At 32.1% G+C, this 278,551-nt stretch overlaps 12 protein-coding genes, 1 long non-coding RNA gene and 2 pseudogenes across 35 annotated transcripts; 7 read left to right on the top strand and 8 right to left on the bottom strand.

Annotated features, from left to right (window-relative positions):
• Nucleotides 1-9,939: 9,939 nt before the first annotated feature.
• On the bottom strand, nucleotides 9,940-38,584 carry LOC148622023 (uncharacterized). Of its 4 annotated transcripts, none has more exons than XM_088571505.1 (19): nucleotides 38,506-38,584; nucleotides 38,188-38,282; nucleotides 34,968-35,069; nucleotides 29,549-29,651; nucleotides 27,448-27,500; nucleotides 25,370-25,894; nucleotides 24,318-24,422; nucleotides 23,719-23,994; nucleotides 22,471-22,569; nucleotides 21,564-21,613; nucleotides 20,859-20,874; nucleotides 19,037-20,378; nucleotides 18,630-18,709; nucleotides 16,808-16,898; nucleotides 15,593-15,709; nucleotides 15,141-15,204; nucleotides 14,137-14,468; nucleotides 13,749-13,788; nucleotides 9,940-12,014 (listed from the first exon to the last, which is right to left on the bottom strand). In XM_088571505.1, the coding sequence occupies exons 3-19, from the start codon at nucleotides 35,067-35,069 to the stop codon at nucleotides 11,663-11,665; spliced, it is 3,747 nt and encodes a 1,248-aa protein (XP_088427631.1). In that variant the 5' UTR covers nucleotides 38,188-38,282; nucleotides 38,506-38,584; the 3' UTR covers nucleotides 9,940-11,662. The 4 variants fall into 4 exon arrangements, with proteins under 4 accessions (XP_088427631.1, XP_088427630.1, XP_088427628.1 ...); XM_088571504.1 differs by having other exon boundaries at nucleotides 38,498-38,523; XM_088571502.1 differs by lacking the exon at nucleotides 38,506-38,584 and having other exon boundaries at nucleotides 38,188-38,345.
• LOC148622024 (zinc finger protein 862-like) lies at nucleotides 29,683-33,792 on the bottom strand (annotated as a pseudogene). Its single transcript, XR_015920533.1, has 2 exons — nucleotides 31,930-33,792; nucleotides 29,683-31,515 (listed from the first exon to the last, which is right to left on the bottom strand). The product of XR_015920533.1 is annotated as a zinc finger protein 862-like (transcript).
• A 7,271-nt stretch (nucleotides 38,585-45,855) lies between the features above and the next one.
• On the bottom strand, nucleotides 45,856-83,290 carry LOC148622022 (DNA polymerase subunit gamma-1-like). Of its 2 annotated transcripts, none has more exons than XM_088571501.1 (22): nucleotides 83,202-83,290; nucleotides 78,657-79,300; nucleotides 76,168-76,363; nucleotides 71,425-71,580; nucleotides 71,069-71,212; nucleotides 70,684-70,763; nucleotides 69,085-69,267; nucleotides 65,633-65,723; nucleotides 64,540-64,640; nucleotides 63,804-64,061; nucleotides 61,926-62,145; nucleotides 61,034-61,093; nucleotides 60,083-60,240; nucleotides 59,579-59,632; nucleotides 57,924-58,041; nucleotides 56,071-56,203; nucleotides 53,882-53,988; nucleotides 49,707-49,843; nucleotides 49,097-49,126; nucleotides 48,226-48,340; nucleotides 46,646-46,897; nucleotides 45,856-46,344 (listed from the first exon to the last, which is right to left on the bottom strand). In XM_088571501.1, exons 2-22 carry the CDS (start codon nucleotides 79,289-79,291, stop codon nucleotides 46,132-46,134), a joined length of 3,441 nt encoding a protein of 1,146 aa, XP_088427627.1. In that variant the 5' UTR covers nucleotides 79,292-79,300; nucleotides 83,202-83,290; the 3' UTR covers nucleotides 45,856-46,131. The 2 variants fall into 2 exon arrangements, with proteins under 2 accessions (XP_088427627.1, XP_088427626.1); XM_088571500.1 differs by lacking the exon at nucleotides 83,202-83,290 and adding an exon at nucleotides 81,104-81,183.
• Nucleotides 83,291-83,374: 84 nt separating this feature from the next.
• LOC148622021 (ubiquilin-1-like) lies at nucleotides 83,375-97,172 on the top strand. The gene is made up of 15 exons (XM_088571499.1): nucleotides 83,375-83,492; nucleotides 86,838-86,990; nucleotides 88,141-88,209; nucleotides 88,513-88,644; nucleotides 89,125-89,250; nucleotides 90,012-90,062; nucleotides 90,324-90,401; nucleotides 90,656-90,773; nucleotides 91,283-91,432; nucleotides 91,722-91,861; nucleotides 92,638-92,721; nucleotides 93,085-93,200; nucleotides 93,425-93,656; nucleotides 94,055-94,139; nucleotides 94,323-97,172. Exons 1-15 carry the CDS (start codon nucleotides 83,394-83,396, stop codon nucleotides 94,385-94,387), a joined length of 1,698 nt encoding a protein of 565 aa, XP_088427625.1. The 5' UTR covers nucleotides 83,375-83,393; the 3' UTR covers nucleotides 94,388-97,172.
• Nucleotides 97,173-100,127: 2,955 nt separating this feature from the next.
• Nucleotides 100,128-110,973, bottom strand: LOC148622020 (DDB1- and CUL4-associated factor 12-like). Its single transcript, XM_088571493.1, has 9 exons — nucleotides 110,808-110,973; nucleotides 109,999-110,261; nucleotides 108,784-108,990; nucleotides 107,833-107,893; nucleotides 107,215-107,393; nucleotides 105,873-105,935; nucleotides 104,942-105,101; nucleotides 104,400-104,545; nucleotides 100,128-102,100 (listed from the first exon to the last, which is right to left on the bottom strand). The coding sequence occupies exons 1-9, from the start codon at nucleotides 110,821-110,823 to the stop codon at nucleotides 101,945-101,947; spliced, it is 1,251 nt and encodes a 416-aa protein (XP_088427619.1). The 5' UTR covers nucleotides 110,824-110,973; the 3' UTR covers nucleotides 100,128-101,944.
• On the top strand, nucleotides 110,970-120,360 carry LOC148622019 (hydroxylysine kinase-like). Of its 2 annotated transcripts, XM_088571494.1 has the most exons (6): nucleotides 110,970-111,050; nucleotides 113,392-113,732; nucleotides 113,957-114,090; nucleotides 114,762-114,860; nucleotides 118,361-118,445; nucleotides 119,749-120,357. In XM_088571494.1, the coding sequence occupies exons 1-6, from the start codon at nucleotides 111,016-111,018 to the stop codon at nucleotides 120,216-120,218; spliced, it is 1,164 nt and encodes a 387-aa protein (XP_088427620.1). In that variant the 5' UTR covers nucleotides 110,970-111,015; the 3' UTR covers nucleotides 120,219-120,357. The 2 variants fall into 2 exon arrangements, with proteins under 2 accessions (XP_088427620.1, XP_088427621.1); XM_088571495.1 differs by lacking the exon at nucleotides 114,762-114,860 and having other exon boundaries at nucleotides 119,749-120,360.
• A 2,223-nt stretch (nucleotides 120,361-122,583) lies between these two features.
• Nucleotides 122,584-136,033, bottom strand: LOC148622018 (gamma-tubulin complex component 4-like). Of its 3 annotated transcripts, none has more exons than XM_088571489.1 (16): nucleotides 135,889-136,033; nucleotides 134,723-134,858; nucleotides 132,431-132,591; nucleotides 129,942-129,998; nucleotides 129,491-129,570; nucleotides 128,610-128,799; nucleotides 128,172-128,346; nucleotides 127,846-127,970; nucleotides 127,214-127,370; nucleotides 126,907-127,008; nucleotides 126,053-126,182; nucleotides 125,207-125,384; nucleotides 124,515-124,649; nucleotides 124,032-124,148; nucleotides 122,988-123,127; nucleotides 122,584-122,700 (listed from the first exon to the last, which is right to left on the bottom strand). In XM_088571489.1, the coding sequence occupies exons 1-16, from the start codon at nucleotides 135,961-135,963 to the stop codon at nucleotides 122,694-122,696; spliced, it is 1,965 nt and encodes a 654-aa protein (XP_088427615.1). In that variant the 5' UTR covers nucleotides 135,964-136,033; the 3' UTR covers nucleotides 122,584-122,693. The 3 variants fall into 3 exon arrangements, with proteins under 3 accessions (XP_088427615.1, XP_088427617.1, XP_088427618.1); XM_088571491.1 differs by having other exon boundaries at nucleotides 132,431-132,534; XM_088571492.1 differs by lacking the exon at nucleotides 135,889-136,033 and adding an exon at nucleotides 135,601-135,856.
• Nucleotides 136,034-136,125: 92 nt separating this feature from the next.
• Nucleotides 136,126-144,527, top strand: LOC148622017 (large ribosomal subunit protein uL4A-like). The gene is made up of 9 exons (XM_088571496.1): nucleotides 136,126-136,279; nucleotides 138,485-138,659; nucleotides 140,110-140,355; nucleotides 140,663-140,787; nucleotides 141,051-141,180; nucleotides 142,368-142,524; nucleotides 143,310-143,393; nucleotides 143,942-144,101; nucleotides 144,401-144,527. Exons 1-9 carry the CDS (start codon nucleotides 136,277-136,279, stop codon nucleotides 144,467-144,469), a joined length of 1,149 nt encoding a protein of 382 aa, XP_088427622.1. The 5' UTR covers nucleotides 136,126-136,276; the 3' UTR covers nucleotides 144,470-144,527.
• Nucleotides 144,528-147,797: 3,270 nt separating this feature from the next.
• On the bottom strand, nucleotides 147,798-155,375 carry LOC148622016 (membrane protein FAM174-like). 2 transcript variants are annotated; one of them, XM_088571497.1, is made up of 3 exons: nucleotides 154,992-155,375; nucleotides 151,679-151,845; nucleotides 147,798-151,197 (listed from the first exon to the last, which is right to left on the bottom strand). In XM_088571497.1, exons 1-2 carry the CDS (start codon nucleotides 155,282-155,284, stop codon nucleotides 151,704-151,706), a joined length of 435 nt encoding a protein of 144 aa, XP_088427623.1. In that variant the 5' UTR covers nucleotides 155,285-155,375; the 3' UTR covers nucleotides 147,798-151,197; nucleotides 151,679-151,703. The 2 variants fall into 2 exon arrangements, with proteins under 2 accessions (XP_088427623.1, XP_088427624.1); XM_088571498.1 differs by having other exon boundaries at nucleotides 151,683-151,845.
• A 202-nt stretch (nucleotides 155,376-155,577) lies between these two features.
• On the top strand, nucleotides 155,578-178,597 carry LOC148622015 (CST complex subunit CTC1-like). 5 transcript variants are annotated; one of them, XM_088571474.1, is made up of 20 exons: nucleotides 155,578-155,692; nucleotides 161,733-161,833; nucleotides 162,470-162,535; nucleotides 163,871-163,931; nucleotides 164,263-164,349; nucleotides 164,907-164,999; nucleotides 165,549-165,712; nucleotides 166,118-166,211; nucleotides 166,468-166,548; nucleotides 167,073-167,200; nucleotides 168,002-168,119; nucleotides 169,190-169,345; nucleotides 170,050-170,886; nucleotides 171,342-171,406; nucleotides 172,224-172,330; nucleotides 173,070-173,325; nucleotides 174,764-175,006; nucleotides 175,353-175,494; nucleotides 176,715-176,883; nucleotides 177,317-178,597. In XM_088571474.1, exons 2-20 carry the CDS (start codon nucleotides 161,763-161,765, stop codon nucleotides 177,451-177,453), a joined length of 3,075 nt encoding a protein of 1,024 aa, XP_088427600.1. In that variant the 5' UTR covers nucleotides 155,578-155,692; nucleotides 161,733-161,762; the 3' UTR covers nucleotides 177,454-178,597. The 5 variants fall into 5 exon arrangements, with proteins under 5 accessions (XP_088427600.1, XP_088427603.1, XP_088427605.1 ...); XM_088571475.1 differs by having other exon boundaries at nucleotides 155,582-155,632; XM_088571476.1 differs by lacking the exon at nucleotides 155,578-155,692 and adding an exon at nucleotides 160,105-160,859.
• Nucleotides 178,598-178,629: 32 nt separating this feature from the next.
• On the bottom strand, nucleotides 178,630-186,022 carry LOC148622014 (uncharacterized). Its single transcript, XR_015920532.1, has 7 exons — nucleotides 185,429-186,022; nucleotides 183,493-183,598; nucleotides 182,284-182,953; nucleotides 181,797-181,899; nucleotides 180,850-180,963; nucleotides 179,731-179,958; nucleotides 178,630-179,265 (listed from the first exon to the last, which is right to left on the bottom strand). It is a non-coding gene; the product is annotated as an uncharacterized LOC148622014 (long non-coding RNA).
• A 741-nt stretch (nucleotides 186,023-186,763) lies between these two features.
• Nucleotides 186,764-200,253, top strand: LOC148622013 (uncharacterized). 7 transcript variants are annotated; one of them, XM_088571486.1, is made up of 6 exons: nucleotides 186,764-186,813; nucleotides 190,105-190,199; nucleotides 192,012-192,183; nucleotides 192,896-192,966; nucleotides 193,923-194,047; nucleotides 196,956-197,885. In XM_088571486.1, exons 2-5 carry the CDS (start codon nucleotides 190,124-190,126, stop codon nucleotides 194,030-194,032), a joined length of 429 nt encoding a protein of 142 aa, XP_088427612.1. In that variant the 5' UTR covers nucleotides 186,764-186,813; nucleotides 190,105-190,123; the 3' UTR covers nucleotides 194,033-194,047; nucleotides 196,956-197,885. The 7 variants fall into 7 exon arrangements, with proteins under 7 accessions (XP_088427612.1, XP_088427611.1, XP_088427613.1 ...); XM_088571485.1 differs by lacking the exon at nucleotides 186,764-186,813 and adding an exon at nucleotides 187,200-187,218; XM_088571487.1 differs by lacking the exon at nucleotides 186,764-186,813 and adding an exon at nucleotides 187,254-187,332.
• Nucleotides 197,907-210,553, top strand: LOC148622012 (uncharacterized; annotated as a pseudogene). The gene is made up of 3 exons (XR_015920531.1): nucleotides 197,907-198,023; nucleotides 200,245-201,574; nucleotides 205,908-210,553. The product of XR_015920531.1 is annotated as an uncharacterized LOC148622012 (transcript).
• A 14,619-nt stretch (nucleotides 210,554-225,172) lies between these two features.
• LOC148622011 (uncharacterized) lies at nucleotides 225,173-231,093 on the top strand. Of its 2 annotated transcripts, XM_088571481.1 has the most exons (6): nucleotides 225,251-225,318; nucleotides 225,611-225,745; nucleotides 227,855-228,049; nucleotides 228,542-228,601; nucleotides 230,354-230,572; nucleotides 230,824-231,093. In XM_088571481.1, the coding sequence occupies exons 3-6, from the start codon at nucleotides 227,884-227,886 to the stop codon at nucleotides 231,003-231,005; spliced, it is 627 nt and encodes a 208-aa protein (XP_088427607.1). In that variant the 5' UTR covers nucleotides 225,251-225,318; nucleotides 225,611-225,745; nucleotides 227,855-227,883; the 3' UTR covers nucleotides 231,006-231,093. The 2 variants fall into 2 exon arrangements, with proteins under 2 accessions (XP_088427606.1, XP_088427607.1); XM_088571480.1 differs by lacking the exon at nucleotides 225,611-225,745 and having other exon boundaries at nucleotides 225,173-225,318.
• A 14,770-nt stretch (nucleotides 231,094-245,863) lies between these two features.
• Nucleotides 245,864-264,355, bottom strand: LOC148622010 (zwei Ig domain protein zig-8-like). Of its 2 annotated transcripts, none has more exons than XM_088571473.1 (8): nucleotides 263,943-264,355; nucleotides 255,824-256,066; nucleotides 251,258-251,385; nucleotides 250,496-250,724; nucleotides 250,310-250,333; nucleotides 249,295-249,606; nucleotides 248,790-248,813; nucleotides 245,864-246,984 (listed from the first exon to the last, which is right to left on the bottom strand). In XM_088571473.1, the coding sequence occupies exons 2-8, from the start codon at nucleotides 255,891-255,893 to the stop codon at nucleotides 246,854-246,856; spliced, it is 918 nt and encodes a 305-aa protein (XP_088427599.1). In that variant the 5' UTR covers nucleotides 255,894-256,066; nucleotides 263,943-264,355; the 3' UTR covers nucleotides 245,864-246,853. The 2 variants fall into 2 exon arrangements, with proteins under 2 accessions (XP_088427599.1, XP_088427598.1); XM_088571472.1 differs by having other exon boundaries at nucleotides 248,790-248,816; nucleotides 263,943-264,348.
• Between the last annotated feature and the right edge of the window lie 14,196 nt (nucleotides 264,356-278,551).

Here is a 278,551-nt window from a genome sequence, read left to right as displayed (position 1 = left end):
CCGTGAACCACGCTCCATAAATTGGAATTATAACTTTAAAGTTCTTATGGATGCCGTTGAGGACTATGCAAGAAAATGGATAATGGATAGCACAAGAAGACATTGATTCTCTGTCAGAGTGGTTAAAGGCCGTGAGGTCTTTAATTTTGAAACGAATGAAAATTTTTAAGTAGGTCAATGAGTGCCAAGGCTACATCAGTTTTTCAAAGACCCCGATGTAGCAAAAACATTGTCTACTATACATGACAAATATGTTGTCGTACCAGCAGACAAAGCCCAAAACAACATTGTTTTTGTCTGCAAAACGTTTTACATCCAATGTTTATTATCAGAGGTAGACGTAGAAAATAATAGCAGTGATAAGACCTATACTGCTACTACTCTCTCCAAAGAAGTGATTGTGGAAAACCATAAATATGTGCTATCCTCTTTTGGTCTCTCTACCAAGGACGATGATTGTGATTTACCGTCTTTGTACTGGATTCATGAACTTCACAAGAATCCATACAAACAACGTTTCATAGCTGGATCTGCAAAATGTATAACCAAACCTCTTTCAAAACTTTTAACTTCTATACTCACAACTGTCAAGAGGGTCTGCAGTCCTACCACAACACTTGTTACTCCCGTAGTGCTATTAATTCAATGTGGATCCTGAAAAATTCGAAAGATCTTTTGGAGACAATCAGTTCAAGACTATTATCTGAATATAATAGCATTAAAACCTATGATTTTTCAACACTATATACTTCTATTCCCCATACTCAGTTAAAATCCCGACTTAAAAACATTATACATCGTTGTTTTTCCAAAAAAGATGGTACATCTATATACAAATATATAGTTCTTGGTAGAGATTCTTCATACTTTGTAAGAAAAAATTCCAAATCATCTTCCAAATATACACAGGAAGATGTTTACAAAATGCTCGACAACATATTTGTCCAATGTGGTGGACGTGTTTTTCAACAAACGGTCGGCATTCCAATGGGAACAAATTGTGCGCCTTTACTTGCTGACCCATTTCTTCACTCTTGTGAGGCTGACTTTATAGCTGATTTGATCAGAAAGAAAGAATATCGTTTGGCTAGATCCTTCAATCTCAGCTTCCGCTATATAGATGACGTATTATCTTTAAACAATCCTAATTTCGGGGATTTGATATATCGCATCTACCCAAAAGAACTTGAGATAAAGGATACTACAGACACTGTGAAGTCAGCCTCATATCTTGACCTACACTTAGAAATCGATGGTAAAGGAAAACTATTGACCAAACTTTACGACAAACGTGATGACTTTTAATTCAGAATTGTCAACTTTCCTTTCATCAGTGGCAACATCCCTTCGGCTCCTGCGTATGGAGTGTTCATATCACAACTCATACGTTATGCCAGAGCTTGCCGAAACTACGCAGACTTTTTGTATCGCGCTAGAACTCTAACAAATAGGCTTCTGGAACAGGTTATGTTGCTACAAGATTGAAGTCATCACTACAGAGGTTTTATGGTCGTCATCATGAACTCGTGGATCGTTATGGTGTATTCATCAGCACCATGAAAACTGATTTATTCAACGGGTCATAGTTTTCCTTTCCTCGTTTGTCTACCCCGGACTTGACCTTTTATGAGCAACTCGGCGGGTGTTTCTAGAAAAGCAGAGGACGCTTACCCTACCGGTGCACCTGGTCCATACTCCCAGTTTTTAGTGGAGTCCGAGTTGCTCATTTACTTTTGTTACTTTGTATGTATGATTTTAGTTACTTTATGTTCTTTGTTGTGTATGTCTGTTTTCCATGTCTGGTCTTTGTCCCTGGATTACATTCTTTTGATTACCGCTATAACCTTGGTTTCCTTGATTACTCTTTCAATAAATCCCGTTGGTTAACAAATAGACAACTATATGATCAATTGAATTGGTACTCCATTCCTTGTCTTCTAGTATGCCAGTGGAGTTAAATAGTTCTTTTACATAGTTCAAGATTCACGAATCCCACATAACATTATTATGTTTAAAATGTGTATGTGTGAACGTCATTGCTTTTATCTTTGCATTTGCACGAAGTCCTTGTTTTGGTTAGACATTTTATGGTATATTTTCACCAAATCCTATTGGATCTGTTTTTATTGATGTTATTGTTTGTGTCAACAAGGTGTGCTTATCAGTTGCTTTTGGATTTTTAACAAGCTTACAGAAAAAGCGTGTACTCTTTCGAGGTAGAAACAGCATTTTGTCTTTTGTCCTATTTGTTAAAGTGTTGGTATTCTGTATCGATCTCAAGAGATCAATCCGAATTCAACAGATTTTTATAGTTCGTTCTTTTGTTGTATTTTCCCACCACCGTCCCAGGTTAGTGGGAGAGCGAGCGCCCACTACCATGTTTAACTCCACCAAATGCTTTATGTGCCTGTCCCGGGCCAAGAACCTGTAGTCCAGTGGTAGTTTTTGTTTTTATATTCATTGTTATTTACGTTTTTTTTCTATTGATTAGGTAGATTTTCGTCTTTCATGGATAGTTTCACCTTATTTATATTGGGGCCGTTCATGCCTTGCTTTATGTTATGGGTTTTGCTCATAATTGAAGACCGTGTGGTGACCTGTAGAAGTTAAATTGTTTGTTGCTTGGGTTTTGGTGAATGACTGTCTCATCGGCAATTATACCACCTCTCCTATTTTTCATATTTTGACTATAAATTTCATTTATTTCTATCATTAATCGTCCAGTAACTGTGCTTCTTTCCGTTTTTCCAATATTTTTTTTTTCAAGGGGGATTTTTGTATTCCTGCTGTCTTCTGAATCAGCTTGTAACTTGTACAAACAAACCTAAGACACACAAATCAGTAACACTTGCAAATTAAAAAAACCAGTAAACAAAACATAAACAAATATACTAAAAAATGAATGAATATACATTTTGAAAATGATCATTGTCGGTCAAGCGACAAAAATAAAATTCGAATATAATCACTTAACTTTTTACTAGTCTGGTCTTGCCCGGCCTTTACTTCTTTTCACGACACCCCATCCTTCAAATTCAATTTCATAAAAAAAATCTTAAGTGTATAATTAGTCGTAAGTTTGATGTCACAATACTTTGATAAATTATGATGTCATAACTTATGACTCATTTTAAGAATTTTTTTTGTGAAAAGAGCTGCTGGGGTTCAGGTCCGAATTTTATGATAGGGTTGCGTGAAAAAAAATAAAGGCCGAGAGAGGCCAGGCTAGGAAAAGATTTGGTGGTTTTGAGAAATATCAAGATTTCATGCAAAAATACGGGTGAGAAATACGCCTGGTACGCCTTTACTTGGATCCTAGTTCTATAACATAAAACCAATCAACTGTCCCAACTAATTATTGGTATCGATGTGGCATTTATAGTTGGCAGTGGTAGGAACTTTATTATTTGTTTATGGAAGGAAACGTGAACGCCCGACTTTCAAAGGATAACATACATGTTGAATGCCACTGCAGATTTTCACACATTTCCATATAAATCTATGTATCGGTTTTAATTTGGATTGAAGCTGGTCTCCAATAATAGTTTTTTGTGTCTTACTCGTGGCGTCTTCTGTGTACCGCATACGATTGGTGTCAAGTGTAAATACATGAAATATTCGTTGTGACTTGTTAATAGTATGCTATTTTCCTTTATACATATCATCGGTGATACTTAATTATCAATAACGACATAAATAGCCACCAAAAAGGGCTAAAAATATTCTTCTTATTGTTAGTGTAAACAAGTCATATTATTATTATCAGACGTATACAAAATAAAATGTTTGTATAATTGAATGACAAGTAGCCAACGAATGGGAATGTGCAAGTCACATTAAAAATATCTATATGAATAAAAATCGAATACGTACACGTACCATTAAAACCAGAAGTATTGATTCATAAGACGATGAGTCCCATAACAAAGTACAATAATTTTTATGGTGCACAAAGTCAATATTTCCAGTCTTAGATGAAGTAAGAGTTTTTCATTCAATGTGTTTGCTTTCGCTCTCTACAAGATGATTTATCTGGTTTCCTGACGTTGCATTGTCTTGACATCAACGTCTCTTTCTAAGACCAACATCTCAATATCATAGATGATGTTCAGTGAACTTTTTAAGTTCAGTGATAGATAACTCCAGTCGATGCTATGAATGTTCTACGGGAAGGAAAATACTTTTGTCTACCATTTTTGCCAAACAGTGTTGACAGGGAAACGCAAAAATATACACCCGTATTCGTAGCGGTCAAAAGAAAACGTCTTAGAAATGAGTTTAACACCAAAGAGGTAATCCTTTGCCAAGGTACCAAATAACATTTATCATACTTCAAATTCGATGTCATTTCATTTATCGGAATGAGTATCTAGATACAAAGCGACATCGCTCTCTGCGTTGGTTAAAACAAAGACTGATTTAGATAATGTAACTTTAAAAACGAAAACTGAAAAAGAGTCATATGAGTCACATTCTACACTTCACCTTCAATCTACACGGAGTACGCCAAGGTTGTCCATTATCGACTAGTCTTTACAAAAAAAAACTTTTAACATGGAAATACATAGAATTTTCTTTAAAGATGTCTTATTGATTTGAAATATATTTAAAACTAAAACGACTGGACTTGTATTTTTTTTAACAATGTGTTATATTATCCGAGCTACTCGATGATATTGATAAGTGATATCGAAGGAACAAAGTAGACACTTTGTTAAAATGTATACATGTACAATGTTAGTCAGACTAGAAATAGATGGGTAAAATAATTTGCATATAGAATATAATGCGGAAGCAAAACAATGTTTAACGAACACAAAAATATCAAGAAAACGATCTACTTCAAATATACGTTTTTATCATTAAAGTTATAGGTTATGGAAAGGGACCAATCACAAGGATAACAAGGAGGACATAAGATAATGGTCAACAATTTTGGTTGACATTTATCACTATTGTAATAATTAATTAACAATAACTCAATGATTCATCGAAGGACTGCCCACTACATGTAGGATTATATAAAGATCCAAACTATAAACACAAGACCATTTCACGTTTGGACAATACACAATTCGATGTAAGTTTTTTGGTTTTATTTCACTTTTTACTTTGAAATGAATACAAAAAAGTCAAGTTTATATAATCAATATGTCAACAACGTTCGTATGGATATAGGATTTTTATTTTTAATTAGATTGAGTTGATGAGTTAGATATAATTTTATGCTTATGCGTCTCACGGATGGTAAAAAAACAGACTACTAAATAAATAAGCAAAGTGGACCAGGGGCGGGTCCACAATTTTATGAAAGGGGAGGAGGTATAATTACAAGAAACAGATAATGAGATGTTTAATGAAATTGCCATATTCAATAAAATATTTAGCAGACTACGATAGTTTTTTTGTTACTGATTTTTTTTTCTTTGAAAAGGGGACGTACGTCCATTACGCCCTCACCTGGACCCGTCCCTGCGGACTGTACTATACAAGCTTGATCTGAAATATGCAGGCAGGGATTTTCATAGGGAATCAAATATGAAATTCAAAATCGGACCAAAAATAAAAATGTTGACTTTTTTTTATTTTTGGCTTGGCTCAATGGTGTACCGCTTTACATGTAACTCAAAAACGATTAAATATAAGCCTAGGCTTTTATTTATTTTTAAACAGAATTATCTCCAAAGGAGAAGACTGACATATCAATCACAAAAATCGGATCTACGAGAAACTTTTCTCATCGATTCTAATGATAACACCCATTTCCCTTTTTAGCTCCTTATTTCTTAAAGGAGTGAGGCACCCCCCCCCCAAAAAAAAATAATAATAATACAGGACCCCCCAATAAAACGGACGCCATCAACGACGACGACATGGTGATACCATTAAAAGACCGATTTTTTTGGCAGTCGTATTAAATACATGTTTTTGAATTCTGTCGCATGTATATCAAACGGCCGAGTTAGTCTGTGTGTGCTGAACAATGCTTTGCCTGAAAATTTACGATTTGTCTCATTTAAAAAAGAGAAGTAAGTATCAAAATGAAAACATGTATTTAAAACATATTTTTAAGTCAAGAATTATAAAAAAAAATATTTGAAGTTTTCACGCTGATGTTTGATAACGTAATAACCAAACTAGACATGTAAAATTAATTTACTTAGGGTACACCGCGAATACATATTAAGAAATATTTTAACATGTTCTCAAAACAATAAAAGACAAATCTTTGACTGCATGGGCCGAGGGGCACTTATATTTTCGGGAACGATGAAGTAACAGTTGGAAACTAACCAAATAAGTAAGGATAAAGTTTCCCGGTAAACTCGTCACTTAAACCATTCACTAATGCATAACGACATCTAGAAACTAGTCTTCTGTTTTTCTCCTCAATTCGATTCCCCTTTCTCGATTTATGCAAAATAAATAAGGATGCAGAACCAATTTCTATAATTGTAGATAACCATAGCAGAATGTTGAGGACTCTGTGTATCCTTGTACTGGCTGTCATCGTTTTTTTGTCGGTAACCGATGCCTTTGTGATCTACAGAACGTATGCCAGACCAATGTATTACAGGACGTACCGAGCTCCAATCTACTACCATGGAGACATGGATGATGTTGACAGATACTACATTGTTGGTCAGTACATGTATATCAATTAATATCTTATTACCAGGTATATCGGTTTCTCGTCTTTCACATCCGCCGGTCTATAATATTGTTTAATATAGGCACAAGGCTGTTACATGTTTAACGAGTCCCTAACTATAAACAAGTCAAGGAACCTTCAAGCAAACTCGTCAATTCATTTTTTTTTGTATTGCAGGTTGAGGAAAATGACTAAATTTGAGAAGTGTTTATTCTACATAAGCGAATTATTGAGAACCATTACATCATCCTCACCTGTGAATACCACATTGATTCATCTTACAAGTTGTTTAATGCAAATAGTAAACAAAAGGAATCTCACTATTTTATATATATATATATATATATATATATATATATTTGTAATAAATAAGTAAATGTCTTCTTTGCGTTCAAGCTTAAAAGGGTAAGAGGATTTAACTACGAATCTAAAAGCTAAGAAGGGCAACACAAGCATCGCATCACCTCACCATGTCAAACAATGAATTAGACATTTTAGATAAAACTGCCCTAAGGAGATTGAATATTATTACAATATCACGAACCACTTCATGCAATTGCATATGTTGAAAATATGGGCAAATCCCTTTATTTATATTGATTATATATTACATACTGCCGGTGGAACATAGGTCCCGAGAATATTCACAAGACCTATAGTCAGACCTGAACTATTTACCAAAAGTTTCAGTAGCACAAAATTCGAAACCTCCTAGAACACTGTGGCTTCTTTCCGTGTACTAAACATGGTAGAAGCTATGATGTAGCTCCTTTGGTAGAACTTTTATCAGTGCTGGGTTTAGCGGATTTCGATATTTCTGGTTTTTAGTACTTCGTGTATAAACTTTATTTTCGGATCTTGAACTTCCTTAAGACTTGATTAGAAAGCTACCGGTAAGAGGTTACTCCTATAAACATTTCTGCATACTCGAAGGGGTATTTCCGGCACTGTTATGGCTACACATACAACTAATGTCGTTGTCCATATGCTCCAATGTTAGTTTCGCCAAGTTTAATGTGCCATGGAGCTTCTACCGTAAGGAACCTAAATACTGCATGTTTACACTGACATCTTTGAAAATATCATGGAGTTTGCAGCCAGGCACTTAGAACATGTTTTCTTGAGAACCATTATTTCCGTCAGATTCGTAAATTTGATTAAAAATCGTATTTTTGTCAGTTTCCTAATCTATTAATTGAAAATATCACGAAGGAATGCGCAATACAACCATCTAATAAAATGCTTCGCATGGTGCTGTTTGATACGACTGCAGAGATCGAACACAGAACAGTTGGGAAAAGTATAGACATATCATTCAAATTTTAAATAGCTTTGAATTTTGATTTGGATTAGATTTTGACGCAGAAAAAGAATTTTACTAGAATCGAGGTGGTCACTTTTTGACCCCTTATTCCTAAATGGTTAAGTTGAAACCTCCAAAATCAGCCCCAACCTTCCTTTGTGGTACCATTTCAAAGTGATCCATTCCCTTTTACTGAAGTTATCATCCAGAAATCGGAAAAATGCTAGTTTCTTGCCCCTTACTTTTGTTTGGCTCAAGTCACAACCCCTAAATTAAATTCCAGTCTTCCTTTTGTGATATGTAACCTTGTAATACTATTTCAAAAATATCCATTCATTTTTACTAAGATATTGTCTGAACCAAGGAGTTAAATGTATTGAGCTCCTTGTCAGAACGTACGGAAAATGCTTGTTTCAGGCCCCTCATTCAAAAGGTACAAGTCTTAAACTCCAAAATCAACCCCAGCCTCACTTTAAGGTATGGCACATTATAATAATTAAGTTACCGTCTGGACATAAAGAAAATGCTTGGTTCTGGCCCTAATTTAAAAAATGTTCAAGTCTTAACCCCCAAAAGCAAAACCAGCCTGACGATCATGATACATAATATTGTGGAACAATATCATAGGCATTACTATGCTTTTACTGAAACTATATACATGAACAACTAGTTAAATTATATGAAATGCTCCTTTTTTGGCCCCTAATTATAAAACTGTTGAAGCCATAACCCAAAAAATCAATACCAACCTTCCTTTTGTGCTTTGGCACCTTATAAAGTTTTGTGAAGATGGACCATAAAATTTCCAAGTTACCACAAGAAAACCAAGTGTCTGAGGACAACAGCGGTATAACATTATATGACCGCAAAAAGAAACAATCAACTCCATGCAAAATGCCAATATCTAACTAGAGCTCCCAGGAGCCAAAGTCAATTATGGAACATTCCTATGCTTTCATATAGTTAAATTCTATGAAATGCTTTTCTCGTCCATTAATTCTATAACAGTTGGGGCTGTAACCCCCACTTTCAAAACAAAACTTCCTTACGTGGTTTGGAACCTTCTTTTTAAAATTTCATAAAAATCAATATCTTCAAATAACCGTCAAATATTCCAGATATCACATGAATAAACAGCTGTACCATGAATAAATGATACACCAGTTGTCTTGTGTAACTGTTTCTGAAATAACACAGGATTGTACAGGATGTCATGCTAAGTATATCCCGACACATTCCTTATTCCCAACAGATCTTTAGATTAATATGACTAATAAGTGTGTAAAATTTTAAGCAACAATCACAACTTGCTTTTGAGATATGGTATGATGTGAAAAAAAAAAAAAACAAACCCTATTTTAGTTACAAAGTCCCATAAGTCTACTAAATTTTAATCCAATTTTTACGAAAAATGACCATTAAAAGAACCATGGTAAGAGTTCAAAATTTTGGATAAGATGATCTCAAGTTAAGGTAGGTCATGTTTACCGCAGACAGATGGACACTTGTATATTGTGAAAATACTATTGTTAGTGTTGTACCAATTTTCGTTGATTTCATTGGTAAGGTAAACCACAAAATTCCCTTCCAAAGGAAAAAGGATTATTTACCTTAAATTGTATGACAGGATAATCAAAACCACTAATTCAAGAACCCATGAACTTATGCTTTTTGCCTAAACCACGAAAACTGATACCCATGAATATAAGTACTTTCACAGTGCCATAATGTGTCCTGTCAAAATCGATGGGTGTATAAAAATGTGTGCACAGCAACAACTAATAATTAAACAATCATAGGAAATGTTTACAGTTGCTGACAATGTGATAACATTATACAACACCCACATTTTGGCTGGTCACCTGAATAAAATGCCAGACAGATAATTACCGGTAAGCCTTAATCTATAGCCCTCCTTGGTTTCACCGGTTTGGGACTAAATCCTCTACACTGCAGAAATCCTACAAAATACCAGGACAACACAAGAAGTAACAAGAATTTATTCAACAGCATAACATATTAAAAAATGTGATATAATAATAGAGAAATATCCATACAGATATACATATTAAAGACTTCATCCAATTTTAGATTATTTGTTTAGCTATACTCCATTTCAACAGACACAAAAATCAAAGAAATTTTAGGACAAAAACATTCCTTAACCCATAAAACAATACTTCAGATTTAGCTTTTAAATTTCTACCCAACAAGTTTTCTCCACTCTGTAGCAATAAAACAGACAAATAACAGTTTATCAATGCATCTAAAATGTCAAATACAAAACTGTGCTACGTATGATAAATCAACCTGACATAGAAAACGTAACTATTGAAATGGTTGATCCAATGTATCCTAGTAACCTAACCGACAAAAAAAAACAAAACAAAAACAAAAAACAAACTAGATAAAGTGATGCCCCCGCATTTAACCTTCATACAGCTATATCATAACTCATAATTGTAAAAAGCACTTTGTCAGATGTGTTATTGTGTATGTGAGACACAAATGATGCCCCCGCATGTGGTTTTGAGTAAAACTCAGCATAGCTGAACAAAACTTAAACTCAATCTGTAACTAATCATGGCAGACTCACATACCAAAAACCAGTCAAATATCTTCAAGCATCTACAAAAATAAAATTGAAAAACTATTATTTCAATACAATGTCAAATACAAATTCAATACAAGTGCAGGGCCCATTATTTTGGTAAAACTCAGCGTAGAAGAATGAAACTTATACTCAATTTGTAACTAATCATGACAGACTCGCATACCAAAAAACAGTTCAATATCTTCAAGGATTTACAAAAAAAGTGCGGAAAACTGTTATTTCCATGAAATTTTTAAAGTCCAGGGCCCATATTTTTGGTAAAACTCAGCGTAGCGGAATGAAACTTTAACTCATTCTGTAACTAATCATGACAGACTTACATACAAAAAATCAGTTCAATATCTTCAAGGGTTTACCAAAAAAGTGCGGAAAACTGTTATTTCCATGGAATTTTTTAAGTCCAGGGCCCATATTTTTGGTAAAACTCAGCGTAGCGGAACAAAACTTTAACTTGATCTGAAACTAATCATGAAAGACTCATATACAAAAAATCATTTCAATATCTTCAAGGATTTTCAAAAAAAGTGCAGAAAACTTATGGGACAGACAGAATTACGGACGGCACTACACACGGGTGGACAGGGGTAAAACAATATGCCCCCTAACTTATCGTTGTGGGGGCATAAAAAACATGAGGATGTACATGTATATAAAGTTTTCATAAACTAATTTAACATCAATTAATTCATAGACATCTCCACATTTTATATTTCAAATTAAACTTCTATTTAAGAAATGGGTCAACAACTCCTAAAATTTTAAAATACCTGGTAGACTTTGTATATGCCATCCAAAAACCTAAAATGAAACCAAGAAATAAATGGGCAGATAAATGAACATGAGGATCCCTATAAAACCTAAACTCAGGAAAAATTAAATTTCAAAAGAATAAGCTAGCTGTGCAAAAAATAGTAATTCTGACACTGTTTTAAGCTAGAGAGGAGACTAAACAAATCAATTAATGTGGTTTTCAAGTCCATCCAACTGAGTTGATAGAAATAGTTAAAAACTGTAATTTTACATGTTACAATAGGTGACAAATAAAAAAAACTAAAACCACAGAAGAAACTCTCTTCCTCTATAGTTCCTGTTGTCAATCTATACATTTCTGCCTCTTTGCAGCAGACTGTCCTTTAGATTTTCTTTTCCTCTTCCATTTTTTTGTTTTCTTCTTCTTTTTACCATTCCCTCTTATTAATTTTCTTTGATATTTCTGTTTAGCTTTGTCAAACTGTTGTTTGAACCCCTCATTATCAGCTTGCTTCCATATGGGTACAAAAGACCTAACAGGTGAGTTCTGGAGTTCCTCTAAGGTCCATCCTCCTGGCAACTTATTCTCCTTATTGACTGGTTTATGATCAGGAGGAGTTTTAGAAGGGGACCAGTCATATTCATCACTGTATGAAGATTCCTCTGAACTACTGGATGAAATATTTGATTTACAACTGAAATACATGAATATATTTGATTCACTACAAGCAAGATCAAATGTCAAAAAGACTCTTAAAGGAGAAGACTATGTTATTGTGTAAGTTATAAATATCACAACTAATCTGTTAAATGTTAATGAACATCAAATTGAAACAAAATTATATTGTTTCCTTAACTAATTAATAGCAAATTGATAATTATGGATTTTGAATTTCCAGCGCCAATAGGTGCCACCATGATTCCTTGAGTTGTGATGTCACAAAGTTGGTTTGTAAAGTGAAAGTAAATAGGTCATTGATTACAATGTCTGAAGAAAGTGCAAATTTAAGATTTTTCCCTATAATTTCACCACAAATATACAGAAGAGATTGAGGTGCAATGTGTCGGCAAATGTCAGACAACATTGATGAATGACAGAGTTTGCAGCCAGAAGACTACAGAAAGTCTGAGCAAAATATAATGGCTACTTCCGAGAAATGTTGGTGTTGCCAGTCACAAAACCTTATGAATATTTGTGAATTTGTGCAATGGTAAGCTTGACAAGACAGCATGTTTTGGTGATTAGGTGAACAGGATCATAGAAATATTTACAGAATATTCTTTGTTTACATATTAAATGCAGTACTTGTACCAAACCGACTTATACTCGGCGTCACATAAATAAGATACTGTTAAAATTTGAATAAAAATATTTTCTACGACTTTATTGACACCAACCGTCGTTTAAATTGTCTTAAATGACTTGCTCATTCATTTAGCCAAACGGCTTCTCCCTAAAGATTGAATCGTTAAATTCCAGTCAGATTTTAATTCTCAGTGCCAATATTTACATAGTAAAAAGTCGGCCATGTTTACAGTGATCGGGTTGCTAGGAGATGTTGTTTACGTTTAAATGGTTTGTCCAAAAACCGAAGATCCCAGAATGCATTTCGGCTATCTTGATTTATTTTACGCGAACAACGTACAATACCGAGAAGTTGATCAAGCGGACAATTGTCACCGGAGTTCGATGGGAACTTACGAACTTCGTTTGTAAACAAATCGTCCCGTAGAAAACAACATGGCGGATATTAGTACGGGATTTTCCCGTAAGGATTTGTTACGCATGATTTAAGCTAATAAGCGACTCGTTGGTACTAACACGTCATGCATATATGCGAACTATCTTCATATTAAATAAAAGAGAGACAACTCTAGCGGTAAGTCCCAACAGTTTAAAAAGTAGAGCTTCAATTCGAAAATGTGTTGTATGTGACGTTAAGTATACTGACATCACTAGCTAATCGGAAGCTATCTGTTAAAAACAATGAAGTCTGCTGATGATCTTCCTTCAGAAAGGTGAGTTCTGCAAGATGGCCATCCACATATGTTTCAAAGATTTCAAATTTTGCATAGCCTTCAGCATTTTACAAAAGCGCATTTTGCATTAAAGGTTAGTTATTTTTACAACCGTTATGATTTTTCATAAGAGCCTAACTTCTTTCCCTTTAATGCATAGTCAGGCAGAACCAAATTTATTATTCTTAATTAAAGCCATGATGAATACAAAGCTTTATAACAATGAGTATTGTTTCTTTGCTATAAGAATGTTTAAGTATAAACCTTAAGGATAACAAAAATATTGAAAGCAAAGAAGCATATATTGTGATGTACATCTCATCATATCACAGTATAATTTCATAAATTTCTTATCGTAAAACTGTTGAATACGATTCTACTAATGAAATAATCATCATGAATGAACTTACTTTACAATGTCTCTTAATGTTATTCTTTCAGATTCACTGTCTGAAATTAGAAAATATTATATAAACATAACTTAATACACTTTGAAAATATTTAAACTGCAATAAAATTAGCAGGTCGAGACACACTGTACATATAAATAATGAAAAAAATTTGGTACATTGAAAACTGATGAGTGACCAAGATGAAATGCTAACGCACAGTAAAAGACTTGAAGATATTCGATACCAAATTATATAGGCTTTCAATATTTGATTAACTGGACATTAATGGTATACATGTTCAGACAATACTAAAACTTGCATGCTGAAAGCCTGAAGTCAGGGTTTAAAAATGTTCTTTTTTATAAGTATAAAAAAAACCCAAACAGAACAGAACAATAGATTGAACCTGAAGAGTACCCTTCAGCTGTGTTAATGGCCCTTGGATAACGTCCAGCACTACGGGATGTTGGTACTTCTCCTGGTTCCAAGATCAAGTCATCTTTATTAACATGCTGCTGCATAAACCTGACCTCATCATCATCTCCTGTCCTATTAGATCGAGTTTTACGTTTTGGTGCTGGAACATCCTCAGGTTCAGGTTCATACAGAGAGTCCATTCCTCCAACATCGACTTGTTCTTGGAACCGTCTAGCTTCCATCAGGCACTTTTCAACATGAAGATCATAAGACTGCTGGCTTCTAAATGGCTTATCACAAACATAACATGACATCGTTGATCTATAAACAAGTTAGGAATTATTAACACAGAGTGAAAATGGCATTTACAAAGACAACTGTGAAAGAGAATGAAGGTAAACTTACATCATTGCAATTGTGTTCTATCTAATGCTGTTAACAAGCACATCTTTCCAATTAATTATAAGGTTCAGACATGTAAAAGGAAGGCTTTGTGTGCTTTTTGTTACCTACAAAGAACTTTGAATAGATGGTGTCTATACCTTGCATACATGATAACCATAGTAAAATTAGTTTTTGAAAAATTACTGTTTTTTAAGATCTTCTAGTTGCACAAATCTCTAGTAGCAACAAATTTCTGATAACTAACAGATAACAGAATTAGATTTAAGCAAGGTATGTGCAACTGGGACTGGTAAAACCAAGGCAATTATATACAGCTAAAAAAAAACCAAAAAAAAACAGAGATTATAATACAAAAAAATTATAAAAGTGGTAGATTGAAGCTCGGATACTCACATATGAACCTACTTCATATAATTTTTTTTAATTCATTAATTACTGAAAGTCAGAAAAAAAACAACCCCAAATTACCATCAACCCCCAAAACCATATTTTTAAATCAACATTTCAATATGTATAGTATACTTTGAAATAAGTCCTGATATTTACCACAGATTATCTTTTCCTGCATTTAATGACATTACTACTCACTTTTGTGGAATTTCCTTTTCTTTTTCCATTTCATCATCATTCACTATAAAATCTGCAATGTCATCTATAAAAAAAACCCAGTAATTTCAAGTAATTTTTTCATTTATTATTTCAGAACTCTTCTTAGACTAGATAGTAAAAAATCTAAGTCGTGAGTTAATATCTCAAGGACACATATTCGGCTTAAGTATTTATTTAAGATAAAAATTTAGTATTCTTAGTGAAAATGTTGAAGTATACAGACATGGTTTTACAAGAGGCAACCAACAAAAGCAGAAATTGCCAAAAATCAGAAATAGAAGAACCATAACTGTAAATTCTGGATTTGAAACAAAGCCTGTAAACAAAAAAAAACCCCAAAAAACTCTTGATCAGAAAATTCATCGATGAAATTTGGTACCAGCAGCTACCCAAATCTGATCTAGAGTTCTATACCTTCAGTTAAGGAATACCTTGTTTCTGAGTCCTCCTTTTCCCCAGTCTTGGAGTACCAGAAGTAGATTGCCCTTGGTGATTTATTTCATGTTGTCTGTTTTCTTGTGAACCATTTGAATTTATATCAGTCTCATCTACAAACAAAGCAAAAGTAAAGCTGAAAATGTTCTTATTTCTCCAAAGGTTTGGCAAATTTTGACATAAATTTAACAAGTCATTGTAAATAAACTAAAGTTAATTGACACCAACAATGACAAAGACATGGTTATACCATTATACAACAGAAAAAACTTTTTGCATTTGTATAAAAACCTCTGGACTTCTTCACACTCCAGCTAAGTATATAAAGCAATGAAAAGACATTCTTTAACCAAGATTTTAAAAATATAACTTTGGTTTGTTTGACAAGTGTTATTTAAGGATTGTTTTAACCTTTAATCAAGTTGTATTAAGTGTAAACTGTCCCTAAGTTGGTTATGCTTATCATTAGTAAAAATAATCCTAATAATTTAATTTTTATAATCAATTCTGGTCAAAATCAATATTTGTCTCTGCATCAAAGCCTTGTTTAGTTTGAAATGCAGACCGATCAACATTAATGATGCCACAGTACCAAGTTAGGTTATGGAAAGAAAATAACCTATCTTGCTCAGAAGCAAAATGAACAATCAAAAGACATAGAATCAAGAATGCAAGGCAAGATCAGCTTTTTGTCAGCTTAAGACTATTATGCAGATCAAGAAAATTTTTCCTTATAACTAAGAACAGGATCTATAGTAGTAATGTCATATCCATATTACTCTATGGAGTAGAATGCTTGGAAACTGGTTAGGAGTGACCTAAAAAAGCTGTCATCCTTCCCGAACACCTGCCTTAGTAGAATCTGCAAAATCTATTGGCCAATAATGATCTCTGATCAAAATATCAAAAAGAGGAGCATTCAGTTAGAAATCAAATAGTGGATATGCAGGTATAACTGACACGCTACAAACACAGTATGCCCAGCTAATGTTACTTTCAGATGGACTCCTGAAGGGAAAAGACAGAGGGGATGACCTAAAGAAACCAGAAGAATAATGGTAGAAGGAGAGTTGAAAGAGATGGGAATAACATGGAAAGAAGCAGAAAAGAAGGCAAGGGATAGACAGATTTGGGGGGCAGCTGATCTCAGCTTTATCAAGTTATGTGCAAACATGCATGAAGAGAACTAATGTACGTAATACTAATCATACCATCAACCTGTCCATTACAGTCAGCAGCATGGTTCTCTATAAAATCCTGAGGGAAGTTTCTGCTACATAGAGGACATGGCACCATATTTATCTGCAATACACACATCAAAATAACTACAGTTGAACTTCACTTGCTCGAACTCAGATGGCTCGAACACCTGGGTTTCTCTAACACAATTCAAAGTACCAAAATTTTCTCCTATATAACCAATATAAATAACCATGGACTTCTCAAACTTCAATTTCTCGAACACTCGAACTGACTAGTCGGTCCATTCGATACTAAATCTTAGAGAATAACCATTACTAACTCGAACTCGTCAGCCATTTTGTCAGCTTGGATAATAAAAGGTGTGAAAAACTGAAACCCTATCATTAGTCTGTCATTTTAGTTAATTACAGGAAATACTTGAGTCATCACTAATTAGGTAGTTTTGATCTTAACACAGTACTGATTAAAGTTCTAGAATGTTCCGAAGTCGGTATGATGAAAGCATGAAAGAAAATCAGATAAAAACAAATTATTGACCAAAGAACTGGAACGTTTTTAAAAGTGATCACAGCATTTTTAATGTCCACAAATCAACATAATCTTCAGAAAACGAATGAAAAGGATCCATGAACTAACAAAACTTTGTAAGAAGTAAGCAATTTCTAATGATAAAGTCGAACTCAGACCGGCAACGAAAAAAAAAATCCGGAAATATTCAAACTTCAATTTCTCGAACTCCTGATAACTGAACACATTTCAATGGTCCCTTGGAGTTCGAGCTACCGAGGTTTGACTGTACCTGATATTGTTACAGCTAAGTGGAAATAGACCAGTTCCAATTTCAATACAAATTTAGGTATGCTAATAGCTCTCTAGGTAGAAATCTGTCCTACAGTATTTCAATATGCCCTATTTAACTTAAATTTATAAAGCTTCTATATAACATTAAATCTCTCTTCAAACAAAAGCTATGTGGTGTACATTAGCTATGAACTACCATTTTGTATTTTTGAGAATAGTTGTATGTTAAATAAAGAAATAAAGTTTTACTGCTATTTAACAGTTGTTTTATCCATCAATGATGTTTTCTTGCATTTCATAGTTTGTATGATAAAAACACGACTAGCTTCTTATTTTCCTCTCAACACACACCGTCCTAATTATAACTTCTTCACCATGTGTGTGGAGGAGCTTTAAATACACAATAACGGGAGTGCCAATCTGTCCTCAGGTCCACTGTCATTTAATTATCAAATGACAAAAGATCAATTTAAAAGGTGAAAATAATTGTCACTAATCCTTTAATCTGCTTGATGAACTGTTTCCAGATGTCAAATATCAATACACAAGCTTGGTAAATTTAAACATCTTTTCTATATACGGCTGGACATGAATGGATCCATTACATTGCTGTATTTTAATCAATGGCCTGCAAACGCAGTGAAACATAGAAAATACTTTTATTTAAAACATTAATGATGGAAAGATACACATTTCAGGGAATTTACCAGAATCCTTTCAACTCAATGTGGTCTTCTGCTGGTGATTTTTCCTCACTTCCTAGTGTGCATTTTACATGAAAACTAACTTTTTTTGTTGATCTCCCTTGCCAAGAAGTATACACAAATGTGCGTAATACAGGGAAAAATATGGTACTTTCCCTATATTATCCCACTTCGCAAAATGTTTTTCTATCTAGACAGTGCAGTTATACAACTTCCTATATCATAACTAAATGTAAAAAAAGCAGAATTATGTCTTTTTGACATTGTAATAAATATTCCCATAAAATTAGGGTGAATGTTAAATATACAAAGTACAAGGCATTACTTTTTGTATCTTGACTTGATCGTCTTCCTCAGTTGTTCTTGGTCTTTTTCTGTTTTTCTTTCTGCTGTAAGTTCTTGCACCTGAAGAGAAACAATAAAAATATGTAAATGACACATCCAATAGAATTGCAACCAGACAAACTGTGACCATTCCAGGAATTATGATCAAAATCCATGCACATTTTCTCTACCCAAAGTCAACATAAAACTTTAATCTCTCTGATATCAATAAAGTGGACGTTAAGTTAATGCTAAATAGTATGTGATGATTCACAGGGAAATTTTTATTTACATCCATGTTATGTAAATGTATAGATGTGTGCTTAGCCAATAAAATTCCTAAAATTTACTAGTACAGGGATCTCTGTAAAATAGATGTCAGAACCCTGTAGTTTTATATGTACTTACCATCTTTGTAAACAAAAATATTTTCAATATCATCCGCCATAATACCAGTACTATTGGGTTGAGCACCATTTAAACAGTCATCCCCTGTCTGAACCTTTATTAACTTTTCACTTCCTTTTTGCCCAAGCTTAAACAAATCTCCTATTGTTCCAAAAATCTTTGTCTTAATAGAAGATTTGTGTTCTGTTTCCTGATTCACATCATTCTGCATTGAAGTAACAGTGGCAGTTTGTTGGTCATCATCTATGCCCTGTTTTGGCAGTATAACCTTGAACAATGGTTTTACTTTCCATTGCTCAACTTTTGATTGAGACACTCCAGTTGTTGTATTAGGAACATCTTCATTAATGTGGTTATAAGAAGTAGACTGAACACTATCTTCTTCTGAGTTGAGATCAAAGCTAGCCTTTTGATTTTTAGGTGTTTTAGCCCTTTTCTCTTTCATAGCACACATCTGTGTAGAATATAAATGGCCCTGTGAATCAAGTAAAACATCCGAATTTTGACTTAAACCATCCAATGACCTTTCATTGGTTCTACTTGGAGGCCTAACTGGATTAAGCAGTATATCTATGTCTTCCGATTTCATACTATCAATACTCCCTGTGCTCAGATCACTAGCATGTCTCTGGAAAGATTTTCCTGCAGCTGGTTCCTTCATGTGTAAATTATCAGCCTGGTTACTACTACTATCTTGTTTAATTCTTACAGTCCGCCTCGGTCTCTGAACAGCCTTTGTAATGGACTCAAAGTCATCATCCTCATAAATAGGACCAAATTTGTTATCAGAATCATCATAAATCTTACGTTTACGGCCTGGAAGACCTTTTTGTTTTGTTGAGCTGCCATTTACAGGAATTAAAGATTCAAAATCTTCTGCCACTTCAGCAACGTTTTGTTGCATATCATTATTCTTTCTTGTACTTCTCAATAACCTCTGTGGTTTGTTTATAAATGTCTCTAAAATTGCATCAGTATCTTTTTGTGGGTCTTCTTTTCTTATATTATGATCTTTGTTAACCTTGAGTGTGAATAATTTTGCTTGAGATTTTTGGACCGTCTCTTTAATATCCTCACCACCACCAACAACAGAAGTTCCTGGCTGTGTGCTATCTCCATCATCAATTGGTTCATAGTTATGACCCCTTTGCCTGACGTCTAATGTGTGCTCCAGGTGATAACCTACTTTAACAGGTTCGGTTGACCATGGTATCATCTTTTTAGACAACCTCTGTATTTGCGACAATTTAAGGTGATAAAGGCTGAACAACTGGAAAACAGCTTTTGTATAGTCAGATGGAGAAGACTGAGCAGGGGCAAAAACAGATGATCCAAAATGTGACTGAAACAATGAGAAACATTCAAAATATTAGCTATATCAAATTATAAATATTTGAAAGTATTTCAAGTAATGATGCATAGTACTGCCTCATACACTAAATGAAGTACCAAAAATCCTTGTAGTGATAAATACATGAATTCAGTGGTCATTTTGCTCTGCTTGACCCAAGTATTATGACCTTTTGCCTTCAGAGAAACGATGTAATCTTACATTGTGACTTCATCAATCTTCCATAGAGATTACAGTATGAAGAAGACAAGAAAAAAGATATGATATTACACAATGGCAGCCATGAAACAACTTCTAAGTGCAATCTTTAAATATAAATCCATGACAAGATTATCTAATACATTTTAGAAAATATTTTCATGATAAGCACAAAATTATGTTAACTATTTTTAGAAATAAGTATAACAATTATAATAATACACATGTGATATTAAAAGAAACTGCATCATGCTCAAGTTTATATTTACTTACTTGTTTCTTTACATTTCTGTTTCCAGTGCAATGAAATAAATAAAATTTTTCTAATTAAAAATAAAAAATAAAATACTACCATGTCAATTTACATGAAATGCCTGTGTAAATGTTTGTAATGTTAAACAATTTTCCAGCACTAAGTATTTCTTTAATCCCATCAAGGAAACAAGAATATCCATGCATGTCAAATTGAATCATTGTTAGAAAAAAAAGTGTCATGTAATTTAAGATGAAAATAACCAACGGCTCCTTCAATTCTGTATGTCTTTGATAGGTCTTGATATTTCTTAAGTGTATTATTGACATCAGAAACTTATCAAATGGATTTAAATCATGGCTATCATTTTTCATGGCATGTGAAATTCTGTAATTGGATTTTAGCATTTATGTACAATCATTAACATATTCAACTGAAAATATTAACATCTAAAACCATGGTTTGGCTGATTTATAAACATATAACACAATATTATTTTTATAAAAACATGATGCTCCCTTCAGTTTCAAGAAGGCATGAGCACACTGCCCCTTTTACTAGGTCTTATATGGGCCCTGCCCCTTTTTGTTAACATTCCCTAAATCAATGCTTATGCTTGCATGTTGTGCCTTCAAATTTGCCTTTTTTATTACCTGGATTAGCCAGCAGGGAACACTACATAAAGTCACAGTAAGTTATTTAGCTAAATTAGAGAAACTCCATACCTATAATGTCTTTTGAGAGAAGGGAATTGGTAAAAATCTTTTGGTACTGTCTGTAAATAAATTATGCTACATTAATTAACACTATCAATGGATGATATATAAGCGAACAATAAAAATAATTCTGAAAAATATTTAAATTCTAAGAAAATGTAATTTGACAGTATGTTTGGCTTGGACCAAAAGTGCAGACTTGTCTACCGCTTTCTTATGAATATAGTAAGGTGTACCCACAAAAAAAATATGGTAATCTGAGATAAAAAAAACTCACAAGTTACATTTTTTGTTGAAAAAGCTGGATTTTATTGACAGAAACCACCAATATAATGGATGAATATCCATAAAATGTACATTTTATCATGTTGTTTTATGCTTTTTCTGTCAAGAGCATCATTATTTTCTTAACAACTATGTTTGGATATTGTTTTTGATGATATCTTCAAACCAGAAATGACTATTGGTACAATAGTTACATAAAAAAATCAAAAACGGAACCGAAAAAATCTGGAAAATGAAATTGCCAAACTGTAAGGAATTTGAAAATAATTGTAAGGGCACAAGATAGCCTCAAAAATAGTGATTCTTATGCCAATATTGTAAAGGTAAACAACTCTGTAAAGTGTATAATCTATAGGGTTAGGGTCAATGACCTGGATCTTACAAGTATCTAGACTGTATGCTTATATTTTGACAAAATCTGTTATTGAAATAGTGGTATAACTTCATAAGAATACATTAAACTATATTTGAAGGAATGTGTCAAGACGTTTCAGGAAAGATGTATCTACAAGATATTGGACAGAAAAATCTTGAAAAAAAAGTAACTCCCATATCTTCTATAAAATTAATCAAATTAATATGGCAGTAAAGAACGACCATTTTCTCTTCACAAAAATCAATCTACACAAACCTCTGATTCAATGACAGGGTCAGATATATTACTCTGGAAATTCATGTGATGTTTACTGTTGTAAGGGCTTTTGCTTTTGTCACTGTGTGCATCATGCTCCTGAAAAAATAATAAACAGTAGAAAAAGTTGGGTCTTTAGATTAGGATTTCCTTGATTGATGATTTTATATAACACTTATTCACTCATCAATTGACAGTGGCCAAGATCAATTATCTTTCAACCCCGATTTAATTGACAGCTTTCTTTTACCAAAGACAAGTGATTGCAGTTTACCCCAAATTACGATTTAATTGAATATCAATCATTTGACAGCACAAGGGCCAAAACAATGGAGTTGAAAGTTTAAAGGTCTCAAAAACTAATGGCGGAAAGTAAATAATTAAATTGATTGAAAAAGATCTTTATTAAATTAACAATTCTGCGCACCTGTAAAATCTAAGGAACACACTTCATTCTTATGAAATGCATTTTAGATTAATATTTAAAAACAATCCTTACATAAGTCGAGGCTGACAAATTGCTGAAAAAATATATTGACTTACCGTATTTTGGTGTGCATATATGTATTTTGCACAGTTCAATTTTGAAGGTCAAAATGTGTGAAAAAAAGTTTTTTTAGACATAAATTGCAGGTGAATTTTGTAAGATAAAAGATCAATATTTTGCACTTGATCAGTCAATTAATTTACCTTGATCAAGTATTTCCAACATAAATATGTAGGAAAGAAACTTAAATATCATGTAAAGATCGGTAGTTACATAAATTGGATAACTTTAATTTCAAAGCATGATAAAACTGACACAGAGTGTATGAAATGGCTTATAAAACAAAATTAAAAGTCGGGAAAATTGGATATTTCCAGTTTTGGTTGTTACTCAAATTTTGCAATTTTTCATTTCAAAACATACTGTAAAGAAAGAAAATTGTTAGAAACGATCAATATAAGTAAAAAGAAATCATTTTCAGTTGCAAAAGCATGCAATATGGAGGGTTTGACAAAAAAGGACTTTGTTACTTTTTGGTTTTCAGTTGTTTCATTTAAATCTCTAACCGTGTTTTAAAATATAGAAATATTGTACGACCAATGTCTGAAACATGTTATTTACACATTTAAACTTGATTAGAAGACGATACCATTTAAAATTCAGTTCTTAAAAGTGTATTTGATGATTGAAGGTAAAAAAAGTCTTGGATTAACAAAATGTCTGTATTTGTAGGTAGTCTTCAAGTAAGGAAAGCATTATACCTGCTGGACCTTCTCTTCAGTAAAATAGTCTTGGGTTTCCTCATCTGAACTGTCCAAGTAATCAAAAGCCTTTTTGGTCTTTTTCTTAGCACTTTTGATGGGTGAACCATCTTCCTCACTCATTAGGTCTTCTAACTGTTCCTGAGAAAATTCTTTCCTAGCATCCTGTCTCTCAGTGGCTGAACCTACCAATGTGTCAGATTCTCTTGGTTTTGCTGTTAACCACTGATCTGTTGGATTTCTGACAATGATGTCATTGGTTTCAACATCTTTTTTCTTAAAAAAAAAACACACAAAAAAAAAAAACAAAACAAACCAACAAACAAACAAAAAACACACATCAAACAAACTAATTAGCTACCTCTAGTATTAATTTACCCTGTTGATCCTTAGATCATTCTTTATTATTAAACAAGTAAAAAAAATGGTCAGATTAAGCCAAATTCTGAAGCTGTCACTAAATTAAGAATGCCATGTTTATGTTACAAATTCTTTTATAGTGAAATTAAACAATGTCATGGCGACATAACTATACAAGACCTATGTTTATCAGATTGCTTGTAGTGAGGGCTGTAGAAGAGTATTAATCTGCATCATACCTGGTGATCACCCTTATCTTCATCATCATTTATAATAACACTAGAAAACTGATCCATCGTTGGTTGTTTCTTGTCAACACTCTTTTGATAAATCTTCCTCATTCTCTAAAAAATAAGTGCTATGATAAAAATACATCTAAGATGTAACAGAAAATCAAAATAGTTGTGACTTGTGTATTAGCTGTTGCCTATGTTCTACAATTACTTCTTCGTAATGTATTTCATTGTCTATTTTGTTATTGTGTATTTTGATGCTACTCTACTTCTTACAAGCTTGCCAAATAAAAACATTTCTTTCTTTTTTTTTATATATAAAATATTTCCATTGTTTTAGTGAAACCCCTGATCTTTCATATTGGACACAATTTTTTTGGTGAACAGATTTAGCCCTTTTGACACACAATTTGCTGCCATTTCTAAAACATCTAACTCCAAACAGCAATCAGTATTTCTTTTTACACAATAACAAATATGACTATAAATTCCTGACAATATGCTCATCTTCATATGGTAATCTAACACTCCATCGAGTCCCTGAGAAGGAATTGATGACATCGCATGAGACCAAGTTTTGCCGAACATGCTAAAGTCCAACAGCTGTCATTTCTATAATTTTTGTCCAAACATAAATTCCTGACAAAATGCAAATGTGGTTACATTAGATCCCACAAAGTTTTATAACTATACTGCAAGCTACTTAAAAAAACAGTTATGACAGACAGACAGGGTGAAACCTTTATACCCCCAAACTTTCGTTGTGAGGGAATAATAATTCCAAACTAAATAAGGCTATGAAGTAGGGACAAATCTGAATTCTGACTTAAGATAATCAGAAATTAAATTATAACGATTGTTTTAATTTTTCACTGTTGTGTTCGCATAAACAACTTTGGAGCAGTTTACGCCTGCTCATAAACTGCTTTGCGGTTCATGAAGTGTAAACCACTCTTTAAGTTTCATGGCACTATTAATACAACAGCAAGATTTTGTTTATAGATAATTGTAAAATCCATACAATAGTCATTTCTGTGAAATAGGATGGAACATACTACCTGAGAAGGTTTAGATCTCCCTTCAGATGTTTTAATCTTAATAGGAATAAAATCTTCCTCCATTGCATTATCAGATATATCATTGGCATGAACTGCCTCAGAAAAGGCATCGATGATGTGTTGACTGGAGTCTATAACCTTTTGGGACAAATCAGGTGATGAATTTATATGATCGATAGATGCGTCAAGTGAGTCTATCACAATTGGTTCATTTGTAGATGTGTGTTTCAAAGTATAAGATCCTTCTTTTCTGGGTATTATATGAGCTTTGTTCTTAATCTCTGCTTCAGTGTCATGATTGTACAATTCGTCTAACTGTTCAGCAGAGAGATTAGGTCCAGCTTGATTGCTGGCTGTATCATTACTATTGCTATTTTGTGATGATTGTGGTATTATTTCTGGATGAATAGCTTGCTGAAAGGCTGATGTAGTTACTTTTTCTTCCTCTGAATCAGAATTGTTCACATCCTCTTCAAAAGACTGGTTATGCAACTCTGCCTCTCTTTTTGACATCATAACAACTTGCTGCAAAGTATACTGCATTCATTAATTTAATTGAAATCTAATTTTTTTAATAATCATAATCCCATTGTTGTAGTGTTACCAAAAACAAGAATTTAAATTCTCAACAGCTGTGCTAAAGCAAATAATTGATATGTATACATCCATCCCACTTTTTCAGTTCATTGTTCCATTATTTAATAGTAAGTAAACAATAAAAAATGAAAAGCAGCTTCCTTTCAAGATGTTAAACATTATCAAAATCTGTCAAAGCATTTCTTTCTCTCTATTATGACTGGATGGGCAGACCATTGTACATATATACCATATTATGATCTATACAGTCGACTCCACTTAATTGCATATCGTTTTATTGTATATTTCGGTTATTAGCATAATTTTCTCCCGCACAAAACCATTTCCTATTATTCTATTAGGGAAAAAATTGCTTATTTGCATAGGCCTTGCAGGTGCATTTCGGTTTATTGCATAGAGAATTTTGCCTCATCCAGGTAAAGACAGGTTTTCCCAAATTCTATATTAAGCCTTCGGGTCATAAATATGTCAATCATATTTATTGTTGTAAAAACTAGATTACCATCAATCAGGAGGTGTTAATAATGGATTAAAAACATAATGGACATAAAAGACAATTTAAATGATTTCTAATTACATTACAATAAACAAGCACCTAGGTGAACAATGACTTCCGACGACATGCCAAACATCACCTTATGATGTGGATTGGGGTTCGGCTTGGGGTATTTTTTGTCCCTATTTAAATTCTTCCGACTACAAATGATGATCAATGTAAATTTAATTTTCTTTAATGAGCTGAACACTTTTTTGGTGAGCTTGGGTTACTAGGCATAAATATCAACCAAAAATTACAAGTCATCATTCATTCAGTACAATGTCTAATGAAATTCAACTACCCTAAGGTGACCCATACTATCCACACTTCATAGGAATATATCGAGGTCAATGACACGTATGATACACAATTATCAGTGTACAATGGTGATTGAACAGAGGAATAAAAATGCAGACCATTTCAAAAGCCCAGAAACTGCAAACATTGATGATTATTACACTGAATCCTGGCTGAAATATGAAATATGGGATTTTCTTTCGTAGAAAGGTCAGGAAATTACTTGACTATTTATAGATGAGAAACACATGGTTTTACTAATAAATACACACAACGTAAAGAAGGTCAATAAACAAGACAAACACAATATATATTATTATTTATTGATAAAAGAACAATACAATGAGAAGGTCTATAACAATTAAATACCAGATCAGAAATGTTGAACAGTGATATCCCTGGCTGATCCACAGTATCGTCGTCTTACCTGAACTCACACTTCCGGTAAAATCGTGATTTTGGTTATAAGAATAGCCCGGTTATTTGCATAATTTTTACTGGCAAATAGGCTATGCAATTAAGCGGAATCCACTGTATTATTATTTATTGATAAAAGAACAATACAATGAGAAGGTCTATAACAATTAAAAACAGTTGAATTCTTTATTTCAGTAAAAAGGAAAATACAAGTATTAATCATACATACAGCTATATGCATTTTTTCTTCTTTAGTCATGTCTGTGATATCAATACCAGATTCTACAAAGACAAATAAACAACTGTAAAAGCAACAAGAAATGTAGCAGCCTTTCATTCTACATGCTTTAAGGTTCCACTATATAGATAGGTCACTGCAGATAACTTGACGACAATTTGTGGAAATAAAGCTACATTGAGACACTTAAACAAGCAAATCCAAAATTTTTTTCCTGTAAATGTATATATTTTTACATTAAGGAGATCCTTGAAAAAAAGATAGGATATTATTTCCTATTTTGTTATGAAAATCTATAGCCATGATAACATAATAAAATTAGACATCAGTTTTCATGACAAATTTTAGGTGCCTTGCCAAAAATAATTGTCAACAAGAATGCTACGTGTAGCCATATGTCCCCCGCCGCTGTAGAAAGAGTTTAATTACAAATGTTTGACATTTGTATAAATAGCAGATTCAAAACTTATGTGCTTCATAAGTCCATGTGGTGATTCAAGGTTAATGTATCTTAATGAATCAAATTAAGTTAGGTTAAGAATTCTTCAAAGAACAAAAAAAAAAAAAAAAAAAAAAAAAAAACTGCAAAAAAAAGAACGTGAAAAATGAAGAAAGTCCCATAACTCCCATAAAAATCGTCAAATCAAAATAGCAGTCAAGTATGATTACAATCCTACAAAATTTGGTCAAATTCTGTTCAGCGGTTTCTGAGGAGTTGCGTCCACAATGTGTTCCTATTGTGAATAATGTGAAAAATGAACAAAGTCCCATAACTCCCAATAAAATTATCGAATCAAAATAACAGTTAAGTATGGTGAACTACATATGGTGACAAACAATCCTACAAAATTTGGTCAAATTCCGTTCAACAGTTTCTGAGGAGTTGTGTCCATAAGCTTCGGATGCACACCAGCATTTCTATGCCCTCACCATGTTGCGGCGGGGGACAAAAAACATGTTTTCTAAAATATCACGCACTTAAAAACTGCCAGAAAAAGTAAGTTAGCATGGTATTATTGCAAAAAAGCAAATAGAAAGTGTACCTTTTTCTGCTCATTTATTCATGATTTAAATTCTTTAAGTACACGCGAAATTTTGCATTTTTGAAAAACAGCCAGTTGGTGCAGGGAACAGAACCAAATCTGGTGAGGACCTGAATCTTTCCGGATAGCTTAAAGCATGCATTTTACACCTCTTTCACAAGCATTGAATCTATTCATGTACGAATGCTCTACCACCAACAGTCCATATTTCCACCAAGTTTCACCTTTTACTTTTAAGTTTTACAAAATTAGACCAGGTTAGTTTTGTGTACAAAATAGTGCACCTGAATCTCATTTGTGTAGTGCAACCTAACATTCCATTACATGTATGTAACCTTGACCTTGAAAGGAAGAGATTTTAAGGTTTTCCTTACACTGCTATATAAAAACCAAGTCTTGTCTAAACCCATTGATGAGTGTTAAATTGGATGGTACTGTGAAAGTACTATTTTTCGTGGAGTACCAATTTTCATGGTATTCTTGGATAGGCCAATCCACAAAATTTGGTTCCCAATGAGAGGAGAACCCCATTGATGTGTATACTGACAACCCCAAAACCACGAAAACTGGTATCCATGAATTAAAGTACTTTCACTGTAGCACAATTCCATCTCAAGGAACTTCAAATGCAAAGAAGATAATGAAAATAAATGACAGGTTTTCATAAATATATGTTTTTCTTTACCAAGCTTAAAGGAGACAAAGACATAGATCATAAGTGACTACATCTATTTATTATAAGGTGACTAATTTAATAGACAAACCTAGATTTTTCTCAAAACAAATCTTGATTTTGTATGGACAAAATGATAAATTTGAAACCTGTAAATAATACACAACTCCATATTATTCCATTAAATTTCATTATTATAAATGAAAAAAAAAAAAAACAGGTTTAATAGTGCAATATGACAACATCTAATAAATTTTATTATGAGATTTAAATTATTTCAAAGGATCTCAGTGAAAAGTACATTATTTGTTTATAGTGACAACTGTTATGATATGGTGTTTTCACTTGACTAGAAATGTTCTGTTCCTGAGCTCACCTCTTAATGCTTGGTCCAAGTCTTCATCCTCTTTACTCTTAACTTTCTTTGCTGTCTTTTTAATTCTATTCCTTTGTTGCTGGTTATCTCCAATAACCTGTACCTTTACAAAAGAATAGTTGGTAAATGTAGGTCTCAGTCTTGTATTCTTTGCCCCATAGGCTTCTATAGTAAACCTTAAATTTTTCATGTTTTTTTTTCTAAATAGACAAGGAGTTTCAATTTAACTTTTGACTGTATTTTTCCATTAAGAAAATGTCAAAAATAATTTTTAGGTCCATTTTAGAAAAAAAAAGGCACAAACCAGGGTTTTTCCCAGGATTTGAAAGGCTTTAGTCACTTTTGCGGTCGGGTAGTTTTCAAATTTCAAGAATAATAAAAACGAAGTCAATCATATTTATTACATATATTTTATTTCTTTTTCAGCATCAAGTAACAATAAAAAGTATAAAGTACATTAATAATAAAATATATAGATAAAACTTTGTGTTGGTTATTTGTTAATACATACATGTATATCTATAGACATAAAAATAGCACTGTCTTCCAGCACTAAAGCAGAGACTGGAATGTCCCTGACTGACCATAAAACACTCAGAACTAATAATGAAGAATCCTCCTATCCTTGACAAGAGCCCACAACTGAAAAGCTCTTCTATAATTGAAATCCCTGAAGCCCACTGGATGCAGAGACAACTTCATGAGAGTGTCAACTGATGAAACCTTCAACCTGTTCCTAAGGTAAGTCTTGATGAGATTGTATCTACTGAAGCCCCTCTCACAGTCAACTGAAGAAATAGCAGAGAGCAGACATATAGAAAGAAGATTGCCAACATTAGGGAAGTCCAACAAGAAAGAATCCTTGGCCAGAACAGAAGAAATCACAGAATCAATTCTAACATCCTTATAACCAGTCAAGATATGTTTAAACAGCCACTCCTCCCTCAACTGAACCTCATCGATCAAAGCCTTGTGACCATCCCTATCCTGTCCAAAGTAACTACAAAGAAACTCAACATGCTCTTTCCCGTAAGACAACAACTCCTGACTACCACTAGAAGGCACTAACTTAGGATCAAAAATAGACAGACCCTCAAAACCCTGCTGAGAAGGAAACCTACTCCTCATATTGGATACTAACTGATCTATGAACTTTACCCTAAGACTGTCAAAGTTTGACCTCTGAGAAGAACTGTCCTTCACAAGATTACCTCCAAACAGAAAATTGTCACTATCCTGAACCTCAGAAGGAACCACAGAAAGAAAGGATTCTAGCCTAGGACCTGCACTTGATTTCATAGCAAGAAGAGCAGAACAAACTGGATCAAGAGTGTCTTTGATAACAGTGAAAGTAAGATCCTCCCTCTGAAACACCCGACTTACCCTACAGACAATACCCATAACATCAGCAACAAGGTGTGATACAGCTAAGAACTCAAAGGTAGAAACAAACCTGACCAAACCACCTGCAACAACATTACCACTCTCCTCATCAGAAAGAAGACAACCAACCATGATATCAAAGTTGCTAAGGAGTGCACCTTGATAATAAAGGGGTTCTGATCTGAAAATCTGGTGGTTACACCAGAGCGAATACCAGTCATCACACTAGCACCATCTGTGGAAATGGAAATACATTTTGAAAAATCTAAACGAAACATGTTAAATAGCTCTTTTACGGCATTAAATATACAATCTGCTGTACCATTAGACAATTCAATAACTGATAGAAAACGTGTTACACTAACATTAGATTTTATATATTTAACATAGACCATAAGTGTTTTTTCTGTGCTTCTGTCAGTGGATTCATCTAACATTATGGAGTAGTATGTGGAATTCTTTAAATCATCGATCAGTTCCTCGTCAACGACTTTGGATAGTGCTGACTGCATATCTCTGATAGAGTTGCTGCTGTCGTATGTTGCGTTTTTGGCTTTTTTGATGTTGGATACAGCGTCTACTCCCTGTAAAATAAACAAATAGAATAAGAATTTACGCATAAAAGATCGTTAAAAATCATAATAAACATGCAGTGTAATACAAACACATCTCAATATATCGTATATGTTACTTGGATAAACTTAACATAATATGTTTATATCCTTAAATAGTTTTATATATTGCAAAAAATATAATATGATTACCCTTTACTTCCCTTTGGTAGTATAGGTGAAATAAATTAGCAAATGCATAAACAAGAATTAATATGGTATGTCCAAAAATATGGGAAAAGTGCAACAAACAATTTTTTTTAAACACATAGTTGCTTTGCGCCTGATTTTCCTATAAAGATCGTTTGCGGCAGTTGTAACATTTTTATTTGTATATGATAACTATTTATTAAAATATAAAAATAGAATTATAAAATCACCACATACATGATGATCTAAAAGATCGTTGAGATCGGTCAAGTTGGATGACGGTTGGTTTGTCTTCGCCATCCACAGAATACTGGTCATTGTAGCAATCACGTCTTTTTCATGGCTTTTGTGTACAGTTGCTACACCTTGGTCCCAGTTGCTCCTCATTGTTTTGGTCTCAATGGCCCTTTTATGATCGGCGCTTTTGATATGTTTTTGGATGTTGTCTTTCAGTAGTGTCTGGCATCCAATCGTAAAAGTGTTGGTGAGTTTGGCAGCTTTACAATCTGAACAGAACATTGCGTTCTGCTCTTGGTCAAAATAAATAGCTGGAAATATCTTTGACCATTCTTCTTTGAATTTTGAATTTTGAATTCTTTCTGCCCTAGTTTTCTTTGTAGATTTTTGGGTTTTTGGTTGTGTGACCTGTGACTCAGGGTCACGTGTAGAAGTAAAGAAATTTGTAATCATGACGATGTACAAGAATGACGAAAATAGATTCATCCTATCTATTTATGTCTCTTGAGAATTTGAGTATGAGCAGCTCAAAATGTCACACACAAGCCGTAATTTTAACTAATCATAATTCTTTTGTCGGCTTGTTATCATTCAATTACGCAGTTACACTTCAATAGGATTACCTGTGTAAACATCGACACCAATTTATTGGGATTAAGGTGAAATCATTTAATTGACAGTTAATTGGCTTGGGTCGTAAACTTGTCGTTTAATTGTAGTAAGAATCGAATTTTAGTGGCGATAAAAATTATACGTTTTGATTTTTTAAGTGACGAAAGTAACCAAATTTTTTTTCGGGAATATAAAAAGGCTTTCGCCAATGACGAAAGTGACGAGCGCTCGGAAAATCCCTGCACAAACTTTGGTACACCAGAACAGATCAAACTAAAAGTTCTTCTACTTTCACTTTTATTTTCAGGTAATAAAATAGACCCCTTTTCTGAAGCAATATTTTCCATGAAAATACTGCTTTTCCCTAATAACAAATTTTTTGTGCTTTTGACGAAAAATGCCAATCATTTGCTAAAAAACATAAAACAGGAAATGGCAAAAAGAAAGCGCACTATATTTTTTACCCTCCAAGTTTTGACGAACACCCGCTCCAGAATATGTAATACAAGACTGATACCTGTAAATGCTACCAAATTATCTGCCCTCCGAGCATATGAAAGAAATATAATTGAAAAATTCATTATGGTCCCATTAAAGGCTAAAAACCACTAATTCCACTTCCCATAGGCTTCTATGCTAATTTCACAATATTCAATGGCTTCTCTGGACTTTACCTTAACTTTAACCTGCAGAGGACTATATATCAGCATGATTCTACATATGTCAGCTCACAATCCTCAGAATGGCATGTGGGGTTAGCAGACTTGCAGTGCAGTACTGGTCACTGGAAGTGAAGTTTCTATAAATAGCATGGGAAATCCCAGTGTTTTCACAAGATAGGGGTATATTTAGAAATCATTATGGAGATTAGGCTTCACATCACAAGAAGCAAAATGCACCTATAAAATGTACAGAAATGTTTTTCCTTTCAGAAACTGTTTAAATTTTTTAAATGAGATGAGAACTTTTTTCACAGCACTATGAGGAACAGGGGTAATTTCTGCGTAGGACTATTTTTGCGTACGTTCCAAATGCTCATTGGTTGAATTGGTGGTCTGTAACCTAAAGAGTCACTTTCTGTCTTAGAAAAAATATATAACTATACAAGTATCTTCCTATACACATACTGAATGCATTTGCAAAGTTTCAGTGAAATGTGACAAGCACTTTTTTAAATATTTGATTTTTAAATATAGGGTAACCAAGTTGCGCGAGCAAAAAAGTGACAATATTATACTATACTTAAATGCATTAAATATTTGCAAAGAACTTTTTCTGACTTTTCAAATAAAAAAAATCAATCACAACTTGTTTTTTAACAATATTTATAAAGAGATAGCCTTTAAAAGTAGTCATTTTCTGAAAAATTGGTCTATTTTTAAAAATTTGTCTGACATGCCTCCCCCTTTTTCTTGATCACATGTCAAAAACCCTAAATCTTTAAATTTTCGCAAAAGGTGATATCTTTGGCTTTAAATTTGTAAATACAGTGTTTTCACAATAAAACATGGCAAGTTAAGGGCACCTAAAGCAAAAAAAGTACTCAAAAATGCATTTTCCATGTTGCCATAGGGAAATGCTTATATGTCCTTAACCGCAGTAATGAAAGTGAGTTTTTCCTCATTTCTAATCAAATTTTTGCTCAAATTTACACAAAACTTGATTTCAAGTGCTGATTACCACCATATTTAAGTAAATATAGCCCTCAAAGTTAAATATTTGATATTTTTACTAAGTTTTCTACACTTTTTACAAGATAGGACATAAAATTCAGCCAAAAAGACCAATTTCCCATAATTTGGACCTATAACTTAAAAAATTGCATATTTTGAAGGATTTTTGTAGTGTATTCCTCTCATAGCAAAGTTTACAAGATCTTCAAGTAGTTTAAAGCTATTCCAAGAAACTTATCATTTTGCCATGGCCTCAGCTTAAGGCTAAAAACCACTAATTCCACTTCCCATAGGCTTCTATGCTAATTTCACAATATTCAATGGCTTCTCTGGACTTTACCTTAACTTTAACCTGCAGAGGACTATATATCAGCTCACAATCCTCAGAATGGCATGTGGGGTTAGCAGACTTGCAGTGCAGTACTGGTCACCGGAAGTGAAGTGTCTATAAATAGCATGGGAAATCCCAGTGTTTTCACAAGATAGGGGTATATTTAGAAATCATTATGGAGATTAGGCTTCACATCACAAGAAGCAAAATGCACCTATAAAATGTACAGAAATGTTTTTCCTTTCAGAAACTGTTTAAATTTTTTAAATGAGATGAGAACTTTTTTCACAGCACTATGAGGAACAGGGGTAATTCCTGCGTAGGACTACTTTTGCGTACGTTCCAAATGCTCATTGGTTGAATTGGTGGTCTGTAACCTAAATGCAACATTTCGAATGGGTATATAATAATTCTAAAATAACCTCATCATCTGTAGCTCCAAACTGGCCACTATTATCTGTACTGGTTCCCATCACCTCATCAGTTAACCTTCCAAGTCTTCTTGTTTTCTTTGGTATCTCCATCTAAGAAGCATTACAGAAAATAATTATACAAACTTTACTTTGTATTGTTTTTTTTTTAATATTTAAAATATGTCTTTTCACTAAGATATCTGGCATTACCAGTGAGTCATCATCGTCTGAATATAGCTGAAATATTGCTGCTCGGACATTAAACCCCAACAAACAAACAAACAAAACCAGTGAGTCATCCCTAATCAGGGTGGTATAAAAAAGAAAATATTTTGAATTGAATTCTACATACATGTAGTACATCACAATATTTTTAGGGGTTAAATTATTGGAGAAAGCTAAATGAAGCATGTGTAATGCTGGGTTATATTCATTCATCTAAATTGTGTAATAAAGTGTGAACATCTCCCTTGCACTTCCCAACAATAATTACCCTGAAACTGAGAATTTCTGTGGAAATGGACCCATCCAAGTTTTAATAGTTACAAAATGTTCCAACACTTCATCTGAATTAACAGGAAATCAGAAATCATGAGGTTTCTGGGAAAATCAATCTTATCCAAGTAGTTGAGGAATGACCTACCAAAGCAGTGCTAGAGGTTATCAGGTATTTTCTAACCACTAGCAACTGACATGTTGAAAGCTATTGCAAATGTGAATAAGGTTATCATGTTTTAAAATATTTTAAGTCTTTTATTACATAAAAGAAGTTTAACTCACTGGAAATCAAGCGACAAAAATCCTACAAAATTGTTCAATACCTACAAAACATTTGTAATGAAGACAGTTATCAAAGTGACCAGCCATTTTCAGTTTGGTTACTAATTTTACGGAATACAATATATTTTTGACAAATGAACTTTAAGTTGGTAATGGCAATTTGTTCGTAAATTTAACATTTTCGTTTTACAAATAAATATCTGTAATTTTATCAAATGTTCAATCAAAATGCTGAAAACCAGATGTGAACTTCATTCAAACTGTTTTTACAAAGATTTCCAGGATTGCTCTAGAATTTCTTATCAGGTACAATGTACAGTATTCTCCCCAGGCCATTATAACGCTGTATTTTGTAATGCTATGATTTCTTAGAACTGTGCTATCAGTAATTAATTTTAGTGAGAATGCACTATGTGCACTGTGCTATAATTTTGGAGGAAGGCCATAAGAGCTGCATGTGCTTTTTATAAAATATGGGGAGAACACTGGGTATATGTAGGTAATTTGTTTAGCAGTGGTTGCTCGTCCATGCATTCATGGATGGGGAGCCTCTTCAGGCTTATCGTCCACACATCTGCTTTGCCTCAAAAACATACAAAATTGTGACCGAAATGTCTGATTTGTTATGGAAATGTTGCCGCAGTTGTACGACTATTAATACAATCGCAAACTGTGTTCACATTTAATAAACTGAACAGTTTTCTGTTCGTGTTAAATACCAGTTTTACAGCATATTTGATAAATGGAGCAAGCCCATGTGCTTAATAAAAGACAGGTTTTATGTCGGTAAGACAAAGAATAGTCACCGAAGTTATGATGACAGGTGCCAAAAAAATATTTAATATTGGCCGAAAATATACCACGTGTTAAAAATAATTATAATGTTCCTAAAATTTTAGTTTATACAAATAAGGACCACTGTGAATGGATATGTTTCACATCTGCCGTCTGGAATGGGTACATATATAAAGATCCTCTAGTTTATTAAATGTGTATTTTGCGGTAATTCTGAATGAATTTTAATCTTTATTTGTTACAACAGTTACGATTTAATTTTTAAATGTATTTGTATCATTTTGTATTTATTTGTGTAAAAAGAATTTTTGGCAATTTCCACATTACAAACATAAATGAACCATTTCCGTCATGATTCCGTGTGTAATTGAATCAAACCGGATGTGTGGACGATTAGCCTGTGGAGCCCCCCCCCCCCACCATCATCTACGGATGCGTGGACGAGCAGCCACTGCTAAATTTGTTTCTCTTCAGTTTAGTCACCTTCTCCAGTATTAGGGTAAAGAAACTGTATAAAATGTTTTAAATGGTAAATATTTACTATAATTCTGCTGATATTTTCATTTTTTGTTTATAGTCAAAATGCGAGGTTTAATCATTGGACCTTAATTTCAAGGTGTAAAAATCAACTTTAAATTCAGATATTTTAAGACTATTTTTTCAACAAAACTATATAATTACAAGAAAAAGAAGTCAAATTTATTCCAAATAAACCTTGTTTGGAAGATAATATTCCCAAATTAAAACACGAAGTGATCTGGCCTAGAAGCTGACATCTTATGTTATGGTTGACTGCATTTTCGGATTCATACGGTGGAACGAATTTTATCATTTAAAGAAAAAGTTTTTTTCATTCCAAAAGCAATGATCACAAAAAATTGTGAAAACCTTCATTTCTTTAAATTTACTATACTACTTTCATACTAACCTCATGATTTTCAAATATATTTTATCTTTGACAAAACGATGTGTGATAAATTTCGTTGCGCCATTAAAAATCCTAAATATTTCCTGATCGCTATTTTGAAATGTGCTTCTCGGGACTTATCAATTCTGGTGTATATGGAATCTTACATGTGCTGATTTAAAAGCCAATTTGGATGTTTTTAATGGAATTTCTGCATCTGGTAAGAAATTTATTCCACAGCCACGTCTTTTAACTTTGTGCTTCAATCATTCTTAAATATTTTTATTTGATATTACGTTATATCTAGACAAAAACATTCCGCAGGTCAATTTTCCGGAACATTACTCCCGCAAATTGTCCTCCAGTGATAAAACCTTGCATTTTGACTATAAACAAAAATTGAAAATATCCGATGAAAACATGAAAGATAAACATAAAATGTGTGGTTTTATGTTATAGAACTAGGAGGAACAGAATTCCAACCTCTTAGTCTTAGTCTTACGCTGTAGGAGTAGACCCCATCACACTGGTCTCAAAGACTCAATATAAAAAATGTGAATGTAGAATCATTGTTCTGAATTCTTTCTATTTATTTCAGAGAAAAAGACTGTTGACCCGTATTTGTCCAGCGACTTAGGCTTAAGGTAAAACAGAAAATGAAAGTAGAAGTACAGAGAAGAGTGATTTTTCATTTTCTTCACAAACATATTCCATTCGACAATTGACGTATTGAGCATTTCATCTTACTTTACAATTCTATGTAGTTTTCAATATGTATATCCAAACGTTGTGGTCAATATCAATTACTGCAGTCTACTCGTCTTTTGAACAGCATCCTTCATCTGAGAGAAGAAAAAAGTGAAAATGGCGCGACAATCACAATGTAATATCAAAATCGTATTAGGATGATGACGCGTAAAAATTCCGTCAACACAAAACTAAGACGTCCAATATATTATACTAAAACATGCACATCTTCTTAGGTCATGAAAATACCGACTTTTTGCAAAGATTTATTTCAAATTACAGACAATAGATAATATTTAATTGTACAAACACATTTACAGTAAATGGTTATGGTTATGCATGGAAATAAACAATGCAATACAATCATAGAAACAACAGTCAATGGTGGTGGTGTGAGGCGTCGGGTCGTTTCGCCCTTTTTCCCCTTCGCCCTCTCGTTGTTTCGCCCTTTATCCCGTTCGTCCGGGTTGTTTCGCCCTTACTGCAGGGTCGTTTCGCCCTTATTGTAGGGTCGTTTCGCCCTCATTGGATATACATGTGTTTAATTGGCTTGTGTTGTGACAGGTAAGAATACATGTTTATTCTGTGAATAAAAACTTGAATGTTTGTATAGTAGGGGTTGATCTAATTGTTAAATTGATAGATACTTGTACTAGTATTCCTTTTACTTTCAGATAAAGCCCATCAGTTGCTGATTCTGAGGCAATGTCACAAGAGATATTTATTGAGAAATGAGAAAATTGGAAGATATTGATAACCAATTATGTCATTATATATCTTTTTCGGCAGGGCCTCGAGAATAAATGGGTATACTGTATATTATTTTTTTTTTGCATTAAAATTTTACGCTATTAAAATGTTTAATAAATGTTACATAAAAAGGTTTAAACTATTATTGCAAGAAGAAAAATTATACCTTGCAGAAAATATCTGCTTTCATGGGTAGTTTGATGTCTACTGGGTGGTTGTGGCTTTGGGGTCCAGCATTGAACGAATCCCCGACCTGCGTCTCTGTAGCATGACATCGAATCTTCTTCGATCTCACACTACAGACCCAACGTGTCGATGATTTGTTTTCTGCCTTCACACCAAAGGAGTATCCATCGCTGGTGACTAGTAGTTTGCCGCCCCGTTTGCTGCCCTTCTCCAGTAGTGTGTAGGTGATTGGTTGGTCTGGTATGTGGCTATCGGGTAGGGTATCCTCTGCAACGAATGTCTCCTCAAGTGGCTCTGAGTTGTTGAATGCATTCCGGTGTGGAACGTCGAAGGATTCGTCAAATTGGTCCCCTCGAGTGGTTGGTAAGGATAAGAAGTCATTGAGTGGCATTGGTGGTGGTGGTGGTAAATGTAGGTCCACATCCATCAAGTCGTAGGAGCTCAAGTTGCTGAAATTGAGTGGCGATGGTGGTAGTGGCAAGTCGTCGAAGTTAGTAAAGTGTGGCGATAGGCAATGATATTTCATCATCAGTTCAAGGACAGGCATATAAATCGCTAGTCAGGCTATCACAGGAATATGCCTGCTCTATTTGGGATCCTTACACTGTAGATGACATAAACAAAATACAAATGATTCAAAGGCGTGCAGCTAGGTTTGTGACAAACAGGTACCACTATACATCTAGTATATCCAACATGATATAACATCTAAATTGGAGAAGCTAAGCTCATAAAAGATCGGACACAAAATTAATAATGTTATATAAAATCAATTATTCCTTAGCTGCCATCACGAAAACAGACCGGTTAATTCCAGCTCTCAGACAGTCCCAAAACATACACTCATTATCCTTCGAATACCCCAGTGTTGGTTACGGTCAGTCAACATACTTTCATTCCAAGAACCATCAAATTATGGAACAATATACCAGTAAACATTGTTTTGAGTAACCCAGTCAAGTCATTCAAAAGTCATTTAACTTACACTTACAGTCATTAAGCATTTACCTATGTACATAGTTAAAGTCACTCCCATTGTTATTTATTGACAGTATCTTCAGCGTGTTGAAGTTAATCACAAGATTGTAGAAGAAGTAGAGGGAAAGACGAGTAGCGCATGTCTAGTTATGAAGTATACATATTTCGATGCGATGTGTTGTGTGGGCCAGGAACTTTATATCTAACATACACTCCCTGTGTGGGCACAAGGAGAAGAAATGAAATTCGTCTTCGATGCCCCCACTATCGCAATATTAACACAGACGTTCCTTTCTTTCAACATTGCGTGACTTACACGGAATTTACATATGGTTGATCTCTTCTTTTGGAATTTACAAATATCAATATGTGCAGGTCGTTTTGGATGAATGTAAAATGGAATAATAAATGAAAATTTTGTACTTTCATTTAATGAGCTAATATCATTCTGTTTACATTGATCATCAATTTTACTTTATTTTATCGATGTAGAATGGGAGATTATTTAAGTTAAATTAAAAATAACTATATCCAAGTTTATCTAACATATTTTGTTGTATATGATAGCAATGTGGAGTTTTCTTTAGTAGCAGTAAATATATCGAAATCTAAGGGATCTGGAGAGTTTAACATATCATCAATAAATTTAAATAATCTTCAGTTGTAGCTGTAGGGGCTTCTTATTGGTTTCGGTCAAGCAAGCAATATTTGTTGCTTTACTATGGACACCCAAAATTTTAATGTACATATTCATGAGGATCTGAATCAATGGGGACTTTTTTCTACGAGCTTCCCAAACCTCACTTCCATATAAAATGATTGGTGTTACTAGGGTGTCAAGTAGCAAATTGCAAGAGTTGTCTAATGACATGACTTTTTAAATTTTATACCAGGTTTTTCTGCCTTTCTCCATGAGAGAGTAATCAAGGGAACCAATGTTATAGCGGTAATCAAAAGAATGCAATCCAGGGACAAAGACCAGATATGGAAACAGACATACACAACAAAAAACATCAAGTAACTAAAATCAAACATACAAAGTAACAAAAGCAGTATTGACCAGATTTAAATTACCAGTATGATTTATTGTAATGCCAAGATAACAGTATGATTTTACTGTTTCTACGAGTTCTATATCGATCTTAAAGTGGTTGATGTAAGATTTACCATTTGAATTAAAGATTATTATTTTCGACTTCAGTTTATTTACTTGAAGTTTCCTTGATAAGCAAAAACTATTTAGGATATTAAGTAGCTGTCTTTGTAAGAATCATGCCAAAAAAAAATCTGAAAAAAAGTGATACACCTCAAAAAGGCTACATATTTTTATTTTTGTAATCAAGTTGTTTTATGGATCTATATTATGAAATGTGTAATTATTCATTCAAGTCTGCCTGCTCTTAGAAGATAATCAACATTGAAAATCCAATAATTTCTATTGTATTTGGGTGTCATTCACAGAGTTATCTCCCTTAATTTTGAATTATACAGTGCATTCCATACAATTTTTATCTCCTATGAGCACAGGTTATATGAAAAACCAAATGTTAATTTTTGATCACTAAAGCATTTTAAACAAATATCAAAAATAAAAATATGTAGGCTTTCCAACCATGTATCACATTTTGCATGATTCTTAGCTGGAGTGCTACTTAAAGGCATTTTGAAGGCTCTCTTTAGATTCTGACATTAGAATAATATCACCGGCATACATAAGTGATTTAACTTAAACATTGCCAATCATTATTGGTACTGTGTTACATGTACTATTACTTAAATTTCTTTAAGTCCGTTTATAAATAGATTAAATAGGACGAAACTTCGAACGTCGCCTTGTTTGACTCCACAAGTTGAGGGAAAGTATTGACTTAATCCGATCGGAAAGTATTTTTTAGTATTTTGAGGTATGGAGTGAATAATATGACATATTTTATAAGGGGCTTCATATTTCTAAAGTACATAGAATAAGCCTTCTCTCCACGCTGTGTCTAAGGCTTTCCTAAGATGTATAAAGGCTGCAAATACTTTTTGTTTTTTTTTAGATTTGTGGTGGTCAATTATGTTCTTACGGCGCGAGACTTCTGAACTTCTTGAACTGAACACAATGTTGCAAAAAAGATTTGTCTCCAAAAAAAAAACAAAAACAAAAAAAAAAACATAAATCCCAAAGAGAATCAAATGGTAGCTGCCTTAGCAAGGAAGGGGAAATCTTTCCTCCCTTTCCTGGTAAAGCATCAACAATTGGATTTTCGGAAGGGTAGGGGTCATCATTATGGATTTTTTTCCAAGACTAACTTTTTTTCGCAACAAGACAAAAAAATACTTTCTTCAAATATACGGTTAAAGTCATAAAAATCAGAGAGAAAATTCACATTTTTTTCCACATTGCTGGCGACAAAATGTTTTTTCCTCCAAAATTTGAATTTTTAAAAAAAAAATTTACTATTAATTCTCACTTCAACCACTTTTGTTCAGTAGATATCTAGATGAATTGTCTCAGTACATGTATATAACTGAATAATACACTGGGTAATTAAATTCAATAAATTCGGATCAATAATACCAAAAGGGGAACTTATTGGCCTAAACGGAACTCATTTGCTTTAGTGATTTCTAATCAATCTAGATTTTCAAGCAAATGGAGCATCTCATCACTAGGATCCACCTAAGATTATTTCTACAAAACTATGTTCACGGCTAAGTTACGGAGTAAAATTCTAATACATGCTACGGATAATACCATTGTTACATGAATTGAGATTTTTCCTTCGTTCTTTTCCCAAATATTTACGAGAGGACGACCAAGTGTGCTCTAACTAGAAATCTTGTATGCTATTGCATGAAAAGTCATTTGTTCCCATAGAACTAAATTGGAAAACAGCCATACAATATCCAACCTCATTAGCATAAAAATTGCACAGGGACAACTTCGACTCTGACGAAAATGACTGGGTGCAAAATGAGAACACGAGCTACCCGTGCCTGTATTTCTCTCATTGGTCAATTATTGATTGATGGGGGTTGTCAATTCATGTTACAAATCACTCATAGTACCGTCTCTTCGTTATCCAAATAGATTTCTCGTCCTCCGGGCTCAAAATCTATTTGAATAACGAATAAACCGCAAGACAGCGTTATAGTAAACCAATAACAGGTCTATAGCAATTACCGACATGCAAGCACCAGACCGCCATTTAACTTATTTCAAAAGTAGCGCATCAATCAAGCATAATAAAAGAGCATAACATTGTCATGCCAATAACACATAATTTCGATATAAAACGTGTTCGTTTGAAAGGATCTTGATCACCAAAAAAATGGGTCAAATTCAAGATCAAACTTGTAAAGATAAAAACATTATTTCGAACCTTGGAAATTGAGCAAAGTATATTAGTAATTGTGACTTTAGCAGAACGATATCGTAATGTAGATAGGGCAAAAGGGTAACCGTGCTAAGTCAACAAAACCAATGTTTTTTTTTTTATATTAGCCTATTAAAAAAAAATCCTTAACAAAACTACATTGCTTTATATCGTTGCTGATCCCCCTTTTTGTATATTGTTTCAGGATTGATTTTTTTTGTTCTCTATTTTTCTGTATCGGTGCACTTTGCTGTCTGAAATATTTAAAAGGGGCCGACAATACCCTCTCAAACAGTTAAATCCCGTCGCATCTTTTGAGGCTGTGGCAAGCTAGATTTTGAATTAAGGATTTTATATTTTTTGGATGTAGTTTGTGTGGTGGCCATTTCGCCGAACCGGTATAGTTGGCGTTTCGGAGGCCAATAAGGTAGACTCCATCAGGCCGTGGAAAATTTCTCATCATTTATTGAAGGCAAATAGACTGCCCTGTTGTTTTTCATGCAGTTTGGTAAGATCATTTCTTATCTATTTGATGTCAATTTGACCTTTTCAAGTGATTTTCCACCAATAGCAGTCTAGCAATTTTTTTTCCTGAAGTTTGAGTTCTAGAACATACTTTTTGAATTCAATATAGTATATACAGTGGAAAATTTATAGACTGGAACACAATTTGAACTTGATTTGTAACTTGTAATAGTGTATCACTGTACTAAATATCAAAAGCTGCCAACATGACAAAAAAAGTGCGGAAAACTACTTTCCCAGACAGACGGACGGACAGATTGTTAACTTTAATTAGAAGACGAAACTTGCCTGAAGAGGATTTTTCAATCCTTCTGTCCTACATACTATCAAGGTTCCTAAATGACCTTTATTCAGTATTTCTGCATACTGTTATGTTTTAGGACCCCGATGCAGCAAAACATCGTCTACTACACATGACAGATATGTTATTGTACCAAGAGACAAAGCCCAAAATAATATTGTTTTTGTCTGCAAAACGTTTTACATCCTAAGTTTATTATCAGAGGTAGACGTAGAAAATAATACCAGTAATAAGACCAATACTGCTACCACACACTTCAAAGAGGAGATCGTAGAAAGCCACAAATCTGTGCTAACCTCTTATGGTCTCTCTACCAAAGACAATGATTTTGATTTACTGTCTATGAACTGGATTCCTTAACTCCACAAGAATCGATACAAACAAAGCTACATAGCTGGATCTGCATAAAGTAACACAAAACCTCTTTCAAAACTTTTAACTTCTATACTTATAAAATGTGCTCCTCTACTTTCTGACCTATTCCTTCACTATCATGAGGCTGAATTTATAGATGATCTGATCCAAAAAGAAGGAACATTGTTTAGCTAGATCCTTCAATCTCAGTTTATGCTATGTAGATGACGTATAATTGGTTAACAATCCAAGTTTCAGGGATTTTATGCATTGCATCTACCCTAAAGAACTTGAGATAAAGGATACTACAGACATTGTGAAGTCAGCCTTATATCTTGACCTACACTTAGAGAATGATGGTAAAGGAAAACTACTGACCAAACTATACGACAAATGTGATGACTTTTCATTCCGTATTTTCCACTTTCCTTTCATCTGTGGAAATATCCCTTCAGCACCTACATATGGAGAGTTCATATCACAACTGATATTTGTGCCAGAGCTTGCTGTTAATATGCATCACTTGAGAAATGTTATGGTTGTCATCATGAACATTATGGATCATTATGGTGCATCCATCTGCACCATGAAAACTAATTTGTTCAACGTGTCATGGTTTCTTTCCTCTTCCGTCTATCTTGGATTTGACTTTTTATGAGCAATTCGGTGGGTTTTTCCAGAAAAACACAGGTTGCTTACCCTACCGGTGAACCTGGTCAATGCTCCCAGTTTTTAATGGAGTCTGAGTTGCTCATTTATTTTTGTTACTTTGTATCTGCTATTTTAGTTATTTTATGTTCTTTTTTGTGTGTGTCTATTTTTCTTGCCTGGACTTTGTCCTAAGACATTCTTTTGATTTCTGCAATAATGCTGGTTCCTTTTATTACTCTTTCAGTATACACTAGTTTTTATGGACAAAGCAACATTTCTTAATACATGTATACTTTAACTGTATTTTCTTTGGACCTATATTAAAGTCTTCTATGAGTATTGTAAATCTTCTGTTTTACAATCTGTAAATGCTTCTTAGATTACTCTAACAATCATTTATGTATACTCAAAAGGATTTCAGTGTACTTAATTGTCCCAATTATATTCAGCTGAATAAAAACTTCACTATTATTTATGAATTTTCAATACCTTTGTAATTTATTTGTCTTTTTAGACAATACTGTTTACCTTCAAAGGCAAAAATAATATTTAACAACTTAATGCTGTTAAAGAGAATAAACTAACTATAAGATCATTATATAAAGCAAAAGGAAACAGTAAATTCCCCCTTGTTGAATTGTCATTTCTTCAAAATTCTGATGATTACTCTTTACCACCAAGTCTTCAGTTACCTTACGGAGATAATACTGATAAGTCATTATTAGTCTAACGTATCTCATCTGTTTTTTTTTGTTTTTATCAGTGGCAACCTTTTCAAAGCATAACACAGTGCTATAACAACAATTTCAATCTATCACCATCTATCAGATGACAATTTCATCCACACACACTTTCCTGAGGTTCAGGTGTATCATTCGATGATAGCAATCCTTCAGTGAGGTTGAGGGTGTCAGAAATGTCTAAAGCTTGTCCAGGTTTTATTCCATAACCCCGCTCCATACCATGTGGATTCGATGGTGTTACACAATTCATTGTTACCTCTTTCCTCAAACATTTGTCTATATCAACAGCACTGAAGAAAGCTACAGCCTGAAAGAGTAATCAATGGCTAAAATTGCTATCCAGTTCAACATGCTAAATATGAGAAAAACACTGCCGTTTCATATTACATATAATAGGCACCCATTATGCATGGACAGATGAGCAGTCAGTAGACCAGCTTCCTCCTTTGGTGAAACAGGCAAAATAAGTATAACCACTTTGTATAACCAGTAGAAACAAAATAAAATTGCACACATATTTTGGCATCAATTAACTGCTATACTATCTTTAAAAATTCCAAAAGTTACACAATCATAGCTACAGCTGCTTCTGTAAGTATTTATCTTACCTGGGGAAGATCATTCATACCAAGTTTGTAGGCAAACAAAGACCTTGTCAGTAGGTTGGTAATATGTAATGCTAATGCTGCCCTGTATTTATCTTCTTCCGTCACCAGGTATCGTACTTCATCATGGATGCTGATAGAGAACCTCCCATCAATGTTATAAGTATCAAATAACCATCTCATGGACACTAACATCAGATGGAGAAAATCTACTGCCGAGCTCTGCACAATCCAGTTAATGCGACTTGTCATGAACTGTGAAAATACAATTTAAATTAAAGTTTGCAAAAACACGTCTCTCTCTGTCCCACAAACTAGATCCACTTGCAGTATCCACCATGTCCACCGAACAACTCATAAAATTCTGTTGATAGGATGCAGAGAAGTTCCGCTGACCAGTTCAGTAGTTCCAGAGAATATGAACTGACAAGGTAATTATGAGGATTTTTGGCAAATTTCTAAGTTCAAAGAGAAATAACTCCTACAACAATTTTGGGATCAAAATTTCCTAGTAATATGCACAACTACATATGATGCTCTTGTAATATACCAAGTTTCGTAAAACTCAGTACAATAGTTTCAGAGGAGTTGCACTGACAAGGTAATTTATGAGGATTTTGGCAAATTTCTGAGTTCAAAGGGGCATAACTCCTACAAAAAAATAGGGGATAAAATTTTCCTGGTAATATGCACAACTACATATGATGCTCTTGCTACATACCAAGGAGCTGCGCTGACAAACTTTGTGACAGACACACAGACAAGCAAAAAACAATATGTCTCCCCACCAAAGTGGGGGGGGGACCATAACTCTAGTGTCACTAATGCATTTAAAATAAACTAGTTATCATTTGATAGAAAGCATCTCTGTTGACCCCATATATAAATCAAGGTGAAAAATTGGAAGATGGTTTCCGCTTATTTAAAACAAAAGAAAAAAATATTGCCATATTTATTAACTGCTTCAGAGGGTGCAGCTTGATAAGACCACTTTAGCTGAACCATGAACAGTCAGGATAAAAAGTTCACAACATTCAAGCTATACACAGCTAAGAATTATTAAAAGTGTGAAAAACATGGTGCATAGGTTTCTTGCACAGTTCAACACTTTAAGATTTGCCTAGTAATTTCCCTAATATGTCCCAAAATCCATCAATAACTTACAGTTGAAAATTTAACATGTTAAAGAAGATATCAAGTTTGAAATTATTTGAAGATGAAATTCAGTCAATTTAGTTTTTGGACACATTGAACCAACAAGAAAACATGGAACAAAACATTATCTGTAACGTTATGTTTATTATAAAGAACATCTAAAGTGTATGTCACCATTGACTTTAACATGGAACTTGTCTAAATAACATTTGTTCCCTATCCCAGCTGATTGTAGAAAAAAATTCTCTGTACACAGTACAAAGGCTAAATCTCTATTAACAAAACTTGCAGGTACAATAATGAACCTAACTGTCAGTGCTTCAAGTCCCTTGTTTTCTACTTATTTATTGATAAAATGGATAAATTTATACATATCAAAAGGAGTTGCATGGGATATAAAAAAATGTTAATTAACAGATACAACTTACATCATCTCCAACATTATCAGGTTCTAAAGCTTTACTAATACAACATCCTAGCACTGGAGTCTGTGGCATCTCTGATGTGGCAATTTCTTCTAACCTATTAAACATCTCACTCTCTCTAGAAAATGAGGATAAGAATTAGAAAAATAGAAAAATGTGAGCAATACTCAATAAAATTAAATTGATACCTCACTCCCCCATTTGATAACATGAACCTTTTGACCTCCAAACTGATTTGGATCAAAATCTAAAATAGGAGGTGCACGGTGGAAATATGTAATAAATATATATGAAAGTTTCGGAATAACATATGAGATGCCCTCCCTATGTCCCCATATTCATGGCAAAGTCCATGTTCTGCTTTGTGAAACCTCCAAATTGATTGGTCAAAGTATTAAAAAGGAGGGGTATAATAATACATAGATGCCAAACCCTTCAAGAAATAATCAGTAAACAAATTAAATTGTCTGTAATTTCACTCTTTAGTCAGTATCTTCATTAAAATTGAAAATGACATTTCAAATTTTTCTTGGATGAAAATATGTTTTGTTCTCTATTTGGAAACAATAAGACTTATCTTAACTGAGATCAAAAATATTTGTGAAACCCAAACGCACTGTATAATCCTAATTCCTATTGCACTTATTTCAATGATATCTGCAAAGGATCTAAAGGATCAGAATACATTTTCTAAACTGAGAATGGCTCAGACCAGAAACGATTGAAAATCAGTAAATATTAGACTGTTGACTTTAAGGCAGTCTACCTGAAATTCATAAAATTACAGACAAATCGTGAAGGTTTGCACCTCTGATAATATAATGAATCATTGTATAAGCTGCAATAAGAAGTCGGTAGTCAGTTTGTTACTTACGTCCCTTCTGCCCATTTGCCCCCTTGAACCCTGCAAAAATTTAAAAATGGTTAAGTTACTAAATAATGATAAAACAGGTACAAAGAATAGCTATAAATTTAGTTGTGTCTATAGTTAACCCAATTAAAATATTAAAATTAAAAGAAATGAACTACAATGTATATACACTTTTAAAGACTTATATTTATGCCAATTATTACAGTAAAACAGAAACCTTACAATATAGTTACACCTACAACACTGTAAACTAACTTGTTTTTGTGTTTCAGGACATAAACTTGATTTTGCAACTGTTAATTTATGTCCCCAACACTATGTTAAACATGTACTTGCAGTAATTTTTTTTTCACGATTTTTCTTGCTCACAAAATTAGTGAAAATAAACCACTTGTAAAAATAAGTATATTTGTTCTTTTTTTGTTTAACAAAGTAAGCAAAAATTTCACTTTATATAAAGTATACAATAAAAAATATCTAAATATATAATAGAAAAAAGTTTTTTTTTTCATTATTTTTCTTTTTTGTTAAATTCAGTTGAAGCAAACATTTCAAAATACAGGTATATATGTAGTATCTTATCAGTACAGTACTCTGTAGAATTAGAAATTACCTTCGGCCTTTTGTAGTTCCGTACATAATTCTAGCCTTGTCTGAGGCCTGCTTTGGAGTTAGTCTGTGATTAAACTGCATCAATAGCCTCTCGGCAAACTTCTGCCCTGCTCCGTATATCCTTCCATAATTAAACACCTAATTAAATATAAACACAAATCTAGAGTTCAGGACTATGCATACTGTTAACTGCTTTTGAGTAGAAATCTGTAGTTAAATGATGTACCAGCAAAAACATTAATAAAAAACTTCGTAGAGCACAGTATGATATGACCATAATGCTCACACTCAGAACAGCAGAAGGACTTACAGTTCAATATGGACATAAAAACTGGTTTGGACACAATATAGCACAAACTTGAAATTCAATTTAAAATTTTCAAAATCAGACCAAAAATATAAAATCCTTTTTGTGGCCCTTTTGACCTTTTATATATCAAAAACCTTAAGAGTCATCTGAAATCTCATCGAAAAATGCAGGCAAGGATTTTCAAAAGAAATCCACTAAAGAAAAATTTCAAAATCAAGCCAGGACCAGGGGACTGAATCGCTCACCTAGTCCAATTTTTGTCCTTTAAGAGCAATAACTAAGAGTCATCATACAACTTTGATGACCTTATCATAAGAATCATGTTACAAGTATGATTTATTTTCTTATCTATCATAGTTTTCAAAATTCTTGCCAAAAAATGCAAAAAAGTCAGTTTTCGCCTTTCAAGAGCAATAACTCTAGCAAGGAGTCGCCCAACAACTTCAACCCAAAGACTTTATTAGGCCTAATCATAAAGATCATTATATCAATTGCAAGTTATTTTTCTATCTATCATACTTTTCTAGATAAATCACTGAAAACTGCAAAAACTTTTTTTTGTCTTTCAAGTGCAGTAACTCTAACTAGCAGCTGTCAGACAATTTGACTGGATGGAGACTTTTGTAAGACTTTTCATAAGATTATTTCATCTGAATATATTATAGTTTTTGAGATATTGGTTGAAAATAGCGAAGAATGTCATATTTCAGATTTCAATGGCAATAACTCTAACAAGTTTACAGATAATTTTGCCTTATGTAGACTTTGTAGAACTTATCATAAACATCATTTCATCAATTGAAAGATTTTTTTCTATCTATTATTGTTTTCAAATTATTGGCTGAAAACAGCAAAAACCTTTGTTTTTTTTCCCTTACAAGGACAGGAATTCTTAAATTAAAAGGGGTTTCCCTTCACAAAAACAAACATTTTACACAACTTAACAAAATGATGCCCCACATTATGTTCAATAAATTATGTTAAATGAACTACCTAAGATCTGATATTATTTCTGGGAGGCAAACTTAAGGTTTTAGCAAGCCTGAATTGCTCACCTCATCAAAAATAGTCTATTTAGATTTCTAAAGCTAGACTCTTGAACTCTTGACCTCACTCTGCTATTGTTACAAGAAGAATTTAATCAACAGAGTTATCTTTCAATCATTTTTTGACTCTTCAAGGGCAATACCTCTGACATTGGCCAACAAATCTTTATAAAAATTATGGCGTAGGTCTATTTTACCCTGCTGATCAATTTCATCCAGTCTGAATTTAGCTCAACCCATTTGTCAACCCAAGCTACTGCCAAAAATCTCCAATTTGACCCCTTATGGTCTATTTTTAGTAAGATTGGCCAAGGTTTTTGATAGCTCAAAAAATCCCCATGTTTTAGATGTTCTAAAGAACATTAATGCTAAGTTTTGTTAAAATACATCCAGTAGTTTAGGAGAAGATTTTAAAGTTGGAAATACACAAATTCGGGAAAAAATCCATTTCAAGACCCATAACACATTCATCTGTGAACAAAAATTTCGGCATGTGTCTACCCCATCATGCCAAACAATTTTACTCTATGCCAGATTTTAGCTTAATGCAAATCTTACTGAGTTATTTCCAAAATTCTGCAATTTGACCTCTATGGTTTATTTTTAGTAATGATGGTCATTTTTTTTGCAAGATTAAAACTCCCCACAAAAGGATTGTTAAAAATATCTTAAGGAATACTCATGCAAAGTTTGATTACATTCTATCAAGTAGTTTTAGAGGAGATGTTTGAAAAAAAAACTGATGATGACAGACACATAGTAATGGCAATATCTCACATGGCCTTTTGATCAACTTTTGTTCAACTGCTTATTGCCGAAATACAGTCAACAAGCCTAAAAAGTGACAAATCGACCTGAATTGTTGGCAGATAATGACATCACTTTTGAATACAAAAATGGCATCAAATTTTTTGTTAAGCATGTAGCAAAAATGTTTGGAAACATAACAAGCATTAAAATCCTCAAAATGTTTTTTTAGATGTCATACAAAACAGTAAAGTTCCTTTATAATGAATCTCAAGGGATTTTGTTATATATATGTTAGTTATAACAGAAACTCATTTTTCAAAATATGGATTATCTCCCTAGTTTGTTTTTTGTGCTATTATGGCTCAAGATGTAACAATATTTATATAAAATTTTCTTGTAATATATTCTATAATTGTTTCATAATATGTATCTATGATACACGATGTATAAAAATTCTGTTGTTGTTTTTGAAAACCTCAAAAATACTTTCTCTTATATTGGACACATTCCACAGTTGATTAAGTAATGTATATTTATTTTAAATAAAAACAAACAAACCAAATAAGTTCAATATTTTAATGCACATGTAAAAACATGAAACAGCACCTTATAGAAGAAACACACTACATCAGCATAATAAGACAGGGAAAAAGAGTTCATCACTTAATACAATTTACACTTTAAAAAAGTCAGTCAATGACTGATGAATTAAGGAAGTGGCAATTAATCTCTGTAGCAATGTCTCCATGTCAGACAGGCTGTGAATAATCTGATCTGGTACACTGTGTTTTTCTGCAAACTTACATAGTAACTTGGCTATCATGATCAGTGCATCTCGGTTCAAAGGTTTTTCTGGAGTTGTGTCTGGTTCATCTTAGTGCTCATCTTCTTTTGGGTTAAGAATATCAGCTACAATCTTTAGTTTTTGCTTCTGCTAAAAGTACATCATCATTAACCCTGTGCATAAGTCTCGAAAATCAACTGATTCTGGTAGATCGGTAGTAGCAGTCAGTTGCTGCCAGGTGGCTCTTACTTGATGAAGTGGAACATTGTCGTTGTCTTCACTGTTGTCGGCTTTGCATCAACCTGCACGACCAAACCATGACATTTGAAGCAGTTGGGAATACAAATCTGAGTAACCAGTCTTCAGGCCTTGTGAATCATAAGTATTGCTGAGTATACATTTTAATATTGTGTACTGAGTGTACTGTGTAGAATTTCAAAGGCTTAGGCAATGTGATTTCAAAGGCTTAGGCAATCTGATTTTTATTTGTTATTCTTATCTACAGCTTGCCTTTCTCTTTTGACTTGTCATTCTGAAACTTTAATGACAAAATTGTAAAGGCCTTTAGTTTTAAATCCATTGAGAGCTTGCAGCACATTATTATTATTTGTTATGATATTTTTAGCGACAAATGTAATCATTAAAATCTAAAGTTATATAAGTTCACAAGCTGGGATTTACTTTGACAAATTGTCTTAAATGGCTTGGATTACTTTATTGGCAAAGAGTTGACATTTACTAATAACCTGTACAGTTAATATTTTATTGAGTAATAAAACAATAAAGGTAAGATAAACCAAGCCATGCCACAGGTGTTGATCTTCTAACTGTATGTTCATCAACTGTGAGGCAATTGATCAACTGAGTAGCAGATAACAGGTGTCCAGTGTTTACAAACAATTAAACTGACCCTTAGTTTTATCCAGACAAACTTCAGCAATAAACCAGTCACCAGGCCTTAAAAATACTTTGTTATATCCCTGATTTTGCGGTAATGAATTCGTTATAACAATGACAAAATGCATTGGTTTTAAAATACTGGGACTGGGAAATATGTTCTAATTCGTTACAAGCTAGTACCTTGTAAGTAAACAGTACTGTATCTGGATGGACACAAATACAAATGGATGGACAGGCAGAAATTTAACCACAATATGTCTGCCAAAAAGAAGATTGTATGAAAAATCAATAGAGTGTCATATGCAGAAAGTTGTACCAACTCAATTTCCTTCCTTAATCAATTCCTTTCTCAGAACATAACTTAAAGGACTTTAGTATGTTGTCACCTTTGCATGGTCTCTACTGATTCCCACTGTTTCAGCTGTTTTACTGTGGAGATCAGTTTTGTCATTCTTATTTCCCTGTAGAGTCATCCATCCAAATGCTGTACAACCTGTTGAATGGAGTTATCATCAGATCTTTTAATATGAATTCCACTCATCATTTATTTAAAAATTATTAAGATATTTACGAATTGAAACTACTAAGTCTTTCTCCTTTGCACAAAAAAAAATAATATTTGATTGCTATATATTTATAAATAGGCATTTTGACCACTTAGGATTTAATTATAAAAATTTATAATTGATTTATAAATATTCATAATTCATTTATTAATATCTATAATTGCCATATTTATAAATATTTTTAATTCAATTATAAATATTAATAAACGATTTATAAATATTTATAATTGAATTTATAAATATTAATAAATAGGCATTTTTGTCCACTTTGGCTTGCCATATAATTCTACATATTTTCCACTTCGAAAATTGAGGCAAATAAGCAATTTGAAAATTTTTATAAAAAAAAAAATAGAATATTTTGCAAATCTTAAGGGAAAGCTCAAAAAGTAAAAGTAAGCCATTTTTTTGGGTAAAACATAAAATTATAAAGTAATAACATTAATGTAAGGATGTCTTCACCATGTTTCTTTTCTTTTGGCATTCTCAGTTTTTTACTTTGTCCCTGGATTTCTTTTTCTGATATTGGGCCCAAACAAAGAACTTTGCCCAATTCATTGAATCATATAATGTATGTTAAAGTGATTTGACACTTATTTAATTATAGAGAACTTCTTAACATGACTTAATAGTTGAGTATTTATTTTGATTATTTGTCTTACCATTGTTATCTCAGGGTTCATGGAAATTAAGTAAACTGAAGACAGTATCATTATCTTACCATTGTTATCTCAGGGTTCATGGAAATTAAGTAAACTGAAGACAGTATCATTATCTTACCATTGTTATCTCAGGGTTCATGGAAATTAAGTAAACTGAAGACAGTATCATTATCATACCATGTATAATTTTGAAAAATAAATACCTAAGTTAAGAACTTATTAAGTTTAAAATACAAGTATATTCCACATAAAATTTATTAGACAGTGGAACATTACAAGATGCACTGACGTGTTGGCATCACTGCGATACACAATGCTACAATGTCTATTTTCTGAGTTGAGTATTTATTTTGATTATTTGTCTTACCACTGTTATCTCAGGGTTCATGGAAATTAAGTAAACTGAAGACAGTATCATTATCTTACCATTGTTATCTCAGGGTACATGGAAATTAAGTAAACTGAAGACAGTATCATTATCTTACCATTGTTATCTCAGGGTTCATGGAAATTAAGTAAACTGAAGACAGTATCATTATCATACCATGTATAATTTTGAAAAATAAATACCTAAGTTAAGAACTTATTAAGTTTAAAATACAAGTATATTCCACATAAAATTTATTAGACAGTGGAACATTACAAGATGCACTGACGTGTTGGCATCACTGCGATACACAATGCTACAATGTCTATTTTCTGAGGTATTGGCCTACACCAAGGACTTGACAAAGTGTGACCAGAATTATCTGCTGAAATGTGGTCAATCCGGGAATCTAGGGAAATCCGGCTTTTTAAAGCGTACCTCACTGATATAATCATCGGACATACAAGGTATATTGTGTGAACACAAAATGGAAAAAAAATCTTCCACTGCCACAAGTTATTGCCATTGAATGCAATATTACTCCTTAAGAGTTCTGAATTTTCACAATGAAAAAAGGGTTTTAATAATATTTTTTCTTGTTTTGTATAATTTATATGATTTATAGACATTAAAAATACTGATTTTTCCTTTTTGACTTTCAGATTTCAAGTTTGTAAGTCAATAGTTTGTTTCCATTTAATTTCTTTGATGCTTTCATCATGCCAACTCCGGGAAATTCTCAAACTTCAATCAGTATTATGTGTAATTAAAACTACCTTATTAGTCATGACTTAATCAATACCTTATGTAACACTTTAATTAATAAAAAGGCTTCATTTTTTCACACCATTTATTACCTATGTAAGTTGACAAATGGCTGACAGGTTTGAGTTAGTGAGGTTTATACTCTAATATTTATTACTGGATCCACTAGTTTATTTTCAGGCTGTAGAATAGAAAATATTAAAATGATTACAAACCATGTACTTTTGCATACGAATCTCCAATGATGGCAGAGATCCACAGCTCTTGAGAATCAACATCAGCACCAACAAAACAATGGCCTGGAGGGGCCTGCACCATAGCCTTTAATTCACTACCCACTCTTTCAGGCTAGAAATAAAACAAAAATACATGTATTCTAGTACATCTTTAAAATAGATCAATAACAACTCTGTTGACATGTTTAAAGCAATCACCTTAACACATCTTCTCATCTCTTCCTCCTCTGTGAAAACAATAATCACTAACTTGTTTAACATTTCACAAATTAATGTTGCAAATTGTTGCATTTTGTATTAAAAATGTCTTAAACACTTAATAACTTTGCCACATTCTCAATTTCATGTGTGAATCATTATAAATTTTCAGAGTAAAAGATTATCAAAGTTAAAAATGTAAAATTCAGTAAAAAAATCTATTTCAGGACCTGTAATTCACTCATTCGTCAACGAGACTTTCTGAAAATTTTGGCATGGGTACATCCCATCATGCTCAACAGTTTTACTCCCTGCCAGATTTTAGATAAACCCAACTCCTTTTGAGTAATTTACAAAATTATGCAATGTGACACCCTATGGTCTATTTTTAGTAAAGGCAGTCTAGTTTCTAAATAACATTCATGCTAAGTTTTATTTCACTCCATCTTATTATTTCAGAGGATAAGATTTTCAAAGTTGGAAATGTAAATTTCAAGACCCATAACTCATTCATTCATCAATGGATCTTTCCGAAAATGTTGTCATAGGTCAAGCCCATAATGCCAAACAATTTTACCCTATGACAGATTTTAGCTCATGCAACCTTTATTGAGTTTTTTGCAAAATTCTGCAATATGACCCCTATGGTCTATTTTTAGTAATGGCAGCCATGTTTTTTGCCAGATCAAAAATCCACAGACAAGGTTAATAAAAAGTACCCTAAGAAATATTCATGCAGTTTGGTCACATACTATCAAGTACTTTCAGTGAAGAATATGTTTAACAAAATTAACGGATAATGACGGCAGACGACGGACACATAGTCATCGCAATTGCTCACATGGCCTTTCCGCAAGGTGAGCTAAAAATATAACCTGGTATTCCAAATTATAAACAAAGCTGTTACCTTTCAATCTGGTTGCAACTAGCGATTTATGTCACACTCTGAATTTATTTTAGTTTGTGTTGCAACATACTGTAAGTGGGCATAAATTTGCATATTAAAAGCCTGATAACTCTAGAATGCTTGGTCTGATAATGTTTTACCAGTAAAGAATTTTGTAAACGTGTCTTCAAGCGTTTGTTTCTACATTTATTATTTTAACGATTTTCAAGTTGTGTATTCAGATGAGCATAAAGCCCTGCAGGATGATTTTATATAACATAGTCATATTCATTCATAAATGGATAGTGGCATGATCAATTATCTTTGATTGCTGGTATGATTGACAGCTATTTTAACAAAGACATGTGATTGCAGTTTACCAAAATTTTGATTGAATGTTATCAATATATTGAAATCAAATCATTTTACAAAGCAAAGGCCCTAGCTCAGGTAGAGAAAACAATTGGTTTGAAAGTTCAAAGGTCTTCAAGACAAATTTCGAACTGTTAATTAATAACACTATTGAAATAGATCTTTATTAAATAAACAATTCTGGTATCTTTCAAACCTGATGACACTTTTGATTTAATGAAAAATATCATAAATGAACATTTTTCTTGAAAAATCATTACATAAGTCGTAGTGGACGGTAAGTCAAGGCTGATGATTTGCTGAAAAAAATGTTAACTTACAGTATTTAGCCAACCTCAGATTTCTTTTTAGATAACAACGAGACACAAGTACTCACATAGGCATTACTGGCAGTTAACCATGTGGCCTCCACAGCCCTCCTTGTAATGGTTCCTGCACTGATAATCCTTGGTACTATAGCACCATAATACTGGTTCTCTTCATAATCGCTGGAACTAAAGAACCAAATAAAAATGTGTGACTTGCAAATCTATTCAATGAATTTAATATATAGTCCAATGCAGAAAAATCCACTATTACTAACATGGAAAGGGGTAAATTCCCTTATACTGGTTTCAGGTCCTTTTAATATGTGAAAATATCCTCGTACTTATTTTCAAAAGGCTTATTCATATCCCTTTACTTTAAACAGAAAACACAAGATTTATAAGGTGTTATGAAATTAAAGTAGGTAAAAAATGACAGTACATATCATTTCTACTAATATGTCATTTCCAATTGCTGGGTATGTCTAACTGGTTAAACTATATTTGTGGATGTTCGTTTTTTTTTTTTTAGAAACAATGCCAACATAACTATAAATTAAATGTTTTGTCAACAAAAGAAAATTTCATTTTCTAAAAATATACATTCCACTTAATCCTATAAAATGGTTTTTAACATTACTATACAAATGCCTGTTAACCTTAAGAACATTTCATGTGGGAGATTCTCCCTCATTTACACTGTCTCATGAAGGAGACTTTAACATAAAAGCAAATTTTTTGTTGTCACTAGACATTGCCCCTTATGGGACTAATACCCCCGCAGCCTGTTGAACCCTGTATATTTGAGGCCCAATATAGACATACACTTCATATTGGACACAACATTTATGGACTTAGACACACAATTGTTGCCATTTCTCATCCAACTCCAAACAGCAATTTTTTTTTTTTTTGGTGGGGAGTTTGACATCACAATAACAAATATGACATATTCCTGACAATGTGCACATCTAAAGAATATGGTTATCTAACACTCCAGTGAGTTTCATAACAATTCTGCAAGTTGTTGAGGTGGAGTTGTGGACAATGCATCAGATTAAATTTTGCTGAAATATGCTTAAGCTCCATTGGTCATCATTTCTATAATTTTTGGCCAAACATAAATTTCTGACGGTATGCACATCTCCAGGTATTAATATTACATCCCACAAAGTTTTATTACAATGATGCAAGCTGCTTAGAAAATAATTTGGACAGACAAGATGAAACCTATACACACCCCAAACCTTGTTTACAGGTGGTACAAAAATGCAATTATTTTGTATTTTTACTGAAAATATAGTAATTTAACCCAAAAACCTTCCACAAACCTAACATAATTATATGGGAGACTCTAAATTTTGCATTGATTTTGTGGGAGTCTTCCCTTAATGTGAGAGGATTAACAGGTATGCCACACAACATGAGTACCAATGTATAATGGTATACTAACTTGATACATTGACAGGGATTGAATTTCAGAATTTTTTCCACTACCTAAATTTAGAAAGTACTGAAAATTTACACTTGCTCATTTTAAGTTCTTTGGGTTATTTCTGTACTTATGTACCTATATGCATATAGAGTTCACTATCAAATTTTAGTAAGTGGAAATAATTTCTACTAGCAAAATTGAATTTCAACTTGCATTTAGCATGTATTTCCCCTTAAATCTGATCACTGATTGAAGCAGTTAATGGTTAATAAATCATTAAAATCAACTTACTCAGTGACACTAAGAGGGAGGTCTTCTTTCTTTAACCCAAGAGCCATTTGGCCACTGAAAAAATGTAAAAATGATTTATTACATTGGATGTTTACAGTATTAAATTTCATTTTTACAAGTTCTGAATCAGTGAAAAGAAAAAAACATCTTTTTTTTTATTTCAAAACTGTACTGAAAATATTTGTATAACAAGAGGTTCCCGGGAGCCTGAATTGCTCACCTGGTTAAAGTTTGTCTTTCAAGGGCAATAAATTTAACAAGGAGTCGTCCAACAATTTTGACTCAAGAAGACTTTGGCAGGACTTATCATAAAGATCATTTCAGCAACTGAAAGTTTCTTTCTATCCATCATAGTTTTGAAGAATTGCCTAAATAAGGTGCTATCAAGGGTCTCAGGTATGTTCATTCCATGTCAAGAAAAACTAGGAAAATTTATCTACTTGTTATATTAGGTATGAATTACCTTAAGATAGAACTATGGGTAAACCATTTTACATTTCCTACCCTATTCTCTTCTGAGCATTCCTCCAGTAAGAACACATTATACTAAGTTTTAAAGCTCTATTGGCATCAGTTCCCGACAATGCCTGTATTATACCATCCTCTACTTTGTTCATGTAATCCTTAGCAAGAGGGTTGCCAACATTTTTTCCTTTTCCATCCTGAAAAAGAATTAAAAATACATTAATATTCTCGACAATGCCTGTATTATACCATCCTCCACTTTATTCATGTAATCCTTAGCAAGAGGGTTGCCAACATTTTTTCCTTTTCCATCCTGAAAAAGAATTAAAAATACATTAATATTCCCGACAATGCCTGTATTATACCATCCTCCACTTTGTTCATGTAATCCTTGGCAAGAGGGTTGCCAACATTTTTCCTTTTCCATTCCAGAAAAAGAACTAAAAAAACATTAATAAAGTAACATTTCTTTGGGACTAACTAGTGGTACTTTCATAATAAATATTGTAAGAATTGTAAGAATATGCTATACAGTACAACTATCCAGTAATATATAAAGCCTATGTACTATGAAAACAAGTAACCCAAATTTAGATACAACATAATACTTTCACCCCTTCACACTGTTAAATGAGAGAAATAATTGTGAACAGATGATGAGTATTTCAGCATGAATGTGAACGTAAAATAAATTTAGACTACTTCAGCAAAACTGCACTACTTACAAATCTAAGATGACTGTTAAAATGATTACCAAAGACACACTACCAAACTTACATAAGATAACTGCCAAAATGATTACCAAAGATACACTACCAAACTTACGTAAGTTTGCAACATTGATTTTTTTTACATTGCTAATGATTTATTGACAATAGGCTTTGTATATATGTGCCAACTAAATTGATCCACAAAAAATATGTTAAAATTTACCTTCATCAAATAAAGTATTTACACTGTATTATTATCATTATCATATTATAATTGTACCTTGTGAGGGATTCTATAGAACCAACACCCAGGAATGCCAATATCATATCTTTCTTCCTTCTGAAAATTTGAAGAATACAAAATGCATTGAAATACTACATTACTGTATTGTTAATTCATTTTTTTTTATATGTGACGGCTAGAAAATCTTACATAAATAATAATGAAGTTTTAATTTTATGAAAAAAGATACATCTTACACTTCACAAAATTTTACCAAAAAATGTTCCAAAAAGAAGGAAGAATAAAATAAGAACACCAAGTAATAAATTAAACTCCTCCCAAAATACCACATGTTAAAATAGATTTCTGAACACTTGGATGTAAGATTAGACTAGTTCAACCAGTAGGTTTTTTTTGTGCATACTTCTTGGTTCTTTTGTGTGTAGAATAGAATAGAATAGAATAGAATAATTTATTAAACCCAACCATCTGTCATATACAACATGCATATGTAATTGCAAATAATTAACATACATATACAATACAATTACAGATGAACCAATACAAAATAAAATTTCTCTGACATTATTTAACAGGAGCATGGTTATTACAGGGATTTTTATGATCATTTCTTAATTTTGTAGATAAATATATGAAAGTTTGCAAGTTAGTTGATTACCTCCTCATTTTCATTTCTCATTAACCAAATCAATTTATCTTGCTGTGATAAAAAAGCGAAATAATTGTCTAAAAAGTTCAATGTTTGTCAATAATTATCATCCTTTTTACATTCTAGTAGAAAATGAATTTCATCTTCAATGCAATAAGCATGTGTATGCTTTGTTCTTTATGTGTTAACTTTGTTATTACAAGAGTTTCCTTTTTCAATGTATTTCCCCCACTTTGCACCTTAGGTATTACTATATCCTCAGTATATGATAGTACATACAGGAGGAATATTACGAGGTGTTAGTCCAGCAGCAACCAGGTGCTTCTTCTTTTCTCCCCATGTCATACTAGAGTCAACACCATTCTGGACAACCTGGTTCAGAGTCTTAGTATCAGGAACAGAGATTGGTTTGTACCCTGGTAAAACATCTTCAAGGTCAAAAAGGCATTCCGTTGAAGTCTTCATGGGAAATTCCAGTCCACATAACTTATATACAGACCTAAAATAATGAAAGCTAAAATACTGAGAATTCAGAAATTAGAATGTGTGCAGAGATTTTAAAATTCAATTATTAAGACCTCCTACAAATCTTCCATTTTAATGTGGGGGATTCTAAATTTTTTACTATGGGAATCTCTCCCTAATGAAGGAGGGTATAACAGGTATAACTTACATGATGATAAACTAATGCTAGAATTTCCTAAAAAAAAGTTCAATTTAACTAGAGGCTCAAGAGAGCCTGAATCGCTCACCTTGTTACCCATTTGCTTATTTGAAAAACTTGAGAAAGGAGACAGGCTAAGTTAAAATCAAGTAAATTGTCAAATGCAGGAAATGCTTTTCATAGCGTTTTCATGACCTGAACCAGAATTTTGCTAAAGGCAACAATTTTTTAATATTTTTCAAAAACCTGTCTTATGACCCTTAAGTTTCATTTTAAGTATAGGCAGCCATATCTATTCAAGGATTAAAAATCACAACAGTCATTTTGAGCACAATACACCTAAGAACTATTCTGCTTATTTTCATTCAATGATCTTAAATGATTTTAGAGATGAAGATTTTCAAAGTTGTTCATGTGAAAAAAAAAAAAAACAACAAAAAAACTGTTTCAGGGGTCGTAACTCCTACATTAGTCAATCAATGGTTTTGAAAATTTTGGCATGGGGCCTTCTCATGATGCTTTACAATTTTACCCAATTTCAGAAATTTGGTAAAGGCAACGGTTTTTGGGTTATTTGCAAAAAACTGCAATCTGACCCCCTATGTTCTATTTTTATTAATGGCGGCAATGTTTTTTCATGAAACAACAATCCCAAATGTCATTTTGTGTGGGATACCCTAAGGAACGTATATGCCAACTTTCATTGAATTCTGTGCAATGGAATTTAAGAAGAAGATTCTCTAAGTTGCACATGTGAAAAATGCAAAAAAAAAAAAACTGTTCCAGGGGCCATAACTCCTACATCAGTTGACCAATTGTTTTGAAAATTTTGGCATAGGTCCATCTCATGATGCTGAACAATATTACTCCAATCAAAATTTGCTGAAGGCAAATGTTTTTGAGTTATTTGGAAAAAACTGCAATTGGACCCCTATGTTCTATTTTTAGTAACGATGGCAATGTTTTTTCATAAATCAACAATCCCAAATGTCATTTTGTGTGGGAAACCCTAAGGAACATATATGCAAACTTTCATTGAATTTTGTGCAATGGATTTTGAGAAGATTTTCTAAGTTGCACAAGCGAAAAATGCAAAAAAAACTGTTCCAGGGGCCGTAACTCCTACATCAGTTGACCAATCGTTTCGAAAATTTTGGCATAGGTCCATCTCATGATGCTGAACAATATTACCTGTGCCAGGAATTTGCTAAATGTTTTTTTTTATTTGGAAAAAACTGCAACCTGACCCCTATGTTCTATTTTTATTAACAGCGGCCATATTTTTTCATGAATCAACTATCCAAAATGTCATTTTGTGCAGAACACCCTAAGGAACAATCATGTCAAGTTTAAATCCTGTCAGTCCAGTAGTTTCAGAGGAGAAGATTTTTTAAAATTTGTCGACGACGACGACGCTGGACGCCAAGTGATGGCATAAGCTCACTTGGCCTTCAGCCAGATGGGCTATAAACATTCTTTAATCCTTACTATACCTAACAGGATAATGAGCTATGTCAGTTTTGTCTTCTTCTCCTTCACTATCTTCTTCCTCCAGCAATTGTTTGTCATCTTTTAATTTGTTCGGATCGGGAACAACATATCCCCAGCCTAATTTGCTATCATAATGCACAGGATATCCTTCCCACATCAATCTCATCAGTTTAGGAGCCACCCTCATCTGTAGGCTGACAAGACTTGGGCCTGGTTGCCATTCATCCTTGTCTAGCCTTACACATAAATCTTTATACCAACTATAATAAAGAGATGATAAAATTAAAAAAAAAATCTGAAGTTGTTGTTTATATAAACTACCAGATAAATTTGAATCATCAAGCATAATGCATTATAGAAATGTTTAGGCAATGACAATTGATGCAAATAGTTGCCAAGCTTTGGTTTATAGATTTGCAAGGTAAAAAAAACTATAAAAACTTAGGGCAATCTAACTTAAGGACACCCCTGCCCCGTTGTATAAATCCATTTGATATAAAAATAATAACAGTCATTAAACAGAACTGATATCATGATGTCACTTCAGTCTATAATTGAATCACATGATATAGTATACCAATATGAAGCTTCAGTTGCTGTGATATATTGTTACAGGGAAAATTAACCCTTCTTGGTAGAGGAAATTTATGTCCAGCATCATTAAAATGCAAAAAGGTACAATGTGACAAACAGTGAATGTTTTATCATTCAGCAGTTTCAGAAGAGTTAAAGACCTACCCAGGATAGCCTGCCATATGTGATCTAACTTTATATAGATTCTGCCCTGTGGCTATAATCTTATTTATTCTATCTTCTTCTGTCTCATCGTCCTTCTTAGTCTGAAAGATAACATTTTTTTTTAAAGTAATAAAAATGGAAAAAAAAACATACAGCAACAGTATATAAGCAATGCAATATCAAAACAGTACTGCTCCATCAGTACACGATATGCCTATCCCCATTCAGCCTAGTAGATAGAAATAAATTATGCACCACAGTATCATGAACATTGCTGAAACTATTATTTTCCAAAAACCAAGAAAATAAACCCATTTTAATGAATTAGAACACAAGTGTGGAAATGTAAAATAAAAAGATTAAATGTCAGACACCATGTAGGTTTTAAGTAACATTTTTTTTCACAGAAAGTGAGCATGCATTTAAAAAAAAGGAATTCAATTTCATTTCTTATTCAGAAACAGTTACAGACTACATAACCAGTCTTAGAGTCTTAGATGGACTTTAGGTTGGTATCATTTTTGAAACAAAAATTGTATACGCAGATTATGTATGAAATTGGCACTTGAGTTGTCACTCTTGGTTTCCTCACTGGGAAGTTGCCAGTTGGGGGAGATTTTACACTTGAATTTCAAAGTGGACACATTCAAACTTAAGTGAATGGTATTTCTTTCTATTGATGTGATCTCCCTTTGAGTTTTTATGTCCAAAAATAAATAATTAACCATATTTTTATACAATAAAGTCCCAAAATGAAATTCATAAAAACTAAAAGAGAGCTCACATCAATAGAATTACAATTCACTCAAATTTACATGTGTGTATGACCTCCATTTTGAAATTCAAATGTTGTAGTGTGAGTAAGTTTTTAAGATCTCAAATTTAAATCTACATTAAATTTATTTGTGTACTTGTATTCAAGGGTCTAAAATGATGTATACTTTTGTAACTATCAAGATATGGAGTAATCACTGGAAATGCAACATCAACAATTCTTGGAAATAATACTATGAATCAATTAAATGAAGAATGATCTGCAAGATATATAAATATGACATGAAAAAACCCAAGAATAAACAGAATACATACTGACCTTTTTTGAAGTTTTGTTATTTTTAGCCTTTTTCATTCTAATATCCTGGACTTTCCAGTCTAAATCCCATAGCCAAGGGTCATCTTTGTACCTAAACAGATAGTATACAGCTGTTAACGTTTATATGTTAAGCTCATAACCCAAATAAATTAATCTAATTTTGACCTTTATAATAAGGAGCCTTGTCTTACAATTTCATACAGATCCATTCATGGTTTTTGTAGGTCATGTGGAACCATGAAATCAAGGATTCAACAAACAATTATCTCCATGGAAATAAAACAATTCGAACAGAAAGGCTCAAATGGTTAAATCTTGGCAATGTACAAATATTACTTGAGAAGAAGCCATATTGAGAGGTCTGCATCCCGTCAAACCTTTATTGTTTAATTCAACCATAATCAATTGTTCAATAATAGCCTTGGGGCTACCCTAGTTGGTGTAATGTCAGTGTGAACAAAAAATAACATTAAAATGATGTTTGTTATTCTTGAACAGTGCTCCAGCTAGGAATTGAAAGGGGCAGGGTGCTGTTGAGCAAAGGGGCACCTTTGTAGTCGGAAAAGGGCACTTTTTTTTGGTTCGCACGTTTACCATGTCAAGTTGTTTGTTTCATTTTCTATGTATGCATCTGGGAGTATTTCAGCTGCCAAGGTCCATCTTGGGTTTATCTGGTTTCTAACATTTTGATGGTTTTGTCTACTGTTGATTTTACCATGCTGAGGTTAACATCTCTACGTTGGAAGACCAGTGATAAAGTGAATATGTGTGGTAGTGTATCTGCCAGCAACAAGAGTGATCTAAGTGTAGTTTGGTCTTTAAGACTCTTCAGGATACCATTACCAAATGGGTCACTGATTATACCTGATGTCCCTAGGTCAACAACAATAGCTTTATAGGATCTAACTATGCTGGAAACTGCTTGGTCATGGGATAACCATCTGTGACGTTTGGCTTGTATAATGCTCAGTGGTGCTTGGTTAAAGGCAGCTTGAACCATTTTCAGACTGGCTGTATGGATGCAACTATACTTGTAATACTTGTAGATTTTTTCTAACGTTTCATCGGTTTTCTTCATGACTGGTAAGGAGTTGAAGCTATCTCTACAGGCTAGTGCAAGTCGATGGTCTCTGCAGTGGTTTGTGATTAAGGATGGGTTGCTGTCTTTTAGTTTTTTGGCTATAAAATTCGGATATGAATTTTATAAATTTTAATTATGGAGAAAATTCCACGGACAAGTAAACTAATTTGCAAATCGGCTTCCGATCTCTGTATGAATACACGTTATTCGTCATTGTCTATCTTGTAATTAATTTTGTATTGTTTTCCAATAAATAATAACTAAATCTTTTAAAATCTAATGAGCAGCGAGTTTTTATAAGTTATTTTAAGAAATCTAATTTTAGTCATGTCATAAGTCACGATTAAATCATGTCAGCTGCCGTACTGGTTCAGACAAGCAATCGAACTTTAAAAATTATGTATTTTTTAAAACTTTTGTTCGAAATTTAATGTCATCAGTACATGTACGTGGTCACATAAATATTTTATTTGAAAAAAAAATAAATAAAATGACTGGTACCGAGTTGAGTCTGTGTAGAAGAATGATGTGATAGATGCGTTCGTCTTCGCAACCTCCTGCTTGTCGCTGGCAAGTTGAGCTAAACGTCGTTTCTGCAAAGGCATAGTGGTTTGTGAATAACTGAAAACTGACTCAAAACGCACGTTATATACATTTATCATTTGAGACATAGAGTAGTCTTGTTGAGATCAATCATACCACCCAAGCGGCGGGCACGCTCTGAGGTTTTCATCACCTACTTCAAACTAATTATGTTAATCAATTACACAAAACAAAAGGTAAATTGTAACTGATATCTGGTAATTAACACCTTAGAAGTTTAATCTACACTAATTGATTTTAATGACATGATTGTATTCATGGTACGTGTCATGAATGTAGTTGTAATATTTATGACAGGAAATCGATCGATCATGCAAAAAACCACCTGTTCAGAACTTACCGTTGCAAAAAAAGGCACAAGGGCATATCAGAAAAGTTGTAAGGGCAGAAGGGCGTGTGTAAGGGCACCAAGGGCGCGGCACCCTTCTATTTCTGGCTACCGAGACCATTGTTGTTTCGAGCTCTCTACTGCTAACCGACATCATTAAAGTGTTATAGTAAATTCAGGGTTTTTACCATTCTTGTACAACTCAGTTCTAGCAATGGTGCCTGAGTTTTTCATCCAAATTTTTTTTTTTAATTACCGGTACCGTAACTTTTAATAAAATAAAATGAAAAAACAGTAAAGTAATGTATTATAAAATATTGGTTTTTGGCCCCTTATTTCTAAATGGTTAAAGTCATTACCCTTCATACCATTACAAACTTTCCTTTGGTGGTATGGGATCTTGTAGTAAAATTATACCACAATCAATCAACTAATATTCAAGTTACTGCAGGAAAACTAAGTCTAATGGGTAATGTAGACAGCTACAGTATTATACCACTATATGACCACCAAAATTTTGCAAACTTATGAAAAAAATCTGACATACTTTGGTGTGTATGGTACACATTTATGTATTGTATGTAATGCAATTTTGAAAGTCAAAACGTATGAAAAAAAGTGTTTTTAGACTTAGATTGCAGTAGAATTTTGTAAGACAAACGACAAATATTTTCCCCTTGATCTGTCAATTTATTCACCTTGATGCTGTATTTCCTACTAAAGTGTGAAAGAAAGAAACTTAAAATTTTGACTAAATCATCATGTAAAGATCAGTTGCTACATAAAATGGATGATTTTAATTTTGAAGCATGACCAAATTGACACAAAAGGTTGAAATGACTTATAAAACAAAAACAAAAGTCAGGAAAATCAGACATTTCTGGTTTTGGTTGTAACTCAAATTTCACACTGTTTCATTTTAAATCATAAGGTAAGAAACAATCAAAATAAATTTCAAATGATCTTTTTCGTTTGTCAAAAAAAAAGGACTATGTTATTTTTTGGTTTTTAGTTGTTTCATATCTTATCTAACTGTGTTTTATAAGAAAGAAATATTGTACAACCTTTGTTTGAAACATGTTCTTAAGACATTTGAACATGATTTGAAGGAAATATCACTTAAAATTCCATTCTTAAAGATGTATTTAATGATTAGATAAACTTTCATTCAGTAACATTTCACTTCCAGTTTGTTTGTTTACATTATGCAATGTCTTTTCTCGAATGAAAATAATTAATTTCGTAGCCAATTCTAAAATATTGATGCAAAATACGCACCCCCATGCTCTGGAAATGATTTCTATGTAAAAATGAGTGCATTATACACACCAAAATATGGTTTTCCTTACAAAAGATTCAATGCTTTGAAAGAGGTAAGTTGTGTTTAAAAATAACTATGACTGTATTGCTAAACTGTATGGAGCAGATGAGATAACATACCTTCTATCATGAATTTTATTACAAGCTTCATTGGCAAGTTTCATCAGAATAACTTTCAATTCCCTCTGAAGATCATCATAAACAGAGTTAGACTGTTGTATGTATCTGTCCCAGTTCTGGTTTATAGGTAGGTAGGCTGTACCCATCTCCATCATTCCAGCTAGTGTTACCGGATGGGGAAATCTAAATAAAAAACAGAATACTGTTGTACACCTAATTAAAAAAAAAACAAACAAAACTTTGATTGGAAGTATATTTATAACTGATTGACCCTACGCTAAAAATCCATTCATTTGGTACTAAAACTCTATAGCCAGATAAAAGAGTATGGTCAACCTTTTTTTTCTCACCAAAAAGCATTGCATAAGAGGGGTGTAATATAGATCAAGAGGCTTCTAGGAGCCTGAATCACTCACCTGGTTAAAGTTTGTCTTTCAAGGGCAATAAATTTAACAAGGAGTTGGACTGTCATAAGGATCATTTCAGTGATAGAAAGTTTCTTTCTGTTATAGTTTTGAAGATTTTGGCTGAAAACTGTAAAAAAAAACCAAAAAAACCTCATTTTTCATCTTTCAAGGGCAATAACTCTTACAGGAGTCACCTGACAACTTTAATCCCTAATGACCTTTGAAGGCCTTATAATAAGAATCATTTCAGCTATAGAAATAATTTTGCTGAACCTAACAGTTTTGGAGATACTTGTGAAAAACTATTGTCTGACCCCTATTTTTAGTAACAGCAGCCATGTTTTTTGACGGATCAAAAATCCCCACTACAGTTTTATGCACAATACCCCAAGGAACATTCATACCAAGTTTGGTTCCAATTGGTCGATTAGTGTCAGAGGAGAAGATTTCTGAAACAAATAACATTCAAAACAGCAAAAAAACGTCGAAAAAGGGCAATAACTCCAACATGGCTGAACATATCAAAATGAAAATTTGACCACAGATAGATCTCATCATGCTGAACACTTTTACCACTGTCAGAATTTGGCTAAATCTAACGGTTTTGGAGATATATGCGAAAAACTACTGTCTGACTCCTATATTCTATTTTTAGTAACAGCAGCCATGTTTTTCGACGGATCAAAAATCCCCACATCAGTTCTATGCAGGATACCCAAGGTGACAATCAATCCAAGTATCAGAGGAGAAGAGTTTTGAAAAATTGTTAACGACAACGAAAATGACGAGTGACGCAAAGTGATGGCAATAGCTCACATGGCCTTCGGCCAGGTGAGCTAATAATGGCTTTAAGTCTGACTTCTTCAATACAAGGCCACCCTATTGATGACAAAAGTACTTAAAGACATTAAAATATGGATTTTCTCAATCACAGCAAGTGATAGAAAATTCATGCAACTCTTTCATCACTCAGCAGTGACAACATGTCAATGAACATTTTGCTGCTGTTTTACATTCCCAGAATTTCACAGGAGAGAAAAAAATTCTCCTCAAGCCAAGTCTTGAAGTTATTTCTCAAATTCAGATTTGCAGGTGGAGAGACAATTGAAACTACTCCTACCAATATGGAAATCTATTTATAAATAAATTCACTCACATAAAAAAACTCAATTAACAACCAGTATCATCATACCTTTTTTGGAACTGCGGCCACAGTTCTTGAAAAACTTTCCATGTAGCTATCACATCACTAGAACAGTATGCCATTAACTCCTGAAGTAAAAATTATAATTCCAATATATATGATGGTCATAGGTAGAAGGAATATTACTTTTAGTACTACATATATTCTATTATATATTACTTAAATGTCTGGACAAATCTTTACAAATTACACACACAAAAATTAACCTATCTCCCATATTTTTTAAATGAAGTTATAATCTTCTGCTATTGGTAATTTTTAGTTTTAAGGGGTAAATAGAAATTTGTGACCAGTTTTCAACTTACACAACACACCATTGGACAGTAAAAGAATTAAGAAGGAAGAAAGATTAATAAATAATAGGACCATGTACCTGAAATCTCTCTCTGACATCCTTCATTGAGCCTTTAACAAAAATATCTCTTGTATCTTTCTTCAGTGGTTTTCCATCACAATGAAGCTGGTAAACTTCATCCAGACTGTTCATTGAACTCACTTCTGTCCATGTGTTGTCTGACTAGCAATACACAAAACAAGATGTTATTGTAAAAGAACAGTAAAAAACTGTGTTTTCAGTTGAATATTTAAAAAATGGGGGAAAATAAAAACAAAAGTCAACTTCCTTCAATCAAGACAATCAAAAGAAATAGAGCTGAAAGTTATGGCTTTAAAAAGATTAGTAGGCATGAGGCATGTCACCTTGTTACATCAGTTCTATAATAAACATACATGCATATGTTTTTGTTGTTTTCCTTGTAAATATTCTTTAACATCTTTCCTGTTAGTTCCTTTCTTTGATGCTTGGTACAGAATCCTCTGAAAACTTGTCTGTCCACAAACTGCTATGTGTAATGACATTGTATCCATAAATCTAAGTCTAGATTTCTGTAAAAATGAATAGAACAACTAAATTGACATCTATCACCTAGATTTATAAAAGAATGTCATGATTGAAATAGAGGTACTTTCAACAAGTAAACTATTTGTATGAAATATGTTTTGATGCTGTTATGGAAAAGCAGGCAGAAAAAAATGGATTAATCTAGAAACACTGTGAGCAATGCTCACTAAATCTACACCCCCACTTCCCCAAAAATGAGCATAAACACAGAAATCTTAATTGTAGGGTAGGTACAGAACATCTAAACATTCCTTCCAATGGATAAATCTGTGATGGAAAATTTCCCAATACAGCACATGTAAAAATTCTAAGTTGCTTGGAAAACAGGAAGAAGACCTAGAGAGCTGGAAAGCGAAGACACAGTACAAGTCATCATGGTTAAGCCATATATCAAAAAACTAATCATTCCTTTGAATAGGTGCTGAGAAATCTGCAACAGAAAATTTCCCTATACCTCATATGTAAAAATTATAAATCACTCATAAAACAGGAAGTAGCTGACCTTAAAAGCTGGAAAGGAGAGACACTGTACAAGTAATCATGCCTTATCCACATACCAAAAAATAATCATTCCCTCCAGTAGAAGCCAAGAAATCTTTGACAGAAATTTTTGTTATGGATGAAATGATGGAATTTTATATCTTAATATAAAAAAAAAACCAAATGAAATATTACTGAAAGAAAGTTTATTTTATCATGGAATACATCTTTAGTATTGAAGTTTTAGTGATATTGTCTTCAAATCATGTTCAAATGTCTTAATAACTTGTTTCAAACAAAGGTTGTACAATATTTCTTTCTTATAAAACACAGTTAAGCCACAGTTTTTTTTTAATTTGTTTACAGATCCGCGGACCCAATTTTATCCTGCTACGAGAAAAAACAAAATTGGAATTTCAGTTTTGCAATTATTATATTTACTTCCACCGACTACAAAAAAAGGGCAAGTGCAAAATTGTAATATCTACTTTTTAAAATAAAGTTACAGACAACTCCTACTTACAGTTAGTTATGTTCATTCAACAACTTGACAAAGTAAAGTTAGTGAGAAGATTGAAGAAAAATGGCAGCATTTTCACCACTTCAATTAAATCATGTTTAAGGGTTCTGATAGTTTGGGAAACAAATTAACACTGGTTAGAGAGACGATAAAATCAAAATACCTTTAATTGAAAAGAATGTGAACAGTTCATGTAAATGATTTAAGAGTTTAAAAACCTTGTGGGTTTGTTTTTATTCTCAACAGGAAGTAGATAAATAAAGGGGAAACAAATGGCAGGAAAATCAAAGCTATGACGTTTTGTGTAGAAATATACAAGAGAGCTTCAGTTAAAACATAATTTGTTGTCTTCTTTTTTTTTCTTAAGACCATTTCACCCTCAATTAATATTGAAATTTTATGAACAATTTAATCACTTTTTCAATCACAGGATAATTTTTTAGGGAAATCATAGTGAAAAAAAAGTTTCACTGTCTTCCATATAATGACAAATTACCAGTTTTTAATGTATTTTTTAGATTTAAAAACCACAAGTCAATTTAATTTGTTTAGAATTTTTAAAAAGGTTATGTAGTCTCTCAGTGTAATTCTTAATTGAAAAAAGAAGACAAATGTAAAAAAAAAAATGTTTGTTATTTTTCTTTTTCATGAAATCCGTCCGTATACTCAATTTTCTGTCCCTGAATTCTTCCTGTACTAAGTAGGTTTTTTATACTGACTTTTCACTAAGCCTTTCTGTTACACAACTTGTTTACACCAAAACAATGTTAAAAAATAAATTAAACAGTACATGTTTTTGATCAACCCCGTTTAAAAACTTGAATTTCCATTTTCATTTTAGCTAAACTTTTTAGTTACTTTTTACCACCTTTATTTTAAGCTATTAACTATTTCATACTAAGAGGAAGGCTATAGATAAAAAAAAATGAGGAAACTAACATGGTTTAAGTATTGCACATTGAATTTATTGGACACTAAAAAAATTGGAATGAGAATTTGTGTTTATAAATGATGTGAAGATACGGTACATACAGTACATCAAGATTAGAATCCCACTTCTAAACAATGTCGGGCTACATAATGGAATCTTTAAATAAAAAATGTTTTATTTAAAATATAAATAATAGATATGCGTTTCTGGTTCCCATTTTATTAATTTTTTTTTGTCGACTAACTGACCCAATTCCTTCCAGTTAAAAATCTGTAAACCAATAAATTAAAAAACTGTGTTCATACAGATCAATATGAAACAACTAAAAACCAAAAAGAAACCCAGTCGTTCTTTTATTAAATGCTGCTGCAGCTAAAACATGAAATTTATTTTGATTGTTTCTTACAATTTTCTTCATTAAAAGTATGATTTAAACTGAATACTGTATTTTGGTGTGTATAATGCACACATTTTTATATAGAAATCATTTTCAGAGCATGGAGGTGTGTATAATGTATCAATATTAAAGAATTGGCCATGAGATAAGTGATTTTCGTACGAGAAAAGACATTGCATAATGTAAAAAAAAAAACAAATCAGAAGTGAAATATTACTGAAAGAAAGTTTATCTAATCCTCAAATACATCCTTAAGTATTGAATTTTAAATTATATTTTCTTCAAATCATGTTCAAATGTCTAAATAACATGTTTCAAACAAAGGTTGTACAATATATCCTATAAAACAAGATTAGATATGAAACAACCAAAAACCAAAAAATAACATAGTCCTTTTCTGTTAAACTCTCATCATTAAATGCTACTGCAGCTGAAAATGATTGTTTTGAAATTCATTTTGATTGTTTCTTACAATTTTCTTCCTTAAAAATATGTTTTAAAATGCAAAATTGCAAACTTGAGTTACAATCAAAACTGAAAATGTTCTGACTTTCGATTTTGGTTTATAAGCCATTTCATACATCCTTGTGTCAATTTTATCAAGCTTCGAAATTTAAATTATCCAATTTTTGTAACTACTGATCTTTACAAGATGTTTTAGTCTGAATATAAGTTTCTTTCCTTCACATTTTGTAGAAAATACCGCATCAAGGTAAATAAATTGACTGATCAAGCACAAAATATTGATATTTTTCCTTACAAAATTTTACTGCAATGTAAGTCTAAAAAACTTTTAGACCTTCAAAATTGAATTGCACACAACACACAATTGCATATGTACATAATAAATTATAGTATTGTAAAAAAATTGAAATTCAAATGAAATTCAATTGAAGTTTTTAGAATGGTATGCTATGGTTGTCGCAAAAAAATCTTTACAAATGAACCAATAACATGGATAACAACACCATCTGGATTTGCAAGCCTGATTTTTATTACCACCTAGTTATGGAGCCTACGGCACTATCACAGGGGTTTCATTAATTTTTCAGGCAGGAGGTACTTTACAGAGAGTAGGAGGTACCAAATAAATTCGGTAAGGGGTAGGGGGCTGCTTAAGGCCCCCAGTTGGGTCCAGACCAATGCCTTTGTGGGGGGTCCAGAAGCTCCTCGATGTTAGCCATTTTGAGATTTAAATTTTGACTTGAAAATATGGGATTAAGTCTGCAATATTTGCTTCAGTTTTGTTTAAAATACATGAATTTGAGATCAAGATAAATGATGAATCATTAAATCTAGTCTAACCATCATATTATTTTGTAAATATGTACCAACTTTAAGTTTGAAATATCATGTATTAATGAAGAAATTGCCAAAATAGTATTTGGGTACGGGGAAAAGTTGGTACCGGTATGGGTACGGATTACACATTTTAGACCATACCAGGGTAAAGCACTTTACTGATTAGATTCCGACGTGGACCTTGACGAAGACACCAATTTTATAAACAATAATAAACACTAAAGATCACGATTTTGGAGACATACCTGTAGCCTACAGACGGAACGATCTTAAATATCTATTTACTAGATTTTTCCTCATGATTTATTTTGCTTTTATTTTATTCTGCCAGTACCAGACGCTGCCATAGCCGGGTAAAAGTACCGGGTACCTGCTCTTAATGAATGTACTGCTATCATAAGGGTCCTTGATTAGGTTCCATAAAAGTCTTTCATGTTACCAACAAGAAGAATAAGTAGGTAGGGAAATCATTTTATTTTCAAAAAATATTTTACAAAGTGTTGATGGGGAAACAATCTAGACTTTAACTTTGCTTAGGCCAAAATGGTTATATAATGTTTATAATGGGTAGGCCCAAACATATAGGGTTGGTAGGGTAGCATGAAACAAACATATTATTTTTTTGGCCTTAATAATAAACTATTTCTATCAATTCTACAACACAATTACAACACCTAATTTCCCCTTGTTAGCTCCATATTTTCAAAGGGGGTGGGGAAGAAACCTCCAAAACTGTAGGGCCCTTCGCCATATCCCTAGGAACAATGTGTTAAAATTAAAAAAAGATCTGACAAGTTTTACTGAAGTTATAGTAAATAAAGGAAAGTTATTTTATAAATGGACCCCATCAGCACAATACCATATTGAATACATGTACATGTATGTCCACAAAATTGTTTGCAGTCACATAATAATCATGTAATTCAAATTTCTAATTATACCTGAATATAATACTGTTCTTTCACAAATGATCGGTCGAAGCCAACATTGTGACCAATCACAAGTTTGTCTCTCCATTTACTTTTATCAGGTCCATGATGGTCCAGTCTTGTTTCTAATGGGATCAGGTCCTCTGGCCATATCTGAGAGGCTAATTTGTATTTATCCTTTAAAACTCTCTCACTACACCAAGAATACCTGCAATGAATAATGCAGCAGGCAAAATGTATGAGAGGGAAACTGAAATTAAAAAGAACTGTTTAGTACATTAAATATGTTGATCAGTAGCAACAGAAATTTAATTAGTCCAAATAAAATCATTAACCTGACCTTGAGGTCAAAGAAGGTCATATGACGGTCACAATGGTATGCAACACAGCAACCCAGATTAAAAACAGTCACATACTAAGGTCTAAGTCGAAAGACAGAAAAGAAGTAGCCAAGACACTACGTCTATTTAATGATATTCATTTCACAGATGAATAAATGAAGTATACATGTTTTAATGTAAATTTATCCTTAATAAATACCAGCAGATCTTTTTTCCCCCTTTTTTCCAAGGTTGACAGCTTTAAGTGTATATTCAGTTTGACTATAATTTAATTACTGGTAAACATTATAAAATACAACATATATGGGTTTCTCTAATAGCAATTATGTGTAAATCATTGCACATTTTCATTTTCGCAAGTCTCATTTTATATTTCTGGGATTAAACATACTTTTGGTACAATTTCGGTGTGAGAAACCATTTTTTTCCCCAATTTGCCATTTTGGCTTGTGGAATATTGATCTTGCTAGCCAATATAAATTCAACTAGCCACATTTTTTTTGGTTTTTTTTCTGTACTATCATCTGTTTTCTCTTGGATTTGACTATCTACCTTTCTTCTTCTTTCTTCAACTATTTTTTCATTTTTCTTTTTAAATTTATCAAAAACTTTTCCATTTTCTAATATTGCCTCCCATTTAAGTTTTTCATGTACTTTACAGTAACAAAATGAGTACTCCATTTCTGAACTTATATATTAAAAAATAAAATTACATTTCAACAGATTCATCATTATGAAACAAGAAAATCATTTGCTTCTTGTTCATTTTTATTTTGACAATAAACAACTAATTTGCAAGGTAACAAATCTTATATTACCAAGATAATTTTGTTTGAATACTAGTAAGAGATCAGGACAGTTGCCTAGATTTTGGCACATCCCGTTTACTGGAAATTAAAATGGCACATCGTAAACAATGCTGTACAAGTCAATAAAATTGTGTATATCATGCCAAAATTCACTTGACATATTCAAGCTAAACTTCTTAAAATGTAGGGAAAATATTTTTAATGTACGATGTTAAGGGATGTTTTACTAAACAACCTTTGGCTGGTCAACTTTTCTTGGAACTTGCCAATGAAATGACGGTCGCCAAATTGACAAGTGTAAGCAAATGAGAACTCGCAAAAATACACATCTACTCGTATTTGGCGAGCTGGCGAGTGGTGGTTTCCCACACTGAATTTTTCCACAAAGTGAAAACATATTGACTTAAAACTGCAAAAAAAACCCCCAAAAAAAACCAAAAAAAAAAAAGTCATTTTTCACCTTTTAAGGGCAATAGCTCTAACAAGGAATCATCCTACAACTTCAACCTGTTAGAGACATTTGACAAAAGGATCATTTCATCAATTAGTTATTCTTTTAAGGACGCTTATCCTACCAGTGCACCTGGTTCATGCTCCAAGTTTATAGTGGAGTACTAGTTCATGAATTCTTGTTTCTTTGTACATGTTATTTCATGTTCTTTGTTGTATGTATGTCTTTTTTTCCCTGTCTAGTCTATATCCTTGGATTATAAACTTTTGGTTTCTGCTCCAGTTGGTCCCTTTGATTACTATTTCAAGAAATGCAATGTACATAGTAGGCTAAAATCTGCAAAATACACCCTTTTTCACCTTTCAAGGGCAATAACTCTATCAAGGAGACATCCTACAATTTCAACCCAATGAAATCTTTAAAATTTTAGCTGTATCAAAAAGATCATTTCATTAATTGAAAGATATTTTTCTATCTATTATGGTTAACAAGATATTAGCTAAAAACTGTGAAATAAAAAAAAAAAAAAAAAAAAAAAAACACCCTGTAATTTTTCAACTTTCAAAGGCATGAACTCTAACAAGGAGTTAAATTTGACTCAATGTAGACTTTTGTAGGCCTTATCATAAATATCATTTCATCAATGACAGTTTTTTTTTATTCTATTATGGTTTTCAAGTTATCAGCTAAAAACTGCAAAAACATCATTTATAAGGACTTTCAAGGACAATAACTCTGATAGATAGAAATGGTGGCCAAGTTTTTAGGGAATCAAAAAACCAAACATATTTTGTAGTTTCAGAGAAGAAGATTTTTCAAGAAAAGTTTACTGACAACCAGATGATGACAAATGCCAAGAGATGGCAAAAGCTCATACATGTTGAGTAAAAGATACTTTACCAGTGTTTAGTAGAAACTGCAGTTGCCATTGTAGGATAATGACCTTCCTGTACTAAAAGTTCAATATCAAATACAAACACATCCTCCTCTGGAAAATCAACAGAAACTGTCTTTCCTGTAGCAGTATCATACTTAGTCCAGCCTGCAGCCATTACCCAAGTCTTAGGTTGCTTGGGTATTTTACTGTTAACTAACAGTTCTGCCATCATTCTATAAGAGGCAGTCTGTTTCATGCCTAGTTCTTGAAAATGTAGGTCAATGTTTTTATCAAGAAGTTGAGGAAGCTTCAAGTCTACATCAGGGATTATTGGGCACTCTTTGTTCCATAAACCATGACTTTCTAAATGGTACTGGATTTTCTGTAATAACTCTGAATCAATTAAATTTGCTGAAATTCCTTCAGTTTGGCCAAAGATTTGTTCATGAAGTTTTTTGGAGAGCATTTGGATATTGATAGAGTTCATACGACTTCTCTGTAAGTCTTGGTCAGTATGGGCGTATCGGCAATTACTCAAAGAATCAACGGTTTTACTCCATTTCAGCTGATGTAGTCTATGCCTAAATCTCTTGATACACCATGATTCACCTCTTGCATGTTTAACTAGTCCACATCCACACTTAATTACTCTATACATTATGATTTTCTGAAATAAAACATAAATAAAATGTTTCATACATGTACTTTATAGTCTGTACAGAGATAACTAGAAAAACTATGGGCAAGCTTACTAAGGAAATAACCCTGCTTCAAATTGATTAAATGTAAACCCTTTAGTCAAAAATCTTCCTTTGAAGTCCCCCTACAGTAATTATGTTCCTCATGTACATATTTATATGATTTTCAATCTTCATATCAAATTTCATCAAAATCTCTTGTGAGTTTTAATGTATAAAAACCTTAAGCTGAATTGTATCCCTTTGGAATCCTCTAACAGTAATTATATTCCTTCATGCATATCTACAGTCTAACCTTCAAACAGAATTTCATGAAAATCCCTTGAATGGTTTAGTAGTTGTACTTACATGGTTTTAACATGCAAAACTCATAAATTGAATTATCTTCCTTTGGAGTCTTCCCACAATAATTATACTAACAACTAAATATGATGCCCAACATTCCTATAAAATGATATCAAAATCCCTTGCGCGGTTTAGGAGGGGTTACGCTGCTTTAACATGTAAACCTCTTAAGTTAAATGATCTCCCATTGGAGTCCATCACAGTATTTATATTCCTTCATGCATAGTGCCCAACCTCCTACAAAATTTCATTAAATTTAGGAGCTTTTGAGGAGGGGATGTGTTTACAAGATGCTAACAAAAAATGTAGATGGACAGACAGACAGATAGGTTATTCTTTTACACCCCAAAAATTTTTTGTGGAAGATTGGGTATAATAAGGATGTTATAAGAGATCATTTTGTAATCCTTCTGTACATCTCCAAAAATCAGGAACTTCTTTAAATTAGTATAAAACTAAATTTTTTAAAAAGTTCTAAATTTAATATCACCTTTTGTTTTTATCATAAATATAAAAACCTTCTTTCGTTGGTGAACAGACTATTAATTTATTTAAAAAATAAAAACCCTTAATTGTTTTATTCTATAGGCATTACTAACTACATAGATTTTATTTGTATGGTTGTTGTGATATAATTGTGCTTGAAGGCTTTCAAGATACATTTCATGAAAAATGAGGACAAACTTTAAGCAAAATTCTGAAACTTTGTTTTTACTTGAAATATGTAATTAAAACTGTGAAAAACTGGCCGATGTACGGTTTTAGGGGGTGGCCGGTCTATTGAAGACAATACATACGTTTTGAGGTATATCGGCTGGGAAAACGGCCGGTTTGAAGGGAAGACCAGTTTACTGAGGGTCCGGTCTGGAGAAGTTTCACTGTATTTACAAGTTAACCTCTACTTTCATATGAAATTATTATTTAAACTTAATGCTTATATAGTATAATTATTGAATGTTTATTAAAAAATTCCATGGGTATAAAGAGTTTTATTTGCAGCTTAGGGAACCAAAAGAATTTTTCAAATATCTTAAAAAATGAAAAAAATTGTGATGATTTAAAGTTGATGTCCCATGCTACTGAATAGATTTTTTGCCAACCAAAACCAAATCACAGGTAAGTGATGACATCATGAAAAACTCTCTTATTTATCAATTTGATAATTTTGTAACTTGTATACTGAAATCCTGATTAATTTCTTTTCTCCCCAGTATGCATAGGTCAAATATAAACTCTTTAAAGGAGACATGACACAAAAATATAATTTTTTAAACGTTTATATTTATAAAAACTATAGTATGTTTAGATACGAGTATAACAAACGTTTTCTCATTTAGGTTAGCGCTAAATAGTTAGAATGATTTATTTGTTATCACGATGATCTAATTAATATGTATAAATGAAAACCAGAAGTAATACCCACTTACCATATATGGAAGTGCTACGTCACTGGTTCTTAATCTCCATTTGGGTTCATTGAAAATGTATACACATTACCGAAAAAATTAATATATCTTCAAAAATAGCTTCTATATATAATGCAGAGTGGTCCATTGATCTGTGTTTGTTTGCGATAATGGTGTTTAGAAAGTAAGAAGACTAAAGTACTTCTTGTTTACTGTCAGCTTTTCATTTTTGTTAGGCATGTGTACATCCCTGTGTGGCAAAAACACAACTACTTTGCACACTATTTTTAGGACTTGAACAGGAGGGTCCAAATCAATAGTGACACTCTATGTATCCTTCTTTCTTTGCAGCTGGGTTATATCAATTAACAAGCCCGGCAGATTTAATTATGACCAAGTGGAAGCATGGGCGGCTTCTTTTGTCTTCACATGGTTACACGTCTCGTGATACAGGTGTTCACGCAGCTGTATGACTTCAATAATTGAAATATAATTGTATCTCTTTGTCTTATGAATTTTGAAATAAAACAATTTAGATGGAGAATTTGACCCAATACATAATTTATAATACCAGGCGACCCTATGAGAGTTTAAGGGAGCTTTTCTGGTACGAACAATATTTGTTTATAGGTCAGTTAAAATCTTTAATTTTAGCAAAAAAGATTTAGAACACGAGGAAGCTCCAGCAGGAAACCTTTATGGATTCTCAAATAAAATTATAAAAAAACAATAAAAAATAAACATGTTTGTATTATCCTATAGCTGTACTTGTGGGGTACTGGTACATTTGTCCGGAGTAACGTTCTGTAAAAAGGGGAGAAATCAATCTTTTCATTGAAGATCGAGATCGGAACAGTTTTAATTTTAATAAGTGAATTTAACTTACTTTATGTAGAAAGTTCAATCGAACATGACAGAACGTAATGAAATATTTCTATGTAATCTTCGAAAAGAAGTAGTGTCATCTCTATGTGGATTCTAGTCTTCATACATGTAATAGTTAAATATTTGTCATTTTTATCATTTTCTTCTTGAAGTTGTTTAAATTGATATAACTGTAAGTATATATTCTCTGGCAAACCAAAACTTTCAATATTTTCACTCTCAGTTGTAGAAATCATGTAAAAAGTGCAGAAGCCCCATGCATTTCAACCACTCGATCTATGAACTGAAAACCAATACTGTAGCACGGTCATGTGACCACATGGCTAATTAAAATTTGTATGGCTTGGGTCATTGTTGATTTTGAATCAATTTATCAGCAATTAAATGATGTAAGTGTCTACAAGGGGCATTTTAATGATAAATATATTAGGTAATAAAATATATAATAAATCTAAAAAAACGAAAATTGAAAAATAATTCTTTGTGCCATGTCTCAAAGTTTACCAAGTATGAAGACTTGAGGGGAGGCACCTATAAGACCTATGACTAAAGAGATTAGAAACTTGATAAATACAATTTCCTCTTTTGATGACATAAATGATCTGAAATAATTCTATCAGATGCCCAGAAGTCATAAAAATGGGAAACTGAAGATTTTATTCTATTAACTTTAAAAAAATGTTGTGGTAGGTTAATATGAAATTAATGAATTACATTTTGTATTATTGTCATATTTGTTAAAATAGTGGTGTACATGAAGGAAACTTGTTTTTAATACTTCTTTTCTGAATGTTACGGTAGAAAGAAAAATGTGGTGTGATCATGATTCATAAAGCTAAAATATCGCAGAAATTTTTGCATGTTTATGTGTAATTTCATTTAGTTGCAAATCTCTTTAATTAATTACAAGGACTAAGCTGTAATATACAGGCACGTAGCTGAGGCCAAATTGAAGTATAGGCAAAATTACGGCAGGAGGTCCAGGGGCGAATCCCCCCCCAAAGCTCCGCGGATAGCGTTTTAGAGCATCATTTATGCCTCTCCTGGATGTATTTTATCTAAAAAAAAAATTGGCAAAATTAAGTGCAGGCAAAAGTAAAGTAACGGCAGCTACGCGCCTGATATACATGTCCAGTCCCAGTTTCAAATACCCATACAAATAAGAAATGAATAAATCAGTACACAACGTTGATTGAAAAGTGGAAAATATCTGATCTAATACACGTTTGCTTACATCTATAGAATATTTACGACTAGCAATGACTAAATCATCGCAAATATTTCAGTCTTTGGTCATTAACAAGAACAATTTCCCGCGAAATCAGCGTATTTTTGATGTTTGAATTTTAGTAATTTTCAGATGTATTTTCGTATAATAAAACCGTATCTATGACGCAGATGAATGACAGGTCAAAATACTGACATCATGGCGGAGGAAGAATCCAGCAAAGCTATGAAAATTACTGTAAAAACCCCAAAAGAAAAGCAAGAAATCGAAATTGGAAGTAATGCCCATGTCAAGGAGGTGAGGTGTATAGATGCAAATAATGTCTAAAACGCCAAGCAAGCCCAAATGAATAATATTTCTCATGTTTGGTGCTCGTTGAATCTATCACTGTCACCGGATAAAACGTCTGGAAGGTTCTTCCACGTAACCAGCTTTATATACCAATTTACTTTTTGTAAAGGTAGTTTTTTTTAAGGTAAGATTCTTAGAGGAGTGGGGGTTGAACATTCTCAAAACAGTTATTCAAATTAGGTCTGAAAACTATCTACAATAAAATGTGTGTTGTGTCTATTCAATACATCTGTTCTATGTTGAACCTTTTATACCCTTGTTTTTCAAATAAGGCCCCTACCCCTGATATTGGTAACTCTTTATAAATTCTTGAAAAAAACTAACAAATAAAATCCTCTACTATGACAGTATGAGGCATAACGATGTTTTTACTTTGGATACCTTTTATTTTTCAACCAATGGAATTTAAAGGGAAGTGAAGCTACGAAATAATTATCATAAATCGGCTGCTGTTAAAGTTGTATATTGAAAGAAAATGTGTTTCTTTCCCTGATCTTAAAATTGCTCTCGAGAAACTGTGACAGTAACGATATGCCGACTCATCAATAAAATATATGTATGACTTTCATTCTAACGACTGATGAATGAATTGACAAGTTTCATATCGCTTGCTTCAGTTGAGAAATTCATGATAAATTTGGGAAAAAAGACATGTTTTGTTAATGGGAATAAGCCAATAATCAGCAGTTAATTGAGGGTAGAAAAAGTCCAGCTATGTCAACATGGATCAGGGTTCTTGATAAAGAATGTAGATGCATCCTGGACAATAGAAAAACTTGCCTAGTTAAAGATTGTGCGTCTGCAGGACATATCCTCACAATATCGGCTGCATCCCAACATTCATAATTTATTTAAAAATCATTAAAACTATTTTAAAATTGTGGAAAAACTCATTTTTTAAATAACCAGACAACCCGAAGTTTACAAAGGTATTTACACATGATGTTCATCATACAATTTTTTTTCAAAAAATAAAAAAACATAAAGTTACATAAACATAAATAATTGTGACAAATGATATTAAAATGAGTAAAACAAATTCTATTAAGAACCAAATTTATTTTTCTATGAAATGTGTTCAAAACTGGATTTTTTGTTACTTGTACATCATTGTACTTTTGTGACATCTCGATTGCATAATCAAAATGAGAAATACAGGTTATTTCAAATAAATGTTGCAATTTGACTTCACATTTAGCAATTTTCTTAGGGTCTTCATTTAATTAATTAAGGCATTTATTGTCTAAACTGTGAATAATATCCAGGAACTTGATCTAGTTATGGCATGGGGTCAAGTCTAGGTGAAAGATGATTATTTGTTAGCATACTCATCATCAGCAATTAAGATTCACTTAAATTTGGTGTTAGTTGTTTCTTTTATGTTTAACTGTGAATACTGCACAAGAATCAGTCCTAGTCACAGAGTGGGTCAGTCTAGCTTGTAGATTTTTACACAGTAATGGTGATTGCACGGCTTGGGGTAACAGCTTGAGATTAGACAGAAGCCAAATTTGTTAAAACTAATGTTTTAAGTCCAATTTGGAATTATTTGAGGAATGGAAAGTTGCAATATTTTGTTGAAACATTTTTGTCTTCCTGTTAAAAGGAAAAGATTAATTATATATACTGAAGTATCAGAAGTGTCTTCAATGAAGTTTTTTAACTTATCTTCAAATATACATGTACATGTACTAAGATACAATGTATGTTCAGTGTGAAAAAAATGAAGTCTTACATATAAATCAACAAAGCAGAAAGCTGTTTGTGTAACAATGTATTTGGTCACAAGACCAGAATTTGCGTGATCATGAACTGGCTTTGAAGCCACAACTGTACTGTGAGGTGCATGACCAACAATTTTTTTTTGTATTTTGTTTCCACATTAGTCAATTCAAATTTGTGACCTGTTATTTCAATGTTGGTACATGTATCAGTTTCAAGATGAGTCAACAATGATAGCAGTCTTTCTTCAAACGAAAGTTTCAAGACCATTAGTATTATGAATGTAGTTACATGTAGGTACATGTGACTACATACATGTTACATATGGAGTTTTGTCATGAAGCCAGCATACAAAAAACAAAGATGCTGAGTTTTCTCTACACAATTTAATATGGATGACATGCATAATTGTAGTGAGATATGGTTTTGTATGATTGTATATACATGAATGTAGTACTGATGTACGCATTAAAATAATGAATGCAGTGTTCAAACTGATTTTAAACCAGGGAAAAGGATGGGACCCAACAAGTTCATCTGGGACTGGCCTTTCCAAAAAGTGATGAGTCCTAGGACTCACCATGTAAAAGTCCTAATGAGAACCCTGATGAATGTCATGATTAAAAGCATTATAGTAGACTATACTGTTGGTTCACACTCCAAAGGAAAAAATATTTGATATTGAAGCTATGAAAACAAAGTAGTATGATATGCATGTAGGTTGAAATGCAAGAACAATATTGTTAAGACACAAATTGAAATCAGCTTCAGTAATATTGAACCTAGCGTTTTATGACTATATTTCATGTTTCATTGAATATTTATGGAGTGAAATGTGAGCTATTATCATTAAACACTATTTTGTCAAATCATTGTTTCATCTCTGATTAATTATCCTGTATGCTGATACCATTTTTCTGTTTTGATCATTGTTCTGAGACACCCTATTTCTTGACTCTTTGAACTGTTTACATGTAAAATCTGTGTTTGACAATTTAGTGGGGGTTTGTTACTTTTGGAATAGCAGACACATAATTTTCCACAATTATTTTTAAATACAGCAGATCCTTGTTGTAAAAAATTTAAAAGCTATGCTGTCTCAGTTGTAGGAATATGATAATCAGCTGTTTGCAGAGTAAGATTCTTCAATTTTATTAAATGATGAGACTTGTGAAATATTACATATAGCAGAAAAAAGGAAAATAATTTTATTTTTTTTCAAAAGTGCAAAACAGTTTTAAGATGGACCTTGAATGAAAATGAAAAAGTCATGTTTCTGTGAAACATTTTTGGGTGGTAGAAGTTGATTTGGTCCTGTAAATGTGCAGATTTAAGTAGTCTGACACTCGTTTGAAACCTTTCAAAGTCTGCTTTTCATTTTGGTTTCATGTACTGTACATGTACAAATGTATTAGATCAAAGCTAGATCAGTCAGCTAGGTGACGATATAATGTTGCCTCTAAAAGAAGGATAGCAACCTTGACTAGTTTAATGCATTAACACCAAGATTAACATTATCAAGGTTTTTACGAAACTATTATCAGTAATTAGAATATTTGCAATTTGCAGCTGCGTGAGATGGTATCCCAGAAGTTTAGTGCTCCTGTGGAACAGTTGTGTCTTATTTTTGCTGGAAAGATTTTGAAAGATGAAGACTCACTAGAACAGCATGGCATTAAAGATGGCTTGACTGTTCACTTGGTTATCAAGTCTACGAACAGAGTATGTTGCTTACTGCAGTACTTGCTAAAAATTAAAACAATTGATAATTTCTGATCCCCGAATACATGTATATGATTTTGTAGTATATTTTTGTATTGGTTATTTAAGGTAAATCATAATTCATAGAGGTTGAAGACACAATATCAGTATGTGTAAGTTAAAACTGAAGAAACCATATGAAAAATCTGACAATACAAATAATCAAATGCACTTAGTAACAAAGTGGTGATACCATACATTGCTAACTACATTTTGTATAAACTTCTTGAGAAAATGGCATATATGTGTATCTTTCAGTTTTCTCAGGTTAGTCCTTGCAATTTTTACAGTCAAACATGTATATAACAGTGTTTGTTAAATTGATTTAGAGATTACCGCACCAAATCTTTTGTTTTGGACTTTTCTTCTATTTGGGCAACTTAAAAAGAACAATATTTTTTATACAGGACTGAAGGCATTTTTACCAGACATGTCTGTTGGTCCTGCAGTAATTCATTTTCTCTGATATAAAGGGTACTATATAGAAGGATTCAAGGTGTCCTTTCTGGTTTAATGAATGAACTTGTTATTATGTAATAACTATATATATTTTTGCTGTAAGAATGTTGATGGTCATTGATATTGTGAAATATGATACCACTTTTGAATTTTATATTCAAACAATAGGATTTGTGAATGTTGTATTAAGTTCTTCTAATAAACAAATAACACTTGAGTTCTGTAACTTGCGGTATCTTTCTTGTTTCTTTTCACACTTGTCATTTGACCATTTGTTTAACCTTTCTGATTTGTGTCCTCTGCTTATAAAAGAGGGGCTTACAAATTACAACAATATCATACTTGAAACATACACCCAATTCCTGCTTTGAGGAAGTTTTACATGGCTAAAAAGCATTAGTGGAATAATTGAATGCCCACTATGAACTGTTGGCAGTTCTATAGAGGTGGTTGATAATATAGGTTTGACTGATTTCCATTGAATTGATATAAAAGGGTCATCTGGCAGAATTTTAAAAGCAGCAGTTGGAATACATGTGCATGGAAAAGATAGCTAATTATCTGTCCAAAATTTCAAATAAATAAATGGAATTCCTTTACTGATCAATAATACAAAATGTATATGTGAAGTTTTATGATTTTCTAATTTCAGTCCCAGGAACAAGCTGCACAAAGAGCAACACAAAGCCCAGCAAGTGGCTCTACAACTGGTTCTACAGGTGTAAGTTTATGTGATATGGAATGAGGAATACTAATGTTAATATAGTTTTTACTCATTAGGGCATGAAATTTAGCTCATTTTTAGAAGTTAAGTCTGAGTGGACTGCTGTAAACTTATGTTAACTGTGTATATTTTTTGTTTGAATGACAAGAATCAATACTAATTGTATACAGTACATTTGGTTATAAATCATACACAGTAAATTACATAAAAATACATCATAATTTAATACATATTGACAAGCTTCTTGCGAATGAAAGTTATGTAGTTATTATGCATCTCATTTGATATTTATCATTTCAGAGTGAACCATCACAGCCTGATGTTTCACAAACTCCATTTGGTCTTGGGGGTTTAGGTGGTCTTGCAGGTCTTGGTAATTTGGGTATGGGTTCAGCTAATTTTATGGAGATGCAAAGGAGGATGCAATCAGAGGTAAGTCTTGAAGTTTATTCAAATTAGGAAAGTAAAGACTTTTTGTACCCCAAGCTTTGAAAGCAGGTGGGATATGTAGTCACAGCCTCTTTATATTTTGATGCAATCTTCATAGTGGTGTTGCATCTCTTGATTTCAGTTATGTGCCATCAACCTCTTTTTTGAAGACTATTTATATTTTGACAAAATGGTTTTGAATATGTAAGTTTTGTAACTTTTTTTTTGCAACTTCTTATTATAGCCACTGGATGTTTTGTCAAAAGCTTTATACAAGGATGCCATATTGTGGGATATGATTTCAGAGAAGAATGAGTTAAACATCCTGTTTGACAAGTTCGTTTCTATTTTTCTAGCTATAATTTCTTCCACTGTTTGATACAGTTGAAACAGTTGTAACTAATAGATCTAAAGTCTATTCTATTTGACTGCATGCTTAAAGTGAGGTATAATTGACTGTTGAGTCATATTTTGATTTTTCAGATGATGCAGAATCCTGATATGTTGCGGCAGATGATGGACAATCCAATGGTTCAGTCACTAATGTCTAACCCAGAAGTGATGCGACAAATGATCACCAGCAATCCACAGATGAGGGAACTTATGGAGGTCAGGTTTATTCAATGGAGAACTATAACTTTGTGTACTGTAGTTAGAATAAATGTTAATAGGTAGCAATATCATTATAACTTCAATTTTTTAATGTTTCTAGAAGGCACTACAGATATTTTTTAAGTAGTATTCCAGCTAAGAATGCAAAATGTGATTTCATGGTTGGAAAGTCTACATATTTTTTATTTTTGACATTTTATTTAAAACGTTACACTAAACAGAAATAAACACGGGGTTTGTCATATAACCCAGTTCTTAAAGAGATATAAATTATATAGAATGTACGGTAGAATTCAGAATAAGGGAGATAACTCTGTAAATGACACTAAAATACATGTACAGCAGAAACCGTTGGATTTTCAGTGTGAATCGTCTTCTAAGAGCAGACAGATTGGAATGAATGATTATACATTTCATCATACAGACCTATAAAGCAACTTAATAACAAAAATAAAAATATGTAGCCTTTTTTGGGGGTTTATCACATATTACAGAATATGCATGATTCTTACAAAGACTGCTATTTAACAATTACAGTTATACCTATCTAAACCAAACCTCTTTTAGCCATTAAAATAAGTTTAGTTTACCATGGTTAAAAATGCATTCAAATTGATACAAAGGATGTATAAAACTGTCTGATTTAGACAGATCTAGTGGTTGTTTTGAGTTTGGTTTATACAGGTTTCACTGTACTTGTAAGCATAGTCTTGTTATATTTTCAATTTATATTTATACAATGAATAATTTAATTTCAGAGAAATCCAGAAATTACCCACATGCTAAATAATCCTGAACTAATGAGACAGGTAGGTTGTCTGTATTTGATTTGTACTTATGTTCTGTCAGAACACATTGCTTTTATGTCTTTGTAGATCAATTTGAATAGGAGGGCATTCATCTGTCATGCCTATCTAAATTGAGTCAAATATTTATGAAAAGGTAAATTACTAAGCGTTCTAAATTAAATTCAGATCCTGTAGAGATGTTCTAAATTGCAATGTGTAAAATTTTGTATTGACTTATAAGGTTTTCTTGTTTAAAAATATATTTATTTTCAATGTTTTTAGACAATGGAACTTGCCAGGAATCCTGCTATGATGCAGGAGTTGATGAGATCTCAAGATAGAGCTATGAGTAACTTGGAGGTAAAGTTCTACAGTCAATGCTTGTAGTTTTTGCCTTTGATAATAAAATCCAATCTGAATTGCAATTCTTACTACTGGAGAAAGTGCAAAAGACTTGGATGCAAGACTACATCTTATAAAATAGATGAACTTAATGTAGGACATTAATGTACTGTAAAATTGTTAATTAAACAATGAAAAAATATGTGGGTAGTTTGATTTCTGTTACCATTGTATAACTAGTTTGTACTGAATAAAAACTCTTTTGATTTCAGAGTTTACCTGGAGGGTTTAATGCCCTACAGCGAATGTACAGAGATATACAAGAACCTATGTTAAATGCTGCACAGGAAGGGATGGGAAATAACCCTTTTGCCGCTTTAGTAAATTCTGGTAAAGAAATGATATTTTAATTATGATTTTTGAAGTGGTAGACCAATTTTATAAAACTTTTGGTACATATGTAGTATTTTAGTTTTGATTGACACTTCTTATTCAAATATCATCTTTTGGTTGAAATAATTCTTATTAGTCTTTTGTTTCAGTATAGGCCAGATATTTGAAATAGAACTAGTATTGTGTGTTGCTGAAAATGAACTTGACACATTGTAAACGAGTGATATTTCTATTTTTTAAAATTTATTATAAGAAATAGCATATGAGACACGATATTCATTTTTAATATAGTTTTTCACTGAATTATCAATATTTAGCCAATCAGGAAACAATTACTAACAGCTGGCATGCATTTCCTTAGATGAGTGGCTTTCAGGTCAAAGAGCCAAAAAGATACACTACCAGAAAATATATCAAAACATTTTTCTAGTTGAAAAACTGCAGAAAATCATAAGCATCAGTTAAGTGAAAATAATGTGGAATTTTAAAAATTGTATTTTTTTCAGGTGCTGGTGGGGCTAGTGAACAGCAAGGCAGAGAAAATACTGATCCACTTCCCAACCCTTGGGCTCCTCCACAAACTTCAAATACATCAACAACACCTTCAAATTCATCTAATTCTTCGGGGACATCTTCAACACCTAGGCAATCAGCAGGTAATTTTTTTAATTGGCAAATTTTAGTTGTAACTAGTTCCCAGATTTAAACCATCTGGATACATTTGCATTTAAAGTATATAAATACTTTTTATGGAACATAAGATGCTGTTAAAATTCAATGCAGTGTAATTATAAGCTTGTATTAAATGCTGAACTTTATCTGGCTATTGATATAGACATCTGTCTCATGCAGCAAGAGCAAAGAAGTGAATACAAAAATATTTGTATCATATGCCTTTTTTTCACTTTTCAGTACCTTACCCCAATTTTTTTTTTATAATTCAAGGAATGTTTGATAGTCCAGGAATGCAGAGTTTAATGTCACAGATGACACAAAATCCACAGATGATGGACAACATGTTACAAGCACCTTACATGCAGGCTATGTTACAACAAATGTCTTCTAATCCTGAGATGGCTCAGAATGTAAGTTCACTGCATAAAACTTTTGCACAAATTATTTTTATGCATTTTAATAAATTCTTATTTCTTGGTATTGTGTTGCATAAATAACTGGTCATGTGTTTGAATAAACATGTATAATCTAGCATGATTTGAACAATAAAAGATTGAAATAATAGAAATAAATCTAACAAATTAAAGTTTTTCTATTATTTTCTATATAGCTATTTTGAGCATTGTAAATTCTGAAATTAATACTTCAAAAAATATTAACAGAGATGTAGTCGTAATAATTAACATTTCAGAGGTTATGATATGAAGGTAGTTGGATATTTTTTAGGATTGCCAAAATGTAAATCACATCGTCAGTCTCTGTAGGCAGTGGGTAAAACATGGTTTGAAAACCCCATCATTTTGATAGTGTAATTTTAATATTTGCACCATCAGAATCAAGGGGAAAAGACAATATTTTCCATATCATGTTGGTGCATTGGGTTATACTTTTTTTTGAAATGCACTGAAAATGAACATTTCAAAGGCAGATAACTCTGTCAAAAACCTCATTTCTCTAACATTCCATTGAAAAAATTCTGAGCAAAGCCAGTGCTGCAGAGATTAAATATGTTTTTTTTTCAAATAGAGAAAGTATCCTTGAGTGAAATTACATTGTCAGATCAGTGGGGTTTTGATATCTGATTTTTCCCATTTTGCCTGATTCTTACACTTTCACTTAATAAATAAATTGCAATATCTAATGCATGCAATAGTTTATGAATATGGAGTATTACTTTCTTTTATAGATATTATCAGCCAACCCTATGTTTGCTAACAACCCACAACTTCAAGAACAGATGCGTCAGCAGCTACCAACAATGTTACAACAGGTAAAAGATCTATCTTATCATTACATGAATAAAAATTTGCTTTCATTCAATTATAGCTTAACATATAAATGATTATAAAACTTTCAAAAAAGTTTCTTTGATTTGTTAATTGAGGAGAGTTGAAAAAACTTGCATGAAAAATTGTAATGTGATCATGTTAAAGAAGTACTAGTACAGATATGAAATGAAAGTTAATACATATTATCCAAAAAATGAATGACCGAAGGAAAAGAGAAAATTCCGCTCTTAAACAAACTTGCACTAACCACTCTTGATGATAGGTCCAAAATAAAACATTAAGGAACTTAGCTCTTTTTTATGCTTTGGTCAGTCATATATTGTCTTTAATTTTGTTTCTGTCAGTTACAAAATCCAAATGTACAAGGTTTCTTGACAAATCCTCGAGCACTTCAAGCAATGATGAGAATTCAACAAGGAATGCAGGAATTACAACAAGAGGCTCCAGGACTTTTCCCAGGGTAAGTCCAAATAATTTTTAGTATTTTACTTGTGTAAAAACTTGAATGTATGATGGGAAGTTTCAGAAGGTTATATATTAAAGATGAACTCAAAGTAGGTGGAAATTCCAGGACTATTATGGTTATAAGACTACTTTTTATGAAACTTGAAAGATCATGCAGTCTCCCTTGATTTCTTGTATTTGTATTGCATTTTACAATTTAATATTTGTTCACCCTTGTAGTGTGGTACCAACACCACCTTCAGGATCTTCAGCAAACACTACCACAGCTTCATCTACAGCGTCCTCTACAGAATCACCTGCCACCTCATCTCCCGGAGGAACAACCTCCACGGCAGGTGGAACACCAGGCTCGACAACCACCACCACCACCTCATCAACTCCTGCACAAGGTCCTGAACAAATGTCCAATCTTATGGCTCATATGATGAATCTTATGGCACAAGGATCTAATGTAATTACTTTTAACTTCTTAGGATGTCTTGCTACTTATTTTAAGTATATTGCCTAAAAACTATGTTTCAATTATTAAAGTGATTCAATCAACATCATGAATTTAAAAGGGATGTCAAGAACCGAAATAAAACCATCAAATGAACAAGTACAATCAGCATGAACATAATTACATGAGTGTCCTTGATTTGAAAAATATTACCAGCTTATTGGGATGGAAAAAAGTGTCAACATTTTTTTGGATCACACAAATACATGTATGACACTTCATGACATTAAAAGAACTTACAAAATGTAGATTTATGAATTAAATGGATCAGGTGCAAGTAAACCTCTATATGCCAGAGAAGAATTACATTTCAATCAGTTATGTTTCCTAACCTTTGAACTTAATTTCAGAACCAACCTCCAGAACAGAGATATGCCACACAGTTAGATCAGATGGCTGCCATGGGATTTTTAGACCGGGAACAAAATCTTAGAGGTAATTTTTTCAACTAAGTAACTATTATTAATTATATTTTTTGCATTTGTTTTTGTGTTTTTATGTTACTTAAGAATGTATAAATTCAAATCTTTGAAGTTCTTATAAGACACTTATGTTTCTTAAAAAATTTTTGTTCTGTTTAGGGTTATGTGTTAAACACATTTTCTTTTATTGTTTCAGCATTGGTTGCCACACTAGGGAATGTAAATGAAGCTATAGACAGAATTTTATCCTCTAATAGCTGAGACTATGTTTTATATGTGGGATTAGCATTTGTTAACATCTACAGAACAGTTCTAGTCCTGCTTGTGTCACCTTTTTCATGTGTTAAATGCCCATGTTGCAGTTCCATGAATCTTCTATTCATATGCTATAGATGTTTAAGCGGACCTTTTTTTAATGTACATGTTTCAGCACACTTAAGCATGTATTAAATTGGAAGTCAGAAATCAACACAAGAATATTTTTAGTGAAGTTCTTTCCAAGATAGAAATTTCATGAAACTGCAATCAATTTTATATTATTATACAGATGGTAGTGAATTATCAGATGTTTCTTGTGTAACAAATTTCTATAATTCACACCATGATGTGACATGAATTCTGTAAATTTGTTCTCATACTATTACCTGTCGGTACACTTTTCTCTTGTCACGCAAATTTTATTTGAGGTCACTAATGATTTGGAATATTAACCTGCTGCTAACACAGTTGAGTATTTATTTGAACATAATACAGAAAATCTATATGATAGAAAGGATAATCAATTTGTCATTGTGAATAATAATTATTGGTGCTGAGAGTGCTTGGAAATCTTAACTTTTGCATGGAACAAGTTATGTGCAAAAGTTAAATTTGGGCATTCTCAGGCACTTGTAATAATATTGGTTATTCACCCTTCCCATTTCATTATCCTATAAGTATTTCTTTTAGTTATATCATCTCAGTAAATAAAGTCACTTTTCAGTTCTTCTTACATTCATACACTAGACTGTTCAACTATTGATAAATATATAAATGTAATGTTTACACAGGCTCTTGTTTCTTTGCTTGTTGGTAATGTTTATTTAAGAGTGATCAATTTTGTTTAGTTTTTACTTACTAGAATGAAAATAGATAACAAAAAAAAAATTAAAACTCTTCTGTTCTGTTTTGAATTAAACCAAAGCTTTGTTAATAAATAAACAAATTATATTTATAACAATTATATTTAGATGGAATCTTAAGCACAGAGCAGGAGCTAGTTGAAACTCATTCAAGTCTATTACTGACAGAGATTAATTCTATTTACATGTAGTTGTGTACAGCTGTTTACTTTTTTGTTTTGAAACTTACTAATTTTTTTTTGGATTTGTGCAATGCTTATATCCTTTACTCAAGAAATTTTGTCTAATCTCCATCTTGAAAATGTAATTTAAAAAAAAAATGTTGGTTGTAACAAAAATTGTCTAAAAGATTATAAGAGGTTTCATCTGCTAAGTTTTGTCTGAATTGAAATTCTTTTTGGTACATTTCGTAGTTGTTAACTTTTGTTCATGGTGTTTTAGTTTATATAAAGAAAATATTAAAAAAAAAAAATGAAGAATAGTTCATTCTATGAATGATTTTAAATCAAGTTAAGATAGATGAAAAATGAATACAATACAAATCTGTTATTTACATGTTTTATGAGGTATATATTAAAAGTTCATTTTATATCATTCATACTTAAGTATGCTCCAAATGTGATCATCAATGGCTTCGTGTAGTATTTGTGTGTTTTAGTGTCTCTGTGATAATAATTTCAACACATTCATATTGCATGTGAATTAAATCATGTCTTTTGAAATTTCCATTTCTAGTAAAAGTGTTTTAAATGGTATACTAGAATATTAATTAAAAGAGGCTTAAAATGATATTCAAGTTTCTTTTATAAAAGTTCCTATTGACAAGCATAAATATATGAAGCAATCATAATAGTCTATAGTCTATACATAATTTGTGGGTGCCCATATAGTCATTTAATGTCAGGTGTAGTTGCAAATCCTTATGTGTGGAACTAGAAATTTTTACGCAAAAATAAGATTAATTTATTTAAAGGAGAGTTTAAAATTGATTTATTGTCTATGTCTTCTTGGTTTTATTTACATAACAAAAAAAAATGAAATTCATTTAAGGAGATGAGGTCTCAGTTACCAAAATGCCAATCTAACATAATTGGATAATTGATATTATAAAAAAAAATACACTGGTATCTTAACTTTCTACTTTTGTATAGCTCTTTTATATTTGTCTTCAAAATTGTTGTGTTTTTGTTTGTGTAAGTTTGTTATTGGTGTCATGAAACTGTAATAGGTCTTGTTATAAACAATTATCATCTGGAGTATTGTAAATTGAGAAAGCATTAAATGTTAGGAAAGGTTTGTACCTGTTTACCTGTGGAGTATTTGAGATGGAATTGTAATTTTTCATAGTTGAAATCCATAGACAAATTATGTCTTCATATTCTTCTATCAAGTCAAGTGTCAATTAATCTGCATTGTACTTTTAGATTTGGATGAATTATTGTCTTATTTAAGAAGGTATTAATTAGAGAAAACATGTATGTGCAGAAATACACAGATACCTTTCATACAATATATTAACTGTACACAAGTATATCACAAAATTTATGTTCTTGAGTTAATTCAACCAAGGGATTAATTTGATTTCTGTAAAATTAGGAAATTGTGTTAATAGTTATATTTTTAGAAATGTGATTTTAATTTACATATTCTGTCAAATTGATACAATTTCAAAGAGAAAAGTGTTATCAAAAGTTGATAGTGTTTTAATTTGATGTAGAATTTGATCACTGACTAGCATTTCTCAAGGCAGATTAATGCTTGACCTTTGGATTTGAAAGGTGATAATCCTGGTAATAATAATTGTGGTGAATGCATTCAGATTTTACCATAGGATGTAACATCAATGTGGTCAAGTTACCTCATGTTTACTCAGATCATCTCATATTGTATCATTTTTACATTAAACTGTAATATTTATCATGAAAGATTTTTTTGTTCTTTCTTACAATATATCCAGCTTGGCTAAATATAAAAAAAAAATATCCTAGATTATCATCCCCTCCCAGCCCAATTAATTTGCCTTTCCTGAAAAAAAAAATTTTGACTTTTTTCTCAATTTAGGTCAATTTCTTTCAAATTGACAGCATTTTTCACTTAGATTGTTAAAAAAATTAAAATAAAATAATGATAAAATTTACCCTCTTGCCCCTAATTGTGAAAAATGTTGGATGAGAATTTAGGAATTTTTTTTATGACCTACTATTGGTAATCACAAACTTGCATGGCTTACTTTGTCTTAAATTGTAAACTAGAGGCTTTAGAGAGCCTGAATTGCTCATAATATGAAATCATATGGTCATATCATTTGATCATTCTGTTAGACTGCCATCTGTAATTACATCATGCCTTCCACCCTTAAGCCATCTGAGCCATACAAAAAGTAGACTTTTTGTCAAGAGCCTTGAGGTCATTAACTGTATTAAGTTTCAAAACATTGGCATCTGTGGTTTCGGAGAAGTTGATCTTTGACAATTGACCAATCAGAAGCTTATATAGCCTCTGGGGGCCATCTTGTTAAATCGAGAATAACCGAAATTTTATCACATGATTTGTTCCTTTTATTATTTCTGCAATGTTTGGTCACCATTGGCTTAGTAAAAGCAAAGGTATAGACCAAAATGAGGTTCCCCACAGGGTTTCAATGGCAACTTCGTATGGCCACAGCCCCGTTGAGCCTTCTGAGCCACACAAAATGTGGAACATTTGTAGAGGGCATTGAGGTCATTAACCCTATTAAGTTGTAAAATATTAGCACCTGTGATTTCAGATTAGTTAATCTTTGAAAATTTGTTCCAATTAGAAGCTTAAATCATTTAAGCTGGCCTCTGGCAGCCATCTTGCATACATCATTTCCGCCAAGTTAGGTTAAAATTTGTCAAGGGGTTTCAATGTAGTTGTGCAAAATGTGAATATTTTAGGGACGATTGATGCGAAGTGATGGCAAACTAAGATCTTTGGTCCAGGTGAGCTTAAAAGAATTGTCATACATTTCTGGACATGCTGCAGAACAACATAGTTGTTAATATTGTAAGTGAATGTATGTATAATTCATACATGTATTTATAGTGTAAAGACCAGAATAAAATCCTTACATTTGAATACTCACTACCATCTTATTCTAACAAGAGTGATGCAATATTATTCAAACCTTGCTAATATCAGATAGATTAGTTCCAATGGCAAATCATAAACCTAATAAGGAAATGAAAGTGCAATTAGGTTCTAAACTTCAACACATTGACCTGAATAATCGTGTAGTGTTACATAATCATTTAATCATTTTTATACCCAGCAGAACTGTTTTTTTTTTTTTGGGGGTGGGGGGTGGGGGGGGGGGTGGTGTAGCAGCCGTATAAAGATTTCAACCTATCAGTATATCCGTCCATTTGTAGGAACTATTTCTTAAGCAGATTGCAGCATTGTTTTGAAAATATGTGGGATATAATATAACCAAATGGAGATGTTCACACTGTCTGGAATTTATGTTAGACATAAATTGCAAAAATGATAGCTGATAGCTGTTGAACTTGCACGTTTTTCAGCAAAATTTGGGTCTTGTGTATTGTCGGCAACTCCTCCACAATGACTTATAGGATTGTGATGAACCTTTATGGGTGTTAAATTACCATATTGGGATAATGTCAGAAATTTATGTTCAGAAAAAAAATTGTAGAAATCATGACCATTGTAACTGAAGCTTTTTTCTGGAAAACTTGACTTGTAATGAAACTTAGGGGAGTGTTAGATTACTCAATGGAGATGTGCAAATTATCAGGAAGGTATGTTCGGACAAAAAATTGTAGAAATTTCAGTGAAACTTGGTCTCATGCATTTTCAGCTACTCCTTAAAAACTTGCAGCATTGTGAAATTTAATGGGATTTTAAATTACCATATGGAGATGTTGGTGCATATTGTCAGGAATTAGTCATATTCTGTTATTGTATTATCAACAACAAAAAAAATAGTACTGATTGCTTTTTGGAATTGGGTGTTTCAGAAATGGCAGCAATTGTGTGTCAAAAGGGCTTAGCCTAACCACCATAAAAATTGTGTCCAATATGAATTGTTTGTCCACAATGGTCTCCAAATGAACAGGGTTCAACAGATTGCAGCTATGGTAATATATTCCTGAAACTTTGTTACAATGCTTCTTAATACAGAATTCTTTTAAGAGTATTCCATTACTGTTTTTAGGGTTATGACCTAAACTTCTTTGGAATCGGGAAATTAGACAGGTAAAAACAAGCATTTCATAGACTGTCACTTTACAACTCTAGTAAAAGAATATGAATGTCTATATTATTCCACTATAATTTATACCACCTAAGGAAGACTGGGATTGTATTAGGGGTTAAGAATTGGACATTTTAGAAATTAAGGGCCAAAAAGGGGTCTAGATACATGTTTCCCTGATGCCCAGAAAATAACTTACTATTAGTGAATGAATCTGAAATTGTATAACCACAAGAGGAAGTCTAGGATTGATTTTTGAGGTTGTGACTTGAGCCAACTTAAGAATGTGGGCCAAAAACAAGTATTTTTTCTGATACCTGGATGATAACTTGAATACAAGAGGCTCTTGAAGAGTCTGAATCGCTCACCTGACAAGCCATGCCATATCAACTAAGTCAGTAAAGGTATCATGTTTTGTTACCATGTTTGATCGAACAAAAAATTGCTGAAAAAGATCATATATTGATAAAAGCTGTACGTTAAACTGAGTACTTAAGGCACTGTAAAATGTTGGAAATGCCTTCAGTGTGTTTTCAGACCCTCTGGAAAAATTTTGGGCAGGGGTTACCCTATGCCCTAGCTGTTATCCAATTGGGTTGGGGGCATTACTCTGTATGCATTTGCTGAGAAAGAACATACACTGAAGTGAAATCATTTTTTTTTATACCGGTACTGCCAGTCAACTCAGAATATCATGTTTATCTTAACAGTAGCTTTCATCTTATTCATTATTCTTCTATAGTTGAGAAAAAAAATAGCAAAAAAAAAGGCATTTTGACCCCTACAGATCTGTATGTTCTATTTTTAGTAACAATGGCCATGTTTTTCAATTAATGAAAATTTTAAATGATCAGTTTTTGCAGGATATCCTACGCAACAATTATGCCAACTTTTATTACATTTTCAAAGTTGTACACTTGAAAAATGACAAAAAAAATCTGTTTGAAGGGCCATAACTCTTACATCAGGCGACAAATCATTTTGAAAACTTTGGCATAGATCGATCTTCTGAGGGAAAACAATATTACCTAGCGTCAGAATTTTGCTAAATTCCAAGATTTTTGAGTTATTTGCTAAAAACTGTATTTTGACCTCCTTGCTCTATTTTAAGTACCAACAGGTATGCTTTTCAATCGATGAAATATTTCAAACAATCAGTTTCCGCAGGATACCATAAGGAACAATTATGCCAATTTTCATCAATTTTGTCACATGGTTTTAGAGAAGAAGATTTATGAAGTTGTACACATAAAAAACAAGAAACAAATCTTAGCTTTTGTGTATGATGATATATTAAAATGCTTTTAGCAAAGTTTCTGCGCTGCATTAAATGCATTATTAAAATCTTGTAATCTTTCCCAAAAACTTCTCCCTGTCAAAGGCAGATGGAAGAAGTGAGCACATTCAAGAAGAAGTTTTTGCTCATTTCTACCTCTTGATTAGACCCTGGAATTGCACGAATTGAACATTTTTTGCTAGAACAAGGAGATGTAACAGATAAGATCAAAGAACAGCCTGTAATGAAAACTATTCAATTAACAAATGAGATTCAAGTGACCCCCCCCTCAAGAAATTTAACCAGAAATCTGTCAAATATTTGATAACCACTCAATGGGAAGCAAAACTTTGTTCTAACTTGTATCAAACAGGGAGTCAGACTTAAAGCAGACTGCCTACTTTTAAGAGTAAAAGCACTTCATTACTGTAATAAAAACTTGACGCTTGGTGAAATGGTAACAGAGATGAAACAAGTTTTTTTATGTATTGCATTATGTAATCATTCATGAAAAATACATTTATACAACATTCTGATACATGTACAGCATACATGATTTACATATAGGTCATTGATGCAACCACTAAATGTTAAAATATACTGAATGACATATTCTGTTTATGGGGAAAATATACAAAATGATAAAAAATCAAATAAGACTTAAGCAAATATGAATAGAAACATTTTGCACTCTCACATTTAACAGTATCGTAAAGACTAAACATTAACATTCATCGATAAATTGAAAACATTAACAACTAGATAGGTACTCGTACTGTGAAATCATCATTACATTACAAATACAGACGTAGTTCATTTACATAACAATGCAAATGCAAGGGTATCTTATGTAAATGAAAATTGTACCATATACTTTCACTGGCTTTCCATTATATTATTATCCTAAGTACATTTTGTAGCATCTATACCATGATAATGCACTTCTTTGAAAGATCCACATTATTGGACAAACAATCCTTCATTTGAATCACAACAGAATCAAAACAATGATAATGAAGATAAGTTGACAAACAACATCAGTTCTGTCAGTGACATTTCATCTTTGAGGTATTCGTCATGTCTGCATCTCATAATGCACCCCTATCCACTTCTATTTCAGTACTCAAGGTCAAGAACATCTCAACACAAGAGATCTTTTAACATTACCCTTGGCTTTGTATATATGTTCAGTTCCAAAGTCCAGAATAGTTACCCCATAGTCCTGCTGGTAAGGGACCACCAGCAGCAAACAATCTAGTTCCTGTGTGATCATACTGATGTGTGTATATAGCATTAGGATAAATAGGGTCCATGAAAAATTCACGGAAATTCTCATCGTGCAACTGAAAAAAAAAAATTAAATGGACATATTACAGCACATAGACAGAACACAACCACCAGTACTTAGATAGTGACTAAAAGTTTCATAATTACAGTGAAAACATTTTTTTAAATTTGTTAAAATCTTCGTCTCCTATTAACTTTTCATACAAACTGCATTTTAGCAAATAGGAATAAATTAATCTGATGAAACCCACCTAATTTATCATAAAAAATATAAGAAATATTTGTGGCAATTTTCCTTGGTATATATTCATTTTTCTATTTTTTTCCTGTTTATAATCGTTAAATTTTTTACTTCAGAGCTAGTGATCTTCAAGCACCCGTAAAACCAATTAATGCTTGAATATATATGGGGCCCTGATAGGGACATGTAAGCATCATATTATATTGTACACACAAAATGCATGTGCATCATAGCATCAAGTTACACAAAATAATTACCTGTATGATAATTTAAATAGTTCCCTAGGTAGAATCTGCCCTACACAATATCAATGTGTCCTACTTAACTACCACAGAAAACCTGTGTGATCTTTTGGACACTGTCTTTTAATCAATTATAAGGACCTTAACCTTTAAATATACCATCCACCATCATAATTGACTGCTATTCAAACTTAAAAGGGCAGTATCCAAAAGACCACATAGGTGTTTAGTGGTAATTAAGTAGGACACATTGGTATAATGTAGGGCAAATTTCTACCTAAAGAGCTATTTAAATTACTAGCCTTCCTTAATTTGTATTGAAATTGGAACTAGTCTATTTCAACTAACTGTAAAAGGCTTGTTACATTTCAAACAAGGCCTTGAACTTGCAACTATTTCACAAATTGTAAAAGTGTAAGTTAATACAGTGAAACTTCTCCAAACCAGCCACCACTGTGACAAGAAAAAATGGCCGGTTTATAGGGGTGGCCATATTTGTGAAAAATAGCAATGCATTCTAAGAGCTGTTTCCATTAATGTATCCTATAACCTTACACCTTGTCAGTTTGTTGGTCGAGACATGTTTAATGCCAATTCAAAACTTTTGGCCTTTTATTACATTTCAAAGCTTGCATTATTTGTAAATGATTAGATTTTACAAACGGTATTGCCCACAAAATAATGTTAATGGTTTTGAAAGAATGTGTGTTAAAGATCAAAGGCTAATGATGGTAATTAATTATTTGTATTGTTTTCATAAATTACCTATCAACAAAGTCTAATAATTTTACCCCTATGTTGTTTTGGCTTGGGCACATGTCACATTAATTGACAGTTAAAAGATTGTAAAGATCATACTATTAAATGACCCCTGTGGCCTGACGTGTATACACACCAATTAACAGCCATCCAGTGACAAAATGTAATGTCTGGATTAAATTTGTTGTTTAAACTACTGTCCCCTTCAATTATCATCTGTCCACTGATGAAATGCAAACTGGTCAGTGAATGAATTATTAATTACGTAATACTATATATTCCTTTTACACTTTTGTTGACACATTTTTTACAGGTGAACAATAACCAGGCGGCCAGAATTGAAAGGTTGTTTTTATTTGAAATGTGTAACTAAAACTGTGAAAAACCGGCCGATTTACGGTTTTAGGGGGTGACCGGTCTATTGAAGACAAAACACACAGGTTTTAAGGTATATCAGCCGGGACTTTTGAAAACGGCCGGTTTGAAGAGAAGACCGTTATTCTGAGGGTCCAGTTTGGAGAAGTTTCACTATATACTGGTTTGAAATAATATCCACTCTATGCCTGCCTCATAAGAGTCAAAAATAACTTCAGAATTATGTCAATTTCTAACTGAACAATTTTAACCCACTAATATTTCAGACATACTGCAGATACATATATAGGAAGTTGGCCCATTGTGGGTAAAAATAAAAAAAAAAATTCTAACTTTGTAGATATGAAACTAAGTTTAAATCGAAAACACAACTGTTTAGATTCAGCATATCAAAGAACCCAAATGAGTTCAAGACCTTAAACTAAATCCCAAGAAATAGACGACTTTTACAAAGTTGATAAAAAGCCTATTATTGGTCCCTTATTCCTGGACTGCTGGGAACATAACCCTTAAAATCAATACAGTATTACTTATCTTCCTTTTGTGGTTTGGAATCTTGAGATAAAACTTTAATTTCATAGAAATAAATTAATACTTAATTAAATTCATGAAAACCAAGTATTCTTTACGAAGAGACAATGACAGGGATGACCATGAGAGCTCAATAACATTATAATTTTGTCATATATTGCCAAGTATGGACCACAGACGTCCACTGAATATTGATAAAATACTTACCAGCCAACCTTTAGATACTTTTAGAGAGCAATCCGTGCCATTTTGGGTTTCTATGTACTTTCCTGCAGCTACATCAAAGAATAAGATACGTCCAACTCCAGTTCCTATAGTTAAAATATCTCCCTGAAAACTGAGTGATCGAACACCTGGAAGTGTAAACCAAATATGTCTCCTTTCATTTCAATAGAAGAACATATACAATATGAGAGTTTTATCAGAAGTAACAAGTATGATTTAAATGACTTAATGTAAAAACTTGATATGATTGGCTTTTTTGAAAAAAATCATATTCCCTATGACAAAGAAGTATGTATTGTTACACTGAGTTAAAAAGAATCCAAAAATCATTTTTTTCATGTCAATGGATTTTCTTTTAAAATGTATTTGGGTTAAATAGAACTTGTATATGAATTGCCTTATATCAAATACATGTAATTTCTTGTATAAGTAAGTTAGGTCAATTGGAAGAAACTTACAATTTGAGGTGGTTAAAAGTCATGTTTAAGAAAAAACTGAGAAAGTTAGTAATAAATTAGACTTACCACCTCCTTTGTATTTAGATATCACAGTCGTAAGTGTATTAGGTGACCGAGGATCGACTAAGTTAATATGTGACTGAGATCCTACAGCATACATAGTCTTATCCATAGATACCGCCATACACACATTCTCACGAGGGTGGAATAATCGTCTACTACTTACCTAAAATACATCAATGAAAATAAAATTTACTGTATTTAAAATACAATGTCATAAATTTACAAATGGAAGCATTCAAGTATACAGACGATAACAGTGTATTGACTTGAAAACAATATACATGTACTGATAATGCTAAAAATCCATATCAGTATTAACTTTCCTTTGTGGTTTGAATATTGTAAAATTTTATAAAGATCAACGAACTGATACTTGAGTTATCACATGAAAAACCAAGTGTCTACGGACAGCAGCAACAAGGACAAGAGTATCATACCATTATTATATTACATTTTTTTAGGTTGTGTAAAAAGTACTGATTTCACAAAAATAGAGTCCCTCGTGGATTATTCATAGCTTACTGCAATAAAAGTACCCTCTCTAATTTGTGTGAATCTTTTTATAGCAGTATACCAGTGTGCTGGTAGTTTCATTTATGTTCATGACGTAAGTTCCTGATATAAAGTAATTTTACAAATACTGGTTAGTGTAAGTAACAAAAAAGACAAAATTCTGTTACAATGTAACCTGTCCAAACCAAGTACCTTTGTACTTTAACATTTGTTTGGTTTACCATAGTTCAAAATACATTTAAATTGATGAAAAGCAACTTTTAAAAATGCCTGGTTTCAGCAGGTTTATGGATTATTCAGGGTTCAGTTTAGACAGGTTCAAATGTATTATGATTATTCAAGGTTCAGTTTAAACAGGTTCCACTGTATTATACTAAGTCCTTGTCAGAGTGAGCTACTACTCCAAAAATTTAGCACTTACTGGTGAAAATGTTTCAACATCCCATATATGAAAATATGCATTTAAAGATAATACTCCTAGTTCCTGAAAAGATACAAAGCAATAAAATGTTAAATGAGGCTAACGTTTTATTTGTACCCATCAAGTTAATCAAGAAGCACACAAATTTCCTAGAAAAAGGTACAAAAAACAAAATAAGCAGATTGCCCTGACACATTTTAATCATCAATTGTCATGATAACAAGCACTAATGGATGCATTTCTTAAGTATTTTCTATCTGCCATTAAATTTGCCTTATTTCACAGTTCATTTGAAAATTTGACAGCTGCTATTCATTTTAAATATGTAAATGGGTTTGACCCTAACTGTTATTGCCAGGTAGTCCTCAAAATTACTTTGCATTCCTGTCCTTAAGACTAATTAAACTTACTTTATTTTCCAAACTATAAGTCGATGTGGAGTATAAGTCGAATTGCCTAATTTTTTTTTAATGGCGTGTCAATGGCTCTGAAGCCTTAGATAATCAGGAGTATGAGATTGTAAAGATATTAAACCTGGGCAGCCATGTGTGAAGTAAGCAGGAAATTCGTTTGATGAATTGGTCATAATTAATATACAATATTACCTGGTATTATGAAATACAATAGAAAATAATTGTTACCTGCAAATTTGGTTGCAATTAGCCATTTAGATAACACCTTAACTAATTATAATTTGAGTCACATGCAAATGTGTTACGACATACCGTAAATGGGTATAAATTTTCATATAATAGGACCAATAACTCAAGAACACTCAATAATGTCTTTCCAGTTAAAAAAGAGTTTTGTTAATGAATATATATATATATATATATATATATATATATATATAAAACAGTTTCAGTTTTTATTAGGATTGTCATATTCATTCATTAAAGATAGCGGCAATGATAAAAAATATTCAAATTCAATTGCCCTTTTGACTGTTCGAGTGACAGCTTTTGTTGATTCAATGATAGCAGTTTACCAAAAATTTTGCATTAAAGCAATCAAAAGTGAACTAAACACATCTAATGAAATGCATTGTAGATGAACATTTTTTCTTGAAAAATCTTTACATAAGTCGAAGTGGACGATAAGTCGAGGCTGACACTTTGCTGAAAAAATATTGACTTATAGTCCGGGAAATATGGTAAGTAGACCAAAGCAAAGGACTTCCAATTAAAACTTCTAGGTGAACCTCTCTCAAATTAAGTAGGAACAGTACTAATGGACAACTGTAAGTGTTGAACACTGCTGTAAGATCCAATTATCAAATAAATGAGATTCCTAATTTTTATTTGGTAATGTGTAGGCTGAATTAAACACTACAATAAGATACCTTTCTATGATGGTCAAAACATAATGCCCTGACTTTTTGTGCTTTATCACATAATTTGACAACTTCAGGTTTTTTGATGACATATTCAGGTATTTGTAAGCTGGAAGCCTCTGTAGAAACATTACTATCTAAGTTTTCTAAATCTACTTTCCACAATGCCAACTGACTGTCTCTTGAACCTAAAATCAAATAACAATCAAAATAAATTGATTCCTGCAAAGACGATATTATAAATTGATGAAAAATATGATTTATCAGGCATGCCCAACACTGCATAATATATTTGGACAATTTGTAAATTACTGCATTTATATCATTACGCTCTTTAGTGAGAGATTTGTTGCTTTTAACGGAATGTTCTAATCAGAAACTACATGAAAAGAAATATTAAATCATACTCAACAGAATCAGAGTAAGAAATAGTAGCCTGCCCGCCAGCCCACAACTGGCTATTTTTTGGCAAGACTGGCTAATTTTAGCAAAAATTTATATAGCCATATAGTAAATATATTGAAAAATTGTATTCAGGACTGGCTATAATTTGAGTGAGTTTCCTACCCTGACAGAACAATGTTATTTTAGAAAACAACTACTGTACAATTGAATTAACTTCCCTACCTGTTAAAACAAACTCATCATCCACCCACTCTATATCAAAAATCCAGTCAGAATGGGAACACTGAAAAAAAATACAAATACAGTAAACTAAAGGTAATTAATACTAATTCTTGCACAATTTAAATTTTTCAAACCATCATTGGCTTTGGTTTGAGTCTAAGATACATTTCAATTTTTATACGTCATGCCAAACAATTCTTCTTGACCATCTGAAATATACTTGGTACGTAATACAGACCAAGGAATAACACAAATCATGGTTCATGTATGTACCTGTTACATAATACTGACCAAGGAATAACACAAATCATGGGTCATGTATAACTTACATAGCGATGTTTGTATGGCTGTGAATTCTAGACTGCTTTGAAAAATCAATAAATTTAACATGGAGTTGTCCAACAATTTTGACTCAGGAAGACTTTGGTACTTTGGACTTATCAGAAGGATCATTTCAGCAATTTAATGTTTCTTTCTCTCTATCATAGTTTTCAAGATATTGGTAGAAAACTATGCAAAAACATGTCATTAATCACCTTGCAAGGGTAATAACTCTTACAAAGTCATTCCAGTGTTATAGTTAATCATGCCTTTTCGTGTTCATCAAAACTAATCAGCCACCCAAACAAAAACAAAAAGCATGCTAGTGTTATAGTGCTGAAATATCAATAAATGTTATAGAATGGACAGCAAATCTCTCATTACTGTGGTACCTGCCATATTTCTGTTAAATAAGGATGTATAAGAAGAGGGAGGAAGGAGTGCATAATTTAACTCCAAGACTAATGATTTGGTTGAAGTTACGGAGAAACGTGTGCTGCAAAAAATTGAGTGAAAAAATAAACTAAAAATGCTGTCCTACCTACCCAATTTTTATTTATAAAGTAACCATGAACAGGTATATAATTTTTATGGCCTATTATGATGAAAAGTCTCCATATGATCACATACCTCACCAACCATGACTGGGTCAAATGTAGGAAGCATGTATATGGCTAGATCATTAGTGTTTTCTCCTCCTGTAGCTAACAATGATTCAGAAGGGTTGAGGGATATAGCATGTATACCACAGGGACAATCAGCTGGTGTACTCTCATCACTACTCTTCAGAGATGGAATCTGTATCATCCTGCCTGTGTACACATCCATTACCATTAACTAAAATATAATATATATAATTTTCACAAAATATGCCTTACTCACTGTATTTAAGGACAGTTTCCTGGAGTACATTACTGCTAATACTTTAGATCAGCAGATTGGACACCTGAGAAAATTAACAATAAATAAAATGTACTTCAATCTTGGTCACTTGTTAGTAAACAAGTATGCCTGCTGCTGTATCTATGACCACAGAATTTAAGCCCCATTGTTACTAATTCCATAGATAAATTAATTTAACAATACTGGTATTTTCCATGGGCTTTTCCAGTTCAACAAGGTCAGAGGCCACAGTCAAATCACTGTAACATATGGAACAACTATGTCCACAGACAAGTAGTCTCATCTTACAGGTTAAACTTGCCCCATATAACTAAACACTTTACAATTGATTCACATATGTTTTGGGGGAAGTGTCAATGACTATGAGTATAAGTCACAGAATTGATATTGTAGAATACTAATATCTCTATGTTGTGCATGAATTTTTTTACTTTAGCTTCATCCTTGCCATAACATCAGTTACATTTTTGTGAATTGTGCAAAATTTTTAAGTATATCGAATTTCAGATAAATTTATTACAAAATGTTGTAGGAACATCTATATGTATCACATCTCCACAGTTTAATTACTTAATGCAGCACTTCTCACAGTGATATTGACTGTATACAACTGTTTGGATGCGATTCAAATAGTGGTACCTTCAAATGAACTTTATGTGTATGTTTCTGAAATTCAGTTTAGCAAGACTAATTAAGGCCACTGATTTAGCTAGCGCTTGTCATATTTGCCATTTACGAAAGGAATTCATAGATGACGAAAATATTTTAGATCGTTTTAACCACTTAAAATTTGAAAAGTGTAAATAGGCTGTGTTTATGCCATTTTTCAAATTATTCATAACAGCAAGAACTTTCACAAAATTTAATAGCTTAACACCTTAAGTATTCCATGTCACTATTCCTCTTGATGATTAACTGTACCATATTTAAATCATATCAAACCTTATTGCACTTTGTTCCAAATACAACTTGTTTATCATCCAGCCACTTAGATGCAAATACTTTGTTAAATTTTCCAAGATCATACTCTTTTTCTTTCATCAACCCAGGAGCTTGGCGTGAGACGTAGTCATCTACAATTTTCTGAGTATTTGTGCATATTCCTGATAACTGCCTATTAAATACATGATGAAAGGTCTCAGTGTTTGGATAGAAATCATACTGTGGAGAATCTTTGTAACTCCCACTGCGCTTCCTATGATGTCCTAAAATTCAAAATTCAAAAGTTTACAATATTACTGTAAAAACCTTAAGAAAATATGATTTTTAATTTTATTGAGAATGGCATCAGCAGAAAAATGAATCATGAATATTACCAATAAGAAATATGGTAGGAGTGACATGCACAATTTCAAACTGAGAGTTGTTCGAAGTGTTATAAGTCACATAAGTGTGGTACTCCGTAACACCACTAAATCTTCAACATTGTGCATGGACACATTATTCTATCTCGAACTCAATCCTGTAGATTATTCTGATATTATAGAGTATTTGATAGCAACATTCCAACTAACAAAGCAAAAAAGAGAACAACCTTTTTTTGCAAAAAAATGATTTAAAACTTTGTGGCTGAGATTAAACAGTTTATACAATTTCATTTAATTTCTGAATATAATAAAGTTGATAGCATAGGAGCTTGAAATCACATCAAAAAACGTTGCAAACTGCCTGTAAATCAAAACGACAAAAGCTTACATTAATCAAACTCCTGTTATGCATTCTGTTTTCTACTGGTTGAACACCATACAAACCTTTTAACTTCGACATTATAAGGCTCTGATGTCATCTGTACTGCATCGTTGTGTTTCAAATACAGCTGCTTAAGTGCAAGGTAAGTTTGTTTACATGTAAGTAGTTGTATTCCTAACGGAACAACGAAATTCTGCAGCGCCCTCAAGCGTTTATTTAGAGTCGTCTGTCCTTGATCTGCGCTAATACCGAAGAGAAACGTATTTGCCCATGGACGAATTAAGCAGTGAGACCAAAGTAATCAAGTAATTTGCAAGTTAAGATATAGATATTGTATAATATTACATCCTCAGAAAAAATTCCTCCATGAACATGATTTTCCAAAACTTAACACGTTTAATGTTTCTTGACACATTACTGCAAGAACTAAATTCCCTTCAATGCTTTATGAATTTTATTTCTGAATATCTTTCAAGGCCCAAAAGTAGTTCCTCGAATCTTCATTTGATTTGAAGACTAGATCTTAATTTTATTTTGCAGAAATAATAGAATATCATGTACCTGGATGATTGCCAGAAATATATTTACTGCTAATAAAAAAGTAGACCATAGGTTGACTGTTGAGACTTGACTGAGTTAATGCAATATTGGTTCTGAAATGGATTTATTTACCAAATTTTACATTTCTCACTTTGAAAATCTTTTCTGAAACAACTGGATGGATTGAAACAAAACTTAGTATAAATCTTCTGAAGAACATCTTAGACAATCTATGTGTGGGAATTTTTGATCTTGCAAAAAACCTGGCTGCCATTACTGAAAATAGACCAAAGGGATCAAATTGCAGAATTTTTCACATAACTGAAAAACAGTTGTGTTAAGCTAAAATATGGCAGGAAGTACCATTGTTCAGCATGATGAGTTGGAACTTTGTAAAAATTTTCAGAAAGATCCATTGACAATGAATGATCAAGTTATGAGTCCTGAAATAGATTTTTTTCTTGAATTTTATATTTCCAAATTTTAATCTCTTCTCCTTTGAAACTATCAGATGGATTGAAACAAAACTTAGCTTGAATGTTATTAAGAATGTCTTTGACAATCTGTGTATGGGGATTTTTGATCTTGTGTAAAACATGGCTGCCATTACTAAAAATAGACCATGGGGGTCAAATTGCATAATTTTGCACATAACTAAATCAAAAACAGTTGGGTTTATCTAAAACTGTCTGGGAGTGAAATTGTTCAGCATGGTGCAATGGACCAAATGCAGAAATTTTCAGGAAGTCTTGTTGACAGATGAAGGTGTGATGAGTCCTGAAATGGATTTATTTCCAGATTTTTTGTATTTCCAACTTTGAAAATCTTCTCCCCTAAAATACAGGATGGACTCTAACAAATCTTGACATAATGTTCCTTACAGTATCCTTAACAATCTGTGCATGGGGATTTTTTGATCAGGCAAAAACCATGGCCAATGTTCCTTAAAATAGTCTGTAGGGGGTCAAATTAAAGATTTTAAGAGAAATAACTCATAAACAAATAGGTTGAGCTAAATTTTATAGGGGAAAATTGATCAGCATGGTGAGACCGACCATTTTCATAAAGATCTGTTGACTAATGTCAGAGTTTTTGCCCTTGAAAAGTGAAAAAATGACTATGACAGATTTATTTTATAATATTGAAACTGGGTAGATAACTAATATGCTCTCTGTTGATTAAATGATTCTGGTGACAATAGTGTAGTAAGGTCAAGAGTCCAGCATTAGAAAGCTAAAAAGACCAAATGAAAAATTCAGGTTCTCTAGGGCCTCTAGTTTATGATAAGTATGTATTTCAATTAAATTTCTATTAATTTATGTTACTTATATACTCACATTTAGAAAAAAAAGTTGCATTGTTATGAGTAATGGGATGGAATTGTAACCCTGTTAGGAGAGTATAAGATAAAAAACATAGGTCACTGTTTCCAACATTTTATATAGATTCTGTAGGGATTTTTTACTGTTTCTCTATTAAAAAACTAGTACAATGTATATAAAATTTCTTAAAAAATTGTTTAAAGAACACTTATAGGACATTATTTCATATTTCAAAAAGAAAATTGGGGCAACAAACTTTTTTCTTGTAATTTACATACCTGTTAACTCTCCCACATCAGGTGGGAGATTCCCATGAAATCAATTAAAAAATTGGAATCTTCCACATGAAAATATAAGTTCTTAGTTGAAATTACTTTATTTTCTGTGAAAAATACTAAATAATTGAATTTTACTTCAAAAATTTGCTTTTCTACCCCATTTGCTTTTACAAAATTATCTCCCACGTTAGACAGTGGCAATCAGGGAGAGTCTCCTGTATGGACTGTTCCAAAGGTTAACAGGAAAAACCAGAAATTTCCATTACATTTCTAAAGAACATTTTCCTGCCAATTATCTCCCCCTTGAAAGAGGTTTTCAAAATTTATATTTGTAATTTTACCATTTATAGGTTAATGCCAAAAATGTTTTTGGAATAATTTAAGGACAATTTTTTACATCATTTCAAACAACACTTTTTGCTCATTGAAAATATATACTTCTGTATGATTGCAAGATGACAGAAAAAAATGCTATCTCAATTATTAAATGTAATTTAATTTTTTAGCAATGAGCCTGAAGCCAAACATTATTCAAAAATAGATAGACCAAACATAAATAGTAAAGACTTGCAGAAATTTTTCACAGATAATTTCTCAGTTGATGTATCCTACAGTGAAGAACTAAAAGCATTTTGGGATAGGAACTTCTTTGTAGAAATAAAGACTACGAGTGATGAGTTGACACCTTTCCAGTCTCTGGACCTTAGAAGATTAGTAGTGAAAGTTACAAATCTTACATTCAAAAATAGAAAGAAATGGACAACTTTGAAAGATATTACCAAGTGCCTTGAAACTAATGGGTTTATCTGCACCCAAGTAGCATCTATACATGCTATCAGCAAAAATGGTAGGCAATAATAATCAAGGAGTTAAGGTCAAAAATTTGAATTCTGATTTTTTTTTCATACTTTGCTTATACCTTACTTTGCACTTAATTTCAAAATTTACAACATTTTCATGATAATGGATATACAACATTGATGTTTAATTATTGTCACTCGCACATATTTGTATGAACTTGTATCTTATAAAATATTACATATCCATAAATATAGGACTGTTATTTTGCAGATAGTGACTATTTGATACTTATTCTTAAGTATATACCAGGCAACACACTACTTGAACACTGGCATGTTCTTGATAAAATAAGTGTGATCATGAAAGCTGGTGAAATGGTTGCACAATTACATAACACATTACAGGTACTATATAATTATTTCTTATAAAGATTTACAGTAAATTATCATTTGTTTCATTTAGGTCCATTAGGTTGGATTTTAGACCTCATTTTGTCAAATTCTGACATTGTTACTGTACTATTAAGGCATAAATTTGTCTCCAAATTTTAATTTTATTCTTGTAGTAAAAAAATGCAATCTTCTATGTCACTCCCCTTATCATCATTAGTAAAAGCTTCATCAGATCGTATTGATACAGGGTAGATAATGTTAGCATGTAAGGGTCTGAAAAATTCCCAACAATGTTAGAACTGTCAAATTTGCAAAGCAAATTTTTTTGTTGTTCCTTCCGCAGGATTTGAACTTGTACCTCTGTGACATCTATGGCAACACTGCCTGCACTGAGTCCAGCGCCCTAGACCATTTTGGCCAGCTAGGCTATATAGTCTAGGGGGCTAGACTTTAGCAGGCGATGTTGCCATAGATATCACTGAGGTTCAAGTTCTAGTCCCTGAAGGGAACAACAAAAAATTTGACGGTTCTAACATTGTTGGGATATTGGGATTAACTACTGATAATAGTTGGAAAAAATGAATGACCAAAAGTCTTGCGCATTGAAGGTGAACTAGTATGACAGAAATTAAATCAATTCAGTGTCATATAATTTTTTAAAAAGATTTCAGGTTGCTTTCTAGGCTATGGATCCTTCTATGTTAAGTGTAAATGATGACACTGATGATCCTTGGATACTTGATAATGCTGCAGTAATGATAGATTTGCTTCATGTGATTGAGGTAATGTGAAATCTACCACTATAAAATTAATTGAGGCCATAAAAGAAAAATTCCTAGATTTTAATAGTTTTATTCAAATTTTGGATTGGGTGGACATGAGGAATATGTTAAGCAAGTGTTCATGTTATACAGGTGCAAAATACAATGAAACTGTTATTAAGATAGATCATACTTAATATTTCTAGTACAAAGATTTTCCTAGTTTTTCTCAAAGATGACCTTGAATGAACTCAAGAACTTTAATGTAAAAAAATATGAGTATTCATACTTGCTTTAGAGTTAACTGAGCATTACTGAAGGCAATTTTTTTTACATTTCATATTGATTCTTTAGGAATTTTTCACTTTTTCACCAACTATTAAAAAACTTATAATTAATTTTCGGGCGAAAATTTTTTCTGTCTGTCCGTCTGTTTGTTATGGGATAATTCAGTCCTATTTCATTATTATTTCCATACATGTATCTGTCTTTTTCAAGATCCAACCTTTCTTTGTCCAAAACATTAAATTATGTTATATACTGAATTGCTTTTTTATTTCCCCCTTCATTTAATAGTACTCTATGCTGATGATCCTGAATTTCAGACATTCCATGATTGTATCAAACTCTGAAAACATTCAGCATAGAATAAAAGAACACAGAAGCAAATCGTATTTAATAACTCTGTATACAACAAGAGATTTGTAATGTCTGTCAGTATCGCAAGAAATGAAAAATAGTAATGTATTAACACAAAATCAATCAAAAAAAAACAACCAAAAGACAAAAAACAAAAAAAAGCTAACAAACAAAACATAAACTAAGCTAAACAATATGACGTTCCTTGATATGTTGCATAATTATCAAGTATCACTGTATCGTGTGAGTTGTTGTCAGATGCACATTTACTCCATAACCTCCTTTTTCAAATAAGCAAAATACATAGTTACAAATGTCAAGGGGATATATAACTCAGCCATAAATATTGAGTCAATTTTAACATTTTTATGAACCATATACATTTAACTGATTGACCGATACTTGTTATTATGAACATAATCAATGAGTTTTTAAAATGAAGCATATGCATTTTTCGATAATCTACATACTATAAGATGCATATAATACCTGTATTGTATGCCTCTGATAGCTCTACAAAACAATATTCAAGAATTTGCAGTTTTTTAATCCATGTGATATTATCTAACCCAATAAAAAAAGAATGTTGTCAGCATATAATTAGATATAACCATTACTGACAAAATATACTCATGGTTGCTATGGAGATTTTTTCTGGTCACCATGGTAACCAATGTTGCCTGTTTAGTTTTGAATAATAGAATTATAACTTTAGATAGTGATCTTATAAAAATACATCATAAAGCTTTATTCAATTTTAGAACATGCGAAAATAAATCACAATAATGGTTCGTTGCTATAATAATCAATGGTTGCTATGTAATCTTTTGGGTAACCTTGGAACACCTTGTTCCTAGGAATAGTTTTTTACAATATAAATTGGAGTTTATATTATTTTAGTAAAACTGATGTAATAAAAATACATTGTTTAATACTCAATAAAAATATATAGGCAACATGAAAGAAATGATAGTTGGTTGCCATGAAAATGAATGGTTGCTATGCAAAACAAATGGTTTTTCAGGGGAAAAAAGTTGATTCTCTGTTATAAATGTCGTTTACAAAATCCAATTAATTGCTCCACATTAAGGTAGTTGCCATATATTCTCATAGTAGGACGTGATCCATTGATATTGGCCAATATCTGAAATTAAGAAGGGTTTTCCCCAAGTGTCATGGTATACATTTAAATCTGTTGCTACGCAACCAAAGATTTTCATAAACAAGAAAAAATTGTCATTTTTTAGGGCTACTATACCTTGCCTTTTAATTTGGAAAATATAAAGTTATTTGAAGAGGGGACCAAAAACAGCCCTTATTGTACTTTGTCCTTTATATTAAGAACACTTAACTAACATTTTTTCAGATTTCAATTTAAGTACCTTAGTGAGCGTGCTCACATACCCCACACGTCCCAATGTTGGATACTAAAGTAAATTTGTTAGAGCTAGAAATACATGTAGAAGGACCCCAATAAAAAAAGAAATAAGAGCATACCTGCCAACTTTTGAAAATCCCCATGGGATTGACTTGTAAAATTGTGTTGGTGGGACAAATGGTCAAAATCGTGTAATTTGGCAGGTATGTAAGAATGTTTTTAGGCTTTAGACCTTTATCTTTTACCCGTAACTAAATTCTGTTACTCTATAGACTTCTAAAAAGTAGACATTTGGAATAGGGTTATGTTGCTACAAGATTAATGTCATCACTGCAGAAGTTTTTGGTCACCATCATTAACTTGTAGATTGTTACGGTGTATCCATCGGCGCCATGAAAACTGATTTGTTTAACGTGTCATAGTTTTCCTGTCCTCTTTCATCTACCCTGGACTTGACTTTTTATTATCAACTCGGCGGGTGTTTCTAGGTGCACTTGGTCCATGCTCCCAGTTTTTAGTGGAGTCTGAGTTGCTCTTTTGCTTTTGTTACTTTGTATGTATTATTTTAGTTAATTTATGTTCTTTGTTGTGTATGTCTGTTTTTCATGTCTTGTCCTTGTCTCTGGATTACAATCTTCCAATTACCACCAGAACCTTGGTTCCCTTGATTACTATTTCAGAATGGTAGTTTCAAACTCCAGACTGTGATTTCTTTGAGTTTTAGTTAATCCAAAGTAAATATCATCATAGTGGAACAAAAAGTACACTTGACCTGTAACTTATCATGGTGAAATTATATATTAAAAATGATGCCAATATCTGCAAGTGTTTTAAAAAAATCTAGACAACTGAAGATGGACTGACAGACAAACGGACAGACAGACTGATAGATGGATGGGTCAAACATTTTACCCTTCACAACTTCGTTGCATGGGCATAAAAAGAATATTGGGGATTACCTAACATTTTTTCTTGTAATACAGAAAAAAAACTAAAATTCTCAATATATTTCTAGAGAACACTTCCCACCAATCATTTCCCCTTTGAAAGAATTTTCCTGCCAATGATCTCCCCTTGAAAGAGGCTTTTTACAAATGTATGTAATATAACTGTACAAATTTTGATGTCAAAAATTCTTTTATATATAATTTAAAAATTAAAAATGTAATTTCTGTATGATTTTGCAAGATGACAGAAAAAAATGCTCTGTGCAATAAGTCTATAATGAATTTTTGGTTTTTTTCTGGGTTTGTATTACATACATTTCACTGTAGATATATATGTACATTCATGTAGTCAGTCTTTAAAATCTATAAATGTCTCATATTTTTGTTGGAAATAATTTTTCTTAATGAAGCATTTAGCTTCATGTACACAAAAAACAGCTTTATCTCCTGATTTTGAAGTTATGCGTCAACCAATATCTAACCTGATATGTCCTCGTAATTTCAAGCACATTTACCTCTCCTTTTTGTAACCAACTCATGCTGATTTTGTTTTTAAGGACAAAGAAACTACTGCTGTGATAAGGTCTGTTATTCAAAATTTTGTCACCTTGAAGGAAGAAGTAGAATCCTCTCTAGTTAAAGGTATGTTAATCACAAGTTGTCTTAAATCTGCCTGGAAGGGGTTTCATGGTAGGATGCTTACCTCAATTGCAAGAGGTCATGAGTTTGATCTGCTGGGTCATACCAAATACTTTAAAATGAGAAGATGCTGCCACTCTACCTAGCATGTGGCAACTGCTTGGCCTGGGGTCAGAATAATGTATCCAAGTGCGCCGACATGCTTATCCATGGGCTAGCACAAATAAATCAGTGAAAGAAATTAGCGGTAGACCTACGGACCAAGTCTACGTATCAAGCAGGTCTATTATGAAATTGGCTCAATTTCCTTTGAAATCTGCAGTGCAGTGTACATAAAATTATGATGGGTTTATTTTGACCAAAACTGAAGTTTCAAATACTGTAAAATTCAGCTCAGAATGTCGGTCTAGTACATAACAAGGTTTGTTCTATTTTCCTGAAACACATAAAATAAATTTGACTTTGGACATTAAACTACAATCAATCAACCAATCGATGAAACAGAAATCCAATATTGATTCTTTTAGCATCATTCTATTGATTTAAAACGCTTTAAGGCATTTGTTGGGTTCACATTCTAGATAAATTGACAAATTAGAAATAATGAGTGAATTTACTGTGACCTTCAACACAAAGTAAATACCAGTTTTGATAATGCATTCATCTATTGATTTAGAGACAATGGAGCTTAAACTCATGGTCATTTAAATAGACACCTTCATTCAAGCGCTTAAATAGCTGAAAGTAGGAAATTTTTACCTACAGATTAGGAGATTCATACCTGCAGGAAAAAGACTTGTCAGATGGTTGTCAACTTCAAAGGAAAAAGCTCGAGATCTTCATAATTTTGGGATGAAAGTGGAATAGCATTTACTTAATGGAGAATGATTAAAGCTGCATCATTTTTGTATAATTTTCATACGCCTGTCAAAATTTTTGAAACTTAACATAGTTATTTCCTTTGACGGTCAAACAGTCTGTATACTTTTTTGGTGAAAATCAGATCAAAACTTTTTAAATTACGGGACTTTGTAACTAAAATATGGAACTATTTATGATTATATTTCACATGTTGCACCACAACTTGAGAACAAATCCAAATTCCTTCAAACTTATGGTTTTTTTTTATGATGGTCAAACTTGGGTTATTCAAGTTCAACAATGTCAGAGGTCACAGTCAACTCACTGTAGTTTGCTTGCAGTTCACCATTTTGCTGATTTTACAATAATTTAGTTGTTTCTTCTTGAAACATATGAACCATTGATTAAGTACATACTATTTAATATCTGAATATAATTTTAATAGGTATTATCCATGGAGATTTGCATGACTTAAACTTAATTGTGAACTGTAAAGAACATCAATTAATTCCATTTACACCATCTCCTCCTGATGCAAAGAAGCTATTTGGAATAATTGATTTTGGTGACATGTGTATATCATGTTACATCTTTGAAGTTGGACAAATAATACGAGACTTCATGGCCACAACAAATCCAGACAATTGTTATGATGTTGCTCAGACGTTTTTGTCAGGATATTTTAGGTACAGAGCATTGAATAAGAAAGAAATCAACATTTTGTTTCCTACAATATTGACAGCTCTGTGTCAGTATTATGTAATGGGTGTATATGAGTTTAATAGACAGCCAGATAATCCAACCACCAAAGAAGGCTCTGAGGAGGCTTTTCAACTTGTTATGAAATATTATGACAGTTGTGATGAGTTTATGCTACACATAAAAAAGATTCTTATTAAAACAATAGTACAGTAGTGTCCTAGTCTGAAATAATGCCTATTACTTCTTTTTACATACACCAAATAAAATTTATTTGCTTATACTGGTATGTAAAGCATAATTTTAATTTTCTAAAAGGTCTTTGTCATAATACTTATTATAAATTCTTCAAAGCCCCCTCAAAATGAGATTGTAATCACTTGTGATGTTTTATTTTTACATGAAATTCTAACTCAATAAACTGATCATTCAAAAAGAAATAAAATGTAACTTATGACTATGACACCAATGACAACAGCGCGATACCAAGAAGTAGGTCTCGCCAGCAGGTAATTCTCATCAACCGATTTTTCATCCTCTCCTATGAAACAAGTGCATGGCCAAAATTTAAGGCAAAACGTCTTAACAGATTGCTGAAATTTTCCTTTCAAAAGTGTTCTATCAAACAAAAATTATCGTTGAGAAATAAAATTTTGGTGAGCAGATTGGCAAGAATTACTTCTGTCATAAAATTGGTGAGATCTACTGTTTGACCAGTATACATCTACAATTATTTTTTTGGTAATTATATAAATAATATTTTAGTTATGTTGACTTCAAAATCAGTTGGCATCTTTCATTGTTGCTCTGTGCAAGGTTCTGCTAAATCTAAAGAGGGAAATAAAAGCAGTAAAATTCAATCTATGATGGGCAGGCAGTTTTTAAGCACCAAAAGTCTGAAGACCAAAATGGTTTGTAGTGTATTCAGTATATAAAACAATATAACAGCATATCCTCAATATTAAATTACACTTCTTTACAGGAGAATCAGTTATTCACATCAAAACTACTGAGAAAAATAAGATACAATCCTTTCCTTACAAGCAAGCACAGTTCTCAATGGTATATCTGAAGCACACACTGAAACCAAATATTCAAGACAATGTTTGATTTACAGTGAGTAGAACTTAACTTCTGGGAATCGTCTTCTGAATGACCATTACCTGATGAATTGCCTTAAGTAGTTAACTGGACAAGAAATAAAATTTCTATTCAATAGGTAGAAAGTTAATTTCTCATTGACAAGTTAACAATTGAAGACAGTTTATCTGGTAATTAAGAAATAAACAAGAGGTTCCCAGGAGCCTGAATCGCTCACCTTGTTGAATTTTGCTTTTCAAAGGCAATAAATTAAACAAGAAATTGTCCAACAATTTTGACTCAAGAAGTCTTTAGTAGGACTTATCACAAGATCTTTTCAACAATTGAAAGTTCCTTTTAATCTGTCATAGTTTTCAAGATATTGACTGAAAAATATTAAAAAAGTCATTTTCCCCTTTCAAAGGCATGTTTTTTGACCAATCAAAAATCCCCACATCTGTTCTATGCAGTATACCCCAAGGAACATTCATACCAAGTTTGGTTTCAATTGGTCAAGTAGTGTCAGAGGAGAAGATTTTTGAAAGAAATAACATTAAAAATAACAAAAGTCGTTGAAGAAGGGCAATTAGTTTCAGAGGAGTAGAGTTTTGCATAATTGTTAATGATGACGACGATGGACGCCAAGTGATGGCAATAGCTCACATGGCCTTTGGCCAGGTGAGCTGATCATGGAAACTTCATTTTATCATTTTTTACCACAGGCTGACCATTTATGCCGCATTATTTCGGCATAAATGGTTAGCCTGTGGTAAAACAATGATAAAATGGAGTTTCCATGACTTACTTCAATTCTAATAGGACAACAACAGTACTTTTTTTACATTTTTGTGACCTATTATGGTCACCTTAGACACGCCACATTTGTCAATATTTGACTGTACACTTTACGCTAGAAATGTCAGTTGTAATGGTCGCTAGTGAAACTTTGTATTTTTAATACTGAAGTAAAGGGTGAATTAAGTAGAACGATGTTAGATATGGCAATAGTCGTTTGCATTATAAGGTCACAGTGTTCACACATGGACAGGTACAATGTTTTATTCATTGATGATTGTTATTGTTTGGTTTCATAAATGACGGTATGTGAGTAAGTGATTTTTACAGAATATAACTTTTCTAAAACATAATGTTTAATATCTGTATTAAATATGAATTTGATGTTCATTCACCATACTGAAATGAATAAAAACAGTTGATACCCATCGGAATTTTTACATGATTAAAATGGACAGTAATTTACACACACACAAGCCACGCCCAATTAGTCGTGTGCTGCTCATATGGCAATCGAAAATTGACCACAGTTGTAGGCTCAAAGCCTGTTAAGGACATCATTTTAGAATTGTTATTCAATCAGGGGAAGAGCGTCGAAGACTGTTAATAGTTATTCAACTCTATTCCCTTTTTTCCTTTCTATAACAATACAAAGAAAATTAATTTTATTTACCATGTTTTTGGTTTTTTTTTAAATACAAAAAAGTTTATATATATTTTTTATTCATGTAAAATATAAATAACTAACAAACATTCATTTGACTGTTGTACTGTTCATCACTCCTTTCTTGTTTTAAAGATTAATCTTCAGCTCTTTCAATAACTAGAAGAAACAAAAAGATATCATGTATTATACATAATCTCTTCATGGTTATGCACCTGTAATATTAATTAAAAAATGATTTCAAGTCATGTAAGGCTACCAGTAAAATGAAAAACACAGATACCAGTAGTAAGTATTCACAATTGAGCAAAATGCCTGTCCAACTGAAAATACATGTAGATAAGCATGATTTTAATGAATTTCTCTCATTATACTGATTAAGGTACCATCATCTATTATAATGAGTAACATGTATATTATAAATTTCAAAAAGTTGTTTAAAGTACCTTCCTAACTGTCCTCCAGCAATACTAAAGTATCTATTAAAGTCTAATCTCAGTAGTAACTGGGCTAGATGTGGACTAGCATTGTGGCTTCTCACACTTGATAGTATTTTGAATAGTAAATTAGACTGACCCTGAAAATTCTGAAAAAAAATATATATATACATGTACATATCACATGTAGTATTATTTGTAAGTATTATTTTGATTGGTTAAGAAATATTTGATAATTGTTATTTACTAGTAACTGATACCCTACAAACATCACATTGAACATTTCATATAGGTTTTTATTCCATGGTTCACAACAATTATGCAAAATATTAGGATACGTCATCGCCAACAAATCATTCCAGCAAACAGGAAGTTGATGTGCAAAGTTTACACTACCTACAGACCCGTCAAGATAAAGCTGCATACTTAATTTCAAATACTGCTAACATATCAATTTTGGTGGGTTGCTAATTTTTGCGGATTCTGTCAAGGGAATATATTCGAGGACATCAATTTTCAGAGTTTCAAAAAATGTTTTGCATTAAACTAAGTGCTCAAAATCAATATTTTTTGTGCACTGCAAAACATTAACTAAAGTTAATATGTTTACAGTAACTTGCAAGAAGGGTTGCTGAGATCTTGGAAAAGAAAATTTATGAAACCTTGAAAAAATACTAAAACAGCAACAAAATCAATCTGAATTAAAAGAAGTTGATGTGCAAATATGCCAATATGTTACATATGCTAAAACCTATTTTAATAGATGAAACTGTACACCAAAATTTAATAATTCCCATGAAGGAATACTGAAATTTTTACAACAGAATTTTACAACCCCCCCACTCCCCCTCAAAAAAAAAGAAAAAAAAGCTGCAAATTCTTTTCTTCAAGCTGAAAGTAAATGTGTGACCAAGTGGAGAGCTTACATACTAAAAAATACTAAAAATCCATTAAAAACAATACAGAAAACTGCATCTAAACAGAATGACAAACAAGGTAAAACTGTAAACCCCTGCCCCTTAAAAATATTGGATCATTTATCATAAGTAAAACCTTTGCAATGTTATCTAACTGTTTGAGCTCTCTAGGCAACATTGGAGATTCACACTGTAGTAACAGCTTACTGAAGGCACCACACTGGTCTAGAATTTCATGTAAACAATGAGAGACCTACAAAAGAAATTTGTGAAATGAAACGTGTAAAAACTAGTACACTATCATTTTCATCCATTCACTCTGCTAATATTCTGCACAATGGAGAATATACATGTATTGCAATAATTACCAATGTGTGCATGTAAAGGTACTAAACACAATTTAAAATTCTAATATGTTATTGCAAGTAAATATTCTGTAAAAACATAGTTTTATAAGTCTCTGCAGTCCTTTTCCCCTAAAAATATAGCAAGAGTAAAACTAGTCATAAATTATGACTACACACTACTTTGATCTATTAAGACATCATAACACACGGCCAATTTAACACTTCCAGTTCTTTGTGAAAAGGACCACCGAGGATATAACTGGTAAACTTACAGATTTCATATGAACAAAACTCTGAGCTAATAATGCTGATAAGAACTGGTCATGGGCAAGCCTAACAGCTTCAAAATCTCTAGTGGACTGTATTTTATCTACTAATATACCATACTGAGATTCTATTACATCCACCTGAAATGGATAAATGAAGTTTTTTAAACTTGCTTCATAGGTCTACAATATACCATATCAAGATTATATCACATCAACATAAATGGATGTTACAAAATGAAATCTTTTGTTAACATGTTCCATTGGTATACATTATAATGCTAATGCTCTCAAACATATGAAGTCTCTGATAACCTGTGCCATTGGTCTACAAGAAATAAAATTTCTGTTTACATGTATTGTAAACAATGGCAATAATTTTTTCAAATATTTTTTTTGAACTTTGCTTTTTTTCACTTGCTTATGTATTCACTCATTACCATGAAATATCTTATAATTTATATAATAATGCTGTGTTTAAAATTATGCACAAGTAGCCAAAGTGAAAAATGCTATTGCAATTTCTGAAGTTTATCAAGTCAATTTTAAATCATTTGAAACAAATCTACACTACATAATGATTTTACTACAGGTGACCTAATACAGATGCATGGATGATCAGAAAATAACATATATGAAGTCTGAACACATATTTGCTGAACAGAAAAAAATGCTATAAAAATGATTTATATCTTTACCTGTAAGTAATATTGTAAATTATCAACCAAGAAGGCCATATGTGTTCTAAGCTGCCACTTTGTCATTTCCTCTTGACTGACAGCTTTCTTTTTATATTGCATCTGTAGCACCCAACACTGTTGGATGTCTATTTGCGCTCGTTTTACCAGTAACAGAAACCTGAATATTCTGTTGTATCTGGAAATAAAATAACAGACCATGTAGCTACATTTGTGCAATACAATAATAGATATTGCACTATTTAAATATTGTCCTAACTACATAAGCCCAGACACTCTATTAGCTCTCTGTGAAGAGTTTAAGATTGAAAATATTTAACAAATTAAATATAATCATTTTACATATAGTATTTAGATTTCAGGATAGGCTTACTTGTACTAGTGTTAGCAGTATGAACCCTTTCACAATCTGAGGTATTATTCTTTTATGGGAATTGAGTGGGCACATGATCTTTCCCTAAAAGTTTGTTTCATAATTTTTATTTGATTGTTTACTGAAGTCAAATAGAGGGAAAATGCATATTTCCACTCAATTCCCACCAAAACACAATGGCTCCACTATTATTAAGAAAAGATCTATTAAATGCTTTTAACTACTTTGGATGATGTCTTATTTAGGGCTGTTCCAGTAAAACATATGAGGGAGGGGAAGACACTTTTATTCCCTGTATATGGGTGGGTGTTCAGGTCTCTTGACAAAATATTAATGTTTGTACAAAACATCAGTAGAACTTTTATGGGTGACTCCCCTGGTGAAAAAGTGCCTTCCCTGGGTACCTCATACCATTTAATGGAGCAGTCCTAATATACTTTATGACAACATCCATCAACTCATAAAAATCTTACTTTTCTAACACTAATGGAGTAAACAGAATATGCAATGGCCAGTCAACTGTATATTTGAGTCCCAAGGAGTTCCAGCCTGACTCTACTGCTTGCTGACTTCCACTGCTACTAGTAGAGTCTGTTGTTGATCCTTGAATAATAAGAAACCTTGTATTTGTATCATCTGCCAAGGAAACACTCTTTCATTAAATAAACATTTTACAAATTATTGCAAATTCAGCCATTATTGCCACCCACTTAATATTATCATAGCAAAACAAAGAAATTATTGTCTGTATTTATTAATGTAGTTATGTGAATATATAGCTGAAAGCCATTATGGTTTTATATTATCACTGTAGGAATAAAAACATATCTTAATGCTTGTTTCATTATCGTTTTTGTCTTCAACACAATAATGAAAGCTCGTACATGTATTAAAAAAACACAATATCTGGGAAATATAATAATTATATACCATATTGACATTTTGCAGACATCTTTATAAATCTGTGTTAAGACTTATTTTAGTAAAAATTAATTTTATAAGGTTTGTAGTCAACAATATTTGCCTGATAATGTAACTACTAAATTACTCACTAAAAATCATATAAAATACACATTTTCTGGGTATAAGTCCTTTGTCATAGCTGATTATTGTAAATTGAAAGAACAGAAAGGAAGACAGATTTTAATAAAGAGCAATTCTATCTTGTAAGAAACTAAACAGAATCTTTAATAATCAGAATATGTTTTCACAGACCCTATCACTCTTCATTCTACATATTTTTGTCAACAATATAAAGTTGACCTCACAAAAAAATAGCATACACTTCTTAAGAGTATATTACATTACACATCATGTTCATATTTACTTGGGTTTACTGGAGCAGCCACTGTGAGGTGGAAATTTTGTAACAAGTTCTCATTGTCAAACAAAACATTTCTAGCTGCCTGCTGAAAAGCTGTGTTTATATCTGAAAAAAGATAAAGAATGCTTCATAAATACATCATGATATAAGTTAATGTATACATGTAGATATACTAAAACATTTTGAATAAAAAATCGCCTGAACATGTTGCAAATAGTAAATTTGATAAACCAATGTATGTAGAGTTATATTCTGTCAACCTAATTAAATTGCGGATCAACTATCTTAATTTATATCATAATAAGCCTACCATGTTCTGTGGTCCCAATAGGAGGTCCTCTTAGTAAGTTTTGTGCATAGTCTATGAATGTAAGAAACAATTCTCCTCTTCCTAATAGGTAGAAATCCTTTATAACCTTTAAATTTGTCACAAGTTCTGAATCCTCCACAACTAAAATCCATAAATGCTGAAAAGAAAACATTATAGAAATATCATATATATACACATATGCATTTACACATGTATTGTTTTAAGAAACTGAAATTCAAAAGTTATCAGTCTACAACAAAATTCTTAACTAATCAAGTCTTAATTGACTTGATAAGAGTATACCGGTAAAAATTTTTCACTTATCTAAAACTTATTCTTTAATTTTTTTTTCCAAAATATAACTTCAATTATCATGTATCAGCAAATTTGTTTTCCTTCTGTTCTTATTGCCATTATTCTATCTCAGGCTATTATTTTCAATCTAAAATGAAACTGCAATTTTTATTGACAATATTACATTAAACAGGCTGTGTCGTCACCAGGACAGCTTTGAACAACCAGACAATCATATCTCTTCCTATTTCACTCATTGTGATTTCTGCCTTGACTTCAAAACTGATGTTGTTCTATATGTATATACCAATTAAACAACTTAATATATTCAACTTTACCTCAGCTACGTGAGTTCTGATTTTATCAATTAAAGCCTCAAAAGCCATGCCATTAAAGTCCGGTTCTAAGGACATGTTGTACAAATCTTTAGCGAATTCTGCTTCACGATTCTTTAAAATACTACCTATTCAAGCAGATAAAAAAATATTTTTTTTCTTGTTTTAAGTACATACATCTAGCATTGAACTATTTTTTTCAAGGAGTAAAAAAAAAAGGATTAGTTGCTTTCATTTTCTCAATTCATTCTCCTTTGAGTATAAGTTAAGATGAAGAAGTAACCTTTTTGAAAAGATCATAGGTTGAGTTAAAATCTAGGTTCACAAACCTTTCCTGTGTGTAGATTGTTTCTTGTCTGTTTCAAACATTTGTATAGATTCTCCAACAAACAAGATTTTATTAGCAACCCTGACTGGTATGTATACAGGTAAAAGGTCAGCTTGAATGGAGAATGTCTGGTGATTACCTCCCCCTGTATCTGGTAATGTCATATTTAGTGCTTTCTGAAAATGAGAATGATGAAATGGTTCAGTTTGAAATAATGATACTAATAAATTGGAAAAAGTAAAATAAAACTTTCGTAATTTGGTTGAGAAATTATATTGGTAAAATATATGTTTGGAAACATGAAATACATATAAAAAATGCATGATAAGTTATTTCAGATTACATAACAAATTATATCATTTAGCTTTGAGGGTTAAATGTTAGCATCTCACTCCAATTCAGATTTATATATATTAATTGGTTTTCTGAATAAAGCTACCTGTAGTTGACGTCCTGTTACACCCATAATTCCCAGATAATCTTCGTCTTCCTGAGTCTCTGTATTGGTACTTCTTGTTTGGCCTGTTGAATGCTGTATGAAGAATTCTTTATAAGGATCAAACAGAGCGCCATGTAAAAGCCATGAGCACAACTGTTTGAACAAAACATCATGACAAATATGGAGTATTCTGAAATATAATTATTTTATGATACAAAATAATAACATTTCATCTATATAATATAATAAATCATTATACATAACACATGTACAGATAAGTTAAAAACTGCATTCTAAGAAAATAACTATGCAATATTTTCATACATTTCTATTCTATATTTATTATGGAGTTTAAATAAACTATTCACTTCTCATGGCATATTTTCTAATGTTAGTATAAACAAAATGTACTGTGGTTAACTGCTCACTAATTATACCCCATGGTACAAAAACATATCACACAATATGGCAACCCTATATATATATAACAGTCATCAAACAGAAAATTGATGTAACCAGTGTCTAAAATTGTTCACAATTAGACTGCATACATATATAAAGCTTCTGTATAAATATCAAGCCTCTTTGAAAAGCAGGTTCAGGCAGAAGTGTAGAAAATATTTTGCACTGGTACATCAAATATATTAACTGAATACTCAACAGCAATTTAATTCTGCCTAGGTCTGAATTTGTATCCAAGGATATGTATGATGCAGTAGTGAAGTTTCATTCCAAATACCAAGCCACTGTACTAGTAGGAAATAGACAAGTATAATATATGTTACAGACAGACAGAACCACTAGATCAAAACAGTATTTCCCTTCCCTTCTGTAGGTATATACATGTAACTAACAGTAGACTTCTGTCAGTTCATGTTTACCTGTTCATAGCTTGTTTAACATCTGGTTGTCCACAGTTTGAATTCTTATGTACTATATCCAATATGTAACAACCATGTGCCTAGAAAAATGTAAATTGGGGTACACATAATTTTTATCTCAATCAACTCATCCACTATCCTAGTTCAGATCCATACTTTTGCCAGACAGGAACTTTCTTCAAAGGAAGTTAACATAAATGACTAAGGATTAAGTCAACTTTACTATCCCAATCCATCTAAATATTCATTCTTTGGATTTTGTTTTTAAGGAATATATTTTTTGCAAGCATCTCTCTTGTCTATCAAAAAAGTTACTAGGTATTTACTGTTCCAAACACTTAAAAGCTAACAGTATTAGTTTGAAACAATTATTTTTATCTGTGATGAGTTTTTTGTTTGTTTGCTTTTTGTGTTTAAAGCTACATGTAATTCCAAATAAAAAAAATCATACCTTGTGGGACTTAATCTGTTCAACCATAGTAGCCAAGGCAGGAAAAAGCATAAAATACTGTAAAATATAAAGCATCCTTTCAGTAATGATTAATAACGTCATATGAACTCGTGGATCGTTATGGTGTATCCATCTGCACCGTGAAAACTGATTTATTCAATGGGTCATGGTTTTCCTTTCCTCGTTTGTCTACCCCGGACTTGACTTTTTATGAGCAACTCGGCGGGTGTTTTTAGAAAAGCATAGGACGCTTACCCTACCGGTGCACCTGGTCCATGCTCCAAGTTTTTAGTGGAGTCCGAGTTGCTCATTTGCTTTTGTTACTTTGTATGTATGATTTTAGTTACTTTATGTTCTTTGCTGTGTATGTCTGTTTTTCGTGTCTGGTCTTTGTCCCTGGATTGCATTCTTTTGATTACTGCTAAAACCTTGGTTCCCTTGATTACTCTTATAACATTATAGATTCAATATTGAACGGTTTGAATTGTAAATGATGTTTTGAAATAATGACAATACAAGTACTAAAAAACATTAAAGCATCTTTTTTTTTTAAATGAATGTGTTTCAACTTGTGTTCAGGGCTCTAGAATTCCTAATTATTTATTGCAGCTGATAAATGATATTATGGACTACATTGTAGATAACTGTAAAATTTGTAAAATAAATCATTTTGTATTGTTTTGATTTTTATTATTTTCACAGTAAACAAAATAAAATGATCTCCAGGACACGGCTTGATACGACTGCCAAGGTAAAACCTAGAACAGTTGAGGCAAGTATTGACATACCATTCAAGCTTGATGCAGCTCTGAATTTTGATTGTGATTACACATTTGACACAGGACAGTGTTCGTGGATTTTTCAGAAATTGAGGTTTCCTCTGGAAAAATCCATATAGAATCTACTTTCCCACAGTCAATGACTACTTTCCTAACAAAACAAATCCTTACAGCATATAAAGTTTTCAACTTGTCACAGGAAAGTGTAATTAAGTACCTAACTTTCCCTAACCCAAATTTCACTTGTGCCAGGTTACAGGAAATAGGAATCCTAGAATACTGCAGGATAAGAATTTTAACAGAAACTTATTTGCCCCTTTTTGGTCCCATATTCCTAAATGGTCCAGTCACAACCTCCAAAATAAACCCAAAACCTTCCTTTTGAGGTATTACACCTTGTGGTACAATTTTAAACAGATCAATTTCCTTTCACTCAAATTATAATTTAGTCATCAGGAAAATGCTTGTTTCTGGCCACGTTTTTGGCCCTCTATTTTTAATTCGATCTAATCAAAACCTCTGAATTTAATCCCAAACTTCCCATGGTGGCATGACCCTTGTGGTAAAATTTCAAAGAGATCCATCCATTATAGCCAAGGTAGTGTCCAGGCATCAGGAAAATGCTTGTTTATGGCCCATTTTAGACCCCTCTTTCCTTCTGCCCCATCCCTTAATAATGCAATTCATAACCCCCAAAATCAATCTTAGTCAGACTTTTGGGGTATAAACTATTGTGAATTTATAATAATATAGGCATACATACACTTACTGGATTTATATAGTTACATTCTATGAAATGCTTGTTTTTGCCACCTTAAATAGTACTATAGGTTAGGTCAATTCGAAAATTTGGTCTCAGTTTGTTGAAATAAAGCTGTTTTGAGGCAGTCCACACAGAAATTTCAAGTGCTGTTTTCATATAAAGTACATATTTTTTTAATCCTTGGTGTGTGGAGGTTCAAGTAATTTATATATAATTTAGTGATTATTGTCATGAAATCCAGTAGCCATGGTAACATAATGAACAAAATATTACTGAGTTTTAGTACAATTCAGGAGTGCCTTTACAAAAATAACAGCCAAATACCATGTTTTATACAATATCAGGCCCTTAAACACTAGCACAGGATGAAAGCATGCATGGAGGAAACGGGAAAAGGGTTTAAAATAATAACACCCTTTTTGATTTATTCTTTCACAATTTTAGTTCCTAAAGTTCATGCGAGATAACATTAAGGTATATTGAAAATCAGCCTGCAGATGCTGAGGAGGGAACCTAATATGACAGGGGACTGAAACATTCTGTATACCATTCTTCATTAGAATTACACCTGTTTACCATTACATATATTACATCTGTCTATGTATAAATTCTCAACTATATTTAAACAACATATCCAACACATTTCAACTTTTAATTTTAAGTTTTACAAAATTAGACTGGGTCAACTTGGTGTGCAGAACAGTGTGCCTAAATTTAACTGTATAGTACACCTTTAATTAAAAAAAAACTATAAAACATGTCATCCTTTCAGAAATGCTGAAAAATAGTGCCCACATATATAGTACCATTTTTTTACCTGAATACTGAAAAATGATTCACTCTCCAAGTTATTCATTTAAAAAGTGTTCCAAAAATTGCCAAGGTGCTTCATGTTTCATTATTTCTACATACCATAGTATACTCCTTGCAATTGTCATGTATTTTACCTGAAACAATGATCTGTAGATGTGAGATACTGTTAGATCTGGATCTGCTATCATCTCCATTTCTAACCTCTGTAAAGCTGCCCTGTAATCTTCTAATACCTTATCTAAACCATGACAGAAAGACTTGAGATAAAGACCATGCAAGTCAGATCTCCTTTTGTCTAGGAAAAAAAATCAGATACCACTGGTAGTCAAACAATTCAATTCAAAAATTATATTATATTATATATTATATTGTGGTTAAGTATTACGTTTAGATTACATTTTTAGCTGGGAATGACATGCAACAAACATTTTAAAAAACCAACAAATTCTCCACTTGCTTTATAGCAATATTTTTACAATTTTTTTTTTCATTCTTCATTCATGATTTCAACACTTCACAAAATATACCTACTAGTTCATGTGGTAAATTATAAAAGTTGTGCAAATGTACATGTACACTTGATTAGATTACATAAGGGGAAAAAATATGCAAAGGATTTGCCATTTTCCAATAAAATGCTTCACAAAAGGTCAAACCCAGAACAGTTTACATGTAGGTAACTGTGAACACAGCATTCAAGTTTATTATACTTTGAGTTTTTACTGTAGATATTTGAAATAGGATAAGAAGTTGACCAGAATAGAATATAGCTACATATTTGTTCCTACTTTCTAAACCCATCCCTTCCTTTGTGGTCAAGTTATTGACTGCACATCAGGGAAATGCTTGATTCTTGCCCTCAAATTGTCTCTGATTTCTAAACAGTTCGTCTTATCCCTAAAAATCAATCCCAGTCCGGCCTTAGTGGTATAGAACATTATGGAACAATATCATAGACATCCATATGCTTTCACTGGAGTTACACAAATTTTAGTACCTTTCATTGACTTTTGGCCCCTAATTCCAAAACAGTATGGGTCATAACTGCCAAAATCAATACCAAGGTTTCTTTCATGGTTTGGAACCTTGTTACAAAATATTTGAAAGAACAACTAGCTAATATTCAAGTTAATGCATGAAATCCAAGTGTCTCTGGATGACGAAGGAAATGACAGCCCAATACCATAATATGACTGCAAATTTTTTTAAGCTGTATAAAAAGTCATGCAGATGTCTGGCACCTGTATTGTCTTTGTACATTTAAATATACAAAATTATGGTAAATTTATAAGTCAAGAGACCATCATCAGGGACATGGACAAGTTTATCAGGACAGTATTTATACAATGCTAAGGGATACCTGTGAAGGATTGAACTCATGAAAAATAAATTACTTAAGGAGCACTGCTAGATATGCCGGCAGAGGTTGAACCCTAAACATGATACGAAATTCAAGCTTGATACAGCTCTCAATTTTGAATGTAATTAATTGTATAACACAGGAGAATATTTCGACTAGAATGGAAGCTGTCAAATAAATTAAATACATGCAATAAGACTTTTAAAAGATAACATGAACAGACAGGCAGATGGACAACATGCTTTCTATAAATACCATAATTTGTTTCTGTAGGGGAGGATGAATTAAAATCAAAAGCCTACATCAATAGAAATAAACAATTCACAATGTTATGTTTTTTGGTATAAGTTATTTAGTTCCTGTCCAAAAACAGAAAGTCTCATTACTCAAATATATAAAATCCAAAATATATAAAAATCAAAAGGGAGCTTAAACTATTAGAAATAAACTTTTCAATAAAGTTTCATGAAAAGTTGCTAGAAGCATTTTCAGGTTAGTGCATAAATTTGATAAATCCCCCCTTTTTATAAGGGAATTATAACTGGCACTGAAAGACTACTTCACATTTGAAATTTTTGATTTTGCAAACGACAGAAAAGTGTAAAAATCACTGATATACATTTGTATCATATTGATGAACATTCCAATCTAAGTTTGAAGGCAAAATAATGACAAATGTGTGCAAAAGTTTTCAGAGTAAATTCACAGATAAGTTTTATTACAGCCATCTTTCTTTTTATTTAGTTTATGAAGCATTTGAAAACAATGGAAACATCGGCCTACTGAAAACTAATAATAGATCATTCTAATAACTCAGTGGGAAACAATGCATTGAAAATATTAAAAATAAAGAAAAGAAAAATATGACTGGTGAAGTTACAATAAGTACGTGGAATGGACTTTAAAGCTCTACCTGTGACTCTTTGAAGTGAACAAGACCTTACAATGTGTAAAGTTATAAAAAATATCTTTTAAAGTTTATCCTGCTTTATGTTAATTGACCATTAAAAACTGACTTTTTCGGCATAGTGAATCATCCCTATTCAAGAAGTATCCCCTAAAATACCTGTGGTTTGCAGACTGAGGTGTCCTCCATATAATCTGATAAAGGAATTAAAATCTCTGTAAAAGGTTCCCAATTTACACAACTTGTTCAACTGATCAACCTCTGATGGGGATATAAATGGAACATCACTCAGCACCTGAAAGTATACAATGAAGAATAAATTACTCAGAACTTTTTTGTAACAGCAGTATAAACTGATTACTGCAAACTACCAGTACTCTATAAACAATAATATATGTCATGAAGTGGCTCAGTTAAGCGCAAAATAAGAATGATAAATTAGTGAACAATAGCCACATTTAAATGGTAAAAGGAACTAATTTTTTATATGTCTTTGTGTTGTTTGATGTGTTTATATTGAAGAAATGTCATCATTCAGATACCACGGAATTTATTACTTTTGTTGTTGGGGCTCCTCAGAGCTTACTTGAAGGTGTGTTTTCACTTATCGAAGACCTCTTAGTGATCATTGTATTTACATTTTTCATAAAGGTTATAAAAAAATGTATGATGGTGCATTTGTTGCATTTCACTGTATGATGTATCTGTTCCTTTTTCTAAATACAAAAAAAAAAAATACGAATATAAAGCATAAATATATAGGAAGTTAGGTCCAAAATTTGTTATGACCTGTGTGTCAGGGGCAAACAATTATATAAACAGCAGACCACTAACAGTGCTTGCATGAAGTTCTTAAGCTGAGACGTCATATATCAATAATATAATACTTTTATGATGCAAGATCAATAATATACTTTCATGTTGTCTTATTTCGTTTTATTTGTAACCATTGGGATTCAGTTCATTTTGTTTTGGTCCATTTCATGTTTTGTTTAGATTTCTAGTTTTGATTCATTTCGATTACACTATGTACCTACCCCTGAAATCATGTAACTTCCACATCGTAAGTCGTTTAGAAATTAGAGTGACTGACTGCCATAAAATTTCATGATTGGTACTCGAATCGTTATTTCTTTCTCTCTTCTTAGATAGAAACTTGCAATATTTAATATTTCCCTGAATTATGTTAGACATATGAATTAAATACATGCAAAAAATACTGAAGCCTGTAGGACTGGAAATATTTTCTATCTCAATCTTTTCATTGTCTACTTCTAATATATACTGTATTAACTTTCATCTGAAGGATTCAATAGTTGTTTTACCTGAATGCCATCTCCTTTATCAATAAAGACACCACCTGAGTGTCCAGCCAGAGCAAACAAAACTTCGTGTAACATTTCAAGTCTTCGTTGAAAAAGTAAATTTTTAGACTGACTTATCGCCCTTTATTTAGCGGAAGCATATCTTTAAAAAAGTGAACCTTTATACAAAATAGTTCTACATGCGGTTACTTTTTAAGTGATGCTCTTTTCACCTTAAGCCTCTGATATGACACCAAAATTTATGAATTAATCCAAAGTTGATGATAAACATTTAACAGACCGACAAGCTCACATTATTGTTCAACCTTGATATATTCTTCCTCTTCCTTTTTAATCCACGTCCCGGCGAGAGACCACGTTTTTATTCTCTCTCATCTAAAAATCAAGAATGGTATTGTTTATATTTCCTTTTTTTAGTCTTGAACTTATAAGTTCATGCTTATGATTGAAGTTCATTTAATATTTGCCATTTTAGATAAACTGTGTTTGGAAAATTTACTGAAGTAATAATCATTATGCTGAGAAAAGTGGGAGAGTTCATTAAACACGTGCCATGCAGTTGTCTGATTTTGCCCCAACATAAAAAATCTGAAGTGAAGTTTTTAATTCGATACTTACAGATTTGTTCGTACAGCCCATGTTGAGTTGTGTTCTCGTTCTAAAACTTGAAAAGAAAGTATTGTAGTCTTAGAAGATCACACTCACAGGCTGGATATATCTTTTTTTGTATGGATTTGGGAGTATTGGAAAATTTCGTCTGATTCTACTGTTACTGCCAGGTCCACCAATCATTCAATTCCATCAAATCTGCCTTAAATGGAGAAGAATGGATCCCATACGAATTCATCTGTTCATTTTAATTTTTGCAGCATCATAAGGCCCTGTGCAGTTTCAGGTGTCAAAAGAATAGGCCTGCAGCAGGGCTAAGCTTGTCGTGAAAGGCAACTTAATAGTGCTCAAACCATAGCCAGGGGCTACAGAGCAACTGGGTTTTGTGCCCTAGGTGGTGGAATGGGGTAACCTAGTTTTATAACATGAAACCACACATTTTATGTGTATCTTTCATGTTTTCATTGGATATTTTCATTTTTTGTTTATAGTCAAAATGCGAGGTTTTATCATTCGACGCCACATTGCGGGAGTAACGTTCCGGCGAATTGACCTATGGGATGTTTTTGTCTAGATAAATATCAAATAAAAATATTTAAGAATGATTAAAGTACAAAGTTGAAAGACGTGGCTGTAAAATAAATTTCTTACCAGATGCAGAAATTCCATTAAAAACATCCAAAATTGCTTTTAAATCAGCAGATGTAAATTCCATAAACACCAGAAACGATAAGTCCTGAGGAGCATATTTCCGAATAGCAATCAGCAAATATTTAGGATTTTTAATGGCGCAACGAAATTTATTCACACATCATTTTGTCAAAGATAAAATATATTTGAAAATTATGTGGTGAGTATGAAAGTAGTATAATAAAATTACAAAAATAAATGTTTTCATAATTTTTTGTGATCATTGCTTTTGAAATGGGAAAAAAAAAATTAAACATTTAAATGATAAAAATTCGTTCCACCATATGACTCCGAAAATGCAGTTAACCGTAACATAACAAGATGTCGGCTTCTAGGCCAGTTCATGTTTTAATATGGGAATATTATCTTCCAAACAAGGTTTGTTGGGATAAATATAACTTCTTTTCTTGTAATTATATAGTTTTGTTGAAAAAATATTCTTAAAATGTCAGAATTTAAAGTTGATTTTTACACCTTGAAATTAAGGTCCAATGATAAAACCTCACATTTTGACTATAAACAAAAAATGAAAATATCTGATGAAAACATGAAAGATAAACATAAAATGCTTGGTTTCATATTACAGAACTAGGGGTAACCTTGGCATGTTATATGGTAAATCTATGACTAAATTTTAGACCCTTGTGGGGTCGTCGGGCTACAATACGGAAAACCTGACTTAAAACCATAGTGGTACACCGTGTTGGGAAAGATGCCATGTTTTTCACACGGGAAATAACCCTGCTGTGGTATTCGATAGGAGAAGGAACCTTTGCGTTTGCCACAGGAGGCTAAATTGCCTGACCATACCCATCCCTCCCTTTTTCTAGTGACAATCAAAATTTGTCGACTGTTATCCTTGTGCCCGTCCCTCTTTTTTCATTTCATAATCATCATATGTTCATTTTATCATCCATTTCATGTTCATCGCCTGAATATAGCTGAAATATTACTGCTCGGGTGTTAAACCCAAACAATCAGTCGTGCAGCATTTTAAGTTTCTACATTACATTAGTATTAATTTTTCCTGATCCTGCAACCCTTATCTTTTTTATTTGGATATTGATATGGTTGATAGGGCTCAGAATGGTGTGCCATACAAAATAAGTCTTATAACGACAGAGAAACCTAGCATCATAGATGACGAGGGATCTATATAAAAGCTTTCTACATATTTTCTGACCAGTAGATCAAGGTATCTACTTTGGTCATGAAATTTTCGACTTAATATTGTCTATAACAACATATAGAAGTGTAGTGACTTGAAGTAATCAGGATTTTTTTTTTTCTTCAACAGGCTGCGGCAGCAAGGCCGTTGATATCTGTTTACAGTGATAAAGGCGAGTCATCTGGGTCTAATGTCACTCTCCCAGCAGTCTTCAGGGCTCCTATTAGACCTGATATTGTGAACTTTGTTCATGCCCAAATGAAATTTAACTCCAGACAGCCGTATGCTGTTAGTGAGAAAGCAGGTAATTATATCTATTTGTTTACTCGTAGGTTGTCTATAAGTTAAAAGTTTTTATTACTTCACATTCTATAATGAAATTTGTGTAGTGATAAGCCTTCGTTGTATTTATTTTCAGTTAATTAAGAACAACGGCAAATTAATTAATTTGTTCCTCATACTTTGATAAAAAAAAGTTTTATATTGGCAATATAGGCAGTGTTCCAGGATTTTTCAAAACTTAACATGTAGGTTTCCATGGGAAAATGAAATGAAAATTAACTCTTCCACAGTTGAAGTTTATTTTTAAGACAAATCCTTTCAACAATTCAAGTCTTCTACTTGCCAAAGGGAAACAATTTTACAACACTAGAATTGCATTTGCCCCAGGTGACGGAAAAGTGGAAACCTAGAACACTGATATGTCAGTGTGGGAACCACCGCTCGCTATCTTGCCAAATACGAGTAGATGTGTATTTTGGCGAGTTCTCATTAGCTTACACTCGTCAATTTGGTGACCATCATTTGTTGGCAAGTTTCAAGGAAATTAACCAGCCAACATGGTTATTTAGTTAAACATCCCTTAACATCATACATTAAAAATATGTTCCTTACATTTTAAGAAGTTTAGCTTGAATATGTCAAGTGAATTTGGCATGATATGCACAATTTTATTGACTTTTAAAGCATTGTTTACAATATGCCATTTTAATTTCCGGTAAACAGGATGTGCCAAAACCTATGCGACGGTCGCAATCTCGTATTAGTATTCAAACAAAATTATCTTGGTAATTTAAGATTTGTTATCTAGCAAATTAGTTGTTTATTGTCAAAATAAAAATGAACAAGAAGCAAATGATGAACATTTTCTTGCTTCATTTGATGAATCTGTTGAAATATAATTTTATTTTTAAAATATGAGTTCAGAAATGGAGTACTCATTTTGTTACTGTAAAGTACATGAAAAACTTTTATGGGAGGGAATATTCGAAAATGGAAAAAGTTTTTGATAAATTTAAAATCAAATGAAAAGATAATTGAAAAAAGAAAAAGAAAGGCAGAACATAATCAAATCCAAGAGAAAAAAAACCCAGAAAAATTGGCTAGTTAAATTTCTATTTGGCTAGCAAGACCAATATTCCACTAGCCAGAACGGCTAGTTGGGGGAAAAATGGTTTCCCACACTGTATGTCCAAGGAATTAGTGGAAGATACAACTGATTTTTTCTTATTATTGACTAGTTTCATTGAATAATAATTGTAATACACTTGTAATAGAACTTGGCTAGCTCCCATACTTTTGACTCCTCTACTGGGAGCTGTCATTTTACCAGGCTAATCTAAATCTGAATTTGAAATAATTTATTTGAACAAACTCTGATTGTCTGAATTTGGTTTTCCAGGCAGGTTGGATATCATGAAACGAACATGATTTTTTCCCCTTTAAGTACTAATTCTTGTTAAATCTCTTCTCAGGTCACCAGACATCAGCCGAGTCCTGGGGTACAGGTAGAGCAGTAGCTCGTATTCCCAGAGTCAGAGGTGGTGGTACACATAGATCAGGTCAGGGAGCCTTTGGAAATATGTGTCGTGGAGGTCGTATGTTTGCTCCAACCAAGACATGGAGAAGATGGCACAGGAAGATCAATATAAATCAGAAGAGATATGCCATCTGCTCTGCCATTGCAGCCACTGGTGTTCCTGCTCTTGTTATGTCTAAAGGTAAGATTTTTGTTATTTTCATACTTCATCCCTCATAACTATATACCAATTCTCATTACAAGGAGACTACAGGTTACTAAAACTCTAGCTATCACTGCTAAGATAACTGTGTATTTCTCAGGTCTTAAAAAAAATGAGCTGCAGAAAAATTATGAAATTAGAAATCACAAGCCAGCACAAAATTAGTGGGAATGGAGATCCAGGCATTTCAAACACTTCGAAATTTGAGCCCTGCCTATCTTAAAAAATTAAAAAAAAATAAAGTTATTTATTAGGCAACTTCCTAATTTGTTGTTACCTTCAACAGGACACAGAATTGAAGAATTACCAGAGGTTCCCCTTGTGGTCAGTGACAAAATTGAAGAATACAAGAAGACCAAAGAAGCAGTTGCACTGTTGAAAAAAGTGAAAGCCTGGAATGATATACAAAAGGTTATTTGACATAAAGTACCGTGATAAACTACTTACTTGTCTAGCTTCTTTTCAAGAAAAAAAATGATAAGCCCTTCATAAGAAAATATGTTGTACTTGTTAGGAGGACATAGCTCGAACACTTTCCAAAACTATTACCGTTGCTGTTCACCATCTTCAGAAGCATATAAACTGCTTCAAATTTTGCCTTGTTGAGTACAATGCTGTCAAGTTTATCGTTGTATTTTAGTTTTATGTTGAAAGATGTCCTCAATAATTAACAGGTTATTAACTCCAAAAGATTCCGTGCTGGTAAAGGTAAAATGAGAAACAGACGAAGAATAATGAGAAGAGGACCATTAGTAATATACAATAAAGATAATGGAATAACAAGAGCTTTCAGAAATATACCTGGTTTGTATTTTAGGATGAAAATTGCTGCCTTTGAGTTCTATCTTTTATTACACTGTGGTGTGATGAATAGCCTTTGGTCCGTGTTTCTGATTGTACATTGACGTTATACAGGCTTTGACTGACCACTGGTACTTTTTTTAGTTGACAGTTTTGTTTTAATTGTTCATTTAAACTGATGTAAATTTAAAGCCTTTGGCAGTTGACTGATAAACCTGAAACATTTTCTGGCATAGTTCAATAAAAGAAAAAATTAATGTTGAAGTATGTGAAAGTGCTCTAGAAATCCCTTTTCTTGATAAATCCAGGGGCCAAGATTAACTTTTTGAGGCCAGTAGCCACCTGGGCTACTAAACTGTAAAATTAATTAGCCCAGAAAAAAAGTTTGTAGCCTAGACTTTTTCAGACAAAATTTCCCAGAAATAAAATTCCACATTTTACAAAATACCGGATAAGCAATTCTAAATAAGTAACCGACATCGGTTGTAAAGGATTTCCGTATTATCAGAACTGGTTACTAATAAAATTTAACTTGGGACGCAATGTTTCCGATCGAATGGTAACCAGTTCAAATTCTGACCACAACTTCTGTTTACGATAGAAAAAAATTTGCAATTCGCCAGCTGGGCTACTAAAACTGAAAAAGATAGTCTTCCAGGCACATTTCTGGTCACCATTGGCGAGTGGGCGACCATTAATCTTTTCCCCTGAAATTCCCCCTTTTATCCCCTGTTTGCTTAGAAGTTCAACTTCTATCAGGAAATTTTCTAGGATGTAAGAATTTGAAAATGAAAGATTGCATAAAGTGACTTGTAAGCAAAGACCTACTTACACTGGAGTTTCCCTCAACTTGCGTAGTGCTGGAGGTGTTTCCCATTTTTCAAGTGAAGCACTTATTATGCCATAGAGCATGTAGAATGGTCTTGATATAATGTTAATATATTTAAGTCTGTAAAAGTAAAATTTGATTTAAACCTGCAGTGATGTCAACCCATATTCATATATCGGTTATTACACAGATACCTTGATTACTGACATAATAAAGAATGATGATTAGCCTTTGGTCCGTGTTTCTGATCACTGTGACTTTTCATAGGCTCGTCTGACTTGCATTCTTGTTTATATTGTAAATGTGACATGTATGCTTTCAGTGTTTTTACATGCACTAACCAGTTCATTTTTAATTCCAGGAATTACACTAATAAATGTACAAGCATTGAATCTTTTAAAAGTGGCCCCCGGTGGTCATGTTGGAAGATTTTGTATTTGGACTGAATCAGCATTTTCAAAATTAGATGGATTATATGGTACATGGAGAAAATCTTCACAAGAAAAAGCTGATTACAAGTAAGTCAGATATTTGGATGTTTAATTATCATTTTTTTGTTCATTTTGATTACATAGATGTGTATTTATGTATAGATTGTTATAATTTGTTGGCCTTTAGCGTTACAAGTGAGATTTGTGTCCCTGTAACAGATTACTGGGGGAAAAAATTAAGTACAAAGTTACGACAAATTAACAGTAGTGTAAAAAGCTCACTTAACAAAGTCTTCATAGCAGTAATCAATACAAATTTAACCTTTGACCTTTAAAGCACTGAAAACCCAATTTCAGTCTGACAGGAAGTTGTCCTGTAAAACAGAGTAAGGATCTTGACTTGTAGTGTTAAATCTTTACAAAAATATTAAAATGTTCATTGGTTTGTAGGTCATACCTTTAAAATTTTGCCCTATTTATTATGAAGAAAAATATTGAATCCTAGTTGATGTATAACTGTTAAAGGCATAATTATTTTTCAAAAATGTCAATATATTTAACTTCTTCCTTTTACAGGTTACATCTAGTTCTTATTAAATCCTTTCAAAAGAGCAATAAGATTTTTGACTTGTGAATATATGAGAGTCATTCGCTCTAATTTAGGAGTTCTTAACCTATTGAAGAATGATGAGTTGCCATTGGTCCGTGTTTATGACTTCTGTGATCATATGTTGGCCTCACTGACTTCTCATTCTAACTTAAAAAGGAAATTGATGAATGGTTCTTACTTCTTAATTATATAGGAGTAATGCTAGAACAATAAGAATTTTTTGTTGATGAAAACTTGGAAATATTTTTATAATCTATTTCAGTTTACCTATGCACAAAATGACAACAACAGATTTATCAAGATTATTGAAGAGTGATGAAATACAACTCGCATTAAGAGCACCAATGTAAGTATGCTAGATTTTATTTTTCTTATTCAAAGCTACAGAAATTTTCAAAATCAGTATTATACTTCAGTAGGAGTACTACACAACTTTTATACCTGTAAGTAATTCGCTTAATTGTTAAAAAAAAATTAGATTCATGGAATTTTGTGAAGTCTGGTTTAATAATGTTTATACCCCTGCTGTATACAGTAAATTATCACGAAGTTGGTGGACAGTGTACTTTTAGGCAGTTTTTAAATTTGTGATGGTTCCTTAATGGGAATTAATGCACAAAGAATATATTCACAACTGTTTAATTCTTACCACAAAAATCTTAAATTCTGCTAATTTCACAGTTTACATTATGGGGAATATTGGATTCTACTTAAAATCAAAATTTGTAGTAATTTTCTTGACTCCCAATTGATGGATTGACTTTAAATTTGGTATATGGACTTATATCAATGGGACACATGTTTTAAGCAATTTAGTTGCTTTTCACTATCAATTTCCTGTATGTTAAATGAATTTCTAACATGTCATGGTGATTTTTAATATGTTCATTACAGACGTGAAAATAAGAGAAGAGTTTTGAAGAAGAATCCATTAAAGAACCAACGTGTAATGAATCGTCTCAATCCATATGCTAAAGTAATGAATAAAGCTGCTAAAGAAATCGAAAAGAGAAGAGTTGAGGCTAGAACTGGTGTTGTTAGTGAGAAGAGAGGGGTATGTATCTTTGGTTTTAGTTGATAATGCAATAACAATAAATGAAGAAGTGTGTCGATGATTGCCATTTAAAGTTAATACTTGTAAAAGTGAAGAATCAGGTAGAAAAAGGAATAAACAAGATTATTTTGTTGTGTAGTCATAGTATAAAATTTGTACCTCAGCTTTTAAAGGGTACTCTTGTAGTTTTGTGTTTTATGTAGATAAACTTGAATCAAATGTTAAAAATACCAATAAAAAAGACATATGTTCAATGAGACTGCTATAAATTAATCTTATTTGTTTAATTTATTTTCCAGGTAAAGGCAGATAAGAAACCCAAAAAGCCAGCAGGAAAGGGAGCTCCTAAAGGAAAGGGAAAGAAATAAACATTGACAGTGACAGTCAATAATAGTGCTTCTGAATAAACTTCAGTCTCTGATCACAGTTTGGCTTCGAAGTTTCACATTGCCCACCTTTTTTAGCTCACCTGGCCTTGGTCATGGGCTTGGTCTTTTTATACCGTATAACGGGTAATTTTAGCAACCAAGTTTCAGGATTTGCTTAATGAATAGGGGTATTGAATTCTTTTGTGGTCTTTTTATTTTCACATCTGTAGAGATTACTGGACTTTAAATTTGGCATGCTATTACTTTTAGCTTTTGCCATCACTTGGTGTCTGTTGTCATTAACAATATTACAGAACTATCCTCTGACACTCTTGGACCAATTACAACCAAACTTGGTATGAATATTTCTTGGGGTATCCTGCATAGAATTGGTAGGAGATTTTTTACCTATCATAAATATGGCCTCTATTACTAAAAATAGAACATAGGAGTTGGAAGTTTTTTTTCAAGTCTTCTGAAACTAGCAGACCAATTAGAACCAAACTTAGTATGAATATTCCTTAGGGTATTCTGCATATATAAGATGTGGGGATTTTGATCTGTGGAAAAAACAAGGCCCTTGTTGCTAAAAATAGAACAAAGGGGTCAATCAAAGGTGTTTGGCATACATCTCTAAAACTTGGAGTTAGCTGAATTATCTCGATAGCGGAAGTGATCTTTATTATAAGTCCTACTAAATTCTGCCAGGGATCAAAGTTTTTCTGATGACTGTTAGAGTTACTGCCCTTGTAAAAATATGACAGAAACAGAATTGCTGAAATAATCCTTATAAGACTTTCAAAAGTCTGTGGGGATATAAGTTGTCTGACAACTCTTGTTAAGAGTTGTTGTCCTTGAAAGGTGAAAAATTGTTTTTACCAGCAAATATTTTGAAAACAAAAATAAACTTTAAATTGATGAGTTGATCCTAATGAGGAGTACAACCAAAGTCTTTGTGAGGAAAAATTGTTGACAACGCCTTGTTAAGAGTTACTGTCCTTGAAAGGCAAAAATTTAACATTCCTGCTTTTTGGTATTATTATTTTCTACCAAGCATTGCCCAAGTAAAAAACCTGAACTTTAGGGCCAACCAGTGTGTAAGTAAGTACAACACCATACCTTATATGATTATTTCTTCTCTAATATGACAAAAAAAACTTTCAGTTCAAATTCATGATACTCCTTGATATTTGACTGAATTAATGAGCATTGGACTATGAAAACCATGTATTATTTTGTACCAATATGTCTTGTATCATCCAGATTTTACAAAGTTATGGCAATGTGTTGATCATCGTCAAGTTATCCTGAGACATTTAGTTTCATATAATCAGCATTAAAGGATCTGTAAGAAAATAAAACACAAAAAGAAAGATCTAATGGCCCCAAAAGATATTTCATAAAAAAAGATAAAGCTATGCAAGTTCAGTGTATTTCTTCAGCAATTTGAAAAAAGCTTCCAACCCTGCAGAATCCTGAACTATGCATTTTTGTTTTTACAAGATTTTATATTTTAGCATTTTGCTGACAACTCCAATAATGAAAAAACCAAACACATCAACAAAACAAATGAGAACATCTCATTTTCATATCTTGAATAATTAAAGTGTTGATCTTCACAAAGATTTACAAGATTTGATTACAAATTTGTGGTAATATAATGGTATTATGCTGTTGACATCTGAAGACCTCTTTGTATCCAGAAAAGTGTTCAGGTGAGAGGTTGGGCCAACACGTGAAAATGGGTCTGTCACTCAAAAGTGGTCATTTTTGTCCATTTCTTGTCGTTATTTGATACCTGTGGGGTTAAACAGGGACAAATCGGGAATTAAAGCACATTCATCCTACAGCCTGAAGACTGTGAAGGCTACTGAAGCCAAATAAAGTGTGTCACAGTCATGAGTGGGGAGTTGGGAGCTCCCTGAAGAGTCATTCGTGTGAAAAAATGAGGATTTTTTTTCCAATTTTTGGCCTCTTTCGTCCATTAACCAGAAGTAGTCAATACAAGGGGTTGTCATCGAAATGGTGGTGACAGACATCATTCTTATTAAGTTTCCAGGCGAAATAGAGTACTACAGATTAATTCTGCTCTGGCGAGGGTCCGAGAAGTGAACCCTACCCCCGAAAAAAAAACTAATTTTTTTCGACAGCACAGTCATGCTGCTTGCAAATGGACACAGATTGCGCTTTCCTAAACTCAGATTTACACTGCCAGAACCGATAAAGGGGAACATGGTCCAATCCAGAACAGGTCCGGACGTAGCACGACAAGGGTAAAACCTAAGAATTAGGAGTCAAAAAGGGTAAGAAAAAAACATTTCTTGATGTCCAAATGATAAACTTGATAGGAGTAAGAAATCAGCATTTTCCTCAAGTGTTAGACATAAGTAGAGTAAGAGTGGATGGATCTAAGATACTGTACAATGAAAGGCTGGAATCTTTTATGGAAGGGTTCTTGTATGGAAGTATGTATGAATTTGGGGCCAAAAAAAGTGACTTTGCTTCAGGTCAAAATCTTGTCCTCCCCCATTTTTTAATATCGGTAAGTATTCCTCCCCCTGGATCCACCAGTCCAGAAACCTCCTGTAAATCCTTTAAACAATTTCTAAGGTTTTTTATAGCAAATTTAATGTTCAATTTTCAACATGAACAGTCTTATCTAAAAAAATCTGATGTATAGTCAGAACATACATGCCAATGCTCAAGGATTTTGGCCCTCTTTCAGGGTTTCAGGGTTGAGAAAAATTTTCTCTGGGTTTTCAGAAATTGTCAGGAACTTGTGTAAATTCAAAACTACAAATGATCAAGGTATATGTTTAATATGCATGTACTCCTTTTATTCTTGAGGACTCGCAACTATGGGCAAAGTGAATAATTTTGAAACAAACAGTCCAATGGAACAAGCTTGATTTGCTCCTCAGAAACATCATCAAATGTTGTCCAAATTCCTTATTTTTGTTTCGTGCCCAGACCCCTCTCTGATTTTAGCAGGGTTTTCATCATTTATATGAAGGCAAGTATGCAAAGAGTATTTGTATTTTCTAATTTCATTGATTGTAAGACATAGTTTTTATTCAAAAGAGAATAAACAGAGTAAGGCAATTTACAACCAGTGACTGAAATATTTAAATTCCGGGGATAGATCGGGTTTTCCATTGATTGAATTACGATAAGTGGATGAGATTAAAACTAAATAAATTCCATAGGTATTTGACCAGTCAAGATCTAACAGAAATCTTGTCAATTATACTAACTCTCCAAGTCAGAAAATCGTAGTGCAATTGTGTATTAATAGGAAATTATCTCGGCCAATAACAAAGACAAGACATAATCAATAAAATAAATTTATTGTACAAAACAAAAAAAAAAGCTTTTTAGTAAATCTATTTAATTTTACAGAACAAGAGCAAAACTTATAATTTATACATTAATAATGACCAACTTACAGTTATAAAAGTTTTCTATTTTACACTGATATCCATCTTGGAGAAAATTATAATATGGTGGCAAATATGTTACTTTTAAAAAAGAGTACATGTTATTGTTTTCACATGGGATTGTGATTTCATTAAATGACTCCTAAACAATTTGTCAAGGAATTACATTACCATCCACTTTACCTAAAATCATCAATCAGCTCCTGCTGGTAGTTGAATTTTAGGCTTTACAACAGTGTAATATCAGCATAAAATAAAATTACACTACCGGTAAATAATCTTTTTGATTTATTGAAACAATTTAAAGCCAACAAATCAATGATAGTATCACCCAATTTTGAAGTACAATATTGGACATTTTATGTTGTCTTGGAGACTGATATCAATTCTAAAACTGAAATTCAATAAAAACCATTCTTTGATTCACTTCAACTTTCTTTTCATATACAGTTTAAACTCATAACCTTACAACAGTAATGTGATCTACTCTGCATTGTACTTTATGTTCAGACAATCAGAAACATGAAAACATAACAAATATTGAAAGGGAAGAACAGAAAATATCATCTAAAGAGAAAATAGAATGTAGTGTGTTCCTACAGGACGATAAAATTTTGGAAATGATCCCTGCAAATGAGAATTTATGCGACTTAATAAAAAAGCAGTAAAGAATCAACAGCATAATATGTACAAGAGACGAAGAAACAAATGAAAAATTACAACTCTAAAAAGTACAGTAATTATCAAGTAAGACAGATGTATTAAAGAGTATTTTTCATGCTAAAGCTTTAGTTAGGAAAAGTTCAATACTGCTATCTGCAGGCAACAGCATATCATGTATTTACAGTGTTCATTCTTTATTGAGGTTTTGAACAATGGTCAGGTGTAGAATTGTGGAAGATGGAAATAGTAATTGGGATAAAAGTATAGAAATATATAATTGTTTCCCTACAAAAATGATCAAAACAGAATAAAGAAGACTGCTTTTAAACATCTCTACTTATTTTGGACTTAGTAACTCCATTTTGTGAAACTATATCAAAAATGTAAATGTTAATCAAATATCATTTGTTTTTGGGTTTGTACTTTTTTTTGGATGAAACTAAGATACATGTATATTCCAATATGACTGAAAATATGAAAAGTTGTGTGAATTACTATAAATGGCAAAATTACTATTCTAGAACCATTAATGCACTGAAAGAATTTATGTCAGTTGTATTTTATTGTTTGATGCAGAGAAAATTTGGGAACATTTACTTTTGAATTTAAATATTTTGATTAGATAATGGTTTACTTAGACTAATTTAAACTGTCTTTGCCAATTCTTTCCCACTACAAACTGAGCCATCAATTTTAAGTGTTCCTGAATAGGTTTCTAGCCTGGGGCTATTTTCACTGATTTTCAGGTTCAACTAATTTAAAATAAACTACAATGGTAATATATAGATTATGAAACTACCAATAACTAGAACTGAAATTTGATAAAAGAAAAAAAAAATAATAAGTAAGTAAAATGTGATTTTCAACCCTGTCAAATGAGCATCAGTTAGATATTGCACAAATGATAAACTGTGTACAAAACTTTCCTTTTTTAATAATAACAATGTCAATATTATACATTATTTAACATAAACCATCCACAGAAAAACTGGATTAATACTATAAAAAGGGTCCCCTATGGTATACCATTGTTTAAACTATCTGCTGATTTTAGGCTGGTGACATACATGTAATGTTTGTTAGGGTTACTGTTTTTGACTACACATTGATTTATTAATACCTATGACCAGTCAAATCTAATAAAGCACCTTTCTTAATGATGGCAACCATATGGATTTCATGATCATATATAAATACTGATATGAAAAAGAAACATCAGAATACAAAACAGAATCATATTGAATAAATGACAACATTATATGAATATTATTAAACAGTAATATAAATGTTCACCAAAAGCAAATTAAAAATGCAATCTGACAGACATACAAAATCAAAATAACAACAGACAGGAAATATCAAATTGGGCCTGATCTGACAAGATGTGATGTTCTGTGGAGATGATCAAAACTGACATTATACTATTTATCTTTGATTAATGTGACATTGTAAATAGACCTTACCAATAATATTTCTGTATCACAGCAGTTGCCAGATATAGAAAAATAGTAGGCAGTAAGATCAAAAGAAAAAGGATAAATGCTGATTGAGAAAATAAACATAAAAGAAGTTACCAATATGGTGAATTGATAACTATTCCTACAATTTTTTTGGTTATGAACAGTAAAATCATGATAGAGTCAAATAAAACTTAAAAAAAACTCTATTTTTCTCTGACTCACACCAGGACATGATCTATGAGGATTTAAAAAAAAGTAAAACAATTTACACACGTATGCAATGTAAGGTATGTTTCTCTTAATTTTGTACCTGTCATAACTTGTATGAAGCAACAAAAAAAAGTTATAATGTGTACTGTACATGTGAAAAAAGGCTAAATCAGATTTATAATGTAAGCTGCACTATAAATATTAGCAATAGTATCATTTAAATTTTCAACGCCTTCAAAATAAAAAATCACTATTGGATAGATCAGGCACTTACTTCAAAACAACCACTAATTATATTATACCATGGTCAAAGAATCCCCAATCACTCAAACTAAAGTTATCAGAATCATTGGAATGGTGTTCTTCCATTATATGGTTATAAATAATAGATATACATGTATATTCCTTAGTACATACCATTAGCCTTGAAAAAAATATAACAGATGAAAGGATACTTATAACAACAAAAAATAAATCATACATAAATATATAGAATTAGAGAATATCAATAACAAGTTCTTCATAAATAAAAACTGAATCATTTACTTAATGTCAGTAATATATTTTAACCAGTGGAATTGAGTAGATTATCAAATCAAAACTCTATTTCATAAAATCACACAAAATAGAAAGTTTTTTTGCTTGAATTATAATATTAAATTTTTAGGGGTTTCTTTTATTATCAAAATCAAGGTATCATAAATATAAATCTTGAAATTTAGGCTTCATGGAAAACTGAAATACTTCATGGATTTGTATATTCATGTTAGCAAAATCACTAAACATAGAAGGGGAAAAAAAAGCAATTGCATTTTGATCTTTTGTTCATCTTTCAATTAATCTCACAAAGTAACTGAATTTAAAGGACTGGTAGGTGGTATTCCTGGTACTCAACTTCCTCAGACTGGAACTGTTCAAAATAATGTGATTTGCTTTTGTGGAATGTTCACTTTTAGACCTGAAAGTAAAAAAGTAAGATATGAAATGACAATATGCATATCCTATCAACTTCAATACACTTTTTTTGATAATGCTAAATAACTGATATCAACTTGGAAAAGGTGTGTAAAGTTTTGTTTTTATTTTTTGCTTCTTGACAGAAGCTAACAATAGAGCTCAGCTCAGTAAAAGTTATATTCTGTGATGAAGGGTCAACAACAGCTCAGTAAAAGTGTTGTTCTGTAATGAAAAATCAACTGATTATTCCGTGAAACAGCCCAGTAAAATTTGTACTTGTTATGAAGGGTAGACACATTTCCGTTGAGTCATATCTTGCCACAATTGCAATGCCAAGCTTAAATTTGACTCCAATTATAAGAGTAAAAGAAGTAATAGCATGTAAGGCAGTGCCTTTCTTATAATAAAACACAAGATGTCAGAGCATTGTCAAAATATCACATTCATTTGTTTGTACAAGCAATATTGAAAAATGCACTTACATACATCAAATACTTCAACGATAATTCATTTTTTGCGGCTATTCATTTCATAAACAGTCATGTCTTCATCGTCATCATCATCTTGGTCCAAAGGAGCCATTTCCATATCAGTTCCTCTGGCTGTAATTAGGCCATATTTTCTGGATTTACTTCTTTTTCGTCTGAGTCTATAAAATGTATAAGAATAAAATCAACAACCCCTTTACCAGGATTGAAATATTTCAAAAAGAGTTTACTACTTAGCTACATGAAAATATACTTAACTCTTGTAAGTGTCACTTTTTTTACAATAATGTCACTGTGCTGTTTTAAAATAACCGACAAATTTCAATAACAATGAGGATTGATTATTTTACCTGACTTTGTATTCTAACGTAAGACTGATTAAAACTGTAAAATGTACAGATAACAAAAATACTTGACCTTTATATTGGCAACCCAAATTATGAGTTCTTGAAAACAGATCAAATAAAAAAAATCATTAATTCTAACTTAGCCATTGAAATGGTGTAGATTCAGCTGGAAATATCTAATACATGTAATATAATAAAAATATGAGCAAAATGTTATTGGGTATGGGGAAAAGTTGGTATGGGTACAGGTTATGCATGTTAGACCACACTAGTATTGACACTTCAATTTTACACAAATTATCACTTCACTGATCTCTCAATTCCAATATAATCATGAAATCTATTAAATACTATGAAAACAATTGTTCATGTACTTTGTACATGTATTTTCAGTTTTCAATTACATGTATGTTTAACTTGTCTACTGGATAGTTAATCAAAAAATGTTGCTTTTCCATTAAGGTGCTTGAGTTGGGCATAGGATTTCTACACCCTGCTAGATATTCTATACATGTCCATGTATTAAACTCTGCAGTTTTCAGAAGATATGGATCTATTCATAATTAGTCATTAAAGCAAACTTTTCTTTGTCTATCTCATAGTCAAGATACTTTTTTGAAGTTTGCCTACTATGGTGATTATTAAATTGACATTTTTGCCCTTTAAACATAGGTAGGCAAAATAAACAAAATAAAAATTTCGTCCTCAAGGCTGCACAATTATTTGGACTACCTAGGTAGGATAAAATGTGTAACCCGCACCAAGGTAAAGTATTCATTCTTACAATATGTTAAGAACTGAAAATTGCACGAGATGTGGAAATTTCCGTTTCAATTCATTTCTAGTCATTTCTGTACCGTATTTTGGTGTGTATATTGCACATTTATGTATTGTGCGCACTGCAATTTTGAAGGTCTAAATGTGTGAAAAAAAGTTTTTTAGACTTAGGTTGCAGTTAAATTTTGTAAAACACAAAAATCGATATTTTGCACTTGATCAGTCAATTTATTTACCTTGATGCAGTATTTCCTATGAAAATATGAAGGAAAGAAATTTCTATGCGGACTAAAACATCATGTAAACATCAGTAGCTACATAAATTGGATAATTTTAACTTTGAAGCATGATAAAATTGACACAGGATGTATGAAATGGCTTTTAAAACAAAATCGAAAGTCTGGGAAAATCGGACATATCCAGTTTTGGTTGTAACTCAAAGTTCACAATTTTTCATTTAAAAGAGAAATCAAGGGAACCAAGGTTATAGCGGTAATCAAAAGAATGTAATCCAGGGACAAAGACCAGACACGGAAAACAGACATACACAACAAAGAACATAAAGTAACTAAAATCATACATACAAAGTAACAAAAATAAATGAGCAACTCGGACTCCACTAAAAACTGGGAGCATGGACCAGGTGCACCGGTAGGGTAAGCGTCCTCTGCTTTTCTAGAAACACCCGCCGAGTTGCTCATAAAAAGTCAAGACCGGGGTAAAAACATACTTTTATGAAAGAAAATTATAAGAAACAACCAAAATAAGTAAGAGAATAATCATTTTCAGCTGTAAAAGCATATGAAAAGGAGGGTTTGACAAACAAAGGAATTAGTTACTTTTAGTTACAACCATAATTTAATTTCTTCATCAAACCTCACCTCACACCAAGAGACATAGCATATATATTAAAGAGTAGCTCTATAGAAATACTAAAAATAACTATCAAATTCATGAATGAATGTTGGAATCGAAGGTCAATTTAATTTAACAGAAATTATATTAATATATAACGTTAAAACTATAGATTAATCTGTTTTGATCAGATTTATACCGTCGCACCATGGTCATAAATTTAGTTTATATGTAATGTATATTACATAGTTCTGTTTTTGTTCATGCCATAACCATTTACTGTAAATGTATTTGTGCAAATAAAATTGTCTATTGTCTTTTTGGTTTTTAGTTGTTTCATATAATTTCTAACCATGCTTTATATAAGGAAATATTGTACAACCTTTGTTTGAAATATGTTATTAAGTCATTTGAACATGATTTGAAGTAAATATCACTAAAAATTTAATACTTAAAGATGTATTTGATAATTGGATAAAATTTCTGTCAGTAACACGTCACTTTCGGTTTGTTTGTTTACATTATGCAATGTCTCTTCATGTACCGAAATCTTCAATTTCGTGGCCAATTCTCATGTATTGATGAATAATCCGCATCCCCATGTTCTGGAAATGATTTTTATGTAAAAATGTGCGTATAATACACACCAACATACGGTATATTTTTCTAATATTTCTTGTTTGATCGGTTTCCTGAATTCTAAAGGTCTAAAATGTGTAACCGGAAGTTACAGTACCAAATTAATTATTGACTATTTCTCACTTTCTTGTCCGAATTTTGCATTCTTCGAAATCATTAAGAGGTTAAAACTTCACCTTAAAAGACTTTGGATAAGGTTTTCAAAGATTTGATAGTTTTAAAAAAAGATGTAATTAAGTTTGAATTCCATACAGTATCTAGTGTCAAATCCCATTACCAGCAAAGAATGGATACGATCTTATCCAGAATGAAGAAGAAAGTCTCACAAACAGAGTTTCTTTTGCGATTTTAATTTATGGTCAAAGAAAATTTTGATAATATTATGATGTTCTAATGTCAAATATGCACTAAAATTGTACAGATAACAAAAATACTGGACTTTGATTTTGGGTACAAGAATTTCAGGTTACATATTTTAGACCTTTTGAAAACAGACAATAGAATAAAATCAATTTAAAAAAAATTAATTTAAAACTCATTAATTCGAGCCTAACCATTGTCATTTTATAAATGTATGCAAACTTTCAGTATCCAGTAATAATGGAGAAACTGGCAAAATAATATTTGGGTCCAAGAAAAGGTGGTACGGGTACACAGGTTACACATTTTAGATCATAACAACTACCTACCTCCATGCCCTTATCACAAAGTATACGACCACAATTGATGTAACAGCTAACAAAACATAAAATGCTCTCATCAACATGGGCTTGTTGTCAATCAACTTGTGAAAGAATGAGTCATCCTTTTTATCAACATTTGTACAGTTTGAGCCCTGGGCACAGTCTTCAGTAACATTAGGTTTAGAGGAAGCTGTTATGTTTTTTATTGTGGCACTTGCAGTCACTAAGGCTTGAAAATTCAGAAACAAAATGAGGAATGTTAACAAGTAAAACAATGAGCTACATCCGCTAGAACACATTTTAAAACTGCTTCCCTAAACTGAAATAATTGAAAATCATATAAAAATGCGTCAACTACACGTACACATCACTGCTAACACTTTTCAAGGTAAATATCAAGAGAGTTCCGAGAACCTAGAAAAGAGAGTCCCGAAAATCTACTTTGTATTTTACGACACAATGAAAGTTAATTTATCGATCCAAAAAGATTCTGGTACCAGTAATTTGTTGGTTTTTTGTTACATTTTTGTGATTTAGAAATAAACAAAATAAAAGCAGTCATATACTTACTCTGTAAATTAACGACATTGAAATTTGCGGGAAATTCTAAAATAGTAAACAAAAATCGAATTCTATGAATTCATCTGGTATGGGATTGTTGATAGGACTTTAAGCGATACGTATTCGTTACATATCAACATAGACCAGTAATTTAATTATAGTTCTGTGATTTCAATTAACCACGTTGACTTACATCTTATTCGATTTCAATTCTATTCTATAATAGACTATATGCAGTTGCATAGCCATAACTAAGCATCACTCTACCACAAAGTCTAAAATGTGTAACTCGTACCAACTTTTCCCTGTCCCAAATACTATTTTGACAATTTCTTCATTATTATTCGTTATTTCCAGCAGAAAGTTGGTATACATTTGCAAAATGACATGATAGTAAGGCTAGAAATGATGATTTGTAAAATGTTTGTCGAAAAAAATTGATTTTATTTGAATTTCTGTATTCAAAAGGTCTAAAATGTGTAACCCAAAATTCCTGTACCCAAAAAAGTCAGGTATTTTTGTTATCTTTGCTAATTTAATGCATATTTGAAATAAGAACATTATAATGTTATCAAAATTTTCATTGACGATAAATTAAAATCACATCAGACTCTGTTTATGAAACTTTGTTTATCATCCTGGATAAGATAATATCCATGGTTTGCTGCTACTTGGATTGACGCTAGGTACGGTGCGGAAATCAAACTCAATCACTTCTTTTTTAAAACAATATCAAATCTTCCAAAACTTTATTTTAAGTCTTAAGATGAGGTTTTAACCTCTTAGCAATTGTAGAAAAACGTAAAAATTGGACAGAATAGTTAGAAATAATCAAAAAATAGTTGGATGCTGTAACTTCCGGTTACACATTTTAGACCTTTTGACTTCAGAAAACTGATCAAACAAGAAATATCAGAAAAATATACAGCATTTTCTTGATGAGAAATGAATTGAAACAGACTTTTTCACATCTCATGCAATTTTTAGTTGTTAACATACTGTAAGAATGAATTATTTGGATATAAGGAAAAGTTGGTACGTGTACGGGTTACACATTTTAGACCATACCCACTAATCTGTGTCCATTTTTTGCATATGCCCATACAATCACGGTTCATTGACTTCAATATTATCACTTTGTCACAGTTCCATATGTGTAAACCTAAGGAATCGTTTTGGTGGTGCCAAATGGTTGAATTGATATTAATATCCATAAAATTAGTAACACTGTCACACAGGCAACAGGTAAACAATATCTTTGTGATTACAGTTTATTCTTACATAATTTAAGCTTAAATTGTAAGTTTGGAACACTATACTGACCAATAAAAACCAACTCTAACATCTCAATTATTTGCAATAAACCTAAAATTGGGATTGAAATACCAGAATCATTTACTATGAAGGTCATGTGATTGGTCACAGGTGGCGTTGTATTCGATTGTGGGCATTGTCGTCAATATGTCTAATAACTGCAATGCCATAAATTGAAGTGACCCAATACACACAGATTAAGTCGATTACAATATGTGGTGCAAGGTAGACGGTTGTTTCATGTTCGATGGCTCTGGTAAAAGTCTTTTTATCATCCCTGACCCAAGGGATGAGTTTTCACTGTGTGAGCAATGGTTAGTAAACACATAAATTTCCCTGTCATAATTTAAAACTTTTCTGGTACTACTGTATCATCGTAAGTTTTGAAGTTCGTAAGGTTTAAAAAAAATTAAATCCACAAAATATTTTTTTTTTATTTGTTTATATCATAGTCAGGATTTTACATATCCCTGTACATTACCGCCTGACAAGGGTATTCAGGGTAAGGTAGAGGAAAAATAATATAAACAAAAAGAACAAAGATTACAATATACACTGACTATTAGTTTTATAACAATCTATATAAATTTAACCAAAGTAAGTATAACAAAAAAAACGTATCACACATACACACATTCAATTCACATATCATTTTTGAAATCTCAATAGTTTGATAGTATTGTTTGCCATTTACATTTTTATATGATCTATGAAAGAATAATAAAATATTACATGTTCAATTGGTATATGGTAAAAAATTACTGAAAAATGATATTGAGAGGGGCCCAAAATCTCTCATGATTCATAAGTTTACCATTTTTAATTGCTATCTGATATTAGAAGGATTTATGTTGCCCAATTTTGCACTGAACTCCAATAATGTTTGGTAAAATTTCATTTAATTTACATTTATAAATATACTTTTTTTGCAATGAAAAACAATAAAGTTAGCAAAAGTGATTCCTTGATATAACCAAGGAGATTGTTATATTTATTAAGAGTACAATTCACAAAAAATAACTTAATCTTATTATGAGAGCATTTCCAGAACTGATGAGTCACTCTACAACTATAAAATAAATGTTCTACTGTTTCCTCATCAGTTTTACAGAAGGTGCATAATTTGGATTCCTTAAGTTTTATTTTATACAAAAAACAATTTGTCGGAATAATTCTATGTAAAAATTTATACTGAAAGTTGTATAGGTAGGAATCTTTACATGTTTTTTTTTCACAATAACAAAATATTCAGACCAATTAACTATTTCAATATCTAAACATTTTCCTCATCTCAAAATTTTTGTAAAGGTAAATTTACAATCTCATTGATTAATTATTGTACACAAATTTGGGTTTGTGACATTCCATTTATTTCTCTACAAATATGTCTGTAGTGAATACAATACTATTAAGTTATATTGACCGTTTTTTATTGTGTTTTTGATGTCTTTAGGAATATTTGCAAGTAGACTATAATATTGTAAAAGTTGGCATATCTAGATTTTGTTGCATTTGGGCAAAAGTGTGAAATTCCCTTGACTGCATGTCAAAGACATCATATAAGCGATGAACACCCTTTGATTTCCAAGCAGCATAAAATAACATCTGATACTAGACAAAAGTTTAATATATCCAAGGACAGTAAATCTTCCACATTATTATCAGTGTAAGGCTTTACTCTTTGTAAACAGTCAAAAACATCCCTCCAAAAATCTTTTTTATTTATGGAACAATGTCTTTTAAGATGAATCAATTGCTCTCCTCCATAGGGTTTCAACAATTTTAAAAGAATTTTCTGCCAACTACTCTCCATATTTGAAAGAAATTGCTTTATCTAGCCAAGTTTCAAATATAAGGTGAATGACTCCAGATGAATCATTCATAGTCCTCCCTGGTTTTTATCACCAATAAGAGTGCTATGTTTTATTTTATCTGGTTTATCATTCCAAATGAAGCTACAGAACATCAAGTTTATTTCTTTTACCCTTTTTTCACTAAGGTTGGGTAAAACAGTTAACAGATGTACTAATTTAGGAAGTGCAAGGGACTTTACAACAGTAATCTTGCCCAATAGTGTCAGTTTTCGATGCTGTCAACTTTTTAATATACCTGCTAATTCCTTTATTTTCTTTGCATAGTTCAGTTCTGTCATACTCTCCATATCTAGTGAAAAATCAATTCCCAAAAATTAGAAATTTGAAAGAGACCAATTCAGTTTTTATCTGGGCAAAGTTTTAAATTTGAATACCTCATGATTCCCACCCAAACAGCACAAGTTTTGGATGTGTTCATCCTTAAACCAGACACATCACTAAAATGATCAAAACAGTCAAGTGATTCCTTCAAAGAAGTTTCACTTCCATCTAGCATAAGAAAAATATCATCAGCATATTGACTGGTTAAAAATTCTGTGTTTTCTTCTAACACCCCCTTTATATTGGGATTTTCATTCTCCATTACCGTTTTGATTGAATTTCAATGCTATCAACAAAGGTACCATTTTTTCATGTTTTGCGAAAATGGGTTGGTTAAAATGTGAATAGAATAAAGTCTACTATGTGGAAAATTTATACAAAATATTTGATATGCTTCTGATATAATTCTTTAGTGTAATAATGAATTCAGACTGCCGGAATTCTTAAAATGTAACGGTATGGTTGATATGGAAATCTTTTGTTTTTTTTTTTTTATATTTGATTCGTCTTTGACAAACTTTTGCAATTCTTTCTTTGATAATAAAATTATTTAGAATATTTTCAATACAAAATTCATAATTCTTTCACGCACTTTGGTCGTATTCCGGGTGTCATACGTAATTATTACCCCCTTTTCCTTTGTGTAGTTTTTACCAGTCACTTGTGTCATACAGCAGTGTAAATTATTACCCCCTCCTTTCCTATTTCCTCCTGTGTTTATTGCCCCAATTTCCTTTGTATAGTCAGGAGTCCTACTTCACAGGTATACCATTAGAATATTACCTACAAATGTATATTACCAGTGTCACCTTTTTTTCATATTTTAAGGTTCAAAGCTAACTTTTTTATTGTAATAAATTATTCAATAATTTATTATTACATGTATTATTTTATTTATTTTGTTGACTATAGATATAGATCTAACTATAACTTTTATACTTTATCATGTTCACATTCTTTTTCCTGTTTTATGGTTCAAATATGATTTTTTATTGTAATGATTTTTAAATTATTCAATACATGTGTAATTGTTTTTTTTCTTTTATTAAACATGTATTTTATTTTTTTTAAACTATAGTCTTAAATCTAAAATTACTTTTTTATAAAGCACTTAAGAAAAAGGAATTTTTAGATTTTAAGGGCATTATAAACCCTAAGTTAAAATTTTCGTAAATGGGTCAATTTATAATTTTGAAAATAATTTGGTTCATGTGCAATTAAAAAATGATAAAAATGAAACTAAAAGTCGTGAAAATTTGTCTTGATTTATGCTAATTGCCCTAATTATTTTGTCTTAAGACGTATATAGTATTGGCGGGTTTTTTACAGGAGTTATCTTCCCCAGCCTCAGTGCTTGTGATGTCATAAACATAAAATGGTGGACAAAACAGACTCTATACGATAGAAAAAAGCCAATATCTCTGTTATGCCTTTTCTTTGCAATGTAATACTTGGCACAGTTACTTTTTTCGACTATCTGAATCGATTTAACCCTACTTGTAAAAATCATGAACTTACACTTTAAGCTTGAAGTACTAAAAAATGTCTATCTACGGAAAGACAAAACTTTTCAGAAACAGGTTTACATGTATGTTTAAAAATCTGGATGGATAATAGAATGATGTCTCAGTTGTATGTTATTTTGTATTGATATGTCTTCCATTTCCACAGAAAATTGTTTATTGAAATGTTTAGTCTAATGCATCATACTGTGCACTTTTTAAACATTACTGTTCTGTGTAATTAAACAACACAAATATGATAGAAAAAAAGAAAAGAAAAGAAAAGAAAAGAACAGAGAAAGGTGAGAGTGTTCAGTGTCAGATTGGAATTAAATTTTGAAAATCGGTAATTTTGTAATGGAATAAATTTTCAATTGGTCTTCTCTAACTTTGTTAATCTTCAGCACGATTTTGGTACTGTGAATGGTTCTTCAGCAGGATTGTGATGCTGTGAATGGTTCATGACACTTTTATACAATGTAATTCAATCTATGGAGATTTTAAGAATTGATATGGGGGAGGGATCATAAAATATTCTGAATTATACAATATGATAATACATGTATTTTTTTTTACTAAACAAAAGACTAGATCCCATATTTGGCCCCCCTGCATGACTGAATTAGAAATTTGATGTAAATGGAGAAGTTTTTTCTGGTTGTTTAGATTGTTAAATGATTTAGCACATTCAACTACATGTACATTTATAAGTATACTTCCAGTGATTGGAAATATTTTGACCCAAATTTGGCAAATCTACGAATTTTCTATCAAATGTGTTGAAATTGGGCACTTTTTTAACATTTTTGCAATTATTGAGTGCCTCTGCCAACTTGACCCAAAATTGTTGTCAGTGATTTCTAATTGCCATTTTGATACAAGTCAAAATCAGTTAAGATATCCCTGGGTCACATTGGTGGAGTGCTTTGGAAATAACAAAATCAGCATTGAAATTTTCCATTTTTATTTATTTAGTTGTTTTTGGCAGATTTAATGCTTTCATAGAATTGAAAATTGATGAAATCATGAAAATTTTGAAGCATATTTAACAAATTTAATCATAACAGAGCATATCATATTTTTGTATTTACTTCAAACTTATTTTTTTCGTAAAGCAGGGGGCCAAATATGGCTCTTTTTGTATATTGTCCTTTCACATGATATTTTTTTTTCAGAAGCTGCCTAAGCACCATCAACTTTAGAGGATGCATGAGGATAATACAAAAATAATCAAGCTACTTACAACATTATCAGGAAAGGCTGTGCTTGAAAACAAGTGAATATTGTTTACTTATTTTTACAGAAAATTCTGTCTTGTGAAAATAAATGTTGGTGAGCTAAAAATCATCTATGCTAGTAGATGTCAAACAAAACATATTAATTTTTGTGTATGTTCATTTCGCATAAAGTATCTTTATTTCAGTGTAGGGGTATCTACATGGTAAATTTAATGTGGGAGGTCAGATAAAAACTTTATTACATGTAATATAAATCATAGAGAGAATAATTTACAGTTACTTCTAATGATACACAATGTATTGCTAAGTTCACTATCAGTATGATGAACTTCATTCTATTCATTAAATTATTTATTTTATAAATTTTCTTTTTGCACATGTTACTTTAAATTTTAGGGAAAATATGTTAAAGTAAATGGGAAAAAATGTATACATATATTTAGAAAGGAATCTAATTAAAATTAGACATTTCAGTTTTTCTATTCAGTAACTGCCTACATGAAGTGACTGAAAAGAACAAATGATAGGTCTAATTTTAATTAGATTTATTTAGAAAGTGAATTCAAGGCTGTCATTTATTGTTTGATTAAAGAAAAAAAGATCAAGCTATTGATATTGATGAACAGTACAATTTTTTTTTAATCCCCCCTTTAATTCTAAAAAAAAAATTTCAGGGACAAGCTAAAAGTTGATAAAGTTCATGTTTTAGGAAAGGTTTATGTAGTTACAGAAGTGTTTAGGTAAGAATTCTTTACTTATTTAGATACCATAAATTAAATGGTGTTGTTTATTGTCAGATTCTGCATGTGACAATTCAATCATATGTAGCCCTTTCCATACTTATTGAACTGAACAAGTAAATGTTCAATACAATTCTAAAGTTCAAGTACAGATAAGATGAAAGAAATCTAAACATTAAGACTAAGAATGCCAAATATGTTTTCTCCTCCCACCTGGAGTGTTGAAGCAGAAATAATGAACATTTATGGATTGTTAATAAGATACTCAAAAGTAATGTGGATAGTAAAATTGGGGTTTTGCATTTACATTGGTGAAATTTTCCTGAACTAATATTATACCCTCATTTTGTCTATCTGTCCAGATTTTTCACTATGTGATACAGAAAATATTACATAACAAAAATCTCAGCTCCCAGTGGATGGATTGATTTTAAATTTGGTTTGTGACTTCAAATAGAGAGGGCATATGTTGTAATCCGTTTTGTTTGCTCTCTCGTATCAACTTCCTGTATAAATGGGGGTATACATAGATACCTTAACTTCATGTTGTTTTGCACAAGCTTGTGAGGGAAAGATATTTAACCATCAATCTGAAGTTGTGCATTATTCAACTTGCTTCTTGATTAATTTTTGACTCAGTCATTTAACTCTAAAATTACTGTTAATCAACATTAATCTCATCTATATTATATTCATAACCATTTTGGTGTTTCAACAATAAAAAACCTGCATTATGAATTGATTGTCATATGATTCCCCATTTTGTATATATACAATTTCAGAAGGCATCTACCCTTTTCGGAAAATGATTATAGGTTCTGGCAAATACAAGGATACATTCTAAGACTTTCTGTTGAAATAAATAAGCGAATGTTTGTTACTGTGTAATGATAAGATTTGTTATATATTTGGTCCTTTACATGTTGAATAATCACTAGACTCATGACCATTATTATAGTAAAAGAAACATCATTTTATGTATTAATTTTTGCTGAAGTTAACCAGAATATTTGGTTCAATTTGTTTTCAGCATGTGAATTTTCCTTTCATTTGCAAGTTTTGAGTTTGGAAACTCCTCTTGGACATTATTTCTAATCCACTTAGACTGAGGTTTAATTTTATTGGTGTATTGACCACTGGTTACAAAATTAAAAGGAAAAGTTAATGGACTATATCATTATAACTGCATGGATATCTGCAAAATAAATTCCTTTCCTAATCAATGCCAATGGTGCAGTATACATGCTATATGCTCCCTTCTTTAGCCAATTCACATTCTTGTTTAAATGACTAGTATCTGTAACTACTTGAATCATGTATTTTTGTATTTTTCAGTGTAAAGCATGATGATGTGTTTTGTATCATTTTAGAACAGGGTGTAAAACTGTTAATAAAGGTAATTCAATTCTTTTGATTTTCAATTATGAAAAGGAAATGAGTTAATGAGTTGACTTCCTTGAAACAACAATACCTGAAGATATTGAAGTTCAGAGAACAAAACCGATTTCTTAGAAAATGTGTAAATCTTTGGAATGATATATATCATTGTAACTACTGCCTATCTTAGTGATGTATTATTACGCCACATAGCTCTGCCAAGCACCTGTTTAATATGTTATCAGGTAATAATATCAAATTTTTTTTTTTTTTTTTGTGTTGTCTGTAACAATAAAGTTAACTCATGATTTCTGTATTAATTTTATACAGAACCTGTATGTATTTTGCAGAAAAAAATATTTCTGGGATGGCAGGAATTGTTAACTCCTGGGAAAGAATATGTATTTACCGAATTGAAACCAACAACTCTTGAGAAGGTTTGTCTATTACCTGATATGACTCCACTGTAGGTTCAAACTAAATAATTGTTTGGGTTTCAAGAAAACTTTCATAAATCATAAGAAGTTTCGTTTAATTTCCAACATGAAATGAAGATCCTTACTCTAACAAATCTTGACAACTGTGGGAGGACAAACCAAGGCTTGAAATACTTGCCTGTTATGAGAAGGTGTTTTACCATCATTTATTACAACATACATGTTAATATCAATCGATGAAGTCATTTCATTTTGAATTAAAAATACACATTGAAACCTGCCAAAGCTGAACTCCATTTTGACTTTAAAATCGGTTCAGGCTGGACAGGTCTAGTTTACCATGATTGGCAACACATTTAAACTGATATCAGGGGCTATAAAATGTGTCTGATTTAGACAGTTTTTTAGATTTTTTATGGTTTGGTTTAAGACATAAGTTTAACCAGAGGTATAGATATTTGCATGATTAATTTTGAGCTTTTTCCACATTGCATATGCCTGAAGTCTATGTGTTAAAACTGAATAAATACTTTTATTGTCTCATGGATTATTTACAGGGTGCCGGACATCCTATCAAGTTGTTTGTACCAACCAAAAGTAGCAAGACTTATCTTCCAACCGAAGAAAATGAGCTGATCATTGGTTTTGAGGTATTGCTTTTTATTTATTTACTTATCATTGATGCACTGTCAATGAATATGTACTTTGATTCACTTTCTGAAGTTGTTTTTTTTTAAGAAATACACAATTTGTTCATCTTAGATTTGCTGATTTTCAAGATATATTTATACCCTAGATGTAAGTGTTTTGGTGTGGGATGGTAGTCATAATGGCTATTTGTATATCAGTGCATTATACTCCCATTCATTGCGAATACATTGTCTGTCCATCTTTTACACTTATCTGCTTCTATTAGAAGAACTGCTTAAAAATTTGGTATATTGCTTTTATAGCATGATGACCTTGACAGAAATTGTTTAGTGGGGTTATAGCATGATGACCCTGTTTAGTGGGATGTTCTAGTCACTTTTACTTTCCTTTGGCAAGCTGGCCAGTAGAGATTTCATACACTACTGTATACGCTGTACTTGTATTAAGATGAAAAAATAAAGAAAAAATAGTATTCTTTCAATCTATTATTTCTTCAATGACACTGATATAGAATATCTACTATAGAATTTCACATTTATTGTTTTTAGGATTGGTTAAGTGAATGTGGAATACCTAAACTAGTTCGTACTGAACTTAGAGATGTACCTGATACAAGTTCCCCATACGATGACAAACATATCACTTACCAGGGAGTTATCACCTGTGACTATTATCATGATCTTGGTGTTTATGAACTGGACAATAAAATCAGGTAGGATAATTATGCAGTAAACATGTAATAATGTAACTTAGAAAAACAACAGCAATTCCATTAAGTAAATTTAGGTGTATAAGTAAAGTATGAGAGATGTAGCATTTCTTTAATAGAAACATTATCAATTTAACTCATTGTGTTCATCTGCATAGTATAGGGTACTCATTGTTTTTTTTTATTTATTTTAGATGTTTTGTTTAGTTCATAATTAATCATTGTATTAGCTTTACAAGAGCCATATGCTTTTATATGCTTTTTTCCCTTTCAAACTTATGAGACTTTTATAGACATGCAAAAATTAGGGACTTATGGATGTTTATTATTAACATTAAAAGCTTCTTCATAATACACTGGGACTGGAATGTTTTCCATTAAACAGCAATAAAATGACTTGTATTGTAGACTGTATACAACATTTGTACCTGTCAAATACAGTAGACTAGAAATTGGAACCAGAATTAAAATACATAATGCACATATGCAGAAATTGGAGGAGGTTTGGTTTATTTATTTTTTTGCTGGTAACTTATGTTTAAAGTTTAGAGAATATATATTATTAAATCTCTAACCTATTTACGAGGGTCATATTACTTTTCTTGTTTCTGTCAGTGTGCTTGTCAGAGTGTTTGTGCACTTTTCATAGTGCTCAAGAATCTTTTGTTACAAGTGAATGTTTTGAACTTGCAATATTGCCAGTACTTTCTTATGCAATTTCATTTCTAATGATGACAACTTTTTGTATACTTTCGTAGGATCCTAGAATAAGATTTGTTTGCTGTATGTGTAGTTGTATCAAGGTGATAGAATCTTTAAAGAGTAGGACAAAAGAAAAGGTAATGTGTACTGAGAATTTTCTATTATATCGCAGTACCCGACATTTAGAACATTTTATTAGTTGAAATGACAATGATATAAAATCTATTATACAATCTAAAATTTATTGACAGTGAAAAAACCTCTATATGTTATTTCAGCTTTAATAGAAGTGCTGAAGCTTTCATCTTAAGTTTTTTTTTAATGAAGTGAATCCTTGACAAGGATCTTGAGGTTTTAATTATAATGCTGTTAATTCCTTGAATGCCAACATTTGATTTGCCAATGAAGCTAGCACATATGGAATACATGCAAGATTTGGTGTATCTGAACCAGCTGATCAAAATTCTGACTGTAAAATGACCTAAAATATGAAAGGAAATCACAGAATTTGGATTTTGTAATATTGAAAGCCTAATTATACCCTTTACTGGCATTAATTGGTGCCTTCTCATTATATGTTGCTTGTTCCTTAAATGCCAGCAAAATAGATATGGCATTTGAAGACATAGTCCATCAATGTATTTTTGAATCAATTTTTCAGGTGTATGGAATACCAAAATGTCTACAGTCAGTTTTATGGAGACAACAGTTTAGTTTACACAATATGGTCTTAATAGTAGACATGATGATACAGATAAAAAGGAAATTTAAGACATTGAAAGGAAAAATGTAATTATTTTTGTGAAGTCCTCAATACATAGAATTACTGATGAAAGTTTACTGTCAATCAGATATGAGGAAGAGTTAAAGCTTTATATTGTGAACACAGATGCATTCTTAAGTCTCAACTGATAACTTTTATATGAACAGATTGACTTTGACAATTTTATTATTACTTGATTGAAATGACTTACTTCATTAATCAGTACATAATTGGTTTTATGGAACTTCTTTTATTAAAGACAAATCCAGATTTATTGATATAAATGCAATACTGTGAAAGTTCTATTTTTCGTGGGGTACCAATTTTTGTAGTTTTCGTGGAAAGCCAAACCACAAAATTTGGTTCCCAATGAAAAGGAGATTTCCTTTGATGTGAATACTCAAAACATCAAATCCATGAATTCAAGAATCCATGAATCCATGAACTTGTTTTTCTTCCCTTATCCACGAAAATTGGTATTCATGAATTAAAGTACTTCCACAGTAATATATCACACAGAGAATACTGGAGAATAAATTAGAGACAAACAAAAAATCACATGCTGTAAATTCAGATTAGTTATTGTGATTTCATAAGTTTAGTAGAAAATGTAATGTTAATTTTGTCAGTTTGAAAAAAAATCTTGCATCAGTGATGTTAACATTTCTTGCAATGTGAGTTTTATCAGTATTTATTGCACATTTAATTCTGTTTCATTTTTTTGCAATAATAAATACATCCCAATAATCAACAGTTACATGTATATTAGTATGCAAAAATGTGAAACACAAAATTAGAAGGTTACTGGTACATTATTTCTTTTATAGGTTAGAAAATGTTGTGTCCATTATCTTAACGTTCTCCACAAAAGACACTATACAGGTTCCCAGAAATTATCTACAGGAAGTACTCTTGTCAGATGGAAGTTGTTTTCTAAAAGACACTGTAAGTGCAGTAGGATTACATTAAGCACCAATTTTAACCTTGCTATCACCTGGAATTCATTAATGTTGATGGAACAATTGAACTAGTATTTGATGTGCACTTATGCTCTTTGAATGATTTTAGTTTAAGGAGTTAGACCTAGGGTAAGTAACATAACTCTTGAAATAAGTGATATGTTTGTATCATATTCAATTTCAGCGAAGCCTATCAAGCTTTCATTTGAAACAGAATGAAATCAATCCAAGTTACTTTGATGCTTACATGAGATTGATGTAAAATGTGAATACAAATGTTCCAATGATTTGTCAGAGTTGTGTCCCTTACCTTAGGTCTACCGTCTTAATACCGTGAAACCTGTTAAAACTCGACCCATTTTGGACTGCTAAATTTGCACAGTTTTGACATATGTTTGGTTTACTTCGGTTTACATTTACATTGATATAATTGGACTTACAAAGATTTAGGTTGGTTTTTCTGATTACTCAGGTTTTGGTGTAGACAGATTAAACTGTTCATAGAAAAAAGCAGTGCACTGACCTTATTCCATACATTGATGAGGCTTAGAATCACAGGAATATGTGAGGCTGTGCGAAGTGTTTTTACTGTTTTCAGCCAAATTCATATATTGATAATTTCGTCTATTCAGTGCAATGTTAATGTTTTTATAATACAACTGAAATTTTAAAGGAGAATAATTTTAAGACAGACCAACATTCTTTTTCAAAATTAATTGAATTCAAAAGATTACATATGGGTCCATTGGTGATGAAGTAGGCCATATTGGTAGAAGTTAAAAACAAAATTCTACTTAAAGAGCTAATTTAATGGCACAGAAGCTTGACTAGATTTATATTGAAAGTTCAAATTGCCCAACAAGAGGCTGATAGATTCTCCTGAAATAGACATATTTATATAGTATGTTTGTGAATGATACAGTTGACAAACATAGTTGATTTTTGAATAGATAGATCAATTAATGTGATTAAAAATTTCATAACATAATACTAGTTAGTATAATACATGTGATTTGTCATATGTACCTATATATTGTGCATTTATTTCCTTTTTAGAATATTTCTGAATTATTTCTCCCTGCTGTTAATGAAATAAATATTATGGAAGCTAATGCAAAACTGAATAGCATAGCGAAGGGAAAGCATGATGGGAACAGAGACTGGAACTCAGATCTGTACTGGAACTTTGTTGTAGAGGAATGTTCTGAACAGGTAGGTATATGCTATGCGTGGTATGCTAAATTTTTGTTGTACCATGTACCAAAGTTTGCTTTTGGAGAAAAAGTCAATCGTAAAAACCAGAAAAGCATTGATTTTATCCATAAAAGATTAAGTTTTAACATATAGCATGATAGTATAAAACCCTTAGTACATTAATCCTGTGAACAAAGAAAAGTTGACAAGCATATCTGTTCAAGAAACCAGTAATTATCATTGGAATCCATTCTTTATTTCTTTGTCTTGTTGTAGTACATAACAGAAAACCTGTAATCTCACAGAAAATGTACTGTATTCGAAAAGTCATCATTGGTATTGATTTTATAAATGAATTTTTAGTGTACAAGTGCATGTACTAGCTTTGCCTTTGTACATCTATAGCATTCACGATTGGAGCATTGCTATATTGATAGAAACATCTATTCAGTTACATGGTTTAATATCAACTAATCTAAGACTTTATAACAGGTGTACATAACAGTGGTCAGACAGACTTAAGACATATAGCCATTAATGTCATTACGCTTTGCAATGGTTTTGCAGAGAGTACTAAATCCAGTAATTAACTTTATCTTGAACGTTTGAACTTTTGTTAAACACTACAGCATCCATTTGAAAAGGGTAAACTTAATTCATGCCAAAACTATTTCTTAATTTATAAAGTACATTTTTTACTAGAAGCATAAAGTTCTTTTCAGCTTGTCTTTGGAGAACTACACATCAGTTATAAGTCTGGGCAGTTTCATCTTAGGGATGGTACTGGATCTATTGACTGTGTTGCTATGGAAACTGAAAAACATGATGAACCTAATCATAAATGTGATGTTAGATGTTGCCAATGTTACCAAGTACATAAGTCAAAATTCACATGTCCCTTCCTTCATTCTTATCATGATGGTTGTTTAGTTGCTATAACAAAATATCATATTGTTATTGAACGATTTCTAATAGGTGGATTCTCTGACATGACAAGCATTGGGGACATAGAGAAATATAAATCATGTGATGTGTTGAAAAAATACATTGTCATTGATATGACTGATGTTATTTTCATTTATAAAGACAGTCAGCAATGTGAAGGGTTACTCCACTCTTTAAAATCAAATCAGAGAAAAACTGACGACAAATTTAAAGATCTTGATAGTGAGTTAATGGTATTTATAAATCATAAAGAATCTCTTATTTTATCTAACAATTCAAAAGAAATGATGGGATTTTCTTTTATCTGTCATGTTTGTAAGCATTGTCATTTACCAGAAGCAGAAGACACTACCAGTCTTAAAGAAACCGGACAGAAAAGCATTGTAAATCATAAATGTAAAAGCTGTCAGCTTGTATTGTTTTGTGGCAAACATGTTCAGCATTACCAAACAATTCAGAATAGAACATTATATAGATTTAACAAACTTAAACTTATGGAAATGGGCAAGGGCAAGTTTCCATGGCAACTTAAACAATCGGCCAAGAAAGCTGGCGACTTTATGTGCCATGTGTTACCTGATGATGCAACTTTGTACAGATATTTTCATAATCAGGTATGTCAGGCATTTAAGTGTTGAAACCTATGTTGGTAGTGTTAAAAATCAATACACTGCTGGTTAGCTGTTACGTATGAGAAACGTTTTTTTGCTAGAATTTTCATTTATTGTAATTATTTGTGCAAAATTGATGTAAACTTCCAAAAATGTATACAATGGACATCACGTAACCAAAGCTATATATGTTGAGTGTTAACTTGTTTGTATTTTTTGTTTAAAAAAAAAACACTGAATGTTTTGCTGTTATTTGTATACCAGTAATGTTGTTTTGGGGCCAGCTGCAGCATGCCCTGTGGTGTCAGGGTTTTCTTGTCATTCATTGAAGATCCATGGTTGACCTTGAGCTGACATTTTTCATCCCAGTGGGATTGTTGTCTCTTTGACATATCCACCATATCCATTCTCATTATATTTTTATTGAATTTTTGTTTATACATTCTGTACGTTTTCAGGCCAGTATTAAACAGGAAGATTCTAATACTTTCCTTGACAAAGTAGAAGATATTCTATGTGAAAAGTAAGATGTACAAGATTTGAATTTTAATAAAATAAAAATACCGTATGATATTGACACTAATAAAACTTACGTTTCATCATGAAGATGTCAACTGAAGAAATGTCAACCACTTTATGTGCACTGGAATATAATCAAATGATTTAATTTCAGAAGTAACACACTTTCTGATTTAATTTTTTTTTAATTGTCCTATAGACCAAAATGATGATCCACTTGGTAAATTTTGATAGTGATAATAAATTGTAAGGAATAACTTATTTTTTTGTCTGTTTGAAATATACTCAATGCAGGTATTGCACATTTAAATATACTGGTAACTTGCTTTGCAGTTTATTTAGTATGTGTCTCATGATTTAGGTTGTTTCTTCACAGTCCAACAATTATAACAGTCATTCCTTAAACATTCGACTATTGTACAAATCTGTCTTCCAAGTTCTTTTTCAATTTTAATGCTCTAAATTTTTTATCACTGGAATTTCAGATGATATTACTATTAAAAATGCACATAATAATATGGATGGAGTGTCAGCAGCGTCCTATATATGTAGATTGTGAGACCATAACTATGAATGGCTAAAAAATATTCTGACGGAAGTGGAGAAATTAGTCGACACTGAAGCAGACGATTTTGCAAGTGCCGAGGCGTTATGTCTAAAATACATCATGGAGCTCTGTCCATGATAGGCATAGCCTAAAATCATATTAGTACTGTGTAAAGTTTTGTTATTTATGAACTGAATAAAAGCAAGGGGTTTAACTTGAAATTTTACTTCCATTTGATATAATTGACCATGCATGTATTATTTTGTATACTTAGGTTTGATAAAGATTATGTAAGTGTTATGGGTAGAATTGTAAGGAGAGTTCATCAGCCACCAGATGAAAGAGGGATATTGAGACAAAGGTTTAACTACAACTCCGAAGGTATCCTTGGTATTTGTATTTCTGTTATATACCTACCCTTACCCTACCAGTGCACCTGGTCCATGCTCCCAGCTTTTAGTGGAGTATGAGTTGCTCATTTGCTTTTGTTACTTTGTATGTATGATTTTAGTTACTTTATGTTCATTGTTGTGTATGTATGTTTTCCATGTCTGGTCTTTGTCCCTGCATTACATTCTTTTGATTACCTCTATAACCTTGGTTCCCTTGGTTACTCTTACATAACTTGGTTAATCATGGAACTATACTTGTGGGTATAATACATTGTACAATCAATTTGAGTTTGACAATAAAGAATTAATACTTTAACTTTATATCCAAGTACATGTATGTTATGGCTTCCTTATTGCAAACCAGATGTTCAGGCCTGGGTTCCATAAAAAAAAATCTCAAGTTGAGAATTTCCTCAAATCCTGAGTTTTTCCTCCAATCTTCCATTTCAAGTGATCTGATTGGTGATATAAGGGTTAATTATTTTGTATTATATATTGTATGTGAACTTGTCTTAAGTTTCAGTCTTTTTAGTTTCTGTAACTTTTCCCTGAATTGTGTTCAATGGTACAAACTAAGTTTTTTTTTGTCTTCTTTTCTTGTGATCAAATTCAGTGAGCGTTTGTTCTTGTCCTGAAATGAATGAAATATCTTCCAATCAATCAATGAATCAAGTGCAGTGTATTCTGTAAACTAGCTATTCTGTATATCCCATTATAATGTATTTCAGGTTATATAGTAGATACGCTAGGTCATTGGCAGATCCAGTTACAACTGAAATGTCAACTGTCTGGTAAAGAAATATCAGTTTACCTTAAACTTGAGAATTTAGTATACCCCTTGGCAATGTTACCAGGTGCAGTAATTTGTATTGAGCGACTGGAGAGAAAAGTATCAAGGAAAGGGATAGTCTATTGTAACTACAGCACTGTGTCAAGCTTGAGAATTGTCCATCATAGTTGGTCAACTTACCATGCTCCATTCAGGTATAGTTCATTAACATATAAAATTCTGAAATGAGGATATAAGTAAGATATGTAAAGTAATATGAAATAACAAAATATTTGATTGATTTTGGGCTATTTTAATTAATCTTACTGTGTGAATGATTATAAATAATCTAATTTTTTTATGAAATTGAAAAAAAAATCCAGAAAAATTTTGTATCAGGATTTTGTATGTGGGAAGAAGAGGTCAGAGTAGTTTTGGTTTGAATTGCTCATAAGAAAAAGAAATATCAGTAATTAGTGGTCCAGTTTCCATTAAAAAAAACTGAATTTTTGGCATTATATTGATTTGACTGATATGTTGAATTAAGGCTATTCCAGATAAAAATGTCTCAGGGGAAGGGGTAGAATGCAGTTGTTTCATTTCCTATAATGTGTTGGTAAGGGTAATTTGAAGTTTTCTTACATGACACATGTATTGCATCTTAATTTTAATGTGTTGGTGGTACCCCAACACATATATATCATCTGATAGAGATTCATTGTATATTGCCTGGCAAAAAAGTGATAAAATGAGATATTGTAAGATATGCAATCACCTTATATTTTAAATCTTTTTTTAAAAGTTTTGTGCATGCGCATTGTCATTTTCAATTAAGAAAATGTATATCATCCATACTCAAGTGAATCAAATGTTGCATGGAATGAATCCCTGAGTTATGATGCTTTAATGTTGCTTGGAATGAACCTCTGAGTTATGATGCTTTAAATTATTGATTGTTCATGGTCATGTTACATTTCACACTCATTGGAGTTATCATGATCAAAAGTTAATTAGACATTTTTTTTTTCATTTTAAACAGGATAAAAATGCAGTGTTTGAACTACAGTTGACATTTCTAATTTTTCCAATCAACAAGGAGGGTTGAGCTTTAAAACACATTAGTTTTATATGTTAAGATTATAGTACAAAAACAAACTCTTTGTTACCTAAAACTTGTTTCATATTACTTTATCATTTAGTTTTTTACAAATTGTCCATCTTTCAGTTCTGAAAACAGTTCACAGGCAAGACCAAGGGTTTTTTTCAGCCTTTATTGCCATATTTTTGTTCATATATTTATGAACCTATTTCTTTACTTGGAAGACTAGATATCTGATTCAAATTGTTTTTGCATGCATTTTACTCATTTAAACTCACTTTATTCCATGCATAAATTAAAAAATATAAATTATAGATTTAACAGTACAGTCCTGTTTGGTTGTGCTGAGATATTGTCTCAATGTTTGAATTCCTATTATAAGAGGTTACTCTCCTGATCCATTAAGCTAGCATGTTCAATTTTGAGAAATTCTACATTTTACTGATCCCAAATTCATAGAATTTTAACATGAAGCACATACATGTAATTTTAGAAGCTGAACTGTTACGTTAGTTTCCTTTAACTTTTAATGACTGGATCAATTCTTTTTACAGAAACTCTAATGAACAGTTACCAGACCAGGCTGAGTTGCTGCCTTCTACTGAGTTACCAAAATGCTATCTGTGTGATGTATGGTTACACAGTTCTGTTAATCAGTTCTTCTGTTTTGGATCAATTCAGAAAGTCACCAAAATTTCCCTGAAATGTGTTTGTCAGACTTGTGGCACAGAAGTTATTGGGTGTTGCACTAATACTCAGTGTGGCTCCCATGTTGATAGATTTGTTGCTAGACTTAGGTAGCTATGTTAAGCGTGTACAAGATTGATTGTAATGCTGAATTCTATTTTGACTTTAAAGTTGCTAGTAAAGTTTCACTATGTATGCTTCAATTGTGTGATTATAATGGATTCAACCATTTCAAACTAAAAATATTAGAGTTATAATTTAACAAATAAACTTGCTGTAACTGTAGATGGCAAAACAATTAATAATACTGAAAGTATGTGCAAATTATCAAATTTAAAAAATGGTTCTATGGGAAAGGGAGTTTTCAGAATTGTTTCCATTTGAGAACTTATTTATTTATATCAACATATGGTCTAATTTCAGGCAACTTTCAAAATTGTAAAAATTGTATTTTAGTGTGATTATAGACGATGGTACAAGTGTTGCTATGGTAACCTGTGCTGATGAGATGGTTCGGCAGATACTGATATTATCAGATGACCAATGGGAGGCTTTGATCCAGACTATCAGAGGTCATGGGGAAGTTTTTCTCCAGCAGGTACTTATGAGTTACAGTGAAATAATTCTGTTATTTGCAAGTACATGTATTAGATCTTTTCTGTAATCTTGAGCGTTGTTTTGATTAATCATTATCTGGGTTTTTACTGACAAAATAAAACCAATCTAAATCAACAAATATAAATTGAAAGTAAAGTAGTATTTTATACTTGTCTTTTCATTTTCCACCTTGTCTGAGTACATGCTAGTTTTGATATTTACCATGTAGCCAAACATGGTAGGCAGATAAGTGGGAAAAGTAGTACCCATGAATTGGATTTTTAATAAGCGAACAAAGCTTGCTCTTAAATGTGTAGAAATTCGTCTAAAAATTAATCATACTGACATCCATTGAAGCTTCAGAAATAGGAAAAAATGCAGGCTAGACAAAACATTTAAAAGACATCTTTGTTATTTTTCAAAAAAGATATTTTTTGTTGAAAGGATCTTGATGAAACCCTGCAATCTATGCCAAACCTGGAAATGTTCTTCCAACAATTTTATGAATTTGCTGTCTGTTGAAAAAATCCATAACAAACTTGACAAAATGATATATGGCAGGAAGTCTTAATTTGTTGAAAAGGAACCTGATACCTTTGCTTCAGACTTCCCTTGCTTTGAAATGCCTATCATTCTTTGAAACTGCAAAATTGATACCTGTGTATATGCGCACTCTACAGAATCCACTAAAATCAGCAACCATGAAAATTAATCTATTTACAGTACTATTGATTTAAACTGACTATTTTGGCTGAAGTGTTCTATATTGGCTTAGGTGTTCTATATTGGCTGAAGTGTTCTGTATTGGTTGAGGTGTTCTGTATTTGCTGAAGTGTTCTGTGATAAATTTTGTAATTAACTTAATCTAGAACCTGTCAGGGTTCGAATTGTCCAGGATCAATGGTAATAAGTTTTTGAAAGCAAGATTGTTGTAGCATTAGCTGAAATCACCCTGGTTAAGTGCTGTTCTGGACAAGAATTGCCCATATAAGTTTTTGAAATCCAAGATTTGTTGTATCTCCCTGATTAGGTGCTGTTGTGGACCAGAATGGCTCATATAAGTTTTTGTTTTAAAAGACTGTTGTAGCTATAATCACCCAGAGCTGTTCTGGACAAGAACTGCCCATGGTAATTCTGGTATAGATCTTCATATTTTACTCAAATGAAGAGGAAAAAAGACATATTTTTTATAGATTTTTAAAATTGAATTTATGTTTCCAGACTTTCCCAGAAAGTGGTTCTACATTAGAGAAATTTGTATACATTTTATGTGATAACTCTGAGATTAAACAACCTTTGAAGTGGTCCCTGCAATGTAAACAAATGACCTGTGATGGAAAAGAGGTGTGGAAACATCCATGTGATTTACTGAAGGACATGTCACCGGAAGGTATACAATTATATATATAGTACATATAATGATGATTTTCAGGGGTCTTCTCTTGATTAAATGACAGTCATTTGATTTAACTACTTGGGTAGCTGACTTGACAATTGGGAAGGAGATTTAAACTTTTTTAAACAATACCTATTGAATTGTCTGATAGAAGATTTAATCAATTGTTCATTCATCTAGCTAAGAAAGTTCATCGGGTTATTGTCTGGATCGGCTCATATCCTTGAACACCATTGAATGTGCTGTCAATGTTATACTGGATGACTTTTCTTGTACAGAGAACCAATTGTTACAGAAAATGTGGTGCTTTTAAAATTGTTTCTTTGATTTTCAAAGGTATTGTTTGATTTCATTTCATTAAAAACAGTATGGAAATGTGATACTATCTGTCTGAAATTTTTCCTAATTTGTATATTTTTTTTTTCAGATTTTCCAGTTAAAACAGTGGAAACAGGAATTTCAACTATTAGAACAAAATCTCTACCAATGTTGCAGATGAGATGTTTAGCAGTTACAAATATAAATTACAGAGAACAATGTATGCATCAATTAAAACAAAATTGAATTTATTGTTATCAATGCAACCACCTAAACATCAAGATTGCCATTCTGACATTTCAATATAGCTTTGCAGAAACATTTAAACTATGCATTTATGGCCATAGTAGGGCAGATTACAGACCAGTGTAAAATTCTTGATAATGAACTTATACCACAATTGGAGTTTCTTTAAGACATAAAGAAATGAAATGTTTCTTGCATGCATTTTTTACTTACAAGTGATGACATAACATATTGATTGTAATTTTTGCTAAGTATGTTATAGTTGTATTGTGTACATCTTTACCTTTCTGACATCTGTCAGTACACAAGACACAGTTTTCCTGACTTCTATTATCAATTGCAGATATTGAAACCTTTAATGTGTCCATACTAAATCACTGTTCAAGTAAGTTTGCTTAGATAATTCAATTTATCAATAGTCACTACTAATTACAGTCAAACTTTTGTATTGGAGGCATTTACATATATAGTTTACTTCATGCACCTTTTTGTTGGATTTATTACATAATTAAAGTAAAGGCAAATTAGAATTTTAACTTAATTAATGCATAGAATTTGTATTTCAATCCACCAGAATATGACTTTGTCAATAGACAATCACAGATTATTGAGAACTTCATTTTAGCATTAGTGACATGATTTCAACGCCTTTTTCTTAGCATGCATTTTTTCACTTTTCCACGTCATACTTTATGGATCTTTCACTTCAGTAGTTGCAGTCTTGTTGCAAAAAAGTCTTTTTAAGTTGCTAATATTGTTAGGGACTTCTTGCACTCGTAATTTCAGTGCTTGATATTCACATATGATTTGCATAAATATGTAGTTATACACCACATAATGCTGCAGATCCTTGCAGTGTTTACCACCATAACGTCATAGTTCTATACAAGATAAAAATGTACCTCCTAAGTATCATACACGTGTTTTTTATGTGTGTTTCTTGCTTAGTGGCTCAATTCAATTTGATCAATCTTTTGTACAGAATAGGGACAAAGACCAGACATGGAAAACAGACATTCACAACAAAGAACATAAAGTAACTAAAATCATACATACAAAGTAACAAAAGTAAATGAGCAACTCGGACTCCACTAAAAACTGAGAGCATGGACCAGTTGCACCGGTAGGGTAAGCGTCCTCTGCTTTTCCAGAAACACCCGCCGAGTTGCTCATAAAAAGTCAAGTCCGGGGTAGACAAACGAGGAAAGGAAAACTATGACCCTTCTTAAAAGAAGCTTCTTAAACAATAGTATACTTCCAATAGCTTTTGACTGGTATTGGCAAAGCATATGAACTGTGGTATTACAAAAACATATTTAAGGGACTGATTTAGACACCTTAAGGTTAACATAAGTCCTTATGTCCTATAATTAAGTTATGAATGTACTCCTTCGAAATTGTTGTATAAGTCAATATATGTGGCAGATATTTCAGTGTCTATAGTGTCCATCATCTCACGTTTAATCACATGTATCAAATAAATTGGAACCTTTGATTTTTCAATCATGGAATTCCATCTGCATAGCAAGGCAAAAAACATTAAATAAGGACCACCAATTATGTATATTCATCTTCCACTATTGGCCTTGATAGAATTACCACTGACATCATAAACTTTATAGCAGGAGCACTGTAGAATGAATGGATAGCCTCAAAAAGTCATATCCTGTTTTCTTTTCTGGACGAAAATATTGTGTAATATCTACGATTTGTTTTAAAGTCACTTTCCGGATGTGTCTTTGAATCAGAAGTATTACTAGAAGACTTGATTGTCGGAAGTAGTATAAAGGGTAAAAACGTGCAGATAAATTTCTGAAAGTAATAATAAATATATCTTAAAATTACATCATCAATAACTTTGCTGTATTAATTCTTGATATTTTTTAACTTCAGTAGAATTTACTGGATATAGTACAACCCATTTACACCAACGAAACTTCTTAGATTGGTTTATGTGTAATTATAATTTTTACATTGGGATAATATTGATATAGTGTCATATGGCAAAATAAATACATGCCTACAAACAAAAATTTGTTTCTTCAATAGGGCATCCCTTTAAAATAAGAAAAAGGATTAATCTGGAAAGTATCTGAAAGTATCGAGTAATCTGGAAAATTAGTGAAAGAATAGAGTAATCTTGAAAATTAGTAGAAGTATCGAACAAAACAAAATTAAAGTATTTAATAAGTTAACAGTACGTTGCTGGTATTTTCAATATACTACTTGGCGCGTGCCAAAAATTAACGAGGCTATATTTAAACTTAATTTTCATACTTTAACTACTGAGGTATTCCATACTATGTTTCCATTCAATATATATTTGTTAGCTTTGCTTGACAAGCTGTTTGTTCCATAAAATTCATCAGATCGGTGTTTCCAGCAATATAAAGGGGTGTCGTGTTCCCATATTCCTCAACTACAGATACTACTAAATTTTGAGAAATGTTACCTCCTATTGCATACATTCTGTTTACTATTGAATTTGTGTGTTGTTCAAAACTCCTGAAATCATACATGCAGTTGCACATATAATTTAAATATTTTGTATTTGCAGACACAGTAAATTAAGTTTTAAATATAAAATAGAAAGTATTAATCAACTTAATTATACAAAAATTAATTTGAGAAGTTACAAAATTTAACATGATTTTTGTACATGATTAGAGCCAAGGAATGAAAAACACACTAGGATAAGTTCGAAGAACGAAAATAATTGTAAATAATTTTAAGAAATGATTTTTTAAGGATATGTAGTTTTAGGCATGCGCATCAACTAAAGGAGTGTGTAACCGAGGAATAATTTTGTTTGTTTGTTTGTTTTACTTTTTTTAATTCTCTTTTTGTGTTCGCTTTTGTGTTTTTTGTGTGTACTTTTTTGTTTTGTTTTGGCCCTATCAGACAAAAAATTACCACGATAAAAATTCTCATATCAAACTTTTTCTGAAATTTTGGCTTTTCAAACAGATCATTATCATAATTTTCTGCTTGTAGAAAGTGAAAGCATTTGTAGGCATTAGAAATCGAGTGTTTACCTTCAATCCATCAACAACAATTTCCCTTGCCCCTCAATGTGTGACCTGTCATATTATCCAAAGTAATATTTACCGGAAGTTTAGAAATTCAAAGTTAATTAGCTTTTACCCTAAATTTGGAATATCGCTATACGAAAAAACATTTTACGAAGACTTATTGTATAAACGTTTCATTTTCGGTTCAAAACAATTTAGGTCAGGGTTTCATGAAAAATAATCGCAAGTAAGATTACCCGTAATTCCTAGTTTTTTTCCTCAAATCTTGCATTTCAAGTGATCTTATTGATGGGAACGCAAGTTGAGGAAGGATTTGAGATGATCTTAATTTGATTTTTGATGAAACTAGGTCTAGATTTCTTACACGTGTAATTTTCTCCACGAGTCCAAAACAGCACAGCTAATTCGTATTTGTTAGGTAAAAGAGAAAACAAAAACAACTCTTTCGAACATACTTTTGATGACAAACATCCATTATCTACAAAGGTTATCATTTGATGTATTAAGGAATGAAATTATGATGAGTAAATGGACAATCGAAAAGCAATTTTATAAACATATGTAAAAACAAAGGAATATCAATATGTATGTCTTAAAGAGATTAGATGGAGTAAGGGAAACGAAACAACTCTTACAAATCACTGAAACGTTTGTACTAAGCATTTGATATCAATCTCATCAAAGTAACTCGGACTGATTTCATTTTGTTTCACAGGAAAGCATGATAGGCTTTGGTGAAATTGAATATGATACAAACATAAGATGCTTTGGTGAAATTGAATATGATACAAACATAAGATGCTTTGTTGAAATTGAATATGATTCTAACATATTACTGATTTCAGTGATTTCCCTTACCCTAGATCTACATTCTTAAATCACATCAAGAGCGATATGTATCGTCTATTTAATTTGAAAAAAAAACCGCATAACTTATTGTTTGTTTTACATGAAAGTAAATTGATGCTATGGTTATTAAATATACAATTCTGATGGTATTGTTTCGATGGCATAATCAACTATCAGGTATATTGTATCTTGTAATTTGTAACACTCAAGTAAAGTTCTTCGGCAAAGATATAACATTTAACATATTTATTTTTTAAGCCGATACTTCCAGCAATATCGCAAGACAAAACTTTTGTTAATTTCTCATTATTTGGTCAATTATTCCTTCTTCATTTTTTCCTGTTTTGATTGGTTGGTTATTGTTTTGTCTATGGATTGTTGTGTTCAATTGATATAAGTTGTTTTTTTAATTCAATGGGTATTGTTAATAAGTGCATTATATAATAAAACATAAATGAATACCGTAACATTTGCTGTATGGGTTGAGATGTGTGTCGGCTAACAAATCCTTGACAAAGATGCCAATATCAGAGGAGAATAAATTTTCATTGTCCGGCCAGACATCCTTTCATAAAAAATAAATAAGTATGCAAGTTTGAAACAAACACTTTTTTGAGAGTAATCTGGTGATTTTATATATTTCATAATGAGTAAAATTAAAAAATCAACTAAAGTTATCTTATTTCAACTTCATAACATACGATCCTTTAGTTTGTTGGAATTGTAAACTCTCTGTTGCACTTTAATAAAGCTTCTACATATAGTAAAGTTATCTTCTTTATAATAATTTGTTAAAATACAATTCTGAATTTAATTTGTTTATATATTCTCCACGTTTTGCTTAGTTAGTAACTGAATGAGTATCGCGTAGTAAATATTTTAGTTTTTTATAAATTGTATTGTATTCATTACAAGTAATATAGCTTTCATAGAATAATCCTTATTTTACCTCTACTGGAAAGAATAGATTCATAAATAAATCCGTGGCCTGGTCTTGTGTATCAACACCAACGCTCTACATAAAGAAATAGATTACGGCAAAAAAATGTTTGATTAAAATACTCAACGTATGTAAATGTTCGTTCAATTATTATTTGAATGTGCAATAAAAAAGTACTGTATTATTGACATGTGTCTCGTAATTATAAAAACGTTTTAAATCAAATTGAAATATTTAAGATTGAATCCTTGATTTTTAACAAAACATAGCAAATCTTTTGTACTTAGTAATGATTTCATAGATTGATGTCTGTTTATAAGTGTATTCAGTTTTACCTTATGCAAATTATCTCTTATTTTTATTTTATGTTACGCGACTCACATATAATAGAGTTGATAATATTCTCGATTACTCCCTTTCTTTAATTTTGAGTTAAGTTTTTTTTGTGTCTCATTTATCTGTGAATGTCCCACAGTTGAACGTGGGTGGTATTGTTATATTCGAAAAATGTTCAGATATCTTTGATGGTTATTACTATCAGTTACTTATTATAAATATCATGCAGTTCCTTTGGTGTCAAAGAACTTTCTTGGTCTTCATCTGTAGACATTAGCTTGCTAACAAACTCAACTTTGTCGTGTATGAGCCCTTTCATTAAATAGTTTTTAAATACTTGTTTCTATAAATGAAAAGAAAACAAGCTGGTGACTACAAAAACAGATGTTCTGCATCTTTTTGGAAATACATCTCGAATTTAACAACAGAGGTCATCTCAGCACTAAGATTTATGATAAAAGAGACGACTTCAATTTTGATATTATAAATTTTCCTTACCTGTGCAGAAATATACCTTCATATCCTGCATACGGTGTTTATATTTCACAATTGATTTGCTACGCTACAGCAAGACCTAACTACTCTGAATTGCTTGAATGCCATACATATCTGCGTAACAGACTCCTAAAGAAATGCGTCTAAAAAAACTTAATTCTTTTTTTAGATATCAGTCCTTGGTTAAAAGTACCCAGTTTCTTCTAAAATTATGAGTAATGATTGTTTTTTTTTTTGTTTTTTTGGTTTTTTTTGTACTGATGTGACTATTGATTAACGGTGGTTATCAAGCTAAATCATGCAAATGCTAAGTAATAAACACTGGTATTTTCACGCCGTACTGAAAGAGGATGGTTTAGCAAACTGTAAAATTTAGATATAACTCACGATTTCGTTTGAAAAAAACTGTACCAAACGGAGACCATTTTGCGGTACCAGCTGCTCTTTTGGCGTAATATCTATTTCGCCAGATTTATTGTGGACTTGTCAGGCTCTGTAAGAATGAAGAATTTAAAAGAACATGGGCACAAAAAATAAATAGTTCTTGTCAGGGAAGATGATAATTTGTATTTTTTTAAACTATCAAATATATGATACGATCTTTCCCACAGCCATATTACATAGACAAGAATAACATAATAAATGCAAAATATTTTTAAAAGTGCAAAAAAGTCTTTTTATGACTTGTTGAATGCAATGCATTACTCAGATTTAAGAGTCAATGATCAAAATAAAGAAATAAATTAAAACAAAGAACGTTTTGTTTCCTTATCTTTTTAGTTAAGTGTGATCTATTGTATTCTGTTCGCTTCATTTTGTATTGCAATCGTCTTTGTTTAATATGTTCACGTTAAGGCCATATGTGGGATTTCGACGTAATTGAATCATCAAACTGCTGACGCTTCGGTATTTTTTACATTTACATGAATGTCATACATATGTGCTTTTTTAAAATCAAAGAGTTCTTCAACTATTTGTTTTAGATTTAATTTAAAAAAAAACATAATATCAAAGTAATTATTTATACAACAAGCCTGACACGGTTACTGTCCATGTGTGCAAAAAAATATATTTAACAGTTCAATTTCTATACACACTTTAAATGGCAAAGTAGTCGTTACGCTCCAAAATGAACTCAAGTAGAGGACGCTTACCCTACCGGTGCACCTGGTCCATGCTACTAGTTTTCAGTGGAGTCCGAGTTTACTTTTGTTGCTTTGTATGTATGGTTTTGGTTACTTTATGTTCTTTGTTGTGTATGTCTGTTTTCCATGTCTGGATTACATTCTTTTGATTACTGCAATAACCTTGGTTCCCTTGATTACTCTTTCATACTTTTTAAATATTTGTTTTGAAAAAGTTATTCAAATTGATTTTTTAAAGGGTGTCCATTGAAATTAAATCATGATGTACTAATTAGATACCGTTGTTAACTAAAGCAATGCGTACTCTTAAATCGAAATATAAACATCTAAGGATAAGTAAGTATAATATTTCTAAGAAACACAATGTAGTTACTAACCCAACGTTTAAAAGATGAAATATACGCATTAAATTATTTAAAATAACATTTCACGTTGTATATTTAAATCTTAAAATACGGACGTCATTTTGTAGGTAAGTCTATAGTTCACGTGTATGATACTTTTTATTATTATTATTATTTGATAAGCCTAATAGAAACATTTGTGCACGAAAGGTCGATTAAATCAATGGTACTTCACACTTTGGTTGACTTCACTACTGATTCTCGCACTTTCGAAATATTTAATAATGTTAAAAGTTACAAAAATGGCGTTTTAAATTCAATATCGAAACCGTAAAAATGTGTTACCAATTAATGAAAATAACTACTTGCTATCTAGATTCATGGCAAATCTATCTTGTAGTTGATATAGTTTGATACTTATTATTCATTGTGGCTATTTTTCCCTAAACATCTTTTGATTAAACTATTCAGAAGATTATCACAATAAATGGAGAAATCAAAGTTGATCTATTGTAGTATTCATGTTTACATTAAGGTGCGGGTATATTAACAATGACGATAAACGATGCACAACATATTTTTTTTTTCAAATCTACAATGAAAATAATGGTGTTCAACAATTGAAATTGTGGAAAACATATCAAAACTAACAGGACATTCTGGTAGGATACCATTTTGCACAAGATAGGGTGGTCCGCACATTGTTTTTGAGATCTGGTTCATTACCAAAGGAAGAAAAATCCGAAATGACATATTTTGACAGATATTACGGATCAGAATAAAATTACAGATATCATAATGTGTGTAGAAGTCTAACATATTAAACTTACATACCGACCATTAACATCTATGAAACATTCCTTGCAGATGTTTTCCGAACTCCCCATTGTGATATGGACACCTGAAATCAATTTCTACGCCTCAATGTGTTTTTGTTTAATTTCAAGCCAAGTTTCAACTTTCTTTCAATATTTTTACGATTTATTTTTTTCTTTAAATTTGAAAGGCAGCCATGTGAAAATTGAAATTTCATTTAGTATGTGCACATTAGTTGATCTATTGATGTGCCAAGACTGATTTCAATCTATTCAGACGTTTCGGAGGATTTGTACGTAAATAACGAATCTATTTTTAATAAAAAAAAAAGTAAAAACAAAGTATTTGCCAACTTCGGTGGGGGGATATAAAAGAAACACAACCCAATAGATGTAACAGTATACACGATTATTTTAAATTCAAAACTTACCTCTCATATAATCTAAAGCCAGTAATTCACCATATAACTACCTATTTGTATAAAGTACTGCTTTCTTAAATATTTCACGATAATATATAGTGTTTGAGTATATATGTGTTATTTGCAATACTTATACTCATGATGACCGCAAAAATATCAAAAGCAATTATCGAAAAGTGGTATCCTGTAGACCGACCTACATCTATATATAAAGGTCTGAGAAATTCCCATCAATGTGAGAACCAAATTTGGTCGTTCCCTTCGCGGGACTCGAACTAAGTAATCACTGCAGAAGTTTTATGGTTGTCATCATGAACTCGTGGATCGTTATGTTGTATCCATCTGCCCTATGAACATGGATTTGATAAACGTGTCATAGTTTTCCATTCCTCTTTTGTCTACTCTAGACTTTTTATGAGCAACTCGGCGGGTGTTTATAGAAAAGCAGAAGACGCTTACCCTTCCGGTGACCTAGTCCATTCTCACGTTTTTAGTGAAGTCCTCGTTGCACATTTATTTTTTTTACTTAGCATGTCTTATTTCGATTATTTTATATTCTTTGTTGTTTGTGTCTGTTTCTTGATTATATTCTTTTGATTTCCGCTAGAATCTTGGTCCTCTTGAATACTCTTAAGAGAAACTTAATTATATATTATGATATATTTATATAACATTACTGTATTTCATTAAATATATAATTGTTTCATTCATATAATGCCTTTTGTTTTGAAATATGTCAGCTGTTGGAAAAGGATCATTGTCTTTTATACAACTCGTTTAAACTATTCACGTGATTGCCCTAACTGTATAAACCCTCAGTTAATTATATAGAAATAATTTCAATTGAGTTTTAAAACATCTTTGTCGATTTATATATATATACACTGGGGAAGTTTAACTTCACCTCCTTACCAGGAATATAGGTAATTTGATATCATATTAAAATATTTACAGCATATGTGGGATAGATATTAAAAGAAAGGTAATGCAAATTTTAATTCAAATATTTTATGTTTTATTACCATCATACAAAGTGTTTTGTTGTTGTTGTTGATCAGTCATTTCTTATCGCACTTATCATTCAATTGTCTTTTATCTATAATGAAAATACTTTGGAATGTCATTCATATAATCCTATGGGTTGGCAGGCATATATTAAAGCGGAACCTCATTGATAATTTTGATATATATTGAATGTATAGACCATATTTTTTGTGAAAATTCAAGAACTTATTCAGTGTTGTAATTGCTATAATTGCCATATCAGCACATTTAACATTGAAGGCATTGAACATATTTTATTGTATAAAGACCAAAGGTTTATTAACATCCTCCCCTGAAACACGTTACATCAAGATAAGAAATTGGACGACTCTATGACAAGGAAGTAAGTTTATGAACTTTTTCGGATAACTACAGGTGGTATGATGATTTAAGATTCAAATTTTAAAATACAGATCTGATCGCAGAAAGGACCTCATCGTGCAAAAATATGGCCCAGGTAGATAACAATGCAAATTTGTTCGGTGTTGTTTCTTTTTCACCTAGATTCATTTCTACCATTGGAAGTGTTTGAATTCTATATGGATCGGTACCTAAAAGCTAACTAAAAGTTATTAAACGCAAACTGATGATTGATGGTACTGCAACGTGCACTTTACATTGAAGATGTTGACATACATTTCGTATCAAATTGGCGTTTTAAATTCAATATCGAAACCTTAAAAATGTGCTACCAATTAATGAAAACAACTACTTGCCATCTAGAGTCATGGCAAATCTATCTTGTAGTTGATATAGTTTGATACTTATTATTCATTGTGGCTACTTTTCCCTAAACATCTTCTGATAGACTATTCAGAATATTATCACAATAAATGGAGAAATCAAAGTTGATATATTGTAGTATTCGTGTACAAGTAAATGATGAGTCCTATTTTTATAGATCCTAAACCACTAGAAATTTACAGATTCGCATGCAAAGATTGTACACTTTCTGAACATTAATATGCGAGTATATTAACAATGACGATTAACGATGCACAACATATTTTTTTTTTGAAATCTACAATGAAAATAATGGTGTTCAACAATTGCAATTGTGGAAAACATATCAAAACTCACAGTACATTCTGGTAGGATACCATTTTGCACAAGATAGGGTGGTCCGCACATTGTTTTTGAGATCTGGTTCATTACCAAAGGAAGAAAAATCCGAAATGACATATTTTGACAGATATTACGGATCAGAATAAAATTACAGATATCATAATGTGTGTAGAAGTCTAACATATTAAACTTACATACCGACCATTAACATCTATGAAACATTCCTTGCAGATGTTTTCCGAACTCCCCATTGTGATATGGACACCTGAAATCAATTTCTAAGCCTCAATGTGTTTTTGTTTAATTTCAAGCCAAGTTTCAACTTTCTTTCAATATTTTTACGATTTATTTTTTTCTTTAAATTTGAAAGGCAGCCATGTGAAATTTGAAATTTCATTTAGTATGTGCACATTAGTTGATCTATTGATGTGCCAAGATTGATTTCATGCTATTCAGACGTTTTGGAGGATTTGTACGTAAATAACGAATCTATTTTTAATAAAAAAAAAGTATAAAACAAAGTATTTGCCAACTTCGGTGAGGGGACATAAAAGAAACACAATCCAATAGATGTAACAGTATACACGATTATTTTAAATTCAAAACTTACCTCTCATATAATCTAAAGCCAGTAATTCACCATATAACTACCTATTTGTATAAAGTACTACTTTCTTAAATATTTCACGATAATATATAGTGTTTGAGTCTATATGTGTTATTTGCAATACTTATACTCATGATGACCGCAAAAATATCAAAAGCAATTATCGAAAAGTGGTATCATGTAGACCGACCTACATCTATATATAAAGGTCTGAGAAATTCCCATCAATGTGAGAACCAAATTTGGTCGTTCCCTCCGCGGGACTCGAACTAAGTAATCACTGCAGAAGTTTTATGGTTGTCATCATGAACTCGTGGATCGTTATGTTGTATCCATCTGCCCTATGAACATGGATTTGATAAACGTGTCATAGTTTTCCATTCCTCTTTTGTCTACTCTAGACTTTTTATGAGCAACTCGGCGGGTGTTTATAGAAAAGCAGAAGACGCTTACCCTTCCGGTGACCTAGTCCATGCTCACGGTTTTTAGTGAAGTCCTCGTTGCACATTTATTTTTTTTACTTAGCATGTCTTATTTCGATTATTTTATATTCTTTGTTGTTTGTGTCTGTTTCTTGATTATATTCTTTTGATTTCCGCTAGAATCTTGGTCCTCTTGAATACTCTTAGGAGAAACTTAATAATATTTTATGATATATTTATATAACATTACTGTATTTCATTAAATATATAATTGTTTCATTCATATAATGCCTTTTGTTTTGAAATTGTCAGCTGTTGGAAAAAGATCATTGTTTTTTTATACAATTCGTTTAAACTATTCACGTGATTGCCCTAACTGTATAAACCCTCAGTTAATTATATAGAAATAATTTCAATTGAATTTTAAAATGTCTTTGTCGATTTATATATATATACACTGGGGAAGTTTAACTTCACCTCCTTACCAGGAATATAGGTAATTTGATATCATATTAAAATATTTACAGCATATGTGGGATAGATGTTGAAAGAAAGGTATTGCAAATTTTAATGCAAATATTTTATGTTTTATTACCATCATACAAAGTGTTTTGTTGTTGTTGTTGATCAGTCATTTCTTATTGCACTTATCATTCAATTGTCTTTTATCTATAATGAAAATACTTTGGAATGTCATTCATATAATCCTATGGGTTGGCAGGCATATATTAAAGCGGAACCTCATTGATAATTTTGATATATATTGAATGTATAGACCATATTTTTTGTGAAAATTCAAGAACTTATTCAGTGTTGTAATTGCTATAATTGCCATATCAACACATTTAACATTGAATGCACTGAACATATTTTATTGTATAAAGACCAAAGGTTTATTAACATCCTCCCTTGAAACACGTGGCATCAAGATAAGAAATTGGACGACTGTATGACAAGGAAGTAAGTTTATGAACTTTTTCGGATAAGTACAGGTGGTATGTTGATTAAGATTCAAATTTTAAAATACAGAGATGAGGAACCAAACGTACGCGAAAAACCCTTACTTCGAAATTAACTACACTTGTTTTGATTTTGATGTGTTGTAGCAGCTGGTCAAAGATTTTTGTTTTTCCAGGCTGTGGATTGCACTGAAAATGAGGGGCTACCCAAGCAGGACTGTGATTTTAATACCGCTATACCTGTACATTCTTCTGTTAAAAGATACCACAGGTAAATCACGTTTATCAATGGAAATGTAAGGATGATAGACGTGATGATAATTTATTATTTTACAATAATAGATACCATTTCTAATTTGAAAAAAGAAGCCAACAAGCAACCATTCAGTTTTGTTTTGTGAGTGCATACACGGTAACATCTACGAATGGGTCTCTTTTGTTACACACGTGCATACTATTTTGAGGTCTTTTTAGCCAGATATTGACATGCGTGTATTCTAAATAGAATGGAATTGAAAATTCGTACTTATGTCAAATAAGATAAATCCATGACTGTGGAGGATTTTTCCGTCCCAGTTACTCGTATTCTAAATCTGTGTGAAACCTACCGAATTTCAACGGTTGTAGTGTTCAATTTAGACCATATAGGCAATTTTTGGCGAAGAGGATTAAAGCTTTGCACTGCGCCGGTTAGTCCGGCAAATTAGTTTTCGTATAGTTTTTTGATATACATTATACATTGGGTATATTGTTCAAACATGACAAGTTACAGACAATTTAAAAACAATGTTCCGGTCCGTTTGTTGAGTTATATACTTGGACTTGGAAAGTTAATGCAAAAATCAATTTTCCATGCTTGCTGGTATACGTTTGATACATTTGCTTTACTATCGCAAGTTACCGTGCGCTTTCGAATTTTTTCCCAGTTCGTTGATTTTTTGCTGAGTTACGGCCCTCGAGCATAAACTATATTACAAAAACTTAGTTTTCCGCACTTAGTTTCGTGGAATCTTGCAGATATACATTTGACATTTTGTGCATTGTTTTCCCATGAATTTCAATTTCGAATTTCATTCCGTTACTTAATTTTTTTGAGGAGTTAGGTATGAAAATTAATGCTGGTCGACATTGTTTGTTGCACTGTTCTAGTCAAAGAGTAATCAAGGGAACCAAGGTTACAGCGGTAATCAAAAGAATGTGATCCAGGCACAAAGACTAGACATGGAAAACAGACATACACGACCAAGAAAATAAAGTAACTAAAATCATACATACAAAATCACAAAAGCAAACTCGGACTCCACTGAAAACTGGGGACATGGACCAGGTGCACCGGTAGGGTAGCGTCCTCTGCTTTTCTAGGAAAACCCGCCGAGTTGTTCATAAAAGGTCAAATCCTGGGTAGGCGAAAGAGGAAAGGAAAGCTATGACACGTTGAACAAAGAAGTTTTCATGGTGCAGATGGATACACCGTAGCGATCCACCACTCTTGAGTAAAGGGTTCGCTGTCCCAAATTATACATGGTTTGCATAATGTTCTCTTCGACAGATTTTCTGTCCGGGACTTTGTATTGCCATGCCACACTATGAGAATGCTTGTTATTATCTGTATATATATGTAGTTATCTGTCTTCCGGCACCTGCGTATGGAGTTTTCATATTACAAGTTATACGTTATGCCAGAGCCGTAACTACGCGGACTTGTTGTACCGTGCTAGACTTATTACAGTTAGGCTTCTGAAACAGGGTTATTTTGCTACAGGATTACTCATCAGTAAAGATGTTTATGGTCGTTCATGAGCTTATGAATAGTAACGGTATATCTATCTGCACCATGAGGAAAATTTATGGGCTCTTTCGTACATGTTTTGTAGCTTAATAATGCAGATTTTAAATGAAGCTTATCTCATCTAAAGACCTCCGGTTGTCATCACAAAATATTTTCACCACGATAAGTTTATAACGCTCGAGAGAAATTTCTTCTCTTGTACAAGACATGCAATTAGATGGGAGTATGGGTCAGCACACATTTTACTCATTATTGTATTGTTTGTTTCTTCCCATCTTCTTAAATGTTTTGCAGAGGCTTGCTCAAGATCTAACAATAACGCACAACCAAATGATGTCGAGTTAACAACGATAGGCAATATTAATCACAGAACACCTTGTACAGTAAATGAGACAAATACTATGGACTGTTTAAATGGTGGTTCATGTTTTGCCACAGATATAGGATATAGAACGGTTCAGTGTGCGTGAGTATCGGATTTCTAGCATGTGATAATTTTCTCAATGAGACAGTAATAATAGACACACCTTAAACACAAAAAGTAATCATTTTATCATTGATATTGCCTAGATGTTTCAGTTTTATGCTGTATTTAAATCTTATGCTACTGCATGCAAGTAATGATTTGATATGCATTGTAAACACTTGAAATTAACCGTTACAATTATTTCTCCATTTGACAGTCAGGATTTTAATGAACATTGATAGCATTGTTTCATGGGGTATATCGGAGATTATAATTTGCATTACATTATATTTCTCTGGTTCGTTCATACACACAGGGGCACAATCATCAAATATATAAAATATGCAGCGTCGTCAGAAAGTTTCGACCGGAAATAAGTTTAAACAATTTTCTATTATTGTTTTCTTCACATACGACATTAATTGTTCGATGACCCCTAAATTTGGTTTTGAAATATAAAACAATATATGAATAGTACTTTCATGTTTTACAGAATTTTTTTTTATACAAGCTTTATAAATTGTGCACGTAACAAGTATAAAATCCCTATGATTTCTATTTGAAATATTGTAAAAATTCTCCGGTATCTCGAATACAATTTCGGTGTTTTTTCTAAAGTAAGACTCTAAAGTTTGTTTACCTAATATCATGTCAAACAGTAATGGGTATGATATACCTTATTTGTCGTTGTTGCATGTGATATCACTTTCAGATGTACAAGAAGATACATTGGAAGTCATTGTGAATCAATTAATCCATTCATCATCAAATTTTCACGTGAAGGTAACTTAACTGTATTATAATTCTATTTTCTGTCATAGATTTCCTTTCCTCTTTCGTCTACCCTGGACTTGACTCTTTATGAGTAACTCGGCGGGTGTTTCTAGAAAAGCAGAGGACGGTTACCCTACCGGTGCACCTGGCCCATGCTTCCAGTTCTTAGTGGAGTCCGAGTTGCTCATTTACGTTTGTTACTTTGTAAAGTTTTAATTCTAGTATATGTTTGTTCTCTCGATTTGACAAGGTACGAATAAATTAACACATTTTGTGCTAAGCCAGCCTTTTTAAAATGCGATCGGAAGGAAATTATGAAGTGTTGATTACATATGACAGGTATCTCATTGTAACAATGACATAAGATATTTTGAAATTTTAATACTTAGTGGTTTTTAATAACAAGGCGGAAGAAAAAAATAATGAACTAATTCAGGTGAACATTCTCCTTAGAAGATTTGTAAAGCCTGTTACCAATCAGATGTTTAGTTTTATGAATCTCTAAATGTTTCACATCTTTCTTTCTTTCCTTTTTTTAATCAATAAAAATCACTTTTAGTACGTTCTCATGAATTGCAAAAAACCTACATGAAGATGTCCGGATCATTTAAATTTCTACACGTATTGACATAGAGTTTACACGGTGTCAAAAATATTACCCAGATGTCCACTGATGGTAAAGTAGTGGAAGTGGATAAAACTAAAGGCATCCCAGAAAGATATTCATAATTTTAGACCTAGAGTTGCAAAAATATGTATTATTGTACTAAAAGTAGTACCAATGCATTCAGAATTTCTATTAAGGGTATTGTACCCCGATTATAAATAGATAAACATTTGATATTCTTGATTGTTATAAGTCATATTGTTTTTAAGTCATTGAATTAATCTACGCGTTAGTGTCATTCTAGTGAGGTTTATTAATGTATCCAGAAAATTACACGGTCCTTTATTATCCTTTCCAGATGAAGTTGAAACAAGTAGTGCTCTGATAGCCTGTTTATCTATTATTGGCGTTATTATCATTTTTGGTATTATCCTTTTCATCATCGTAAAGCGAAAAATGTCTTGTTGAAAAAGAGTAATAGAGGTAAAGTATGTCACGTATGTGAAATTTAGTTATTAGTAGTAAAGTCTTAGATTTTTAATTATTATATGATATATTGGGGAAAGGGAAATAGTGATAACAAATGAAAAATGAGGATTTTGAAAGAGGAGAATGGGTAATCGGTTTTAAAACATCATTTTGTATCATAATAATACTTGATGAATAAAAGTAGTTGAAATACTAAAATAATATAAAGAATATAAAATATTTTAGTTGTTAAATTATCTTAGCAAGGTGACCTGGAACAAATAATGATAGTCAATACTTCATGACAGTTCTATAATATTAGCATTAGAATTATTTGTGACATTTAATAATGATATTGTTGGTGGTAAAACTATTTTTCTCCAGAAAGAATTGCAAGTTTATTTGACATGCAAAATATACCTGCGTATTTAGATTGTACATGTTGAACCGTAATAGACAAAAGTCAAAATTATAGTATAATTGCATAATTCAACCTGTTCCAGAACACTGCATTATAAATCAAAAACACATTGAAGTTGCAGCAACCGTAGATATAATCCTAATACTTGCCCCAGTTGTTTAGAGTTAGACCTCTGCGATCGTATCAAACTGCGACCCGAGGTGCATTACATTTATACATTTTCTGTTTCTGTAAATTACTTTCAGTTTACACCCTGTGCTACTGTTACTCTTTAATTAATTCAGTTACAGTAGTTGATTTTTTTTTCGCGGGTAATGATGTTCGTGCTGTCCCGTACCTAACCTAGTTCGCAGGTACTACCGTTGGAAATTACGATTTACTGATCTATATCTTTAATGCATGACATAGATGAACAGCTTACAGTAGAATAAATTATGATTTAATTAGTAAAACTAGAAGTTATAAGAGAACATTGTATTAGTGCCACTTGGCTTGCTGTCCGTTAATTCACAAGTCAGTATTTGTTGCAACATTCAGTTATCAATGTATATATTTGTCCATGCTCCCAGTTTTTAGTGGAGTCCGAGTTGCTCATTTGCTTTTGTTACTTTGTAAGTATGATTTTAGTAACTTCATGTTCTTTGCTGTGTATATCTGTTTTTTTATGTCTGGTCTTTGTCCCTGGATTACATTGTTTTGATTACCGCTATAACCCTGGTTCCCTGATTATTCTTTGTCATCTTTAAGAAGCTGGGGTTTGTTTTACTGTTTAACATGTTTAACAAACGAAACAAAGGTTACACTACATATTATAATAGTAGATTAATTCTACCCTACCGGTTCACCTGGTCCATACTCATAGTTTTTAGTGGAATTCTTAGTACGTTTTATTTTGGTTGTTTTATGTTCTTTGTTGTGTGTGTCTGTTTTCCCTTCTGTTCCTTGTCACTGGATTGTTTCTGTTGATGTCTGCTACAATCTTGGTTCACTTGATTAATCTTTTAGTGCCGTCAAAAAATGATTTTAGTAACTTAAAGCTGTAATAGTATCAACACATTGCGAAACTAAATAATTTCACAGTTCCTACCTGAAATTCATACAAGCTGTTGTGCATAGGATACCTCTCCCGCTTATGATGGAATTACATTTGGCAATTAAGGAGAAGGTATTGAAAATGAAAAGCCACTAATGTCAAAGAATAAATTAATTCTATCTAAATATTTCATTTTGGCATCTTGGTGTGATGGAAACTTAAGCACGTATTTGCAATTGCGGACCTCTTAAATGATGTTGGTCTTGCTTATACAGTTTAGCTCTCCCTCTCTCTAACCATGGTTTTTGTGTTTTTGTCAAATACAGATTTATTTTCAATAAATGACTACTGTGTTACATGAGAGATTATGGAATACAGTCTACTATTGTTTAAACAGTTCTGTACATACCGTTATTTTTTCACATATATTTTAGATGTTCCATAATTATAATTTTTAATTATAATTTAACAACTTACCATCCTTGTTTACATATGACTGAAACTGCTAGTTTGACAAAATTATTGTAAACAGAATTGAGACAATCGTTGGGATATCTCTTATAGGCATCAATGTATATTTTTCAATGATCAAAGTCTTCTTGACCCTTTATCTCATGTTTAACCTGCAGAAGACTTTTTATTTTCAAAACTGTTTTATGTTTTACATTAAAATATCCGAAATTACAAAGCTAGGTTAACCACCTTAAAGTAAGTCTCTTGTTTCCTTAAGTTAGTGAGCAAAAATCCATAGGCACCGTACAAACAAAGCGAACCTCATAAAGCACTTATCAAAAACAAGGAAAGGAGACATACTTACACCCCAACTTTGAGTGCGAATATATATTGATAGATTTGTCCGGCCGCCCTTCATTCCACGTGTTATTGAGTAAAATTGAAGGTGCATTTGTTCGTTGTTTCAGTAAATGTTTGCCACTACAATTAAGGGTCTGGTTAAGGCTAGATAAAACTATTTTAACTACACCGCAGTTTTCATGCGCCTTTCAAAAGTCAGGAGATGTTCGTCAATTACATGTATTTGTGTCGTTATATTACCTTTTTGTTTGATTTTGAAAAAAATGTCATCGTTCTGTTATCGTGGATTTTATTACTTTTGTTGTTGGGGTCTTTCAGACCTTACTTAAACGTACGTTTGTACTTTTTGAAGACCTTTAAGTTATCTCTATAAGTATTTACTATTTTTATTTAGGTTATTTGATAGCGCATTTGTTGCGTTTCACCATATTTGTTCCTTTTCTATTAAATATGTAAAAGGAAGCTGATTCTAGTAGACACTTATTTCTCCTTAATATCTAGTTTTTAATAAGCCTAAATACAAAATCAACATATTTATACGATGTATATTCAGTGCTTTTAGCCTTCTGTACTTAAAACCATACGTTCGTAAACTTATTACTTGATGTTATTGTAATAAAATGTCTAATCTTTATTTAAAATCGCTCGCATTGTAGGTATCCTCATTTAGCGAGTAGTCCATGAAGTTTTATACTGACGTCGAATGTATATCAATTACAGCATAGGATTGTGGCAACAATAAATATGCTAATGAAATTCCAAGAAGTTCGAAGGCATGGAATTGTACTAACTAGACTGTACATTCAGTGTACTGACCCACAACACAAACAAACTTAAATAATATTAAATAGTAAATTGGATATACTACAGACTAATTAAGTTCCTTGACGTTATTACCCAAACACCCCCCCCCCCACGAAGTTAACATATCAAGTTTCTTGCATTCTTGGTAAGGATATATGATTGAAACATCCTGCTTGTATACATTCAAACAGAAAATTATATTAAAAATCAGTTTAAATATCATGTAGGCTATTTCTACGTTTTTGAAATTAAGGCATTTGAATTAATTACTGAATTGAATCGACAGGAAGATATTCTATAAAAAAGATATTGGTATTTAAGAAATGTATTAAAGTCTATACACAACCTGTTGTTTTCTGGAAAAAGTAGATTTTGGAAAGAATCTTTGGTTCATTGTGTTTTTTCTGTCTACTGTACCGGTTAGTCCGATAAAAGGTGCATATCAATATGCAAATTATTTCTATGAAAGCTGTTTTTCACATTTTACGAAATGCCCACCCACCGACCCCATTATTTCCATTTTCAAAAGCAGGGGACTAGTGGACAATTTAAGATGAAGGGTAATAACTAAATTACCGAACTGATTTCTAGGCAGTAGTTAAAAGAAATAGTTTTAAAAGAACGTCCATTTGACAAATGGCAATAACAAGGCAAAAACCGAAAAGTTGAAAAACCATCGTAATGGTCCTAAATTGGTACAGACATTTCAAAATGAACGATGTGTTTAACAGGTCTTTTAGGGCTTAACCTCTCGCTTCCATTACGGTTCATTATTTCCGGTATATTTCAGTACAAAATAACACCAGAAAGGCACATTAATAACCAACATTACCACAAGGCCAAGATGATTCATTTCTAACCAAGAATTATGCTGCAACTTTGGAAATAGTGGACAAACATCCGAAATCGACAAAATTAGTGTAAGACAACGAAAAGTTACTGTAATATGCATCATTTATCAATAATTTATTGAAAATTTTGAATTTGATCTTGAACTTAATAGCACAAAGCAAAAAATCGTGCGATAAAATCCAGCGTAGGGCAAAAATTTACGGGAAGATTTCAAAAGAAAAAAAATGTATATCTTAGCGAACGTTCTAACACGATAGCACGACGTTTCCAAGTTATAGAAAAATGATTCAATGGAAAATACATATAATAACATTTATTATAGCCAGAACTGCGTAAGGCTATTCATGTTTCTCGAATACACGGCACTAACCTTCACTTAGTTCTATGTGTTATGGAACTTCTACCTTAAGTTTAACCTGAGAAAGACTATGCATCAACTATTTGTATGTTTACACTAAAAGCGCTGAAAATGCCATACAACTACCTGGCAGTTCGACACCGGTTCCTAGAAAACAATGAGCGAAAAATAGAATTGGAATTCTCCTAAATTTCACCAAAAGTGGACTACATGAAGAATTCGTTAAATATTTAATTTCATAATTTTATGCTACAATTTTTTTAGATCTTTATAAACTTAGCTATTACAAAATAGCATTCTTTTTGTTTGGGTAGGATTAATTGTAAAATATTTATTGAATTTTTGTCCTCGGTATTTACCACATGTACTTGGGGTCGGTTTCTTTCTTTCTTTTTTTATTGTTAAAAAGAAAATAAAATACGAAATTATGTGTTATGACAGCAAATATTGCTCCTATAGTATCTATATGATGTTTCTGATGTATGGGGGTCGACTGGTAGGACATACCAGTCGACCCCACATATCAGAAAACTACATCTGGATAGTATAAGTGCAATTTATGCTGTTATGACTCATAATTTTGTATAACTGTAAATAAATCAATAAAATAAAAATAAATAAATGAACAAATGAAATAAAATAAAAAAATCCCGATCCCAAGTACCTGTGGGCTTATCATGTGGGTCTTTGAAAGAATTAAATACATCTGCCAATCAATGTACATGCTAAATAAGAGTACATGGAAATGAAGATACACTCTTTACATGGGCATGGGACAAACACTTTTTTAACCAAAAGAAACCATGGAGCACACATTTTTTAGCTTATCTGGCCGTAGGCCAAGTGAGCTATTGCCATCACTTGGTGGTGGTCGTCGTCGTTTACAATTTCATCAAACATCTTCTCCTCTGAAACTACTCAATGGATTTAGATGAAACTTTAGATGGTTGTTCTTTAGAGTATTCTGACTGTACAAAACGACCGTTTGGAGTTTTGATCTGTTAAAAAACATGGCCGCCATTCTAAAAACAGAACATAGGGATCAGACACCAGATTTTTTCATATATCTCCAAAACCATTAGATTTAACCAATTCTAATATAACATAAAAGTATTCAGCATGATGAGTTCGATCTGTGGTCAAAATCTGGGTGAAAATCTTTTTACCCATGTTTTACTTGCTTTTTGGACGTTTTTGAGGTTTTTGATGTTATCACCTTCAAAAATCTTCTCCTCAGAAACTATTATACAAAATTCAAAGAAAGTTGTTTTTTTTGTGTTTAGGGTATTCTAAACAAAATGAACATTTGGATTTTTTATCGATTAAAAAAAATACATGGCCGCCGTTACTAAGAAATAGGACATAGCAGTCAGACAGTAATTTTTTTTCTTGTATATATCTTCAAAATCGTTAGGTTAAGCCAATATTTTTCAATTGCTGACATAATCTTTATTATAATGCCTACAAATTTCTCCTAGAATCAAAATTGTTAGACGACTCCATGTAAGAGTCATTGCCCTTGAGTGGTGAAAAATGACTTTTTAACAGTTTTCAACCAATATCTTGAAACGGTGTTAGATAGAATGAAACTTTTAATTGTTGAAATTATTCTTATTATAAGGCCACCAAAAGTCTTCATGGATCAAAGTTGTCAGACTACTTGATTTAAGAGTTATTGCCCTTGATAGGAAAAAAATTCGTTTTCAGCAGTTTTCAGTCAATAACTTGAAAAATATAATAGACAGAATGAAATTTCCAATTGATGAAATGATAGTTGTGATAAGTCCAACCACAATCTTCAGGAGTCAAAATTGTCGATCAACTCATGTTTGAGTTATTGCCTTTGAAAGTTTAACTAGATGAGAGATTCAGGCTCATGTGAGCCTCTTGTTTTAATTTGAAGTTAATGGGACATGTGTTTTTCTTATCAGTCTGTTGTTATATGCACCGGTACCAACTAGCCGCGGAATATTGCATGGTCGCTTATACTATAGTGGTAAGTAACCTTTTGAAAAAATCAATAAAATGAAATTAAAATAGGTTTCGAACATGATTTAAAAATACGAATTAAATTACAACAAATAACATATGTGACCTTTGGAATGAACTTATGAAAACATGCATAAACATGAACGTGCTTCTAGGTGATAATTTACGAATATGAATACGAAACCTTTATTTAGATTCGATACACATAACAACGGACAACATAAGCTCTGGTGAGCTTTTAACCAAATGATCATATATATCACGTACGCAAGACATGCAAAGCACAGAGTCTGCTTATACAAATAAGCATGTATCGTTTAAAAGCAATAGAACAACAAATTACGAACACATACAAACATGAGCTACACAAAAAAACCCCCATAAAATATAGATTGGCAATAAAACAAAAAGCACAGTAACAAGCGCTTTTTACGCTTATATTAAGATTCATGCACAACCACAGTGTAGCACTAGTGAGCAGAAAAAAAAAGCTGTTTGCATGCAGCTATTAATCATTCAAGATTTTAAAAGTTTCAACAGCCATCGTTCTTTGGGGTCTAATATGCAGAGAAGGCATCTTGGCACGATCCAAAAGTTCTTCGTATGAGCTAGACATATCATTATAAACAAAACGGAATGTTTTTTCTTGACTCTTTCCAGTTTTTTTTAAAAATATTTACCAATATAGTATTGCCATGCCAAAAGGCAAAGATTTACCAATTGCTAAGAATGAAAGTATGGAAAATTGTGAGTCTTGTAAGTATACTCAAAAATGGACCCAAACGTTTTATATATTAGGCTGCTGAGATGCCTTCCTACACAAATTACCAATATGAATAGTTTCACAGTATTTTCACAATACAAATTTGCAGAGTTAGTATTGGTACATGGTTGTTTTTCAAAAGTCTTTACCAACTGCTAGGACTAGAAAATAGTCAAGATTAGCCTGCATTTTTATTTATTCTAATCTACTCAATCAGCTCCAATGATTCAGTGTCTAAGGTGGAAATTAATACATCATATTCAGGTGAAACAAAAGATAAGATGTCGTCATCTGCATAGTTATATAGTGTGCCATGTCTGATGAAGTAAAAGATATCATTGACAAATACATTGAAAAGAAGATGGCCAAGAATAAATACTTGAGGCACATCCTTATGAATGTCACTTCTAAGAACTATCAATTTTGATTAGTTTAGTAGGGATGAAGGAGGAATACTGAAAGCTTGGAAACTCCATATGCTGATAATTTATTAAGCAAAATTTCATGAGGTAGGCAGCCGAACGTCTAAGACATGTCCATTAAAACTGCAGCAGCATAGTAGGTTATATCTAGTGCTGATCGCCAATCTTCTATAAGTCTCAGTATTGTAGTTTGATACAAATGCAGTAAAGCACATACATGAGGGTGAAAAATGGAATCAAAATACTCTCGCTCAATTGAGTTCTAAAATTTTTTCATAAACTTTTGAAATAAAAAATGATATTACACTGACAGGCCTGTAATTAGATTTTTCCAAAGGGATATTTTTCTTATATAATGGTGTTAGACTGTTTCAGTCTGGAAAAAATCCACTATCTTTAGAACAATTTATCAATTTTTTTAACTGAAGTACGATTTGAGTTTTACAATTTTTCACAATTTTAGCTGCAGCCACCTACAACTGTAGCTGTCTTTAATATTCATTTTACAAAAAAATTCTTATTTACATCATTTTCATTAATCTTTTCAAAATCAAAAGATGAAGTACATAAATTTTCTCTTTCTGACTTAATATTAATAATTCTAAATACTAGGGCTTGTGAATTGATCGAAATACACATCTTCACTGATTTTTGTCGCTACCGTTAAAGAAAGTTATTAAGAAATGTTAGTAACTTCAGTTAACAATTCTATGATTGTCTTGTAATACAATTTTATTATCACCAGAATAACACTTCTTGGAGAAAAATGGTTTGAGTCATTATTTTTTGCACCACCTGTTTTTTTTTTGGTTGTCAGATCCGGTTGTTTTCGATATTTATCCCATGTTTTTGAATTTCGTTTTTTTGTGTATTAGATGTATGACATCTCTTTTTTTTTGGTAAATGGCTTTGCACAATTATCTATTCATACATGGTAATGGTTTTTTCTTGGTTTTCTTTTTTTTACTTGAGCATGCTTGTTCAGTATTTCATAGAAATAGAAATTGTGTTCATATTTAAGGTATATCTTATTCTCATCTTTCACTTTTGGTGTATCTTCAGGGGTAATAATCTGATGTATTTCGGTGTTAAATTTATCGATGTCAATTTTTTGTAGCTTCTGTAATTGATGGGTTATTGCTTTTGATCGTGTACTTTACCTTTAAAAGAAACTGCAATTATGTTGTGACAGTTGCTTTTACCAGTAGGAATGTTTTGAGTGTTAAAACACAGATTTTTCCGGTTTGTTCGAATGATACAAGAGATTGTGTAAAACCTTTTTGTAACATGTATATCTGTAATTAATTGTCATAGATAAAAAATTTCACTTATATCATTCATGCTCTGACATTTCAACTCATGTAGCGTATCAAAATTCAAATATCTTATATTAAATGTTGTCATAGTTTACATTACATTTATCTATATATTTTGTAAAATTTTCTGAAAAAACTAAGTCAGAAATAGATGGAGGTTTGTGAACTCCAAAATTTAACGATTTGTTGTTATTAAAATATATTTCTGAACTAAAATTTTCTATGATCTTACACTCAAAGTCTTGTCGACTGCTGAATGCAAAGTCAGTGTTTATCAACATCAAAATTCCTCCTCTCTAGTCATCACGACCTCTTCTCGGAAGCTTGTATCCGTCGGTCTGAAAAAATAAACTGTAATAAAAGTTTTGATCAATTTTAGTTTCTGCTATGATAACAAGTTTATCAGTTAGAAGCTCTTTTAATTCACCGAACTTGTATCAAATGCTGCTAATACTTAGGTATGCTGTGGTATATCATTTGGATGCAATAGACCAGAATACTGAGAATGATCAAATGTTCCATTGCACTCGGCCGTTGGCTTCGTGCAATAGAACACTTGATCATTCTCAGTACCTCAGGACAAATATTCTGGTCTATTGCATACAATCCATTTAATAACTGTATATTATAAAATAGCAGGCACTTAGAAACTAGCACAAAATAAAAGCATACATGAAGGAGGTGGAAAAGGCGAAAAATAAAACAAAACATTTTTGATTCACTTTCTCGCAATTTTAGTTCCTAAAGTTCGTGCGAAATAAGGTTTTTTGAAAATCAGCCAGCTAATGCTGTGGAGAGAACATAAAACGTTCTGGATACCATTATATATATATTACATCTGTCTATGTATAAATAAACAATATATGTCCACCAAATTTCTACTTTTAATTTAAGTTTAACAAAAATAGACCTGGTCAACTTGGTGTGCGAAACAGTGCGCCTAAATGTAAATATATAGTGCACCCTAAGATATAGAGTATCGGGAATCAGAAAAATGCATTTTTAGTAATTTTAATGTATATTTAGTTTTAAGACTACTTTGTCACGGAGTAATCAAGGGAACCAAGGTTATAGCAGTAATCAAAAGAATGTAATCCAGGGACAAAGACCAGACATGGAAAACAGACATACACAACAAAGAACATAAAGTAACTAAAATCATACATACAAAGTAACAAAAGTAATTGAGCAACTCGGACTCCACTAAAAACTGGTAGCATGGACCAGGTGCACCGATGGGGTAAGCGTCCTCTGCTTTTCTAGAAACACCCGCCGAGTTGCTCATAAAAAGTCAAGTCCGGGGTAGACAAACGAGGGAAAGGAAAACTATGACCCGTTGACACGCAATAGTGTGCAACTGCATACTGTTGATGTATAACGTCATTTTCATTGATCCGATAACGTCACAAGCCATCTCAATGTTTTGATATGTCTTGTCATGTAGTAAAATAGAGAAATATGCGTCAAAAAGATCAAAGGGAAAACAGTACAATATAGTATAAAATAATTCGTATGTTTTACTGTACTTGCTGACCTATTCCTTCACTCTTATGAGGCTGACTTTACTGCTGATCTGATCCAAAGGAAGGCACATTGTTTAGCCAGTTCTTTTGATCTTCTGAATAAATTTTAGTTTTATGATTTTTTTTCAAACATACGTACACGAAAATGAACTGACTGTACGAAAATATACATGATTCAAACGCAGTGTTGACATATATCAGAAACTAAACACTTCCGTTCATACACTGTTAGTGTAAGCAATCATTTTTTTGTCCAGTGTGGTGGACGTGTTTTTCAACAAACGGTCGGCATACCAATGGGAACAAATTGTGCTCCTTTACTTACTGACCTATTTCTTCACTATTATGAGGCTGACTTTATAGCTGATTTGATCAGAAAGAAAGAATATCGTTTGGCTAGATCCTTCAATCTCAGTTTCCGCTATATTGATGCCGTATTATCTTTAAACAATCCTAATTTCGGGGATTTGATACATCGCATCTACCCCAAAGAACTTGAGATAAAGGATACTACAGACACTGTGAAGTCAGCCTCATATCTTGACCTACAGTTAGAAATCGATGGTAAAGGAAAACTATTGACCAAACTTTACGACAAACGTGATGACTTTTCATTCAGAATTGTAAACTTTCCTTTCATCTGTGGCAACATCCCTTCGGTTCCTGCGTATGAAGTGTTCATATCACAACTCATACGTTATGCCAGATCTTGCCGAAACTACGCAGACTTTTTGTATCGCGCTAGAACTCTAACAAATAGGTTTCTGGAACAGGGTTATGTTGCTACAAGATTGAAGTCATCACTACAGAAGTTTTATGGTCGTCATCATGAACTCGTGGATCGTTATGATGTAGCCATCAGCACCATGAAAACTGATTTATTCAACGGGTCATAGTTCACCTTTCCTCGTTTGTCTACCCCGGACTTGACTTTTTATGAGCAACTCGGCGGGTGTATCTAGAAAAGCAGAGGACGCTTACCCTACCGGTGCACCTGGTCCATGCTCCGAGTTGCTCATTTACTTTTGTTACTTTGTATGTATGATTTTAGTTACTTTATGTTCTTTGTTGTGTATGTCTGTTTTCCATGTCTGGTCTTTGTCCCTGGATTACATTCTTTTGATTACCGCTATAACCTTGGTTCCCTTGATTACTCTTTCAACCCATTCTTTCTTCTTAATTTTAAAAGCAATCGACAGTTTGCTTTATTTACTTAAAACCAGATGGTCAGTATTCTTCAAGCTAGGTGGATACAAAATTAAACATGCATTCGTCAGAAGATACTGACAATAAAAAGAAGACGAATTTCATATTCAAAGAACATAGTCGATTGACTCAGAGATAGCCTTTAGTCTGAAAAGTCTGTGTTTAGGAATGAACCACAATTCATTTATTTTTTAATGACTAGATATCATCGTTTACACAAATAAGACCTCTACTTCAGGATTTTATAGCTTTTTATGCTTTTTTTTCGCAATCTATATATATTTTATGTTTTTCTTTGCTTCGTCTGAGTTCCTTGCCTTGCTTTTGAAAATAGTTCAGACTCGAAATCGTCATTTCAAGTGATTTTATTTTCAGATGTATCCGTAGATCCATGGGAAGTCATTGAAAGCCAATCAATCCTTTTACGATCCAATATCAAGGTAAATAAAACCTGTAGTAATGTGTGAAATTGTCTTCCAAATACATGTTGACTTAACCTTTTACAAATTTTCGATAGTCAATTGTTCTTTCATAAAAAAATTATATTGTAAGTTTAATTGCTACTGTTGTACAATCCAATTTTCGATAAAGATGCCTTAAAATGGTTTAACTAAAACATCCTGTAAAATTTGTATTATTATATCTGTATTTTCTTTTCATTGCGAAATGAATGGCGCTTTGTTATTGTGCCAAATTGTTAATTGTGGATCATTTGTGTACTGTGTAAATATATATTGTCGACATCAATTGTACGTAACTGCTCACACACTACGTAGTAACCATTTCTTTATGACATAATGAAAGTGATTCAGCACAAATAAAACAGCAGGAAAAATATTTCGTTATGAATATTTAAAAGATCCTGGTTGTATGGAATGCTTCTGGTACAAGCGGACCAGTGGCAGCTTATTAATGACAGATATTTATGTTTAATTGTTTGTTTGGTATAAATACCAGTGGCAATTGTCAAGAACAGTGATGTTGGATTTAGAGACTTTATGCATCAATTTGATAGTTTGATGAAAGTTGTCTGCATGATTGTTGGAGCTGTCAAGATCATTGTCGCTTTTGTTCCGTTTCATGTCAACATCATAAATAAAGCGATACAAAGACAGTAGTTTTTCACATGAAGGCTCGAAAAGTCGTCATTTTAGTTTGCCCATGAAAATGTTGGCATAAGTAGGGGCTACTATGGTTCCCATAGCAGTTCCATTAACTTGTATAAAATGTCTCCATTGATCGTAAAATTGCTGTATTTAAGGACGGTAGTGACTATTTCAACTAAGCATTCTGGGTATCGGACAAAGATTGGGGCCTTAAGACAAGAGAGATGTTTCCTCTTCCTAAAGATATATTGACAACTGTGCTAGATTCAATGTTGTCGGGTGAAGGTCTTTTCCTGAAGAGTAATCAAGGGAACCAGGGGTATAGCGGTAATCAAAATAATGTAATCCAGGGACAAAATTCAGACATGGAAAACAGACATACACAACAGAGAACATGAAGTAACTAAAATCATACATACAAAGTAACAAAAGCAAATGAACAACTCGGACTCCACTAAAAACTATGAGCATGGACCAGGTGCACCGGTAGGGTAAACGTCCTCTGCTTTTCTAGAAACACCCCAAAAGCGACGTTTTCTTCTTTCCAAAAAGCAAGGGTGAAGTTGATATTTTTCAAATGCCATCCCGATAAAAATTTTCTTCTTGTCATCCAGTTTCTCTGTTCCGTTCAAAGTAATGTCAACAAGGCAGGCGTTAATGTCTGACTGCATTGTTAGATGGATCGAGATCTTCGTTCCACTGATTGAGGTCAGATGTACAATAATCATTCAAGAAAGTAAGATGTTATTCCCAACAGTGATTAAGAAGAATCAATAGCATTAACGGACAATGAAAAAAGGGTCTGATCGTACCTGCGGAGAAAAGTAGTAGATAAATAACCCGGAGTCAGGGGGAGCTCTTTGATTTGTAGACCATTAGGAAAAACTTTGTGATAGATATAATAGTTAAGGTTCGATGAGTGATGTTCATTTCTTTTTTGTTTTGCTGGATTATTCTAAGACTTTTTAAACCAGCACAATACGAAAACTAATTCATTTATTATGAAAGATGTAAGGTTAAGGCCACTAGGATTATGTTAACAAACATAAAACGAACAGTTCAGAAACTATATAGAGTAACTAGAGAAATCTCCAACCTGATTATAGATAAAATGTTAAAATAACGATATAGTGTTAAAGTACTTTTTGTGGGGTACGAATTTTCGTGGTTTTCGTGGTTAGGCACACCATGAAATTTGATACCTAACGAATAAGATATTCCCATATTGGTGTGTATACTGAAAACTTCAAAACCACGAATTGAAGAATCCACGAACTTGTTTTTCGTCCTTGATCCACGACAATTGGTATTCACGAATTAAAGTACTTTCACAGTATATAAACGTCTCAGAATGTGACGACTCTTTTCACTACACTGCTCTACGGATCATAATTGATACAGGAAAGATAACGTAAGGATGTACGAGTATGAAAATTTCCACGAGTTTTAGAACTGTCAAATTTGCAAAGCAAATTTTTAGTTGTTCCCATCCGTGGGACTCTAACTCGTTCCGCTTTGAGATCTATTGCAAAATCGTCTGCACAATGTTCAACGCCCTAGACCACTCGATCTGCTAGGCTATATAAAATATAGCTTTCGTTCTTTCCTCCTCGTAGGACATACTATTATCTATGATTGTAACTTAGTATGTAGTAGTATAGGACTGGTCATCTAGATATTGTTATGTAGAATAGAGGATCAAATTAACTATACATGTCACATAAAATCAATATTGTACAAACGTCTGAGAATGTGATTCTATTCACTTCACTGCTCCATCGAATCATAATTGGTACAAGGACGATAACGCAAAGATGGAAGAGTCTTGAAAAATACCCAACGCTTTTAAAACTGTAAAATTTGCAAAACATCTAGATGAGCTTCTTGTACTACCATACATTAACAATTCAAACATAGTTGAGAATTTTTCAGATTCTTATATGTAGGATTATGGCAAATATATATGATGAAGGTTTAATAACTGTCATGCTAAATTGTTATAATTTCAGAATCAATCTATGTATTGCGTTCGGCGAATTTTAGTTTAAATACTTTTTAATTTTTTTCATTTAGATTGTTCCTTGTATTTGGTTCTAATGCTGCTATTGTGAGGCTACTGTAATATTTATATATTGATATTTTGAAGTTAATAAATCACGAGGCTTATTATTTTGTTTTTTTTTTCTTTTCCCGCTTTTTTTAAGGTAAGTGAAAACTTATGTTGTTCTAATAGCTTGCTGTATCTATTGTTTTTTTCTTATTGATACCTTTTTTTATTGTAGTTATAGGGCAACACATGAGTTCTCTTATACTTGTTTTTTTCGTGGCTGGTCTAATTATGGTGATTTTCCTTAACATAGTACTGAAGCGGTGTTATTGTGAGAAAGATAAAACATGTTATATTAATACAGCACAGCCCTTACGAATTAAGATTTTTAATGCATCGAAAACGCGTAGCGTTTGGGTGCATTAAAAATTTTGATGAGGAAGGCATGCTATATAGAATTTGTTATATGACCAATGACAATGCTAGATAATACAGTGTGTAAAATATGCTAATGACAATGGCGCGGCTACAGTGATGTTATTATTTCCCGCCAAACTTCAGCACGACCTGTTCTGCTGAGAACGTCTGCCACAAATTTCCAAATGTCAAAGGGAAGACATACGCTACAAGAATGGTTATACGACGAAAGAGAAAATGTTTACCTTTCTCCGATTTCAGAATAGGACGTTGATAACCAAAGAGAATCATTTCGATCCCTTTAAAACTGCCATTTTTGAACTTGGACTAAACTTTGGGGATAACTAGGATCCAAAAGACTATTTTTCTACAATCGTCATTGATGAAGAAATTTCAAATCTTGTAAATGACAGCATGAACGCTTATAAAAAAGAACACTAAATTGGCACTGGGGGTATTCAACCAATAGAGATCGTTTTGTGTGCAGAATGGGGATGCAGTAATTGAGTTACGCATGATGGACGCGGAATGTATGAACCATTGGCTTGAAAAATTTGTTATGGAGGCGAGGAAACAAAACGGAGAAAACTATCCACCGAAATCTTTATATTACATTGTGTGTGGTCTCTTTAGGCATTGTAAGAACATGCGTGTCCACGACGAAAAACTTTCTTTATTAGAAAGATGGAAGATTTGCTGATTTCAGACGCGTTTTGAATGCTAAAATTAAAGACTTGTTGTCGAAAGGACTTAAGTTCGCAAGGCAGATGCTATACCAAATGACGACGAAGGACAGCTATGAGTTAATGGCGTAATCGGTGAGACGTATTCAACTACATTGAAATATACTGTATGTTTTTTCCTAATTGGACAAGATGCTACTAGAAAATTTGTAAGATTCATTGGTCGGAACATCAAGACTTTCAAAAGTGGTTTGTGTGATTAACGTGTGGATAACAAAGATATCAAACATTATGTAAATGGCAAGTTTGTACTTAATTATAGATAACCTTTTTTATTTTCAACTGGCAGTTATCAGAAAATTCTATGTAATTTTTTTTCAAATTTAGAACGGATGACAATTCCATAAGAAAAAAAATAGTAGTTTAGATGTTTGCATGTACCAACAATAAGTTGTTGCTCTTAAATGGTTGTTTAACATTATTAAAATAAATGTACAGAATCCGGTGCTTTGATCGTTATTTTTGTCATCTTGAGTAATTTTAGACGAGGTCCTTTTCAGTAGATATTCGTCATCTATACAGCGGAAACTGAGATCAGAGGATCTGGTTTTACAATGTTTTTTTCTTTTTGATATATTGTGTATATATTTTGTTTTGTTTGTTTCTTTGTTTGTTTGTTGTTGTTGTTGTTATTGTTTTTAAATTATTATCTTATTTATTTTTTGGGGAAAGTAGGTTAATTTGTTAATAAAACATATTCTTTATGCATCCCTGATTTGAGTTTGTTTATTTTAAACACTAAGTAGTACATATACCACTTATGTTTTACATGTATTTTTAACAAGTTGTTCTTAATCTTGTATCTCAATATATAACATCTACTTAAATTAACCTAATTACAAAAAACACAAACAAACAAACATGAAAAATAAAACAAAACAACGATTTATATTATAATGGCGTTTTTATTACCTACGTATGATTTTTTTTATAACGTTAAGTAGTCATCCATGACTAGTTTATGAAAAAAAGCATTATTTTGTTTTTTTTTTAAACAGTGGTTGGTAACAGTGAGGAGAAATATGAAACACTTTTTAGAGATTGTAGCATATTCACTGTTTCTACCAGTATTTGCATTTAAGGTGTTACAAAAGTACTCTTTAATGACTAATACAGATCTAGTCGAGCCAGACAGTTTAATTATAATAGACGGAGTAAAATCTTTAATTCGGTCTTTGTACGGCATCAGCGTGTTGTTGGTTCGGGAGCTTCAACTCTGGTCGCTGCGTGGTGGGTTCATGTCTTCATCAGTCAACTCGTACACAAGGAACCTCTGTTTTTTACGAAAGGACAGATAATTTATTGTTTATTTCTCATCATGAAGATAAGATATGTGATTTACTTTTAAAGTTCAGAAAATTCAATTTGATAAGTTTTTTTTTAAATAAAGTTATTATTGTAAAACTACCAATTTTACATAGAAATTAAGAACAATAGAAATAATGATATTAAAAAAAAGAGTACGACACAGAAGAAAGACGACACACAAAACATAGTCAATAACTGGCTAATTCCTTTAACTTGCTCATTTTCTTTTCAATGTGTGACTACCCTTATCATTATATGGACAAGACCAATGGAAGAAGCAGAATATCAATGACAGATTGACGTCGATGGTCATATCGGAAACATACTCTTAATCGGTCAATCAAAGCTATTCTACACAAGCGTAATAGTCAAGATATAAAACCAAAAATAAATACAATACAATACATTAGAACAACAGAAATGGATAATTGACAATTGGGAACTCAAAGTCATCGCGTTTGTCATTAATTAGATTGAACGTGGTATGGTGGTACCATGGAATACATTTTGAATTTCATCTTTAGGAGTCTTGCATATTGACTCTTGTTGAAGCTTTTTGATATTGTCTGTACGCTTACCTCTTTTATCGATTTCCATATGAAGGTCAAGATACAGAATAAACTTCATTGAGTATGTAGTGTTTTTAGTATTATTAAAGAGGGCCACCAAATCTGAATAATAAGTGAATAATACAACGTCTCACAGTTCAACTCTCCAGAAAAAACACAACTATGTGCGATGTTTTATTTCCTTGGAATCATTTTTTTTCTGTTTATTTTTTGTCAAAATTTTCTCCGATTTTCTAATAATTCTAAACCACATTGTCAGATCTTAAAAATCGTTGATATTTTTGAGATTTTAAAAGTTGCAGAACATTAAACGATTGACTCTTGTGTATCTTAGATTTTTAATGTTTTTGCAATTACTGGAAAGCAGTATATGTGTTAATTCTCTAAATGTAGAAATAATATGAAAAACATAAAATTTATTTGTGATGCATTTTGATTATGGACTTCTCCTGTAGTATATAATGCAAAAATGATATTCCCGCTAATGTGTTTAAATTTATAATTGTTAGAAGCGTTTGTAATCAAAGATTAATTATTATTGATTTCAGTTTACATGTACTCGTCAGTCTTTATGTACATCATCAGCAGTTTCGATTGACAACGTAACGTTATTGTGACGTTACACCACATTTTCGTCTATGCTTGTAAGAGTGATATTGTCTTACTGTTTAGACGTTTATTCCTTAATTTAGATTTTGTGTCTGAATGTAGTGGCATTCCAGCCTCTAGCCCTAGTGGAGTGAATAAGATCCAACCCCAAAACAGCTGTGGGTTTAGGATTTACTGTGATATGAATACAGAAGGTGGAGGATGGACGTCGGTATAGTTTATAACAATATAATTTAATTTGATTTGTAACAATGTTTCTGATTTCTGGTTAGTTTTCTTTGAGCAAACCATGTTATTTTGGTTATCAGGAACTTTTGACTTTTTCCTTTGATTTACAAATGTCGATAATGCTTGTTACAGCGTACAAGCTCGGCTTGAGAAATCCCGTGATAAAGCCAGTATTAAAAACCAATTTCCTAATATTTTGTATATAACCTGGCTTGTAACTATGATATCTTTCACGTCGATTGGTCAGAATTTCATGATTCAAATAATCCCAATATTAATACTGCTTCGCAATTGTGACAGTTCTAACATCGTTGGGAATTTTTCAGACCCTTCTATATATATTTTTACAAGTTTTTAAAGAATTATATAGATTAGTTTGAGCTCACCTTGCCAAAGGTCAGTATTACTGTCAGTGTGTGTCCGTCGGAAACAGTTCAGTGAAAGTAGGCACTATTGTTCATGTTTTCCTGTGCAATATTTTCGTTTTGGATATTTACCCCCAAAAATAGCGCTGTTACTAAACTATAATCCATAAAGGTCTGACAGATAGAAGAAAAACACACCCTTTCTATATTTTCTTTTTTAAGGTAAATGACATCCATCTTCACTGAAAGTTTCAATTTGACCAAACCACATGTTTAAGAGTTATTGACCCTTTTATTCCATTTGTACTTATTGTGTTATTTACATGGAGTATATTGCATTTAGCTTAAAAACGTTAATCGTATCATTATTAAAAGGACCTTCATCAGTCAAAAGTTTAGAAAAATCGGATAGCTTTTGATTGAGTTATGGTCACTGAAAAAGCAGATTTTTTATTCTAATCTTAGGATTACCTGTATAAAAAAGTTTGTATTCTTTTATCCGTTTAAAAACATGGCCGCTGTTACTAAACAAATGACTAGGGTAAAAGTAGTTTGTTGATTTATGTTGGAGAACAATGTCTTGCCCTATTTGCTTTTTTTGTATACTTTCGTCTTCTAATTTCTAGATATCTTTTCTTGTGAAACGTTAAAACAGATTTTTACCATGACTATAAATATGCTTCTTAAAGCATTATGTACATGTCTGGTAATCGGTTTGCCAACATTGGTGTTGTTTATAAAATAGAATATAAGAGTTTAACGGCATTTTTTCGCAATTCTCTATAAAAAATAACGTTACTAGGGTGGCTGTGTAAGCATTATGTTATCTAACAAGGAAATATTTTCGGGAAAATCTGTTGACATTATTGCATTTTGTAATGAGCTACTCGGCGGATGTTTCTAAAAACCAGAGGACGCAAATCGTTTCGTTGCACCTGGTCGGGGATACTCATTTTTTTTTTTGCTTCTTTGTATGCATTATTTTTTTTAATTTCATGTTCATTGGTGTGTGTGTATAATTTACCTGTCCATTGTTTAACCTTGTATTATTTTCTTTTGGTAAAAACTCGAATCATGGTCCCCTTGATTACTATTAATGTCTTTTTAGCTATTTTTAAATATATTTTTTCAAGAATCTTATGCTCTGGATATCGAACTTTGTTTATGGGTTTAAAAGGGTATAATATGCGGAATTGATGTGGGGATAAACATGGATGCGGTAACTAAAAATAGATTATACAGGTCAATAAGCATTTTTATACAATCGCAAAAGAACTGCATGGTCGTATAATGATATGGCGCTTCCTTCGTCTGCCGTATTGTCGTCTTTCGTGGACACTTTGTTTCTAGTACATATAATATGCAAATATAACGATTAAAACAATATAACAAGTACCGTCTAACATACTTTTTAATGTACTTTTTAGTGTATCACATGTATTTCACTTTTTACGAAGGAAATGATAACCTGCATGTTCTAACTGCTCAAGGGGACTGCGTTTTTAGAAGTTGATTTAGATTTTGGAGGAAACACGACCTACGCTATTAACACATTCTTTGTGGATGATAAAAGTATGTTATACACCCTGTTAGTAGATGACTATACGGGAGTTACAGGTATGTATACTCATTTTTTTTTATCTTCGAGTTTCATGATCGTGTGTTTTATTTAAAATTGTTAATCACATTGTTTAAACGTATCTAAATTTTAAAATCAACCTGTGAGTATTTTGCAGTAGAATTACGATGGAAGTCCTTACCACTGGAAATCAACTACCCTTATTGCAAAAACAGCAGCAAACAAATCATGTTTCTTGTTTTGATGTTTTATGTTTCATACAGAATTGACCAAATTTGTTCTATTCAATAAATAGTCATTAAAATCTTAAAGTATCTTAGTCAAAGTCTACGAATCATCGTTTCAATATTCCACCACTATAGGCAAACATGTAACGACTAGTACTTAAAGATACAAATTTCAGTTCTTTCAGGTTTACAATACTCTCTGTGAAAATATATCTCTATTCATTCAATTGCCAGTCCGGAGAACCTAATGACATACGGTCTATCATGACGTACCGTTCGATTGTTGATCGTTTGCCATGTTCTAAAGAACCAGTCCATAAAAATTCAGACACTGCCTATTGTACAGGTGATTCATGATGTAGAAAAACCCACCGAACAAACAATACTGTTTCGACCTTCAGATGCTATATTTTTAGGTAACATATTAGTCTTTTCTGTATTTATATAAATACTTTTGAGAAATTCATACACTTATATCACAATAAAATCAACCAAATCAAAGCAAATCAAGAAAGATAACTCTTGCAAAGTGCTAATTTCATGTATAATCTGTTTAGATTTTTATCAAATTGTGCAAAATCTAAATGAAAAACCTAGACTGTTTATATGGTCTATAACTGTTCTGAATAGGAAATGAAAGTAAATATTGTGTGGTTTGACATGCATGAATCACCTCCTGTCTGATTTTTTAAGGACCACTAAGTAAGTGCATTTTTTCTCGCTTTTAGTTGATATGTTTACACAGAAACAAAACTAAATTTAACTTATGAAGTGTGTTGTATATAGTGCTGCGGAAAGGTATTAAAATTTGCTTTAGTTTTCGAGGTTAATGGGCCTAGAGGGTATACGGCTATATCATATGTCAATGGAAAGATTAATCAATGTATTTTTTGAATATCGTACTTGTCAAAGTGAATGACGGTAAAGTTTTCTGCTATTTTGCATTAACAAGAAGAGGGGTCAAAGATCAAACGACCCCAATACATTTTGATAATTAATTTAATTGAGATCAATTGTAGGTCTCGGGAAACAAGTAACATGTAAATATCACATGTTTAGAATTTCAAAAATGTGAAAAAGAACGTTTTTGTGCATTTTGAATGATGAAGAGATAATAAGACACCATAGAATATAACAATGTATATCTAAATATTCTGTACTGAATAACAAATAAAATAAGCACAACGTTCTCGATTCGATCTGCAACATGAGCATCGCAAAATGAGTTTAAAGTTGCAAATTTTCACATATTTTAACTACTAATTATTATACTAAAATTTTAAAATACGGAATAAATTCCCGGAAAACCTGTTCCGTTTCCGATCTGTTGGTAAAACAGTACAGCAGGAATATTTTCGCAAGTAACTTTTTTGACATGATCAATATTTTAAGTGCATTTAAGCAGATAGATAATAGTTTCTTCTGTTATGCAGTAATAATTGGGCGCTCAAAAATGTTCGTTTTGAGGAAACAGGATATTAATAGTCTATAGTCATGGGCTGAGAGGGTCCACCGTGCACGCCTCCCCACTCATCAACTTCATGTTGATTTAAGGTACATTTTAGACATTCATAATTAAATTGATGTACCCAACATATCTGATCAATTCATGCGCTTAGATTTTCCTTTTGGGGTGACAATTACCATAAAATCGAATAAGCTTTTGTATAATACAGCATATGTATATAGTGTCTTAGCTTCCAAAGAGCCTAAGTAATAAATATTTGAACTTTTCGAAGTCATGTTATGTGAAAAATTGCATCCTTTACCCTTGAAAAAAAATACCTCAACATGAACTAAAATGGTTTTTTTTTTTTTACATATAATCGAAGTAAAAAAGACATGTTGGGTACTGTTGTTTTATTCGTCAATGTATCTAATATATCTGCTCACTTCTGGCGCGTATTTTTCAGTTTCAATGTGATGATAATGAGTTTTTCATAAAAAGAGGAATTTTCGGATTTTCATATTCTTTTTCCATTTCACCGGTAATGGGCTTTTTTTCAAAACCGTACTTCAATTGAGCATTTGTACATCTAAATACAATTATATGCAGTGTCGGTATGCTGTGAATGAGAACTTTGTTTGATACTGAGACCAGTTTTCTAGGGTTGGGTAAATATTTTCAGCATTTTTTTAAATTTCTTTCTTGAAAATTAGTTTTTCGGGTTTACTTTTGTACATAGTTAAATTACCTATCGAATGATACAAAATGTGAGACGTTTTAGTTGAGCAATAACTTTGTGAGTTTGTGACTTTTTACGGAAAAATCGAAAATGCTATTTTTTGCTTTTGATAAATTCTGACTACGAAAATTTCCAAACGTCAGTATCCATTGTGATAATACTAAACAGAAAATATTAAAATAAGTCATTTTTTTTCTGAAGCATAATTACCCTAGAGCTTTTGGCATTGAAAAATAATCAATTTAAACATTTTTTTCGGTGGGGAAGGGGAACATTTTCTCATTTTATTCGAAAACCAAAGTGTTACCGCAGCTTTCTTGATTTCATTATATACGGATGCATTGGGCTACATGATGATACATAAATATATATGTCAGTTTACTTCGTTTTGTAGAAAGGAGAAGTTCAAAGAATCAAAAAAACGTAAAAAAAAATGGATGTTTGCCTCAACGAAGTATAAAAAGTAGCGAAAAAAATACCAAAAATGTTTCAGTTTATTTTTGACGACAAAAAGATTCCTAAATGGGCGGTACAAGGATACCTGAAAATTATATTTTGGTTGATGAATCGGAGTGCACTGGGGGTAATCTCAGCCCTCGTACTACTAGACAAAACACCAAAAATACAAAAGTCATAAGAATAACGTTTATGAATTTAAAGAATTAATTAGCAACACAGGCTTGATATAAAAAAACCTAAAGTTTTGACCAGGTCCATTGGTAGGAAATATATTTTACATTTTTTCTCTATTTTTCCTTAAGCGCCCTTGATCTTTTTTATATAAATAGTGTCATTCCAGATTTAAACGAATGAGGGAAACCCTTGTATGTTTACAATAAACAATGTTTAAAAGTTATCTAGTATGTGACGGTGAAAAAGTACGTTAAAAAGATTTTCTTGTTAAAGGATCATTCAAAATAAAATATACCTTTACTATCATATAGACCGATCAAAAGTTTCAAAGTCAGGAGTAGCTTATTTCTGATTCCTAGATTTTATAGCATCTTCGCTAGGCAAGGCTTACGGTCCTGCCTCTCTCATTGCATGAGGAAAGGGGCAAGAACGTAATTATTGGCTAGCAAAGATGCTTAAATTACAGTAGTGATAAATCCTAGATTCAGTTTAATTTTTGTTGGCATTTAGATTATAACAAATCAGAATTCGAGAAGTAAACTATAAAGTGGTTCACTTATTTCATATATTCATTCTTTACATGAAGCAGACAGACGTGACTGTCTGCCCAAAAATTTATTTTATGACATTGTAAATGTTCAAAACACCTTTTGTACCTAGTCAGAATATGACAACAGGCGATACTTTCTCAATGCACAAACCTCTTACTATAACTGCTCAGTACATGTATGTTTAAACCGCAAAATAGTAAGTTTATAACTTATAGACAATTCTTATATTCAATATTTAAACTCTTAGAACCTCTGCTGCGTCTGAACTTCCTTAACGACTGTTTTTGCGTTGAAATTTTTACAAGGAATCTGGTTTCTTTTTATCAACTCGTTTAATTAGTCCGTTCAGAGCAGCGGCGGATCCAGAGGGGGTGCAGGGGTTGCCACCCCCAAGTGGTAAATAATGTCCTAGCACATCCTCTAGGCCCATTAAATTTCGAAAAATCCTTAACCGTCCGCTGCACTAAAAGAGAATTTTGAAATTTTGTAACAATAAGTAATTCAAAAAGGCAAACTCATATGCAAGGTTTTCGAGAAGTATATATTTCTTTGAATTCCAAGGTGATTCATTTGCTTACCGAAATGGTATGGCATTTTCTACAGGCGATAAAGATAACAAAGTGTATCAGAACGATGGTTGCTCTAAAAAATACGGTGGTGGTTGGTGGTTCAGTACTTGTCATAAATGTGATTCAAATGGCAAGTATGTTTCAGCTGAAGCGACTGGGAAATATGGTATTGGTATACTGTGGTATGATTGAAGAGGGTTAAGCAAATCTCCCAAGGCATCAACTATGATGTCACGTCTTCAACAACGTTTTGTCATGTCGTAAAGAACTATGTTTTAAAGAAAGACAAGAAATTACTCTCATGATAAAATATTTTGTCTGTCTGAATGAATATAAGGTACAAAACATGTTAGAGGTGCTTGATACACTAGGAAAATGAAATTACATATATATCAGTGAACAGCTTGATAAATAAGTTAGCATGCTTATTGTACATGTATAGTTACGTAAGTTAAGTGTTATTTATTTGCTTTTGATGTTGTTTTTTAAAATTTATTCTTTACTTATACATTGAAACAAAACCAAAACCTTCCATGTAAATTTAAACAAAAGAAAAAATGTTTCATTGTTATACAAGCACTGCAAATTGGCCATGTTTATACAAAAAAAATCAAATTAACTTTCGTTAATGCTACTCCGGTGTTTTGCGGAATACTACCAGCGCAATCAATAATATTATTCATATCAACAGAGTGAATTCCCATGAACTGCTACGATCTATTCATATATTGTCCCTCCGTAAGATTCGTTCTAAAGGACATAACTTTTGTGAACAACGCTAAAACAATTTCTTGAATGCTGTGAAGGAAAAATTCGGAATAGTAATTTACTCTAACATGCATTTCTATATGACATACTTGTCCACCCGCCGTATACCAGAGATTTTTGCGAAATGTAGGTCATACAAAAACGCATTTCATCGTCAATTCCTTCTTATAAATGCTTGTTGGGACCATTTATTTTACCTTATAATTTATGGTATCTTTACAATAAACAATTCTCAATACATGCCAGAATAACAATTTAGTAGTAGAAATTACCATCTTTCCACACAAAAATCCCGAAATCACCGGATATGAGAAAAGTCAACCAATCGACTACATTATCATCACTGGTAAATGGAGAAGATCTTTGATGGATAAGTGTATTGTGGAAAAGAAGTCTGACGATTTACTTTAAGTAGCAGTTGTAAAACTAAAGCTCAGAAATAACAAAGAAACTAGATTTCCCTAAGTTAAGATCAGAAGACACAGCAAATCAGTTCCAACTTTAACTTAGGATTAAATTTGAAGGCTTTATTTTAGAAACAAAAGATGTAAATGCAGAAACAGCAGACAAAGTACTAGGCAAAAAAGGCTGCATAATATCTGGGACTTTGAGAAAAAAATACAAATGTAAAACCACGAAAGAAAAAAATATTTTGTACAAATCTAGCAGACTCCAGGAAAAGTTGAAAGGAGAATACAAGAGGCTGACAATGAGATGAAGAGTAGTGCAAAACAAGACAAGAAAACTTTCCTGAACAACTGACAAATGAGGCTGAAACAATTACTGCTAAAAGGAAAATGAGCAATATATACAAGAACACTAAGAGCTTCTGCAAAAACAACACGGCCATCTCCAGCATTAAAAAAAGTAAGGAGTTCTTACCGACGAAAAAAAGATCAAGCTAATAGATAGTTCCATCATTTGATTGGACAAAAGATTTACTTGTTAAACTACCTAAGAAAGGAGATATTCAAGTCCGCGATAACTATTGTTAAAACCCAGCAATGTCTTTTGCAAAGTACAAATGTCCCTCTTTTTTAGGATTGAAAAAGAAATTGACAAGAAACTTACAGAAGCGCAAACAGGATTCAGAAGAGGAAGACGCTGTTTAGATCATACAGGGCATGGGGTGGAACTCTCCTACATGTCAACTTTATGGAAAACACTACAACATTAAGAATTACCACCAAAGTATATAACAATTAAGAAATAAGGGTAACAACACAATTAATGAACACTAATTCGATTAATTATCAAGTCAGGTCCAAGATAAATCTGGCAAAATATATATTACACCACCGGAGCAGCTGTACCGCAATGGTCCTGACTTGGTGCAGGCATTTCAGACGAAATGGTGGGTTAAATCTAGGTTTTACAGCGGCTAAACCTCCCTCTTCCATTGGGGCGTGACATGCCAGTGGTGATTAAAACGCATTTGCAGGCTATTTTCATAATCGGTAAATCAGCGGTCACATCAGCACAAAGAACATTTTACGAAAAAAAAAAATTATTACTCGTTGATTGAGAAGAAACTGTGTATTTTTCAACTAAAGACTGATCTCTAAAAAAAATTGTAAGAGACCTTTAAGATGCATTCCTTATACACCTCATTCAGGAGTCTGTTAGGCAGATATTTATGGCGTTCAAGGAATTCAGAGTAGTTTGTACTTGCTCTAGCTTAGCGAATCAATTGTTAAATATAAACAACCTATATTCTCTCGAAACAAAGATCAAGCTCTTAAACAGCTCCTATATGCAGACGAATGCTAGGGAACAATACAGTGACATGAAGAAAATCAAATCTCTTCCCGTTGATGTCTTTGAAAAATGGAAAGTCTTTTGGCCCAAAAAAATCTAAAAAACTGACTAACTGTAGGAAACCAACTGCCGAAGCATCAGCAAAAAAAGGTAAATAAAGACTAAGCAAACGAACAAAGTACTGAAAATTAAAGGTAAAATATTTAGTTCTACACAACTAACAAGACGTACGGATACGAACAGCAACCTTAATTTAATAACAGAATGCATGATTTTTTTAATGATAATATCTCTGAAAACAACAGATCTCGCTTAACTAGATGCTAATGTATTCTAAAACCTTTAATTTACCTAAAAACCCATTCGAACTAGCAGCTAGTTGAATTTTACCTTAACTCTAAACAATTTTTAAAGCTGCATTAGCTGCCAAACTTGTTCAGTTTTGATTCTACTGAATTTTGCTGATTCAATGAAATAAGTTAGTGGTAATGCAATTGAAGCAATAAATGTCGATAATACCTACAGAATATTGTGAAAACAACGTTTTTTAATCAGAGAAGATCGATAGCTCTGATCTAATTATTTTTTCGATATTACTTCCGAAGATTGCCGACAGGACATTCACCTGGGTTAAAAATAAATTAAAGCTTTGTAAAAAAAATAACAATAAGGAATACACAGGTAAGCACGTGTTTTGTTTTCATTTCATTTCATCTACTTCTTGATTAGTTTTGAAATATATAATGACCATATTTGGGCCATATTATATCACAATAGGTAAATTTCAAAAGGATCCTAACGTTATATTAGAACTTTTTCATTTACGTCTGGAGTCCATCGGTCTTCCTCCCCGTTAAATAACCACTTTCGCTTTGCTATCAGATTTGTTATTAAAGAAGCGACCGTTACAGAACATGATTAAAACGGATTAAAGTCACATGCATACGAATTTATCTAGATCGATTTTTTGTCTTGCAAGACAATAAATATATAGACACCTATTTCATGTATTTAATGCATTTTATTTGTGGATATCGAATGAAGTTATACAGGAAACAGGAAAAGTACAATTTAGTAGAAATAATTCAAAGTTAAGGCACATTTCAACAGAAACAAAAAATTACAAAAATGACAGCTAATGCAGCTTTAAGTTCTAATATATAACATTATGACCAAATAAACCACAACAAAAATCTAACAAATTCAAATTTGAAGAAACCTAAAGAAATCATATTTCCTATGGAAGTTTACATTTGAAAAGGGAGATAACTCTGTACAAGTAGTTGAATTAGCAATAAAATTTGATGACAAATCGTCAATATGCTTATCTGATAATTAAAATGAAGCGAAAGTAAATATTAGCATTGATTAGAGAATCATCTACAACTTGAAAAGAGTTTTCATACATTTCATCAATGAATAATATATAAGTAGTATTCAAATGGTTAGCCATGCGTCCGCTTTTCACGATATATTGCATTTCCAAAATTCCTTTTTTGATAAAAAGTAAAAAAAATCTACTTTTTGCGGTAAAGAGCTGTTTTAAGACATAAATAATACCAATTTGTAAAAATAATGAAAAGGATTGTAGTTCCAGCTTTCTTTTTAGCAACTGTGTATTTCCCCAATTTAATCAAATATACAGTTGTTGAAAAGGGAGCCAGCAGATCAAGGACACTTTTATAATTATTAAGAAAAATCTCAAGCGAACTTGGATTAAAAGGGTTGTAAGATCAGCTGAATCACCTTGGTATAATGAGATTCCTTGATGAGGACGAAAAAGGCAAAGCCCAATACTGCACATGTGCGTATGGAAAAACTGTAACGCAACAAATTACTATTGTAGAGTACGTTGAATCGACATTGAATATTGTTACAGACACCCATACGACCCTCTCTAACATTTGAGATAGTCAGTGTGTGATACAATATGCATTTCACCATTTTTTCAACACATAAATTATTTCGTAAGAAAAGAGTCCATTCATTCTTGCCTATAAAAGAGTTTTGAAATCAAATTGCAGTAACACATCAACTTCTTATATATAAAAAATTAACATGTAATTATGGTATTTAAATATAGTTTTAGCTATATTTTTGTATTAGAGAGAGTAATCAATGGAACCAAGATTCTAGCGGAAATCAAAAGAATATAATCCAGGGACAAAGACCTGACATGGAAAACAGACAAACACAACAAAGAACATAAAGTAACTAAAATAATACATATAAAGTAACAAAAGTAAATGAGCAACTCGGACTCATGAACCTGGTGCATCGGTAGGGTAAGCGCCCTCTGCTTTTTTAGAAACACCCGCCGAGTTAATAATAAAAAGTCAAATTCGGGGTAGACGAAAGAGGAGGGGAAATCTATGATACGTTGAACAAATCAGTTTTCATGGTGCAGATGGATACACCGTAAAGATCAAAGTGTTGATGATGACAACCATAAAACTTCAATCTTGTAGCAACATAGCCCTAGAATTAAACCTAAATGTAAGTAGTCTAACGCGATACAAAAAGTCCGCGTATTTATGGCAAGTTCTGGCATGAGTTGTGATATGAAAACTCCATACGCTGGTGCCGAATAGATGTTGCCACAAATGAAAGGAAAGTTTACAATTCGGAATGAAAAGTCATCACGTTTGTCGAAAAGTTTAGTTAATAGTTTTCCTTTACCATCGATCTCTTCGTGTAAGTCAAGATACGAGTTCAAGATATGAGAATTATTAAAGATAATAATGATATGTTGCAAAACAAATAAATTAAAGATACGCATGAAATTACACAAATTAAATAGAGACACTAGCAAAAATATATCCCAATTTATTTATGAATAATTCTATAACATACATATAAATGGTAACCAAAATATTTTAAATACTAACGGATGGAAACAATTTAATAGTATACTGGTATATAAATCTGGGGTGGGATTCTCGAAGCTATCCTAAGATATGTCCTAAGTCACGTCCTAAGACCATCTTTGGGATGAAGTTAGGATCATCTCATGACAATGTTAGGTTGTGTTTCGAAGCTATATCAGACATGTCTCAAGTTAAGTCGTCATAAAGACATCCGAAGTATATTTTGTGAAATATTTAAATTATTATTTATATTATGTTAAGGTACAAACCATTTGATTATCCGGGGGGGGGGGTGTCACATTTTTGGTGAACAAAAAAATCACTTCCTAATTATATGGATGCGTGTGAAATTAAAAACCGAATGAAGTTATTGATTTTATGATTGTATGTACTAGAAATAGAAACACTAGTAATTTATTTTTTAAATAAATTGTCACTGAATCGTTAATGATTCAGGTCAAAGTTTAAAATCATGCACATTCCTTATAAATATGTTTGAACCGACGCGTGCCGGTCATTATGTGGAATTTAGTCATCCTAAAGTTAGGATGAAAATTACGACTCGTCTTAACTTATGATGGCTTCGAGAACACGACTTAGGACAGAGACGAATCCGAAGATAGTCTTAGGACAAGTTTTATCCCTAAGATATCTTCGAGAAATCCACCCCTGATGTGTTACTCGCATTAACCCTAACATAGACAGGTATATATTCAATTAGATGAATACGACGTTATGTGCGATTTTGTAAATTTTTTTTCTAAAGAAAATTGAGAAATTTATGAGAATTTTTCTAAACATGATACACCAAATCTATAGGCCATATTCAAGTTATTATAAAAACATTGTAAAATTGAGGAGAGATGTCCTTTTAAAATACACTGTTGCGTAATATTTACCACATGATTCTCTTAATGTGGAGTTAAGTATGTTTACGCCTTTATCTCTTTACGTCGATCTTATTTAAATAAAAATGTAATTTTGTTTTTTTTATTGTGTAAACTCTCTCTTGTGCAACTTTCTGAACAATTTCAATGTGTGTCCCATTAAACAGAATTATTTGTCACACTATCAATTTACATCCCAAACCTAATTTTATGTGCGTGTTCATTCTACCATCAAAGGTATTCATTATTGATCATTACAAAAATTTCCTGCGGTTAATGTTATAAAAATAGTTAATAGTCACAAAAAGGTTGTTTCCGGTAAATGTTAAACAGGAAGAGATGTCATGGAGTAATACTATAGTATAAAGTGTAAGTTGTTCTACAAAATGTATTTGTCCCAAATTAATATAAAACATTTAAACGGAATGCATGGTGGATTTAAGGTGCACTATTTTCAAAATGAGCGTAAGCGTGGTTTAGGTATGATCGCTTGTCTACAATGTACTACGCAGTTCTTACATGTATCATGCAACATCTTTTACTATATTCAGTTCTTTCCTTGATTTCATATTTACATGAATGGAAGCATATCGTGAAAATAGAAATATCACATAAAACCGAATACACTGCAAATGTCATGAATTTTTTAAAATTTTGATAGGCGGTATGTAAATCATCAACTGAAGGTCTTTGTCCCATTCTGTCGTAAGGTTGTTATACGTGTGCTTGTGAAGTGTGGCCCTCCGGTATAGGAGTGATTAACGCATTACATTACAACACTTCCATACAACAAAATGTATGTAGATAGAGTCAGACTCGTTTAACTTTTCAATTTTACCAGTTTGTATGTGTAGATAAAAATGTAGCGGATCGATAACTTTATTGGTATGATAAATTCGGTAGAAACATTTTTGTATTTAGATTTTTTCATGAGTAAACTTTAGGTTCATGTAATAACTTAAGGTAAACTTACCGACATAGCAACACCCCAATCGCACTGTCAAGTGAGAAAAATGAACGTGAACAAATCGATAATATAAGTCAAGTACGACAGCTTGATCGTGAACGGAGGAAAGTTTATGATCGTGAACCCACGATGATAAGGAGCTTTTCAGTTAATGTTTTGTTACCGGGCGGCTTTATCAACAAAAGCAAATTTCAAAATGCAATTTTTACAACCAAAACAGGGTGTCCATCAAACGTATCATCATTCACAAAGGGTACGAAGTAATGTTTCATTGTAGGAGAAAACAAACAAATCAATAATTATGTTCCTCACTTAGATTGGGGAAACTAATAAGTGTGTACATAATGTATAGTAATAGGAACTGTTATTGATCAGTATGTACATAATGTAAACTGTTAAGTATAATGTATAATAATGTGAACTGTTAAGTGTGTACATATTGTATAATAATGCGTTGTTACGTAATGTATGTTATGTCTCCAAGAAGGAGCTTTAAGTCTTCTTATATGTGCTTGATCCAATTGCTGCTGTTACACTAACAATAAAATGTGTTTGAAATGAAGTAAATGAAACAGAGGGAATGTATCGTTTGTAGTAATGTATGGTTCACGATTAGAAAAAGTTTTAACCGCCTCCTTCACGATCATTGAAAGTATAATTCGGTAATTTTTATAAAGTTCATCAAAGTACAATTAAAAAAATTACCTAAGATACAACTCTATAAATGTTATTCCTATTGTTAATCTTTAATTGCCTGTAAAATTGAGGAAATTTGTAGAAATCTTAGTAAAATGTGTCACTTCCATGGTAAATGCATAGGGCGAAATGTTGCCATTTGCATTTTCTGACAATCTGATTCTCAAAATGAAAGAAACATAACTTCGTACCCTTTATAAGCGGTGATCATTTTGAAAGACACCCTTGTTTTGTTGTAAAAGTTGCATTTTTTGTTGTAATTGTTGAAAAATCCGGTAACAAAAATTAACTGAAAAGCTCCTAATCACGATCATATTAAAACGCTCCTCCATTCACGATCAAGCTGTCGTACTTGGCTTACATTATCGACCTGCGAGCAGATATCGTTCCATTGGTGATTGAATACATTAATCAATCATAGATTGAATACTGTCTTACTATTTCAAACTTCATAAATATCGAAACAAATGGAAAAAAAAGTTTATAAAGGGATATCACAGTTACTCATTGTTAGAATACCAAACAAACAAGCGAGTGTTTTTGTTTTTGTTTTTGTTTTTATTTTTTTTAATTTTTACATGACCGATCTTACCGATAAAAGACCCGAACCGCTTGCGTGTGTATATCCTATATTTTTGTACATGATGTTCTATTATATTCTAATTTGTTATGTGTAACTTATCAATTTAAAAGGGGAAATACTGGTGCGTTAAAGCTATAGTTTCCATCTTTACTAAGAATTAAACAAACTAGACCCTGTAACCTACAATACAAGTTTAATTTAACGATCATAATGACAGACATTTATAAGTAATATTGTGAAATACTATAATTTGCATATTGTTCAATTTTCTCAAATTTGTTTATCATATTCTTTGTCCCTGGATTACATTCTTTTGATTACCGCTATAACCTTGGTTCCCTTGATTACTCTTATCTAGCACATAAAATTATGAGAAAGGCATATTTTGAATACATTGGTACCTCATCAAAATAAGCAAACGTTCAAAAAAGTTTACATGCTTCATTTTCAGTCTTTTATACAATTTTACAAACTTGTTTAATTAAATTTCCAATGTGCGTGTTCAATATGTCTCAGCTTTCTATATTTAATTTATTTTCAAGTTAAGAGCGATAACCGGACTTCGGTTTGTGAAAGGGAAACGGTTAAGACTTGATAATGTTTTCGTTATATTACTAGTATATTTGGACTTATCGCTAAAAAATTAATTTCGCTTTTAGAAATATTTATAATATTGTGAAGGGGTGATATGGCTTCCAACATACAAGAAGACAATTTAGATCAGGGAGATGACCAATCGAATATAATATCAACCGATGATGATGAAGAAAAAGAAGATAGTTTCAGGGCATTCAGGGCTTTATCGTCTGCCAGAAGACTGATAGCATGGGTTACTGTTGGTAAATTTGGTCCAGGTTAGAAAGATTAACCTTTATATACATGTGTGAATCAATAAACAAACTAAAAACAACATCCTACATTTAGAATTATTATTGTTTATACGTCCAAAGTCGCTTAATCTCCATAGTATTGTTTTCCTAATTTATAGATCGCTCAGGAAGCTCATGACTAAACTCTGTAACAAACTCCGAGGCAAACGTATACATTCCTACTTATAGACCCATCTCATACGGAAGCATTATATAATAGTGCTTGCTGCCGTAGCCTGTTCTTAGCTTTCACAGACAAACTGTTTTACTTGATGACTTACCGGTGTACGTGTTTATATCGGAATTTCAGTGGTCGCCATTGTGTACTTGTTTTTCGATATGTTGAATTCCAATACGAGGAAAATTTCGCTTGTCGTAGCTAGCACAATACGAATAGAAATAATAGACAAAGAAAAAAGAAAGCATTTTCAATAATGATATATATTTTTTTCATTTGTGATATTAATTTTTTGGCAGGTTTTATGATAGCTCCAGTTATATTTCTTTTGGTGATTCATGCAATGATATTCGGATTAGGTAAGTCAAAACTTCTTTCATGCGCTCTTTATCATTCTTTATATGTAAACGATATAACGTCACCAGTGGTAGACACTTTTATTTTCTCAACATTTCGTTGATTACGTAAGCTCAGCCCTGGCGCATCTTTTGCGGTTGTCCCAATCAGAAACATTTAACCTTTAATTTTGTGTGATTTTTAACTTATTTTTATGTGATATGTCTTTTTCACTGTACCGATATAATTGTCGTCAATCTGGCACTTTTTCCATTGTTAAAAATCTGAGTTTAAAATTACGAAATCTCATTTAAAAGGACTTATTTGTAAATCTTTTGCTGATTCGAAAAATTATTTTGTTCTTGGTTATAAATAAATCCACATATTTTTCTAATGCATCGCCGAAAGGTTAAGTGTGTTACAAAGAAAAGCAGATTTGCGACATGCTTGATTTCCTCATTGATGACGTTTTTTTCACATTTAAGGACCTTTTTTTCAACAAGAAGTTGGCATTCCATTGGACCCTAACTGTAATCCTATCCGACTTGTTTTTATATTCATACGAGGCTGAATTTCTTCAGAATATCGTTAAGAATGAAAATATATGATTATGCTTAATCCTTTTATATCACATACAGATGCATTGTCTATAAACAACTCTTCTTTCGGTAAATGGTTACCTTCAATTTATCCACCATATCTCGAAATAAAGGAGGACAGAAAAACTTATTCTGCTTCTTTTTGGACCAACACCTCGAATTCGAAAATAGTGGTAATCTCAGCTTTATGATAAAAGAGACGACTTTTATTTAGTAATTATAAATTTTCCTTATCTGTACAGCTTCTGCATATGTTTATATGTCTAAATTGATTCGCTACGCTAAAGCTAGTATTGTCTATTCTGATTTCCCTGAACGTCATAAATATCTGCGTAACAGACTCCTGAATCAGTCAAGTCTGGACCATTGCGCTACCAGCTGCTCCGGTGGTTTAATATCTATTTTGTCAAATATGTTTTGGACTTGACTTGATTATGATTCGGATTAGTGTTCGGTATTTTGTTATTACCCTTATTTGGCCGGGTTGTTATCTTTCTGGTACCTGTATACGCATTCTCTTTACTATTAAAATCTTAATTCAAAATTATTTGGGCGTTTTCTTCCTTAAACTGTCACGCTAGTAAAGGTTGTTTATGTTGCAATGATTTTATACACCACCACATGTAGTTTGTGTGGTCTTATGTGATATGTCCCATTTTAATTGACACATAGGTATCCGACAATCTGCCTGTATGTCTGTCTCTCTATGGTTTCAAGATGACAAATCGAAAACAGTTTAATGGATTTTTTTTTCAAATTTTATACTTATTTCATTTTACCGATCGAGACCGATATACAGTAAAACCTCATTTATGTTGATTTTTTTTATATTAGCTATGCTGTTTTGACTTTTGCCACCTTTTTATTGTTTTGATTTTTTTAATGTGCGTACTTAAAACTTTATACGATTTAATGCCCTATTAGATGCCCTATTTTTATTAATATCATTTAATTTGTTTTAGAAACTGAGCTGAAAATAATACTTTTATTATACACTGTTCATAACGCTATGTAATTTAATCATTTTCTCACAATTCTCTGGGCTTTTTATAAAGAAAAGATGCAAAATAAATGTTGATAAACATCGATATAAAATTACACTATAAACACAATCCTGTTCAATTTAATGAAAACTTGTACAAATTCGAACATAACTGTGTCATGTTTCTTTTACAGGAGTTAAATATTCAATGAATTGTAGAAGTAAACCTTTAGTACCCGTTGCCATGGTTATGATAGGAGGAGATGGTACTCTAAAGTCTCTGTCTTTTCTTTTACAACTAGTTATAATCTTACAGACTAAGATGAAACGTGCCAATGCCTTTCTCTTCATGTCTGAATCAAGTGTTCTAGACAATGGCCTGAACACACTATATGTGGTCTCTGTTTTCATTGGTAAGTAGGATGCACTCTTTCTATTTTTAATAACCTTTACTGTCAACGACAGCAAATACTGGTTTATAGGAATTTTGCCTGAAATATCTCCAAATTCAAATGGCTTTTCTGACAACTTTTTGTACCGTACATGTACTTCGTATTTTATTTCTAAATTTGTAACATAATGCGTCTATATTTTTCATTAACTAGAAACATTTTGTTTTCAACGAAATGAAATTAAATAATATTGTATGTTTGTCGTCTTACAGGTGCTGTTGGGGTATTTCTTGGTGAAATGGCTACTTGTCAGACTACCATATTTGAGGTGCAATTTTATTATACCATTGCTGCATTAACAATAGTAGGAATATCTTTTGTTTTGTTTGCATGGAAACTTGTGCAACCAAACACAGAGGAAGATTTTTTTGACAAAGATAGAAACCTGGTGTAAAATTCTAACTTTATTCAACACAACTTATTTTTTACTTTTCTAATAATATTTGTATCTTTGAAAATATTAAAACATCATAAATACATAATGCTGAATGTGTTGACAAATGTTTTAACCCTACGTGTATGTTGATCACGCGATATTGTTGTCCCATTCTTTACCTGCATATAGAACTGGTACCATTTCATGGGGTACCTGGTATCTACTCTAAAATTTATCATACTGGTTTAAATTTGTCGAAATTTTATTCAGTGCTTTACTTTGATAAAAGAAGTGAAATATATAAATTTCAACCACGTTTCATGGGAATAATTTCAATGAACATAATATATAGATTTGTGTGTGTGTGTGTTTGTGATACAAAAATGCGTACACATATAATCAAGTCTAAACTACACCCCAACACTAGAATCGATGCGAGGTTGCAAATTAGCAATGCAAATATGGTCGCTCCCTCAGCGGGATTCGAACCCCTCCTCTTCTCTGACATCTATGGCAACACCGCCTGCACAAAGTCTAACGCTCTAGACCACTATGAGCTGTCCCGTACTACCATACATCGTGTACTAAGTTACAGCCCTAGATTAATCCTACGAGGAGGAATGACCCGGCCAGAGAAAGCTATATTTTTATATAGCCTAGCTGGCCGAGTGGTCTAAGGCGCTGGAGTTTGTGCAGGTGGTGTTGCTATAGATGTCACAGCGGTACGAGTTCGAGTCCCGCGGAGGAAACGACCAAAAATTTGCATCGCAAATTTGATAGTTTTAACATCGTTGGGAATTTTTCAGACCTATAGTGGCTACATCAACAAAACGTTTGATCACTAAGTTGCCTTAAATTGATATCAAAATGTCATAAAATAAAACGTTTTGCTGATTTAACATACACATAGGCGTTGTGTATCCCTTAAACTTCAACCTTAAATTGTCCTTTATGTTTTATATGCTAAAATTGTGCATCGCTTGGTTAATAAAATGGTATATATTTATACATGATACGCTATATCTATTTCTTTAACTTGTCAAGCTTTGCCCCAATACTACAAGTAACCATAAAGGACTATATTTCATGATTGCCCCGTATACTGCATTTGTCTGTTTGTTTTTGTGCACAATCTGGTAGGGATGTTATCTCCGTGCAAAATTCCACTTTCTTTTCTAGATTTATAAGTCATACTTACATTTCATATACCACTGCATATAGAAAGTCACATCTTATCGGAAAATGTAACTTGTAAATTAAATCGATGTGAATAAGAGAGAGTATTTGAGATTCGTTTGGTGGTTGCCGACCATAGATACAGTTTCATGGATTGTTACATATGACAGATGGAAGTTTTCTTTTGAATCGCTGGGTGATAATATTGACTAGAGTTGTGTTTCTTTATTTATTTAACGCACTGCCACCGACATATTATTTCTCAAAATCCGTAATAAACTTGTAATATCATCTAGTTGTTTAAAAGTTGTAAGAATATTAAAGTGTTAATTTCATTTAACAAGGTATTCCATTTCTAAAATTACATAGGTCACTTAATTTTTTTTTCTAAAGTAACAATCCATATCTGACAGTTGTTTTAAATGGTATTTCCTTCTCGTAGTCATTGATATCCTGAATTACGCTTGACATGCTATGTTACGCGTTAATTTATTCCAAAATGTTGCGAACATATCCCATCATTGTTTGTGAGAATTTCACAGGGAGTTAATCAATTGCTTGGCAATAAACTGATATGATAATACTAAGTGATAATGTTACTCAGTAAGGGAAAACATTAATCGTAGATAATAAAGGTAACATGTGTATTAACACCATTTACGAAACTTAACAACATATAATGGTCAGGGAGATTAATAGTAAATAAACTGCAACAACTAAAAATACACCAGGGAAAATGGAATCAGTCACTACGTTCTTATCTTTGTTCAGTCAGATTTATGACACATGAATCTAAGATATCTTCCTACTTTCATTCCGAACTGGGAATTGATAGTTAAAGACTCTGTGCTTTTTGTGCATGTTTTCGGGACACTTTCTTAACCGCATAAAAGGCCGCCGTCAATAGTGCAAAAATGTATTTTTAATTCCCCCCTTCCCCATTTTGTTTCCATGGTAATTCATCTTTTTTTCCATTTGCATGAATGGAATATTGTCTTCTAGAATAAGACATACAAACAGATAATTCGTATTTAATTTAGTTAGTATTTGAGAAAAGTCATTTGATCTCATATTTGACAAATAAAGTTTGCATTCGTTTTAATTCAAAGTATTTTACATGATTTAAAAATATACGATCAACAATAAATCAAAGTATACTTGGTCTCTTAAAACGGGATGCAGTAAATAAAGACAGTTGCAACCAGTGCTGAGATCAGGAAAGATAGAGAGTTTTACAGCGATATCCTTCTTGTGGTTGAACCATTCATATTCAATCCTATCATTATTGACTCATAGTAATAAAGATCCTATCTTGACTTTATTGCAAGAAAATTAATCGAATTGTTTAATTAAGCATCACCAGCTAATGGAATGGAATTTTCACCAGAGTTTGTCATAGTTTTATTAGGTTCTGTTAATACATTAGTCATAACCTGACACATTGGAATTCTACAGATCCGGGTGGAACTAAACATGAGTCTTCTTGAATGGTTTTTGTACTCAGTTCATGAACTTGTGATATTGAAAATGATTCCACTTACATAACACAAGTGTTATATCAAATAAAAAAAAAGTGCATCATAATGTTTTTATCTAAAGAGGGACCAAGACCCTAAACCATATACTTATTTGTCATCATTTTATCTGAAATAAATTCAGTAGATTGCTAGTACAATGATTATACGACCGACCTTGATTATCCTATCAGGTCTCGCATGGTCGGCCTGGGACAAGTTCCATTTGTGTCATTTATAATAATATTGTTGATGCTGTTGACTGGAAACATGGCAGGAGAAGCAGTGGTACGAGATGGAATATGATTTGGCTGCCTTTGTTTCTGGTATTGTGATTCTTAGTTTTAACAATGCATATTTTTAAGAACCGACACTGTCGGCGATGATGAAACTGTAGAACCGCTACCTCCGGTTTGTTTTATATTATCGATTTCAAAAACATTGTTTTGGTTCAACGGCTAACGTTATCCTTTGGTCACGGCACGCAGTATCATGTAGCGACAACACCCAGGCAAACACGGGGATTGTCTAGTACGTGTTGACCGCTGTAAGGACTGCCAAGAAACTGCTACACGACTGATGTGATCTAGTGATCTATATATGTGGAGTCAATCTTGTCAAAATATATGTTATATGCATATCGTTTATACATTGTATAGTTCAACGCGTTGACCCCAACCTTATAGGTACATTTACATTGTTAAGACAATTGACGTGCGGTCCAAATAGCATACGGTCTGGAACCTAATACATCTTCGTCCGAAAACAAAACATTTCCTCATCTAGTCTTCAGATGGAAATAAGTTAACCAGACAGAATTTATTAAAATATGGTCTTAATTAATGATGTCTGAAATCTCAATAACTTTGTTATCCTATCTGGTCAGATTTAATTATTGCCATAATATCTTATTTGAAAACAGACACATAGCTTTCTAAATGCCAATTTATTTAGTTACGGTTTGTTTCTTGATTTCTTACTCTTAATTAACTGTTTATGGTTGAAGACCTGATTTTTTTTTCATTTGCAAGTGTAAAGTTTTTTATTGAATATTAAGTCAATGTCCGTATGAGTATGAATAAAATACTTTTAAAATAGGATAAGAGCTTTTCACTACATGTAAAATCGCTTATAAAAGGGTATTAGTGCATCGGAATATGAACAATTTAATGCGTTCATGGTTTTTTAATAGGTATCCAATCGATTGAGCTGGATAATTCTTCGTTTGTTCGACTTTCGAATCATTATTTTAAGAGTGCATTCTCGCGACTTTTATTTATTCAACGTACAAATGGTTTGTTGTCCATATTGGTAGAAGTTTTGTAAATGCATCTTACCTGAAGTTTGAACATATTACCATTATCTGAAACAAATCATACGTGCGCTTAAGCGTCAAAATTTTTAATCTTACACTGCTCAAATTCTAGCTAGAAAAATGTACGACGAGGAGCATTACATATTGTATTTTTGTACTTTTTTGACGGAAATCAATGCATTCTACAGTTGGTTTATACTACGTATTCATCCCTTCTATTCACTTGAAGCTTTCAGACAATAAAATGCTACCGTTATATGACATGGAGATTAATGTTTACCTACCATGATCCACTTACGTCTGTATGAGACAGCAGAACTACTTCTGATCGCGTAATTTTCGTGAGGTCAAGGAACCAAAGCTAACAATCAACCCATAAAACGCAATATCCAATTTACGTTGACTAGTCAATTTGGTTTTGTTTCAGTTTTATTATATGTTTATCGTTGTAGCTGACCGTTCTGGTCGATACACGACGGTATATTTGGCAACAAAGATCGTAGTGAAACGCCAAATTTGTTATCTACAGGCTATTGATGAACAAATCAAACTTATTTAGATAAATTGTTGATTACATTAAGTTTTTTTGGTAATATCTTAATTTCATACCCAATGTAACATCTTTTTATTCAAGTCATTTATAAATTGCCACTAGCATTTCTGGCCAAGAATTATTTGATAAATAGAGTAATCAAGAGAACCAAGATTCTAGCGGAAATCAAAAGAATGTAATACAGGGACGAAGACCAGACATGGAAAACAGACAAATACAACAAAGAACATAAAATAACTAAAATAATACATACTAAGTAACAAAAGTAAATGAGCAATTAATCTAAAGATTAATTATTTTGTTCTTTTAAGATTCATTTCCGCATACAGCATAATGCCCGTGGTGTTTCACTTGAAAATAACCTGCTACGCAGGTTATTTAGTATGCACTTTTTGATCAAAGTCTTAGAGACTACACATCTGTTATATGTACTCAACTTATTCGTGCAACAATTTGTAGATGTAAGGAAGGCAATTACATAATTCAAGGTTTCAATAAAATATTTTATATCAAACCAACCTTACGTTTATAGGGTTTTCATTTAAGTTTGACATGTATGCTAACCTCACACGTATGTCAACATTTTTATTACCATAGATGTATAATGTCAATTAGAGTGAATCATATTTTACGACAAAATGTCCATCATGCATGCTTAAAATCTTCTGTAGCTTTAATTAAAGCATTGTCTGTCTAGATTTGTAATTTATCGAATAATTTGCTGAATGTCATGCGTATAGTTGCTCCTATTCTGTCAATCAGAGCTATTGTTAGCTTCGTTCGCTTCTTAACGAGAAAGTTTGACCTGCAACAAAAAGAGACGCTTCAGATAATAAAATCTATTCATCTGGTAGTATTCAGCAAACCCGCCAAACTACAAATGTATCTACAGCTTCCTTATAACGATATAGCAATCAGCATTGTTCTCTTCATAAATGCCATGTAAAATGTAATTTTCTCAATTCTAGTAGTATTTCATAATTTCTGAGTTATCCATTGTAATGGTTTACAGCGCATTTTCCGTTGGCCACCGATTCTATTCAGTCCTACAAAACTTAGTTTTGATCTATTTTATGTTTCATGTGATCTGATAGACAGATTAGATCAAAACAGGCAATCAGGTAGAAAGTGTATGGTTTCTAAGATAATGAAAAATGGAAGACGGAAGTCCACTGACATGTGTAAAGCTAATCAAACAGACCCATCGTATTAATATAGCTAAGTTCATTTCCTCGGTCATCGATCCAATTATAACACAGGAGATAATATCTAAATATCTGTTAGTGGGTAAATATCTATTTAATATCTTCCGCCAAAGTTAGCAGAATTAAGTGTTTGTCCATCAATGAAGTGTTTACTGTTCTCTCAGATTCAGTTTGGCTATCATAAAAGAAGTTTTCGGTTGATAAAACCCATTATTTCTAGCAGACTCTTTCCTTCAGCAAGACAAAGCGGGAAGTAGTCGTTGAAAATATCTTGTTATGGAAACTCTATATCTAGTTATTTAAAGGAGTAAGTAACGTCTGTTTCCCTCTAGTTAGAAAAAATATAATGGTGTTTGCAGATCTCTTAATATTTTATATAAATCTGATTAGCATGTTTCGATGGACGTACATTTATAATTATACAATGTCATTTTATTCAATCACATTGAAACATTTAGTTTTATACAATTTAGTGTAATATAGATACAATTCTTGCTTGAAAAGTTGATGAAATCGGCATGCACAAATAGACAGCTTCTAAGTACAATAAAATATGAAGTAAATTGTATTTTAGTAATATGTGCAAATTTTGTTATATAGTTTCATACAATCGACCTAATGTTTTATTCTCTTACTTTCTTTCCAATTCTATCCGACACTCAATTTTACCACATAGAGTATAGAATCATCCGGCAAGTGCCATATGACATTTCGGTGACAAAATAACCAGGCAAACATCTGGGAAATAGTAAAGTATATATAAAAACATATATAAATAACGATTTTTTAAACAAATATTGAATCCATCAGGGAAAGCCAAGGGTCCTAATAATGAATCCACCAGAGAAGGCCAAGGGTCCTAATAATGAATCCACCAGGGAAGGCCAAGGATCCTAATAATGAATCCACCAGGGAAGGCCAAGGGTCCTAATAATCAATCCACCAGGGAAGGCCAAGGGTCCTAATAATGTTTGTTTAACCGACTCCAACAATATCATATTAAACACAATTAAGCCAACTTCCTTCAAATGTCTCCGTTTTCTACTCAAGAAGTAATGATATTTTTTCCTGAAACGTGCACCAAAATACTTATGCACTGAAACGTTACGCCGCTTGAGTTAAACTGTAACACAGTAATATATTTATTTAAATACACCTTATAGAAACAAATATAGTTACCACCACTTAATACACGGCTCATTACTTGTAGAAATCATGTTAAAATATTTCCAGAGGATCTCTATGATGATCAAATATAAGGATAGACACTCTATCTAAATAATTTAAAGCACCAGAGAAAACAATAAACTGTTTGCCACCTGAGATATGGCCCATTTCTATGATTAAAAGTCATTACAATTATACGCGGTGATATCAGATCATTGGTGCAGTATTGTATTATCTGGAGAAACATCAGGGTAAAATACGGTTTAAGTAATCGGTTCCTATGAACGATGCACTAGACCGATTTATTGATTTAGAAATTTGTAGGTCGTTTATTTTTTATCCTGGTTAATATACGAAGTCTAAAAGTGCAAATCATGCGATAGTTAAAGATACGCGAAAAAGTATTAGTCTATAGAATGAAGATACCCCTTGTTTTCTGTACAAATATCTATAAATTTTGTAGTTAGATTCAAAATAACAGCACTGAAAATTTATATAGCATATATATAGCATTTATATAGCAGCTCAGATTACAATATTTTTTGTGTATATTTTTTAAATATATGGCAGAATCAGGTTCATAGTTTACACAACATAAAAAACCACTTATACATATATTCGTACATGCAAAATATAATATATATATATGTATACTATTTTAATGTTTAGATACTTATTGATAATGGTACTTTACTGATATACATATTAATTATCTTCACCCAGGACGTATTCAATTTGTTGCAATTAGTTTTGTAAAAAAATCTGTTTGCTCAGAGGAAACATGTATTAAAGACATTTTCTCAAATTTAATGTTATATTTCAAATATTCCAAAAAATAATTCACCGAAATAGGGTTTGTTCTAGTATATCTACATTTATAAATAGAATATTTAATTATAAGCGTTTCACTTCTATAAAACTCAGTAACACATCTCTTGAAAATATTTGAGTTATTTCATAACCACATGACTTAAAAAAAATATACTTATGCAATCCAGATATTCCTACTGTACATGCATTCATAAACATATGAATAAAAGTTTTTAAATGCTCAGATTACAGTATGCTGACTAAATTTAAATGCTGATATTACCAGATTGAATACATCGACCCAGTCTTATGGGCTTAAGATCTAGACTCTATAAAATTATTCTCTACATCAGAGTTAAAAACTTGTATTATGTGTGTACTTGACATGATAAGCTTTCAGATGATACCCAATTTGCACATACTGGCTAAATCACATGACTACGATTCCGGGAATTTTTTCAATAAGAAATTCCCCTTTTTGCATCCGAGGTTATTTCTTAGGGTAGTGGAAAAGGCCAAGTAGTTCCGATTGATTAAAAGTACAATAGTATGTATTGACAGTGGGACATTAATGTGGACTAAAAATAGAAATACCGACATAAAGCATCAATTGTAAAGTAACCAGTATAACAATGCGGACTTTGAAGTATTTACAGTGACATAACGAGTATATTGGTGTGGATAGAAGTATGTCAAAGCTACAACTACCAGTATATTGATTAAAAATATCAATGCTAGCTACACCAGCAATGCTAGAGGTTGTTTGGCAAGCTATTTTCTGACTTGGTGCCATCCTAACCTCTAGCATCTGACACGTTGATAGCCACCGCAAGTGTGAATTAGCTAATAAAACCTGTGTTTTAAAATATTTTAAGTCTTTTATTTACATAAAAAAAGTTAAACCTATCGGATATCGATCGATAAAAATCCTGAATATTTGTTAAATACCTAGAAAACATTTGTAATGAAGACAGGTGTCAAAATGAGCAGCAATTTTAAATTATGTCACTAATTTTACGGAATATAATATATTTTTGACAAAACGAACTTAAACTTGGTAAAGGCAATTTGTTGGTTAATTTGATATTTTCGTTTTGTAAATTTTAAAATCCGTAATTTTATCAACTGGAATTACACACAAACAAATATGAAATTCATTTTAACTGCGTTTACAAAGGATTTCCAGGATTACTGATTTTTTTCATCAGGCAGGTCATTTGTTTTCTTCAGTTTAGTCATCTTCTCCCGTGTTATGCTAAAGAAACTGTATAAAACGTTCCAAATGGTAAATAGTTCACTATAATTTAGCCGATTTCAAAGAACGTCGGAACGAGCGTTATGCAAAATGGCGCTCGAAAGTAAGAGGTTGGTGTTACAGAGTTGGCTTCAACTCGGGGAACTTGTAGAGCGAGTTAGCATTCAACGAAATACTATTTTCAACTTCTCGATTTTATTTTTTATTGCGCCATCTTTTACGCACTCCAATCACCAACAACATAAATTATGTACAACACGTTCCGACACCATAAAAATACGGATTTACTAAAATGTATTTATCACGGAGCTGGACAGTTATATTCTTACTTAAAATTAAATATTATTATTCAGAAGAAAATATAGATGAAAATGGATGAACTTACAAGAAGCATGTGCAAAAATATCATATATTTTACATTGGGGTATGGAGGAAAAGAATTCCAACTTCTTACGTTGTAGGAGTACAATGACTTTCATATTAGTGCAGGTTTAATATATAATGACTTTACAAGGATGTGGACTTAAGTATCAATAGTGACATTTCAAGGATATTGGTATGGTTTTAAAGCATCAGAACTGTCATTACCAGTATATCTAGGCAGATAAAAAGTACCAAAATGCTGAAATATTCGGTTTACTGAAGATATGTTAAATCATTAATTCTTACATTATCTGTATATTGATACAGATTGAAATAATCAATTTAGGGCCAACGGTTTAATCGAGTAGACCTTTTTTTGTGTATAGCTTAATGCATTTAAAGCAATTACCTTTTGATTATCAAGAACTTTTACTTAACATGATCAAAGTAAACTTTTCTTATGAAACAAACACTATTAAAAAAATATGACAAAAAACAATGTTTACTACCATGGTGTAAGTATTTCATTTTTGACGTCATTTTCTGAAACTTCCTTTAGTATTTGGTCCTTATGCTCCGATGAAACACATGTACAGTATATCAAAATTTACAATATTTATATCATTGGAATCATTGTATATCCTATCAATTTAATCAATCCGTTTCAGTAACTGTATTCCTTTATTTATTTTTTTTTAACTTTGTTATACACTCAACAGTTTGTCTTTTAATGTCTGAAATAACATTGAGCAAATGAGGGTATCCCCGGCCATTTATATTAACGGGGTATGATAACGACAAATGGTTAAGATATTAAGCATGCATTTTTTCCAAATTTGAATACATGCAATGTAGTTAGAATTCATTACACCACTTCACACAGAGATAATCATCAGACTTGTGCGACTTGCTACTGAGTTTCATCTAATCCTCCTCATCGAGCTATTTGTCAGGAAATAATCAGGTTTGAGTGCGTTCAATGTTTGGAACATAATCACTTCTGAATAAAAATTACAAAAAAATGCAGAAGTTGTCAATGTTTATTTAGCTTTACAAGATTGATGACTTCATTAACGATTTGAAATGCAATCAAAAGTAATATGAAATTCTCATTCTAAACTGAGATGATTTCAGATCTGTCAATTTCCTGAGTATGAATTGACATTTCATACTCAAATCAGCAAACATTTCCGCTCAGGAAGTTCCAGTATCTCATAACAAAACATTCATTAGATTGTGTTTGATCGAATGAGGATCACCATGTTGCATAATAACCCACAAAGCCCCTGGAATCAAAAACACATCATCTTAGGCATATTACAAAGTAGTATTCATTGATATGATTTATTTTTTTCATATGTGAATGAAAGATATAAGACTCCTTCCGATAAAACTAATCAATATGTATTTAAAGCTTCCGAAGCATACATTACTATCTCGTAAAATTTTGATTATTGTGAACTTTTAAATGCAATTTTTTTCAGACAAATAATATTGTTAGCGACTTCTTGCACCCGTAATTTCAGTACTTTATATTCGCTTATGATTTGATTAATTATATATTTATACTCCACGAAATGCAGATCTGTGCCGTGTTTACCGCTAGAGTTCTAGCTTCATACGAGATAAAAAAAAATAGATGAAGCATTAGCGGAAGTCACCAGATTTTAGAGCATATCGCATTCGTGCCATTTCGGATGTTGAAAGTAAGTCAAAATCAGTGACAGAGAATATTTGACGATTAGCAACTATGAGGACTTCAGTCTGATTTTTAAGTACTCTTCGTACAGACCAATTCAATTCAAATCACTAATAAAGCAGTTTACAGTACATTCGATCTATTTAAAGAATAATTCCGCGTGAATATTTTTGAATACTTATATTTACATGAATTACATACATGTATTTAATCTTGATACGTTCATTAGTACTGTGTGTAAAAATAATTTATTAGTCCAGAGCAATAACTTAATCATTCGGAAGTGATAACCTATGATTATTGCATCTTGACACATTTATCCTTTAATGTCGTATTATTCGGGAAAAGCAAAACGAACCTTAGCAATAAAAAAAATAAACATCAGATACCAAATCAAAAAAAAAAAAAGACATAATTTAATTCAGAAATACAGAAGTTTTATGGTCGTCATCATGAACTCGTGGATCGTAACGGTTTAATCCACCTGCGCCATGAAAACTGATTTGTTCAATGTGTCATAGTTTTCCTTTCCTGTTTCGTCTACTCCGGACTTGACTTTTTATGAGCAACTCGGCGGATTTTCTAGAAAAGCAGAGGACGCTTACCCTACCGGTGCATCTAGTCCATACTTCCAGTTTTTAGTTGAGTCCGAGTTGCTCATTTGCTTTTGTTACTTTGTATGTTTTATTTTAGTTACTTTATGTTCTTTGTTGTGTGTGTCTGTTTTCCGTGTCTGGTCTTTGTCCCTGGATTACATTTTTTTGATTACGGCCATGACCTTGGTTCCCTTGTTTACTCTTTTAAAGACAAATGCTTGTAAAACCAAACATATATTTTTCTTGATGACATGTTTTCTTAGTATATGTATAAAAGACTTTTTCTAAACTCTCAAATTTTAGAAGTAAAAAAATAAAACACCAATCATCAATGAAAAAAGCATAAAGTCAGTAAACATTCGCTAATCAAGACTTGTACTTTTAGGAATGTCATGATAAGTATTCACAAAATATAAAAAAAAATGTGTACATAGAACAGGAAATTGACTCGGGCATTAAGACAATCTTGTTTGTAATAAAACATGGCATCCAAGTCAATGAGTCTTTTGTATTAATGTTTAATTTTATTTTGTATAACCAATGATAATGATATAGCTAATTTGCGACAGTATCAAAATGATATATTTAATATTTAATTTCACAACCCCCTGCGGCAATCCAATCGACAGAAACAGAATCTAAAACTCGATATATGGTTATCCAATAGATGAAGCATTAGATGCATCATTAAAATGTAAATATCCAATAAAATTTCTTAGTTGATGTTTGTTATCAAGTCGAAACAGATTGAATTTCCGCTAATATATATTGCAGAGTTGTATATATATGAAATGACGCAACAAGATAAAAAGTAGACTCCTTTTAGTACCGCATAACCGCATCATGAGTGGTACCTTTTACAATTTTACTTCATAGTATGATTGAAAAATCAAAAGGATTCAAGATTCGAGCAGTAATCAAAATAATGTATTCCAAGGGTAAAACTAGACAGAGAAAATAGACACACACAACAAAGAACATGAAATAACCAAAATAATATGTACAAGAAACAAAAGGAAATGAACAACCAAGACTCCACTAGAAACTTGAAGCATGGACCAGATGCACCGGTATGGTAAGCGCCCTCTGCCTTTCTAGAAACAACCTCCGAGTTTCACATAATATGTCACGTCCGGTGTCGACAAAGAGAAAAGGAAACTATAACATGGTAAACTTATTGGTTCTCATGGTGCAAATGGAAACACTATAACGATCCACGAGTTCATGATGACGACCATATAACTTTTGTAGTGATGACTTAAATCTTTTAGCATTCCAGAAGACTAATTGTAAAAAGTCTAGAACGGTAAAAAAAGTCCCCACAATTTCGGCAAGCTCTGGCATAACTTTTAAGCTGTAATATAAAAACTCCAAATGTAGATGCTGTAGGGATGTGGCCACAAATGAAAGGAAAGTTGACAGTACGGAATGAGAAGTCATCGCGTTTGTCGTATATAGTGTTGTCATGAGTTTTCCTTTTCCATCACTTTCAAAGGGTAGGTCAATATATGAGGCCGACTTCATATAGTGCCTGAAGTGTCATTTATCTCTTTTATGTCCTTCATTAATCATTTTACGTCATAGATATAGGCCTAATGTATCGTGTTATGTTGTTGTTTTTTCTTAGTTTCCACTTGTTCCACGTAATTTAAAATTTCATTTCTTATCTGTCGTCTGTCATTTATGTTTTTTCTCGCATTCGATTCAATTGAAAGAATTAACATTCAATAGTTGTAGATATAGAAGTTTTCTTCCCAAAGGACACTGGTTACCATTTTCTGTCAATCGGTACATTGTAAGTATTGAGAAATATACATTGTAACTTTCATGAGTTCATTGTATACATTGAAAAAAATACTTCGTTTAACTTTAGAGTTAACGAAATAGTAATACATATGATACGACTATATCTTTGCGATATACTATTTTTTTTCAAAACAATTCGTCTGTGAACAGTGCAAATGTCCAACTTCATTGTACCAATAACAGAAATTGACAGGAAAAATGTTTGCTGAGAGTGGAAACTGTAACTTTGGACTGGTATTTTTGAGTGTTGGGGTATTTACACGAACCTTCAAATATCAAGATTTTTAACATTGAATTTTTTGTCTGAGAGGTCCTTTCTTGTTCATATTACACCTATTAATTAATGAACGATAATATTCTCACAACACATAAATATAGCATTACTGAAAGACTTATGTAGTTTTTATTATCTTGACCAACTCTACAAAAAAAATCGTTGTGATAGAAATCACTGTAAATTTTAGAGACAAGCATTTTCATGAGTTACCCATGATGTTACGCGACTGGGTGGCCATGTGCTCTTGCGAGACGGGAATAATACTTATTACACGAAGCATTTATTTCTGTCACCTTGCAGAAGCATACAGGCACATATATTTTCAATTAACTTATGTGTCTAAATAGTGTAAAAATAATATTCTTAAATTATTTTGAAAGAATGTTTGACATGAAAATTGTATGGTAAAATGTAAAAACCTTTTTCAAGGGAGATAATGGCCGGGAAAATGTTCTGTAGAAATGTAACGGAAGTTAAACTTTTCTTAAATTACAAGAAAAAGAGTTCGGTGACCCCCATTTTTTTCAAATAAGAAAGACTATCGGATAGTTGTTTTATATAAATCTATAAAATTTTTAAGGACTGTTTTTAATAGTTTGCGAAATAGTAACTCGACTAGACAAAAACTGTTGCGAAAATCCGTTTTTGCTTTAGATGATAGTTATAGTGTAATTATAATCATTTTATTTACAAGAATATTGGAGCAAAATGAATTTATTTCATAGTAATTATTTTTTTCAGTTTTCGAATACAGTGTAGGAAAATATATCGTAACGCTTCTGATCTGTTCACTAACTACTTGAATGATGCTTAGGTTTCTGAAACAAAGAAATTCTTAATCGTGAATGTACAACTGACAACTGACAAATGATCAAAAAGTGTGAAACTTATCACTCGTGTCTAGAGCGCATTACAGTTTTAATACCGTGCTGTGCATATTCGATATTCAAGTTGGAACTGAATTTTTCTATTGTTTTTAAACAATCGAAATCCATTTCCTGTTGTAAGAATGCAATATAAGGGATCTTAAAGGTGATCGAATACAAAGAGTACAACACTGAAGGTCAGAGTACCACGCAATCACGATATCTATATATGTGCACAAAAGAACAAAGAAAGCCGATGACAACATTAAAGAAATATCGACGAAATTATTTGTTTTCAACTTTGTATTCAGCTTACTCTATATTGTAATGATAAAGACAAGAGGTTTTATGGAGACTGATTTGCTCATCTGGTAAACAAACCAAATTGAGCTATGTCTTACTCCAGTTCCAGTACTTCTTGTAGTTTTTGAGATGTATATAGAAATTTGACAATGTGACTTTACCCTCTTTGGTCTAAAAATAGCAATGACGGCCATGTTTTACGCTTGATCTACATAATCGGTGTACCTTTCAAAATAGATACCTATAAGGATACTGGTGACCAAATTTGGTTCTAATGACCTTTACGGTCTCAAAGGATAACAATTAACGATAAACGACAGACGACAACAGACGCAAAGAGAAGACAATTATCCAATTGGACCAAATGTTCAGATGAGCTAATAAGGGGCCTTGCCGAAACCGATTCTAATTACAACAATCGTTGTCTTTCGCTTAAATAGAATATTCATTAACATGTCTCAAGCCATTTACACATGGCAATAATCTATTGATTTATTAGCAAAATATTTACAGTAAAATTATTTTGGCTTTTAGGAGGTTTGTTATGCTTGTGTATCTGAAAAAGTGTTGTGTAGTGTTTTAACTAAATATTATCGTCCAAGGTTACACACATAAAAACTAGGACAAGATCACCATTTTTAATCCATTTTTGATGCTGGGTGAAACTCGACTGATCTCGAGTTTTACAGAGAAATCAAAACTGGCTTAATATGATCACATAATTCATGGATACATGCATATATATACTTCTCACGTAATATATTCTTTTTCTATTTACAAGTACCATGTTACAAACATATTTGAAGTTTCTTCATACGATTGCTGCCAAACCTTTCTAACATTTCACAAATATGGGTAAACAAAAATTAATACAGTTATTATTGGACGTATAATGGTTGTTCTCTGCTCATCACGACCACGTATTCCCAATTCACAATTGCTAATGCAACACATTGAAATGTTAAAAAACCTTCAGTTGGAGGACACTGGCAATGAAAACAACGACGAATATGATGGAGGAGGAGATAAACTTAGATTGTGCGGAATTCGTATGCTCCCGTTTTGTCGGATAAGTTGTCATCTTCGTGTTTTCTGGAAGTAAAGTGAATGAAAACTGAGCATTTTAAAACAAATCATATATTTCAGACATGATGCGGTAAGATTGAAACCAAATTTTATTACGACAATATATAAAGGTTTGATAGTGAAATCATGGGAACTTATATTAGATCGGAAATCAAAGAACATGTCCCAATAATAACTATTAGACAGAGAAAACAGACCCACAAAACAAAGAACATGAAATGACAAAAATAACACGTTATAAAAGTGATAAGGATAAGATAATCCACTGTAAAACCAAAATTCAAAGCTCGAAAGGCAGGTGACAAAGCAGAAAGAAATTATAAATAAGAAAGGGTACGAACCAAAAACAAATTAAATAAAGTAAATGAATAAACCGAACGAAAAAAAAAAACAATGGACCAGTTGTACACATCCTCGTCATACGGACAGACGGGAGAAATGTCGTTTAAACAGATTGATACTATATGACAAATATTGAAGCATGATCGTGAACTTTTAATAGACAATTTGAGCAAAACTAACTTTTACAAACGAATCAAATAAGTCTGTCAAAATGATTACCGATTTTCAAGCGTATGAAGTAACTGCAGTGTATCTTTATTTTGATTTTCAGAACATTTCGCTCTATATATTCTAATCGTATATCAATAATGAAAAAAAATCGTTTTTGATCAGCAAATAGTAGATAGTGAATCATAATCGACTAAACAATTAAGAAAAATCAAAATATGATGGGGTATTAAAATGTCATGAACATGTGTTGCCTTTTGCATTTTCTGAATAATGGTTTTATTTACTAAAATAAAAACAGAAAAAAACGCAATGCTCTATATCCTTTGCAAATTGTAATCATTTTGACAGTCATTACTTAAATGTTTGAAGAAGTTACAGTTTTCCTTAAATTGTCAGAAGTTACAAAATAGTTGTTCACAAACTTTAATACCCACCGTTCACGATCAAGCTGCAATAAATGACTGTTAACGGTCATATTTCTAGCTTGACGTGTTTATTCGGTGTATTTGATTGATACAAACGACGACCTGTATTACAGCAAGTAGTATTAGTTAACTTCATGAAAAATAGTTGAATTTGAAGATCAACTCTGTATTACTGGAAGTACATAGTTACTGTATCAGTTTTCAAAATTGCTTATTGTAATACCAGGAAGTATATTTTAATGGAAAGGTTTAATCAGCTGCCGAACTTTATCACTTAAAATCTAAATGTTCTTCCTGGTACCAAATGATTAAACACTTGTTCTAAACTTAGCTAATTGATATAGGTTTATAATAAACAAACATTGTACACTGTAACGTACATTTTCAAAAATGTCAACTAGGCATTAATGAAGTTAAAGTTAATCGGGGGTGGTCACAGACTTAATTCTTAAAATATTAAATCCCTAATGATTCCATGAGAAAAGTAATATTCAGGTTTAGATGAGCTTGATAGTCAAGTCCCGTCATGCAGACGGCAGATGACTTACAAATCATATTATTGAGTAAACTGATTACAGTAAATGTGTTTGATGTCAATATTTGGAGAACTTTTGGAATTGATGCAAAGGACCAGAAAATGCAATTACAGAAAATTCATTAGATAATGCTCGTCATCCATCAAGGTTATTTGCCTAGTATATAACTTCAAGGAGACCAATATTGCTGTTCAAGGAAAACCTATTACAGCCATTTAGTATTAATAGTCAGTAAAATTGAGATTTGTAGTAGAATCTTAAAACCGAATTTTATTGATATTGTACATTTTTTTCAAGATAACAAAAACATACGTTACTCAGATGAAATGATTCTTACCTTCTCTTTTTTCGTGCTCTTTCTCTGCTGTGACAATCAAGAAAAAAAATTAGATGAAAGTATGGTGTTGAAAAATTATCATTTATACATTTATATGTGTTTTTTTCTTAAAAACATCATTTATTCCGACAACTCTAGTGAAATTATAGTAATCATTTGGCTTATTAGATAAATTATATGATTATTGATGACTACCCCTAACACATGTGATGTTGCTATTCATTCGTTAAATTGTTAAAATTCATTTCTTTCATTTTTACTCAGTAAACCAGGATTAGTTAAACACTAATTCAATGATATCATTTTCATACCTCTGAATAAGAATTTTTATAACTGTTTATCATTATTATTATTATTATTGTTGTTTCTGATTTCGGACAAATAAAAACCTCAAATAATTAAAACATTGAATTACTGTTCACCGAGTATATTTGTGGACAAAAAGGTCATAGCGAGATTTAATTTAATGTTCATTTATACAATTTGTACTTAACAAATTACTCACTATTCAAAACGGTAACATCCATACTTGTAGTTCTATAAATATTTCCAATCAAACTTCGACAAACATATTTCCCTCTATCGGAAAAAGTACTTTTCATCACAGTTAATTTGCTCACTAACACATTTGAAGGTTCATCAGGCACTGAATCAGATATGTCGAGTCTTGACCCTTGTCTGAAATCTCCTACACGGATCTTATGACCTTTAAAGAACCAGTCAATGGCAGTTGGCACCTTTGTGGCACCTGAAGCATTGCAAACTAATTTTATTGGTTCGTGTAGGTTCACAAATTCGGTTCCCTTAATTTTTATTTCTAAAAAGTAGAAAAAAAAACGTTGAATTAAAAATTGGCAACAAATTCAAGAAACAACTATGAAAAAAACAGGAAATATGTGTCTCTAGTATTAAGGAATCCTCCAAAATCAGCGTTTTTTTTTGCTCCCTCAAACGAACGAAGATGGACTCAAGATTTTGGAGTGAGAATTTTTCCTTCTTTTGATATTCTTTATAAATATTGTATATGTTTTGACTAAACCTCATCCAAATACAATGTACAAGTACGAACATTTATGTTTCCTGTGTGGATGCTACAAAACCTTCAGGTCATGTACGTCAAATTGTTTTCTCATCTTGAACCAACCATACAGGTTTAACCAAGTTGTTTCCGAGAATACCTTTCAATAAAAGGCTTCACAAAGCGCAGTATGATAGGACCGCACATGTTGAACTCTGCTAGAAGTTCTACTTTGAGTGTGCTTATCAAAATCGGACCAAAACATGTGTTTGCTGTGATCCACTTTCGCACCCCTTTAACTCAAAAACGATTACAGATAAGTCTATCATGTCAAAAACTTCAGAAGAAAAACATCGACACCAAAATAATCAAAATACTCAAAGTCAAGAGGCATTGTAAATTATGAAAAAGAAATCATTTTGTTTCGAAATCTACATTCAAATATATTGACGAAGCATCAATCTATCGAAATTTTATTATGGCGGTTTGGGTTAATTCTTACCTGGTCCTTCTAACGATGGCGTGTCTGTAAACAGAAAAAAAATCAAATATATTTACAATACAATATTTTGGAAAATTGTAAAAAATCTTTTTGAAATACAAGATAATGGGCACCGAGTAATCCTTTCATCGTTTCGATTCCTTTTCCAAGTTCTTTGTAATTAGATTAAATTGTATTGTGACTTACCCAGCACTTTGAGGTATACATAATGTGTGTAAATTTTTTTCGCGCTGATTTGGCATTCGTAAATTCCGGAATGTCTAGGCTTTGCTCGTTTAATCATCAGATCCCACTGCGACAAGCCCTTTTCCTGGTCTTTTAAATCTTTATAATTTACGCTCATATCTTCTTTGAGATCAAATGGTTTCACCCCAACAGTTAATGGATAGTCTACGGCCGTTTTCCTCCATGCTACCTATGGAATAAAAAAAAAAACAGGTGTCGTTGTGTAATTACTGAAATTTTTGGCTGCAATTGTTATTAACTCCAAATGTGCAATATGTAATTTAAAAATTCACACGGATGAATAATGATGTTAGCACAACTGTTTTGAACATTGAAAGCATACGTATATGTTTTTTCATGTGAGCGCTAAAATAGTCCAATATGTACTTCTTCATCTGACATATAAATGTACAATATAGATTATAGGGAATTTAAAAAGAATATGAAATAGATGGATATATAAAGATAAAGATTTTTTATAAAATACTAAATTTTCAAGTAACCATCCTTGTAAAAGGGAGGAAGTAATAGTTGTAAATTAACTTCATCTTTCATAGGATATTTTATGGGTTTTAAGAATTTTAAAGCGTGGAAGATATTATCTTATCGGTGTACTTTTAAATTAAAAAAACTGACCAATCGACATCGTGCAGAATGATTATAAATGTACTTCAGTATAAAAAGAACTACTTTCAATATAAAACATTTTGTGTTAATACTTACCCGTTTGGGACCGAGATTTTTTATACGGCACTGTAATCTTGCCACTTCATTCATATGGACGGTTATGTTTCTCGGAGTATTCAAGAAGGTAGGTTCTAGGATACGCCGTTTTTGTGAGTAACAATATACTGAAAATAGATCACATGGGAAAGAATAATCAAATGAACAGACATTGAAAACAGACATACACAACAAAGAACACGAAGTAACTAAAATCATACATACAAAGTAACAAAAACAAATGAGCAACTCCGACTCCACTAAAAACTGGGAGCATGGACCAGGTGCACCGGTAGGGTGCTTTTTCTAAAAACACCTGCCGAATTGCTCATAAAAAGTCAAGTCCGGGGTAGACAAACGAGAAAAGGAAATTAACTATGACACGTTGAATAAATTACTTTTCATGGCGCAGATGGATACACCATAACGATCCACGAGTTCATGATGACGACCATAAAACTTCTGTAGTGATGACTTCAATCTTGTAGCAACATAACCCTGTTCCAGAAGTTGACAATTCTGAATGAAAAGTCATCACCTTTGTCGTAAAGCTTGGTCATTAGTTTTCCTTTACCATCGATTTCTAAGTGTTGGTCAAGATATGAGGCTGACTTCACAGCATTTGTAGTATCCTTTATCTCAAGTTCCTTGGGGTAGATGCGATGTATCAAATCCCCGAAATTAGGACTGTTTAAAGATAATACGTCATGTATATAGCGGAAACTGAGATTAATGGATCTATCTAAATGATATTGTTTCTTTCGGATCAGATCAGCTATAAAGTCAGCCTCATAAGAGTGAAGGAATAGGTCAGCAAGTAGAAAAGCAATTTGTTCCCACTGGAAAGCCGACCGTTTGTTTATAAACGCGTCCACCACACTGGACAAATATGTTGTCGATTAAAAATTCCAGCATTCTATAAACATCTTCCTATGTACATTTGGATGATGATTTGAAATTATTTCTTACAGAGTATGAGGAATCTCTACCTAGAACTATATATTTGTATCTAGGTGTACTATCTTTTTGGTGAGATGACATCACTGAATTGCCGTAATGATGACGTTAATTCAAGTTTGAATTAAACTATTAGATCTAGAAAATATAACATGGAGATGTGTGTGTATAATATAAAAACATTTTTTTTATTACTCTGTTCCAGAGTTAAAAGATATTGCATGAACCAGTTTTATAAGTATGCTCATGCATATTTTTTTTTAAATTAAAGGTAAACGAAATGTTCAATCTAATTCTTTTGTACGCATATGATTTTTTTCTTTTTTCAAAGAATGCTTAATGAAATATTTTTAAGTGAAGACACAAATCACGAATACATGCATATAGAACTCGTGAATGCTTGTTTTCACTTTAATCTAACTTCATTTGCCTCAAATATACTGAATTGTTGAGATTCCATCCAAAATCCATGAAACTAAAATTTATCTAATGAATTTTAGTAAAGAAGTCATCGCTCTAAAATTAAGTTGTCGTTGGCTTACATTGAACTGCAATTAAGTAATAATTTAGTTAAAAATGTAGTCTTAAAAATGATCGTGTGTATAATATGTCCAAAGCGGTACCCTTTCAGAAATAAAACTCGTCCTTGACATTTCTGGAGAAAAGAACAAGACTCAATACACGATGTAGAGCGACATTATCTCATATATACCAGGGATCAAAAGCTGGCGCTATCGGTTCAAGGAAGCTTGATCTCCAGAGCATCAATATTAGTAGATTTGCTATTTAGATGCTAATTTATTGGAACAGTTTTATGGGCTACATAGCCTTAGATCTAAGCTCCCGTCTCTAAAACATAAAACAGCATCAATAAAAGTTCCATCATTTTTTACCCTTTAACTTTAGCAAAATGTTTATAAATTGACTAGCTTTGATTTGATCGCATCCGTTACAAAAATAAGTAATGAATTATTTATGACTGTCGCTTATTTAGACATTACGTCTACGGTCAGTTATGCATTGTGTATCAACAAAACAGGATTGTTAAGTGTCATGTTAGTGTTGAAGTGTGTTTTTCTGCCTTGATTTGAGGGAGATTTCATTTTCTTATACTGTTGCAGGTTAAACATTCAAAATACATAGATGTTTGTTTACAAGCAATGATTTTTTTAGAAAAAAAGTCGGCCACAGGACAAAAGAAGTAGCAACGTCGAAAGTCCTTACGACATCGTCGGACAAAGAAAATGCCGGGAACACGAAATGGACAAGGCACGAACGACAAATTGTACAACACACAAACGAACAGAGAAAATAATGTGTTCCTGTTTCTTGCGGAAGACATCCGCCATGCTGCTAACTGACGTTCAATTCCGAGGAAAGAAGAAGAATATCTATGACAGTATGAACAAGTATTGTTCATGTTGGAAACGGACGGTCCATACTGTATGGGTCAATCAGATTATATTGACCAGCGTAAATCTTTGTAAATGACGACTTAAATCTGGTAGCCAATATTAATGTTTTCATTACATTTCAAAAGGGATTGTGAGCAATTATTTAATAGAGTTCTTGTGAAATCATTTTTATGCAGATTATTTCCCCTTTAAAAACTGGAAAGACATTTTAAGAGTTTTTTCACTTTTATACCATAAAGTTTTAATGCTTTATTCATGAAAATAATATTTTTTTTATTTTGCATCACACTTCCTAGTACACATACAACTTAAGTCATAACAGACATTTTACAATGACATCAATAAACTGCCTAAAGATATTTAAAAAAAATGTTATAGCTTGGAAAATGCGTGGTGTTTAAGTGTATGGCTATAATTCTACCGCAGTAGCTTTCTTTCCTTGAAATATTAATAAAGAACTGTTGTATTTTGTAACATGGATATTGTCTAATCCGTCACAATTTGGGGTAAAAAATCACTTTGGAACAGACATGTTAGTTGGATCCAGAGCTTGGAGTAAAGTGTAAATATACTTAGAACTAAGAAAAAATCTCCGATTATACGGCTTGTTATATCTGCTGTAATTTGTATATTTAAACGGGTTGTGTTTATAAAGCGTTACCTTGAATACTTTGAAGTATATGCTATTTTTTTTGTATTTGCAGAACTTTGATCACGAAAGTAGTTTTCGAAACACGATGTATTAGAGTTTAACTCACTCCAATTTTAAGTAGCACTCCAGCTAAGAATCATGCAAAATGTGATACATGGTTGGAATGCCTACATATTTTTATTTTTGATATTTTGTTTAAAATGCTTCAGTAAACAGAAATTAACATTTGGTTTTTCGTATAACCCGTGCTCATTGGAGATAAAAATTGTATAGAATGCACTGTAGAATTCAAAATTAAGGGAGATAACTCTGTAAATGCCACTCAAATACAATAGAATCTATTGGATTTTTGATGTTGATTATCTCTTAAGAGCAGGTAGATTTGAATGAATAATTACACATTTCATAATATAGACCCATAAAACAACTTAATTACAAAAATGAAAAAATATGTAGCCTTTTTTGGGGTGTATCACATTTTTCAGATTTTGCATGATTCTTACAAAGACAGCTACTTAAACAGTTTATTCTAAATATTAAATGACCAATGAAATGTGTGATGAATCATGAATTGCATGTATCTGAAGAGCTCCTTGTTTGTATAACTATAAATAGATGTTAAACCAATCCAAAGATTTGCACAGTATTTTTGTCAAAACATAACTAACGTTTTCTGCGTGTTAAAGGTGTTAAAGACCAAAATGTGTTTTCCAAAATAACATGTTTTATACAAGAATAAAAACTTGTAGTAGTAGGAACAAATGCTTTGTTGATAAAATTTTATTTTATAACAAAGCTAATTGGACAATTTTAAGGGTAAGCGAGACTGCTGTGTAAGAAGTTTTTAAGGCAAATCCTGATATTGTACCTACTAAAACGTTCCGTTCACAAATTCTAACCCACCTTGCCTGTAACTTATTCGACATTCATCGGTCGTACACTATTTTTCAAATACTGTTTTGGTGGATAGCAAAGTCAATGACCCCTTTTTAATACAAGTATTGCTTTCATACGTTATACCACAAAAGCTTACGGTCTAACTGATATATTGAATAACTATAAATAAGATTTCGTCCAATTACTAGCCAGCCGAACAAATATAACAAAATTTAGGAATTAGTTGTCATTTAGAGCTTCCATTTGGGCAATTAGCGAAATCTCATGGTGATAACTTCCAAACGTGATTATTGATAGCTAGTCACGGTTTTACAATCAGAAACCTAGCCATTTTAACCTCGGTAAAATCTATTATATGAATCAAAACATTTTTGAGTAAAACATTTTCTTATTGGATTTTTTTCTCGCGGATACGCTTAAGAGGAAAGTAAATAGGATTTGTGAATATATATTTACGATGTGATAAAACTTCAGATAATAGTTTTACGACTATACAGTTCCAGATGACTTATGATTATAATTCTAAGCTACATGTATCTATTACTGCAGTAAGCTAACCAAGAATATATATATATATATAAATATTAGAAGGTTCACAGTTACACTCTTATGAACTTACTCTGTATAGATCTATAAACTACTTACCATAATTAATACTAATTAACAGCAGGTAAAGTTGGAAAACCTCAAGGATCTGTAGGTCTAATCTGGCCATAGTATATTCCGCTCCATGAGGTTGACGTCTTGTACGGGGAAAATGTCACATGTATCAGTAACCACCATTTCAAGAAACACGAGCACCATGACTACCACATTCAGCAGAGTGAAGCTGGATTGTCATAGCGTTTTTTACCTACTCGATCTACAGACGTAAGATATGTTACCAATCTAGAACGAAGAAGACAATTCTTAATTAGACTAAAAGGACAGACCTTTACCTTGTCTTGCGAAGAACTATTACTTTGACAGTATTATTCAACCAGACCATCAAGATTAATGTATAGAGGTCACCATAAAAATTAAGGTACAATGATACTATCAAGATTAAGGTACAGAGGTACCATCAAGATTAAGGAACAAGTATAATCATCAAGATTCATATACAGAGGAGACAGTCAAGAATATGGTACAGAGGTGACAAAAAAGATTCAGTTAATTGCGAAGTCAACCATTAAGATTAAGGGGTAACCATCAAGATTAATGTACATAGATAACCGTCAGTGTTAATGCGCAGAGATGACCATCAATACAAATGTACATATGTGACAATCTAGATTAAGATATAGAGTCGACCATCAAGATTAATGCACAGATATGACAATAAATATGAATGTGCAGAGGTTACCATCAATATTAATGTGTAGAGATTACCATCAATATTTAAGTGCAGGGGTTACCATCAATATTTTTGTGTAGAGGTTACCATCAATATTAATGTGCAGGGGCTATCATCAAGATAAAGGTACACCGTCAGATGTTAGTACTATCAAGATAAAGGTACACTGTCAAATGTTAGTACTGTCAAATGTTAGTACTATCAAGATAAAGGTACACCGTCAGACTATTAGATTCTTAGGGGAGGGGCTGGCAATTTTTTTTCAGGTCAGAAATTTTATTTCCAGCCTGTTGAAAGTCAGATTATTTATATTCATCATAACCTTGGCTAGATTATATATTTTTAATACTCATAAAAGAGTCGATTTTTTTTTCGATGAAAATTTAAATGCGCACATCCGGTTTTCCAAAATATGTAGTTTGGGTTCTATATCATAGCAAATGTTGCGAAGGCTTTTTAGGGGACAGATTCGTATATCTCTATATATGAATGAAATCTACAATTGCAATATTCAACTATAGAATGTGGGCTGAGATAACCCCCTGTGCACCCCCTCTCATCAACCAAAATATGATTTTCAGGTACCCTTATATCTCTCATTTACGAATCTTTTTATCGCAAAAATTAAACTGAAGCATCTTTTGGTATTTTTTGGCTACCTTTTATACTTCGTTGAGGCAAATATCTATTTTTAACATTTTTTTTATTGTTCGAACTTCTTCTTTCTACAAAACGAAGTAAACTGACATGTATATGTATCATCATGTAGCCCAATATCTAAGCTTTACAATGGTACCAAGAAAGTTGCGGTAACATTTAGGGTTTTGGGGTAAAATAAAAAATGAACCCCTACCCCACCGAATAATCGCTCAAATTGACATATTTTTCCATGTAAAAACCCCTAAAGTATTTATGCTGCAGTAAAAATAGCTTATTTGGTATTTTATGATTAGTATTATCACAATTAATATTTCTTGGGATCTTTTGATGAATTTTGGCGATTTTCGTAGTCACAATTTATCCAAAAAAAACCAAAAAAATGGGATTCTCGATTTTCCCGAAAAAGGTCACACAAATTCGACTCTACAAGTTATTGCTTAACTAAAGCGTCTAAAATTTGGTATCATTCGATAGATAATTTAATTTTCTACATAAATAAACCAGAAAAACTAATTTTCAAGAATGAATTTTCAAAAAGTCTTACACATATTACCCCTAGCCCTAGAAAACTGGTCTCAGTATCAAACAGAATTCTCATTCAAAGCATACCGACACCATAAAAATCATATTGTAGGCATTCATAATTAAGATAAATTAAACTATATACCCAAAGAAACAAGTTGGGTACTAGTGTTTTAACTAACGATGTATTCAATATACCTGCTCTTTCAGGCACGTATTTTTCAGTTTCGATATGACAATAATGAGTTTTTCATGAAAGGAGGAATTTTCGGAATTTCATATTTTCTTCCAATTCACCTGTAATTGGCAATTTTTCAAGTACCCTACTTCAAACAAGCTTTTGCTACACAATGTGATTGATACAAGATCTAGAAGATCTCCATAAAAATGCCAGATAGACAATGTGTACAGTTCGTGTATGTTATAAACGATCATTTTATTTCACATTGGGGCAGATTTTAGTGGGCATGGGGTTCCATCTTTTGCCCAAATGGCCTGCAATACGTTTAATTGTGCATTGTCTTGGCTCATTAGAAAGCTTAGATGCTACATAGACATGTTTGAATATGCAAAAGCTTACGAAGTACGGTATTAGAAAAAAGTGCCTGTTACAGGTGATTCGGAAATGGAAGAAAATAAGAAATTCCGATAATTCCCCTTTTTATGAAAACCTCAATAATTTCATATTGAAACTGAAAAATATTCACCTGAAATGAGAAGTTATGTTTTCATACATCTATAATTAAAACACAAGTAACATATCTATTGTACACCGTTTATTTAACATGTTAGTTCATGTTGAGGCATATTTTTTCAGGGGTAGGGGTGGCAATTTTTCACCTAACTTGACTTGGAAAAGTTTAAATATTTATTATTTGAGCTCATTTGGAAGCTAAGACACTATATTAATGTACTGTATCACACAAAAACTTGTTTAAACTACGGTATGCTGAAAAATAACAATAATGGGTGATATAGAATAAATTCTAAAAGTCTGTAAATTCCAATTTTTAGATTTTATAGTAATCCCAAAAAGAAAATCTACGCCTGAATTGATCAGATATGTTGGATACATCATTATCTTAATTAGGAATGCCTAAAATATGAGTTCTACAGTGTTGGTATGCTGTGAATGATAAATTCTCTTTGATACTGAGACCAATTTTTAGGGGTATGGATAATATTTTTAACACTTTTTGAAAATTCATTCTTGAAAATTAGTTTTTCGTGGTTGATTTATATAGATAATTAAATTATCTTTCGAATGACACCAAATTTGAGACGTTTTAGTTAAGCAATAGCTTGAAGAGTCGAACTTATTTGACTTTTTGTGGAAAAATCGCATTTTTTGATAAATTCTGACTACAAAAATCGCAAAAAATCATCACAAGCTTATTATAGCATAAATCATAACTACATAACTATATCCCTCAAGGTTCCTTGAAAAGTGCGTAAATAGAAGTGAATTGCACTGATTTTTATGAAGATAGCTTTTTTAAACTTATTTCTTAATGAAAAACGAGTATATTCTGGAACATATTTTAAATTCTAGGTGATATGTTATAATATAAATTAAATTTGATGTCATCAATAAATCACGCTCTTACAGTACATAATTTATTTTATCGGTTATACATAACGTTGAGGTATTTCAATTAATATTACAATATCTTTAAAAACTGCAAATTTATAACCTTTTCACAACATATGAAAATGCAAATATGCGGAATGTGTATATGTTCTATTTTTGCAGTTGGCAACAATGTCCTCCTACATGTTGCTTTTAACCACACGCAGTCATTATAGATAGATCATATAGCTGTTGTGGTCGTAACAAAAACATTTCGTTTGCAATTACAATATTGTCAGCTAATAAATGTATATGATCATCGTTACGATTTAAGAAAAAAATCTATAGTGGAATTCCGTCTTCATTTCGGAGACCTATTTGAAAGTTTTAACATTGTAACATAAACTAGATAGAACCTACAGAAACCAGTGAAAGACCAGATTCGGGATTTCCGCTTTTTCGTTTATTGACATTGTCCGTCGTCATCGTCGTTGTCGTTGAACAATTTTTCAAAAATGTTCTCCTCTATCACATCTTGACGAATTAGAACCAAGCTTGGTATGGAGGTCTCTTAAGGTATTCTGCATAGAAATGGTATAGGAATTTTGTATCTATTGACATGGCCGTTGTTACTAGTAACATACCATATTGTTTTGCCTCTACAGGGCAAGTAAGTCTCGTCACGTGACTCCACGGTTTCAGATTTCTCCTCCCTGTAATTCCATTCTTACCAATATTATGTGTGTGTATTTTTCGGTTATTAAGTTGAAAAGTAAGTCCAAAAGGGTTAGTTTCAATCATAAAGAGGATATGACCTACTATCAGTAAGAACTTTTAGAATAATCGAATAGCGTTTTCAATTTATGGAGATTGCAATTCTTAACATTTCCCTTTTTTGCTATTTTCTCGATGTAAAGTCTAAAAATCTTATGATCAGACACTACCAGACCGATTGAAATCAGTCTTGGTATAAATATTCCATGGAGTATCCTGGTATTGGGAATATTGATCCGTCAGCAAACATGGCCATTGTACTAAACATAGACTGAAGGGGTGGGGACAACAGTATTTTTGCAAATATCTCTATTACCATTTGGTTTGAAAATTCTACACATCAATAAAAGTGTTCAGCAAGATAAAATATATCCGTGGTGAAAAGTTTTGTGAAATTATGTTAACTCGTGTTGGAGTTACTGCCCTTTTTTACTTCCCCCCTTTTTTTTGCTTTCTTCTTTTTTTTTTAAATCTACTTCTTTGAAACTTTAAAACACATTCTTACCAAACATTGAGAGAATATTTCTTAGGGAATTGGACAAAGAACTGCTGTAAGGATATTTGATCCATTGACAAATACAGCTGACATTACTTAAAAAAGACAGAAAGGGTCAAACAGCAGGTTTTGCAAATCTTTCGAAAAAACATATGGTTTAGACTCAGGTTTAAGTATTCAGTATGATGTTATTTAACCATGGAGATATTTTCATGAAGATTTAATGACTTTTGTTGGAGTGCTTGTCCTTTTTGACGTTTCCCTTTTTGCATTTTGATGCTTTCATTTTTGAAACTCCTCTGAAACTTCAATTTTCTTTACAAATGATCCAACTTTTGTGTAAGTTGCTCAAATGACTCAGTAGATAGCAGGAATGGAATGATAAAAGTATTAGGGCCTCTTTAATTGATGAACTGATATACTTAATGGTTTCAATTCTTCATATGATCAAATCAGGTTTTTAGGGCCTTAAGTTTATATCAGCTTCTGTATAGTACAAATGTATCTTGGAAAGGTAGAAGATCAATAGAAGAAAGAAGTTCTAACTATTTAAGTTAGTCCAATTATTCATACCCAAGACTTAGTGTCCTTGATAGATTAGAAATAGGTTTGGGGGGGGGGGGTCATCTGATATTTCAAAGCAAACGGACATAACTTTCTATCAATCTGTTTCTAAATCTACTAATCAAATTAAGTATCAAGTACAATTCAGAAACAAATGTTATAGATAGGGTGTAAGTTATACGTACTATAGTATAATGTTATAGATAGGGTGTAAGGTATACGTACTATAGCATAATGTTATAGATAGGGTGTAAGGTATACGTACTATTGTGTAATGTTATAGATAGGGTGTAAGGCTTACGTGCTATTGTATAATGTTATAGATAGGGTGTAAGGCTTACGTGCTATTGTATAATGTTATAGATAGGGTGTAAGGCTTACGTGCTATTGTATAATGTTATAGATAGGGTGTAAGGTATACGTACTATTGTATAATGTTATAGATAGGGTGTAAGGCTTACGTGCTATTGTATAATGTTATAGATAGGGTGTAAGTTATACGTACTATAGTATAATGTTATAGATATGGTGTAAGGTATACGTACTATTGTATAATGTTATAGATAGGGTGTAAGGCGTACGTGCTATTGTATAATGTTATAGATAGGGTGTAAGGTATACGTACTATAGTATAATGTTATAGGTAGGGTGTAAGGTATACGTACTATTGTATAATGACGTAACAAACGTCTAGGTTCTGTAATATTTGTATCTGCTTGTCAATGTTGCTAAATGTGGAGTTGCATGTTACGGATGTGTTCTGGAACCTTTATCAACACAGTGTGTGAGTTTGTGAACACTTAAAAATTATTCTCGAAAAAGATTTAAGAAAATCCAGTATTATAACATTCGGTATTATAACAATTCAAACACGTAATGTGATTTTGAACTAATGAAACCATTAACTGTCAAAATTATAATTAATTCTGAAAACGCTATCTAAATGTATGAAAATATAAAAAAAACCCGCTTTTGAAGACTTTAAAATCTTATTAATTCTCATACATCAAAATTAAATGTGCATGTATACCTGTCATATGTATTGTACCTTTGAATTCGATTATCTTAAATCATCGATTGTAATCGATTCATCATTTTTTAAAACCTTTTTTATCATCCATTATTATGTGACACCTCATACGAAACATTTATAGTTGTTCTTGTAGAAATTAGATAAAGACTTATTTTGTAATAACACCTTGAAATATTGGTTGAATTTTTTGTATTTTTTTAAATATGGGAATGAGTTATATTCCTATATTAAATGCATTTCAGATCAAAGTAAGCCACATAAATCCCTTTTCCAATAATGAGAACCTATTTAACTAATTTGGTTACATTCTTGAGATTGCACTAGAGATTAAAAATCGTCCTGGATTCTGTAATAATTAACATCCCGCTGTTCAACATGCAGAATAATTCTAAGACATATCGTTACATCTCTGGTACGATAGCAATGATCATCACTCACAGATGGAAAGAACATAATGACGATTAGTTCATTTTGATGGTAAGAACTCAACCTGTGTAGTGAATGTTTGTCATTCTATTTGATGCTTGTTGTGGTCGTTAGCCTTCGATGATCTGACTATGTAGTTATCTGAGGTGGGAATGGTAACATATTTAAGATATGGATTAACTTAAGTCACAAGTATCCATCTTTGTGATGATTTCAAGTACAATTCTTTCAATCAAAAGTTAATGTGTCAAAATCATTTTATAATAGTATTATATTTCTTTCTTTTTCATCCCGTTGATATTTTGTAAGAATGAGATAGCCCCTGACTATATAATTACTGTAATCAATCTGATTAGGATTGTCATAACTAATCTACAACATTAACATGACATTTGACATTATGTGCCACCTTTCAGAGTCCTAATTAAATTATGTCTCCTTGTTATTACACATTGTTGACCCTACAATTTAATCAATGGCCAGTTTCCTCCCAATTAGAGCAGCTGAAGTGGTAGAATTGACAGCTTAAGAGAAACCAGTGGTTATCTTCATCTTTCTTTGCTAGAGTACAAGATGGCCATTATTTTGTTTCATTAGCTTTGTAGGTGTACATTTTTGTAAAGCTCTGTCTTAGTATGTTGATATGTGAACTTTGTTCTCAAATAAATACTTTCTTAGTATTAATAAAGGCTGTGTTTGAGACAGGTCTGTGCGAACTTAGACGTGTAAAAAATGTAATACCAAATAAATCCCTTCATAAAGCTTTGCAGACAAGCGTTATTCTAGAATCTTCATTCGAGAACGGCTCAAAATTATCACAATTAAAAATCTTGCATTTTTAAAAAAATGTATTATAATTATACTTTCCAAGAACAGACTTACGTATTACGTAGAAGAATAAGGTTCATTGTAAGAGGTTACTGATACAAATAAATGCCCCCATATATACATGTATCTGTCAGATTTAGTTGATTCGTAGAGAAATAACGACTTTGCCCTAAATGTCAAGTTTAGATAATACATGACTATGTTATAAATGTAAGACATATACTTATTTTATTAGTATTTTCATTCGTATTTTCCCCCTCAAACTACATATTTACTGGAGTTTGCATTAAATACGTATAAAAGGGAATTAGACGATCTATTTTGACATGATTATGATATTAACAAAGTTAGAGATGTCGATAAATGTTAGATTTAAAACATGGCACGATTTATTTTAATTTATTTTTTATTTCACACTTGTTAAGGTTATACACGACGTTTTTGTATTGATATGCGATACGCAACATGCAAATCATCCCAAAAAAATCTGAATGACATTTTCATTAAACTAAATAATTTTTTTTTTAAATATATTAATCTAATTTACATTCATACCTCTAAAAGTTAATTACATATATCCAATAAAAAGTTAGATATGCCCCACTTAGTATTCCATACATCAAAGTTAAAATGAATGCAGTAAGTCCAGTCTCTATATTCCTATTGATCTAAACTATGGTATGGATAGCGTGATTAATATCAGAACTTGGGTCTCCATAGAACCAATCAGTATACAATATCGATACGGCATATATTTGAGGCGTTACATACACGGATACCACAATCAAGTTGTTATTAAGTTCCGTAAGGAAATAGCGCGTAATATTTCAAAGTTTGTAACAAGTATTTTATGATGTGAAGTGATTACCTCGAAATGTTGAACTTGATTAGATAACAGAATAAAAGTTTATTTTTGGTCAAGGACCACATAGAATTGATCTTCAAAATTAGGTTACAGAAGCCATTAAAAGTTTACTGTAAATAAAATGACTTTAATTTGTTGTACCACCGTTTTTCAGTTTGCATTGATATTAAGTAAGACGAAAATATTCCCACCTCATTAAATCGTTGAAGATCATTTTAAAAGTGTTCTATGAACCGTGACTAAAAAACCGCATGATGTTATAGCAAGAGTTGAAAGCTCCTGTCTCTTCGTTACCAATTCATTTCAATTGTCATTTCTGTTAGGATCGGTCACGGATAGCCTTCTCATACAATGTAAAAGAAGACGTCAATTGTAATAAACTGCTTTTGACATCACAATTAAAGCAACACTTTAGAACCTTCAAGAACATTGGATTTCTTATTATATAACGCTAACTATATGACAGAAAGCAATTCCGATCGTGATAGAACTCACTACAGTTTCTCTGTTAGATTAGTGAGTGAATCGATCAATAATTTGAAAACACAATTTACAAGTGTCAAAATAAGTATCACTTAATGGGTTAAATGGAGCTAATAACAAGAATTCTATGTTAAGCCCGGAATTTAAAAAAAAAGAAGATATTTTTAACGTGGTTTCAAATCAAGCTTCGGACAGCGTCTCACGTTCAAAACTCATTCTTGACGGTATAGGCAGTCCTCCCACTAAAACATTGCAAGAATCTTACAAAGCCGGTCAAAACTGGATGATTTTCGGCCGCATTATTCATTTTCAAACGACGTTTGATATGAATAATGCCCCAGAACTTGAATTTCGTTCTCATTGGTAAGTAATATATTGTTTGTTGGGGTTTAACGTCCGAGCAGCAATATTTCAGCTATATTCAGACAATGAACATGAAATGGATGATAAAATGAATATGAAATGGAAAAAAAGGATGGGTCACAAGGAAAATAGGGTCGGACAATCTAGCCTCCTGTGGCGGAGCGCAAAGGTTCCTACTCCTATCGAATACCACAGCAGAGTTCTTTAACGTGCGAGGAACGTGGCATGTTTCCAAACACGGTGCACCACTATGGTTTGCGGTCAGGTTTTCCGTATTATAGCCTGACAACCCCAGCATGTAACACGCCAGGGGTACCCCATTCCACCACCCGGGGCACACATCCCAGTTGCTCTGTGGGCAGAGCGCCTAGCCTCCGGCTAGGTTTCTGAGCACTATTTAGTCGCCTTATACGACAAGCTTAGCGCTGCTGCAGGCCTATTCTTTTAACACCCGGACCTGCACGGGGTGGTAAGTAATATAAGGAAAATGAAACATTAAATTAAAACTCCCGAAGCAACGCTTATTAATAAGTCCTTTAATTATTATTGTAAGCCTTGTAATTATTTACTTCCGAAATGGTAAAATATGTTATGATATACGGTTTGTATTGTCCTTACGCATTCCCCTATAGTCATGGTTTGTAATAGGTAAGGACTGTGGATTCTCATGATCCGAAGTGTCTTTGGATCGAATTGTCCGGTGTAGATAAGCTGATCACGTAATTTTCGGAAATAATCGAGTGCCATTTTTTGACCATCCCTATCTTGGAAAAAGCGTAGATTAGATTTATATTTAATCATCGAAGCTAGCTAATGTTTCCTAAACAGGTGTGGTTCTCATTTTCATTTGCCAAGTATACGAGAATGAAGCTGCCACGATGCTGTTTTTAAGCTCCCGATTTTACTTGAACAAACCGGGAATTGCTGGTTTTTCGGCCATAAGAATACTAAATCCACTTGGTAATACAACTATTTACGCTCCCTTCGGGAGCGCATAAAAAAGAAGTACCGAAAGTCTGCGGCAGTGTGGAGTGTGAAAATCTTTTCACGGTAGAAGATAAAGCTACAAAATATATTACTTGCATATTATCACATGGGACTAAACCTTCTTTTAAATATATGAATACAAAATAAAAACAAAACAAAACAAAACAAAACAAAACAAAACCAAAAAGACAAAAAAAAGTTAAAGTGCTCCTGTCGAGACATAGTCGTATAAATGCGAAAGTAAACAATTAATTCATGTTTATTTCATGCACATTTTCATTTGCCACCCATGATCAGCTTTAGAATGGTCTATGACGGTATTGTTTTAAAATATTTATGTTCAGGTCTTCCGATTTCTTTGTGTTTTGCATCGTTCATATTTAATATGCAATTAACAATCCATTTCAAAACTTTATATAGAATGATTATTAGCATTCATAAAAAAATATCTGAAAGTAAAATCAGAACGAAACGACATTTCTAGTTCTTTCATTAAAACATGTAAACGAATTCTACATAAAACAGAATAACGCGGCTGTAAAACAAAATGAACAAACTTTTCACCGATGTAAATGCTTAGCCATGTCTGTAATTGCTTACTTTTACTTCTGGTAAAAAATTCATGGTGTATTTAAAACTGGAACCAAATCTTTACAGAGAAAAGAACCTTTAATTATAAATGTCTGTAACACGAACTCAACAAATATGCAAGTCAGATGTACTTGTATATATGATACAGATACCGAAACTATAACAGAGGGTTACTGTTATAAAGACTGGCATAGTGTAATTACATTTAAATGTAAATATTATTTTCTAAAAAAAGTATCCTAAAAAAGAGAATTTCTACTAATACATGTTAACCGTCGTCCTGGGTGGATATTTTTAAAGACATTTTTATCAAGTAAATTTTTTAAGTGCACAGAATATCGGGGGAATTTTCCAGATGCATCTTAAACATAGAAGTTTTACTGAGTTCCTTCTAAAGGGGTATGTTAAATGCTTTAAGAATCATACCAAGTTTGCTCAAAATCCATTGAGGCAGCATGACGATTCCAAAGTGCTTACAAGAAATGTTATAGATAAAAAAAGGTGACGGACTGTGGTGCTCTAATATCCCTTTGCAACATATGCTTGCGAGGCGAAAAAACCTTAAACTAGAGGCTCTTGAAAGCCTAAATCGCTTACCTGGAGAATTTGAAATCTTATGGTCGTGTCATTTGACCATTTAAATTTTTTTTAGTGAGTTTTCTATATTCACATCATTCCTGACACCCCAGAGCCAATTACAAGCGACATAAAAAGTTGACGTTTAATAGACTGCATTTAATTCATTACCATATTAAGTTTCAAAACTTTGGCATCTTTGGTTCCAGAGAAGTTGGCCAATCAAAAGCTTAAATATCCTCAGGCGGGCATTTAGTTTAATCAAGTGGAACCAAAATTTGATCACATTGCCGCAAAAGAACACATAATAAATTCAAATAATGGCTATACAACATTTTATTGTCAACATTCAACTCAGGATACCATGTTTCCGTAAGACGAAATGTCTTTGAAATTCGAACATGGATAAAAGTATGGTTGAAAATGGAACAAATCTCAATTCAACTAAGGATAACGTGTTTCCTGTATAAACAAAATATCACTGAAATCACAGCGAGTAGAAAAAAAAATGGCGTCATAATAGCAGCCATTCAAAAAATGGCCAATGCCATTGAACTCGGATATCACGTAACCTGTACAATAACTTTCATGTCCATCTATAGTTGAAAAAAATTGCAAAAACTACATTTTGACCCCTATGTTCTATTTCTTTGAAATAACAGCCATATTTTTTCACGGGTCAGAACTCAAACGGTCATTTTGTGCAGGATACCCTAGAGAACAATCATGCTACCTTTCAATTTATTTTGCCCAGTAGTTTCAGAGAAAATGAATTTAATTGAAAATATTGAAAATAGCAACACATAAATGTCGAAAAAGGGCAATATTTCCAAGATCGGTTAGGTTAAACGAATTTTGACGAAAATTTGTACACAGGTAGATCTCAACATGCCAAACATTTATATCCTCGCTCAACGGTTTTTGAGATAGTTGTAAAAACTGCATTTAGATCCTCAAGTTCTATCATACGTAACGGCAGCCATGTTTTTTTTGACGGATCGAAAAATTTAAAGGATCAATTTATGCAGGATGCCCTTCAGAAAAATCATGCCAAGTTTCATTTTAATCGGTCAAGTAATTTATGATGAGATGTTCGAAAAAGTTAACGACGACGGACGCAAAGTGATGACAATAGCTCACACGGTCTTAAGGCCAGGTGAGCTAAACGTAAAAACGTCTATTCTATTTCGAATAAAAAACAATATGCCAGGTCAGGTCAAAATTGAAGTCTGACTTCCAAAGGGTCATTAACGTATAGTACTAATGAAGGTAAGGAGACGAACGCCATACTGTTGTATCATCGGAAGTTGTATAAAACATATGTTTGACAAGACACCACAATGAAATTATCCAAGTTTTAGGAAAAGACGTTAATATTCGACACTATATTGAATTTCCCTGTTTCAAAAGTTCATGCATTGAAAAAATGAAACCGTTAAAAAGATGAATAACAATATCATTCTCTCTCAATATCACACGCTTAAATGCCTAATCAAATATAGAGAAATTTATGAGAACTATTCTCGCGCCGTGTCAATGATTTGAGAATACACCGGGGAAACAAATGAAGTGCATTACAATTTTAATAGAATGTGTATAAACAGTAATTGTGACAGTGTTTATTAGTCTCAAATGTAATAATACTCTATCTTCTTAGTTTAATACTAGTATATTAAACCCGTCTAAACATAAAACGAACATGCGACCAGACTAAAAGTTTAAGTAACCTTGTGTAAAACAAACAATTTACTAAAAGAAGAAATCCTACATATATACATTGTCGTCTTCAATTTTTGCGGCTTTTTCGGTTATTTTCAATTTTACAGAACCCGATTTTTCGTAGTAGTTCAGCTATTGCAATTATTTACTTCAAAAATTTTATTGGTTAAAATACTGCAAGTTATAAAGTCAACATAAACAAACTAGCATTGTAATTAATCCATGTAATCACACATAACATTAGTAATCTTTTGTGAACGTACTCAGTAACAATAATATTTGTCATGTTTTACAGTATATTTTATTTTGAGAGTTTTTTTGGTTGGTAGCTCTTTTGAAAACTTATTTTCTTCGTTACCTCGTTATTGTTTCTACTTTAAAACCTTCACGGCTATTAGTAGTTTTGCACAAGAAACCCTGAAAAGCAAACCCAAAAGTACACACACAAAAAGAAAAAAAATAAGGATTTCTTTCCAAAATAGCAGGATTGTATTGCCTGCATGTGTATTTCTATTATGTTTTTATAATGTTGTCAGATCTGGATATCTTTATTTAGTTGCAATTCTATCTATGTATATCTTATGTGAGTGAATTCACGGATTTAGGAAACCCAAAACGAAGTTCGGGAACTTTAGTTTGCTGTTTCTTCCGCTCTGAAATTTTGTGTGACCGGAATCTCAGAAACCGTAACATAAGGCAGAGTCTCACGAAAGCGTGTACACATATGCGATACCATAAGCGTATCTAACGATGTGCCCGTTGTCATGGAAACCGACTTTCCTGCCAAATATTAAAACATTCTCCGATTTGGACGAAATTTGGTTTCAAGGGAAAAATGATATGGCAAGCGATTTTTTTTATATTTCGATTAAATTGCCGTTGCCGTTGGCATAGTGACCGATTTTCCTCACCGAAATTTCATAATCCTCTGATTTGGATGAAATTTTGTTTTAAGAGTAAAAATGACATTGCGAGTGTAAATTTTATGGTTTGAGAAGATTCAAAAGTCGTCGTTGCCGTAACAACTGATTTCCCCGCCAAAATTTCATATGCTCCAATTTGAATGGTTTATAGGGGGAAAATGATATGCAGAATCCAAATATTTAGTTATTGAGTCCCTTTATAGTCGCCGGTTTCGGGAACCCTTCATGATCCTTTAAATCATAAAAATCTTTTTTAACAATTCAATCGACATCATGTTAAACTTGAAAACAAGGATGTTTACACAACCGCGTCTTATATGTTAGAAATGTAGGTTAATATAAAAAAAATCTAATATCGCTTACAGTACAAGACAAAGATATCTTTGACACTGAAGGGTTAGAATTTTAAAAAAAATCTCTAACGAGGCTTCATCGAGTTAGAGCACATGGTAATCTTGCCCGACGATGTCTAAAAAATCCAGTTCGCATTTTCGGTGCTCGATTCTTTTCCCACAATTTTAATATAGCTTAGTGCTATTCTAATATATTTAAACGCTAAAAGTGTTAAACCATAAACGTCGCGTGTTTATTTTTCATGTCCCACATGGCTTAGAATTAGAACAGGCATTTCCGTTTCTCAAAATTGAAAAACTATTTCATTCTTTGTGTGAGATAAATGACAACTGACTACAAAAAGGATAAACATGAAGAAACTTAAAGATTAAAACAGATCAATATCACAGTTGTATCAAAACATTTGTACAAGACAATGAGCTTTTAAATAAAGCTACAAAAACATCAATTGTCCTTTTGTTCTTATCTCAAGCGGCTGTTGAAACAATAAAATAACGAAGAAAAGATGAAATAAAAAGATCTTTTACTGTCTTTAAATTCATGTAATTGCATTATTCAGTGAATGTTTGTTGCTTCTATTATTAGTATAATTTTGCGGCTTGGTTCTTATAAAACTATGAATGAAGTTTATAGGTGTAAACACGCAATAGTACTTTAGACGTAGGCAAACACAATATCCTTTCTATAACTTTTCCCTATTCATTTATCCTTTGACATGAAAGTTGATATTCTGGTTGTTGGATGAATGGAAAACTGCATTTGTTGATGATTCAAAACTTTAAAATCTCAAAACATGGCTTTAACGTGAACATGAAATAAAGACTATCTACATACACAATGTAGCGAACTGAATAAAATAGATTACACATGAAAACTTAAGATAAGTGAAACAAGAGAAAATCACAAAAATCGGCTCACGGTTTGTTTTTTTTTCGTTAGCATTGCAACACAAAAATATCGATTCACTTTTTTTGCATAATATTGTAGACCTCATCAAACTCCACCACTACATCAATTTTCAAGACTTAGACAAATTAGACTAAGGTAAAAAAAATCATCATAAAACTCCATTATCAATTATTTTTTTAAGAAATCGCTGGAATTCGACAAGGAGAAGTATAAATACAAAATATTGTAAAGTACGTTGGTTTTAGTACGACGCATTGTAGCACATATCTTTTACATAACTTTAAATAGTGATTTCATGAACTCCGTGAACAGCCGGCTGTCATGACTTAATTTAAAAATAATAATAATAATAATAATAATAATAATAATAATAAAAAACAGGTGAAGGTATAAGCTGTACGGAATGTGGTTTGTCTTCTCTCTCCTAATTGTATTTTTTATTAGTGGCGATTCAATCCGTTTCATGGATACGGAGTTTTGAATTATCCATCTATATAATACCGACTTCAGGGCTGTATTTGCCTTGTCCATTGACCATCATTTCAATATTGTATGAGATTAACGTAAGATTTACCTGTACAGCGAACTAATTTCAATTGCCACAGTTTTTTTTTTGTGCGCGTTTTTTTTTTAGATTTATCGGACGTAACAGACGTGAGCAAGTCAGTTTGTCTTTTCCCCAGAGCAGCTGATGACGTGTCTCCTTTCTGTTAGTCGTTGATGGTAGCATTGGAATGTCCGACTGAATATGCCCTACTATCGACAAGGCCGCTCTATTAATGATCTGGCCTGTTTACAACAGACCCTATGTGGTCTTAAAGGGAACCATCTGAAGAATAAAAACTTTCTCAATCTCGGCTCCAAATATGTTTTCGTAAGTTTTCTCTTCAAGTTTAATATTTTTTTTTTCGTTGTTGCTTTGTAATGTAGATTGCGTTCACTTAATAAATCATAGCTTTTACTGGAAACGTGTTGTTGAGAACATTTGTGCTTACTTTACATGCTTTTCATTAAAATAAATTAGAAAATTGCATTATGTTATGGGAATTATTTTAATTTTCCTCTTATTGTAATTATTTTTACATTTCAGTTTTTGTTGGAATTATTGTTAAATGTGAAGTGTTTCTTTCCATAGAATCTGATGTATGTAAGATTTTTGTTGAGAGACAATTTATTTCTTTCAATCGGCTGCCTACGACCGTAACATTAAAACAGCTATATAGACCCACGATTGGAACTGTAATATTATGTAATATAACTTTATTCTGCCAAGGGACAAATTAAAAAAGGAATTTCTTTACTGTATAATGGTATTACTCCTTTTTAAATAAGATACAAGTCACTCATTTTCGTCTCATTATGATTCTAAAAACGAGAAAAAAGATTTATAGCTTTTCCGTAAGAAATTCTTTATACTTGTTTGTAGTTATTCAAGATGAAAATCGAGATTGCTTAGATTTTTTCCAACGTTTAACGAAATTCAACAACTATTATTTCTTGACTGATTGTGTAAAAGCTCCATTATTCCTATCATTGATGTTTTTGGTATACATAGCTAATAGTAATGATCGCAGTTGCATATTGACTAAGTTTAAAACATGACGATAAAACGTAATAGTGAGAACACAATTTATTTACTTGTCATTTCAAACCATATTATAATTTATCATTATTGACAATATATTTACTACCCATTGATAGTGCAATAATGAAGTAAATGTACATAAAACTGTACATGAGAGAGAAATCAAGGTTAACGTGAGTATTTAATGCAAAATTAATGCATTAGTCAAGGGAAATCCTATATATATATATATAACGTCTCAGAATGTGACGACTCCATTTGCTACACTGCTCCATCGGATCAAATTGATACAGGGAAGATATATAAACGTATAGAAAGGTCTGAAAAAAGGTCCCAACGATGTTAGAACTGTCAAATTTGCGATGCAAATTTTTGGTCGTTCCCTCCGCGGGACTCGAACTCGTACTGCTGTGACATCTATGGCAACACCGCCTGCACAAAGTCGAGCGCCCTAGACCACTCGGCCAGCTAGGCTATATAAGATAAAGCTTTCGCTGGCCGGGTCATTCCTCCTCGTAGGATTAATCTAGGGCTGTAACTTAGTACACGATGTATGGTAGTACGGGACAGTTCATCTAGGTGTTATTATGTAGGATAGAGGATCAAATTAATGATGCATGTCACAACAAATCAATATTATACAACGTCTCAGAATGTGACGACTCTATATGCTACACTGCTCCATCGGATCAAATTGATACAGGGAAGATATATAAACGTATAGAAAGGTCTGAAAAATTCCCAACGATGTTAGAACTGTCAAATTTGCGATGCAAATTTTTGGTCGTTCCTTCCGCGGGACTCGAACTCTTACTGCTGTGACATCTATGGCAACACCGCCTGCACAAAATCCAGCGCTGGATAACACGAACATAAAATATGATCGTCATTCTTATCACATTCTTTTTTTTTAAAAAATCATTTAAGCACGAGTGTCTTTTTTAGATACTGGATTTCTGTCTGAAAATGACATGAGATACAACAGTTGTAAAAATTAAAACCCAACAATTGTTAAATAAAGCAGGTATAACAAAAATCAGACATGTTATAAACAAACCAGTGGCTGAGAACATGCCATTACAGCAATAATATTCTGTATACTGTAATACTTCTTTTACTTTCTAAATTGAAAAATTGAAAACCAGCCTTGTTTTAATCACATACATCTTGGGTTTTAGTATTCACTTATGTTATAATGCAATATATTTTAGTCTGTACTTCTGTTATATGTTCTGCCCTTTCAGGGTGGTAAAAGAATTGGAACTGATTGTACGCACATTTATCATTTGCTCCCAACAAGTTTAAGACCATTTATCACAAGAATGTTCTCCAGAGAAAAAAAGTGACATATTAGAAATATTATGGCAGCAAAATAGACAAAAGTCCAGCGATGGACTTTGTGCAGGCGGTGTTGCCATAGATGTCACAGCAGTACGAGTTCGAGTCCCGCGGAGGGAACGACCAAAAATTTGCATCGGAAATTTGACAGTTCTAACATCGTTGGGAATTTTTCAGACCTCTCTCTCTCTCTCTCTCTCTCTCTCTCTCTCTCTCTCTCTCTCTCTCTCTATATATATATATATATATATATATATATATATATATATATATAAACTGAAGGACAAAGTCCATGCATCACCAAACCACCAAGGCCGACACAAATTCACACACACAAAAATGAATCTGAATTCCTGAAGAAAACTGTTATCATCGACCAAGTGTATAAGTAGAGTACTCTCAAATTTTCTAATTTTAAATACTTACCAAGTTGCTAAAATCATTTCCAGTGTTCTCAAATACTTACTTCTATAAAAACAGAAAAGAAACCTTTTACGACTTTTCATTTAAAACAGAAGAGTTCTACAAAACGACCGTAAGTGCTTATTGTACCATAATAATGACAGAGGTCTAAGATAATATGAACAACTAAAGCAACAAAGACAAAGTTGATGTAATTTATGTTAAAATTACAGATTTCATTAGGTGCAAAAGCAGATTAACTGTTAAACACATACTATTGCGTAATTGAAATCCACAGCTGCTATAAAACCACAATAAAAGATTATTTGGTGCATTTGGATATGATAACACGAACATAAAATATGATCGTCATTCTTATCACATTTTTTTTTTTTAAATCATTTAAGCACGAGTGTCTTTTTTAGATACTGCATTTCTGTCTGAATATGACATGAGATACAACAGTTGTAGAAATTAAAACCCAACAATTGTTAAATAAAGCAGGTATAACAAAAAATAGTTTTGACCTTCAGACATGTTATAAACAAACCAGTGGCTGAGAACATGTCATTACAACAATAATACTCTGTATACTGTAATACTTCTTTTACTTTCTAAATTGAAAAATTGAAAACCAGCCTTGTTTTAATCACATACATCTTGGGTTTTAGTAGTCACTTATGTTATAATGCAATATATTTTAGTCTGTACTTCTGTTATATGTTCTGCCCTTTCAGGGTGGTAAAAGAATTGGAACTGATTGTACGCACATTTATCATTTGCTCCCAACAAGTTTAAGACCATTTATCACAAGAATGTTCTCCAGAGAAAAAAAGTGACATATTAGAAATATTATGGCAGCAAAATAGACAAAAGTCATTTAGAGGTCATCTTAATAATACAATCACAATAAAGAGGTAATATTACGGGAAAGTCTGAATCACTTTCAATATACAAGATAAATTAAAAACAAATTGTTTAGAAAACAGCCAACAATACCTTCAAATGAAATATTTCTCTGCATTGAGGAGTTTTTTATATACCCGTTTAGCCCGTCAGTACGTTTGCCTGTTCGTCCGTCTGCAAAATTTTCGTAACAGATTTCTCTGCAACTAATTACCACAGCTTCTTGATATATTTTGAAAGAATTTTTAAATAGGTATGCCATTTCCTACGATTTATGCGATTTCAGACATTAACTTTTCGTTTGCATTTGACGACATTGTTTATATTTGGATCATATGATTTTAAAGCCAAATTGCCATGACAGTTTTCTCTCTAACCACATATCACAGCCATTTTGATACTTTAGCAGAAGCGTAATAACGGCATGTAATATCGCGGAGTTTGATTTCAGACTCAAACAACATCAACTTTCTGTTTTACAACTCTGTTCATAATTAGAATTATAGATCATTCTTGTTGAGCTGAAGTTTTCTTGTTTTCTTTAATGAGCGTTTCGCATTTTTTTCTAGTTATAACTGTAAAATTGCACCTTGTTAATTATTTAACTAACTGCAAATTATATCCAATTATGTGTATACATGTATATATATAAACAACAACGTCTGGACGTTCTTTTTACGGTCTATATGATAAAGAGCCGAAAAGGGGCTAAAATTGAAAATTTATCTCAATATGTAATTTACGTATATCAGTATATAATTTACGTATACCAATAATCGAGGATAAAACAAATTGATCACGTAGATTTCCTTCCTTAACATAGTATGGTTGCAACTAAAATAAGTTTTCAGTTAATCTCATTTGTCATGAGACAGTTGTTACACATAAAGTATTTATGCCATTAAGAACAGCATCTTAAACTAATCTTAGAAAGGTGTGATGTTTACACAAATGTGATGCAATGTTTATATCATTGTACATACTAGGGTGTGTAGAAGGTACTGTAAAAACTTCTGAAACTAAAAATGACTATTATAAAAGCGCACCAAGTACTATTCAATTACATCTTTCTAAATCTGTAATAAAAATAAAAAGTAAGAAGTGTAATATACATACAGTAAATCCTGTGAGGTGTTATATGTAAGAAGTAATTAGGTATGGTACAATTTTCTTTGGATTTACTACTACAATCCCATTTTTTACACGAGTTTCCAGGAATCTTACAGTATCAAATGTTATGTTTCAAATTGCAAAAATACTAAATTAGCAAAATTTGTCTTAGTAAATAGGTACATGTATTTTCTTCTGCATTTTTCCTTCACCACTTAATTGCTGCGTTTAAATTAGATGTTTAAGGAGCTTTAATTACAGTAAAAATGAATCATACTCTCCGAGTATGATACTGACGCTACCACGAAGCATAAAGATTAATACAAAGCAAACCGGGACCACTGAAAATAATACAAATATACTAAAGATAAAATTAAGTCTATAGAACATAACGTCGAACGCAATGAACATGATAAAAATGTACTGAATATAACGTCAAAAGTACCGAACAAAATTTAAACATGACTACATATGCTAATGAAACTACTAACATTATAATAACTAAGTCACCGAATGTCATGTCGGAAATATTGAACATAATATACAAAGCACTGAATACAAACTTTACGACAAACGTGATGACTTTTCATTCAAAATTGTCAACTTTCCTTTCATCTGTGGCAACATCCCTTCAGCATCATTTGCTTTTGTTACTTTGTATGTATGATTTTAGTTACTTTATGTTCTGTGTTGTGTATATCTGTTTTCCCTGGATTACATTCTTTTGATTACCGCTATAACATTGGTTCCCGTGATTACTCTTTCTAGATAAACTGAGTTATAGAAAGTTTTGTACTGCTTGTCTTGTTCTTTATGTTTGGTACGTCTTTTGCCTCTTTTGTGCTCCCTGGTGTGTTGTGTCCACGGATTGCATCTCGTTTAAAACTTTGGTGTTGCTACATTTAAGACCAAAAAAAAGGAGTCTCTACGAGGATAGGAAATGAATGATAATATTACAATGCTTTGATTATTAATTTACCATAATTGAGGAAAAAAACTGTACTACACACCTAACTCATTACTGGAAAAATATTACCAATCCTTCCTTACTGACCAAATGAACGATGTTAAGTGTTCGGAACAAAAGAAATACCCTAATTAATGACGAGTTACCAATTCAATGTCACGTTTAGTCTGGGGGTCATTCTAAAGAGATCATTCAGACGCACTTGCCGAACTCAAGAACGAAGTACGAAAAAACCAATTATAGAAGATTATAACTCTGAACAATCGTTGATATTTAAATCTTGATTAATTATCACTAAATCAATAAACACAAGCACCAAGGAGCTCATAATGAATGGACAACATAAAAAGTAAGTTACAAATGGTACAAATAACTATTTAACATATAAAAAAATAAATTAGCTATGGATTTATTTTTAATCAAGTATAATAAATAAATAAAATAAATTGAATTTATTTATTGAATTTATGGCAGAAGTACATACAACCAATTTCGATGACAAAGGTATCTGCCTTAAAGGATCAGAACATTGTTTTTTTTTTAGTTATCGAATAGTTAGTAAGCTTTGAAAATCATATATACATACAAGTTTCAGTCATGAAAGAGAAAGAAATAAGTAAAATGTACCTGGTAATTTCCATTGATAAAAAATGTGATTTGATAATGAAAAGAACATATATTCATTTCATGACAGAAATTACTCGATAAAGATTAGATGGTTGTAATTGATATCAGGTAGAACATAAAACAGGCATTGTTGCCAAGAAAAAATCTTGTGAATCAAGATGTCTCAGAGCGATAAAAGTTAAAAACTCACGTTGATCTGGAAAAAAGTATAGTATGTATGTTTTTTTTCCTTAAAAAAAATGAATGCATCCCATGTTTAGAAACACACAGGGAGATCAAAGGAAAGATTTAATGGTGATATTAAAATTGTGCAACAAAATATATTGTCTGCTTTCAGGCAAATGAAGGAGAATGTTTGAAGCTTGCTGGTGTATATGATGTTATAGAGTCTTAAAAATAGGTCATGTAGGTCTACCAAGAAAGAATTTCCTCATGATCGTCTTATATATGTGCATGCAT

The sequence above is a fragment of the Perna viridis genome, chromosome 3, assembly GCF_037379345.1.
Source record: "Perna viridis isolate PV_CMFRI_1.1 ecotype Kerala chromosome 3, ASM3737934v1, whole genome shotgun sequence".
NCBI lineage: Eukaryota > Metazoa > Mollusca > Bivalvia > Mytilida > Mytilidae > Perna > Perna viridis.
This window is presented reverse-complemented; position numbering and strand designations above follow the sequence as displayed.

Coding starts and splice junctions, on each gene's coding strand:
- LOC148622016 (XM_088571497.1), bottom strand. CDS start 155,284: ATGTGTTCTAGCGGATGTAGCTCATTGTTTTACTTGTTAACATTCCTC. Junction 151,846..154,991: donor TTTGTGATAAGGGCATGGAG/GTAGGTAGTTGT, acceptor TACATTTTATAG/ACTCAGACGAAAAAGAAGTA.
- LOC148622020 (XM_088571493.1), bottom strand. Junction 107,894..108,783: donor ACCCAGTCATGGTTGGTGAG/GTATGTGATCAT, acceptor ATTTTTTTTCAG/TGTTCCCATTCTGACTGGAT. Junction 105,936..107,214: donor GTTTTGACCATCATAGAAAG/GTATCTTATTGT, acceptor GTATCTTTTCAG/GAACTAGGAGTATTATCTTT.
- LOC148622010 (XM_088571472.1), bottom strand. CDS start 255,893: ATGGCCAGATTAGACCTACAGATCCTTGAGGTTTTCCAACTTTACCTG. Junction 250,334..250,495: donor TGTATACCTCAAAGTGCTGG/GTAAGTCACAAT, acceptor TTCTGTTTACAG/ACACGCCATCGTTAGAAGGA. Junction 248,817..249,294: donor GGATGTTACCGTTTTGAATA/GTGAGTAATTTG, acceptor TGATTGTCACAG/CAGAGAAAGAGCACGAAAAA.
- LOC148622013 (XM_088571483.1), top strand. Junction 190,200..192,011: donor TCTGTTAAAAGATACCACAG/GTAAATCACGTT, acceptor AATGTTTTGCAG/AGGCTTGCTCAAGATCTAAC. Junction 192,967..193,922: donor CATCAAATTTTCACGTGAAG/GTAACTTAACTG, acceptor TATCCTTTCCAG/ATGAAGTTGAAACAAGTAGT.
- LOC148622021 (XM_088571499.1), top strand. CDS start 83,394: ATGGCGGAGGAAGAATCCAGCAAAGCTATGAAAATTACTGTAAAAACC. Junction 88,645..89,124: donor AAAGGAGGATGCAATCAGAG/GTAAGTCTTGAA, acceptor TTGATTTTTCAG/ATGATGCAGAATCCTGATAT. Junction 90,063..90,323: donor ATCCTGAACTAATGAGACAG/GTAGGTTGTCTG, acceptor CAATGTTTTTAG/ACAATGGAACTTGCCAGGAA.
- LOC148622017 (XM_088571496.1), top strand. Junction 141,181..142,367: donor AGCTTTCAGAAATATACCTG/GTTTGTATTTTA, acceptor TTTTAATTCCAG/GAATTACACTAATAAATGTA. Junction 143,394..143,941: donor CTCGCATTAAGAGCACCAAT/GTAAGTATGCTA, acceptor TGTTCATTACAG/ACGTGAAAATAAGAGAAGAG.
- LOC148622018 (XM_088571489.1), bottom strand. CDS start 135,963: ATGTTACACGAAGTTTTGTTTGCTCTGGCTGGACACTCAGGTGGTGTC. Junction 129,999..132,430: donor TCTACAGATCATTGTTTCAG/GTAAAATACATG, acceptor TATATTTTACAG/TATTTTATGCTTTTTCCTGC. Junction 126,183..126,906: donor GGCTGCTCCAGTAAACCCAA/GTAAATATGAAC, acceptor TTATTATTCAAG/GATCAACAACAGACTCTACT.
- LOC148622011 (XM_088571480.1), top strand. CDS start 227,884: ATGGCTTCCAACATACAAGAAGACAATTTAGATCAGGGAGATGACCAA. Junction 228,602..230,353: donor TGCAATGATATTCGGATTAG/GTAAGTCAAAAC, acceptor TTTCTTTTACAG/GAGTTAAATATTCAATGAAT. Junction 230,573..230,823: donor TGTGGTCTCTGTTTTCATTG/GTAAGTAGGATG, acceptor GTCGTCTTACAG/GTGCTGTTGGGGTATTTCTT.
- LOC148622022 (XM_088571500.1), bottom strand. Junction 64,641..65,632: donor ATAACAAAACTTCAAAAAAG/GTCAGTATGTAT, acceptor GTTATCTTTCAG/ACTAAGAAGGACGATGAGAC. Junction 49,844..53,881: donor TCAGTAGAGACCATGCAAAG/GTGACAACATAC, acceptor ATATTTAATTAG/GTGTTTAATTATGGAAGGAT.
- LOC148622015 (XM_088571474.1), top strand. CDS start 161,763: ATGCATGAGGATAATACAAAAATAATCAAGCTACTTACAACATTATCA. Junction 169,346..170,049: donor TAGAGGAATGTTCTGAACAG/GTAGGTATATGC, acceptor AGTTCTTTTCAG/CTTGTCTTTGGAGAACTACA. Junction 173,326..174,763: donor ACTTACCATGCTCCATTCAG/GTATAGTTCATT, acceptor TTCTTTTTACAG/AAACTCTAATGAACAGTTAC.
- LOC148622023 (XM_088571505.1), bottom strand. CDS start 35,069: ATGGAGATACCAAAGAAAACAAGAAGACTTGGAAGGTTAACTGATGAG. Junction 15,205..15,592: donor AAGGAGGACTCAGAAACAAG/GTATTCCTTAAC, acceptor TTTTTTTTATAG/ATGACATTGCAGATTTTATA. Junction 14,469..15,140: donor GAAAAGGAAATTCCACAAAA/GTGAGTAGTAAT, acceptor ACTTGTTTATAG/ATCAACGATGTCATGTTATG.
- LOC148622019 (XM_088571494.1), top strand. CDS start 111,016: ATGGACGAATTAAGCAGTGAGACCAAAGTAATCAA. Junction 111,051..113,391: donor AGTGAGACCAAAGTAATCAA/GTAATTTGCAAG, acceptor TTAATTTTTTAG/CAATGAGCCTGAAGCCAAAC. Junction 113,733..113,956: donor ACATGCTATCAGCAAAAATG/GTAGGCAATAAT, acceptor GTTATTTTGCAG/ATAGTGACTATTTGATACTT.